Genomic DNA, 288,358 nt, shown 5'->3' with positions numbered 1-288,358 from the left:
CTAGCTGTCATCCATGCTCTAAAGCTTTGGAGACACTACCTGTTGGGTAACAAGTTTACTCTAGTAACCGATCATAAGAGTCTCAAATGGATTTTTACCCAGAACGAGCTCAACATGAGACAACGTCGGTGGATTGAAGTATTGGAGGAATATGATTTTGAAATCAAGTACCGACCAGGGAAGGAGAATGTAGTTGCCGATGCACTCAGTTGCAAGGCATTCCTAAATTCCCTAATCTTGCAGAATCCATCAATGGCCAGATCTCTAGCTACAAAAGTATCTACGCCAAACAACCCTATACTTGAACTAGCTAGAGAGGAAGCATGCCATGATTTGGCCTACCAAACAATGATAAAGGAAATATCTATCAAGGAGCAAAATCAGAAGTTGCAAGCTAAGTATCAGGAATTTTCCATTGATAATGGACTTGTCTACTACAGAACAAGGCTGTGTATACCAACAAGCCAGTCACTTAAGTAGAAGATATTATGGGAAGCTCATGATTCTCCTTTCGCAGGACATCTTGGCTATGCTAAGACTCTTAATGCAGTTAGGAAGAGCTATCATTGGGAGAGGCTTAAAGGTGACGTTCTCAAGTATGTCACTGAGTGTTTGTCTTGCCAACGTATCAAAGCCGAACATGTCATGATGCCAGGGAAACTGCAACCGCTTGACATTCCCCAAATGAAATGGGAATTCATCAGTATGGATTTTGTTGTGGGCTTACCCCAAGTCCAAGGAGGATGCAATTCCATTATGGTTGTGGTTGACATGCTTACCAAGGTTGCACACCTGATTCCAGTAAAGACAAACTATAAAGCCTCCGACATTGCAAGATTGTTTATCAAGGAGATATTCAAGCTACATGGGTTACCTAGAAGAATCATTAGTGATCGAGATTCTCTCTTCACATCACACTTCTGGAGAGCTATCTTTGAAGCTATTGGGACTCAACTCTGTTTTAGCACCGCTTACCATCTCCAAACGGATGGCCAAACAGAGCAAGTAAATCAAATCATCGAAGATATGCTTAGGGCATACTGCTCTCGAGAGCCGAAGAGGTGGATTCAATACTTGCCTTTGGTTGAATTTGCCTACAATGCTTCTTACCAGCAGAGCATTCTGATGACTCCTTTCGAGGCATTGTATGGTCATGATTGTCGAAGTCCCCTAAACTTTTCTGATCCAACCCTAAGAGTTGAAGCATCAAGACAGATGTTGGAAGACATGGATGATCAAATAAAGTCAATAAGACAAGACATACAAGCAGCCAAGGATAGACAAAAGGCATACGCAGATTTGAAACGTCAAGAAAGAGTCTTCGAAGAAGGAGACATAGTCTTCATTCGTGTACGCCCTAAAAAGAGTTCTCTATCCCTAGGAGAATGCAAGAAGCTAAGTCCAAGGTATTGTGGGCCGTACAAAATCCTCAAATGCCTAGGACCCAATTCTTATAGATTGCAACTCCCTGAGAACCTAAAGGTTCACAATGTATTCCATATCAGCGTATTGACAAAATATGTACCCAACCCTAATCATGTACTTGATGACCAACAAATTGTAATGCCTAGTCAAGGAGTCCTTGAACTAAGGCCGGATAGGATCTTAGATGTTAGGGAGAGACAGTTAAGATCTAGAACCCCGAGAGAATGTCTCATCCAGTGGAAAGATTATCCCAAAGAGGATGCCACTTGGGTAGATGAAGGCACTCTCAACCATCAATATCCCCAGTTTATCTCGAGATGAGGACATCTCGATTCCTCTAAGGGGGAGAGAATGTAAAGTTCTAAATCTCCTTCCTCGTGTGAACTACCCCTTATAGGAAAGGGGGATAATGTTAAGGCAATTTTATTAATTTCTTGACGATAAATGCAAAATTTTTTTCCTTATTCCCCCCAGCCGACAGTCGTGCTGGAGGGGGAGGAATAGAAACCATGCGGAAGCTCCTCGGTGGGAGCTCGTAGGGTGTTATGGCCATGCCTTGTGACACGTTGGAGAGGAAGCATCTCCCTCCCCTCCCCTATTTAAATCGAGGAGGACGAAGAGGGACAGGGGAGCGCTCCATTGATGCTTGAGGGGAGGACTGCGCCTGAGCCACCAAACTGCCATCATTGAGGAGGAGCCGAACGATGTGAGAGGGAGAGGATGACGCGTTGATCACTGCCAAAGGCCAGGACGGCATCGCCTCTGCTCCCAATCCACGCCCAGCCACCATCAAACGCCATCGTCCAGCGTTGTCTTTTCCCCCCCTCCCACGTGGCGTTGAATCATCGGAAGCTTCCTTGGGGGGAAGCTTCCAAGGGGCCTCATAAGTTATTTGTAATGAAGGAGTTTAGCTTATTTGAATGAATGATAATGTATAGAACTTAGTTTCCTTCGAATTGCATCAAGCACTATAAATTACAAGCAAGATTATCCATTTGCTATAGTAGTATATTTTAGTTAAATCCTAAAGGTATAGAAATTATATCTTGCACCATTAGTCTTATTCCTTTCGCAACGAATCATTGTAAATAATTAAATTCATGAAAGGTTTCTTTCGTTGCTCAAACTACTAGGTTTAAATTGAACTGTATTGACCGAAAAGTAAATTGTCACAAGGATAGCAAAACCATGATAAGACAATTAATATAACCTTCCAAAAGTTAACTAAACCAATCTAAACATAGAAATATTCATACCCTAAGCACTTGACTACTTTCCTTATTGTAGGGTCAATAAATTCTAAAGATAAAAAATTAGGGTTTGTCCCTAAGGTTCTTAAAAAAAGAACCCCTAGGCCCGACATACGTCAGCTTAAAGGATCTAAAACGGATTATTCCATCGCAGGACTTGTGTAGCAAGTACAAAATCATTTAGTCTTGTGATTGATTCACAAGGAGAAATGGTAAAAACCCTCATCAAGGATGCCAGATCCCTACGCAAGTTATCTTGCAAAAGAACGTATTTTTGGATATCCTTCTAAATAAGGAAAATTGTAAACCTGAAACTAGCAAATCTAAGGAACTTTAGGGTTGACAAAGTTGGGTTAATAAGGTACGCCCTACACCGGAATGTAAAAGATCTTGCCAATTTACAAGACACCTTGGGAACGAGTGCTGATACACTCAAAAGGAAAGAACACTTCCTTAGCAGTTTGCCAAACAACACGGTTAATTAATGGAAACGTTTGTGCTTGCAAGAGATTTTAGGGCTGTGTTTGAATTATGAATTACAAATTAAATGAGTACCTATACTTCAGGTTAAAGGCCTAAAGGAAGAGGCAGTTTCAGTTACCCTCGACTACCTGCCTAACCCTAACCAAGGGGGTTGTTGACCGCGCCGGGAACGTGGACCGAACCCGCCGCGAGAGGTCTCTCCGTTGAGTTCTACTTGGAGCAGGAGGACGCTTGGGTGCCAGGGGGGCTCTGGCTGTAAATCCCTCGCCTTCCGGGTCCTGCACAAGAGGCTAACGTGACTCAGGATTGGATCTCGAGGCCCACATACTAGTTTACGGGCGAAAGCTTGGAATAGTGATCCATGGGAATCACTGGATAGCCTTCGGGCGGATTATGGACAAGCCTATGGGCGGAACTCCTTGTATTTCAAAGATAAAATGATGAAATGTTAAAAAAAGAACTTGCTTGATATTGTTTTTCTATGTCACGTGATAAGATTACGTGAAGGAACTAGTGCTTAACAGGATTAATTAAAGAAGCTGATTGTTATATGTCAAATTAATGTGTTAGATAATTACATAACTAAAACAAACCGAGGAAAGTGCGGAGGATGGGCCATGGGTCCGTCCTATAGTTGGGTGGTCCCGGTTAGCCGGGAACTTTTCTCAAAAATCTCGAAGAACAGCGGGATGATCATCATCATCAAAACGAATAACGAGAGCGATGACCTAGAGTTCGTCTTACCCGATTTATGTTGTTTTAGGGGAACGGAATGGGACCATGCCTTATGGTAGAGAGGTTGAGCTTTGCATCCCTCTCGTTTCCCATTCTCCTTGAACCAAGTGCAGCGTGAATCCGCTTCGGACCTGGCGTTTTTGCGTAAAGTAGTTCGCTCGGATCTGACGCTAGTTGCTGTTAGCTAATGACCAATCACGAAAACCCTAATTCCGGTCGATCCTAAGTGGGAACGGCCAGGATACTTCCACTACGTGGCAGATGCGGGAAGACCTAGATCACAAAACCCGTAACTTTCCATGGGAGTGCCGGGCGGAGTTTTCTAGACATCATTTCCGATGGACTGCTAAGACGTGTCTTGGATGATACTAACGGACACGTTACATCCTCATCGCTCATCCCTCGGCTCATCCTGAAAATGTCACCTGCACAGACAAAGAATGATGTTAGAATAATCAATTTAAATCATACAAAAAGCACAGTAATATAAATCCTAAAAAAATGATCTCACTTAAAATGCATATCTTATGTACCCTTATAAGTGATTGATCAACGAATTGAGTAAGTGGATACTCCAAGTATGAAGGATCCTATGGTCCCATGTCAATCTCTTGACACAACTCCGCATATACTGGAAGGTCGATAGACATGTCACTACAAAAGGATGAGTCCACCTCGTTCTCAAAGAATTCTTGGACTCCTGTATTTCCATCATTGTTAGCCGATGCTGGCTCCAAGCTTTCGGTGGCCTCCACCCCTTGCAATATCGACCCCTCTATTTGCATATTGTCTTCATCTATGCTCGGAACATTGCTTTGATCATATACTCTCGCACTTTGGGGAGCTAAAGGTATAACATACCACCATCGAGGTTGTCGGGGGTTTGGATAGAAGATTACCTGTTCACAAACATGTACAAGAGAGTTTAAACTATTGTGACATGTACCATGTCGTAATATAATTAACAAATAAATGAGTCCATGCACCTATTCACAATGGGCCGGCAACACAAAGGTATCCCGTAAATCCGTCCATTTTTTTTCGGAATCTATTTCGAGAAATCCAGATGGACCTCGTTGAACTGTTGCTCCAGCTCCTTCAAGTACCACTTTGAACCACTACACATCAGTAATCCATCGTAACAATACTTTGCAAGTTCCCAAAATACTCCATCTCATCTATAATCGTGTTTGGATCCGTTGCTCGTTGTCGGCTCTCCTGGTCGAACCTTGCCATGATACCAGAGTCCATTGTAGAGCGCATTTTGTGAATATGCTCCACGCAAAAATGTTGTCCGTGCGACCACACTGCACTATATATTTTGTACTGTACATTGAAACACTCAAATTAGATGTCGCATATAAAATATAGATATGACAAATCCTTAACACCTCATCACCTTTGGACTACATTCCCTCGAGAATTCCCACTTCTTCATTGATACCTCTGCCCCTTCGCAAGATGCTGCAGTCAAAGCTCCATGCAACCATTACATTGACATGAACCGCTGCGTCTCCTCCATGCCCTCGAGATATCAAATCGGTCGATGACACATAGTCGGAATTCAGATCGTGCTTCCTCTCAATCTTGCCTAGCGATCTGGTACTTGGTGACCCACATCTCCATAGAGGCATGGTGCCACATACAAAAGCGATTCACCTTCTCCTCCATTGTAGCATCAATTCTTTTTTCTATCCCATTCCCAACCACCACATCTCTAGTCATTCTATCATCGTCCTTTAACGACCATAGCATTTTGTTGTCTGGATCCACCGTTGGTAGCCATTGTGAAATATACACTAGCGCCTTAGATACCAACCAACCTTCAACCATGCTACCTTCTGGTTGAGCTTGTTGTCGCACAAAGCCTTTCAGGGTTTTCACGAAGCACTCCAAGAAGAACATCCATCGTGTTTGGACAAGTCTAGCAATCTCCACTTTATCTACAAGATGCACAAGAAGGTGGATTTGTATCGTGAGCATGCTGGTAGACAGGTATTTCTCAAAGAGACAGACCGTTTGCTAAAAATCCGCAATCTTATTGTATATGGTATTCAATTAGCTTGCGAGTACAATGCATGATTGATATTAACTTTTCTTACCATTTGCCGAAAATCCGCAATCGCCTCATGATCAATGATCTTAGATTGAAACTCGCCAAATCGTCGTACGTGTTCTATAGACAATCAATGTTTTTGTCTAATTGCCAGCTTGCATTGAGAGCAAGGACATGGAACATGCTGATTAAGATACGCCTCGCGATCTTGAACAACAGAACCTTCATCGTTTTCCATTTTGTCTACGTTACGACAAACAATTTTTTTTTGTTATCATTCTTTTTTTCTTTCTTAAATTATTATTCTCTCCTTCCATCTCTCTCTTTTTTTCTCTTTCTTAAATTGTTATCCTCTCCTTCCATCTCTCTCTCTTTTTCTACGTTACGACTATGACCACGACCACGACTACGACTATGACCACGACCATGACCACGACCATGACTACGACCATGAACACGACCATGACCACGACCATGACCACGACGACCACGACCACGACGACCACGACCACGACTACGACCACGACCACGACCATGACTACGACAACAACTACGATGACTATGACCACTACCAGGACCAGGACCACGACCACGACTATGACTACGATCACGACAACAACAACGACCATGACCATGACCATGACCACGACCAGGACTACGACTATGACCATGACTACCACTACGGCTACGATCACAACCATGACCATGACTACGACTACGATGACCATGACCATGACCCATGACCACGACCACGACTATGATGACCATGACCATGACTATGACCATCACTACGACCACAACCACGACCACCATGACCACGATTACAACTACGAATACGACTATGACTATGACCACAACTACGACTACGACCATGACCACGACCATGACGACGACCACGACCACGACCACGACTACGACTACGACTACGATGACCATGACCACGACCATGACTACGACTACGACCATGACTACGACTATGACCACGACTATGACGACCACGACCATGACTATGACCAAGACCAGGACCAGGACCAGGACCAGGACCATGACCACGGCCACGACCACGACCATGACCATGACTATGACTATGACCATAACTACGACCACGACTACGACGACCACGACCACGACTACGACCAGGACCGCGATCACGACCATGACCACGACCACGACCAGGATCATGACCACGACCATGATGACCATAACTACAACCACAACTACAACTACGACCACGAGCAAGACCACGACCATGACTATGACTATGACTACTTATATAGAGATGAAGAGAGAGACAAGAGTTGAGAGAAGAGAGAGAGATCCGACTAGAGCTTTGACACCTCATCTTCTCTCCATCATCAATAGAATTCTCCTTTACCATTTACAACTCACCTACCTTATCTCCACACTATTGCACACACTACAATCTCTATGAGGGCATGAGATTGGGATCTCCATAGATACCAAAGCATGATCGCTAGCTTGATGGTTGCATATATACTACTACTACTCGTGGAATAAACCTTAAAATAGTTATTATGCTAAACTATATGCTTGTTAGAGTAGAAATTTGTTCCTAAGACTATTCTAAGGAAGAAAGAGGGTTAATGATAAAAGAGTGTCATTCCTTGCAAGTGATTTTATATTATATTTATTAATTAAAATTGATAGTTGAGGATGAGTTTCCTAAGAGATCTTGTGGTGATGCTGTTTTAGTTTTGCGAAGCATATGAATGATGATGTTTTAGTTTTTTATATTTGTCTTTTTAAGAAGAGATTGATTTTTATGGAATATCCAAAGTTTATTTTGGATTTACGTTATGAAAAATGAATGTTTTTCATACTGATAGGCTGATTGCCTTCGTTATATACTTGTGTGGTGGAGGCTAAGACAAGCCCCATGTATGAGAGGTCTCTTTGTAGGAAGAACATTATGCTAGGAGGCACAAGTATGCTAGCGCTCTCTAGCCATATATCCCTTAGGTTTGTTAAGGATCGGCCTAACCCCTATGAGCCTAGGATGAGCTTATTGTAAGGTCTTATTTACTTTTCTCTCCCTCTCTCATTTCCTCTCCCTCCCTCACCCTCACCCTCACCCTCTCTTTCTCTCTTTCCCTATTAGGTTTAATGATTTTCTCTCTTTTTCTCTCTCCTCTCCCTCTCTCATTTCCTTTTCTCTCTTTCTCTCCCTCTCTCATTTCCTCTCCCTCCCTCACCCTCACCCTCTCTTTCTCTCTTTCTCTATTAGGTTTAATGATTTTTTTTCTCTCTTTCTCTCTCCTCTCCCTTCTCATTTTTTTCTCTCTCCTCTCCCTCTCTCATTTCCTTTTCTCTCTTTCTCTCCTTCTCTCATTTCCTCTCCCTCCCTCACCCTGACCCTCTCTTTCTCTCTTTCCCTATTAGGTTTAATGATTTTTCTCTCTCCTCTCTCTCTCTCATTTCTTTTTCTCTCTCCTCTCCCTCTCTCTCCTCTCCCTCTCTCATTTCCTTTTCTCTCTTCCTCTTCCTCTCTCATTTCCTCTCCCTCCCCTCTCACCCTCCCCCCTCACTCTCACTCTCACCCTCTCTTTTTCTCTTTCCCTATTATGTTTAACATCTTTTCTCTCTCCTCTCATTCTCTCATTTTTTTCTCTCTCCTCTCTCTCTCTCATTTCCCTATTATGTTTAATGTCTCCCTCCCTCTGCCTGTCCCTCTCTCATTTCCTCTCCCTCTCTCATTTTCCCATTATGTTTAATGTCTCCCTCCCTCTCCCTCTCCCTCTCCCTCTCCCTCTCTCATTTCCCTATTATGTTTAATGTCTCCCTCTCCCTCTCTCATTTCCTCTCCCTCCCCCTCTCTTTGCTTGCTATGTAGCTTGAGACCTTCTCTCCCTAAGCAAGTCTTCTACCCGTATGGCCCCCTCAAAGACTCTTGCAAGCACATCCCTTTGCATGTTCAAGTTTCTTGTAAGGGCCTTATAGAGTTCTTTTTTATGAATCCCATTAATACAATAGACCACTCTCTGGGTTGCTCAAATGCAGATATCCTCTTATAGAGACTTCTCACATATTGATGTAGTCTTGTATATCCTCTTTGTCTTTTTGGCAAACATTCGTCAGCTTAACAATGAGATTATTAGAGTATCTTTCCTTTAAGAATCTCTTGATGAAGAGATCCTTCAATTGAGTGAAGTTATTGTGTTCAACATTGTCTAGATTAGTAAACCAAGTCCGTCCCTTATCTTCAAAGCAAAGACCGAATGCTTGTGCTTGTTGATTAGGGTCTATGAGGTTTATAGCCTCATACACCTACTCAAACAGATCGACAAAGTTGTAGGGGTCATTGTCTACTTGGTATTTATTGAGTTTTTTTACAACTATGGGTATTTTCATTTCACTCCTAGTGTTTGGGGCTAGCAATGATGTCGCGAAGGCTACCCCCCTTTATGGGTATTTTCATTTGGCTCCTAGTGTTTGGGGCTAGCAATGATGTCGTGAAGGCTGCCTCACTTTATTAAGCGCTAGTATTGTCTAGTGATATTTGTGTGAGTAGCTCACTTATTGTAAGGTTGACTTCTAGGGCTCTCTCCTTATCAGTGTTGCCTCTTGTTTTGTTCCTACCTGAGATGGCTAGGATCTTGTGAACCTCATTAAAGCTCTCTCTCTAGATGAAACCTTTGAGCCCTTTACTTGTAGCTATAACTCGCAATGCATTGTAATGCTATCCTTGCCGATCTCCTTTCCTCCTCAATGTCAACTATAGCACCGGCACTACTAGTCTTCCATGATGCACTATTCTTGTCTATTGGTCACACTATCTAACAAGTCATCAAATGTCATCTGGGTACTCTGCCACGTTAAGGTCTTGAGAAAAGGACAAAAGTTTTGGTGGGGTAAACATCATAGAAGACAGTTCAGAAGTTAAAGAGCTTATTGATTTCAGCTCCAACGCTAAAGAGAGCAAATTATGAGAATGGGCAGCCTATAATTCTCATTGTGAATACAAGTCCAATTGGCATTGGTTGGGCAATGGGTCGAGATGATGCTGATGGGAATAGGTATGCCATTCAATTTGGAGAAAAGGTCCTCAATGAATGGCAATGGTGGTATTCTTAGGTCAAAAGAGAGCTTTGGGGTGTAATGACAGCCCTTAAGTGTGATAGGGAATATTTTATGGGAGCTCATGTAGTGGTAGAGACTGATTGTCTACCTCTATTGGGCATGATAGTGAATTGCTCAAATCCAGATATTACCATATTATGGTGGATTGTATATATAAAGTCCCTTAATCCTAATTTTCAATATATTACAGGTAGAGAAAACCCGTGGCTAACATGCTTTCACATGCAAGGTTTGAAGATGAAGAGGAGTTGATGGAAGATAAAGAGGACGACATGATAGGTGCTGAAAATGTCTTTATGACAGCAAGGAATGAGTATGCAGCTGTTGTTACTTCAGATATAGATCTTAAAAATGCAAGTACAATTGTCATTAATGCAAGTACAATTGTCATAACAGCAAATATAATGGGTAAAACTATTGAAACAGGGGTTTCAACAGTAAGAAATGAGCTTTTAGCCATGAAGACGAGATGGGAAACAGAGAAAAAGCATCAACAGTGTTATGCTTCAATGAGAATATAATTTTTGGAAGAATTGTATGAGGATGATTGGTTGAAAATAGACCAATATCTTGGCCTCATGGCAAAGAAGGCTAAGTGATCTAAAACTCAATTCAAAAGGATTAAAATAAAATCTTATGGGTTTTTCTTGAAAGATGTTTATGGAAGAATGCAAAGAAAAAAAGAGGAGCTAGAATCCATTACATGTATTGGGAGATAGGGCTTCTCAACAACAGGTGATGTAGGAGTTTCATGAAAGGTTATGGGCTAGACATAGAGGAGTTTGGGCCTGATGTGACCTAAAATGGGCCAGTACTGGCTATGGCACTAGCCAGACCTCATGCTCATAACATACAAACACACCCTCACGGCCTCGCGGACCAGGAGCGTCTATCTACTGCTAAAGGACAAACTGCCCTAAAGCCTAATCTATGCGTTTATAGTTTTATAGTTTTGTAGTCCAAGGTTTCCTTTTTTATAAACTCCTTAGAGGGATAACCCATACAGATTGGCAATAAATACCACGACAATCACACACATAGGAGGCAACCTCTCGGTAGAAACACCGCGGCCCCACTACAGCTCTCTTACATCGCAGGGATTAGCCCCTTGATATGCTGGTCAACATATAAAACAAACGAACAAACTCCACTCTTCATTTCAAACGTTTCCAGTAGATATACCATGTGTTCTCACCAAATAATCTCCCAAGAAACGAACGTCTATCCTACTGGTTAGGATGCCTTCCCACTACAGCTCTCCTACATCGCAGGGATTAGCCCCTTGATGCGCTGGTCAAGATATAAAACAAATGAACAAATTCCACTCTTCATTTCAAACGTTTTCAGAAGATATACCATGTGTCCTCACACCAAATAATCCCCCAAGAAACGAACGTCTATCCTACGGCTTAGGATGCCTTTCCACACTCAACGTAGTCATTGTCATTGAAAACAGGTGCTATGCATCCAGTCTTTCTTATTCTGATACCATGGTTTCATGCACATGCAAAGTGAATGATCCTAAAGTGCTCAAACATCATTTTCAAAATCAGCAACGTGCTTGTGCACAACCAAGCTTTCAAAATGCTTATTCACTAACGCATTGTGGCGATGAAAGGATAGCACCGAGATCACACTCGTGCTACTATCCTCTTAATAAAAACACATGGACTCTGTGTCATGGTATGCATCAGAAAATCAGCAACAATCAGCATGCAAATCATACCATTCAAACCTCCCAACCCCCTACGTTTAGGTATTGCTTTCGTTGCACAGGTATAGAGGTTCATTTTAGCATATTTTGATGTAGAAAAATCAATAAATCACAAACTTTAACAAAGAGATAGGGCAAAATGAGGCTAAACCTCATGCTTTATCACTACCACACATCCACAAACAACTCTTATATTTTTCCAAGACGTATTTCTAATGTTCCCCTTATTTTTTTCATTTTCTTGATTTATTTGGCAATAAAATGTACTTTTTTCTATTTGTCTTGTTCTAATCACTTCAGCACACTAATATTCAATTTATCTTCCATATTCCCCCTAGGGGAACACATTTTACCCACCCGAAATGGAAAAAACTATCATTTTACCATTAAAAGACCACATTTCGAGTTTACAGGAATTAAATAAAGCATGTAAATCATTGCAAAGCCATAATTTTCTGATGAACAGCAATTACTCATAATGCAAACAGCCCACAAATAAATTTTCATCCAATAAGAACATAATTATCATCATAAACTATCAAAAATCCTTCATTTTCTTCATAAAAATGGTCATACCGTGTTTTCACGTAACCCAAGACGCTTTGAATGATTGCATACTCAGCTGACGGAGCCTCCATTGCTCTCAATCCAATGCTGTACTTCAATCCTCAGCATCTCCATCAATTTTCATCATCATTTCCATCATTCTCCTTCCCCGGTTCCTTCATCAAGAGGCACACATGAATAGCCCATAGAGAAGAGAGAGAGGGAGGAGAGAGAAATACTAGAATCTGTTCTCTTCATCCACATAGCCATTGCTTGCATGAAGGGCGGCGATAGAACCAGCAAAGAGAGAGAAGTTGGCACCCATTCTCAGTTACATGGGTTGCTTGCAACCCCCAATCTTGATCATGATGGATCATGGTGAAAAAAACGGCACTTGTCTACTCCACGCTTCTTCTTAATCCTCACATTTTTTTCATCTTGGTGCATAAAATTTTGGGGGGGGGGGGGTCAAAGGCTCCAAAGGGCACATCCCCTTTTGGCCTCAAACTTGTCCACCTCTTTGTATCTTGACCGATTTGTGGCCTTTCCCCTGTCCGGACTCCGATTCGAGCTCTGAAAAATCTTGGGCATCCGGCTTGACATCCCACATTGACTGGCAACTCCTGACATCCCACACAACAGTGTGAAAAATTATCCAAAATCCACAAGTGTCGGTCTGGCGCCTTTTAAAAGCCGTCTTTCACTTGGTGCTTAAAATCATCCTAGTTGCAACCGCCGCCTTCGATGTTAAATATTTTTTCCCTAAATTTCAGATTTTTTTGGCAAATTTTAGGCACATCCCGGGCTCAAACATAGCACAATGCTCACCCTACCCCCTGACAAAACAAAGGCATGAAATCCACAAGGAGTAGGCCTAGCATAATCTGATACAAGGTCCGAAGCTAGTCACTAACCGCCTGCTCCAACATGGCCAAACTAAAAAGAACTATCAAAGAGGTCGCCCTAAGTGGTGGTCTGAACTACCTCCCTAACTAAGGACAACACAACCAGGAGCTCCTACTAGGCGAGGACTCCTATAGCTTGATCAAGAAGTATTTCCTTCTAGCACATTTCTTCTTTTAGGTTTTTATTTCCCATACTCGGGCATGTAAAAAGGAGGGAGCCGAGCGTAGTGACCCAAGGAGAACAGAGCATCGGCCTCAGGTCCTGTCTCAGTACCCAAGAACCTACCAAGCCCTTGCAAGGTGACACTTAATCCTTTTCTGACACTCACTTTTATTTTCGCTCCAACCTTCCTTACTTTCTTCTTTTCCAGCAAGACGCCACCCCGAGGAAGACAAGGCATCGGCCTCGGGTCTGACTCGTCCCCAGGAACCTACTAGGCCTTCGCAAGGCGATCATCAATTGCTTATAAATTTTCCTTTCTTTTCTTTTCATTTTTTATAGGGGGTTAGAACCCCTTTTTACACACCTTTGTATATATTTATTGTCTTTAAGATATTCAAGGTTTTTTTTTCTTATCTATCATCATCATTTTTCTTCCAGCAGGCTTCTCTAACTGCCTCACAACTAATAAGAACTCCTAGAATGGCTGCCTAGCAGGCTAACAGAACAGGGTCACTAGGACTACCTTCTAAAACAGGTCTTTCAATGCCTGACAATGTCTTTATAGGAGGCAACAACTCCTCAGACCTCCCTCAGACATACCTAACCTAAACCTGGGACTTCATGCCTTGGACGCTGGTCCCCAAAAAGAAAAGAAAATCCCCTATAAGTACATAGACATAGATAGCATAAAAACATGATACTCATAAAGGAGAAATATCACCTGGATAGGGCCACGAGAAGCTTCCGCACAACAAAGGCTCCTTCCAAGCTCTTCTTTGAACCTGTCTAGCACAGGACTAAAATAAGAAAGCATTAACCGCACCTGTACTAAACAGACGACTGGCCCGCTTGGCCTAATGAAATAAAACATTTCACTACAAAACTAATCGACCCTCTTGGCCTAATGAAATAAAACAGCATAGCACCTACACATCCCTCCCCGAAATAGTACAAATATACAATAATATGCTCCTATCCAAGAAGGAAAAATAGGACTCACAACCCTAAGCTAAATGCATAAGATTATGACCCATCCCTCCTGCATATATAGCAAGAGGTGTACGCATAACATGTTGTCTAATTAGCCTATGGGTCCAAGATAACAATGGTAGATTAGTCTCGGCTACTCTTTGCATCACCCATATCAACCATCGCCTGCCATATATTGCATGCTTTGATAACATTCCCCACAAGCGACCGGGTCCTGTCTCATTATTGATAGCAGTATCCAAACTAGGACCATAGTTGAAGAAAAGGTCTTCTTCATAAGCAAGATTTGCCAGTGAATCCGCAAACTGATTCCAGTAACGTGGAATCAGTTGAAGAGACACTCTCTCAAACTCCTTAAGTAGGGTCATCGCAGTTCGATGATACATACAAAGGATGGGATTCCGCACTGTGTATGTCTCATCTAGCTGATTTAGGATCAACTGGGAATCCCCTTTTACTAACAACTACCGAATACCACCTTGCTTGGTAATATGCAGTCCCATAATCAAGGCTTTATACTCTGCCATATTGTTAGTGAATCCTTCCCCGAGATAAGCAGCTAACTTCATCGCAACTCTACGTCGGAGATCTTGGATTACTACTCCAATACTCCATTTTTTATTAGGGCCCCTGGACGCTCTGTCAAAATATAATGTGTACGTCCATAATGGGTTTACATAGCCTGACATCACAAACTCCTCTATTCATAATTATGATAGTCAAAATTTAACATGCTGAGAGGATGAACTGATGGTTCCATCCCACCTTCTTCATTAAACTCAATAGGGATACTTGTCAACATTTGTAAGCAGTGATGGCAGAAGAATTTGATCTCCCACACAAAGGTTCCGTCTTCTTGCTCAATCACTTTGTATCCTTTGCTCCATCAGATTATAAGTTTCCCCTAATGGTATCTCTGCTCTAGATATGGGTGCTCCAAATAAGGAATTAATCGCCCCATCAATCAGCTTTAAGCTCTTTTGCAGGTCTCAAATCAGCCCCAGCATGGACCTGCAAATTAGTCGCGTGCACAAGGCCTAAGAAAGCCTTATCCTTAGAAGATTCTAAGGAAGCTTCTTTAGTCTGTCACACAGAACGTGACGTGGGAGGAAAGGGGGTAATGATTGGAGAAGAATATTATTGATGAGAGGGGGGGAGGAACTATGATGATGATGATTATGATCGTGGAGGCAGCTTGGCAGAATCTGGCGTAGCAGGGCGGCGATTTTTGTGGGCTACAGTACGACATCAGCACGGCACTCTTTCTTCTCTCCCTTTGTTCCTCAACAGCACGACAGCTCTCTCTCTGATCATCCCTCCCCCCCAAGGCTAAGGGGGAGGTTATATAGTGCTAAGGGGGGGGAGAGGTGGCCACATACGTGGATGGTGCATGCCTCCCCCCTCATGCATCCCACACACCTCTCTTCTACTTAACTCCCACCTCCACACACTCCCTCTCCCCCTGCCATGCATTGGATGAGGGGAGGGGTAAATAAAAAAATTTGCCTAAATTTCACCCGTTATTCAATTGCCCCTTCAAAAAGGGTGTTCTCACGCAGCTTTGCGATTTTTTTAAAGCCCCGGCCTCATTTGCATAATGCAGATGGGCTCATTATTGCTCATGTGGGGTAAGGATTTAGCTATCAATATTTACAATGTGGGAGATAACTTTGCACAGCTTTTGCGCGGGTGTGCGGTGATCAAAGCTCTTTAATATTTTGAGCGAAAATATTACACGTGCACCATGTTGTCCAAAATCTCTTCCTCCAAAACTTGATGGGGCATTTGAAGAGGGCTGATATCGTCGTCATGAGTCTGTCTGTACTCTTCTTGAGGACTCTGCCTCCTCACGTCGACGCTTCGCAGCCTCTTGACACCCTGGAGGGACCATTTGAGGATGTGGTACCACATCCTCCTCAATAAAAAAAAGGAGATTTTGTTTAATGGTGAAGACGCAACATAGACTAATAATATTTGTGCAAATAAAGTAGTAAAAATTATTGGGTCTTTTTCTTGGTCCCACTCTCCGTACATGCTAAGGTGTGACATTGTGATTCAACGTGCTTGAAAAAAACATCCTCGACAATGATCACACATACATTTTATTTTTCATCGTAGCCAAGCGTCTCGATTGTGCAGACGCAATGTCTCATCCTCACTGGAGGATGTACTGTTTGTTGACTCAGCATGTTCCATACTAGTAGAAGATGACAACATGATTACACCTGAATCATAAGGACATATACGATTTCATTTGGTATATATGTCATATTCCCTAAATGCATTGATACTTACAACATGGAGGCAAACATTTTGATATTGAAAGTCTAGGAGAGTCATGTTGATCCAAAAACAACCAAAAGCTAGCATCTAATCAGTTTAATTGTAATTGCGTGTCTACCAGCGCACGTGTAATATGTCTTATCTATGAATATACACGCGCTTACAAACGCGCCATGCAAATATTAAAAAAATTTAAAAAAATTTGTAGCTTTCTTTTCAAACCAGTGCTTTCGTGCATTTTTTGCGCGTTTTCTGCAGTTCGAGCTTGATATCACTAATCATGTCTATCTATCACTTCATGAAGACAATGAGGGAAGGAAATAAGAGTAAAAAGAGGACAGGACGAAGGAAGAGCCAAAGAGTAAAGAATAAGAGCCAAACAGCAAGGAAGAGAAGAAGAATCAAGCAACCTACCAAGGGAAGGGAGAAGGAGGATAAGGAGCTTGCAAACTAGCCACCACGTCAGAACAAGCAAAGAAGGTGAGTTCTTCTTCGCTCTCTCAATCTTGTTTACTTTCTCTTTGTCTGTTTGTCTCTCTCTCTCTCTCTCCCTTTACATGCTATAGACTGTCATCTATGGAGATTTTTTTGCATGTTTTTTATAACAGTTTGCAAAATATGGTCCGACTGTGCACGTCTGTTAGCGTGTCTAGATGACAGTGTAGATGCAGGTATAGACACAGGAATAGATGCGCTGACAAACGCGGGTATAGACACAGGTATAGATGCAACATGTAATATGTTTTATCTGCAAAGGGTAGTAATGGATTTTTGCTTGTGTAGATGTGGAATCCTGGATCTTCCAGTACTGATCCTGAGTTGGAATGCATGAACAACACCTTAGCAGAGTTTTCTAGAGGCGTTAGTAGCTGTTTTGGAGGTTTTTCGAACAAGGAGAAATTCATGGGGGAGATGACTAGTTATCTTGGTCGCCCTCCCACTGTAGAGGAGGTTTTTAATGTCATGTCTAGGATACCTATCACATCTTTGCCTAGCACTGCCGCACAAACACCAAACCTTGGCACACCAAACCTTGGTACACCTCTACTAACAGGTACTCCACACACTACATATACACACAGATCAGCTGATGCACAGGGATCAGCTAAAGTACATGGATCGACTGAAGCACGTGCATCGAGTGAGATAGAAGGTAGTGCTCGTCGAGGGAGGAGGGAGAGTCGTGCAGGAGGACGAGGAGGTCGAGGGCTTTGTGGGGGTTGCCTAGGAGATGGCTCTCAATCACCCTCACCGAGAAATGAGAGAGGTGAGCCTCCACAAATGTACTTCTCTGTCATCAGTGATGTTGGTGGTATCTTGCATAACCCTGAGGGGAGGGAAGTGATAGTCTACTTGAGGAGTGTCGTGCATGCCACATACAAAGATTGTATGATTCCCTTCAAGCACCAAAAAAATGGTTTGTGGCAAGAGGTGGTGCGGGCAGTACATAGAAGGTACCCTAATCCTAAGAATTCACAATTCTCAGATGATTGGGGACGGTCAAAGGTGAGAGACATGCTTCATTAAAAGAGGTTTCACCTTATGACGTGCGCCAAGGAGTCACTACGGAGACAAGAGTAGGGGCGCCCTGGATATGGCCAACCACCCAATTGCCACCGCAGGGAGTGGAAAGAGGCCAAGAAGAGAGCAGCAGAGAAGAGGACAAGTCGCCACCATGCAGAGGCGCGACGTATCCAGATGGCAACCATGGGATCATCGCATTATGGATTGGGTGGCAGGGAGTCATGGGAGGCTGAGTTTGTAAGTATTATTTGATTTCTTTTTTTAAATTAAATTTTATAATTTGTTTCAATTCATTATGTAGTGTGTTCTAATACGTTGTATGTTCAAGTTGTTTTGTAGTATCATATCGTTGGTAGGATGCCTACTCTTAGAGAGGTAGGCTACCATCGAGGTCATAACCGAGCATCCACTTGGCAACATTTCTACAAGGAGGGACTTATCACGGAGGAGCAATATAATCGTGCCATGAGGATTCCACAACCAGAAGAGGTATGTTTTATTTTTTACATGAAAAGTATAGGTAACTCTAATTTATTGTTTGTAATGGTATTTATATACCTTAATCCATTGTGTAGGCGAACCCTGATGCAGTTAAGGATAGCGAAGGGGAGACTAGCAGTAGCAGTGGTGGCAGTGGCACCAGCACCGGCAGTGGTGGTGGTAGCAACGATGATGCCTCTTCTGAGGATATGTAGAGGAGCCCCATGCATGCATGCCTCCCCTTGGTTTGTAGTTTTCATTTTTGATATGTATTACTTTCAGCTAGTGCTTGCGACCATGACCATGCTTGAGATCACAAGCACTAGAACTCATCATGTAAAAATGTTTCATTTATATATATGAAATTTCGTATTCTACATACATTGCTTTGTTTTCAGTACAAAAATCTTCGAAATAATCTTTCTTTGTTTTCCCTAAGTATACAATTTGATGTTGATGGGGGGAAAAAAACCAGAGAGCATGTGGCTTGCAAAGCCACATGCTCTCTGGTTTTTTTTTTCATACCTCTATTTTGCGCATCTATCAGCACGTCTAAATTGCAAGAAAACTGTGCATCTATTGTCGTAAAAAATTTGCAGAGTACATGCCTTTGTAGACGCGCAGTTACACAAATGTATACATGTAGAATATGAATATATCTAATTTTTTATAAATATGATTATATATTTACGGAGCGCATCAATAGGCGTGTCTATATGCATGTGTAGGTTTCACTATAAGCGCACTTGTAGACACGAAATTTTAGACGCGGCAGTAGACGCGGTAATAAACGCACCCGACATTTTGTAACACAGTTCAAATATTGCGTCTACAAGTATGTCTATGGAGCCTTTTTGTTGTAGTGTTGTATCAATGGGATCCATAAAAAGGAACTCTATAAGGCCCTAACAAGCAACTTGAATATGCAAAGGGATGTGCTTGCAAGAGTCTTTGAGGGGGCCATACGGGTAGAAGACTTGCTTAGGGAGAGAAGGTCTCAAGCTACACAGCAAGGGAGCAATGCATTTTGGAATGCCAAGAGGACCATAGCAAATAGCGAGTGAGAAACCCCTAGGAACAAGAAAAGGAAAAGAGTATTGCCCAAACCCAAGCTATAGTTGACCTAAAATCAGAGTTGGCCAAACTGCAAGAGTCAATATGAGGGCTAGTATGACCTCATGTGTAGTGTGTGCGTTATGGTAGAAACCACCTACCATCTATTGTCCCAATCCTAGATCAAGGCCTTGTGTCAATTGCAAAAGATTTGGGCATGACACCATGCACTGCTGGTTGCCAAGACGGTTGCCTTGCTAGTAACCTTACACTCACCCATACTATCTAGGAATCAAGTAGCCATACTCGGAATGGAGCCCCTTTGGCTCTACATACATCTAACAATTCAAAGCTAGCCACTCCGAGGATGGACATCTACCGAATGGGAATCCCTAGACCGTCATGACCTATTGTGATCCATCCCCTAAGCGATGCTCCAGTGCACTTTGTGGAGAAACCACTAGAGGAAGATTCTTATGTGAACCCTTATGTATCTTATGACGAAGAGGGTAACCCATATTGATGGACTATAGACCTGTGCTGATCATGACCTTAGGTAGAGAAAGAGGCAGAGGCCTAGGAGGATCTCAAAACCAAGAGCCCATAGCATGTTTGACAAACTTGTTCACCAATTTCCCTAGATGGAAACCCTGCACTAGCTCGGCAATCATACCATCTATGCCACTCAGACTCTTTTGTGTCAAGTCACATGACAATGATGCCACACCTATCCCCATAAATATCATGACACAAGCTCAAATAAAGCAGACCGATATCTCATTACCTAGACCTAGCAACTTGGATGCATCCTCCATAGGGAAAAAGAGTCAATGAAGAAGAAAAAAGAGGACCGAGGCAAAAATAATGCTCAAGATAGGAAGTGAGACTGTGTTAATGAAAGGGAAGCACGTCATTGGTACTAAAGCATAAACATCTACTCCTAGGACAAGAGAGAAGGGAACTGCTAGGATTGGAGAGTATTTGACCCCAACAATAGCTAACAAATATGGATAAGGTCAAGGAATGGATAAAGAAAGCAAAAGCTCACTTGTAAGAATTTGACCCTATCATTGAGGATGGGATCAATGAACTATCAATCATGAGCCCACTAGTCTCTCCCGTATAACTAAGAGCAGGAGTGGCAACACCACCACACGAATAGCTTCATAGGTAGAATGAGGATGCTGCGAATAGGAAAAGGGCTCAAGAGCATTGGCAGGGAGTCCATGAAGCCGAGGAGGGAAAGACAGATGTAAATTGCTAATCGCACAAATAATAACTCCCATGACATTCTCATTGGGAGAATTGCTTAGGAAAAACTCCACAGTTTGGCAAGAATTGAAGCAATGGGTAGAATAAAAAATGAACATAAATAGCGAGACTTTTAGATTCACGATGCCATGACACACATACCAAGCCTAATGCTAAATCCAATGTCTAAGTCCCTACAAGTGAATGCCTTTTAGGAAGGCATTGAGATGCATGCACTCTTACATATCATTACCTTAGGAGATACTATGCTAAAGGGGATAGTAAACACAAGAGCAAGGGTTAGTGTACTTAGTCACGCAGCCTTGCAAGCTTGAGGAAACCCACTAGTAGGAACCACATGGTTCAATATCACTCTAGCAAATGGAATGAAGGTTAGACCTTTTAGATTCCTAAAGGAATGGCCTGTAAATATAGTAAAAATTCAATTCTTTGTGAACTTCATAGTTAATAAGGGAGTGGATTATGATATCCTACTAGGCAGGCCTTGGATGAGGAATGCAAGAGTGATAGAGGACTAGGATAATAGCCTATTATTATTGGAAAATAGATCAGAAGTAGTTCCAGTAAAGATGGACACTTGGGAAACCTCACCAGTGGACGTAGGTGCCATCTCTAACCTACTAAAGGGTGACTTGAGGGCTAAAAGTGATAATGGATCTCTAACAAGGTACATTTCTTTCCGTGAGGATGAGCATGATTGGATGCACATGTTGGAAAACATTGATCTTTCATTATCGGAGGATGAGGATGAATACAGGCAAGCTATAGACTCTACTAGTAACCCTAACAATGCCATCACTTCTAATCTAACCATAGTTCCCTTGTCCATGATGGCTGGGAGTCCCATTAGACAACCAACACCAATCATCTATTGCATCCCAACAAACAAATTAGAACATCACAAAATCCTTGAGTACCTGTCAAGTGAGCTAGCTGGCAACCCACGTGCCAATTTAAAGCCCCTCAAGGATCTTATGGAAAGCATGGAGTGGCAATGGACTAAGGTGCATGACTTAAACCTATCGTATAACTGAACTCTCATGACAAGTAAGATAGAACTCGAGAATAGGAACATTGTAAGCGACACACAGTCCTAGTACGAGGATTCTAACAATGCATATGAAGATTGTTGTTCCATTAGTGAGGAGAGCAAAGAGAAAGTAGAGACCATAGAATATGACATGGATGGAAGAGTGATTGAGAAATTTAGAGTAGACATCAAACCCTGAGAGGTTAACATGTTTTGAGTGAGAAAAGGAGTTTCCAATCTAGATTGTGATTGAGCTTAGCTAGAATGCCTAGAGGTGGTAGATTATGTGCGAGTGGCATTAGTTCAACCTTGCACCACACCATTATTTGAAGTGGAATCAACTTCAAAGTTGTGACCACCAGGGGAGATAATCTCTTCTAGTAAGGATGATGAGTACAACTTTAAGTTAGAGGTGAGCTCTAATCGTGACCCTGAAATACCTTGACAACCTAGGACTCGATGCACCAAGGGGAACCTTCTAGTCAATCTAAGGCGTAGGAGGATAAAGGAGGAGAAAAAGAAATAGTCGAAGCCTTCAAACGTTGAACGGTAGAAGAAACCCCAAGACATGCCCAAGCACTTCATGAAGCAAAAAAAGGGTGATTTAATAGTGGTGTTAGTAAAAGCCAAACAAAAAGGGCAAGCAAGTGAACCCATCGAAGGACCAATCAAGGTTAATGAGGTCAACTTGGTGAGAGAGAAGGACAAGCCTAGACTCATGTACATAGCGGGAGACCTAACCGAGGGGGAGGAGAATGATCTTGTAAATCTCTTAAGGGAATTTGTCAATGTGTTTGCATGGTCTTAGGATGAGGTAAAGGGAATAGATCCAAGCATAGTGACTCACAACATTCCTATGACCCCCGAAGTGATACCATTCAAGCAATGACCATATGCGATGAATCCTAAGCATGCTCATGAAGCAATAAAGAAAGAGATTGATAAGCTATTGAAGGTAGGATGTAATCAAAACAAGTCCTAGTATTGAAACCCTCTTTAAAAACTACATGTACTGTTATTCTAACTAACTTTGAAATATTCTCTTTTTCTTTTCTAGAAATAATAGAAATAAATCTAATATTATTCTAATGAAACATTGAAATACTTTATTTTCATTTTCTAAAAATACTTTTACATGAGCTACATACATATTACAATTTAACATACTTTCATTAAAAAATAGTATTACATTTAATGAACATACACAATAAAAATTTTGACCTTCTTTACCATAATTTATGCATTTAAATTTAGTAAATATAAAATCTCTTTAAGTTACAAAAATATTTTTAATTTGATATACTTTGATTGCAATAGCTTGATATTATTAAATATATAAATTGGTATTTATCTTATCTTGACACCCTTTAAAAAAATCTTAATATTAGTATAATTTCTTTAAAGATTAAGACTCAATAAATCAACTAAAAGTTTTAAAACATCAATAGAGCAATCAACATATAATAAGGTAGATTAAAAATCTATGTATATTTAGATCACACACACACACACACACACACACACACAAAATTTTTATGGTATAAATTCCATAAATTTAATTATGTAATGGCATTTCATTCTCTATTATACATATTCAATATAAGTATTCTATTTGAATAAAATTAATATAATATTAGTATATATATGCAAGGAGTATTAAAAAATATTAATTCAACTTAATAAACATTCAATAGTATTGCCACTTTTCAATAAACATAACCTTTAAAATTAAATATAGGTCCCAACATTACACCTTTACAATATTTTTTAAACATGAAAATAACAAAAACATAGGTTAAACATTGCTTACATATATTGATATATATTTAAATAAACATATATTCAATTTAGTTTACATGCATTTCAAGAATTAATGTATACAATAATAATCATAGTGATATATGTTGGTGATATTCAACATGAATAAGTAGTATTATGTACTATTATCTATATATCTATGTAGTATTATGTATATCTATGTAGTATCTATATATCTATGTAGTATTATGTGAGTGCTTCATGCTTGCTCGTAGTATGAGCTAAGATACTAGCTAAGGATAATTGTAGTAATGCTTGAAGAGATACATGCTTTGGGATAATCAACCATGTGAATAGAGGTTTGTTCCATAAAACTTCAAATGGAAAGACTACTACACACATAGAAGAGATCAAGGATGGGAAAAGAAGATAAAGAAATGTGTGGAAAGGTATAGGTAGTAGCATAACAAAAAATATGATGTGATGGTTGTGCGAACTCTAGAAGAATGTTGCCTCTACTCTTTTCCACACGTGTTTAATCATGGGTATCCCTTGTCCATGGATTCATTACTGGCCTTGGTATTCATCCCACAACCACTTGTCAATTTCATCTAGTATATTGCCTCTCGGCTATATTGAAGATGTTAAATGCAATTGCGATGCTTTTCTTCCCCCATTGCAATAGCCTCCTCCTCTCTTCCCATATGGTAGTGGCCTTGTTGGTTTGCTAATACTCCTCCATCTCCCACCTCTCTATGTTCTAATTAGTTCCATGAGCATCTCCCCCATAGTGTAATCACAAATAGCTATGTTAATACTACTCATGGCAAAAGGCTTGGACTAATGTATTTGCACTAAAACAAAGGTAAGCATTACAGGCTACAAATATAATTCAAATGTTTCAGGCCAAAAAAAAGCTCACATGATTGATTCTAAATAGTAGCTTTAGAAAAATACTTGCATTTAGGCATGTCGTTTTGCCACACAAATTTTTGTTGGTTTGCTTTGATGTAATATTCCCCTTTGAAAAATATTACTAGACCGACTTTCCACACCCCGCGTGAAACTCATGCAAACGGGGACCGGGGTTAAAAACCGCATGAACCGTGGGAAAACTCCCTCTTAGGAGGAGGTTAAGTGGATAAAGGGGAAATTTACTGCAAATGTTTTTACTTATTTTCCCTCAGCCGATGCGTGGCTAAGGGAAGGGTATGGCTAACTGGGAGAAGTGGTGACAAGGGGGAGTTGTGGGCTGCATGCACAGCCCATGTGGGGGAGGTCCCCTCTCCCCCCTTGACCTATAAACCCCCCCACCCCCCCCCCCCCCCCCAACACACACACAGCTTAGGGGGGGTGGTGGTGACAAGGGGGAGTTGTGGGCTGCATGCACAGCCCACGTGGGGGAGGTCCCCTCTCCCCCCTTGACCTATAAACCCCCCCCCCCCCCCCAACACACACACAGCTTAGGGGGGGTAAGGAGGTAGAGGAGGCTGCAAGAGACATCGTAGTGAGAGGAGAAGGCGCTACGAAGCTGCGTGGGGAAGAGGAGCTGCATGAGTTTGCTGCGCCGTGACCAAAGGGAGGGAGGTTGCCGTGAGTCGGAGGGCGCCACTACTGCCGTACCAAATCCGCCACCAGCTGCCGAGCAAGCACGTTGCAGCCATTCTCGCTGCTACTACCGCTGTTGCAGTAGTTGGCACTAAGGCTCCACGTCAGTTGATCACCTCTCCCAAGCGCATCATCATCCACCACGTACTACCCCTTCCTCTTCCACATGGGGGTTGACTAGAGCCAGAAGCTTCTAAGGGGGCTTCCCTAAGCCCCCCTTCCCACTAGATCCTCCAAAAGCCCAATTTTTTCCCCAGGCTCTGAAGAGGAAGCCGGTAAGGCCCTTCCTACCAAATCTCCCACAAGCCCCCTAGGCCCAATTCTTTGTAGAGAAGAAGAGGGGTTTCCCTAAGCCCCTTTCCCACTAGATCCCTTTTTTTTTTCCCCCAGGATTTTTATGAGAGAAAGAAGAAGTTCATAAGCCTCCTTTTTCCCACCAATCACCACAGGCCCATTCCTAGGCCGGGATTTAAAGTCCCCATTCCCGCAAGCCCCCATAAAACCATTCCTAACCCCGAAATTTCAAGGAGAAGAATAGCTCTCAAGCCTCCGTTTTCGCAAGGGATGTTCACAAGAACCCTTTCGCGAACCCCTCCTCTCCGGAAAAAGGCCCCAAGCTCCGAACCATAAGACCTTCCATAATCCAAATTCCACAAGTCGGTACTTCTGTCAAGGAGCCGTACTTCAAAGGGAATTTTCGCGTACGAGGGAGACGTCCAAAGATCATAAGGCTGTGAACCAAGGCAAGTAATTTGAATCTGTGAAGGAAAACCACAAGTCGAAATCACGATGGCCCCTAAAAAGTCACAAGGTGCACAAGGAGGATCATCTCCTAATATTCATGTGGATATTTCACTGAGTCCACAAGTCCAAGTTTTCTTTCTATTTTTTATTTACATATAAGTATTGTGGTTATGCATGGTTATTTCATGGAATTAGGATACACTTATGCTTGTCAAATCCACCTAGCTAAATGCGATTGAAATAAATTGGCTAGTTGAAATTTACTTAAAGTAATTCACGATACGAAGTTGGTCATTTGTATTTTCAATGGAATGAACGAAAAAGAACATAAGGTGTCTATGCATTTTAGTACCTTATTAGCAAGTTGCGTTTTGTGCATTGCAAAGTGACGAGTCTAGAACAACTAATGACTATCATTACAAACTCGAAATTATATTAGTACACCTTTGATTATGCATGGAAAGATTAAATCGCATGTCACATTTTTAGACAAATATTCTTCGTAATGATTCATTAAGGAAGTCGTTATCAACCGTAGAAAATTGCAAAGCATGGAAAAAATTTTAAGGGCTACATGAAATAGGTTAACTCTAGCTTCAATTGGCATGAATCTCATTTAACTACGTAGTAGTTAGGCAAAGGTTGCATGTTGCACATTCAACGTACGCAAGAATTTCATTCATCAAGGGTACACTTAGGAAAAGGCTGCATGGTTCATTTAAGCATAAAATCTTAAAAGCTTAGTGGCATGAGTCGTGAATGCATGTCCTAGTAGGATCAATGGAAGTTATGCCGAAATTTAACATGCGCTTTGGTCTTAACAAGAAAAGTTAGGATTTGTGAATCTAATCATATGTAGAGGCAATGAATCATGTGCTTACGAGAATTGTATTGTAATGCAACTAGTTTTTTCCCTTTTAGATCAAGACAACATCTTTAGGAATGGTCCGTCCTTGTCATAAGACAAGTAAACTGAATTACCCAAAACACCTAAACTGCAAAGGATTCGCATAGGATGGTTAAATCGATACAATATACTCCAAGTGCTAACTAGGGTTTAGCACGTTAAGGACTTGACCTAGTTGCACTTGTTGCCAAGTCGAAACCCTCATACCCAAAGGTCCTGCCCACATTCATGGAATGTAGGGACAATTGGATGTACTTGCAAGAAACGATCTAGGGTTTCTACCCTAAGGATCACTCAATCAAATATTGAAACTCGGATTGAGTTGGAACCCCTAGGACTGAACGTTGTCCGCCTAGTACAGTTGGGAATGGGTTGGATATGAAGACACCCTAAATCCTGATTCTTATCTAATCATGATCCCATGACCAGAAGACGCCGTTCGATGGGTGAAATGATCCCATGGAATAGATGCGACACTTGTGCAACAAGTTGCAACGTTGCATGATCTTGTGGTTGGATCACAAGAGAGTTGCCAATTCCTTGAAATGAGGTTGGCAGATTCTTGCGCAAGTTTAACTTGCAAGAGGATGAGTAGCCGTCCTACTATAGCACCTTTCTTGGGGGGAAAAGTTGCCAAGTTAAGGGAATTAGGTATTTGCTTGGAAGCAAAGGACCAATCAATAATTTGGAGCGACATGGTTGCCATGATTTACTATTAATAAAACCTAAGGTATTGGTTAAGTTGGGTTAATAGGGTACGGCCTTTACCCAAGGACAAAAGGGAGAACAAACAAACCCTTGGGGATCTTGCCAAGTCGCAATTGATCCTGGACCGAATGTTGGATGCAATCGGAGAGAAGGATTCACTCCTTAGCAGTTGGCCAAATAAAGACCACTAGAAATGATTGTGCTTGTAACAGTTTAGAGAGCCCTGTTTGCTTTGTTTGCTCAAGGAACTAAAGGATGAAAAGATATCTAATGCTTCAGGTTGAAGGCCTGAAGGGAGAGGCAGCCTCAGTTACCCCCAACTGTCTGTCTAACCCTAACCAAGGGGGTTGTTAGCCGCGCCGGGAAGCTGGATCGAACCCACCGCGTGAGGTCTCTCCATTGAGTGCTACTTGGAGCAGGAGGACGCTTGGGTGCGAGGGGGCTCTAGCCGTAAATCCCTCGCCTTGCGGGCCCTGCACAAGAGGCCAACATGACTCGAGATTTGATCTCGAGGCTTGCATACTAGTCTATGGGCGGAATCTTGGATTAGTAATCCCTGTGGATTGCTGGATAGCCTTCGGGCCGATTATGGATAAGCTTGCGAGCTGGACTTTATGAATGTATTCCAAAGATAAATATGATAACCTGTTGAAAATGAACTTGTTTGACACTGTTTTTCCATGTCAAGTGCTAAGATTACGTGAAGGAACCGGTGTTTAATAGGCTAATTAAGGAAGCTACTTGATGCATGTCCAAGTAAATGTGGTAGTTAATTAGAAAACTAAAGCAACCTTGAGGAAAGTGTGGTGGATATGGCCATGGGTCCCTCCTACGGATGGGTGGTCCTGGTTGGCCGGGAACTTTTCTCAATCGTAATGAACAGTAAGGAGCTCTTCTCAAAGGAAATTAACAGCAAGGGTGTTGACCTAGAGTTTAGAAATCTCGATTTATGTTGTTTTAGGGAAACGGAATGGGACTATGCCTTATGGGCAGAGAGGTCGATCCTTGCATCCCCCTCGTTTCCCATTCTCCTTGAACCAAGTGCAGCATGAATCCGCTTCATCCCTGGCATTTTTGCGTAAGGTAGTTCGCTTGGGGTTCGATGCTAGTTTCCGTTTAGGGAAATGAGCATTAGAAAAAACCTTTATTCAAGTCGGTCCTAAGTGGGAATGGCCGGAATACTTTTGCTACTTGGCAGACGCGGAAAGTCCTAGACCGCAAACCTTGTAACATTCCATGGGAGTGCCGGGCGGAGCTTTCTAGACTCTATTTCCGATGGACTACTAAAACATGTCCTGAAAGGGAAGAGGTGGACATGTTACAGTTGATATCAGAGCCAACCAACGAAGGATTTGTTTTTAATAAGAAATCTTAATAAGAAGAAGTAAAGCAAATGTTGATGTTAAGAACATTTCCTTACTTTCAATGCTGTCTTGTAGAATTATGAAGCATGAAACAGGTTCTTAATGCTCCAATTCATGTTTATGACCGCGATGTACTCCTCAGATTATCAACAAAGGATCAATATGATGAACATCCTAGATTGTATTTATAATCCATCGCCTTTGTACGTGGAATGGAGGTTGACGGGTGACTTAGGAATCTACTACATAGCTACCCATCAGTTTGCGTACCATTGAACCAACCTAAAGAGGATCTAGTGGTTGGAGGACCTGAAGATCGTGAAGCTATTCATTTTTGTTGAAGCTCACGTAAACACAACTTTACATGTTGAAGGTCGGAGGGTTGAGCTGAACTCATACGTATACGAGGAAGTGACCCGCATAATCCCCGCCGACAGGATCAAGGTGTTGGGACGCTACGAGAAGAATGGGTACCAAAGGAAAGGATACCCTAATCTTCCAATGACTTATCGATTCTTGAAGATCCATGACCCGAAACCATACTATTATCCAGTTCTCGTACCTAAATGTAATACAACATTATTCTCCCCGAACTAAATGTAACAGTTGCTCTATCATCCTAGGAAATATTGTACTCCGAAAGGGCTATGCCCATATAAATGAAATAAGACTTCTTTTTATCAATGTCCTTCTTTTCTATGAGAATTGATAAAAAGATAAGTGGCTAGGGTTCTTGGTTGATAGCTGAATTGGGTATGAAGTATAATCATAACAATTAGCGAATTGTAACGTTAAAAATACTTTATCTAGGCACAACCCCAGGTACAAATTTCCAGTCCCCACCCCCTACAACAAGTATGATCATGATCAAGGAGAAGAAGTTTCTTCTCAAGCAGATCAAGCTGCCACAATTTGACGGGAAAGATAGGACTATCCAAGCGGATGCTGAGATTTGGATAGAGTCCATGGAAGATTACTTTGAAGCAGCCAATACTGCACCCGCCAACTAGGCTATGATCGCCAAGCTAAAGCTCACTAGTGAAGCCAGGCTTTGGTGGAAGCAATGGTGCAGAGATCAAGGGATCTCGGAAGGATCTGTTACCTAGGAAAATCTGAAGAAAGCTGTGCAAGGAAGATACTTACCACCTGCGTATCGCATGCAAAAAATGAATGAGTTCTACGAGCTGAAATAGCTGGGTCTCACTCTTGACGCATACTACTCAAAATTTGTCTCACTTCTGAAGTATGCGCCACAGATGGACATGACACAGCAGGTGTTGAAATTTTGTGTTGGTTTAAACCCACCAGTGAATACCCGCCTCGAATATATGCGCCCAACAGATCTACAGGGTGCACTCATTCGAGCTGCACCCATAATTCAGGAAGTGCAGGCTAGGACAAGAAGTAACAAAACTTGGTCTTATAATGACCAGAACAAAGGAGCATATAGGCCCCAAGTGAAGAGAGTTCAAGTTCAAAACCGAGGACAAAGAAAGAAAGCAAGGACTAATAATGTCAACAACTTTATCCCTACCCAAAGCAATGGCCGAAATCTTCGTTATTTCCACTGCAACGAGCCCGGTCATTTCAAAAGGCAATGTCCCAAGCTTGGCGAAGGACATCGTCAAACACCTTTCCAAGGAACTGGCCGTGGCCAGGGAGTCACCACCCGAGGCAGAGGGAGAACCGCTTGTGTTGCCAATAGGAAAATAGGCGAAGAAGAAGACCCGACCATGGAAGCAGAGTTTGAGAGGGCAATAGTCCATGCTGCCCTTCACAAGAAAGGCCCGAATCTCCAGTTTTTGGTGATTCAGACACCATCGGACTATCAAGGTAAAGGTTTCAAAACCTTGATTGATTGTGGCAGTACACATTCCTTTATCTCACTAGCTTGTGCAAGAAGATTAGGAATATCCACAGTAGAAGCACCTACCCTGCTTGTGGAATTAGCAAATGGTCATGAGGTCACTTGTACCAGGCAAACTGCTAAGGTGGAATTCTTTCTGGGAGGAAAGATGACTTCGGTCAAATTCAGGGTCATGAACCTAGGTATCCATGAGTGTTTACTCGGAATGGATTGGCTTAAACCTAAGGATGCCCACATTCATTGTGGAAAGGGCCAAGTTTCCTTTCGAAACTCTGAAGGGGAATTGGTTACAACTCAAGGTGAGGCTAGAAAGCCAAAAATTCAATTGGCCAAAGCATCTCGGATTATAAAGGGAGTTAGAAAGGGACTACCTATCTACTTCATTAAGCTCAATAAGTTAGATCAGAATCAGGAGTCTAGTGAAGAACCTTCATGGCTAAAGGAGGACGCGGACGTTGTCGAAGGGTTTTCGAAAGCAAAGTCGCGACCACAGAGGACCTTGACAAATTTCAAGATAGAACATCAATCAAGTGAATAAGCAAGACGAGAAAATGATGCCAAGACTCTATTTTATTTAGGTTCAATGAAGCATAACCAATCGTCTCGTGAATCTAGCTCCAAGAATCTTCTTCCCAAAAAAAAATCCAAATGTTTTTCTTCATGTCTTCTCCAAAGATTCAGGCTGTTCAGTTGAAGGAGTTAAATCAACACAAGTTGCCCTTCAAGGAATCTTACTGAATATAAGAGTTTTAGCTTTAACCTTATGCTCTCTTTCTCAATGTAAGAAGAAAAAGAAGAAGCTTTGTCTCCATATTTACACTGTTGGAATCAGTGTTTCTAGCCTCAAATTAGAGGTTTTCTGATAGTTAATGACCAGCAAAGAACCTTCAATCAAGCACAATCAAACTTCATTCAATGTAGCCTCTAGTCATGAGTGTTCTGTCCTTATTTATTGTTGTCTACAATTCTTTGCTACCATAGATATACACTTCTTGTACTTGAGTGATTGCATTAGAGGAAATGCCCTATCACAAGCCCTTCTAGCCGCAACTTGATAAATCTGTTGACAAAGGTGATACTTCTCGAGGTCTGGTGAGCCTCTCTTGAGGCATCCAGTCTAACAAAACTCTCCACCCTCAGAGCTTGTGCAAAGAACATCCAAGCAAGTTTTGACAGAGCCCTATGCTTGAACCTCACTTGTATTACTTGCCTAATCACTGTATCTTTAGATATATCCATCTCTCTTGCGGTATAATCTTGATCTGGACTACTGGGAACATCGGTTAGCTCTTCAGACATAGAGGGCTGTTGTTGATGAAAGAAATGGTGCGATGAGTAGTATGATCAGCTGCAGATCATGGGCCGGAAGATAAGTGTTGGGAAGCCAAGGCTATGGCGCCTGATGATGAGGAGGAGGAGGACGACGATGATGGTGCAGGAAGAATACGAAGGAAGATTAAATGAAAAATGCGCTCGGCTCATGAGAGGAATGTCGGGCAGGATGCTTCATCGTCCTCCATCTCCCCCCCCAGATTGATCAGATGGCCTAATTTTAGTGATTGCAGTGACTTAAGCACCTATCATCAGTGCTGAATTCAGAGCTTCTCCTTCTAGTGTTAATGGCATTCATGCTTTTGGTCTCAGTGAACAAACAATAACTGATACATCTCCATCGTCACCTCAAATCTTAAATTTCCCATCTAATGTATTCTGGGGCCCTGCTGCTGCTGGTTCAGAAAATTGAGTGTTGTATCATAATAAGGGAGTTCTTCTTCCTACTATGCCTTTCCCTACTGTAGTCATCCTTACATGTAATATGGTGTTGGAGCTTTTCTTCTCGGCGGAGTTTTTCTGGTTTGGTTTTTTAGCATACAACACGCAGTTGTCTCCAGCAAGCATTATGCTTTTTCCCTCCAGTCGTCGTCACTGCTTTTCTCCCCCTATTGTTGCCAACACAATGTCTGAAAATTGACCCCATCTACATCACGAATCCCTCCAAAAGCATAGATCAACACCCTTCATTGTGCCACTGAAGGCATCATTAAGTCCCACACTATATTTACAACCAGACACTAAGTGTTCAAACAGTAAGCCCTTCCACACTCAGCCCATTATCACTGCAACAATTGCCAGCAACTTGCATAAAACACAAGAGTGGATGTAAGCCTTTACATAACTTCACTCGATGAAAATTTGCTAGGAATAAACCCAAATGAAAGTTCCTTGAAGTTTTATTGCAGGTATATCCTCCTCTTTCCTTGTGCCACTTAAGGCATAGGACCACACTGAATTTATGACCAAACATTGAGTATTTCAAGGAGCATGCCCTTTCATACCTAGTCCATTACCACTACAACATTCACCAGCACCTATAGAAAAGTATGTCAAACTGACCTTGTTGAGTCAATCCTGTCCATGCCAAGTGCAATTTCAATAACCACATCCACTATTTACCCAAATTTCTTGGAGAGAATTTAGCACCATGCATGAGGTTGTTGCAAGAGCCTCAAAACATTATACTATAGACAACCAAATGAGGTTTTCAATCCATCTCCCTAACCAGAGCATTAGAACCTTTACCAAGTTTTACCAACCTCACTGTATCGTCCTCCATCACTGAGGAAAAATTTGAGACAATAACTCGAAACACACTTATGGGAAAACTAGGGATCATACACACACAAACTTTTTGGTGGTTTCCACACCTCGGATATGCAGCAGTACGAAATCCATGCCCTCTAATCCTGTGCATCCTCCAGATGGGCCAACTACCCATGATCATTGTCGTTAAGATCCATGAACAGATCAATCTCTTCATTGACTATTTCCGGTATATCAGCAAGGTTATCTGTCTTATCATCTATCTCTTCTACTGGAGTTTCTTCCCGTTGCTCTTCTCTTGCAAATTCTTCCAATGCATAATCCTTATCATCTCTTTTCTTGAAAATCTTGATTCTTTTTCCTGCAATGGGCACTCTAAGCACTGTCCCATCCAATTCTGTCAGCTCATATGTTGCATTGTCAAAGACATGTTTGACTATGTACAACTCAAACCATCTTTTCACCATCTTCCGAAGTGTAGTATGCTGATTTTCAAGGCTGCTATCAAAGACTAATACCCAGTCTCCCTCTTCTATTGCTCTAGGCCGCAAGCGATGCCTGCTGTCAAACCTGTCCTTATTTCTAAGTCTAACAACCTTCAACCTGTCAATAGCTAGCTGAATATCCTTTGGTCTTCTCTCCAATTGACGGATCCAAGGAGCTAAGAGCTCCTCTCTTGTCAAATCCTCCTGCCAAGGTAAAACTGACCAAGTCAAAGCACAAGTCTCAGTCGGCATAACCGATTTCTGACCATACATCAACTCTGTGGGCATATATCCTGTGGTAACACTATGAGTCATACGATCAGCCCACAAAGTAAATGGTAGAAGTCTCGGCCATTCTCCAATCCGTCCACTGCATGCTTTGGTTAATGCTTTCACTATCAGTGGATGCCCTCTTTCACTCTTTCCATTTCCCTCTAGATTATATGCTGTGGTTAGAGCCAACTTGATTCCTAGTTGAGAGAAAACTCCCTAGCTTCATCTGCATCTAATTCACTGTGATCTGCAGTGATCTTACCCACACAGCCATACCTGCAGAAAATTTCTTCCAATAAGAACTTACACACTGCACTAGTGGTCTTTGTTCTCAAAGGTCTTCCCTCAACATGATTGGTAAGATCCTCTCTAGCCAAAACAATATATCTCATCTGCCATAAACCCATCGGTATAGTAACCAAGTCAACTACCCACTTATAATGAATGCATAGCGAATAGATCGGATGAAGCTCATCTCGATGATGCACTGCGGAATACATCTGACAATCTCTGCAAGTCTCTACAAAGCGAGAAACATCTCTGTACATGCCTTTCCACCAATATTTTTCCTTGATTTTCTCATAAGTAGCCCACACTCCTCTATGACTAGCCCAAGGTCTCTTTATTGCAGACAACTCGCAAGGGTAATCCACCTCTTTTCTTCGGGTGCTTCCAAAGAAATCTGTCCTTGAGAAAATAACCATAGGCTTTTCTTCTAATCTTCTTGAACTCTTCATCTATCCATTCATCTCTTTTTCTTAGTGTACTAAGATACTTGCCAATCTGCAAACCATTCTCCAACATAGAGTTCTTCTATGAAAGCCACAATATCATAGACATGGAAAACATGATCAACCATAGCGACTGAAATTTATGCATCATCCTCTTCTGGAAGTAGTGACTCCTCATCATCATATTTGGCTCTAGACAGCATATCCGCCACTAGATTATCCTTCCTTGCTATGTGTTTAAATTCTAGATTTAATGACTTGATGTATGCGATCCATCTCAGCATAGCTATATCTGGAGTAGAGCAACTCGTAATCATACCTATCAATGGCAAGCAATCTGTCTCTACCACAACTAGGGCTCCAATAAAGTACTCCTTGTCACATTTGAGAGCCGTAACAATTCCCAGTAATTCCCTCTTGATTTGTGGATACCTCCTCTGTCTCTCCTTTAGGACTTTCGTCCCAAACTGAATAGCATACATGTTTCCATCTGCATCATCTTGACCCACAGCCCAACCTATGCCAATTGGACTAGTGTAAACTATCAATACAATAGGTCTTCCACAATTATAATCTGCTTTCCTGAGAGTAGGAACAATCTGCAATAACTTCTTCAATTTCCGCATGGCTCTAGTGTGGCTCTCATCCCAATAAACTTTCTGCCCCTTTCGAAGCAGCTGATATAAAAAATCTGCTATGTGTGCAAAATGGGGTATCCAAATCATGTAAAACACATAGGCTCCAATGATTCTCCATACCTCTGAAGTGGTAGAACAATACTCCGTAATCTTTCCTATAGGATCCACCTTCGTAGGTGAAGGTTTCCTGCCATAAATACCACACATATGTCCAACAATGACGACCTCATTTACTCCAAAAACAGATTTCTGCCCTGATAGTGTCAAGTTCACTTCTTCTAACCTAGCCAAAATCTTTTCACAAGCTACAATATGATCAGCCACAAAGTATATGCATCCCTACTCATTTAGACTCTCATTCTTCTCTTCTTCTACACACCCCTTAATGGGCACATCATCCAAGAAAGGCATGGTAAGCTGAGGTATATACTCACGAAGGACCTTATGCATGGCATTCATCATATGCGCAATAAAATTAGTGGCAGCTTGAGGCTGTTGGAAACTGCGAGGAAGATGAGAGACGAAAGGAAGAGAGGAGAGAAGAGAGATATGAGACACGGGAAGTGGAACCCGAGAAGTGTGTCAACTGAGCACACATGATAGGAATATATAGAGGGGACCTAGGACGCTATATATAGACATACTATATATAGCTAACAGGGGCGCTATATATATAGACAGACTATATATAGCTAACACCCCCGCTGAAATAAAGGTCCCTTACTATGGACGAAAAAACCCTTGGGGGCTCAAGGGAAAAACCCACAGCTCTATATAGGCCTACCGTTATATTAATATTCAAAATATAAAATTACAAAGTTGAGGAGCTACATCACTCAGGAGCTACATCACTCCTGAATTACAACAGCCTATTCAGAGGCATCAAATGTTGGAAACTGCGAGGAAGATGAGAGACGAAAGGAAGAGAGGAGAGAAGAGAGATATGAGACACGGGAAGTGGAACCCGAGAAGTGTGTCAACCGAGCACACATGATAGGAATATATAGAGGGGACCTAGGGCGCTATATATAGACATACTATATATAGCTAACAAGGGCGCTATATATATAGACTGACTATATATAGCTAACAGATGCAAGGTACACATCCTGACAAGCCCAATAGGAGTTCTCATAGTGGTTATGTCCCTGCTTTCCAAGGCCAGCTGAAACTGATCATATCCCGAATACAAGTCACCTAAAAATAGATGGCACGTCCAATAAATGCTTCTGCAAACTCATCCACAACTGGACCTATACCAACATTCCTGATAGTAACTCTGTTTACTAGCTGCATGTCCTGTATAAATAGGAGAGTACCATTCTTCTTTGGAACTGTAAACCACCTATTTGAGTATGGTGCAGATGATGGCTCTAGGATTCCTATCCTGATTTTCTCATTCAACAAGTCAACTAGCTTTGGCAAGTGTGCCCTAGGCATTGGAATAGGTCTGAGGTTCCATGGAATATGAGGAATAGTAAAGATCACCATAGGGGCAACAATATTCGAATTCACACATCCAATCTTATGCGAGAAAAAAGCAAACCCCCTTCCATGTCGCTCAAGCATATCCTGAAAACACTGCTTCTCTGAGGGTAGCAAGAAATCACCATTTTCAATTTTTAATTCAGCAAGAGTCTCTGCTGAAAATCTATGGCCTATATGCTTTGGATTCCTCAAAATTGGCTGCTTGGCAGCCCTCTCTATTTGCTGATCACTGTCAAGTGGAAGCGGTCCAGCTACCGACTTCACCTTCTTATCCACAGTCTTGTATTTCTGTCAACCCTGGCTTCATTATGATCCTCTGTATTACTCAAATCTTGTTGTAAAGCAGCAATTCTGCCCTCTAGTGGGGGGTTGAATATCCTTAGCCCTCTGCTCTATGGACTGCATAGGAATAGCCCTAAACTCTAGATGTTGAAATATTTTAGCAGTAAACTCTATCGGCTGAAAGTTTTCAGCCCTCTGTGTCTCTATAGGCTGATCATAATCAGCCGAAAACTCTGTTTGCTGAATTTCTTCAGCTCTCAACACTTTTTGCTGAGTCACCTCAACCTCTGACTCTATCTGTGACACAAAATCTGAAATTTCATGACACATGTCTAGGGACTGCACTAGTACATTACTGAGACAACTCTGCATATTAGCTTTCAGCATATTTTCCATCTCTGTCATCGTATCTGCACAAACCATACTATCATAAAACCTATCTATATGCTCATCATCCTCTAAAATACCTGCATTTTTCAAATCTTTCTCCTTCCTGCATATGTACTACCTCGCAGCTCTAGGAAACATAGAAATCTTCTAATAACTCATCGAAATGTTTGCTGAAATTCCAACAAAATTGGAGGAGAAAACACTGCTGCCAGGAGGCGAGAACTCCAATCTCCTTTGCTCTATACCACCGTCATCTCGTGGGACAACGGTACCTAATGAAAACCCGAATCCCTCATAGTGGGAAAAGGCGCATCTCGAAGAGTATCCATGTTTCTAGCATGATTTACACACATAGTCATAAACTGGACTGCTCTCATACCATCTTTACTGCGAATCCATGCATAAGCAGATCTATCATCCATTACTTTCATCTCCATGCGCATCTTTGTGATGAATGGCTGTCCTAGGATTATGGGGTAAGAGCATGAATCTTGCACAAAGAAAAGGAAATCCTCCTCTACATCTCCAATAGAAATCCTGACACTGGGACATGCAGCATACAAATCACCTGCAGTGTTGTTGGTGGCTCTCATACGCTACCCACGCTCTGCATCCATAGGCCATCTATTACTTTCATAAACTCCACGAACTATGAGATTAATCTCTGAACCATGATCCACCAAAGCAACATAAGGCACCTATTTCTCTCCAATTTTTATCATTGTTTCTATAGTTGCCCTAGCCCAATGACTCCGCAAAAAATGACTACGCGGTACCAAGTTAGGTTCATCAGTCATAGGCTGAACTCTCTTCTCTATCTCTGTAGAAAAACAGAAGCATTCTCAACCATAACCTCATCCTCATCCTCATCCAACTCCCCAATCAAAACTCCCTATGTATCAGTAGTAGTAGGAAATGTATGTCTTTTTCTCTTCAGGACTTCTTGGAACTGATCTTGAAACTCTCTTTTCGAGATGCCCAAAACCTCAGAAATAGTAAAAGTCACCTCAGTGCCAAGTATCTTGTCATTAAAGATTTTCTTCATGTCCGTAGATGTCTCAATATTGGACATTAATCTAAATCCTGGTTGCTTTCTCTGTCTAGGTTCCTGCCTCTTTTCTTTCTTTTGGGCATCCTCCGTTTGTCGTTCTGGCCCTCGTCTCAAAGATGGCCCTGCAGCAGGTTCTTGCCTCTTTTCTTTCTTTTGAGCATCCTCCATTTGGCGTTTTGGCCCTGGTCTCAAAGATGGCCTTGTAGTAGGTGGAGTAAAAAACTCACCCCCTCTAGTCTTTTTAGCTGCATTTGGATTCTCTTCATCTCTCTTACGCTTCTCCTCAACAAGTACATTTGTTCCCTGAGACTTAGCCAAGTAGGCATAAATAGTGTACCTGTCAATAGGCGAATCCCAATCTGTCTCAGATCTGATACTAGAACCTGCACTAGTCAAAACAGTCTGCTAGATTTTCCCCTTATTTGCCGTCTCTATAGCATAGGTCCATAATGGTGACTGACTCTCTGATCCTTTCTCAATCTGGACTCCATATGCAGAGGCATCTCCTCTAGCTGCCACATAAGAAGTACCTACAGCCATGTCATCTACTAATTTCTTCATTCTGCCATTCCCAAAATTGGTAGCAAGTAGAGCTCCTATTTCAGTCAACCAGATCTTGCCATCTTGTCCCAAAATACCAAATTCTTCCTCCTTGCATCTTGAAAAGATTCGCAATCCCTGCAATGGTGATGGTCCGTACTATCACACCAAATACATCTTCGATCTCTCCTAGGTGCACTAGGAGCACTCCTAGGTGCACTAGGAGCACTAGAAGAAATAGTAGGCGTGGTCGAGGCAAACTGCTCTTTTAATTTCCCCACCAATTCTGCTTTAATTGACTCCAGTGTCAAATCTGTTATGCCTTTGATTATGTCATCAAGAGAGGAAGGAACCAAAGGAGTAGATGATTTTGGAGTAGAAGGAGCCGGCATCGGTCTTGAAACAGGAGGAACGGGACGATTAGAAATAGTAGGCACTGGCATAGGCCAAGTAACTAGCTGAGGAAGAGAAGAAATGATAGGGGTAGAAGCAAACATAGGAGTAGAAGACAGCATCGGTGTCATAGATCCATTCTGTAGGCGGGTTTTCCATATCCGCCTCTTGGTCAAAGTCGAGACCGCATCCTGGGCATCTTGCCAATCTATTTTAAGACCCATAGGCTTCATGCGATCCTCAAGAAGCTCTCCTAATTCTTCGTGAAGAGCAAGATCTGCAGCTTGCAAGAAAAGCTCAACTTTCTCAATATCCAATGCTCTTTGTTCAACAGCATCAAGCTAACTATACCTCTCTCCAAATTCTCGTATCAATTCTGAAGCAGCTAGACCTTTGTTTGGCATGTAGACCCACTCTCAGAATGACCGCGGTGTAGCCATCCCAAAGTCCTCAAGAAAATACTCCTCTTTCAGGGCCTTCTTAAAATCTTGCCAATGCGAATTTTGAAGGAAAAGATCAGTCACTTTTACCCTCAAGGCGGGTGTGACAAGGCGAATAAAATATTTACTCATAAGTCCTGTTGGTACTCCAAAAAATCCCATCTTAATCTCATACGTCATCAAATAAGCTGATACATTACGGCCATCAAATAGCTTCTTTTCATTTTCAACTACTTCAATTGCCTTAGTCGCGCTGATTGCATTCTCTTGCTCCGAATATAGTTGCCTTTGCTAAGACAACTATTGTTGATGTAACTGCTATTGTTGCTGTTGTTGTATACACAATTGTGTCTGCTGTTGATTTTGAAGTTGCATATACATAGACATATTCTGCAAAATCTACTTTCAATCATCCATAGAAGTACTTGAAGCAGAAGTCGATGATGGAGTCGAAGTAGAGGACAAAGCAGGAATCGTAGAAGGGGCTGAAATTGATGCTGAAGTATCTCCCATCCTGAAATTTTTTTAAATGCGACGCTTTCACATCAAGTTCACCAAAGATGTCGAAAGGTTTTCAAAAGCAAAGTCACGACCACAGAGGACCTTGACGAATTTCAAGATAGAAGATCAATCAAGCGAATAAGCAAGACGAGAAAATGATGCCAAGACTCTGTTTTATTTAAGTTCAATGAAGCATAACCAATCATCCCATGAATCTAGCTCCAAGAATCTTATTCCCAAAAAAAAATCCAAATGCTCTTCTTTCTGTCTTCTCCAAAGATTCAGACTGCTCAGTTGAAGGAGTTAAACCAAGAGAAGTTGCCCTTCAAGGACTCTTACTGAATATAAGAGTTTTAGCTTTAACCTTATGCTCTCTTTCTCAGTGTAAGAAGAAAAAAAAGAAGCTTTGTCTCCATATTTACACTATTGGAATCAGTGTTTCTAGCCTCAAATTAGAGTTTTTCTGACAGTTAATGACCAACAAAGAACCTTCAATCAAGCACAATAAAACTTCATTCAATGTACCCTCCAGTCATGAGTGTTCTGTCCTTATTTACTACTATCTACAATTCTTTGCTACCATAGATATACACTTCTGGTACTTGAGTGATTGCATTAGAGGAAATGCCCTATCACAAGCCCTTCCAGCTGCAACTTGACAAATCTGTTGACAAAGGTGATACTTTCGGGGTTTGGTGAGCCTCTCTTGAGGCATTCCAGTCTGATAGAACTCTCCACCCTCAGAGCTTGTGCAAAGAACATCCAAGCAAGTTCTGACAGAGCCCTGTACTTGAACCTCAAGAGCTAGCAGTTCTTCTGCTGTGGGAATTTTCTACCTCTTTGCATAGAGAGCCCTTGACTTATACGCGTAAGCCCCAGTCAGTTTCAGGCACTTGTATTAATTGCCTAATCAGTGTATCTTTAGTCATATCCATCTCTCTTGCGGTATAATCTTGATCTGGACTACTAGGAACGTCGGTTAGCTCTCCAGACACAGAGGGCTGCTGTTGATGAAATAAATGGTGCAATGAGTAGTATGATCAGCTGCGGATCATGGGCCAGAAGATAAGCATGGGGAAGCCAAGGCTATGGCACTTGATGATGATGAGGAGGAGGACGACAATGATGGTGCAGGAAGAATACGAAGGAAGATTAAATGAAAAATGAGCTCAACTCATGAGAGGAATGTCAGGTAGGATGCTTCATCGTCCTCCATCTCCCCCCCAGATTGATCAGATGGCCTAATTTCAGTGATTGCAGTGACATAAGCACCTATCATCAGTGCTGAATTCAGAGCTTCTCCTTCTAGTATTAATGGCATTCATGCTTTTGGTCTCAGTGAACAAACAATAACTGATACATCTCCACCCATCGTCACCTCAAATCCTAAATTTCCCATCTAATGTATTCTGGGGCCCTGTGCTGGTTCAGCAAATTGAGTGTTGTATCATAATAAGGGAGTTCTTCTTCCTACTCTGCCTTTCCCTACTCTAGTCATCCTTACATGTAATATGGTGTTGGAGCTTTTCTTCTCGGCGGAGTTTTTCTGGTCTGGTTTTTTAGCATACAACACACAGTTGTCTCCAGCAAGCATTATGCTTTTTCCCTCCAGTCGTCGTCATCACTGCTTTTCTCCCCTCATTGTTGCGAACACAATGTTTGAAAATAGACCCCATCTACATCAGGATTCCCTCCAAAAGCATAGATCAACACCCTTCATTGTGCCACTGAAGGCATCATTAAGTCCCACATTCTATTTACAACTAGACACTGAGTGTTCAAACAGTAAGCCCTTCCACACTCAGCCCATTATCACTGCAACAATTGCCAGCAACTTGCGTAAAACACAAGAGTGGATGTAAGCCTTTACATAACTTAACTCAATGAAAATTTGCTAGGAATAAACCCCAATGAAAGTGCCTTGCAATTTTATTGCAGGTATATCCTCCTCTTTCCTTGTGCCGCTTAAGGCATAGGACCACACTGAATTTATGACCAAAAATTGAGTATTTCAAGGAGCATGCCCTTTCATACCTAGTCCATTACCACTACAACATTCATCAGCACCTATAGAAAAGTATATCAAAGTGACCTTGTTGAGTCAAGCCTGTCCATGCCAAGTGCAATTTCAATAACCACATCCACTATTTACCCAAATTTCTTGGAGAGAATTTAGCACCATGTATGAGGTTGTTGCAAGAGCCTCAAAACATTTTACTATAGACAACCAAATGAGGTTTTCAATCCATCTCCCTAACCAGAGCATTAGAACCTTTACCAAGTTTTACCAGCCTCAGTGTATCGTCCTCCATCACTGAGGAAAATTTTAAGATGATAACTCGAAACACATTTACGGGAAAACTAGGGATCATACACACACAAACTTTTTGGTGGTTTCCACACCTCGGATACACAGCAGTACGACAACATATTTCTTGAAGAGCTGCAAAACTCCTGCCTCAAAGAGAAGTGGATCATGAGATCAAGCTAGTGCTAGGAGCTGCGCCAATTGCAAAGAGACCTTATAGGATATCCATCCCAAAATTAATTGAGCTGAAGGAGCAACTCAAGCAACTGCTAGATCAGGGCTACATCCGTCCTAGCAGTTCACCATGGGGAGATCCAGTGCTGTTCCAGAAAAAGAAAGATGGAACACTTCGATTATGTATTGATTACAGAGGGTTGAATCAATCAACTATTAAGAACAAGTACCCTATTCTTAGAATAGATGAGCTTCTAGGCCCGATTCTTTGTAAAAAAAAAGAGGGGTTTCCCTAAGCCCCCTTCCCACTAGATCCACTTTTTTTTCCCCCCGGGATTTTTATGAGAGAAAGAAGAAGTTCATAAGCCTCCTTTTTCCCACCAATCACCAAAAGCCCATTCCTAGGCCGGGATTTAAAGTCCCCATTCCCGCAAGCCCCCATAAAACCAAACCTAACCCCAAAATTTCAAGGAGAAGAATAGCTCTCAAGCCTCTGTTTCCGCAAGGGCTGTTCACAAGAACCCTTTCGCAAACCCCTCCTCTCCCGCAAAAAGGCCCCAAGCTCCGAACCCTAAGACCTTCCATAAGCCAAATTCTGCAAGTCGGTACTTCTGTCAAGGAGCCGTACTTCAAAGGGAATTTCTGCGTACGAGGGAGACGGCCAAAGATCATAAGGCTGCGAACCAAGGCAAGTAATTCGAATCTGCGAAGGCAAACCGGAAGTCGAAATTGCGATGGCCCCTAAAAAGTCACAAGGTGCACCTGCAGGAGGATCATCTCCTAATATTCATGTGGATATTTCACCGAGCCCACAAGTCCAGGTTTTCTTCCTATTTTTGATTTACGTAGAAGTATTGCGGTTATGCATGGTTATTTCATGGAATTAGGATGCACTTATGCTTGTCAAATCCACCTAGCTAAATGCGATTGAAATAAATTGGCTAGTTGAAATTTACTTAAAGTAATTCACGATACGAAGTTGGTCATTTGTATTTTCAATGGAATGAACGAAAAAGAACATAAGGTGTCTATGCATTTTTGTACCTTATTAGCAAGTTGCCTTTTGTGCATTGCAAAGTGACAAGTCTAGAACAACTAATGACTATCATTACAAACTCGAAATTATTTTAGTACACCTTTGATTATGCATGGAAAGATTAAATTGCATGTCGCATTTTTAGATAAATATTCTTTGTAATGATTCATTAAGGAAGTCGTTATCAACAGTAGCAAATTGCAAAGCATGGAAAAGATTCTAAGGGCTGCATGAAATAGGTTATTTCTAGCTTCAATTGGCATGAATCTCATTTAACTACGTAGTAGTTACGAAAAGGTTGCATGTTGCACATTCGATGTACGCAAGAATTTCATTCATCAAGGTACACTTAGGGAAAGGCTGCATGGTTCATTTAAGCGTAAAATCTTAAAAGCTTAGTGGCATGAATCGTGAATGCATGTCCTAGTAGGATCAATGGAAGTTATGCCGAAATTTAACATGCGCTTTGGTCTTAACAAGAAAAGTTAGGGTTTGTGAATCTAATCATATGTAGAGGCAACGAATCGTGTGCTTACGAGAATTGTATCGTAATGCAACTAGTTTTTTCCCTTTTAGATCAAGACAACATCTTTAGGAATGGTCATCCTTGTCGTAAGACAAGTAAACTTGATTACCCAAAACACCTAAGCCGCAAACGATTCGCATAGGATGGTTAAATCGATACAATATACTCCAAGTGCTAACTAGGGCTTAGCACATTAAGGACTTGACCTAGTCGCACTTGTTGCCAAGTCGAAACCCTCATACCCAAAGGTCTTGCCCACATTCACGGAATGTAGGGACAATTGGATGTACTTGCAAGAAATAATCTCAGGTTTCTACCCTAAGGATCACTCAATCAAATGTTGAAACTCGGATTGAGATGGAACCCCTAGGACCGAACATTGTCAGCCTAGTGCAATTGGGAATGGGTTGGATATGAAGACACCCTAAACCCTACTTCTTATCTAATCATGATTCCGTGACTAGAAGACACCATTCGATGGGTGAAATGATCCCATGGAATAGATGCGACACTTGTGCAACAAGTTGCAACGTCGCATGATCTTGTGGTTGGATCACAAGAGAGTTGCCAATTCCTTGGAATGAGATTGGCAGATTCTTGCGCAAGTTTAACTTGCAAGAGGATGAGTAGCCATCCTGCTACAGCACCTTTCTTGGGGGGGAAAGTTGCCAAGATAAGGGAATTAGGTATTTTCTTAGAAGCAAAGGACCAATCAATAATTTGGAGCAACATGGTCGCCATGATTTACTATTAATAAAACCTAAGGTATTGGTTAAGTTGGGTTAATAGGGTATGGCCTTAACCCAAGGACAAAAGGGAGAACAAACAAACCCTTGGGGATCTTGCCAAGTCACAATTGATCCCGGATCGAATGCTGGATGCATTCGGAGAGAAGGATTCACTCCTTAGCAGTTGGCCAAATAACGACCACTAGAAATGATTGTGCTTGTAATAGTTTAGAGAGCAGTGTTTGCTTTGTTTGCTCAAGGAACTAAAGGATGAAAAGATATCTAATGCTTCAGGTTGAAGGCCTGAAGGGAGAGGCAGCCTCAGTTACCCCCGACTATCTACTATACCCTAACCAAGGGGGTTGTTAGCCGCATTGGGAAGGTGGACCGAACCTGCTACGTGAGGTCTCTCCGTTGAGTGCTACTTGGAGCAGGAGGACTTGGGTGCCAGGGGGGGCTCTGGCCGTAAATCCCTCGTCTTCCGGGCCCTACACAAGAGGCCAACGTGACTCAAGATTGGATCTCGAGGCCCGCATACTAGTCTACAGGCAGAATCTTGGATTAATAATCCCTATGGATTGCTGGATAGCCTTCGGGCAGATTATGGATAAGCCTGCGGACTGGACTTTATGAATGTATTCCAAAGATAAATATGATAACCTATTGAAAAGGAACTTGTTTGACACTGTTTTTCTATGTCAAGTGCTAGGATTACATGAAGGAACCGATGTCTAACGGGCTAATTAAGGAAGCTTCTTGATGCATGTCCAACTAAATGTGGTAGGTAATTAGACAACTAAAGCAACCTTGAGGAAAGTGTGGTGGATGTGGCCATGGGTCCATCCTACGGATGGGTGGTCCCGGTTGGTCGGAAACTTTTCTCAATCGTAATGAACAGTAAGGAGCTCTTCTCAAAGGAAATTAACAGCAAGGGCGTTGATGTTAGAATATCAAGCTCATTTAGTGTGTGTTGACCGACATGAGCTGGACACAGCTAGTCTAGCCATAGTAGTTAGATACATTAAATAAGTCGGTGCCTTTGGTGTGAATGGTCTTATGACCGTTGTCGAAGGGTTTTCGAAAGCAAAGTCGCATCTACAGAAGACCTTGACAAATTTCAGGATAGAAGATCAATCTAGCGAGATCAGATTCAATTTGAAAACTCAATTTCAGATAATATGAGACATACAATCAGCTACATCTGATTGAGAGCATCTCCAGTAAACGTCTTGACAAAAATGTCCATTTCTTCATGTTCAGTTGAAGAATTATATAATATGTCAATCTGCTGGTCCTTTATAGATGTTTTGTTTCTATATGCCTGCTCCTCTAAGATCTTTCTGATATTCTCCTTTTATCTAAATCTTTTAAATAGAAAATCTTCCATAACCATGTCCATAATCTGTCATTCAGATGATACACTGCTTCACATCTTGGCTTCACAGCACTGAAGCTTAAAACATGCAACTAACAAGCCAATTATGTTAATTAGCCTCTTGAAGATAAGAATGAGAAAGTGTAGTCGTCAACATGAAAATTTGCCGCTATTATTACAAAAAGGAACTATGTGAACTAACCGACCCAGTCCTGTGAATACATCTACAAACAGATGGATGTTCACTTATTCTCTTGATTGGCCCGCACAAGATAAAAGGATAATGCCCACTGTCAATCCGTACAAAGCAAGAGCCTTCGCAAAATAAGTATCAATATCATACCCACAAAGAGCTTGGGCTGTTGTGCTGTTGCTAGGAGAAAACGAGAGCTGATGCAGCTCCCAGGAAGCCGAAGAAAGGAGCGGTGGTGTCTTCATTGAACTCGGTGGTAGACGTTTTTCCTCTCCCTTTCCTCACTTGTTCCTCGGTGTCATCTTTCTGCCGTTGCTTCAAGAGAGCTCACCACCTTCTGTCTTGACTTCTTCTTTGTTCTGCATCTTCGTCTTATGTCACTTTCATCGTCTCCTTCGTCTCGACGATCTCAGTCCATCATCACCTTACACGGATTCCACAACTCGTGGCATGACATAAAAAAGGGAAGCATAGTTGCATTATGAGGCTGACTGAACAGTTAGAAATCTTCATATGTGGCATGTGGATGATAGATAACATGTATCAATACGGCACCGATGGAGACGCAATCAACCGCTGTAAAAAAGGGTGTCTACGTAGGAGACCCAGCTCTTCGTCGTCGTTGGTTTTTTCTTTGTCCTTCTTCAGCTTCTCTCTCCGTTTTGTATGTCACGCGTCCTTCATATGCAGCTGCATCTGCCTTTTTTTCTACAAGTCTTCGTCTTTTCCCGTTACTCTGGAGTCTTCTTATCTTCAGTTCTCGATATTCCTGTGTCACTTTCCGTCATCTTCTTTGTCCGTTTGGCTTCATCCCTCCTTCATCAACTTTGGCGCATCTCAGTCAAAGCAAGCTTGTCGGTTCTCCTCACTGGAAGCTCACCTCTTGCAGGAGTTCAGCAAAAGCTGTATAATGCAAAGGATCTGAATCACATAGTCCCATCAACATCAAATATCACAGCTTTAAGATGATCAGACTGTGGAAAATATGGTTTAACGAATCCTGCAGCTTCATTCCATCCCTTTGGTTCCGAACGTACACGTGCAGGCCGATGACATTCAGCTCTTTGAAAAAGGAGTTTTGCCTGCGTTCCTTTATTACCAGAAATCCTTGATACAACTTCTGTATCTGCTGTAAAAGATGGAGGTAACCCCCATGATCGAACGCTGCCATGCTTTTTCTTCCGCCCCGTCTATTTTCCCCTTTAATGCCATAATCAACCGTTCACAATTGTGTGTGCTTGTGAGGTCCGTGAATCTTCTTTTTGAAAACTGACGAGCTTCCCTCTAATCCTCCTTTTCTCAGCGTCCGCGCATCCCGTGTAAGATCCATACCTCCTCTGTTTCCCACCTTCACGATTCAAAAAGCCCCTTCTTTTTCTAGAAAAGCTTTTTTTTCCCCCAAATAGCCTTTTTGCTTTTCTTGTCATTTACTATTCACAATCCCCTTTTGTTTTTTTAGCCACTCTTTCTTCCATAGCATATCACACACAGAAAAGCGGCCTCCATCTTTTTAACTTCCCGTGTATACCATAATGCTCACAAAGAAGCCGAGATGTGTGATCTATAAGTTAAAATGTTGCATCAGCCATGTTGCAAAACACTTGTTCTATCCCAACGATCCGTTGGATTGTCAAGAGCATTATACTGAAGTAGCAACTCCATTAGCGACAAGATGTAAGGCAATTCTGTTATCATAATCAGCTGCTTTTGGTGAAGCCCCATCATCCAACACATCCTTCAATGCATTTGTGTTAACTTTGCTTGTATAATTTCTAGTAATGTCATCTTCTCTATGACTATTATGCATGCCTGAAGGCTAAGGACAAATATTGCCTTGCAAAGAATACAACCTTCATCTTGCATTTGCTTGTAACATGATAAACTGCTTTTCTCTTGTCCTTGCACAACATAGGCTGAAAGCATCTCATCTTGCTCACCACTATGCCTCCAACTCCTCCTCGCTATACTCATACGCAGAAAATAAATGTAAACACAACAACTAAATATGTACAAAGTACCAAATCCCATGCACAACTTTTGGGTGGTTTACACACCTCGAATGCGCAGCAATACGACACCGTAGGTTGTATCTTTCACTATTGAGTGTGGTATAAATAATAGAGTGTGTGAGAGGAAGCTAGTTGCTTCACTCTGTCTGTCATCTATCTGCCTCTTTGAATCTGAACATGGTATCAGAGCTTCATCCATGAGGCTGTGGGAGAATGGGCATGACAACTTGCAGTGCAAAGGAGATGGAAGTAAGGAATCAGGAAAAATCGTGGACTGCCTCTTGAAACCTGTGTTTGAAAATCGTGGACTGCCTCCTGAAATCTATGTCCTGAAATCGTGGACTGCAACCTGTGTCTGAAAATCGTGGACTGTCTCCTGAATGGACAGCAACCTGTATCTAAAAATCTGCGCCTGCTGATCTGAATGGATAGCAACCTGTATTTGAAAATCTGCGCTTGCTGATCTGAGTGAATAGCAACCTGTCAATCTTCAGTGGGGCACCTGGACAAGGTTCATAGAGCATGTATGCTCACTATTGAAGGTATTTGAAGTGTGCAAGGAGTAAATGCTTGTGTGGGAGCTCTGTTATGAGCTGGAGTGACAGACACAGACCTGTAATCATTTCTGAACTGCTATAAACATGAATGGACAGCATGCATTCAGTCATTACTGACACACAGGAGCCTTGTACTACACTCAGAAAGCATCTTTGGAGCACAAGAATTTGTCAAAGCATGTATACATTGGATCAAATGTCTTGGAGCTGAGATCTCTTGCTCAGAATACTCAGATCTAAAAAATCTGAAAACTGTCATACACAGTCAATGACAGAATACTCAGATCTGAAAATCTGAAAACTGTCATACACAGTCAATGACAGAATACTCAGATCTGAAAATCTGAAAACTGTCATACACAGTCAATGACAGAATACTCAGATCTGAAAATCAATGATAGGCTGAAAACTGTCATACACAATCAATGACAGAATACTCAGATCTGAAAATCAATGACAAGCTGAAAACTGTCATGCACAGTCAATGACAAGTACTGTGCATTACTGAAGCAATACAGGTCATCTTGGGGGTTCCATCATCTATATGAACTGGCCTATACATGCTAATGCATGGAGAATTGAAGCAAGCAATGAGCATCATTGAAAACTGAATTTTGAAGCTGAAGTAAATGCAGTTACACTGTCCTGGCTAATTACAATTTTGGAGCTGCTTGGAGCTTGGTATGCTGAATTCTGGTTGACTGCAACCTGAAACTGAATTTGTTGACACACTCAGTTTTGGACTTGAAATTGCTGCTGGTTACTCACAGTTTACAGTTTTCAGACTGCATGTATGTACCCTGGCAGTGAGGTTACATAAGCTTAAGCTGAAGCAAACACATAGCTTATGTATTGACAGTTATATCTACAGTTGAGACCACTTGTTTGTGGGTTGTTTTGGGGTGTCAGTGGGCTGAAATACTCTGGTTTTTTTTACTGCAATTAATTGCAGAAAACTGTCATAAACAGTTCGGGCTGAAGTTGAACTGTTAAGAAAATCTTGGTTTGCAGGTAGTCAGGCAAGGTCTGCAACATGGCAAATGCTGATAGAACTGATAATGTAACCCAGATTGTGGGAGAAAAGCTTGATAGCAACAATTATGCAATATGGAAGTTCCGCATGGAGAACTTTCTGATAGGCAAAGGATACTGGGACTTAGTGACAGGTGTTGAGGCTGAACCTGAAGTTCCAGATAGGAATCCTACAGCTGATCAAAGACGAGCACATCGAGCTTGGACGGAAAGAGCTCGTAGAATTTTACATTGGCTGTCATTATGTATCTCGGATGCTATGGTGATGCAGATCATGAACTATAAATCCCCAGCAGATGCATGGAACATATTGGTCAGGTACTATGGCACAACTACAAGTGCCAAGAAGATACAACTGAAGCAAAAATTCAACAACATAGAGAGGAAGAACAGATCCATACAGGACTATATCACGGAGATTAAAACCTTAGCAGATCAGCTCGCATCTGTTGGCTCACAGGTAGAAGATGAGGATATGGTTGCAGTGACCTTAAATGGCTTGGGTCCGGAGTATAAGTCTTTTGACACTTCAGTATCTGTGCGGGCTGAGATGCCTGACTTTAATGAGCTGGTTGCATTATTGATTCATGAAGAGGTGAAGCTTGGCTTAGCTACAGGGTCAAGCAGCTCTAAGAATAAGGATGCAGTTTTTTATTCGAATCAGCGTGGTCGTGGTAGCCGTGGTAGAGGCTATGGATCTGGCAGGGGAGGCCAGCAGAATGCATCCTATAGTAATAGCAATCAGCAGTCATCAAATGCAAGAGGTAGTGGCAGCTTTCGAGGTAGGGGGAGATCGAACTCCCGTGGCAGAGGCTCATGGCAGCAGCAGCGTCAGTCAGACAATCCAAATAAGGACAAGGATTGTCACTACTGCGGAAAGTATGGGCATATTGCAAAGGATTGCTGGAAGAAGAAGGGAAATCAGAAGGGCAAGCAGCATGGACATTATGCTACGTCCAGTCAGGCAGATGACTCTGGTGATAGACTGTTTGCCATGCAATATGTCAAAGATAAGGCTGCTCAAAAATCATCTGATGATGTAGTGTGGTACATTGACTCGGGGGCATCGAATCACATGACCCCTCATGGTGATTGGTTCACGGATATGGTGGTTGAAAAGCATGGCTATGTATGCACAGGTGATGACACGCAACATAGCATTGAGCATAAAGGCAAAGCGCCTCTGGTTGTACATGATGGCAGGAAGAAGAATCTTCATGATGTTTTGCATGTTCCTTCGATTACGAAGAACCTATTGTCTGTGGGTCAAATGACAGAGCAGAACTTGCAGGTTCGCTTCAATAAGCATGGCTGCTTTATTGAAGAGTTTGGCAATGGATGCAAGTTGATCGCGAAAGGCCACAGAAATGGAAGAATGTTCACTCTTGATGCTACACTGCCAGAGCTGAATTCCGCTATGTTTGCTCAGGGTTCTGGCACTATCAGGGACTTAGAGATTTGGCACAAGAGAGTGGGGCATGTCAATTTGCAGAGGCTGCAGACCATGCAGAAGAAGCAGCTGGTAACAGGGCTACCTAGATTCCAATATTCAGATATTGGTCATGTCTGCGAGGCTTGCCAGTTTGGTAAGCAGTCACGATTGCCGTTTGTCAGGCATGTAAGACAGAGTACACGACCACTGCAGTTAGTGCACTCTGATGTTTGGGGACCAGCTCATAATGCATCTATGGGGGGTTCCAGATACTATGTATCCTTCATTGATGACTACAGTCGATATACCTGGCTTTACATATTGAAAACAAAAGATGAGGTCTTTGCTGTTTTTCAGAAATTTAAGGCACAGGTTGAGAAGGAATTTGAGTGTTACATCTCTTGCTTGAGATCTGATAGCGGTGGGGAGTATGTCTCCAATGAATTTGCTGATTTTTTGGGTGAAAATGGCATTCGTAGGCAGCTAACCTGCAGCTACACTCCGCAGCAAAACGGAGTAGCTGAAAGGAAGAACAGGGTTCTAATGGAAGCTGCCAGGGCCATGATGAATGAGAAGCATATGCCGCTTTACTATTGGGCAGAGGCTGTTGTGATAGCCGCATATATTCTGAACAGGACTCCCACTGCAAGCATTCATGACATGACACCGTTTGAGAGGCTCTATGGCTATAAGCCGGATGTAAGACACATGAAGGTCTTTGGCTGTCTTGCTTATGTGCACATTCCAGATGAGAAGAGGAAAAAGCTGGATCCCAAAGCGCATAAGAGTGTGTTCATTGGATACTCGCAGGAGAAGAAGGCATACAAATGTTATGATCCCTCTACCAGGGAGACTTTGGTAAGCAGGGATGTCATCTTTGATGAGCTGGGCTCTTGGTATGTCTCACCAGTTGCAGTGCTATCCGATCTGTCTTCCACTCATGTCTCTACAGTTGATATGCAGCAGAGCACTGCTATGACAGGCCCTATCAGTCAGACAGTATCCCCACGGACAGGGAGATTGAGGAGCTCACCGTCCACTGACACGGGTATGTCAGTGAGGGGGAGACATGATGTCTTGGACAGCAAAGGAAAAGAGAAAGTTAGTGAGGATGGTATGATGACACCTGGCAGAATGACTTCGGGCTATGAGTCTAGTGATACTTTAGACATCGAACTTGGTATTCCGACTGTCTATACGCCTGGCACGAGGCAAAACAGGTACATTCCGCCTCATGAGAGAGGTGAATCGAGTAGTGCACCACAGCCTAGACGATCGCAGAGGGTCAGATACCCTGTCGATAGGTTGACGTACTCTGGTTATTCTGCAAAGCATTATGCATACATGACAAAAGTGATGGAGATCAAAGAACCAGGTACTTATGCTGAAGCTGCAAAGGATGAAAACTGGTGCATGGCTATGGACGAAGAGATGAAAGCCTTGGCTGAAAATCAGACTTGGGATTTGGTACCACTGCCTGAAGGGAAAAAGCCTGTTGGCTGCAAATGGGTGTATAAAATCAAATGTAAGTCTGATGGCAGTGTAGAAAGGTACAAAGCAAGGCTGGTCGCTAAAGGATATGCTCAGCAGTATGGCTTGGATTATGATGAAACATTCAGCCCGGTTGCAAAAATGGCAACCATACGAACTGTTATTGCCTTGGCTGCTGCAAAAGGCTGGAAATTGCAGCAGATGGATGTTAAGAATGCATTCCTTAATGGTGATTTAACAGAGGATGTATACATGGTTCAGCCGGAAGGGTATGAGCACCCTGATTTTCAGCATTATGTGTGCAGGCTGAAAAAGGCACTGTATGGGCTGAAGCAGGCTCCGAGAGCCTGGCATGCTAGGATCAGCAGTTACTTGCAGAGTCTTGGATTTGTTGTTGGCAGGGCTGATCACAGCCTGTTTACAAAGAAGACTGACAGTGGCTTGGTAGTGCTGGTCATATATGTTGATGACTTGATAATCACTGGAAATGATGACATGGGAATTCAGCATGCTATGAAGATGCTGAAATCTGAATTTGACATGAAAGATCTGGGAGATCTGAAGTATTTCTTGGGTATTGAGGTCGTACCAGCTGAAAATGGCTTATGGCTGATGCAGAAGCACTATGCCATGGAAATGCTTAAGAAGTATGGCATGGCTGAATGCAAACCACTGGATACACCTCTGGACCAAAATGTAAAGCTAGACATGAACACTGGGGCTGAAGTAGAAGATGTGACTATGTACAGGCAGATGGTCGGCAGTCTGATTTACTTGACCATCACTAGGCCTGACTTGAGCTATGCAGTAGGGCTGATAAGCCAGTTTATGCAAAAGCCGAGAAAGCCGCACTTGGATGCAGTTAGACGCATCATGAGGTATGTTAAGTCCACTGTAGACTATGGGCTGTTCTATGTCAGAGATAAGCCCTTGATACTGATTGGATACACAGATGTAGATTGGGCAGGATGCTCAACTGACAGACGATCTACGAGTGGCTATGCCTTTGGCTTTGGTAGCGGCATGATCAGTTGGAGCAGCAAGAAGCAGCCTACGGTTGCTTTATCTAGTACTGAGGCAGAGTACAGGGGGGCTGCATTGGCAGCATGTGAGATTGCTTGGCTGCTCAAGCTTATGGCTGACTTGGATATTCAGGTTGATGCTCCAGTGAAACTGTTATGTGATAATCTGAGTAGTGTACTCCTGGCCATGAATCCAGTTTACCATGCTAGGACAAAACACATAGAGGTACACTACCACTTTATTCGTGAGATGGTTCTTGTAGGAAAGGTTGATCTTATGCATGTGAGGACTGATGAGCAGGTAGCAGATATCTTTACCAAGTCTCTGGGTAAAGATAAGTTCTGTGGTTTTAGACAGCTACTTGGAGTACATATGATGTCTTGAGCTTGAGGGGGAGTGTTAGAATATCAAGCTCATTTAGTGTGTGTTGACCGACATGAGCTGGACACAGCTAGTCTAGCCATAGTAGTTAGATACATTAAATAAGTCGGTGCCTTTGGTGTGAATGGTCTTATGACCGTAGGTTGTATCTTTCACTATTGAGTGTGGTATAAATAATAGAGTGTGTGAGAGGAAGCTAGTTGCTTCACTCTGTCTGTCATCTATCTGCCTCTTTGAATCTGAACAGTTGACCTAGAGTTTAGAAATCCCGATTTATACTGCTTTAGGGGAATGGAATGGGACTATGCCTTATGGGCAGAGAGGTCGATCCTTGCATCCCCCTCAATTCCCATTCTCCTTGAGCCAAGTGCAGCATGAATCCACTTTGTCCCTGGCATTTCTGCATAAGGTAGTTCGTTTGGGGTTCGACGCTAGTTGCTTTTTAGGGAAATGACCATTAGGGAAAACGTTGATTCAGGTCGGTCCTAAGTGGGAACGGCTAGAATACTTTCGCTACATGACAAACACGAAAGTCCTAGACCGCAAACCCTGTAACATTCCATGGGAGTGCCGGGCGGAGCTTTCTAGACTCTCTTTCCGATGGACTGCTAAAACGTGTCCGAAAAGGGAAGAGGTGGACACATTACATTTGAACACTTATATGTTGGAACTTCACATTGTTTCTAAGTTTATGCCAATGGTAATGTTTATCACGCTTAAATTAACTATCCAAAGGCAAGAGTGTACTATGAAAATGTAAGTTAGTCTCATAATGTATCAGTAAGTCCTGAATGCAATGTTTTCCAAAGCATAAGTATTATCTTTCAAATCACATATCACAAAGATCTTATTAGTTTGAAAACATAGAGGAAAAATGTTTTGAGAAACTCATAGATGACTATACTAGAGTATTGCTTCCATTTCAAGATTTACACAAGGTACCCACTCATTATGATGGGAAAAAAATAGAATTTCTTAGTATCCAACATAAGATTTCTAAAGCAATGATGGAACCTAGAACAGGCCGGCACTGGCTCGTGCACTAGCCGGACCTCTATCACACGCGCTCAACAACCCCACGGCCTCGCGGCCAGGAGCGTTGATGACACATACATTGCTTTCCTAAATATCTTGCGTTTGTATTACGTCGTTTGTAGTCCACTCTTCTCTTACCTACTACTCCTCAGAGGGAGTCCCTTACACGTTGCCTAATGGCACGAAGCACAGACATAGGGGGTCCTCCAACGGCTGAGTGCCGTCACCCCTCTGCGACTCTCCTACACCTTGGGGATTGGCCCCTCAGTGCGTCGCTCAACATATAAACATGTCGCACAAAATCCACTCAAGGTACCATTTAATCATATACAGGAATGAAGCATACTCCTTACTTCTCTTTCCCCCATACCCCACGACTAGCCTATGGCTTAGGGTATCCTGTCTCTCACTCAACGTGGGTCAAGGTCCTAATAAAAGCAATTGCTGTGCATCCAGGATTTCTGATACCTTTAAATATTTCCATGATTTATGCATATTGTGGATGCTAAGTGCTCAAACAGTTATGAAATCAATATTATGCACATGTGGAAAACATCCTTTCAATGATTTTCAACTACCGTTCTTATGCGGCGTTGCACGAACCTAGCACCAAGGAAACCCTCGTGCTACTAGGCTCTTATTTTATAATTATTCACCGACCTATATGGCATGCAAACAAAAACATCAATCGTTTCATCATTTTACTCCACATTTAGACACATTCTAACCACTCTACCCTCCCATTGATCAAATGTTGCATTGTTGCATAGATTTATAGGGCATTTTGCCATCATTTTATGTGTAAAAAGTGGGAAAAACAGACTAGAACAAGAAGGTGGGGTTGAACTGAGGCAAATCCTCATGCTTCAGTCCCCACAAACATTCACGACCATTGTTCTTAATTTTCACTAATTTTCCGCATCCAAAATGCATTTTTCCCCTATTTTTAGTGATTTTCCTCTATTTTCCTTGTATTTTCCCTTATTTTCTGCATTATTTAATTACTGAAAATTCAAAATAGGTTATGGGCTGTGGCCCTTAGTTCCTTTTTGCAGCAAAATGAAAATTTAGTTGGTGTTGCTATTCATTTTTCCATTTTTATGCTCAAAACCATCATTTTTCCTTGATTTTCCATATTTTACGTGTTTTAGTGTATTATTTTGAGCCACAAGATGCATATTTTTCTGATTTTTTGATTATGATCAACAAGTACTCATGGAAAACAGCAACATAAAAAATTTTTAGCCCACATGAACAACATTTCATTAATCAAAAGCCATGAAATCTCAAATTTCCTTTGAAAAAATTGAATTACCGCTTATTTGCGTGTTTCGGGTTTCATGTCCATGGCTGCAAATCTGAAAATCAGCAGCACTTCATGCTCATGACGATCACAAATCACCATTTCCAGTCCCTGGAGCAATCCGATCAATGCCGGTCAAGCCTCCACCATTCTTTCTTCTTCCTTTTTCTTCCCACATGAATTCCCCCTTAAAAGAGAGAGAGGGAGGAGAGAGAAAGACTAGATTTCCATCTTAGCATTCAGTCCACCATTCTACGGGCGAAGGGCGACGATAAGATCGGCCAAGAAGGAGAAGATCAGCCCCAATGTCTGTTCCATGGGTTACTCACAGCCCACAATCATGATGAGAGAGGAGAGAGAGCCAAAAATGCGCCATTTCTTGATCACGCCATGTCTTCCTTCTCTCTCCACGTTTTTTGATCAAGAGGTGTATAAAATTTTGGGTGGGAGGGTCCAAACTCAAAAGGCATGCCCAATTTTGGCCTCCCAAGTGTCCACCCCCTTCGTATCTTGACCGGTTTCTTGGCTCCTTCCCCGTCCGGACTCCAAATTAAGCTCTGAAAAATCCTGGGCGTCCGACTTGGCATCACGCATTGGCCAGTAGCTCGTGTCAACCTGCACGACTGTCTGAAAAATTATGAAAAATCAACAAGTGTCACTCAGGCACCTCTAAAGCACTTTGGCGCTTAAAACCATCCTAGATCGAGCCACCGCCTTTGACGGTGAATATTTTTCCCTTGATATTCATAATTTTTAGCTATTTTTAAGCACTTTCCAGCACCAAAATTCCACTCTCAAGCAACTTATAATAATTAAACGGTTGCTTGTCAATGTTTGGTTTTGCACGTCCTCTATGAGGTTGACATGAATATGCATGAATACAAGAAGTGGCAAACAAAATTTAAACATGATAGTATTAGTATATAGTATAGTAGCATGTAAAAGGGAAATGATGCTATTTGTACGATTGCAGGTAAAGCTTTCATAGTAGGATATTTCTAGTTGGGCTATTGAATGTTGACCATGAACAGCATATGCAACATTGATGGGTACATGAGCTATCATTTGATGAAATCTATCATACTAATACGATTCAATGAACTAATTTCTTCACTCCACATCTATGCATGACACACATAATGGGAATCTATTACATTATAATGTCATGCTGAGGGCCAAGCTATGCTGAGATACACTCGTCATCTAGTTTCCTTGGTTACATCCATGTCAAGTCATGGAGTAGTGTGCACTCATTTTTTGTTGTCAAGCTTAGATGCTTCATTTGGCATCAAGTTCAGGAGATTGCTAGGTTGGTCAAGAGATTGGGGAGATAATTGAATCCTAGCCTCACCTTTCTAGTGATTCAACTAAGGAGAGAGATGACCCTCACCTTGTAATAGCGAAGCAAGCTATTCATATTTGTATGCCATGCCTATATGTACTTGGCATCTCCTTCCTCCATGTGTTCCTCCCCCATTACCTCTACCTCCATCTCACACTCTTAGCATTGTGGGTGGTTATTTTTGTGAATCTCCTCATTATCTAAGAATATATGTCCCTATCATGACTTGATTATCCGATTGAGACACTTCTTATAGACACAAGAGTATGGTACAATAGAACACATGATAATGCTTAAGTGCCCATAAATCTCATACGCAAGTGTATGGAACAAGAGCCTTGTAATGCAATGTGACATATGACCCTTGTCACCTCTTGGAGCACAAACGAATGTATCTTGGATCTCCTCTATTTCAATGGCTAGCAACAATCACTATGGACTATCTTGGGACACAAAATGTACTTTGAGTACATGAGCTACAAAAGCTCAAAAATTTTCAAATAATATAGAATCACATTAATGTTCATAATAATATCTAGGAGTCACTTGCATGTGAAATAAACATGGGAGGGGAATCATTCGATCTATATAGCTCGGCCAATCCCCCTCCAATAAAGCACACAAATTAAATTGAGAAAATGCTCTCTCTCTCTCTCTCTCTCTCTCTCTCTCTCTCTCTCTCTCTCTCTCTCTCTCTCTCTTTGATTTGCCTACTTCTGAATAGCTTTTAAAAACCAGTGCAAACATACCAAGTGATAGAGCTCTCCTTTTGCCATAAAGAATTTGACATCATTAAGGGATAATTTATCATGAACGAAGAAGGATGCTTGTGTGAATTTTAACAAAGCATAAAACCATACCCAGATTGATTTCAACCATCCTTCATATTGAATTGACATGTGGCCTTAGAGAGGAGCCATAATTGGTTATACTACAAGTTGTTGCTTGTTATAAGTAGCTGTACCACACATAAGGAGCTTATGACGAATTTCTAGATAGGAAAGAATAGAGATTTTTACCTGATTTACTAGACAAATATACACACATCTAGGGATTCCTTAAACTAGGGAAAATGACACTTTTTGTATATAAATTAGGTGGGAATTTTTTCACTACATAGGGCTTTTTTCTTATGTCGAGAAAAAATTTATAGATACATAATATTTTTCTAAATAGGCATTTTTTCCTATGTTGAGCAAAAGTGTCTACATAGGTAATATTTGTTGGAGCTATATATAGCTCACCTTATCTGTACTAGATCTCACCTATAAATATGTAGATTGTGATCAATATGTTATAGTATTTGGGAGTGTACATGGTGTGTCTCTTCTCTTCCTCTCATGTCTCTACATATCTTCTCTCTCTACATCTCAACATGGTATCAGAGCTATCACGATAGACTACAACCAATTCCTTGAAGAAGATAATTAGGAAGTACATCTATGTAGTATCTCTTCAATTATTGATTCACGTTCTTTTCATGCCTAAATTTGATGTATTGTGTATATTATGAGCATCTTATGTTATGAATTTTAAGCATAAAAGAAGTCACTCGATCATCATCGATTGACATTTAGATTGAAAATATGTTGAATTTAGATATGCCTTGCTTGGATACCCTAAAAGCTTTCTTCCTATCAAATATGTGCCCAATTTGGAGTTTTATATCAAAAGTTATGTCAGTTCAAGTAAACTAGACTTGAAACTGGAAAAAAAATAGGACAATAGCTTTTCGTGCAAACTTCTATGACATAGGTTTTGTCGCGATTACTCACTCTTGTGTATGTGTTTATACCAAAATTAGCTAGATCATCATCTATTCTTGGCCAAAAAGTAAAGCAATAAAATTTTGAGTGTTGTTCGTATTTCTCATCTATGTTGGAATGATTTCTTCTCTCACACGTTTTGTCTATTATTTCGGGTTGCTTTATTCTTGCCCACGTTTTGTCTATCTTGGATCTCTTTCTTTTGGAGTATGACTTGTGAGCTAAACGTATTTCCTTACAACATAGCTTCTGTGTACGATTTGTTATGTTGCACTTTCATATCATCGTTTTGTATATGATGTGCAGATTCCGTGATCTTATATTATGCGTATTCTCTTAGCCACCTATGTCAAATTCTATAATTGCCAATGGATTTCATTTTGGACAATGTTATATTCCTCACTTTCAAGGACAAGGATTCCTTGGGTGGAAAGTGAAGATGTTGCTAATTGTTGAAGGCCATGACTTGCATGATATTGTTCTTGGTAATTATGAATATCCACCTCAACCAATTGATCAAGCTAATGATAATACCCTTGTAACTGAAGGATCTATCTTTGAAGAATGGCAAACTATTTATAATGAGTGGGTTAGATGTGACAAAACAGCTCGTTGTTATCCTCTTTTTGCTCTTCAAGAATCTCTTATGCTTCATGTCTATAACATTCTAACCTCACAAGCTATATGGGAGTATTTGATAGCAAATTTTGAGAAGAAATCTATTACAAAAATACATTATCTTCGTAATCAGCTCACTGAGTTACAATACAACATCAAAACTTCTATGACAACACATATCAAATCATTCAAGAACATTATCAATCAGCTTGCTGTTGTTGGCGATGCTATTCCATGAAAGCAATGGGTAAAAAAACTTATTAATACTATAAAGGATCATGCTTATGATAATATTGTTACGATATTAGCTATTAAAGATGGGATCAATTTTGATCAAGCTTGTATATCTTTGATTGAATATTCACAACGATATGAATGACGATATACAAATAAATAAAAAATTATGATCTCACAAAAGGACTCAGAGTCAGAACAAATAGACCAAGCTTTAGTTGCTCGAAGGTGTCCCTTTCCATGATCTAAATGTAGGATTCGCCATGGTGGTAACTTCTCTCATCTCAAGTTTCCTAAGAGACATTGTTCTTATTGCAATAAAAATGGTCACACTACATATGATTCCTGGAAAAAACAATATGATGAAGAACATTGTACTACAAATAAACAATCACATTTATCCAGATATTATTCTCCTTGTGAGCATTGCAAAAAGAGTAATCATCCAACCCATCTATGTTTCAAGAGGCATTTTGATTCAGATCATAATAGAGCATATGCTACTACACATGACAACACTACTGAAGAAGCAAATTATGTGAGTTATTCTATCTCCACTATAAGGATATCAGGCCATAGCAACATCGATTAGGGACGATAAATAGCGGGTCTCTATTTGCGACGCTAATAGTGACTCAAATAGCGACGCTCCATAGAGAAAAAAAACGCGGGCCTGAACGCGTTTCATTTCATGCATTCAAGAAAGTTTTTGAGAGGGAGAGTGAGAGAGAGAGCGACCGTTTTTCTTAGAGGGAGAGAAAGAGAGAAAGAAGGTTTCTCACCGTCGCTGCCACCACTGCCGCCACCGCCGTCATTCGCAAAGAAGAGGAGGAGCTGCCGTGGCGAAGAGGAGCCGCCAAACCCTTCTTCGAATCTTTACAGTGAGTCCATTCTCTCTCTCTTTTACTTGCTTAGAGTTTAATTTGTGTATATTGAGAGAGGGAGAGAAAATGAGAGAGAAAGAGAGGGAGAGGGAGAGGGAGGGAGAGAAAGAGAAAGAGAGGGAGAGCGAGGAAAGGGGAGAGGGAGGGGGAGGAAATGGGAGAGCGAGGAAGAGAAAGAGAAAGAGAGGGAGAGGGAGAGGGAAAGGGAGGAAATGGGAGAGGGAGGGGGAGGGGGAGGAAATGAGAGAGGGAGAGGGAGGGTGAGTGCATTCTCTCTCTCTTTTACTTTTTTTAATATAATTTTTGTATATTGAGAGAGGGAGAGGAAATGAGAGAGAAAGAGAGGGAGAGGGAGAGGGAGAGGGAGAGGAAGAGGGAGAGGGAGGAAATGGGAGAGGGAAGGGGAGGAAATGAGAGAGGGAGAGGGAGGGAGAGAGAGAGAGAAAGAGAGGGACAGGGAGAGGGAGGAAATGAGAGAGGGAGAGAGAGAGAAAGAGAGGGAGAGGGAGGGGGAGAGGGAGGAAATGGGAGAGGGAGGGGGAGGAAATGAGAGAGGGAGAGGGAGGGAGAGAGAGAAAGAGAGGGAGAGGGAGAGGGAGAGGGGGAGGAAATGGGAAAGGAAGAGGGAGGGAAAGAGAAAGAGAGGGGGACGGAGAGGAAATGAGAGAGGGAGAGGGAGAGGGAGAGGGAGAGGGAGAGGGAGAGGGAGACATTAAATATAATAGGGAAATGAGAGAGGGAGAGGGAGAGGGAGGGAGACATTAAACATAATAGGAAAATGAGAAAGAGGGAGAGGGAGAGGGAGGAAATGGGAGAGGGAGAGGGGAGAAATGAGAGAGGGAGAGGGAGGGAGAGACAAAGAGAGGGGGAGGGAGGGAGAGAATGAACCCTTATCTTATGACGAAGAGGGTAACCCATATTGATGGACTATAGACTTGTGATGATCATGGCTTTAGGTAGAGGGAGAGGTAGAGGCCTACGAGGATCTCAAAACCAAGAGCCCATAGCATGTTTGAAAAACCTGTTCACCAATTTCCCTAGATGGAAACCCTCCACTAGCTCGACAATCATACCATCTATGCCACTCAGACTCTTCTGTGTCAAGTCACATGACAATGATGCCACACCTATCCCCATAAATATCATGACACAAGCTCAAATAAAGCAAACCGATATCTCATTACCTAGACCTAGCAACTTGGATGCATCCTCCATAGGGAAAAAGAGTCAGTGAAGAAGAAAAACAGGGCCGAGGAAAAAATAATGCTCAAGACAGGAAGTGAGACTGTGTTAATGAAAGGGAAGCAGGTCATTGGTACTAAAGCATAAACATCTACTCCTAGGACAAGAGAGAAGGGAAGTGCTAGGATTGGAGAGTATTTGACCCCAAAAATAGCTAACAATTATGGATAACGTCAAGGAATGGATAAAGGAAGCACAAGCTCACTTGTAAGCATTTGACCCTATCATTGAGGATGGGATCAATGAACTATCAATCATGAGGCCACTAGTCTCTCCCGTATAACTAAGAGCTAGAGCGGCAACACCACCACATGAATAGCTACATAGGCAGAATGAGGATGTCGTGAATAGGCAAAGGGCTTAAGAGCATTCGCAGGGAGTCCATGAAGCCGAGGAGGGAAAGACATGGTAAATTGCTAATCGCACAAATAATAACTCCTATGACATTCTCATTGGGAGAATTGCTTAGGAGAAACTCCACAGTTTGGCAAGAATTGAAGCAATGGGTAGAATACAAAAATGAACATAAATAGCAAGACTTCTGGATTCACAATGCCATGACACACATACCAAGCCTAACGCTAAATCCAATATCTAAGTCCCTACCAGTGGACGTAGGTGCCATCTCTAACCTACTAAAGGGTGACTTAAGGACTAAAAGTGATAATGGATCTCTAACAAGGTACATTCCTTTCCGTGAGGATGAGCATGATTGGATGCACATGTTGGAAACCATTGATCTTTCATTCTCGAAGGATGAGGATGAATACAGGCAAGCTATAGACTCTACTAGTAACCCTAACAATGCCATCACTTCTAATCTAACCATAGTTCCCTTGTCCATAATGGCTGGGAGTCTCATTAGACAACCAACGCCAATCATCTATTGCATCCCAACAAAAAAATTAGATCACAAAATCCTTGAGTATCTGTCAAGTGAGCTAGCTGGCAACCCATGTGCCAATTTAAAGCCCCTCAAGGATCTTATGGAAAGCATGGAGTGGCAATGGACTAAGGTGCATGACTTAAACCTATCATTTAACTGAACTCTCATGACAAGTGAGATAGAACTCAAGAATAGGAACATTGTAAGCGACACATAGTCCTGGTACGAGGGATTCTAACAATGCGTATGAAGATTGTTGTTCCATTAGTGAGGAGAGCAAAGAGGAAGTAGAGACCATAGAATATGACATGGATGGAAGAGTGATTGAGAAAATTAGAGTAGACATCAAACCCTGAGAGCTCAACACGTTTCGAGTGAGCAAAGGAGTTGCCAAGCTAGACTGCGATCGAGCTTAGCTAGAATGCCTAGAGGTGGTAGATTATGAGCGAGTGGCATTAGTTCAACCTTGCACCACACCATTATTTGAAGTGGAGTCAACTTCAAAGTTGCGACCACCAGGGGAGATAACCTCTTCTAGTAAGGATGATGAGTACAACTTTAAGTCAGAGGTGAGCTCTAATCGTGACCCTGAACTACCTTGACAACCTAGGACTCGATGCACCAAGGGGGACCTTCCAGTCCATCTAAGGCGTAGGAGGACAAAGGAGGAGAAAAAGAAATAGTCGAAGCCTTCAAACGTTGAACGGTAGAAGAAACCCCAAGACCTGCCCAAGCGCTTCATGAAGTAAAAAAAGGGTGATTTAATAGTGGTGTTAGTAAAATCCAAACAAAAAGGGCAAGCAAGTGAACCCATCGAAGGATCAATCAAGGATAATGAGGTCAACTTGGTGAGAGAGAAGGACAAGCCTAGACTCATGTACATAGCGGGTGACCTAACCGAGGGGGAGGAGAATGATCTTGTAAATCTCTTAAGGGAATTTGTCAATGTGTTTGCATGGTCTTTAGATGAGGTAAAGGGAATAGATCCAATCATAGTGACTCACAACATTCCTATGACCCCAAAGCGATACCATTCAAGCAATGACCATATGCGATGAATCCTAAGCATGCTCATGGAGCAATAAAGAAAGAGATTGATAAGCTATTGAAGGTAGGATGTAATCAAAACAAATCCTAGTATTGAAACCCTCTTTAAAAACTACATGTACTATTATTCTAACTAACTTTGAAATATTCTATTTTTCTTTTCTAAAAATAATAGAAATAAATGTAATATTGTTCTAATGAAACATTGAAATACCTTATTTTCATTTTCTAAAAATACTTTTACATGAGCTACATACATATTACAATTTAACATACTTTCATTAAAAAATAGTATTACATTTAATGAACATACACAATAAAAAATTTGACCTTCTTTACCATAATTTATGCATTTAAATTTAGTAAATATAAAGTCTCTTTAACTTACATAAATATTTTTAATTTGATATACTTTGATTGCAATAGCTTAATATTACTAAATATATAAATTGGTATTTATCTTATCTTGACACCCTTTAAAAAAATCTTAATATTAGTATAATTTCTTTAAAGATTAAGACTCAATAAATCAACTGAAAGTTTTAAAACATCAATAGAGCAATCAACATATAATAAGGTAGACTAAAAATCTATGCATATTTAGATCACACACACACACACACACACACACACACACACACACACACACGTACCACGCACGCACGCACACAATTTTTATGGTACAAATTCCATAAATTTAATTATGTAATGGCATGTCATTCTCTATTATACATATTCAATATAAGTATTCTATTTTAATAAAATTAATATAATATTAGTATATATATGCAAGGAGTATTGAAAAATATTAATTCAACTTAATAAACATTCAATAGTATTACCACTTTTCAATAAACATAACCTTTAAAATTAAATATTGGTTCCAACATTACACCTTTACAATATTTTTTAAACATGAAAATAACAAACACATAGGTTAAACATTGCTAACATATATTGATATATAATTAAATAAACATATATTCAATTTAGTATATATGCATTTCAAGAATTAATGTATACAATAATAATCATAGTGATATATGTTGGCGATATTTAACATGAATGAGTATAACTATCACTCAATGTCAAAAAAAATAAAATCAAATTTATATAACGATGCATAACACCAACACGAAAGATGAAATATTATTTTTCCTATGATTCAACACCAAAATATAAATTCCATATAAAAGTATGATTCTCAAATTTTTGAATAAAATTCTTTAAAATGTAAAATGAGATGTTTCATGGGTTTTTAAATGCAATCGTAAAAGTGCATCATGCTTCCACATCTTTGCTCAGATTCTGTTGTAGTCCATGATTAAAGCTACGATGTCATAGGTATTCTACAGCTACATATATGCACATAAAAGGCCCTAAATATATCATTCATGCTTGTATTTATTGTTTTATGGTTGAGAGTGTGGTGTTTTGAGATCTTATGTATGAGTTGTATGTGAAATATGGTATATTATTATCTATATATCTATGTAGTATTATGTGAGTGCTTCATGCTTGCTCGTAGTATGAGCTAAGATACTAGCTAAGGATAATTGCAGTAATGCTTGAAGAGATACATGCTTTGGGATAATCAACCATGTGAATAGAGGTTTGTTCCATAAAACTTCAAATGGAAAGGCTACTACACACATAGAAGAGATCAAGGATGGGAAAAGAAGATAAAGAAATGTGTGGAAAGGTATAGGTAGTAGCATAACAAAAAATATGATGTGATGTTGTGTGAACTCTAGAAAGAAGGTTTCCTCTAGCTCCAAGTATGCTCTTTTCCACACTTGTGTTTAATCATGGGTATCCCTTGTCCATGGATTTATTACTGGCCTTGGTATTCATCCCACAACCACTTGTCAACTTCATCTAGTATATTGCCTCTTGGCTATATTGAAGATGCTAAATGCAATTGAGATGCTTTTCTTCCCCCATTGCAATAGCCTCCTCCTCTCTTCCCATGGTAGTGGCCTTGTTGGTTTGCTAATACTCCTCCATCTCCCACCTCTCTATGTTCCAATTAGTTCCATGAGCATCTCCTCCATAGTGTATTCACGAATAGCTACGATAATACTACTCATGGCAAAAGGCTTGGACTTACTAATGCTCACTAGTGTGTATCAACATTAGAATGTATTTGCACTAAAATAAAGGTAAGCATTACAGGCTACAAATATAATTCAAATGTTTCAGGCCAACAAAAAGCTCACATGATTGATTCTAAATAGTAGCTTTAGAAAAATACTTGCATTTAGGCATGTCGTCTTGCTACACAAATTTTTGTTGGTTTGCTTTGAACTCTTATATGTTGGAACTCCACATTGTTTATAAGTTTATGCCAATGGTAATGTTTATCATGCTTAAATTAACTATCCAAAGGCAAGAATGTACTATGCAAATGTAAGTTACTCTCATAATCTATCAGTAAGTCTTGAATGCAATGTTTTCCAAAGCATAAGTATTATCTTCCAAATCACATAGCACAAAGATCTTATGTAGTTTGAAAACGTAGAGGAAAAATGTTTTGAGAAACTCATAGATGACTATACTAGAGTATTGCTTCCATTTCAAGATTTACACAAGGTACCCACTCATTATGATGGGAAAAAAATAGAATTTCTTAGTATCCAACATAAGATTTCTAAAGCAACTTGTAATAATTAAACAGTTGCTTGTCAATGTTTGGTATTGCACCTCCTCTATGAGGTTGACGTGAATATGCATGAATACAAGAAGTGGCAAACAAAATTTAAACATGATAGTATTAGTATATAGTGTGGTAGCATGTAAAATAAAAACGATGCTATTTGTACAATTGCGGGTAAAGCTTTCATGGTAGGATATTTCTAGTTGGGCTATTGAATGTTAACCATGAACAGCATATGCAACATTGATGGGTACATGAGCTATCATTTGATGAAATCTATCATATTGATACGATTCAATGAACTGATTTCTTCACTCCACATCTATGCATGACACACATAATGGGAAGCTATTACATCATAATGTCATGCTGAGGGCCAAGCTATGCTGAGATACACTCGTCATCTAGTTTCCTTGGTTACATCCATGTCAAGTCATGGAGTAGTGTGCACTCATTTTTAGATCTCAAGCTTAGATGCTTCATTTGGCATCAAGTTCAGGAGATTGCTAGGTTTGTCAAGAGATTGCGGAGATAATCTTGTGGCCCTTCCAGGGAGCGTGGCTCAAGCTCAGGTGGATGCTATGGAGGCACGGACACGGTGTCTCCATCTCATTGTTCAGCTGGAGTTGCATCACCTCAGGGATTTGTCACACCTATGGGGACGTCTTCTCCAGTTACTCCCTCTTTTGCTCAGTCGTCAGCAGGTGGCACCCCTATGGGTACCACTCTGAGAGATATTACCTCCGTCGGTACACCGGATGCACAGGGGTCTCCTAGATATGCTCAGGAGCATGGACGCAGATGGGAGAGGACCCATCTTAGGCAGACTCCAGGGGGATATGGATATCTAGTCGATGATAGGTCAGGAGCCATCATCATGAATGATGAGGGGAGGAGGGTGATGGCTCACATGAGAGAGTTGTGCCAACAAGTTTTTCGGCACAACATCTTAGATCATTGGACGAACATATCGGAGGGGAGCAAGGACTACATAGTAGCATCCTTGCATGAGGAGTTTCCGGTTCCAGCCTCAATAGATAGATTTTCTACGGGATGGATGATGGATTGCATGCATGCATATATGTCACACAGACGATCCGACGCACGCAAGGCAATCAAGAGTGGGGCTACAAAGCCCGAGTGGTTAGATGCAGACGAGTGGTGCCAAGTGAGGGAGGAGGCTACAGATTCTCCAGGACGTTGAAGTCAGCAGCGCGAGGCGGCGAGGGCACGACTCAAGGCCGGAGTGGTCCATCATCTTGGGAGTGGCAGCCACAGGACATATTTGGAGGACTTTGTAAGTTTTTCTTTTGTTTTGCTTGTTTATTTTTTTGCAATATCCTTTGTACTGACAATCATATTTCTAACAGTTAGCATTTTGTTTTCTTTGCAGCACTCCATTACAAATCGCGATCCGACCGGCCTTGAAACTCGATATGCAGAGAGGCACGGTCTCACTTCATTGATCGACCAATTGTATAGACGCAGAGGCCCTGTAAGTCACTCATCTTTCTTGTCCGTAGTTACCATGTTTAATTAGAATGCATTATTGTATGGTGGACTGATGTGTTGTTTCTTTTTTTGCAGAGTCCGTTCAATGCTCCTTTGTGACGGGATGAGCTTTCGGAGGGCAAGGATATGTAGCTCGCCCTTGGATCCCTGGAGCTCACACACCTTTATTTTGGGGTCGCTTGATCTATGTAGACATTTTCTATGTATTAGTGATATCTTGTCATGATTGTACCAATCGCTTATTATGCGATCATGTATTTATTTCATGTATTAGTGTTATGATTTCAGTATACTTTGTTTTTGTTTGCAAGTGCATTGTACACAGTGCAGAAACTATTTTGTGTGGCTCTAATACAGCACACAGTCCTGCCACAATTTTTTTTTTCCCTATTACCGTCGCAAATTTTACTGCTTGCGTCGTTATTAGCGTCGTTATTTTCATCGCAAACCGTCGCTATCAACGTCGGTATCAGCGTCGCAACACTGATGTGACGCTGATATCGACGCTGATAGCAACGGTTTGCAATGAAAATAACGACGCCAATAACGAAGCGAGCAGTAAAATTTGCGATTGCGACGCTGATACCGAGTATTCTATGGTGTCACCAATAACGATGCTTTTTGCGACAACTGGGGCAAATTTTATTATTTGCATTTTCGTCACTTTTAACGTCGGTATAAAGTCTATATCTTGTAGTGAATAGATTAGAAGTAGTTCGAGTAAAGATGGACACTTGGGAAACCTCACCAGTGGATGTAGGTGCCATCTCTAACCTACTAAAGGGTGACTTGAGGGCTAAAAGCGATAATGGATCTCTAACAAGGTACATTCCTTTTCGTGAGGATGAGCATGATTGGAATCACATGTTGGAAGCCATTGATCTTTCATTCTCGAAGGATGAGGATGAATACAGGCAAGCTATAGACTCTACTAGTAACCCTAACAATGCCATCACTTCTAATCTAACCATAGTTCCCTTGTCCATGATGGCAGGGAGTCCCATCAAACAACCAACACCAATCACCTATTGCATCCCAACAAACAAATTAGAGCATCACAAAATCCTTGAGTACCTGTCAAGTGAGCTAGCTGGCAACCCAAGTGCCAATTTAAAGCCCCTCAAGGATCTTATGGAAAGCATGGAGTGGCAATGGACTAAGGTGCATGACTTAAACCTATCATATAAGTGAACTCTCATGACAAGTGAGAGAGAACTCTAGAATAGGAACATTGTAAGCAACACAGAGTCCTAGTACGAGGATTCTAACAATGCGTATGAAGATTTTTGTTCCATTAGTGAGGAGAGCAAAGAGGAAGTAGAGACCATAGAATATGACATGGATGGAAGAGTGATTGAGCAAATTAGAGTAGACATCAAACTCGAGAGCTCAACACGTTTCGAGTGAGCAAAGGAGTTACCAAGGCAGATTGTGATTGAGCTTATCTAGAATGCCTAGAGGTGTTAGATTATGAGCGAGTGGCATTAGTTCAACCTTGATCACACCATTATTTGAAGTGGAGTCAACTTCAAAGTTGCGACCACCAGGGGAGATAACCTCTTCTAGTAAGGATGATGAGTACAACTTTAAGTCATAAGTGAGCTCTAATAGTGACCCTAAAATACCTTGACAACCTAGGACTCGATGCACCAAGGGGGATCTTCTAGTCCACCTAAGGCATAGGAGGATAAAGAAGGAGAAAAAGAAATAGTCGAAGCCTTCAAACGTTGAATGGTAGAAGAAACCCCAAGACCTGCCCAAGCGCTTCATGAAGTAAAAAAAGGGTGATTTAATAGTGGTATTAGTAGAAGCCAAACAAAAAGGGCAAGCAAGTGAACTGCACCTTAGATCATAGAGCTACCAGAAAGCTTTTGGGAGGAGGCAACTCGATCGGGCATGAAGGTAAGCTCACTACACTTGTAGATGTGAGAGCACGCGTGACTATGTGAGAGGTAGCCATTGCACTTGGCTTGAAACACTTGAAATGATAAGCAGTCCATGGGTCTTGGCAGTGGAGCGAGATGCTCAAACATTTTGGTTCCATTTTCAAAACCAATAGATTCAAGCTTTGAGTGCTCGTGAGTCGGAATCAAGATTGGAGTGGAGTTTGTGTCCTAAATTGATGCTTGAGATAGTAGGAAGCAAGCCAGAGGTCGTTTGATCTCTTTTGCAAGCAAGTTTTCTAGTTGTTTACGTTTACACGAGTAGATTGGATTATCTTGAGTGTTTATTTGTAATTTGGATGTATTTAGGTAAGGAAAACTTTTAAAAAAGAGAGAAACAAATAATAGGATTACTACTATAAACATGATAAAATAGGGAGAAAAAGAGGCTTCAATGCATTGCGAGAGGAAAGAGAGAAGGGGAGTGGAAGACTAAATAACTAGGGATTAAGAAGTAAAGAGAGAAAAGGGAAGCTAATTTCTGCATTCAAAGTTGAGAGAGAGAGAGAGTTGGATAGGTTTGTTGCAAGGCAGTAGTCAAGCAAGGAGTGCTTTGATTTGTGTGATTAGACTCATTTGTAGGCTATAGGTGAGTTGTTTTGATCACTCACACCTTGTTGCTTGATCTTGGAGCTTGCCAGGGACTAGGATGATGCATGAGGAGCATTGAGACAGATTTTTGGCACGTTTGTGTCCCTTTTCACCACAGTATTTAGACCCTCCAATTCCCATAATCGAACCATTTGTCTGTCTCAAAGTTGTCAGATTTTCAAAATTGCACGCAACTAGATAATCCTATTGGACAAACCATAACCAGTCCAAAATCATACAACCTAAAAAGTCGGACAGTGTGACCATCAGATTTCGATGAATTAGACTCGAACAACCCTTCCCAGAATCATACCAAAAACCTGCAAATCGGACAAGAAAATCAAATGTCAATTTTTGACAAAATTTGATCTTGCTTGATCCTGTAGTTAGGGCCTAGCCCTAGCTATAAGGCATTCTGCTAGATCCCTAGGCAAGTGAATTGGACAATAGAGTCTATTGACTCGAGAGTTGAGATGACCTGATAGTCAAGGAGTGTATCATCATCCAACTTTCTTATTGATCTAGAGAGTCAATGTCATCTTAGTCATTAGTGCTAGTGTCCATAGTATGGTTAGTTCCAAAATATAGGATTCTTGGGTAATTTTAGTCTATTTTTGATATTTTAGATATTATTTCTTGTAAATATCCTAAAAATATGTAGAAAATTTCTAGAATAGGGTGAGGGTGAGAGAGTAGGAGAGTAAGAAACAAGAAGAAGAGTGAGGAGAAAAAGAAGAAGAAGAGAGAGAAAGAGAGTAACCGCCACAAGTCACCCAAACCACTCTCCTGGCAACGAACCACATCCGACGGCGGTCTCCCCAACAGATCGTGTCTAACCAAAACCGTTAAGGTCCGGATTGTCCAATCTCCGCGAGGCGAATGGCTTCTAAGAAGAAAGTTGCGGGTAGCGTAGGCGCCCAATCCACCGTTAATGTTGGAAGGGTAAGCGGAACGACCAACGTAGCACACACGAATCAAGCCTAGGTTCTAAGCCTTAAAAATTAATTTAGGAATTATTTCTCATGGAAGGGATGAAAGGATTGATGTCGTGCATAGGGTTTATTTACTCTAAGAGCTAAGTTGCATGTGAGAAACAGTAGAGTTTGGAATTTGCACAAGATTTTAGGCACGAAATGATAGCTTTTACACACATAAAATGATAAGGTTGTAAATCCCTTGAGCAAGTGTCTTGATACATCCAAGTTAAATTCTGACTATGCATGTAATGGGATTGCGATGCCCTGAAGCAAGAGGTTGTGCCTTCAACTGTTTGTGAATGTGGTTCTAGATGTTAACCCAAATGGGGTGTGTTTGATGATTGCATGGTCGGGTCTGAGGTGACTGATTGCCATGGAAACAAAAGGAATGTTTTCCTTAGTAATTGTTTGTAAGCTGGGTGCTTCAGCTATGATAGATTCCCTAAAGGAATAATTAAAGAAGGATGGCACTAGCTACCCCCCGCGAACTGCCAAACCCTAACCAAGGGGGTTGTGAATCCGTGTCGGGAATGTGGACCGAACCCGCTGCGAGAGGTCTCTCCGTGGAAATTACTTGGCGTAGGAGGACACTTGGGTGCCAGTGGGGGCTCTGGCCGTAAATCCCAATGCCTCCGAGCTCTATACAAGTGTTCTACGTGACTCGGGATGGGATCTAGAGGCCTTGATACTAGTTACAAGGAGGAATCTTGGAAGGATAAACCTTCGGGTTTTATTACCGAGAGACGGAAGGATTTTTCTGCGGAGGTAGAAAGGAACACTTAATTCTCCTGTATGGGCAGGAGACACACATTAATCCGAAGATAAGTTAAGGAAGTGTTTGATCTTGTTTTAACCTGTCTTTGTGTCTGTGGCCTAAATTACGTAAAGGAACCTATGACTAACGGGTTAATTAAGCAAGCTGCTTTTATGTGTCAAGCATAACATGGTAGGTAATTAGATAACTAAAACAACCCTCGAAGGAAGCGTGGTGGATGTGACCAATGGGTCTATCCTACAGAAGGGTGGTCTCGGTTAGCCGAGAGCTTTCCTCAAAGGGAATGTTAACGAAAAGTGTTAGGAAAAAGTTGGTCTATGACCTTAGACAATGTTGGCTGGAAACCCAGACTTCAAGTCGATCCTAGTATGAATGGCCGGATAAGTTTCGTTGCAAGGCAGGCTCGGGAGACTCTAGTTGGCAAACCCCGTGTCATTCCTTGGGAGTGCCGGGCGGCATCTTCTAGAAATATCTCTTGATGGACTGTTAAGACGCGTCCTGCGATTTGAGGAGTGGGCACGTTACATTTGCATACCGTGTGATGGCGTTTGGGTTATGTAATGCACTAGGTTCGTGGCAGAGAACAACCAACAAGACCTTGTGACATTTCCCTCGAGGAATTGAAAGTATTCATTGACAATCTAGGGGTAGCCACCATAAGGGATAGACATTTAATTTTCTTATGGAAGTGTTTTGAGCATTGTAGACAAATCTACATAGCTCTCAACCCACGGAAGTGCATCTTCGGAGTCCCTTATGGGCTCTTGTTAGGCAATGTGATCAGTTCTGTAGGGATTGCGACTGATCCTGAAAAGATCAAGGTCATAGTCGCCATAAGTCCACCGCATACTCCAAAGGAAGTGCATAGCTTTCTGTCATCGGTATGGTATTATCGGAGGTTTATCAATGCCTTGGCAGAAAGAACATTGCCACTGATGAAACTATTGTTCTTTAATTGTCAGTTTTCATGGAGTGATGCTTGCAAAGTATCTTTTGACGATGTAAAGCAGGAGCTTGCCAAAGCACCTGTTTTAAAAGCACCAAAAAGGGGTGAAATGTTCTATATATTTTCAGTAGCAACTATGTATAGTATCATTTGCTGTTTGGCCCAAATTTAGGAGGAAAAGTGGTACCATCCGATAGCTTTTCCTAGTTGGAAGTTGGGCATATCAGAAATTAACTACACCTATATGGAGAAGTTGTGCCTTGCGATGGTATTTGCGACCAAGAAGTTCAGGCACTATATTCTTTATGAGAGGGTGGTTTTTTATACGAAGGTAGAATGGCTTCAATTGTTGTTGAATAAGTTACAGCTGCATGATCATTTAGCAAAGTGGTTAATCCCTTTGCAGGAGTTTGATTACGAGATTAAGAGCAAGCTGCTGAAGCTTCATGGCATTGTCGAGTGTCTTGTGGATTTCGGAGAGCCAAAAGAGGTCGTGGCTGAAGGAAGTGACATGGACACATTGTTTAAGATTGATACGACATCTATTTTCTCTTGGTATGTTGCTATAATGTACTATCTTTCTACGGGAGAGACTAGAGCTACTCTATCAAAACCCGAGAAGAGGAAGATTAAATAGCAGGCATTGAAATTTTCCTTGATCACACGGACATTATATCGGCAAGGTATTGATGATATCTATCACCGATGTGTGATGCTTGATGAGGTTCCCTTTATTTTGGAAGAATGCCATGACTCCACTTGTGGAGGGCACTTTGCTGGGCGGTTGACAGCACATAAGGCTTTACAAGCTGGTTATTGGTGGCTGTCCATCTTCCAGGATTCATTTGACTATGTTAAGAGATGTGATACATGTCAAAGACATGACAGTCAAGAGAATAGGAAGCGTCCACTTACATTTATTATGGCTATCCTTTCATTTGAGAAGTGGGGCATCGATTTTGTGGGACCTATTACCTTGTTGTCTACTACTCAGAAAAGATACATTATAGTAGCAATTGATTACTTTACAAAGTGGTCAGAAGCACAGGTGACGAGGCAGGACAATGTAAAAGAGACTGCTAGTTTCTTACTTGAGCAGATCATCTGCCATTTTGGTCCCCCAAAGGAAATAGTATCGGACCGTGGAACTCACTTTTTGAATAAGGTAATTAGAAGCCTGATTGAAGCATGGAGCATTAAGCATAACAAGATGACCCCCTATAATCCACAAGCCAATGGACAAGTTGAAAGTACCAATAAGAAGCTTGTGGGTATCCTATCTAAGATAGTCTTTGAAAAGAAACGGGAATGGGATACAAAATTATATGTGGCGGTTTGGGCATATAATACGATGTTTAAATGAGCCACTGGCCACACCCCATTCAAATTAGTTTATAGGGAGGAGTGTGTCTTGCCCTTAGAAATTGAGTTGCCGACCATAAGATTTGCAATCAATCATTCCTTGGGTAAAGAAGATGCCTTATTTGAGCGGTTTACGACTATAGCCCACTTGGACGAGCTCAAATTGCAGAGTTTGTTGCACCAGGAGGTAGTTAAACATCGGATGAAGCGGTTGCATGATTTAAAGGCAAATAAGTATACCTTTAAAAAAGGGCAATTAGTTCTGTATTATGATGCGCGTAGAGAGTTATTTTCAGGAAAGCTAGAACCTCACTGGGATGGCCCTTACAAGATAGTTCGGATAGGTAAAAATAAGTCCACGGTTTTATTAGCTGATCTACAAGGAGTGGAATTTAAGAATAAGATTAATCTTAATAAGATTAAACCTTATTATTTCTAAATATATTAACGCGCTAAATGCATTGCAGGTCCATGCTGGGGCTGATTTGAGACCTGCAGGAGGAGCTTAAACTAGTTGATGGGGTAGTTAATCCCTTATTTGGAGAACCCATATCTAGAGCAAAGATATCATCAGGGGAGGCTTAGCTGGTAGAGCAAGGGATACAAAGTGGTTGAGCAAGAAGACGGTACTTTTGTGTGGAAGATCAAAGTTTTCTGCCATCACTGTTTACAAATCTTGACAAGCATCCCTGTTGAGTTTAATGAAGAAGGTGGGATGGAGCCATCAGTTCATCCTCTAAATATGTTGAATTTTGATTATCATACTTATGAATAGAGGAGTTCCTGATGGCTGGCTGTGTAAACCCATTGTGGATGTACACGTTATACTTTGATGGAGCGTCCAGGGGGCCTAATAAAAAAGGGAGTGTTGGAGTAGTTATTCGAGATCCCCGACGTAGAGTTACAATGAAATTAGTTGCTCATCTCGGGGTGGGATTCACTAACAACATGGCAGAGTATAAAGCCATGATTATGGGATTGAATATTGCCAAGAAAGGTGGCATTAGGTGGTTGTTAGCAAAAGGGGATTCCCACCTGATCCTAAACCAACTTAATGGGACATATACAGTCCGGAATCCTCTCCTTCGTATGTATCATCGAACTGCTATAACCCTATTTGATGAATTTGAGAGCATATCTCTTCAGCTCATTCCAGGTTATTGGAATCAGTTTGCAGATTCATTAGCCAATCTTGCTTATGAGAAGGACCTCTTTTTCAACTGTGGTCCTAGTCCGAATGTCGTTGTTGATAATGAGACGGGACCTGGTTGCTTGTGGGGAATGTTATCAGACCACATGTTATATGGCATGCAATGGTTGATATGGGTAATGAGAAGAGTAGTCAAGACCCATCTACCACTATTATCTTGGACCCGTAGGTTGATTTGATGACATGTTATGCATATGCCTCTTGCTGTATATGCAGGAGGTATGGATCATAACTTGATGCATTTAGTTTAGGGCCGAGTGCCCTATCTTTCCCCTTGGAGTGGAGCATGTGCTTGTTTATTTGCCTTCTTCCAAGGAGGGATTTATATGAGTAGGTTTGCTTGATTTCTTTAGGCCAAGAGAGCTAGTTGTTTTCAGGTTTCAATGATCTATTTCTTTAGGCCAGGAGGGCTAGCTGCTTTAAAATTGGTAATGTCTGCTTTCTTTAGGCTAAGAGGGCCAGCTAGTTTGCAGTGAAATATGCTATTTCTTCAGGCCAAGAGGGCCATTCATCTCTTTGATGCGGGTACAGTTAATTGTTTTTTGTTGTAGTGATTGCATCATACAGGTTGACAAAGTCGCTGGAGGGAGCCTTTGCTGTGAAGGAGCTTCTTGTGGCCATTCCAGGTGGTTTCGTCCCCTTTCTCAGTTTTTTCCCTTAAGCAATTAATGATATATGTACGTGTAAGGGTTACTTTCTTTTGATTATTGAGGACTGACACTCGAGGCATGAAGTCCCAGGATTAGGCTCTGTATGTCTGGGGGAGGTCTGAGTAGTCATTGCCTCCTACAAGGCATAGTCAGGCATTGTAAGGCCTATTTTAGATGGGAATTCTAGTGACCCTGTTTTGATGACCTGCTCGGCGGCCATTCTAGAAGTTCCTGTTAGTTGTGAGGTAGTTAGAGAAGCCTACTAAAATAATGATGGAAAGAGACCAAACCCTAAATATCTGAAAGACAATATATGAATATACGGAGGTGTGTAAAAAGGGATTCTAACCCCTATAAAAATAGAAATGGAAAGAAATAAAAATCTTTGAGCTGTTTATCGCCTTGCGAAGGCCTGGTAGGTTCCTGGGGAAGAGTCAGACCTGGGGCCGATGCCTTGTCTTCCTAGGGCGGCTTCTAGCTGAAAAACATAAGAATAAAAGACGGTTGGAGCGAAAATAAAAGCGAGCGTTCAAAAAGGATGAGTGTCGCCTTGCGCGGGCTTGGTAGGTTCTTGGGTACCGAGACAGGACCTAAGGCCGATGCCTTACTCTCCTTGGGTCACTACGCTCCGCTCCCTCCTTTTTACACGCCCAAGTATGGAAAATAAGAGGCTAAAGACCCAATGTGCTAAAAGAAAATATTTGTTGATCAGGCTATAGGAGTCCTCGCCTAGTGGGAGCTCCTAGTTGCGTTGTCCCTTGTTAGGTAGGTAGTTCAGACCACCACTGAGGATGACCTCTTTGATAGATCTTTTTAGCTTGGCTGTGTTGGAGCAGTTGGTTAGTGACTAGCTTTAGGTTTTCTGTCAGATTATGCCAAACCTACTCCTTGTGGATTTCATGCCTTGGTTTTGACAAGAGGGTAGGGTGAGAGCTGCATTGTGTTTTGTTGTGTATCTATTTTGTATCAGCTTGATGCTCTTTGTGTTGTGTTTATGTGTAGATTTGTTCGTGGGATTCGACAGGTTGAGTCGCCCTATCCTGTGGTCACCAATGACAGATGATTTTTGATGCTGAGAAGTGCTTAAAAATAGCCAAATTTTTTGAATTTCAAGGGAAAAATAGACTTTGTTGAAGGGGGCAGTGGCAATCAGTACGATTTTAAGCGGCAATGCCCGGAAAAGGCTTAAAAGGCCCACTAGATGACAATTGATGAATTTTCATATTTTTTTGGCATGTCAGACGGGACCCTAGGAGATGCTTGGCAGTGGAGGATTTCAAGACGAACGCCTAGGATTTTTTGGACTGCAATTCGGGTAGCGGACACGAGAGAGGGAGTGCCTGGGAGGCCAAGGACAAATGTCAAGTGAAAACGGACTTAAAGGATGCCAAAGGGCATGACCCCTGGGGGCTCCCTTTTGGGAGCCCCAATCAAAAAACGATTTTGAGGGGGGGCACCGTTTTTCACGTGGGCATGCAGGAAAGGCGCCATCGTCTTGCCAATGATTGAGATGGGTTATGGGGGATGTAAGCAACCCCTCGGCTGATTACATGCCTGATCTACACTTGATCTTCGCTCTCCATCGCTCCAGATTGCGCATCAAATGGCTGCTCGGTTGTGGAGATCAGATTTTAGTCTTTCTCTCTCCTCCCTCTCTCTCGTACAAGGGGCAGTTCCTGCGTGTGAAGAAGAATGAAGCCCGGTTGATGAATGCTCGTCCGACGCGGTACCGGATTGCTTCCAAACTGAAGGTGGACTGAAGATGACAGTGTGGAGGCGGGCCGAGCATCAAACATGGCCTGATTTGCAGACCTGCAATAAGTTTCAAAACCCGAAATAATAAAAGATACACGGTAATCATGACATTTTTACAAAGAAAATGGTTATTTTTCCTCATTTGATGAGGTTAATAATGTTCATATGGGCTGAAAATTGATGGACATGTTGTTTGCTACTGGTTTTAGTCTTTCATAATAAAAAAATTCAGAAAATATACGCTTATAGTGTGGGAAATAAATGGAAAAAACCCGAAAAGCATGGTTTTTAGAGGAAAAATGGGATTTTTGGAATTAAAATCGGAAGATCATGAAACAAAACACCAATAAAATCTACATGTTTGTTATTTAAAGACTTAAGAGCCACAACTCTAAAATAATGCTAGTTTTTTTTCCATTTTTAATGATAATAAATATGAAAAAATAGGGAAAATACTTTTTAAAAGGGGAAAAAATAGGGAATGCACGAGGAAAATTATGGATGTGTCTGTGAGTGTATAATGAGGATAAAGCATGAGGGTTTGCCTTAAGTTATTCCCATTTATATGTTTTGTGAGTATTTACTACTTATTTCGCGCGAAATACACATGAAATCACCCCTTTACCTATGCAACGAGGCAAAACCTTAAACGGTAGGGGAGGAAGGAAGTTTGAGTGCTGAAATATAATATAAAATCTAATGTATTTGATGTATTATTCATATAGGATGATGTTAAGTTAAATAAAGGGAAGTACAGCATGAGTGTAAGGCTCGGTGTCTTCTCTCATCGCAGCAATTATGCGTTAGTGTATGGAAACATGAAAATAATGGATTTGCACAATGCACGAGGCTGTTTTCCAATTGTTTGAGCACTTAATCATGTACACATTTGCATGAAGCATCGTTAAATGGTATCAATTACAAGCTCCTGGATGCATAGCACTTGGTTTCTTTAGGACTTGATCCACGTAGAGAAAGTGAGCAACCCAGCTGTAGGTCAAGACAGTGGGTCCAAGGGGGATGGATAAGTGAGGATAAGTGCATTTCTGGAACTATAAATATATTGGCACTAAGAGTGGAGTTTGTTTCGAATGTGTCTATGTGTGGAAGTAGTGCATCGAGAGGCCAATATCCAAGATGTAGGAGAGCTGCAGTAGGGCCACGGCAATTAGCCAGTGGAGTGCCCTTATGTTTGTAATATATGGCATTTAATGCTGATATAATCTCCATCTGAGGAGACGGGGAAAGGAAACATCCGTTGGATTACAGACTATAAACGTGCAGTGATTAGTGTTTAGGATAGTGTATCCCTCGGCAGATGCTCTTGGCCTGCGAGGCCGTGTGGTGGGGTTCTCTATTGAGTGCTTGAGGTCTGGCTAGTGCCTTAACCAATGTCGGCCCATTTTAGGTCCTATCAACTTCTCTAAAGTCAGGATCATTGTTGATTTACCACCACCCACGAACTATAAGGGAGTTCAGTGCTTCCTAGGACACATAGGGTACTATCGGTGATTCATTCTAAACTATGCATTGATTGCAAGAACCCTTTAGAAATTGCTAATCATATTTGAGTAGACCAAGGAATGCCAATGTGCTTATGAGGAACTAAAGAAGGCTCTTACAACTGCACCAATTTTGTGAGTCCCACATTGGAACATAACATTCAACATGCACATTGATGCATCAAAGTTTTTCATGGGAGATATTTTGTGCCAACCTGGTGAACACAAACTTGATAATCCTATGTGTTTTCTAGTAGACAACTCACAGATATGGAGATGAATTACTCCACAATGGAGAGGGAAGACCTATCAGCTATGGTGTTTATTGTGAAGAAGTTGCATCACTATCTTCTAGCTACACCCTTCACCTTCTTCATTGACCATCAGGCATTGCTTTATTTAGTCAACAAACCCTGTGCTATAGAATGTATAGCTAGATGGTTACTTTTGCCACTAGAGTTTGACTTCTCCGTGGTTGTACACAAGGGTAAGCAACATTACATGGTAGACCATATGTCACCCCATAGCCATTAGAGAAGTTGCTGACCAAGGCATCATAGAAGACTTACTAGATGTGCACCTTTCTAGCAAGAGAGACCTATTCAAGGATGATCTAACATCATATTGGGCACCTGACATAGTTCCAATCCTAGAGGATGGATTTCCTGAGAGATCCATAGAGAAGGCTAGCTAAAGTGCCTTATCCTCAAGGTTTAGCCCTAACAATTGATAGCCGGCCAGCTCTATAGACTAGGACAAGATGGGTTAGGAATTGCTACAGGAGGGCACTTCAACAAAGGAATAAGAACCCGCAAGATACTGCAGTCTCAATTATGGTGGCCCACCCTATTCTGCAATGTGGATAATTTTGTGAAGCATTGCAATGAGTGCTAGAGAACTAATGTCCCCATCTAGAAGGACAAGATCTCGGTAATAGCATGACAACTATTTGAAAACTAGAAAATCGACTTCATCGGGTCAATTAGTGCCATAGCACAGTACTCACATAAAAAATACATAATTGTAGCAATGAACTATCTCACAAAATGGATTGGAGCTCGAGTTACTAGGAAGAATGACACAAGGACCACATGTAAGTTCCTTTGGGAGTAGGACACACACTTCATTAATGATGTGATTATCCATTTTCTATCCACCTTCTTAATCATCCATAGGAAATCCTCACCATATTACCCTCAAGCTAACGGTCAAGCAAAATCTACAAATAAGATCCTAGTCAATGTCATGACTAACCTCATGTAGTGCCTAGGACAATAAGCTCATGGCAACGCTATGGGCCTATAGGACGGCTTACAAGATGATAGACACCATTCAAGCTAACCTATGGGATGAAAGCAATCCTGCCAGTGGAGTTCTTCGTTTCGAGCTTGTGAGTGGCAGTACAAGAGAGATGGGATGGTAAGGAAGCATGGACAGAATGCCTCTCTAAATACTGACTCCTAGCAACTCATGCATTGATCTATAAAAAGGCATGATGCAAGATCTGGCTTTACAAGCATGTCAAACAATGTGACTTTGAGCAGGGCGATACCTAGTCCTCTTGTACTTTGTGAAGGGCCATAAGAAAAAGATGAAGTTTAGGCGATTGGGACCCTTCAAAGTCGGCAACATTAGTCAAACAAGCAACGTAGAGCTTGAGACTTTAGAGAGGGAGAGCATAAGCTTCTTTGATGGTAGTCGCCTCGAGAGGTACTACCCTCCAAGGAACCCATTGCACAAGCCTCCACCAATGCTAGACCCACTCATAAACGTAAAAGTTGCCACCATCATTGAGATAGAGAATGAGGATGAGGAAGCACTGGAATTTGCATACCTGCATATATTAGTCATTGGCCACAAGACATATGCCTTTGATGTGCTCATTGATGAGAGGGTTGACTATAATATCCTTACCCAAAATCATTTAACTCTCATTTGTTAGGCCCCAAGCAACCTACCAATGCAAAACTCAACCCGTTTGAGAGGCCATTTTATTCACTACTAGGAAAGTGCAAGGTAGCAGTCTCTATTGAGACTGAAAGCCTTCAAATGATCTTTCACGTGATTCCTAACACCAAAGCCGTAGGTAAGGAATTGCTGCTAGGGCGTGTGTTCAAGAAATAAGCATATTGCAATGTCGACTATGACTCACAGTGCATCACCTTGCCATTGGCAATGTTTGAATAGTGATGGCTTTCATTAAGGGCAATGTGGTTCCATCTAAGACCACAATGCTATTGGTAGAGAAACTTAGTGCCAAGGCTAAGGACAGGACTCACAACTTATATCAACAAACCACAACTAATCAGTCGTAATACGAGCAAATGCATCCAAAGCAATTGAGTAGCAGCTCAAATAGGTGGCCAAATGACAATCGCAGTTACCTAGAAGCCAATCCACACGAACGCATAATCCCAAAAACTCACACCTAGCTCAGATGGGTGTCTAAATGACAATTGCAATCCCCTAGAAGCCAACCCCCATGAACTCATAATTCCAAAACCTCATGCCCTAGGCCTAGGAGACAAAGTTGGCATTAAGTATTGATGAATTGTTAAGCCTTGATGGGTGTCCAAAGCCCTATTGCATACTCAAGGATACTACAAAGGAAACACTTGGATTTGGTTGCCTAAGACCATGAGTGGCATGCGTGTCCCTCAACCACTGCCTTCTAGCCCATCCCCACAAGACTGTAAGCTAGCTAGGTATGAGAAATGAACTCACACAAAAAGAACCAAATCCATGAAGTTGCCTCAATAGGTCTATTGACCAAAATCACAGCTCATTGCATCTGAATTGACTCAACTTGAGACTTCTACCATTCCAACTACTCCACAAGCAGAGAGCAACATATCAACTAAGCCACAAGATCAATCCATTTCACAAGTGGTTGACAGACACCCCACGGACAAGCCCACCAAGTAGGCATTAGTAGCTAAGTTATCTAGTCCAAACCCAACCTTTGACATGCCTTAGACATGCTTATAAGTGAAGTTCTATCCTCACTTTGGCCTTAGACCTAGCCACGAATACGGGTGATGACCTGGTCACATGCATTAGATGCTTGGATGCCACCTTCACCATGTTTGCTAAAAGCTACAAATGGTTTGACTTTGGACTTAGACTTAGTTGCAAATATGGGGGATGAGCTGGTCACGTGCATTAGATGCTTGGATGTCACCTTTACAATGTTTGCTAAAAGCTACAAATGGTTCGATTTATGCCTCCTTGACGGGCCATTAGTCAATGGAAGTACGTTCCATGAAATGCACTTAGGAGGAATATGAATTCATCTTTGTCAAGATTCTTGAAGTGACTGAGGACTTGATTACCACTAATATTCCTTAAGAGAAAGCTCTCAAACAATGGTTGCTCACCTCCTATAGCAAGAGAAAAGTCTCTGCAGCAACCAAGGAACTAGAAGAGTTGAAATGGTTAGTTGAGTCTGACTCTTCCTTTCTGCAAAAATTGTATGCTCTCTATCTCCAATGGGAACAAGAGTGCTGCCAAATTATGACCAACACTGAGTAGAGATGTGCAATGAAAACCTCTAAGTACAATCTAACCTATGTGTATCTTACCTTGTTCATAGTATTGGTCATCACACACAATCAACCTCTAAAAGAGCACGTTATGGCCCATCCCTATGTGGATCACCTCCTAACTAAGGAAGAACTACACGTCGCTAGCAAGATGAACTCTCATGAATTCCTAATTGATGTCCTAACCTACATTGTACACATAGGATTAGGTCTCAAAACATAGACCATCACGCTTACTTAGACTATAACCCACAGTTCTATGCTTGATTCATGAAGAAATAAAGCTGAACAAGTAGGTGCTTCACACCCTTAACCCTACACCCTTAACCCTTCACCCTCCAATCCTAAGAAGGATTTTCATCCTTCCCAAGGGAGAGGGGGTAAGGTGGAAAAAAAAAACTTGAACTTCAAAACTTCAAACCAAACTTCAAAAGCTAAAAAAGGACGAATAAAGGGAACTTGAACTTGAAGAATTTTTTTTTTGGAAGTCGTGCTTGGAATGTGTGGATTGCTTGAAGTATACAAATTTCCATTCCATTTGGAAACATCACACCATTCCATAGTGTTTTCTTCTTAATGTTTTTCCTTTTTATGAAAAGGATACTCTTAAATGGGCTAATTGTAAGCTGTTGTGCCACAACACAAACTTGAGATGACAAGTCAACTTCCATTATTAGAGAAAGAACATAATAGGTACTGATTTGCCACTGAGACACAAGTCTACAACTAGCTAAAATACCGTAGGGTCAGCAATTTGGGAGAGTTGGTGAACAATGAAGGTGCGGTAAAGTAAATAGTCTATCAATGCAATCTCCATAGATACGTAGAGAAAGCTGGCTAAAAATATGACCATGGTAGATGCATAAAGTTCCCAAGAACTTTCAATGCAAGAAAGAATAGTGGTATGGTGATCGCGTCGTGCAAGGAGGCTCACCTAAAAGAATAGAAGTTGTGCTTAGCCCTGAAATAGTGAAAAAGCCATTAGTTTTGGAAAACACATAGGAAAAGAGATCGAAGAGGAATGTTCATGGCATGCTAGAGATATCGAAGATAAAGGTGCACACCAATGATGAGATTAGTTTATCAAACATCCTTGACCCCATTGTCCAATTACATGCAAAGATGGTGCATGCCATTTCTGTAGTCACTGATACAATGCACTCATGGCACAGATACAAGTGCCGATGCTTGAAAGTATTGCAATAGGGGCCCTAGATGAAGTAAATGTGAATGCCTATGTCCGCAAGACGATTGAATCTTTAGCCAAGGCATCAAGCCAAAGACCTGCAGGAGGTGAATCACTAGCTAGCACAATCGAATCAGACTGGAAAACACATGCATCAAAAGCGTCGCTGATAGGGTTTGGAGGGGTTTTTACCACCATCATCCAAGAAGCAATGGGAGAGAAAAAAATGGAAGATAAAGTAGGGTCAGACTCCGGAGAGATCTCCCATCCAAGAATAACACCTCTCCCCAATCACAAGAAGCCCATCAATGTCTCCAAAAGCTAGAAAGGTGGGAGAGGAAGAAGCAAGCAAGCCATAGAAAGAGAAGGTAGAGCAAGCCACAATAAAGGAGGAGGCTCAAATCCAAGCACAACAGCAATAGGAGGGGTCTAGTGAAAGGACCATTAGCAAGTAAGGCAGGGAGGGTTCGATCACATCAGGCCAAGGGAAGCATAAGAAAATATTGCTGAAAATCCCAATCAAGAAGAAGAAGAAGAAGAAAGAAGAGGAGAAACACCTCTAGAAGGTTGAAGAAGAATCCCGAAGGATGGAAGAAGAATGAAGGAAGAAGCGAGAAGAGGAGGAGCAAATGGCTCTCACTGAAAATATTGTTGAAAATCCCAATCAAGAAGAAGAAGAAGAAGAAAGAAGAGGAGAAACACCTCTAGAAGGTTGAAGAAGAATCCCAAAGGATGGAGGAAGAATGAAGGAAGAAGCGAGAAGAGGAGGATGGAGGAAGAATGAAGGAAGAAGCGAGAAGAGGAGGAGCAAATGGCTCTCGCTATCATATTGTTGATCAAGCAACCCTCCCATGCCAAAGAGCTAGCTAGAAGGATCCTAGATGATGCACCTAAAACCAACTCCACAATGGCAAAAGCGACTCAAGGACCTGTAGTGGCACACAAAGGGAAGGCTCCATTAGACCCACCACCACCCATCATGGCTGGCACCACCACCACATAGGAAACCACGGATGCAATTGTGAACCAAAGCAATGTGATGGCTTGGGTGCAATACTTAATCAATGTAGTGGAACAACTTAGCCCATCACCTAGTGGAGGAACCGCATTACCAAGAACAAAGATGCTTGCCATTGTGGATACAGAATTAGGAAAAGACCCGAAGAAGGCCAAGATAGAAGCCTCAACTATGTCCATATCCTCAACTATGCTAGGGCTACCTAGTACAATGTATGGCCATCCTTGAAGATATGAATGACAGTCGCTTCACTAAGAGTAGCCATCCCTTTCCTATCAACGAAACCTCTAAATGTACATATTAATGTAAATGGCTACTTGTAGACAAGACCCTTTCTTATTAAGTCTCTTAGGCCCCCTCACAATGTAGCTCCTAAAGAGCATCGGGATGACGTTGCATGCTCCCTCCCAATGTATTGAATGTTAAAAAAAAGAAAACAAAAGAGGAAGCATAAGAAAGTGAGGAAATTGAATTATCATGTGCCATCAGAGTGCCACTGACACTACACCTAAGGGTTGTCAAGTGAGAGTAGATTTTAATGATCATTTTTGAAGTGGAAAAGAGTCGGGAGGTTGTAAAAGACCAAAAGAGTCATTTTTAAGCCAAAAAGAGCCTTGAAGGCCGTAAAAGACCAATTTTTATGCAAAATGAAATGGCTGTAGATCAATGAACGATAGTTTCCCTAGATGGAGTTTGATGCTAGGAATTAAACGCAAATCTTGATTCATCGATCGGAGTTTGTTTTAACCCCCACTTAATCCCTGCAAGATTTCGTGTTATGAAGCAACTATGTGATCCAGGAGCCAGAAAGTGCATGACAGTGGACTAGCTTTATAGATTTCAATGTCATGAAGCCAACTATCTAGATGGATCTCAAATCCAAGCTTGTTTGCCCCTCCAAAAGCCAAAAAACCACTAAGGCTAAAGTGTGAACACAAAACTGTGAACTAGTTTTAAAACCAAAGTTTAGCTTAACTTAAGCTTTATGATCTCAAAAGTCACAATTTCAAAACGTGGGGTGGAATGGAGAGGGGCACCATTTTTTTTCGGCACCTCCCAAATTACCATTTTTAAATCCATTTGTAATAAGCAACATTAGGAGAAATCCTCTTGCATTATATAGAAAGATTTGATTTTAGTCTTTCTCTCTCCTCTCTCCTCTTGTGGTTTGTTCTCATGGATCAACGTAAAAATGAGGGGGATGGGTTGAGATTGACATTTTTTATCGTATGATGATGCATGACTGGAAAGAGACATGAATCAAGGTTGGATGGATCATCAACGGTCGTGAAAGAGTGTCAACGAGTTTCCAAGTTTGAAATACATGTGTCATAATGATCGGTTTTATGAGAAAAATGTAGATTTTATCATTTTACGATCAATTGTTACTTGAAATGGTTAGCAATGTGCTTATACTTGATTTCCCATACTTTGATTGATTAGTCATGTTAAAGGAATCATAAAAAACCAATCGTATAATAATTTTATGCTAAACACGCAAAACATGAGACTATGTGGTTTAAGTAAAAATATGCGGTTTTTTGGGTTTTTGGTGTGCATTTGCTATTCCCATGGTTTCAAACATGCTTAAATATAATTTTTTATAAGTTCATTAAATCTAAATGAGAAAATAAGTAATTATCAATAATTTTCTATAAATAAATAGAAAAATTTAAGAAAATTAGAGAAAATTAGATTTTTTGCATTTAAAAAAAGAAAAAGAAAAAATTTACATGTGTGAATGTATGATAGAGTTGAAGCATGAGGTTTAGCCTCTATTCAACCCTATCTCTTTGTTAGAGAGATTTTTTAATCACTTTAATAAAGAAAAATACATAACAAACTATACCTTAAACCTATCAATGGATGCAAAATTTTAAATGATAGGGAGTAGGGGGTTGTTGAGTGGATAAATCACGTTAAATTTTGATGTTTCATGATGTATATCATATATAGTTTGTGGTTGTTTAAAACTTAAAGAGACGAGTAGCACCAGAAAGCTTAGTACTAGCCCTAAGCAATGAAGCACTATCGTAGTAGGAAAAAAATCATGAAAAAAATTGTCTTCACACTTCCATGTTGCTAATTTTTAATGGATAAATGTGTTTGAGCATGATGGTCATATATACACTTATATTAATACACCATATGGTATCATATCCTAGATTCATAGCACATGTTTGTATAAGTAATGAGACACTGCGAGTGTGAGGTATCCCAAGCTGTACTGCTAGATATTCGATTCCTTAGGGGTTATTTGGTGAGGTTTATCTATCATCTCCTGGATCGTTTAATTGAAAGAGTGTACTTTGTTTCGAATGTATTTTATGTTCACAATGCATCTTGGGGCTAATCCTCGAGGTGTAGGAGAGCCCTAGTGGATCCGTGGTGATCAACTGAGGTTTGATTCCTTTGTGTGTACTTACTCAGTGTATAACACCAACATGTTTAGGGACTCCCTCTGAGGAGTGGAGAAAGAATTATTTGTTGGAATACAAAATTAGATAAACACAAATTTCTTAGATGCTCTTGGCTGCGAGGCCGTGTGGGGTGGTTTTAGGCGAGTACTAGAGGTCCATTTAGTGCCTTAGAGCCAATGTTCCCATTTAAGGTCATGACAAGTCGTGCATTTTCCGAGAGTCACTAATAAGTGGTGGTTTTTGAATCTTGGTCAATAGGGACCAATTTGTTAGTGTATGCCAAAAGGCGATGAGATAGATCCAAAAGACCATCAAGCTGAACTTTAGAAGCAAGAAAGAGTTGAAAGGGCTAGACGGTGGGCCGAAATCATTAGAAGATATTTTCCACAAAGAAGTGGTTCAATATCCCTGCACAAGGGTGGGGTCTTAGTAACCCTAGCTCGATGCATAGTCCGCTAGGAGGAGGAAGTTCCAATATTTCCTCTCTTCCAATCAATTCATCCACCTCGAGTGGAGTAATAGTTTCGATCGTTCAAAATCCTTTAGTGAATCCGGTTTTCACCATGGCGGAACCTAGTGTAATCCCAATAGGGATGCCAAACTTTCCAACCTTAGGGTTTCCTCTATCCATTTTTAGTGGGCTAGCAAAGGAAGATGCAAAACTTCATATCAGGGTCTTGACATATCCAGGATGGCCTGAAAAGGGGGAGTCATGTGCTTCCCAAAGTATTCTCTATTTGAGTTTCGTGCTCGAGGGTATGCATAATCTTGTCCTAAAATAGACAAGTCCCTCATTGACGGAGAATTCTTGATATTTGACCTTAAGTTTCAGGTTTTGTTCCCTTTCTAGAATTTCATTTATCATCACCAGATATTCCGGATCATGGCTAGCTTCCTCCTTGGCTAGTTCAAGGATAGGGCTGCTAGGCATTGACATCATAGTTGCCGAAGATTCGGCCATTGACGGTTCCTCCATGATAAGAGAGTTGAGGAACGCCTTGCAACTTAGAGCGTCAGCGACCACATTCTCTTTGCCGGGTCAATACCTGATCTCAAAATCATACTCCTGTAGAACTTTTATCCAACGACGTTGCCTCATGATGAGGTTGATCTGGGTGAAGTTTCATTTAAGGCTCTTATGGTCCGTGATCAAAGAAAACTTGTTACCAAGCAAGTAATGTCGCCAAATTTTAAGGGCGTGGATCACTGCTAGCAGTTCCAAGTCATGGGTGGCATAATTCCTCTCATGGATACTTAGCTTTTGAGAGGAATAAGCTACAGGATGACCTTCTTGCATTAATACATAGCCCAGTGCAAGTGTGCTAGCATCTGTGATAACTTCAAATTCCTTGCTTAAATCAGGGAGCTTCAGAATTGGTGCTGTCACCAAGCTATGCTTGAGTTGATCAAAACTTGCTTGTCTAGAGGGTGTCCACACTATGGCAACTTGCTTTTTCAGCAAATTTGTGAGGGGTGCTGCGATTAAAGCATAGTCCTTAATGAAGATCCTGTACCAACCTGTTAATCCAAGAAAGCTACACACTTCTTTAATAGTAGTCGGTGGAGACCATTCTTGGACATCCTTAACCTTAGTAGGGTCTACAAAGATCCCTTCATTTGATACAATAAATTCGAGATATTCAATCTGTCGTTTTAGGAAGGCACACTTTTTCTTCTTAGCATAGAGCTTATGATTCCTCATGGTCTCAAGGACGATGCGAACTTGGGACTCATGATCCGCCTCCTCCTTGGAATAAACCAAGGTGTCATCAAAGAAGACGAGTACGAAATCCTCGAGGTGTGGTCTAAAAATGTCCTGCATTAGCCTGTTAAAGGTGGCGAGGGCATTAGTCAATCCAAAATACCTTATTATGAATTCAAAATGACCATATCTGGTATTGAATGCTGTCTTTGGAATATCCTCATCCTTGACACAGATCTGATAATACCTTGACCTTAAATCAATCTCGGAGAAGATTTATGCTCCCTGCAGTCAATCGAGTAACTCATCTATCCTTGGAACACTACAAGGAATTGGGCAATTAGCGACGCCGATTAGCGACGGCGGATATCGGCATCGCTATTGGAGTCGCTATTTGCGTTGCTATTGGCGTCGCTATTTGCGTCGCATTTGTGACGCAAATAGCGACGCCAATAGCGACGCCGCAGGAAAAAAAGCACGGCCAAAACCCGAGTGGCGTTTTCATTTCTTTTGCTTCGACTTTTGAGAGCGAGAGCGAGGGAGAGCGAAGGCTTTGTGAGAAGGAAGGAGAGGAAGAAGACTTGCTGCCGCCGCCGCCACCACCACCGCCGTTGTTCGCGAAGGAGAGGAGGAGCCCTCATTGCAAAGAGAAGCCGCCCCACACTCGCCATATCTCATTGGTGAGTCTCCCTCTCTCTTTCTTTTGCTTGTTGAAGGTTTAAATCGTTCTCTTTTGCTTGTTTAGGAGAGGAAATGAAAGAGAAGGAGAGGGAGAGGGAGAGAGAGGGAGAGAAAGAGAGGGAGAGGGAGAGGGAGAGGGAGAGGGAGAGAAAGAGAAAGAGAGTGAGAGTGCATTCTCTCTCTCTCTCTCCCTTTTGCTTGTTTAATGTTTAAATTACTTTCTTTTTTGCTTGTTTAGGAGAGGAAACGAGAGAGTAAGAGAGAAAGAGAGGGAGAGGGAGAGGGAGAGGGAGAGGGAGAGGGAGAGAAAGAGAAAGAGAAAGAGAAATAGAGGGAGAGGGAGAGGGAGGGGGAGGAAATGAGAGAGGGAGAGAAAGAGAAAGAGAGGGAGAAGGAGGGAGAGTGCATTCTCTCTCTCCCTCTCTCGCTCGCTTGTTTAATGTTTAAATCACTTTATTTTTTGCTTTTTTAGGAGAGGAAATGAGAGAGAAAGAGAGCGAGAGGGAGAGGGAGAGGAAGGAAATGAGAGAGGGATAGAAAGAGAAAGAGAGGGAGAGTGCATTGTATCTCTCCCTCTCCCTTTTGCTTGGAGGATGTTTAAATCACTTTATTTTTTGCTTGTTTAGGAAATGAGAGAGAAAGAGAGATAGAGAGGGAGAGGGAGAAAAAGAGAAAGAGAGGGAGAGGGAGAGGGAGGGGAAGGAAATGAGAGAGGGAGAGAAAGAGAACGAGAGGGAGAGGGAGAGGGTGAGAGAGAGTGTGTGCATTCTCTCTCTCACGACGGGTTTGGTTGTTTGTTGTTTGAATCACTTTCTTTTTTGCTTGTTTAGGAGAGAGGGAGAGGGAGGGGAAGGAAATGAGAGAGTAAGAGAGAAAGAGAGGGAGAGGGAGAGGGAGAGAAAGAGAAAGAGAAAGAGAAAGAGAAAGAGAGGGAGAGGGAGAGGGAGAGGGAGGGGGAGGAAATGAGAGAGGGAGAGAAAGAGAAAGAGAGGGAGAAGGAGGGAGAGTGCATTCTCTCTCTCCCTCTCCCTTTTGCTTGTTTAATGTTTAAATCACTTTATTTTTTACTTGTTTAGGAGAGGAAATGAGAGAGAAAGAGAGCGAGAGGGAGAGGGAGGGGAAGGAAATGAGAGAGGGATAGAAAGAGAAAGAGAGGGAGAGTGCATTGTATCTCTCCCTCTCCCTTTTGCTTGGAGGATGTTTAAATCACTTTTTTTTTGCTTGTTTAGGAAATGAGAGAGAAAGAGAGGTAGAGAGGGAGAGGGAGAAAAAGAGAAAGAGAGGGAGAGGGAGAGGGAGGGGAAGGAAATGAGAGAGGGAGAGAAAGAGAACGAGAGGGAGAGGGAGAGGGTGAGAGAAAGAGAGGGAGAGGGAGAGAGAGGGAGAGGGAGGGGAAGGAAATTTAAGATAATAGACTTATTGATAACGGTATGCAATGTGCCTTGCCATGGGCCACGTACATTGGTAACTCTTTAAGATGGCTTAAAAATGGTCAATTCCTTCATAATGTCCAAGTAGGGGATCTAATTGTGATATGCATAATTCATTGTTTTTGTATTAACTTTATAGGCATGCCAAATTAGAAATCATGCCAACTAGTCAATGGAAGGACTAAAAGAAAATGATACCCTAGCTAATGGTCATTAAGGTACTTCATCAAAATGAACCCAAAAGTATTGTTATAGAAGAAGAAACCCTTAAATTGAGTATAGGATAATTTCTCTCAGGTCTTATGACTATGAGTAGAATTGATTGAAATAAATTTTATTACTATAGTTATTAAATTTCATAGATGGCGCGCATTAATTTTAAAATGGATTACTTATACTCAAAGCCGAGATATAACAAATAATTATCTACCAGGACAAACAAATCCTTGAGCATGATACAAGGCCGAGATATAACATCGGAATATCTCTCAACTACTATATACAATGCAAGATTTATGGTCAACTTGCAACTTGACGTACATCTCCATAAAGCTATCCATTTAAGCCTCGTTTGCTGTAATGTAGATAAGATGGAAAACGAAGAAGGTCTTATTGTTCAAGACCGCGAGACGTATCTTAATCAGCGTGTCCCATGTCCTTGCTCTCAATGCAAGTTGGCAATTAGACAAAAACGCCGATTGTCTATAGAACACGTACGACGATTTGGCGAGTTTCAATCTGAGATCATTCATCAGGCGATTGCGGATTTTCAGCAAACGGTAATTTGAAGTTAATATTAATCATGCATTGTACTCTCAAGCTAATTGAAAACACTACACAATAAGATTGGGTCTTGTTGGCAAATTTTCTATCCAGGGGGGTGATGTCTCGACCCAAGGGGGAGTGCACCCTTTGCGGCCAATTAGAAGAGTTCGTGGACGTGCGATGGATGGATTGCAAGAGCCAATCGACTACTCGCAAGGCCCATCTATACCGTCAATGCCAGAGGAGACAGACAACCTTCCCGACATGCCTACAATCTTGGAGCCTGAGATGGAGGCAATGATCGATGCATTGATTCCCATGGATGTTGAGACATCTAACCCGCTTAGAGAGGAAGCATCCATACCATTATATGATGGGTGCCGAGTATCTCCGTTGAAGACATTGCTTGCACTCTTAAGTGTGCAAGAAAAATACGGTTGGAGCGATACGAGTGTGACTGAGTTATTCAGGTACCTTGCACACAAGCTTCATTCTTTTTTTTTAAAACAGTATTATTGCAAACATTTGTGCTTTTTCAAGGTGTGTTATGATTTTTTTCAGGTTATTGAAATATCATATATTGCCACCTGCAAATACCATGCCTGAGTCTCGTGATGATGCACGACATGCTTTACGGAAGCTTGGCATGGACTACAATAACATCCATGCATGTATCAACGACTGCATATTGTTTCGAGATGAATACAAGACTATGGAGACATGTCCAAAATGTGGTGCTCACAGGTATCGACAGGACTTGCAAGGGCAAACCATCCCTCAAAAAGTTCTCAGACACTTTCCGCTCATCCCCCGCATAAACCACATGTTTCGCACGTCTGCCATGGCAAGCTTGACAACGTGGCATGTGCAGAATAGGTCCATGGATGGAGTTCAACGAATATTAGCGGATTCGCACGCATGGAGCCACATTGACTCTACCTTCCCAGGCTTTGCGCGAGAGCCAAGGAATCTTCGGCTCGGTCTCGCCATGGATGGTGTGAACCCATTCGGTCTGCAATCGACTTCTTACAGTGTGTGGCCTATAGTGCTTGTCAACTACAACATCCCTCCATGGCTTTCTACGAAGAAAGGACATCTCATCCTTAGCTTGCTCGTCCCGGGCCGCTACAAAGTAAAAAATATGGACGTGTATCTTCGTCCATTAGTCAATGAGCTTAAGATTTTGTGGGAGGAGGGGGTCACAGTGCAAGATATGAGCAGGCGCGATGGTCGACGGTCAGTCAACATTCGAGCCATTCTCATGTGGACGATGCATGACTTTTCGGGATTGGGAGAGTGCTCAGGTGAGCAGACATTTGTTCTCGCTAGTAATATCTATATTTTATTTCATTCAATCAAGTATTCACTAGGTCGTGGATCGCCTTACAGGTCTGGTTACCTCAGGTTATTATGCATGTCCATTGTGTGGGCCACAATTAGACTCCCGAAGGTCACGAACCATGAAGAAGATGGTATATCAAGGACACGTCGCTTTCTTGCCAGAGGATCATGAACTCACAGGAAAGAGAGACACTATAGGGTCACGAATGGATTTAAAGGAGGTAGGTAAGATGGAGGCGCTTTGGCCACAGTCGAGTGCTGAAGGGGGAGTGCAGCTTCCTCGCGCTCCCTGGGTTTTGTCTACCAAAGAAGAGCGCATTGTGAAGCAAGTAATCAAGTCTATCCGCACTCCGACGGGTATGATGCGTTCTCGCAGGTCCGCATTTTCTAAAGATGACCAAATGTCTGGGCTAAAATCCCATGATTGGCATAAGATATGTCAGGTTTGTGAACAGAATAGATTGTAATTAGCATGGGCATTTTGCAATTTGAAAAGTGGCCATTATTCATAATGCTTTCTCATTTGTGGCAGTTTGTCCTACCGATCGTGATCGCATGATGCCTTACTCCAGAAATTCGTGGGGCCATTTACAAGTTGTCGACTTTGGTGCAATGGATCTCACAGAAAGAGATTAAGACGTCCTCTATTGAATCCGCAAGGCGGGGAGCAGTTGAGACGGTCTGTCTCTTTGAGAAATACCTGCCCACTAGCATGCTCATGATACAAGTTCACCTTCTTGTGCATCTTGTGGACGAAGTGGAGATTGCTGGACCTGTCCATACGCGATGGATGTTTTTCCTGGAGTGCTTCATGAAAACCCTGAAAGTCTTTGTGCGACAAAGAGCTCGTCCAGAAGGTAGCATGGCGGAAGGTTGGTTGGTGTCAGAGGCATTAGTGCACATCTCACAATGGCTACCAATGGTGGAACCAGACAATGAAATGCTATGGACGCTGAAGGACGATGATAGGCTGACTGGAGATGTGGTGGTTGGAAATGGGGTAGAAAAAAGAATGGATGCCTCAATGGAAGAGAAGGTGAATCGCTTTTGTATGTTGCACCATGCCTCCATGGAGACGTGGCTCGCCAAGTACCAGATTGTAAGGCAAGATCGAGAGGAAGCGCGAGCTGAATTCCAACGCAGTACGCGTCACCGACCGATTCGATATCCCGAAGGCATGGAGGAGATGCCGCGGTTTATGTCAACACGATGGTTGCATGGAGCCTTGACCGCAGCATCCAGCGAAGGGACAGAGGTCTCAATGGAGGAGTGGGAGTTCTCGAGGGGATGTAGTCCAAAGGTAATGAGGGGTTTAGAATGTGTCGTATCTAAATTTGCTTGCTACATCTAATTTGAGTGTTTCAATGTGCAGTACAAAATATATAGTGCAGCGTGGTCGCGCGGAGGACATTTTTGGGTGGAGCGTATTGACAAAATGCACTCCACAATGGACTGTGGTGTCATGGCAAGGTTTGAGCAAGAGAGCCGGTGACGAGCAACGGATCCGAACACGGATATGGATGAGATGGAGTATTTTGTGAACTTGCAAAGTATTATTACGATGGATTACCGTAGCTTCTCCATGATACTATTCGATGTGCAGTGGTTCAAAGTGGTACTTGGAGGAGCTGGAGCAACAGTTCGACGAGGTCCATCTGGATTTCTTGAAATAGATTCCGAAAAAAAATGGACGGATTTGAACGACACCTTTGTGTCGCCAGCCCATTGTGAACAGGTACAAATAGACATTTGCTTGCTAATTGTAATACGACATGGTTTATGTCACAATGGTTTGAACTCGCTTTGCAAGTGTTTGTGAACAGGTAATCTTCTATCCAAATCCCCGACAACCTCGATGGTGGTATGTTATACCTTCAACTCCTCGAGGTGCGAGAGTATATGATCAAAGCGATGTTCCAGGCATAGATGAAGAAAATATGCAAATAGAGGGATCGATATTACAAGGGGTGGAGGCCACCACAAGCTTGGAGCCCACATCGGCTAACAATGATGGAAATACAGAAGTCGTAGAATTTTTTGAGAACGAGGCAGACTCGTTCTTTTGTGGTGACATGTCTATCGACCTTCCAGTGTATGCAGAGTTGTGTCAGGAGATTAACATGGGACCATAGAATACTTCATTCTTGGAGAATTGTATTACTCAATTCATTGTTTAGATCTTCCATAAAGGTAGATAAGATATGCACTTTAAGAGGGATTTTTCAAAAATGATTTATATTAATGTGCTTTGTATAGTTTAAATTGATTATTCTAACATCATTTTTTATCTGTGCTGGTATCGACATTTTCAGGATGAGTCGAGGGATGAGCGATGAGGAGTTTCAGGACATGATGGCACGCATGTCTCTAGATCAGCTCGCGAGATTCAGAGAGATGGCAGATCAGGAGCTGTCTCGTTCTTCATCAGGGCGCTCAGCTAGATTAGCTTCAGCGCGATCAGATGCTTCAGCTTCGAGCAGATGATCTCGACGCTCGCGACTTGGGCCAGAGGGAGGGACTGCGACTGCAGGAGGATCAGGGGGTGCTGCTGTGGAGACACGGATGTGGTGTCTCCGTCTCGTCGTTCAGCTGGAGCTGCATCACCTCCAGGATTTGTCATACCTGTGGGGACGTCCACTCCAGTTACTCCGGCTTTTGCGCAGCCGTCGGCAGATGGCACACCTTTTGGTGGCACCCCCTTTGGTGGCACCCCTTTGAGTGGCACTCCGGGAGAGGGTACCCCCGTCGGTACACCGGATGTACAGGGGTCTCTTGGATATGCCCAGGAGCGTGGACGGAGATGGGAGAGGGCCCATCTTAGGCAGACTCCTAGGGGTTATGGATACCTAGTGGATAGCAGGTCAGGAGCCATCATCATGAATGATGAGGGGAGGAGGGTGATGGCTCGCATGAGGGAGTTGTGCCAACAAGTTTTTCGGCACAACGTCCTGGTGTAAAATATTACACGGCGCAGCGAACAGAATCTGAGAAAGAGATAGAGAGTACACAACAGATAAGAGGAGAATCAGTAAATTCTTTAACTTCAAACAACTGATACAAAGATGGCTCTGTCCACCCGTGCGCTTCCACTCTGTGAAGCTTAGATGGCGATCTAGATAGAAGATAGGTGAAGAGCTTAAGGCTAGCTGGAACAACAACTCTGACTGGGTGAAAGATGAGTGAGAGATGGCTGCGAAGGGGTTTAGCTTTTATAGCCCGCGAAGGTCGTTAGGTCGGCTTGCGACCTACCATATGAGCCTCCACTAGTCGGCCAGGGAATATTCCAAGGAATATTCCCACAATAGGGGCCCCTTTTAACTCCCTTACACCGCAACTCGATGCAATGCACCTCGAGTTGCTACCAGCTTAACCACTCCGTCTAACCCAAAGATTAGACCCACAACAGTCACCTTTTTGCCATCCGGTCACATAGACCTCATCTGATATACAAGTCAGGACTCAACCAATGTCCGGGCTCACATTTGGCTTCTCCTCATAATGGGGGCCTTACAACTTTGAGCACCATGGATCATTGGTAGCACCTTATGAGGGTGGGGCATTGATCATATCTAACACCCCCCCTCAATGTCCACCCATAGGTGAACTATCTCCTCGGCCCAATGCCGAGTCTCTGAAGATGAACTTGAAGTAGATCCTTCGTAAGTGCTTTGGTGAAGATATCTGCTCCATTCTCCTCTGTTGGACAGTAGACCAGTTCCACTATCCCATCCTCCATCAAATCACACACATAGTGATACTGGATCTCGATATGTTTGGTGCGTGCATGAAACATTGGATTTTTGGCAATGGCGATGCAACTTTGATTGTCACATCTCAGCACAGTTGGTTCTTCATCCTACACTCCCATATGCCATAGAATCCTTCTCAACCATACGGCCTCACATGCAGCAAAACAAGCTGCCTTGTACTCTGCTTCGGTAGAAGACAATGCCACTGTTGGTTGCTTCTTACTAATCCAAGAGAAAATTCTTGAACCCAAAGAGAAACAATAACCAGAAACTGACTTCCTGGAATCAATGTCTCCTGCCCAATTTGAGTCACAGTTCCCCACAAGAGAAGTTCCGAAACTGTATGTGATACCATAGTCAAGAGTTTTCTTCAAGTATCTGAGCACCCGCATCCCAGCCTTCCAATGACTCTCATGAGGTTTATTTGAGAACCTGCTCAAAACACCAAGAGCAAAACTGATATCCGGTCTGGTGTTACACAAGTAGATCAGACTGCCGACCAACCTCCTATACCTCCCAATGTCTGCTAATGCTGATGTATCCTCGACGGATAACTTTGCATTCACCTCCATAGGTGTAGCTATCTCCTTGCACTCGGTCATGCCAAATGCCTTCAAGATCTCCCATGCATACTTCTTCTGAGAGATGAAGATCTTTCCTGGCTCTTGCCAGACTTCAATCCCCAAACAATAGTGCAGCAAGCCTAAGTCTGTCATTTCAAACTCAGAGCTCAAAGCCTTTCGAGTTTGGTTGATCATATCTTCATAGTCACCTGTAATAAGAAGGTCGTCCACATATAGGACAATCACTATAGACTTTTTACCATCCCTGTAAACATACAAGTTAGCATCTGAGGCACATCTTTTGAATTTTAGGTTTAAAAAGAACCTATCTATCCGCTGGTACCATGCTCTGGGGGCTTGTTTCAGCCCATACAATGCCTTCTTCAATTTACACACTTTGTTCTCAGAATGGGGGGCCTCAAACCCTGGTGGCTGAGCCACGTACTCCTCCTCCTTGAGGTCACCATTTAAGAACGCTGACTTAACATCCATTTGGTACACTGGCCACTTCTTGTGGGCAGCCACTACAAGTACTGTGCGAATAGTGGTCATTCTGGCAGTTGGGGCAAATGACTCTTGAAAATCAAACCCTTCAACTTGTGAAAATCCTTGGGCAACCAATCTAGCTTTGTACTTTTCTAAGGTACCATCAGCCTTGTACTTTACCTTCCAGATCCACTTGGTGCCAATAACCTTCCGCTTTGCTGGTCGATCCACTAGCTCCCAAGTGTCATTCTTCATTATGCTGTCATACTCCGCCTGCATAGCATCCTTCCATGATGGATCTGCAAGTGCTTCTTCTAAGTCAGTTGGCTCCTTTACTTCTCTCATAATCTCAACCATCAAGGCCATATTGACTATGTGAGCAGAAGCCCTCCTTTGCTCCTCTATTCTCTGAGACCTCCTTGGTCTGTCTGCCTTCTCCTCAACAGATGCAGGCATAGGATTATTGTGGTCATAGAGCTGCTTCACCCAGCGCGGAAATGGCTTTTCCGGTGGGGTGATGTCAGGTTGGTGAACTTTTTACTCATCATCTGAAGATGATGCTTCTTCCTCCTTAAGGATAGGGATAGCTCTCGGGACAGGTTCATAATGGACTACTTCTTCGCTTGATGATAAAGTGGAAGAACTTGCCTTCTCCTCCTCCACTGTATGCGGCTCCTCCTTGAACACCACATCACGACTCGCGATGATCTTTGCCTCTTGGTCATATAATTTGTAAGCCTTCTGCTCATCACTATAACCCAAGAAGATACATTTTCTGCTTTTTGGTTGTAACTTGTTTCTCTTCTCATCTGGAACATGTGCATAACATTCACATCCAAAAATTCTGAAATGTGAAACAGATGGTTTCTTACCAGTGTAAGCCTCATGAGGTGTTTTTCCCTTGAGAGCCTTTGCGTAGCTCCGATTTAGAATGTAGACTACAGTATTAACAGCTTCAGCCCAAAAATGGTTAGGCAATCCCTTGCCCTTTAGCATGCATCTTGCCATCTCCACAATGGTACGATTCCTGTGTTCCACAACACCATTCTGCTGAGGTGTGTGAGGCATCGTCAATTGACGCTTGATCCCTTTGCTCTTGCAAAAGCCTTCAAACTCCTTTGAGTTGAACTCACCACCACCATCTGTTCTAAATTTCTTCACACTTTTCCCTGTTTCATTCTCAACAAGTATTAGCCATTCTTTAAACTTACCAAAAGCTTGAGCCTTATCACGAAGGAAGTACACCCACATCTTCCTACTGTAGTCGTCGACAATCAACATAAAATAAGAAGATCCCCCCAAGGCCTGTGTAGGCATCTTACCACACAAGTCAACATGCACCAACTCTAGAGGAGCCTGTGCTCTATTCTTGCTTTCTTGTGGAAATGCCTTTCTCTATTGCTTGCCCATCATACAAGCTTCACATTGTTCCTTCAATTCAGTTATTGTAGGTAGGTGAGCAACCATACCTTGCTTTTGCATCTCCTTCAATACTGCAAATCCGATGTGTCCAAACCTTTCATGCCAAAGCTTACTTGTGCCCACTCCAGCGGTGGCTGTAAGAGCACTTAGCTCATACAGGTTGTTCCTTCTTTCTCCTTTGCTAACAATTGTGCTAGCACTATCAATAATTTCTGCACCTGTCTTCTTGAACCTCACTTCATGACCAAGATCAGTTATGGCAGCAACTGATAAGAGATTTCTCCTGATTTCGGGAACATACAACACATTTGAAAGCTTTTTGACTTTACCATTTGCAGCAACAAAAGAAATAGTACCTGTGCCCGCAGCAGGGCATTTAGCATCATTTCCAACCGTTACAGTGATGGATTCTTGTAGAGGCTGCATAGAACTGTATAGACCTTTCTTGTTGGTCATGTGACGGGAGGCCCCACTATCCAACACCCATGAGTCAGTGGTAGATTCTTCTTGCACCGAGGAGCACACTTCCTCAATGGTCGCCATGAATAATTCCAACTCTGCTTCAGCCATATTAGTTGTCTCTTTCCCTTTACTTTTAAGGGTACCATTCTTTTCATCTGCCTTCTTGACACGACAATCTGCAATTGCGTGTCCTTTCTTCTTGCAGTAGAAGCACTCTCCTTGAAACTTTTTCTTGCCGCCCTTCTTCTTTTTGTCACCATCATTTTTGGTGGAGGAGACACCTTTGCCTTTTGCATTGGCAGAGAATGCAGCATCTCCATTGTTGCTTCCTTCTCGAGCTTTCAGCCTCAACTCCTCCTCCATTAATAATGCACAAAACTCCTCAAAAGTCAAAGCTTGAGGTCTCACCTGAGTATTAAGGGCAGTTACTAGTCCATCAAACTTTTGTGGACAAATCCAAAGGCACCTCCGAGCTAGCTCTTCACTAGTCTTTTGTATCCCAGCGCCAGCCATCTGGTCGTGCAGATTCTTAATCCGAGTGATGAATGCTTCAACCGTCTCTCCTTCAGCAAACTTCTCCGCTGCTAGTTGATTCTCCAAGTTTTGAATCCTTGTTTGGTTTTGTGTTTCATACCGACTCCTTAGCACATTCCAAGCCTCTGACGCTTTGGTTGTATGCTGAATCAAAGTCAAAACACTGTCAGAACAGCTTGTAACTAAGGCACACAATGCATCTGCATTCCTTTGTTTCCAAGCTCGTAGAAGATCTGCATTCGAAGGAATCATCACACTAGGATTTGATGGGTCGGGGGAAGGCTGTGGTTCTGCGTCAGTCCCCAGCACAGTCTCCAGAAGCTCATAAGAATCAAGGATAGTTGTAATTTTGAACTTCCACAAGGTGTAGTTTGTACCATCTAACTTGCCTTCGCTGAAGGTTGGTGGACGAATCCTCAGTGTTTGAATAGCCGGTACAGCAACACCAACTCCTGCACCGCTTCCAGAAGTTGACATAGTTTCTCTTTTCTGTTGAAGCCTTTGCCTCTTGCACGCTCTCCGATCTCTAGAGCCCCCTGGGCTCTGATACCATGTAAAATATTACACGGTGCAGCGAACAGAATCTGAGAAAGAGATAGAGAGTACACAACAGATAAGAGGAGAATCAGTAAATTCTTTAACTTCAAACAACCGATACAAAGATGGCTCTGTCCACCCGTGCGCTTCCACTATGTGAAGCTTAGATGGCGATCTAGACAGAAGATAGGTGAAGAGCTTAAGGCTAGCTGGAACAACAACTCTGACTGGGTGAAAGATGAGTGAGAGATGGCTACGAAGGGGTTTAGCTTTTATAGCCCGCGAAGGTCGTTAGGTCGGCCTGCTGACCGACCTACCATATGAGCCTCCACTAGTCGGCCAGGGAATATTCTAGGGAATATTCCCACAATAGGGGCCCCTTTTAACTCCCTTACACCGCAACTCGATGCAATGCACCTCGAGTTGCTACCAGCTTAACCACTCCGTCTAACCCAAAGATTAGACCCACAACAGTCACCTTTTTGCCATCCGGTCACATAGACCTCATCTGATATACAAGTCAGGACTCAACCAATGTCCCGGGCTCACATTTGCTTCTCCTCATAATGGGGGCCTTACAACTTTGAGCATCATGGATCATTGGTAGCACCTTATGAGGGTGGGGCATTGATCATATCTAACACCTGGATCATTGGAGGAACATACCGGAGGGGAGCAAGGACTACATAGTATCATCCTTGCACGAGGAGTTCCCGGTGCCAGCCGCAGTAGATAGATTCTCTACGGGCTGGATGATGGATTGCATGCATGCATACATGTCACATAGACGATCCGACACACGCAAGGGAATCAAGAGTGGGGCTCCAAAGCCCGAGTGGTTAGATGCAGACGACTAGAGCTGACTGAGGGAGGAGGCTACAAATTTGCCAGGACGTTGGAGTCAGCAGCGGGAGGCAGTGAGGGCACGAATCGGGGCCGGATCAGTGCATCATCTTGGGAGTGGCGGCCACAGGACATATTTGGAGGACTTTGTAAGTTTCTCTTTTGTTTTGCTTATTTGTTTTTTTGAGATATTCTTTGTACTGGCAATCATGTTTCTAACAGTTAGCATTTTGTTTTCTTTGCAGCACTCCGTTACAAATCGCAATCCGCAAGGCCTTGAGACTCGATATGCAGAGAGGCACGGTCTCAGGGCATTGATCGACCGATTGTATAGACGCGGCGGCCCTGTAAGTCACTCATCTTTCTTGTCCGTAGTTACCATGAGATATTTGAATGCATTATTGTATGGTGGATTGATATGTTGTTTCTTTTTCTGCAGAATCCGTTTGATGCTCCTTTGCAGCGGGACGAGCTTTCGGGGGACGAGGATTTGTAGCTCGCCCTTGGATCCTTAGAGCTCACACACCTTTAGTTTTTAGTCGTCTGATCTATGTAGACATTTTCTATGTATTAGTGATATCGTTTCATGATTGTACCAATCGCATTTTATGCGATCATGTATTTATTTCATGTATCAGCTTTATGATTTCAGTATACATTCTTTTTGTTTGCAAATGCTTTGTATGCAGTAGTGCAGAAACTATTTTGTATGGCTCTCATACAGCACACAGTGCTATATGTGGTAGGGCAGCTTGCTGCCCTGCCACAAAATTTTTTTTCCTCTGTTACCGTCGCTATTTGCGTCGCAAATTTACTGCTTGCGTCGCTATTGGCGTCGCTATAAGCATCGCAAATTGTCTGTAACCGTCGCTATATGCGTTGCATTTGCGACGCATATAGCGATGCATATAGCGACGGTTCTATGGCATCGTCAATAACGACGCTTTTTGCGACGACGGGGGCAAATTTTGTTGTTTGTATTTTCGTCGCTTTAAACGTCGCTATAAGGTCTATATCTTGTAGTGGAATGGGATATTTATTCTTGATGGTTACTTGGTTCAGGCCTCTATAATCAATTCAGAGTCGAAGTGTTCCGTCCTTCTTCTTTTGGAACAAGACTGGAGCTCTCTAAGGAGAACTGTTGGGGCGTATGTACCCTTGGTCTAGTAGTTGTTTGAGTTGTTCCTTTAACTCAATGGCGTCAGGAATGGACATCTTGTAAGGCCTTTTTGCAACTAGAGCAGTTCCTGGGATTAGCTTAATCTCATGATCCACTTCCCTAGGCGGTGGTAATTCAGTCAATTCCTCTGGGAACACATCCACATATTCCTTTAGCCATGATGGTTCTTCATTAGTGTAATTTTCCTGATCGGGTTTGTTTAGCTTGATCAGGTAGACGGGTAATCCCTTCCTTATTACTTGAACTATTCGCGTTGCCTTAGCTAGCTGGATCTTTGGTTTACCTAATTCACCTTGTGTGTAACTAGCTCACTCTTAGGATTTCGAAAGGAGACTTGGCCCTTTCCACAATGAATGTGAGCATCATTGGGGATTAGCCAATCCATCCCGAGTAGACATTTATGGACACCTAGATTCATTACTCTGAACTTAATAGTTGTGGGCTCGTTTCCGAGTAGGAATTCCACCTTAATAGTTTGTCTAGTGCAAGTGATTTCTCGCCCATTTGCTAGTTTGACAAGCAAAGTCTGTGTAGCTATAGTGGCTATCCCTAACCTTCTTGCAGAGGTCGGTGAAATGAAAGAATAAGTGTTCCCATAGTCAATCACAGTTTTGAATTCCTTACCCTAATAGTCAATCCCATAGCCCTGGCTTGGCCTCCCAATTTCCCTTGACGACGGTCCCCGCCAAGCTTGGGACATTCCCTTTTGAAGTGCCCAGGTTCATTGCAGTGAAAACAACACAGACTTTGATCACTTCTTTGAGTGGGGACAAAGTAATTGATTGCATTTGCTCTTGGATTTTTCCATTGGCCTTGACCCTGTCCTTGCGCCCTTTTAATTTAAGCTCTCAACATCCCCAAATTTCGGTCTCTGAAAGCCGAAGGTCTGGATTTTGGCTGGACTTCTTGGGCAATAGGTCCTGCTCTTATCAATGCATCTTGCAAATGCAAAGGACGCATTGATTCCAACGGAGTGTTTATTGGCGGATTCAGCCCATCACAAAACTTTGAGACCTATTGGGGGATGCTCATTGTTGGGGCATATTTTAGCAAGGAAACAAACTTCGAGTAGTATGCTTCCAAACATAGGCCCAACTGCCTCAACTTAAAGAACTCATTCATCTTCTGAGTTCTATACGCAGGTGGCATATACCTGCCTTGCACTCCTTCCTTTAGTTTTTTCCAAGTTATTGTGCTTTCAGTGAGTGCTTGGTCTTTACACCATTACTTCCACCACAGTCTAGCCTCGCCGGTGAGCTTGGGCTTAGCAATCATGGCTTGATTCACAGGTGCTATTTTGGCTGCGCTAAAATAGTCCTCCATGGATTCAATCCATATTTCAGCATCAGCTTCAACAGTCTTCCCTTTTCCATCAAATTTTGGTGGTTTAATTTGTTTGAGAAGAAACTTCTTCTCTTGTACCTTTGCTGGGCTCAATGCGGTAACAGGGTTCTGGATCTGCGCTTGGGGATGTATCTGATTACCATTTAAACTTTCATGTGTTAGGATTGCATTTACACATCCTTATACAACTTAAATTAATGCGCACATAATTTCCATTGCAACTATGCAACCATTCAAATGAACATAAATTTCTTATTTAATCATAGGGAAGTGTAAGCCTCAAGTACAATTATTTGGGAATAGATAGGGTTTGGTTGAGATGATTTTTCTTCTCTGGAGTTACCTTAATGCCAAGTTAATAATTTCCTATTGGAATTAGTTACATGGACAGAATAGTAGTATGGATTGGGGAAATGGATTCTCAGGAAGCGATAAGTCATGGGAAGTTCAGGAAATCCTTGTTTCTGATAGCCATGACGTTCGTGTTGCCCCATTACTTTAATTCTTTCCGCTGGTAAAATTTTAACCACCTCATCATAAATGTAGCGGTTCTGATCTACTTGTTGCCGGCGTCCAATGTGTAGGGTCAAGTTCACACGAGCCGCATGGAAGATGAATAACTTGATAATCTTCAAGTTTTTCAACCACTTTAACCTCTTCAGATTGTTTTGAAGATAGGTGAGTTGGGTTGCGTCTATGTAGCAGTATCCCATGCTCCAAGTCCAATGCCTTTCCATATATAATGGTGAGGGGTTGTAGAGCCGATCCAGGATCCCCATCATGTCCGACCGTCTGCAATAGCTTGAAGAGTTCATAGCTATCTTGAACATGATTTGAAATATGAGGAACTTGCTCCATGCCTCGTAATTCTGGAAGTGGCATCAATCCACAAGTGAGTAAAAATAAAGAAAAACATTTCCTACTGAAAACATCGCCTCCCTCTTCCCAATTTTTTTCCTAACTGTTTTAATCGTTGGTCAGCTCTGATACCAACTATAACATGCTGCTTATCAGCTGTCCAAGCACGTTTTTAGCGGTCCATCGAGAGACGAGTTTAAGCAACGCCGCCGTCATGGAATGACACGGGGTTTGTTGCCTAGGGTTTCTCGAGTCCGCCTCACAACGGAATGTTTGCGACCGAACCCACTAGGCTCGACCTGAAACTTGAGTCCCTAGTAGTCAAGGTCTTCTGATAGCATTCTCACTTCAGTTTTGGACATCCTACTTTACAGAGAGATACCCAAGCCAAAGCAGACCCATGCCACACTTGGTTCAAAGAGAATGTAAAACGAGAGGGATGAGGCACTCCACCTCTCTGCCCATAGGGCATAGTCCCATTCCTGTCCCCTAAAATGGCATGAGTCAGGGTTCTAACCTAATGATTTCTAAGCGTCAATCGTCAGTAAACCCTTGTGAGAAGCCTCCCGGTTCTTTAGGACCACCCTGCTGTAGGACAAACCTGTCAGGGGTTCCGCCCTCCCGCTTCCCTCAGTTGTTGATGTAATTTTGTTGTCTAATTAGCCCTATCACTTTTAAGTGTGACATGTAAAAACAGCTTCCTTAATTAGCCTTTTTAGAGGACAAGGTTTGTTCATGAAATCTTATGGCATTGACACGAAAACAAATTCAAATAGGTTCCCTGGAAGTACTTAATATTAGCAATTTATCAGAGATACAAATCTTGTTCAAAAGGGATAATACTAGCAATCCGTAAGGATGCACTTTATTTCCACCAAGTTTTCGCCTTGCACTAGTAACAAGGGCCCCTCAAGAATCTATCCCGAGTCACGTTGATCGTTTGAGTAGGACCCGAAGGCAAGGAATTTACAGCCAGAGCCCCCCTGGCATCCAAATGTCCTCCTCTGTTCAAACCAATCCGTGGAGAGACCTCTCATGGCGGGTTTGGTTTATGTTCCCGTCATGGCTATTTAGAACTCCCTTGGCTAAGGTTGGCGGCCAGCTCGGGGTGGTTTGGTGAGCCCTCCAAAAGTTCAACCTGATTCACTATGCTCATTTATGAGTTTGGGGTTACACAATCTCTCTCTTTTTTTTTGTTAAAGCAATGTTCCTAAATTTACAAGCACAAACAAAGGTGCAGGTGAGTGCTCGAGACATCTGCTAAAGGTGGGGTCCCTCTCTTGACCCTAGTATTTGTCCTTCTTATCTTGGCGGTAATTTCCAATATCCTTGAAAGGATAGGGAATACCTTCATTTAGTTCCCTCGTGCTATGTGAAGGGAACGAGCAATTATGCAATTGGATCTATATCTGATAGTTCGCGGATGGTAGCTATCTTTGCTTGCTAGCCTTTAAATCCAAGTTCTTATCTTGGAAGAAACGACACTCGAACTCTCTTGTATTAACGTCAGATTGTATCATGGTTAAAGGTGATATTTTCAAGGTCGTTTCAGCTTTATCAAGGCCAAATTTAGAATAGAGACCAGTGAGTGTTTTATTTGTCTCATGGTCCCCCTATGAAGTAACAATAGATTGGCTTAAAAATTTTTAAAACCCTAAATAAGTTGAATTGATCCCTATCCTTGCATATATAGGGTTCATTTTTATTGAACGGCTCTTGAGCAATTATTAGTATTTTGTATGTGCAGTTTATAGTTATCTTCAAGATGAATCCCTAGGAGCACAACTGAAACTGATCATGATGCCACGCAATCTAGAGGCGTCCCTTCCCTAAGACAATCCTGCAATGCAGGCCTTTGCTTTTGGGAATTCATTTCAACGCGCTTATGAAAAACACAAATAGAGACTTGTATTTTTCTTTTGGGTGGAGGACATGAAGTTATCAGGCCTAATGTAAAAGAGAACCACTTCCCTCTAAAGGTTTATAGGGGCCTAATACCTGGTTTAGTATTGCAATGGCCTAGATGTACTTAACCGTTATCGTAGCAATCCACGAACTTCATGTACTTGATTCAAGCCGTTACTTCTACCTTTCCAATTGCACAAATTCCGCGATGCAAAGAAAAAAATTACGATTTTTGCTTAATGATGAATATGCATAAGTGTTCTAACAACCTATTTTTTAGTACCTTCAAGCATGCTAATGTTAGTGCATAATCTAAAGCATTACGAGCACAATCAATAAGGTCCTTGATTATTTTTTTTGCGTGCATGAATGAAAAATCTTTCGTGCAATTTAGTCGTTCAAAATATGCCAAAGTGCAAGTAAACATAATTTCCAATATGATAGAATGATGTAAACTAAATGGTGGTTAGTTATCATAAACTTTTACCGAATACCTTTCCCTTCCCAATGAAGTTGGCCTATGTCCTTAAGGCCTCCCATTAGGGTAGGATTTATGGGACGCACCTGATTACCAAGTGAGGTAGTTCCTCGACTCGCAACTCCATCGGTTGAAGTGGGATTCGTGTTTGATTGGACCTTATTTCGCTTGGGAGGCATCGTATGATTTGGCTTTTGCTTCGCGGCTATGCACACAGGTTACAAGAGAGACGACTCCTCATGGAAGGGACTCTCCAAGAGGACCTTCTCCAAGAGGGGGTGAGAAAGAAAGATGGCAAGCTCGGAGTTCTTCAAAGAGGAAAAAAAAACAATTTCCTTCTCTGTCTCTATCTCTCTCCCTCTTCTCTTACTCTCCCTTTCCCTCTCTTTTCTCTTACTCTCCCTCTTTCCTCTTACTCTCCCTTCTCTCTCTCTCTCTCTCTCTCTCTCTCTCTCCCTCCCTCCCTCTCTCTCTCTCTTCAGTTTATACCAGCGTCGTGAAGGGTAACCATCTCCCTCTTTCTTTTTTTTTCCCCTTCTCCACGCTTAAGCCCTTTTTATAGGGTATTGGGGGGGAAATTAGTAATGTATGGAGGCCCTCCCCCCTGCCACCTCCAGGGGACGAGGCAGCTTCCCTACCCCCTCCAGGCACGCAGAAGCCCCACCTTGCCCCTCTAGGGCATGCAGCATGCCCCCTGCCCCCTCCAAGCACACGGCAACTCCCCTAACCCCTTCGGGCATGCAACACCTCCCCCTTGCCCCTCCAGGGCATATGATAGCCCCCTCCTAGCCTCGTCGACCACGGCAGCCCCCTCTCCTCCTACCATCCATCAGTTGTTGGTAGTGTAAGTAGGGGGAGTTGATTCTTTTTTTTTCAAAAAAAATCATTAAAAGTGGGGGAGGTCATACAGCGGGAAGGGCGGGGGGGAAATGTTACAGTAGCTTAGGTATTCATTGATGTATACAACCTGTAAGTATCTGACTCCTTTTCCTACAGTTCATGACCAATTTTCTACTATTAAGGACAAATTCTGCAATTTAGGACAGTTTTCCTAACAATCTACTTGTTGTAAACTATATTTCAACAATGAAAAAACATAGTCAACTGACCATAAACCAAGCTCAAATCAATTCAAAACATTCTATGGTAGTGGCAAAACATCCCAGCAACCAATTATGTCCATACAAGTATCAATGTTTGTATTGTATGCAAGTAGCAGTACCAAATATAGCCAGCCCACTTTTATAACCATAGTATTTTCTCTATTAAAACAAGAGTAATCAGACCTCAAAACAGACCCAAAACATCTCATTCAATTCCCACTTTGTGCAAGAGTTGATACATGTCCAACCGGTTAGAATATATTGTATGTATGTCAAGTGAAGATGATAGGTATCTTTCCTATAGACAATAACCAGTCAATACCCTAGTATAACCAGCAACAAATCAGTCCAAAATTTGGACTTTCAAAACTCACAATATCCCAAAAAGCATCTACCACTCAAGTGGTATGATCCAAGCATTTGTCAGTAGCAAATAAGCATCACAAATACTTCAACCCTGTAGGTATATTGTTTCAAAATTCAAGAAAGCAACCAGTTCAATGTTTCCAGCCTGCAAATAAGCTCCAAAACTGAGCATTTAACACTCCAATATCATGTTCAAATGCATGATAATAAGGGCATATACATTGTTAGGATGAAAGCCACCAGTGCCCTGGAATCACCTACTGTTTACTGCAGTAAACAACCAATCTGCACAGGTTTGTGCTGAATATCTCAAAATCTATGAAGAATTTGAAAAAAATTTCCCTTGCAAAGTTGTAGATCACGTCAAAACGGTCAGGAATGGTGAGCCATTTCTCCAAAAACCATTTCTGTAGCAAGATATAGCTTTTGCAAAAAAATGGGATGCAGGCACAGTCTCCTTTGATGACGTTTTCTTCAGATTTGATGTCTTGATGTGAAATGGCCACTACCAAGACTTCAGGCTTCAGGCATTCAAGCTCTGATACCATGTTGGAAGAGAGGGAGAGAGACAGAGTGGAGTGGAAGATGAGTCTCAACTCATTGTTGTTCTTCTTCCATTACAAATTGAAAGAGTGTGTGTTGTTCTTCTTCCATTACAAATTGAAAGAGACTTACACACATAGGTATGGCTAACTAAGACTAACTGTGGTTAAGTCATTGACTATCATGACTTATTGAATGTCACACATGTGTATAGTTGTATCTAGCTAATGTCAGTCACACACATAAAGATAGACTGACTAAAGAGTAAGGGGAGCTTGATATTCTAACATTGGTGACATCTCCTCCGAGGAATTAAAAGCCTTTGTCAATGATCTAGGGGCAGCCACCACAAGAGAAAGACAATTGATTATTCTAAGAAATTGTTTTGAGCATTGTAGACAATTATGCATTGCTCTTAATCCTAGAAAATGCATATTTGGGATGCCCTATGGATTGTTATTGGGCCATGTGGTTAGTTTGGTTGGTATTGTAATTGACCCTATTGAAAAGATAAAGGTTATAGTTGTTATGAGCTTGCCACGTACTCCAAAGGAGGTACACAACTTTTAACCATCAGTGGGAGATTATTGAAGATTTATCAATATATTGGCAAAAAGAAGGTTGCCATTGACAAACCTGTTATCCTTTAATTGTCTATTTGAGTGGAATGAAGCCTGCCAAGTATCCTTTGAGGATGTGAAGCAAGAACTAGTGAAAGCAGCGATCCTAAAAGTACAAAGCACCTAGAAGAGATGAAGTTGTCTATATATTTTTAGCAGCCACAATGCATAGTATCAGTGCTGTTTAGCCCAAATTTGGGAGGAGAAATGGTATCATCCAATTGCCTTTGCTAGTAGGAAATTGGGGATATTTGAAGTCAATTATACGTACATGGAGAAATTGTGCCTTGGAATTATCTTTGAAATGAAGAAATGTAGGCATTATATTCTCTAGTATGAGAAGGAAGTATTTTCACGAAGGTGGAAGGAATTAGATTATTGATGAATAAGTTGCAGCCGCCCGACCTTTTAGCAAAGTGATTAATCACTTTGCAAGATTTCAATTATGAGATTAAGAGTAAGCCACTGAAGATGCAAGATATTGTGGAATGTCTTATGGATTTCAAGGAGCCAAAGGAAATTTTGGGTGAAGGAAGTGGTATTGAAGGTTTATTCAAGATTGATACAGCTTCCATCCCTTCTTGGTATGCAACTATAATGCATTATTTATCTATAGGAGGATTTGGGGCTACTTTATCAAAGTCTCAAAAGAGGAAGATCAAGCAATAAGCATTACACTTTTCGATTATAGTGGGTGTTTTGTATCAAAAGAGGTATAGATCACATTTATCACCATTGTGTAGTACTTAATGAGGTACCATTCATTCTTGAGGAGTGCCATGATTTAGTAGGTGGGGGACGTTTTTGTTAGTTGGCTCACGGCCCAGAAAGCTCTCTATGTTGGCTATTGGTGGCTATCAATTTTCCAAGATGCTTTCAATTATGTTAAGTGTTGTGATGTCACTCAAAAGACACGATGTGAGGAGAATCGTAAGCCACCTCTAAACCTTATTTTGGTTATGTTACCCTTTGAGAAGTGGGGTAGCGATTTTGTGGGATCAATATACCCTTCATCCACTACACGAAAGAAGTATATTATTGTACCAATGGATTACTTTACAAAGTGGTTTGAAGCTCGAGAAACGGTGAAGGATAATACTAAGGAGATGGATCATTTCATTATGGAGCAATTCTTCCATTTTGGTCCACCTAAGGAGATAATATCTGATTGAGAGATACACTTCTTGAACAAGGTTATCGTGGCCTTGTGACAGAAGTTTTGAAGATTAAGCATAATAAAACTACTTCATATAAGCCTAAAGCTAATGGCCAAGTTGAGAGTACAAATAACTATAGACAATGTATTATGATTGAAAGAGGCCATGAAAGTTTTATTGTGGATACTACTATAGGCATGACTTGCTTACAAAATAGTTTTGTGCCATTTTCATAGGACTGTATTAGACCAATATAGTCATTATTACATAAATTTATCCCACTTCAATATGGAAATTCTATTATTGCATATTAGACAAAGAATTTGAGACTAAGGTCACGCTTAACAAAGATAGGTTGCATTTCTCCTTGGCTGAGGAGTGCTTCAGCTCAAGTCAAACCAATGAGTTCATTTTCTTACTCTATCTTCACCAACCTTCCATGGCAGCTATAGCCAGGTAGTACCAACCTTGCTTGGAGCTCTTATATCTCTACATCCAGTCCATATCAGCTCATGATTCCTTTTGGGGACTTATTTCTTTGCTCAAGGCACTGGTTCTTGGCACCCCAGAGTGCAACATTGGCCATCATATGCTTCAGCATTGCTAAAATTTCGTCACGCTGTCCAGAACTGCACCCGTGCTGATCATATGCCCTAATCTCTCTCCATGCAATGCAATGTTGACCGCCATCATAGGGCATTGATAGTCCATGAAGTAAGCTTCATTTCTATAAAAAAAGTTTTAGAAATGATGCACTATAGCTTCTACAATCTATGAAAAACCAGGCCCATAGCCAAGAACTCAAAGCTTTATCTTTCCATTATTTTCTCTCTCCTGACACTCAAATCAAGCCTCTGCCACTCTGATCCACTGAATCTAAAGTTTTCCAACAATTTGTTCAGCATCAAATCAAGGAGGGGAGATTCTGAATGTCTCAAGCTTTGAGCCACAAGCATCAATATCTCTTGATACTATGCATCTAGTGTCTTTTGGCACTTGTGCTTATCAAGTACACTCAAGATCAAGTTTCCTGTTGCTGAAATTTGAGAATTTTGAATATTGATTTGATGTTGATCCTCCAACTCCAGTATGGGCAAGGACTCACTGACAGTTCACTTCAAAGGGGTTGGGTTTCACACTTGGTAGAGCCACATCAAGCTCATCCTAATGAAGAAGGGTCTTTGGGCCATCACCGTGGCAAAGAGAAGATGCCTCATGATGTGGACCTTGCAATCACTTAGAAAAAGAATGATGATAAGGCTCCAACCATTATCAAACTGGAGCTAGATGATAGCTATATCCACCATGTGGATAACTGTGATACTTCACATGATACATGGAAGAGACTTGACACTTTGTTTGGTGCACAATCTAAGTCATCAAAGTATGGTCTCTTGATTGAATTTTTTAGGCTTGAAATGAAGTCCAGCACATCACTTGTCACATATCTAAATTACATGGAAGGACTTCTAACCCAGCTTGCAGGAGTCAACATTAAAATGAAAGAAGATGTTTGCATTGGTGTTCTACTCAAAAGTTTGCCTCTTGAATATAATAATGTATCAACAACTCTAATCAATATGCCAATCCCTGAGCTTGTTGATATCCATGCATCACTGTTAGAGAAGGAAAAGAAGCTAAAAACTAAGGAAGAACCAAGTACCTCTAGAGATGAACAAGCATTATATGTTGGCAACATGTACAAAGGCAAGAAGGACCATCTTTTTTGTGACTTTTGCAAAAGGAATGGACACACCGAGAAGTTCTGCCACTCCAAAAAGAGGTCCCAAAAGGCCTATCTAGTTGCTGTTCAAGAAGAAGAAGAGCACGCAGCAAAAGAAGAAGAAGAAGAAGACCACCAAGAGAAGGACAAACCTCATCAGTCCTTCTATTCGGATAGACATTTTTAGCCTTGCATTGCCTAGCTCTAATGCTTCTGACATAAGCTTGTAAACTCCTCATATAGCCTTCTACTACAGCCTTTGCACACTTTGTGAGGCCCCGATTATAGCCTCTGGATGTCCATCATGTTTGTGGTACCCATAGTTAGCCTTTTTTGCAATAGCCTCTGGTGTTTTTCCATGTCTATGGTGTGTCCACACTTTGCAGGTGTTGCTCTCACTAAAGCCTCTACATAGTTTGTACTTCTGGTTGTGATTGAGGAGGGGTGTTGAGATGTTTGCAATCACGCCTACTTCAGTATCTTTGGAAGGAGCAATGAGGGCTCAAGATTAGAATCCCATAAGCACAGTAGGAGAAGTGCTACCATCCAGTTTTGTATAAAGCATTGGACTTGCTCTCTTTTCTAATGCAATGCCATAGTACTTTTGTCCTTCAGTAAAGTCTCTATGTCATTGTTAGTCTATACAAAAGATTGTGTTTATAAGTCCAAGCTTCCATCTTGGAACCTAATTCACTTGTGTAACAGTTAGTCATGTCAGTGTCTTTATGAACTCACTCTTTCTCTTCCAACCTCCATAGCTTCCGCCTCAAGCCATGTTCTAGATTGATGCTTTTACATGGATTCCACATTAGAATTAAGGACTTATGTCTCCTTATCATCCTATTTAGGGTTTTCTTGAATAGGTTTTACATTATCTTTAATGGATTCCTTAACCTTCTGTTCTCTTGTAATGGCTCATAAATTGGAAGCCTCAGTGGTATTGACATGCATAGCTTTGATAAGGCTAACAATACTACCACTAGGTAGCTCTTCTACCTTAGCTTTTTCTCTTTGAAATATTTTTTTTGGTCCCTCATCCTGTTGAAGGTCCTTGTGCTTGATGGTTGATTGGACCTCGTTGCCTACTTCCTTGTTGAAGAGAGCTAATCTTACTCAAGTAGATGGCTAGACTTTCCACACGTATTCCATTTGGCATTAGGTTAGTTTCTAAAAAAGTGTTGACCACCATACCACTTATAGCTAAATCTTGATGGATCACCCTCTTCAGGACGTTGACTCCCTATAAATTTTTATGACTTCTTTAGGAAATTGACATCCATAGCTATTTTTCTATATTTTTTTGTCATCATATGAGTATAATTTTTCATCATGTCCTTAAATTTGCCAAGAACGTTTGATGCACTAGACTCATAACTGTGATCATTTTCTTGCCATTCAATGAGCCTAACCACCTGATTAGAGATTGACAATTGATTAATTGGCATGACATTAGGGTTTGTCATTTGGCTTCCACTATTTAGTGGAACTATTTGGCTAGCCATTGGCATAGAAACATTAAGAGGAGTTGACAACATAGGCACATTCTGCATTTTGCTTCCTCTTTCATCGGATTGGTCATAGATATACTAGTCACACCTTGACTTCCATTGATCAACGACAAATTATTTCCAAGACCTAGTCTCAAACTCAGGTTTACCCGAAATGTGTAGGCCACTTGTAAACGAGACTCTACCTCTTATACTCGTATAATAATAGTGTCTATATCAATAAGAGAAATACTACTCAACTACACTTTGATATTGAAATTTAATCTTTGCAACTAGTACTACAGTTGGTGGGTAGCATCCAAGTGGAATAGGAATAGAGGTTTGTAGTTTGTAAAACACACCCATCGTATTACAATCCAAACTCTCCATTTCTTCAATGTAAACGACACTCCCACCGCAACTGCAGGGTTTCGACTTTCTTGGACAAACTCGTTCACGGTAGGAGAAACGGATGTCGAAGTTGGACAGAGCCAGCATCTCGATAGATAAATACATCATCTCCAATTTCCTTCAGAAGTAGAGGATTCTTCGTGCATTTGGAAATAAGTGAATTGGCCATAAGCTCTGAAGCCAGCTCCAAATAGGCATCACAAGATTCAGGAAGAAGATAAACTGACTCCACCACTATGCTATTGCCAAAAGATCCATCAGATCCATGTATAAGCCTTGAAAAAAATGCATCTAAATATTCTTTCTGCCAGCAAAATTTGGGGATGTTGCCAACAAAGATTATTCTTGATGTCTTAAGTTCAACCAAAATTTTGCTAACAAAGATTATTCTTGATGTCCTTACATAGGTGTGACAACCGTCAATATTAAAATGATAGCCATTTACTCCCCATTCAAAGACATCCAATTACAGTAGGTGCAAAATCAAACCTCTCAAGAAACTTCTCCATCAAAGACTGCAAAATCTCTTCCAAATTCTCAATACCATTAGGAATGCATCCTACAAAGTCTGACCTTTCCTTCGCAATCATGGGCCAAACTTTTCTTTTTCCCTCATTGTAAACAAGAGCAGGCTTCTTTGTAGGCTCATCTCCAAACTTTGTGGGCATCAAAGAGATAGTGCTACCAAACTTCTCGATATGTAGCCCCTGGCCGAACAAAACCTGGAGGTCGATGAATATGATATAAGGGGTTGGATTGCTTTTGCATGCAAATAGCTAGGTATCTTCAATGTATCCATCCATAATAACATCTACTATAGCCTCAAAATTGAACTGAAAAAATGCATAATCTTTTCCCAGTTGAAGAGCCACATATTCAATGTAGCCAGCTTATTGAGTCTTCCTTGAGATCATGGGCACAATTTTCATCAAATGCCTTTCTCACACAATCAAATCTTGAACTCTTCTCCACGAGGTGAAACCCTGATAAAGAGGGACTGTTGTGGACACTTAGTGCCTTTGTGTGTGTGAGGCTCTTTTTCCATTGCCTTTTCATTATTTAAAAGTGTGAAGTTAGAAGCTACCAATGACATCTTCCAGTTGTATTTCTTTGAAAACCATGAACACCTCATCATTAAGACCATGTTCAACATATGTTGTGTCTAATGCATTCCACAAACTTTCAATTTTTATATAAATCTTATCAAACACTTGCCATGCATCCACAAGCAATATGCATTTACCATACATGTCCACAAGTGTGTCAGCCATAGAAAGCTCTCTTTCCAAACCCCGTTTTGATTGTTTTAGCGTGTAAAAGTTGACTTGACTCTAAATCTTTTGTAACACCAACATCTTTTAAGCACAATAGAAAAGTGAAAAAATTAGGACACTTCAAAGTGGCTTCACAGTAGTGAACGCATAGCGTCATGACATCCTGCTACTAAACCTCTTCAAACTTATACAAACTAGCCTATATGCTAAGATATACAAAGAAATGAGCAACTTAATCAAATATATTTCCATTTCAGCTCCACACCCTCTACCGTTTACATTTAGATTGATTGTGTAAATGTAGGGAGATTTTGTGATAATTTTTCATAGAAACGAGTTCTAAAACACACACTTTAATATATAAATAAAGGTAAACTAAGGAAAACTCTCATGCTTTATCTTCATTATATATTCATAAATATTCTTCTAAATTTTGGTAATTTCTATGTGCACAAAAAAACTTATTTTCTCTATTTTTTTCCCTTTATTTGACTGTTTTCAATGAAATTTTCCATTTATTTCAACTTTGATTATTTATTTCTCCGATTTTCTAATTTTTATGACTTACTAGAAGTGTGATCCATTAGCATGTCCAATTTCATGCCATGTGAACATCATTTGAGCCCAAAACCCAAAAACAACACCATTTTCCATTAAATCTCATATTTTGAGTTTGATGCTTTTATTATTTTTAATGTAGAAAATGAAAATGAATAAATTTTTGACATTGCAAGTATAAGAAAATATGTTTCAATAATTTGCAATCATTTTTCCATCATATGCACTAATGATGCATCATAAAAATTAAATAATGATTACTTACTTGAAAATTCGTTTGCGTACATCTAGTATTTTGAGGAAATGGAGTCACTAATGTAATTTCCCAAGTGCTAACACTCCCAAATCACTCAATCTACTTCTCTTTACGCTTTCAAACCATCGTCCATCACCGATTTGTCAAATCAGCCCTTCCTCTCTCACACATATAAAGAGCCATATGAATAAGAAACAAAGAGGATAGAGACACAAAAGAGAGAAAGACTAAATTTTTATCTTGATGAATACTGCATGATTTTTTGCAAGGATCGAAGCATTATGAAGTAAAAAAATGGTAGATCTAATGCCCAAGAGTAGAAGTGAGATGATGATCGAGAAAAAAAAACCATCTTTTAGGGGGAGAAGGAGGCACTTGAAAGAAATGCGTTCTTGCTCCCCCCATGTCATTTGAATTCTCATGTTTGTTGGCTCTTAATTCTTGGCTTTTCAAACTTGTGCTTAAGTGGTTTTCACCTAGTTGAGGGGTAAATGGCCTCGAAATTGTAAGCCGATTGGATGGCTAGCTTTCCAACATCAAAATCTATCACCTTGGACTCTGTTACATACTTTCTAGCTTCCGAATGCAGTAGTTGCTTCATTCCAACCAAACCTTGCACGCATTAAATGGGGGATCAAACAAACTCTGATTGGATGAATGGACACTTATGTTGGATTCCTAGTGTCAAGTGCATCTAGAAAAACTCTAGTTCCTTGATTCGTAACCATTTCATTTTGCACCAAAAAATGCCTCTTTTATCGATCTCGGATCCTTTTGTTGCCCTTGAGTCTTGGCTTTAAAATCGGCTCTCATTTAGTGATTTTCTATACTCTATGAAGCTAAAAAATATAATATTGAGCCATCACATCTAGTCATAGTGGCTTATTGATCCAAAAATAGCTTCAATACCTTGAATCTCCAAGCAATATTGATAGATCACTACTATAGGTAGGGATTAAGAGCAATAAATAAAGCATTCAAGAAATTATAAGCTTGAGGTTAAGCTTTAATGGCTATCTTGTTGTTGTCTAGATAGGGTTTGGAGGAGAATGATGACAAGTGAAGAAGGAAGAATTCAAACATGGTTAGTGATGAAGCTATATTCTTGAAAGAATCCAAAGAATGCAAAGATGAAATGTATTTTTTGATTACAATAAGAAGGGGCTTATTCATGTAGCAAAATCTACGCCAAAATTTGCATTGAGTGAACCTATCACTTTCTTCCTTCAAATACACTAAAAAACGTAGTAGACATGGATTAAATCAAGTGAAGAATGCTTGAAACATGGCCACTCTAACAATCCTAGTTTACATTCTTTAGTGGAGAATTCTGTCATGAGTTGGAATCCTAGTGGGTTGAAAACTTGAGGGCTTCATTATATGTATACCCTCTATATTGTGTGCATTCAAGGCCTATTTATGAATACATTTAACTATGAAAATTACTTTAATAAAACACATCCATTTTCTAGTCAATATATAAATAACCCCTTTACATTGCATCATTTTGTGTGCAAAAAAGGTATTTGGAAAATCCCTTATGTTGGATCCACATGATACACACATATATCTATGAGTGGCTCCTGAAGGCTAGAAACAACATATAGAGAAGAGCATGGTCTAAATGCCCTCATCAATAATCTCTTTGCACACAATGGTTCTATAGGTCATGTCTCTAATAATAGCATAACAATTTTATAGCTCTCATCATGCAGATAATCTCTTATGAGATGTTAATGCCTTTAATGATAAAATTTATGTCTTGATATTTCCATTTCTCTCTTTTCCTTACACCTCTATTTGGCAAAAATTTTGCAAGGCTTCTTAGCTTGTGAGAACTTCTCATTTATAGCAACACTTGAACCACTCACTTGTAGATTGAGACCATCTAAAGTAGATTAAACATTTTACCTTTCAAAAATCCCCCTATCCCTTCTATAAGATAGATTTCATAAATAATTTAAACGTGAGTTCCCATTTGGTCTCTCTATCTTTCTTGCTCTTGCTCTCCTACCATAGCTCTTCCAAGCAAGCTTTGATCCTTCTCACCTTTCAGAACATTATAGTGATAATGAAGTTAAGGTCAAGACAGTTAGTCAAGAGATTAATGAAGATGATGAACAAGGGTATGGCATTAGAAGTTTGGAATATATAGGGTCTAATGTCATGATTGATATTATAAATCTTGGAGGAGTTTTAGTGGAAGTTGGAGGAGTTGTAGGATGTGTCATTAGAATGGTGAGGTTATGTGCAATAAGAAGGGACAAATTGGTGGTTGATAGGTGTACTATAGTAAGCAATAGGATTATGCTTTCAAATTTCATTGCATGATTGTCATTGCATGTCATAGACTTTTAGGGAGTATGATTGACAAATGAGTCCATTTGTGGATGTTGTGATAACATACATGGTACTTTGTAGAGAGTTCATTTCCTCTTTCCTCTTATTACAATGGACTTTCAATGTTCCATTGAGATTTTGCAAGAGTTTCTACTGTATTTGAATTCTTTCATCTACAATTGAGATTCATGAGAATATTATGCACTTCCATTGAAACTTTTCTATGAAACTTCAAAACCTAATCAAAGACAATAGAATTGGTTAATTTTTGTTGGGAGTGATGAGAATGTCCAATGAAACTTTCTTCATTTTGGAGAACTAGTTCTTTATAATGGTAATATACTTCCATCCTTGTAGGGTTATTTTAAGTGTAGCCTTCTTGTTATTTGTATCACCCCGTAGTGAACCTTGAAGTAAATTTCCATCTATCACACTATATACTTCCATGTAGAGCTAGCTAGAATAGTTTATGATCCCTAGAATCCTTGGTATATACATTAGTGTTTTAAGATGTGAACTTTACAAGTTTAGTGCTATTATCAAAGGTGACATGTATATCATCATAAAGATGGCAATGCCAATTCATTCTTTTTCTTTAACCACATAATATAGGCAATGTAAGTTAATGTTTTATAAAGATGGCTATGAGCTTTGCCTTGGTGGTTTTGTTTTGTCCATGTGCTCTTCCATGACCAATATAGTCATGCACTTGGTGATGTGCTTTCCTTTCCAATATGGCTATCTACTTTTCATGATAGTAAATATGACTTTTTGGTTTGCTTGGCTTTGATATAGGACATGCACTTTGAATGTTACAATTGTTGCTCATTTGTACCATATAAAGGGAATGTTGTGTTAGTTACAGAGTTTCTATTTGATCCATTGAGACAATTTTCTTTTTCTCACCAATATAATCATGATCTTGGAAAAGATGGAAGACATGGCCATGATCTTTGCTTGGCCAAGATCATGGCCAATATGGCCATGTGCTTTGGACAACATTGTTAATGTTGATAGTGAATCCCATGACTCTCTCTTGTTGACGCCACATGCACAGTTTGTGTTAGTCATGTGGAGTCATTCTTTTAATGTTTCTTTGGTCACCATAATTACCTTGACACTAGTGGGTCTCGATGTTGTGTCAAGTGTGAAAAACTTAGCTCTAAGTAGGTATTATACAAACATCAATTTATAATCAAATAATATTTATTTATTAGTTATAGCTAACAAAATCATAAGTTTCCAAAACTTGGAAGACTATCTATAATTTTCGAGTTAGAGAATAGCAATTACTAGATATAACCAGTGAAAACTAAAATTTTCCAGTTAGATTGAATTATTACTAGTTTTATGATAAGTTTCTAGATAGCTTCGCTAGATACAATTGCCATTTTCTAGATACTAACTAGGAAAAGGGCTTTACTAGTTAGAAGAGACTCATGATGGCAAAATTATCTAGTTATAACTAGAGAATTTTACATTCTTCCTAGGTTTGTTATTATTCTTCCTAGTTATAGTGTGACGTTTCTATATAGAAAGTGGTTTAGAGTTTGTTGTGTCTTGGCAATGCATGAACTATAAATGTGAAGGTGGAGACTTGATGGAGACCCAAAGCTAGGCTCCTGAGGGAGATTGTCCTGACGTCCCACCTAGCATTTGTCCCTTCTAGTTGTGCTATTGTCAATAGGCTCTAGCATATGAACACTTCTACCTTCTAGCTAGAAATAATCTATTCTCCATGTGACACTACTAATTTTGATTAGGTCAAATAGTTAGGGATTATTATATCTTCATACCTAGCTACACAACTAGTTGTATCCAGCTCCACACATACCACCCCCACCCCTCGCTACAACTACACATATCACCCCCTCCCCCAAATTATCCCTCTATTGTACCCCCAATATCCTTTCATGTATACCATTTTAGCCTCCATTTGCAATGTATATTGCCATTAGTCATCTTAGCTTACTATATCACACTTTGATGTTTAGTGACTATCATCATTATACATCATGGTTATGTCTGATTGGTCTACTTTGGCCTCAATTGATGTTAATGTATCCTTCTTTGTCCTTCTTTCTTTCTCACTCATATATGTGTTTCCTTCCAAAGTGGTATCTAATATGATGTTTTTAGCAATTTACTCATCTTAGAGGGACATTAGATGGATGACTTCAACTACATTGGATAGCTTTTACATGCCATTTTCACTTTGAGGATTGTAAGCTAGTTTTGATAGTTTCATGCCAATCTATAGTAGCAATTGGTGAGTTGCCCAATTTATTTATGCCACATTTGTCTTGGCATACAATATGTTCTTAGTTGGTTGAGGAGAGAGAGCCACACACAAACCAAATACGTAACATTTGCAAGTAGTGAAGCATGTATTTTATGTATCATGCATATTTGCTTTGATATAGTGACTAAGGGGGATGTTGTAACACTAGGCAATGGCAATGATTTTATGCTTGAGCTAATTCAACATGAAGTACCCTATAGTTGCTACATGTTGTGAAGCTTGGTACAATGCAACCTTTACAGCTATTGCAAAGTTGTGGCTACGACATCTTTTGGCAAATGTTGGTGCTACATTATCATCTCTTGTTATTACCTACAGTGATAGCTAGATTTATCTGTCAGTTGTATAGAATCCTATATATTATGCATGGCACTAAGCATATCAAGGTACATATCAACAAGATGCTACATGCATGGGAGATAGCCTCTTGACTTACATACCTGCAACATATAACAATGCAAAATATCTATTTATGGAGGTCCTTTTGAGAGAAGTTTGAAGACTTCTGCACATCTTCAGGATTGATTCATTTTAGGGGGGTTTAATGTCACACCTAGATTGTGTCCTTTTTAGTCCTTTTGATGCAAACATTCTCTAGCAAATAGACACTTCTCAACTTCTAGTTGGAAAGGGTTGTGCTTGTGTAATCGCATTGTTCCTCCAATACGAACTTATATCCAGCTAGTACGACAAATCATCTAGAAATTTTCACCTATACTAAGAGAGTTAATTAGACTCTATGATATATGTTCAAGATATGAGCAAGATAACTGTAGACTCTAGAGGTGGTTGTGAACATATATATGCAAAATAGCAACTATTTTCAATAATTGCACTTCCATGGAGTTTGAAAAAAATAATGAAAAACATGCAACATTGAAGTCATGCTCCTTTCTCTCTATTGTATATGAAGTTCCACTTAGAGCACCTTTAGCAACATGTTTGCAAAATGAGAGAGCTCAACATAAACCCTACGTTAGTGGTGCACAGATCGAATGCCATAAGCGCGCGTAGTGAGCGTCGGAAGGTCCCCAAGAACAAAAGAACTCTACTTTTTGCACAAAACTCAAGGTAGAAAGCATGCACGACATGAACAAGAGACCAATTGGGTGCAATCTCCCCCCATGCCTGGTGTGAGCGCTCCACAAAGCATGCATTTTATGTATTAATCATCTTCAAGCTCAAATAATAGCCCAAATTACAAAATAGCACGCTTTTGGCTTTTAAGTTTGCTTTAGTGCCAAATAGAAATAAAGCTAATGGGCGGGAGCCCAAGAAGTCAGGCATATCCAATACAATGTCCAAATACAAATATCATAATCGTGTGCCGATGCACATACAAAAATAATAAATAAATATCCAACACCTTAATAAATAGGTGCGACAAAATATAGGCACCATGCCTAAGGTATACGCCCATCAAAATATAAGTGATAACTCGAATACATGCTATCCTCTAATGTTTTCCTCTGCCACTGCTGCTATCTCTACACATCAACTGAAGCATTCATACACTACAACAAAAAGGCCCTATAGACGCACTTTTAGACGCGATTTTCGAATATAGAGAAAATCTTACGGGCGCGTCTATCCGCCCGTCTATTTGCGCGTCTACCATTTTGCGTCTATAATCGCATGAATCAACGAATTTACACGCAAAGATAGACGCGTAATAGACGCACATATACACGTGCATATAGACACGCTGGTAGACGCGCTTTTACAAGCACTGGTAGACCCGAACGGAAAACAAAAAATCTCCTTTTTTTAAAAAAGATATTTAATTTCTTTTTTAAATTTGAATTATGAAGTGCGTGTATAAGCGTGTGTAATCTGCACTGTAGATGCGCGTATAAACACGGATTTTCTGCAATTTAGACGCGCGGATAGACGTGCAAAACAGAACTGGAAAAAAAAAACCAGAGAGCAAAGCAACTACATGCTCTTTGGTTTTTTTTCCCCCCTCCCATACATCAAATTGTGCATTTGGAAAAAAGACAATGTATCTTACGGGCACGAGAATTGAAAATAAAAGTCCATGTATTCATTATAGATCAAAAGCATTTACATGGGAAGTTTAAGTGCTTGCGACCTAAAGCGTGGCCACAAGCAGTAGGCTCAAAGATGGATCATACATATACAAGAAAACAAGGCCTCATGAGGAGGTATGGTGCTCCTCTACGAATCTGAAGAAGAAACATCTTCGCTAGTACCACCATGGCTACTAGCGTCGATATCCCCCTCCTCGCTATGCTCCACATTTGGGTTCGCCTACACACACAAAAGATCAAGGTTGCTTACATAGACATGGTGGAGAAAAAGTTATAATTAGCTATACTTTCAATAGGAAAGTAAGAAAAACATACCTCCTCTGACTGTCGAATCCTCATGGCCCGGTTGTATTGGTCCTCACTGATGAGACCCTCCTCATAGAAGTGAAGCCATGTGGCTGCGCGGTTATGGCCTCGATGGTAACCTACCTCTCTAGGAGTAGGTATCCTACCAAGGATAGTAGTCAGCAAAACAATTATGATATATACAAATAATTATGAGTCACAATATATTAGAATAAATTATATAAAGAATTGAAAGAAATATAAATTTAAAAAAACTAGAAATCAAATATACTTACAAACTCTGCCTCCCACGACTCTCTGCTGTCCGATCCGTAATGCGACGATCCCATGGTTTCCATTTGGATCCGTCGCGCCTCTGCATGCTGGTGACTCTTCACTTTCTCTGCTGCTTTCTTCTTGGCTTTCTTCCACTCTATGCGGTGGCACATAGGTGGTTGGCTATAGGCTCCATGCCCCTCCTCCTGCCTCTGTAGTGAGTCCCTGGCCCGTGTCATGAGGTGGGATCTTTTGTTGTGAAGCATATTCCTCACTTTTGTGCATCCCCAATCATCCGAGAATCGCTGACCTTCAGGATTTGGGTACCTCCTATGGACTGCCCTCAACACCTCCTACCACAAGCCGCTTTTCTGATTTTTGAAGGCAATGGAACAATCTTTATACGTCACATGCACGACGCTCCTCATGTACGCCATTACATCCCTTCCTTCATCATCATGAAAGATGCCACCAGCATCTGTAACTCTATAGTACTGGCGTACAACCTCCTCTACGTGATCTACTGGTAAGGGTGATCGCTTGCCACCTCCTAGGCAACCCCCACACAAGCCTCATCCTCCCCCTCGACTCTCCCTCCTCCCTCTCTGTCGACTACCCTCTGCCTCGCTGGACGTACAAGCTTCTGTAGATGCACGTGCTTTTGCAAATGCTTGTGCTTCAGTCGATGCACGCACAGGTGCTGCACGTGGAGTACCTGCATATGGAGTACCTGCATGTGGAGTACCTACATGTGGAGTTTGGGAAGTAGTGCTAGGCAAAGACGTCAGAGGCGTTCCAGACATGACACTGAACACCTCATCCGCTATGGGAGAGCGGCCAAGGTGTCTGGTCATCTCTCCCATGAAGTCTTCCCTACTAGGAAAACCTCCAAAAAATGCATTGACCCCCCCTGCCAAACGAGGCCAATGTATCATTCATGCGATCCAAATCCGGGTCATTGCTATATGAACCAGGATACGACATCTGCAAAAAAAACACAGGAAAAAGACAAATTTATTTGCATACAAAAAATCATATATTACCTACATTTTCAAAGAGCTTTCTTTAGACATTGATCATAAAACTTAAGTGCTAATGCTTCTCATAAACAAGAAAACTGATAAACACAAACATGGGATTGGTCACATTCATCATTGCAAAAATATATTGTTTACTATCAGAGCTAGGAGACCTGGCGTGTGTATCCCTGCGTCTAAATTGCAGGTTAGACGTGCCCTCAGACGCGCTCTCAAAGTCAACCTTCTGTCCAACGCATCTATATTTGCATCTAAGATGTTGCACAGATGCGCTGTCAGACGCAAATTCCAGGTCAATCTGCGTGCGCGTGTATCCTCGCGTGTAGATGCGCCAACACACGTGCTTTAAGACGCGCCCTCAGACGCTATGAGAGGAAACATTTTTCGCATCTATATCTGCGTCTACACTGAAATGTAGACGCGCTATCAGACGCGCTCGGTCGGCTGATTTTAGCCCGAGGACCGCCATTGATGATTTACAAAATGCAATACATGATGGAATCACAAATTCTAAATACACAGACAGAGCAGAGAGAGAAAGAGAGAAACAAAGAGAGAGAGAGAGAGAGAGAGAGAGAGAGAGAGAGAGAGAGAGAGAGAGAGAGAGTCACCTTGGGTGTTTGGTGTGGCGGGTGATGGTGCTTCTTCCTTCTCCTTCTTCCTCTCCTTGGTAAGTTACCCTCCCTTGATGCTTGCTTGCTGCTTCTTCTTGTTCTCCTCTCTCTTGTTCTCTCTTTCTTCCTCTCCTTGGCTTTCTTTTTTCCCTTCTTGTGTGTTTGAAATGAAAGAAGAGGTGAGTCATGAGGAGGTGAGGCATATGAAGAGACTAGGTGAGGCATGAAGAGACTGCATGTTGGCTAAACTCAAGCTTTAGAACCGCAAAAAACGCAGGAAACGAAAGGCACAGTTTGAAAAGAAATGATTTAAGTATGGTTTGAATTTTGACGTGTGCGTCTATTTTTGCGTGTATATGCGCATCTATTGTTCAGATAGACGTGAATATAGATGCGGAAATAGACGTAATATAGATGCGTATGTAAACACGAATATAGATGCACATTTAGGCTTTATCATAATTTTTTATTTTTAAGATAAGTTTTAATAGTGAATTCTTATCATAAGTTTTAATGTATTTATGATGATTTTTGTGTATTTAAAATTGAGATCTTATGTAAACATATGAATGACAAATATTTTAATTTGATGTTGTCATGAATTAGGTTTAATCATGTCGTTGTCATCACCTAGTGCGGTGCATGCTGATGAGTCAATGAGCACATCCTCAAGTGAGGATGCAACATTGCATCTTCATAATCGAGATGCATGGCTACGATGAAAAATTAAATGCATGTGTGATTGTTGTCGAGGGTGTATTTTTCGAGCACGTTGAATTGCAATGTCACACCTCAGCTTGTATGGAGAATGGGACCGAGAAAAATCGCAGGTATTCATTGTTTTTTTTTACCACTAAGATTGCTAGTCTATGTTACGGGAATTATATATCAACATACATGAAACTCCCTTTTGTGGTTGAGCAGGATGCGGTGCCACATCCTCAGATGCTCCCTCCCAGGCGTCGAGAGGCTGCAAAATGTCAACGTGAGGAGGCAGAGTCTTCAAGAAGAGTAGAGACTGACGACCATGATAGTAGCCCTCATGAAATGCCCCATCAAGTCGTAGAGGATGAGATTTTGGACAACATGGTACACCATCTATTTTCGCAACCGGTTCAGGGAGAATGTCACTCTACGAAGCCACATGATCCACTATATGTAGCATCATCTACTCTGTTGTATGAAGGTTGTACGTACTCCGTTCTTCGTGCATCCCTCGAGATACTTAACTTGCAAACAATTTATGGATGGAGTAATGTCAGTTTGGATGCATTATTGAAGTAGGTATCAATTCACTTTGGCTTATGAATCATAATATTAATTGTTCTATTTTGAAATCAGACAGAAATATATGATGTTGGTGGTTTTTTAACTCACTTTTAAAAATATATATAGGTTATTAATTTTTTTTGTTTTTTTTTGACTTATTTTATATAAATAATTGGCATGTTTGATCTTTTATCTTTTACTACTAGTGCACATTATTCAATGCACTTTGGTGTGAGGGTAAACATCTTCGAACTCAACGTATAGATGAAAAGAGAAATACCCAAGATTGTGGTGTCCTTGCTCACTTCGAGGATGCCAATGGTACCATGGAAGGTTATTGTGGCTTGATCCAAGATATTCTGAAGCTTGACTTCAGACGATTCTTTATATATGTACTGGATGTGAAGTGGTAACAAATGGTGAGCATTGCACAATCAGACGTCATCCAAGTGGTTTTGTAATCATTGACTCTACAAAATTTCACCAAAACAAGAATGACACATTAGTACTACCTCAACAATGCGAGCATGTATATATGCAAAGGCTAATTTTTTTATATGTATACATGTGATACATATACACAATATAATAAGTACTTAAGTTTCTTGCTTTTGTTTTTCAAATACAAGTTGTGTATCATCCAATGGTAAACAATAACCGATGGTGGTATATCATCCCTATATCTAATCGTTCAAAACCAATATATGGTAATATTACCGACATGGAGATAGCAGATGACAATCCAACAATTAATGATGATGTGCATGATGACACCATAATGGATGATATGCGTGATATAGTACAAGATGAACCTCACGAGGATGTTCAAGGAAACGCAGAAGAAGACAATAATGTGATTGTCGATGATATTGATGAAGTTATTGAGCAACATAGCAACACATCTGATAGTGGGATAGACTTATTTGTTTTGTTACCTCTTGGTAACATAGACCTAGAAGTAGATAGTTTAGCAAGGGCTGATCTCATTGAAGATGAGATGGATCATTCATTGTAACATACTTAATTTGTTTAATGATTCAATGTGTATTTCTAATTCTATGGTTTTTATCATGCGCACACGTGCATACTCAAGAATCAATAGTCAAGTTTAAAGCTAAATTGAATTTTCCGTAATAAAAAGGAAGTATTTTTTATCATCTTCAAGTAGAGAAATTACGAGATACATATTGCAATGCTTGCTACTAATTATAAGGTCTCTGTCACTTACTACTAATTACTTATATCAGGCTTGTCAACTGGAGGAACTACCATTCATTAGAGAGCAATGAAAAAGTAATTATTAACTCTATTTTTTAAATTCAATGATTCAATGTGTATTCTTAATTTTATGGTTTTTATCATGCGCACACGTGCATGCTCAAGAATCAATTTCAGGTGGTTAAATAATTATTAACTTTGGTTTTTTAATTATGTGAATTGCAATTTTAGGTGGTTAAATAATTGTGTGTCTGCTGGCGTGTCTATATTGGCGTCTATTTGTGCGGATATATAGACGTAAAATTCACGTCTATTTATACGCACATTTACACGCACTTATAGACGCAATGATAGACGCGCCCGACTTTGCGCGTCTAACATGCGCGTCTATGCCTCATTTCTTTTGTAGTGACAATCGTTAGTAAAATAATACAATTAAACTGACAAAAGTGAATACCTAGCAGTCTTCAACTATATAAATAAATCAATTGGTTAGAAATCAATCCTAACCTTAATTTATCACGAGTGCGCACTCTAAACTCATAAACATTTATTAATTTAATATTTTTTTTGCGGAATCACCCGCTATGGAATCACCCATGTATACACTAAATTATCAAAACACCCAAAAAGGATAGGCGTCCCCATCGACTTCTTGCACAAAGAATCCACTTTGTGTATGAGCCCTGGTAATCAAAGTTTACGGAATCCACCGTAAAACCTCATGGAATCCACCGTGGCATGGAATCCACAGTGAAATATGTCTCCTGGTATCATACCCCGGGGTGGGATAGCAATTGTCCTCAATTGCTATTAGCTCAATGTGGAGCTAATAGAGTGGGGAAAGCATTTAAGTCTCTAGCGTGCATCCATTGGGCCTCTTCAACAAGATGGTTTTTAAACTTGACCAAATATCTAGAATATCTACGGCCAGTTCTAGTGGTCATAAAGTCAGTATCTATAATAGCTTCAGGCTCAAGGATTTCACTCTCTTCATCTAGCAAATGTGGGTTTTCATAAACACGGTGTACAGGTAATTGGCCTCTAAAGGGCCGTAATAAAGTAATGTGAAAGGTGTTGTGAATTTTCCAATGTGGTGATAGTTTTAACTTAAATGCATTGTCATTGATCTTGTGAATGATCTTAAATGGTCCATAGAATCTAGGTGCTAATTTCACAACTGGGTGTTTATCTACACTTTGTAATCTGCATTTTTCTATTCTTAACCAAACATAGTCATCAACTTTGAAATTAATGGCCTGTCTTTTCTTATTGGCTTGCTTTGTATACGATTGCTGGGCTTTGGAAATCATATCTTTAACCTCATCAAAAATAGTAGCGTGCATGTTAGCAATATCATCAGCACTCTGAATTCTTTTTGATAAAGATGCAATAGGTGTAGACAATCTATAAGCACAAATCACTTCAAATGATGCTTTATTTGTAGCTCTATATGGTGTATTGTTATATGCAAACTGAAGTAAATGTAGATGTGTATCCCATGTCTGTGGTTTAGAAATAGTGTAAGCATGTAAAAGATCTAAAATAGTACTGTTAGTAGCTTCTGTTTGACCATTAGTTTCAGGATGAAATGCAGATGAGAAATCAATCTTTGTTCCTAAATTAGCAAACAAAGTAATCCAAAAATTATTACAGAATCTAGAATCATGATCAGAAATAATAACTTTTGGTAATCCATGATTAGTGAAAACAGTTTTCAAAAACAATTGTTCTGCCTGAGACATTGTTAAAGTTTTCTTGCATGGAATGAAATATGCTTGTTTATTAAACCTGTCTACAACAGTCTAAATCATATCATGGTTAGCTTTAGTGTTAGGTAAACCAGTAATAAAATCCATAGAAATGTGTTTCCATGGTCTTGATGGAATAGATAAAGGCATTAGTAAACCATATTGTTTACGATGATGTCTCTTAACTCTTTGACAAACTAAACATTCAGAAATAAAGCTAGATACATCAATGTCCATATGTGGCCAATAAAAATCTTCAGTCAATGTACGCAAAGTAGATATAATACCTCTATGACCTTGATATGAAAGACAATGAATCTCATTCAAAACAAAAGATCTAAATGGAACTGTAACACATAATCTCTTTTCATAAAACATGAATCCATCATTGTAAGATAGTGAATCAATAAGAATCCAGTTATTTCCAACTAATTTATTCCAATCAGATTGAAAAGTAATATCCTGATGATAAGTATCTTTCATATGAATAAGGGAATCAAATGATATGACAGAGATATTATGAATGGTCGGTCTTCTACTTAAAGCATCGACTACTACATTCTCTTTACCTGGTTGATATTGGATAAGGGAATGAAAACTCTGAATGAAAGCTGCCCATTTGATATGTCGGTCAGTTATTTGGGGTTGACTAAGGAGATGTCTAATACTTTGTTGGTCAGTCTTAATCATAAACTCAGAACCCATTAAGTAATGTTTCCATTGTCTTAAAGCTTGTACAACAGCTAACAATTTTTTATCATATGTAGAATATTTAAGTTCAGATGGTTTCAGTTTATAGCTAGAATAGGCTATGGGATGATTATCTTGCATAAGTACAGCTCCTATTCTAGATCTGCTAGCATCAATAACTACTAAAAAGAATGGTCTATTAAAATCAGGTAGTTGTAATACAGGAGCATGGGTTAATGCATGTTTTAAAAAATCAAAAGATTTTTGTTGATTATCAGACCAATGATAAACAACACCTTTCTTTAAAAGTTTAGTCAAAGGCAAAGCAAGTAATGAAAAATTTCGCACAAACTTCCTGTAAGAACTAGCAAGGCCTAGAAAAGAACGTAACTCATGCACATTTTTAGGTATGGGCCAGTTCAATATTGCTTCTATCTTCTTAGGGTCAACCTTAATACCTTCTGATGACACAATATGACCTAGATATTCAATTTCTGTTTGAAAGAATTCACTTTTTTCTGGATTAGCATACAATTGATTATCTTTCAACAACTTGAAAACCAAAGAATACCAAGATATCATCAAAGAATACTATAATACAATGCTGATATTTCAAAAATATGTGATTCATCATTTGACTAAATGTAGCAGGTGCATTAGTCAATCCAAAAGGCATCACTAGAAATTCATAATGTCCAAATTGTGTTATAAATGCAGTTTTGAATATATCAGATTTATCTAATCTCACTTGATGATAACCAGATTTAAGATCTGTCTTACTGAATATGGCAGAACCTTGTAGTTTATCCATAAGATCATCTACCCTAGGAACTGGATATCTATTCTTTACAGTAATCTTATTTAGGGCACGATAATCAAAGCATATGCGATAAGTATTATTATTCTTCTTTACCAATAAAACAGGTGCGCCAAATGGAGAACTACTAGGTCTAATTAATCATCTGTTTAATAATTCCTCAACTTGATTTTGAATTTCTTTCTGTTCAATCTGGTTATGCCTATATGGTGCTTTACATGGTGGTTGTGTACCAGAAATTAAATCTATTTTGTGATCTTCAGGACGTGAAGGAGGTAGTCCAAATGGTAAATCTTCAGCAAAACAATCTTTAAATTGAGCAAGGAATTCTTTATGCCTAGGGTGCATATGTTTTTCTTTAGCTTGAAGTTCATTCACCCAAATTAGATAAGATTTACTACTTTTATGTAATGCACGTTTAGCTTGAGTATGAGTAAGTAGTGGAAAATTATTGAATGCGTGCACACCATGCAATATAATTTGTTTTCCTTGAAAATGAATTTTAATTGAATGCGTGGAATAATCTATGTCAGGATTATGCTGATGACGCCAAGGCATACCTAGGATAATATCACTGGACTGTAAAGGTACAACTAGGAAATTCCTTCGTTCAGTGTATTCACCAATTTTAATTTCTAAGTCATGCACCTCTTGTGTTCCCTTATACATTGTGCCTAAGAATGCTGCTTTAATACAATAATGCGCAGGAACAGTTTTTAATTTCAATTCTTTCACTAACTTTGTAGAAATAAAATCATGTGTACTACCATCATCATACAAAATAATCTTTTCTTTTCCATGCACCTAACATTTCATTGTCAACAAAGAATGTGGAGTTGGCATACCTGGTAAAATATCTAAAGGAGTAGCAATGTCATCCTTGTCTTCCGTAAAGTCAGGCATTTCCTCATATTCTTCATCTTCCATTGCTCCAAGATAATTGATATGGACAGGTGGCTTCTTCAATTGGCAATTGACTGCTAGATGTCCAGGTTGATGGCATTTGTAACAGACTATAGGTTTGGCTTTAAATACATTGTTGGCAATGGTAGGAAGTCTAGGAATATTAGGATTTGGCTGTGAGGATGACTTAGGGTTTTGATTGGTATTTGATGGCAAAGCAGGTGGTTTTGTCCAAGACTTATAGAAAGATGATGAAGGAAAATGACTTTGATTGAATCTTCTAAAATTTGAATCGAATTACTTAGAACCATAGTTACCATTTGCTTGAAATTGTTGTGTACGCTTGTCTCTTCCTCGAATCTTGTCTTCAATGTCATGAGCCAAAGAAATTGCATCTTCAAGGGTTGTAGGCTTGAACATATTGATTTCGTAGCTCTTCATTCTTCATCAAGCTGCATCATAATTAAATCCAATTTTTGTTCCATCGTAGGTTCAGGAAGATCGCCTTCAGCCATTAAATCATCAGCCATTAAATCATCCATATTTTGTTCTGTCATCCTGTAAAAATCCAAAAGACCTCACACTCTCAAAATCCAATTAGCGGGATGAGCGTAGCTCAAAGTTGGATATACAAGGCTTATAGATTTTTGTTTGGCTTTCACGGTCTTCGTCTTTTGCGGTTGTGGAATTTGTAGTCTTTGTAAAATCTGCGTATGACCTTCTACGTGTGCTAAAACGGGTTCAACAAGTCTGCGTATGCGAACAGAGTCTTCTAGGGAACAACTTTGCAATTCTATGCTTCTGCGCAGAAACAGTCCTTATAGGAGTAATTGAGGTAAGTCAGATTTGATCTCTGTGGACTTGGTGAACTTGCAGAGTAATGAAACTTGCAGGACTTTATAGACTTTGTAGATTAGTGACTTATGGCTTAGTTGATTAAGCTTATAACTAATCTGAAATTGACGACGAATTTTCGAGGGGGCCGTTTTCGTCGTCGAAAATCACAGGATGAAGCCGCTGCTGCCGCCGATTTTAAAATTGAAGCTTCTTAAGCTTCTTATAAAGCTTGCTAAGCTTTATTTTAAAGCTTAATAACTTTTTAGTTATGGAGATAAGACTTACTGTAACTGTGTAAAAACGACTTGATAGAAGAGATGTAGGAGTGGTCCTCCGCTTTCTCAGGCCGGTCCTTCGTGATCAGAGGCTGTAGACAGAGGTTCTTGACAGTCGGGAATCCACCCGTATCGACCGTTTGCAATGAAACTGACTGCAGAGCTCGATCGTTCCAGGAGTTCCGCCTTCGCGCAAGATGGGTAGCAATTGGAAGCTCTCGATCTCAGCTTTGCTCTGATACCACTGGTGCAAAGATCGGATGCTGTAAGCGCGCATAGTGAGCGTCGGAAGGTCCCCAAGAACAAAAGAACTCTAGTTTTTGCACAAAACTCAAGGTAGAAAGCATGCACGACATGAACAAGAGACCAATTGGGTGCAATCTCCCCCCATGCCTTGTGTGAGCGCTCCACAAAGCATGTGTTTTATGTATTAATCATTTTCAAGCTCAAATAATAGCCCAAATTACAAAATAGCACGCTTTTGGCTTTTGAGTTTGCTTTAGTGCCAAATAGAAATAAAGCTAATGGGCGGGCGCCCAAGAAGTTAGGCATACTTCGTACAATGTCCAAATACAAATATCATAATCGTGATAACTCAAATACATGCTATCCTCCAATGCTTTCCTCCGCCACTGCTGCTATCTCTACACATCAACTGAAGCATTCACAATCGTTAGTAAAATAATACAATTAAACTGACAAAAGTGAATACCTAGTAGTCTTCAGCTACATAAATAAATCAATTGGTTAGAAATCAATCCTAACCTTAATTTATCACGAGTGCGCACTCTAAACTCATAAACGTGTATTAATTTAATATGTATTTTGTGGAATCACCCACTATGGAATCACCCATGTACATACTAAATTAACGAAACGCCCGAAAAGGATAGGCGTCCCCATCGACTTCTCGCACAAAGAATCCACTTTGTGTATGAGCCCCGGTAATCAAAGTTTACGGAATCCACCGTAAAACCTCACGGAATCCACCGTGAAATATGCCTCCTGGCATCAATTAGTGTTTGCGGAAGCTAGTTAGAAAAACTTTATTATTTCCATGATATCAAAATCAAATCTCCACTTTTCTAAAATTTCCGTACGTAGGATGTTCTTTGAGAATGTATCTAATTCTTGCCTACATTTGCATATATGGCATTACATTTCCTAGGTATTTATAGGTAATTCTATAACTCCCTTTCATCACATATAGGAAATTGAAATCCTTACTTATATGTCGGGACATATATATATAAGAAATATGGGAAATTTTCATAGGTTGTGTGGAATTCCTTACGTAGGGAGTGAACAAAAGCTCATAGTGCGCCAGGGTTTGAGGAAGATGAAGTAAATCCTTTTCATTATCATATGAGAAAAAAGTATTCCCTATTGAGACGATATCTTATACACATATTTAATAAATATAATTATATTTTGAGAAATCTGAAGAGGATTTATTTCCTTCTTCCAAAGATTTGAGAAGGATTTTTGTGAAGGTGAACAAGCTCATAGTGCGCGCTATAACAATAAGTTAGTCGATGGCCTTGAAGGTAGTCTTGATTGAGTCGAGCGTGGCGTCGTCCAGGAAGAAGGTCTTGCGGAGGATGGCGTTGGGGATATCGGGCGTGAATAGGGAGCTAGCCACCAGTTGGAAGCCCGGCTATTGGCTGTTGAGGGCGACGATGGCGGTGGCGGGGTGGGAGCCGACGTTGAGCTGGAAGTGCAGGAGGCCGCGTGGGAAGATCATGACGTCGCCCGGGTTGAGGACCTTGGCGAAGAGCTTGATGGACATGTCCACGAAGGCGCAGTAGAGCCATAAACTTATATTGTTTTGGATATAGTTTGGATGATAGTTCTATTACAAACACTACAAGGATATAGAGGAATAGCGACAGGTAGTTGCAACGCATATCAATACAACCACGGGTGTGATAAATACAATGTGCATGGGAGCGAGTTTTGGCTCCTACAGAATAATACATTCATGATAATTTGATGATGTTTATAATATACAAGTTTTCAAAATTATATAATGAGACTTCCAAAAAATAAATATCCACCAAAAAAGAGTATATGCACTTGTGCTTCAATAGTCTTCTCAAATTACCGTTAGCAAACATAATCTAAAAGTGTTTTGGATATAGTTTGGATGATAGTTCTTTTACAAAATAAAGGTTTTTTAATGTTTAACTCAAAAGAAACTCTAAAACTTCATGTAACTTAACATTAAGTTTATGTTTTAACATTGCATCTTATAAAAATGACAAACCATTTCTTTTTTTGATATAACATATTGTTATATTACTTGGTATGTAATTTTTTATATTATTACTTATATATTTATTCAAATTAGATATTTACACCACATATTAGTTTTACTTTTTCAAAGAGACAAAATTAACTTATGTTCATTTTTTAAAGAAACACATTCAATTATACTATTTTCTGTATTCAAAACTAGATGAGTTAAGACATGATTATATAATAATATTATTATGTCTAGGAATAGGGATATAAATTCATATATTGATTAAGAACTTGACATTTAATTAGTGGAATGTGCAAAAATTGACTTGCATACATTTTCGTTTGGTTTGGTTAGATATGTTAAATATAATTGGTATTTGTCTTATTCAAAAGTACATAAAGTAATTAAAGATGTAGTGCTTCATGCAAATAATAATTAATTATACCACCATGACAATACTAGTTTGTAGTTGATTATACTAGCATGATAATATTGGTTAATACTTATGCGCTGGGAGCGAATGCTATCAGATGATGTTGTTTTCTTTCCATTTTAATCTTTACATATCTAATAGTAACCTATCTTTAAGTTATTGCTACTAGGCCGCTTCGCGGCAGCCTCGAAGCGGCAAGCGAAGTTGCCGTGCAAACTTCGTTCAACAATCCATTTCTCATCTTTCTCTCTCCTCTTTTTTCTCTCTTTCTATCTCTCTCTCCCCCCCTCTCCCAAAATTCCTTATGTCTAATTTTCTCTCTCTCTCTCTCTCTCTTTTTGCCTTCTATTTTAGTTTATTTTTTTCCTCTCTTGGTTCTCTCTCTCGCCTTTTTTTCTCTCTTCGCTTTTCTTCTCTCTCTCTCTCTCTCTTATTTTATTCTCTCTCTTCTCTCCTATCTTTTCCTTCTCTCTCCCTCTCCTCTTTTTTCCTTTTTTTTCTTCTTCTCTCTCTCTCTTCATTCTATTTTTAAACTTTTTCTTTTCTCTCTCTCTCTCTCTCTCCTTTTCTTCTCTTTGCACCTTTCTTCTCTCTCTCTCTCTCTCTCCTCTCTTTTCCTTCTCTCTTTCTTCTTTATTTTTTATTCTCTCTTTTTAAATTTTATATTTTCTATCTCTATAATTCTGTCTATATGTTCTCTCTCTCTTCTTCTTCTTCTTTCACTTTCTTCCCTCCCCTCAGTCTCTCTTAAAGTATGTAAAATTTATCTTTTCCTTATATATAATAATTCTCTCTTTATGTTTATATTCTCTCTCTTCTCCTCTCTCTCTCTCTCTCTCCGTCCCCTTTTCTTCTTCTCCCCTTTCTCCTAATTTTCCTTTTTTTCTTCTCTCACTCTCTCTCTTTTAAATTTTATCTTTTTCTTCTCTTCTTCTGTCTTTTAAATTTTATATTCTCTCTCTCTCTTCCCCCCTCTCTCATTCTCTCTCTCTCAAAAAATATTTAAAATTTAAAAAGACTTTTCTCTTTTTTATTTTCCCCCATCTCTCTTCCTCTTTTCCTTTCTCTTCTTCTTCTTCTTCTTCTCCTCTCTCTCTCTCTCTCTCTCTCTCTCCGTTTTCCTTCTCGCATGGCAACTTTGCTCAAGAGTCCATTTCTCATATTTCTCTCTCCTCTTTTTTCTCTTTCTCTCTCTCTCTCCCTCTCTCCTTTTATTATCCCCCTCTCTCCTCTCTTTTTCTTCTCTCTCCCTCTCCTCTTTTTTCCTTTTTTTTCTTTCTCTCTCTCTCTCTCTTTCTCTCTCTCTCTCTCTCTCTCTTCATTCTCTTAAAAATCCTCAAAATTTTCAAATCCAAAACTCTCAAAACAACCCACATTGTCAATGCAAAATATCTCATCATCCACAACAATCCACAAACCCCTCCCATCCTCCTTAGAGGAAACCAAAACAACTCTATCTCCCAACACCCCAAAATATCCAAAGACACCATGACTCACAATAAATTGAAACTCATCAAAACCACAAACCTTCTCAAAACATTCTTTCAAACAGCAAGACTTCATCTCTTCAAAGAAAAAAGATTCAACCTTTTCTATTTCTTTTTCACAAACATTCTCAAAAGACTTTTCACAAAAAAAAATTTAGGCAACACATTAAGGTCATTATCCTCATCCAAACACCCTATTATCAAATCTTCTTCAACTTCAACCTCACAATTTTCTTCATGACACTCTTTACCCTTAGTGTTAAATCTCTCTTCCCTAAAAATTTCAATCCTCTCCAAAGCCTTACTCAAATTTCCTCTCACATCTTCATTAATGTCACTCTCAGGGACCTCAAATCCCAAATCAAAATCGTCACAAACTCTAGGAGAACTCAAAGAAATTGAAAGACTATCAGAAGAATTTTCCTCTTCGACATTGTTGCCTAAACCAACCAAACAATTATCCACATAACTATCAAGAAGAAAGAGGTTAGGTCTACTCAAAACAACATCCACAACATCACAAATAAAAGCCTATATAGGGCTACTCAAACCATCAACAAACAACTCACAAGTCTCATCAGAGTAAAAAACACTAACACCAAAAGTCACCACAAGAGTTAGAACCCATAACCTCAAAAATCTCTTGATCAACAAGCTCACATCCAAAATCACAACATATCTCAACCAACTCATCAGGCAATAGATTCGAACCCTTAACTTGATCTTGAAACCTTACAATTTCTAAGCCCTCCCCCTCATGGTATTTCAAAAGACTCAAAAATTCATCCTCTATTCTCTTTTATTCTCTCTCAAGAGTAACTAACTCAACTGCAATAGATGACACCTCCCAATTAGGATCACTCTCCGAAACTCTCATCTTCACTATCACCTTCCTCAAAAGAGCTATCACTCTCTTCATCCTCTTCTTATTCACTATCATCCTCATTCACCAATTCCTTTCTCAAAGACATGTCAAATTTATTTCCTACTCCCCTTCAATCATAAATTGTTATGATTCCTTTTTCCCCCAATCCTAAATTTCTCTTGATTTCCTAAGCCAAGGTCTACCCAATATAAGCAAAAAAGCTCCCAACCCTGCTCGCATAACATGACAATCAATTTTCATAGACACACATAAACCTTCACTTCCAAATTTTGAATGATACCTAAGCACCTCACTTTAGCATGATTAGCAAGCGTAATTTGAAACTTAGACCCTTGAATAATGTGAACTTCACTGCTCAACACAAGTCTAAGTAATCACACTAATTTGCGCTCCTCCATCAATATATGCTTCACCTATGTTCTGACTCTTATGCCAAGCATCAACAATATGACAAATATTAGGCAACTCTACAACACTCAAAACTCTCACTATTCCTTTCCTTTTATCTTTATACTTTGGATTCTCTAATTTCTTCCATTGTCCTCCCATCGTAGGGCACAACTCCATCAATTGGGCACAAAAGGTATTTCAACTTTCTTACCCATCATATCCTTTTTAAGGTCATAATCACGCTCTCCTCCCCCTCCCCCCCCCCCCAAAGGAATATCAGCAGCATGATAATGTTTTCTAGGTGCTCTCTATTTATTTTCTTCTCTTTTCTTTCCTCTCTTTGTTTTCCTTCCTTTTCCTCATGAGCTTTACTAGTTTCAAGCTCATCTCTCTCAGCATCTCTCCTTCTTTTACTTTCGAACTTGAAGACCCGTTGAATCTCTTCCACGACCTTTGATGATATGTTCAAACTTTATTCATGTCTATTTCAACTCCCACATCATCGTACAGTCAAAAACGTCCATCTCAACCCATTCTCCTATCTTTTACATTGATCCATGAGAACAAACCACAAGAGAAGAGACGAGAGACGAGAGAGAAAGACTAAAATCAAATCTTTCTATATAATGCATCTTTTTAAATAATTTTTGCAGCAATGGAGGGCGAAGAATTGATGCATCTTGCTACCAAAGGATTCCTCTTGATGTTGGTGCGCAGATCGGATGTTGTACACTCGCGTAGTGAATGTCGGAAGGTCCCCAAGAACAATGGAACTCTACTTTTTGCACAAATTACAAGGTAAAAAGCATGAACGACAAGAGCAAGAGACCAATTGGGTGCAATCTCCCCCCATGCCTTGTGTGAGCGCTCCACAAAGCATGTAAACAGGATGTACAGGTAATTGGCCTCTAAAAGGTCTTAATAAACTAATGTGAAATGTGTTGTGTATTTTCCAGTGAGGTGGTAATTCTAACTTGAATGCATTGTCATTTATTTTATGAATGATCCTAAATGGTCCATAAAATCTAGGAGCTAATTTCACAACCGGGTGTCTATCTACACTTTGTAGTCTACGTTTTTCTATTCTCAACCAAACATAGTCATCAACTTTGAAATTCATTGCTTATATTTTCTTGTTGGCTTGTTTGGTATATGATTGCTAGGCTTTGGCAATCATATCTTTAACCTCATCAAAAATAGTATTATGCATACTAGCAATATCATCAGCACTTTGAAATCTATTTGAAAAAGATGCAACAGGTGTAGATAATCTCTATCCATAAATCACTTCAAACTGTGCTTTCTTTGCAGATGTGTGTGGTGTATTGTTATATGCAAACTGTAATAAATGCAAATGTGTGTCCCATGTCTGAGGTTTAGAAATAGTATATGCACGTAATAGATCTAGAATAGTGCTATTAGTGGCTTCTATTTGTCCATTAGTTTCAGGATGAAATGCAGATGAGAAATCAATCTTTGTGCCTAGGTTAGCAAACAGAGTAATCCAAAAGTTGTTACAAAATCTAGAATCACGATCTGAAATAATAACTTTTGGCAATCCATGGTTAGTGAAAACAGTTTTCAAAAACAATTGTGCTACTTGTGATGCTGTTAAAGTTTTCTTACATGGAATGAAATATGCTTGTTTACTAAATCTATCTACTACTGTCCAAATCATATCATGGTTAGATTTAGTATTAGGTAAACCAGTAATGAAATCCATAGAAATTTGTTCCCAAGGTGTAGATGGAATAGACAAAGGCATAAGTAATCCATACTGTTTACCATGATGTCTCTTAACTCTTTGACAAATCAAACATTCAGAAACAAAGTTAGATACATCAGTGTCCATATGTGGCCAATAAAAATCTTCAGTTAACGTACGTAAAGTAGATATGATACCTCTATGACCTTGATATGGGGGACAATGAATCTCATTCAAAACAAAAGATCGGAATGGAATTGTAACACACAATCTCTTTTCATAAAACATAAATCCATCATTATATGACAATGAATCAATAGGAATCACGTTATTTTGAACTAGTTTATTCCAATCAGCTTGAAAAGTAATATCCTGATGATAAGTATCTTTCATAGCAATCAAAGAATCAAAAGATATAACAGAAATATTATGAATGGCAGGTCTTCTACTTAATGCATCAGCCACTACATATTCTTTTCTAGGTTGGTATTGAATGATAGGATGAAAACTTTGAATAAAGGATGCCCATTTGATATGTCAGTCAGAGATTTGGGGTTGGCTAAGTAAATGTCTAATACTTTGCTGATCGGTCTTAATCATAAATTCTGAATCCATTAAGTAGTGTTTCCACTGTCTTAATGCTTGTACAACTGCTAATAATTCTTTGTCATATGTGGAATTTTTCAGTTTAGAGGGTTTCAGCTTACAACTTGAATAGGCTATGGGATGATTGTCTTGCATAAGTACAGCTCCTATTCCTGATCCACTAGCATCGGTCACTACTAGAAAGAATGGTCTATTAAAATTAGGCAACTGTAGGACAGGGGCATGGGTTAATGCATGTTTTAATAAGTCAAAGGATTTCTGTTGATTTTCGGACCAATGATAGGCAATTCCTTTCTTGAGAAGTTTGGTTAATGGTAAAGCAAGTAATGAAAAATTACGTACAAACTTCCTATAGAAACTAGTAAGACCAAGGAATGAGCGTAACTCATGCACGTTTTTAGGTACAGGCCAATTCAATATTGCATATATTTTCTTAGGATCAACTTTAATGCCATCAGATGATACAATATGACCTAAATACTCAATTTCTATTTTAAAGAATTCAATCTTTTCAGGGTTTGCATACAGTTGATTATCTTTTAATAACTGAAAAACCAATGACAAATGCTCATAATGTTCTTTCTCATTTTGACTAAACACCAAAATATCATCAAAGAAGACAATTACACAATACTGATATTTCAGAAATATACGATTCATCATTCTACTAAACGTAGCAGGTGCATTAGTCAATCCAAATTGCATCACTAAAAATTCGTAATGACCAAACTGTGTTCTAAATGCAGTCTTGAATATGTCTGACTTATCTAGTCTCACCTGATGATAACCAGACTTAAGGTCTATTTTACTAAATATAGCAAATCCTTACAGTTTGTCCATAAGGTCATCAACTCTAGGAATGGGATACCTATTCTTTACAGTGATCTTATTTAAAGCTCGATAGTCAATGCACATACGATAGGTATTATTCTTTTTCTTGACTAACAGAACAGGTGCACAAAATGGAGAACTACTAGGTGTAATCAATCCTCTATTTAGTAATTCCTCAACTTGACTCTGAATTTCTTTTTGCTCTATCTGGTTATGCCTATATGGTGCTTTGCAAGGTGGTTGTGTGCCAGGGATCAAATCTATCTTATGGTCTTCTGGATGTGAAGGAGGTAAACCATGTGGTAGGTCTTCGGCAAAACAATCCTTAAAATGCGCAAGAAATTATTTATGCCTAGGGTGCATATGATTATCTTTTACTTGCAGTTCATTCACCCAAATGAGATAGGATTTACTACTCTTGCGTAATGCACGTTTAGCTTGAGTATGCGAAAGCAGTGGAAAAACATTAGATGCATGCATACCATATAATGTAATAGATTTTCCTTGAAAATTAATATTCATTGAGTGTGTGGAATAGTCTATATCTAGGTTATGTTGGTGACGCCAAGGCATACCTAAAATAATGTCACTCGACTGTAATGGAACAACTAGGAAATTTCTTCTTTCAGTGTATTGACCAATTTGAATCTCTAAGTCATGCACTTCCTGTGTACCATTATACTTAGTGCCTAAGAATGCTGCTTTGATGCGATAATGCATAGGTACAGTCTGTAACTTCAATTCTTTTACTAATTTTGCTGAAATAAAATCATGAGTACTACTGTCATCATGCAAAATAATCTTTTCCTTTCCATGCACCAAACATTTCATAGTCAATAAAGAATGTGGAGTTGGCATACCTGGTAAAGTATCCGAAGTAGTAGGAATATCGTCGTCATCTTCTGTGAAATCAGGCATATCTTCATGTTCGTCGTCGTCCATTGCTCCAAGGTAGTTGATATGGGCAGGTGGCTTCTTTGAATGACAATTTGCTGTTAGATGTCTAGGCTGGTGGCATTTATAGCATACTATTGGCTTGGCTTTGGTTACATTGTTTGCAATGGCAGGAAGTCTAGGTACATTAGGATTTGGCTGTGGAATAGGCTTAGGGTTTTGATTGACATTGGATGGTAATGCAGGTGGTTTTGCCCAATTTTTACGGAAAGATGATGAAGAGAAACGACCTGGATTAAATCTTCTAAAGTTGGAATTGAATTGCTTAGATCCATAATTACCATTGGCTTGGAATTGTTGTGAACGTCTGTCTCTACCTCGTAGCTTATCTTCAGTGTCGTGAGCTAGTGAAATGGCGTCTTCAAGAGTAGCAGACTTGAACATGTTAACTTTAGCGTAGTAATGCCCAAGGAGTCCAGACATATACTTGCGCTTGTGTGTCGTTTCAGGTACTTCTTCAAGCATGCGTAGCTGGAGCAGTGCATTCCAAAAACGCTCTGTATACTGAGAAATAGGCTCACGATCCCGTTGCTGAAGAAGATCCCATTGCTTAATAGCTTTCTCATGAAATTATGGAGAAAGGAAATTCTGCATGAACTTCTTCTTGAAATTCTCCCAAGTAGCAGGACAATCTATACTCTTGCGTACTACAATCCACCAAAGAGATGCTCTGTCCACTAAATGATTAGTGACACACTTGATTTTATCTTTTTCTACATAGGTTTCCTCATGGAAATAGTCATCAAACTGACTAATGAATGCTAGAACAGTTTTTCCTTCTCGTATACCATTGAAAGTACGAAATTTGAAACTTCTTTTACTTATCTTTGATTCCTTGCGGATGGTTTGAGCTTCAAGATTTGCGTCAATGGTACGTCGAATAAGATCTTCAGCTTGAGGTTCTTCTTTGTTGGTAGACGCTCTTTGTAAATTTGCCAGTTGAACTTGCAATGCTTGCCTAGCCCTTCGTTCTTCTTCCAATTGCATCATGATTAAGTCTAGCTTTCGCTCCATTGTAGGCTCAGGTAGGTTGCCTTCAGCCACCATAAGATCATCCATATGTGGTTCCGTCATCCTGCAAAACTCAAAAGACCTTTCTCACTCAAAATCAAGTTAGCGGGATGAGCGTAGCTCAAGTTCAGGAATACAAGGCTTATGTATTTTTTGGGTATAGCTTTCACAATCTTCGAAAAATCTGCATTTTATTCTTCTTCGTATGTTGAAAATGCTTCAACAAACCTGTGTATGGGTAGAGTACCTTCCAATGAACAACTTTGCAGTTCGGAGTTTCTGCGCAAGAACAGCCATTCTAGGAGTTTTGAGCACAAGTCAATTCTGACTCCAGTTGACTAGTCTGACTTGCAGAGTTGCAGACTTATGTGACTTGCAGAGTTGCAGACTTGCAGAACTTAGTCGATTTATGGAACTTGCAGAACTTGACCTGCTTTAGGTGACTTGCAGGATTTCAGCTTGAGAGACTTGCTGAATTTGTTTGTGTGACCTGACTTACTGAAGCTTAGGTAACTTTGTTGCTTTGGTAAGTAAGCTCAAAGAGCTTACTGTGGAAAACGTAAATTCGTGGGGGGGGGGGCCATTTTTCAGCCCACAGCGGAAAAATCGGAGGTCTCTTGAGACCTCATGATGACAAATCGAAGCTTTTTAAGCTTCTTAAAGCTTAGCAAGCTTTAATGCTAAGCTTACTAATAATAAAAGCTTTGAAGTTTGTGAGCTATGGAGCTTATTGTCTGTGGAAAAAAAACGTCTTAGAGAGGGAGATGTAGGAGTGGTCCTCCACCTCTGTAGACTGGTCCTTCGCGATCCAATGATGGAAACAGGGTTCTTAATCGCCAGAAGTCTGTCTGTATCGACGGTTCTCGACGAGATTGACCGTAGAGTTGATCGTTCCAGGAGCTCCGCCTTCGCACGAGATGGGTAGCGATTGGAAGCTCTTGATCTCAGCTTTGCTTTGATACCACTGGTGCGCAGATCGGATGCTGTACGCTCGTGTAGTGAATGCGGAAGGTCCCCAAGAACAATGGAACTCTACTTTTTGCACAAATTACAAGGTAAAAAGCATGAACGACAAGAGCAAGAGACCAATTGGTGCAATCTCCCCCCATGCCTTGTGTGAGAGCTCCACAAAGCATGTATTTTATGTATTATTCATCTTCAGGCTCAAAATAATAGCCCAAATTACAAAATAGCAAGCTTTTAGCTTTTGAGTTTGCTTTAACACAAAAATAGGAATAAAGCTAATGGACGGTGCCCAAAGAGTCTGGCATGCCCAATACAATGTCCAAATAGAAATAACATAACCGTGCACCCATGCGTGTACAAAATAATAATAAATAATCGATGCCTCAATAAATAGGCATGACAAAATATAGGCGTGGCGCCTATCAAAATATATTCCATAAATCGAATACTCGCTATCCTCCAATGCTTTCCTCCGCCACTGCTGCTATCTCTACACATCAACTGAAGCATTCACAATCGTTAGTAAAATAATACAATTAAACCGACAAAAGTGAATACCTAGCAGTCTTCAGCTACATAAATAAATCAACTGGTTAGAAATAAATCCTAACCTTAATTTATTACGAGTGCGCACTCTAAACTCATAAACGTTTATTAATTTAATATGCATTTTGCGGAATCACCCGCTACGGAATCACCCATGTACACACTAAATTAATGAAACGCTCGAAAAGGACAGGCGTCCCCATCAACTTCTCGCACAAAGAATCCACTTTGTGTATGAGCCCCGGTCATCAAAGTTTACGGAATCCACCGTAAAACCTCACGGAATCCATCATGGCACGGAATCCATCGTGAAATATGCCTCCTGGCATCAGATGTTATTGATCAGAAAATGATTAAAAAATAGTATTTTGCAAATCGTGACTTTTGAGCTCATAAATCTTAAGTTTAGCTAAACTTCGGTTTAAAAAACCAGTTCACAATTTTGTGTGTTCACACTTTAGCCTAAGTGATTTCTTCACTTTTGGAGGGGCAAAGGAGCTCAGATTAAAGATTTGTTTGGACAGTTGACTTCATGATGACAATCTATAAAGCTAGCCACTGTCACGTACTTTTTAGCTCCGAGATCACAAAGCTACTTCATAATGCGAAACCTTGCGGGGATTAAATGGAGGGTCAAATGGACTCCGATCGACGAACCTAGACTTGCATTTGGATTCCTAGCATTAAACTCCATCTAGAAAAAATCCAACTCATCAATCCGCAACTGTTTCATTTGCATGAACATTTTGTCTTTTATGGCCTCCCAGGCTCCTTTCTGCTTCAAAAATGACGTAGTTTAGTCTTTTACGATCTCCCAGGCTCTTTTTTGCTTCAAATATGACCTTTAAAATTTGCTCTCAGTGGCGACCATGGGGTAGGGTGACTCAGCCCAATGAATCCCGCGAACTGATCTGCATAAACAAAAACCATAAAAAGCATCAATATGCCACAAAAAATATACTCAACAAAGCACAAGAAGAGCTCTCACCCTACCCCCTGACAAAATCAAGGCGTGAATATCCTCAAGGGATAGGCCCAGCATAATCTGATAGAAATCTAGAGCGAGTCGTTAACCAACTACTCCATCAAAGACTGGGTTAAAGAGCCATTAAAGAGGTCATCCTAGTGGTGGCATGAACTACCTACCTAACTTAGGATAATTGGACCAGGAACTCCTACTAAGTGGGGACTTCTATTTAACATACTTTCTTTCAAATTTTCCATACTCAAATGTGTAAAAAGGAGGGAGATGAGCTAAGAGTGAGCTAAGGAGAACATGGCATCAATCTCAAGTCATTTTGACTCATTACCCAATAACCTACCAAGATCTTGTGAGGTGACACCTAATCATTTTATGTTTTGCTCACTTTTATTCTCACTTCAACCTTCCTTATTTCTTTTTCTGGCTAGTTGCGACCCTTACGAAGACAAGGCATCGGCCCTCTGTTTGTTGACTTGTGCCCAAGAACGTATTAAGCCTCCGCAAGGCAATAATTAACTACTTTTAGGATTTTTTTTCCTTTTCTTTTTTTTCTATTTTAGGGGTTAGAATCCCTTTTTACATAGCTTTGTATTGTTTTATTTTTCAAGTATATTTAGATCTTCCTCTTCTTTATACTTCAGTGGTAGGCTTCTCTAATTGTCTCACACTAGTAGGGACTCCTAGAATAGCTACCTAGCAAGCTAGGAGAACAGGGTCACTAGGACTACCTTTTAACATAGGTCTTTTAATGCCCGACAATGTCTTAACAGGAGTTAGGAAACTACTCAAACCTCCCTTGGATATACCTAACCAAACCCTAGGACTTCATGCCTTGATTTTTGGTCCCCAACAATGAAAAAAATAACCCCTCACATACACATATAATACTATCAACTTAAGGGAAAAAATCAAAGAGGCAACGACACCACCTGGAATGGCCACAAGAAGCTCTCGCGCAGCAAAGGATCCCTTCAAGCACTTTATCAAACCTGTTTGATGCAATCACTAAAAACATAATATTAGTGAGTGAGAGATTCTCCCAATTTTCATTTTTTGAATACTAAAAAGGTGGCACCCGGATAACATGCCCATGAGTTTCTCAAAATCATATGGTGTGACCTATCATTGGAAAGCGCTTGGAAAATGGAATCTATTGAGCTATAGAGTGCTCAATTTGGAGTTATACTGTTCAAGTTATGACAAATCCAAAGATTTGACCACGTATCCCAAACTTATGGGAAATTTCCATATTCCCCAATATGGTGTTTAAAACGAAAAATTGTTAAATATGTATGCATCAAATAGACACATGGTTCTCTTGGCCTAAAGGAATATAACAATTTACCACAAATAGACTAGCCCTCTTAGCCTTATGGAATAAAACATTAGAACCCTATAGAAATGGCCGTCTTAGCTTTTAAATGTGATAATCCACTTTACTACCATTCAGCAACGTATTGTTGAAATAGACCCTTGGTCCTAACATAACTTGACTAAAGCACAAATTTGACCAAGGATAGGGGCTCCTCAAGCCCTACACTAAGTGCACTAGGTTATTGGCTAATCCCCTTGCTATTTATTTAGCGGGGTGTCTGATGAATATGAAGATACACAATCCTATGCATCCATGATAAAGTAGGAAGGTGCTCAATTGCTAACCTGACTCATAACCCAAACCAACCATTGGCGATCAAAATAGGACGTGTCAGCAAGAAAACCCCAAATTATTCCAAGGTTAATGTTAGAAGGTAATTGTAAGAGCTCCCCTAGACCAAGATTGAAAAAGATATCTTCAACAAAAGCATAGTTGGCCAGGGAATCTACAAAGTGTTTCCATTGTCAAGGAACTAACAGACAAGTCATTGTCTCAAAGATATGCAACATATTTAAGGTAGCACGGTGATACATCCGTAAAATGGGATCCCACACATTGTAGATCCCATTCAGCTGATTGATTACTAACTAGGAGTCACTTTTAACAAATAATCGGCAGATACTACCACATCGAGCTACATTTATCACTATAATCAAGGACTTCTATTTTGCCATATTATTAGTAAAAGAAGGTTCTCAATAGACTCCCATCTTCATGACAACCCGACATCGGGGATCTCTAATGACCACACCAATACTTGCATGTTTATTAGCAGGCTCTTTGGAAGCTCCCTCAAAATAGAAAGTATAGACCCAATCTTTAATGATTAGCCATGGCAAACTAATCATCTCACTTGTACTTATGATAATCAAAGTCAAGTTGAGAGAGAGGATGTATAGTAGGTATAATCCCTCCTTCCTCTCTAAACTCAATAGGAACGCTAGTTGAAATTCGTTGACAATGATGGCAGTAGATCTTAATCTCCTATGTGAAAGATCTTTCTTGCCACTCAATAATCTAATAACCTTTACTTCACCAAATCACTTGACATTGGTGGTAACATTGCTCTAGATACGGATACTAAAGATAGGGAATGATTTGTCCCATCTGATCGTCTTGGTACCTACTGCAAGCTAAAGCTGAATCATGAAGGACCTACACAGGCACCACCAAGCCCAATGTCAGTCCTTACACATAGTAAGACTTTAGCTTATTAAAATTAACTTTATTCTTAAACTCTACCCCCTACAAATCTACTAGAAGGGATGTAGAGCCATTATTTCCTAACACTACAAGATATAGGCCTTATACCGACGTTAAGAGCGACGAAAATGTAAATAACAAAAATTATCCCCGTCATCGCAAAAAGCGTTGTTATTGGCGACACCATAGAATAGTCGCTAACAGTGTCGATATCAACGTCGTTATTTGCGTCGGTATCAGCGTTGCATTATGACGTTGATACCGACGCTCTGCGACGCTAATAACGACGCCAATAATGACTCGTGCAGTAAATTTGTAACGCTAATAGCGACGGTAACAGGGAAAAAAAAATTGTGGTAGGGCAGCCCTGCCACATATAGCACTATGTGCTTTCTTTGGGCCATACAAAATAGTTTCTGCACTGTGTACAATGCTCGTGTAAACAAAAACAAAGTATACTGAAATCATAACACTGATACATGAAATAAAATAAATGATCGCATAATGAAAGCGACTGGTACAATCATGAAGAGATATCACTACAACATAGAAAATGTCTACACAGATCAGGCAACCAAAAAAGAAAGGTGTGTCAGCTCCAGGGATCCAAGGGAAAGCTACATATCCTCGCCATTCGAAAGCTCGTACTGCCGCAAAGGAGCATCGAACAGACTCTGCAAAAAAAGATCATTAGCAGAGTTGAAAGGGGCATAGGATGTGGTGATGCCCTTCTTAAAAGCTCTCTTGGATACTTAATATAGCCTCCACTTGGCACTAAAAGAGATAGCATGAGGTTTCTATGGTGTTAACACCATATGCACGAGAGCCTATATATTATCATGCTCAAGGAACCTTAGATTGGACACTTTCAAGAGAACATGAAGGCAAGCATTGATATGGCTTCATCTTCATTGCTCTTCAAGAGCCTGGCAAGACTTGATTTAGATACTTGTAGTGTGCAAGAAAGAAACTATATGTATAATTTATTAACTAAATCTATTATTTTTATTTTCTTCTTTAAAGTAAATAATGAATCATGGAGCAAAGAGTGATTAATGGAATGGAGGAATGCATGATCTATCTCTAATGAATCCATTGATGTAATCTACAAAAGAAAGCATATTTCTTTCTTCCGTTCAGAGAGGTTCCCTTTGAATCTTTCAAATTTCCATTTATGCTATTTTGCAATGCACTCGTTCTTTCCTCTAAAAATGGATTTCATCAATGGTTCTATAGGTCATGTCTCAATCTACAAGTGAATGGTTCAAGTGTTACTATAAATGAAAAGTTCTTAATCCACCAACTAGCCCCCACAAGCTTAGAAGCCTTGCAAAGTTTTTGGTAAGCAGAAGTTAAAGCCATCTTGATACCCAATGGTAAAAAGTAGTCACAAGACTAATCCACATCCAATTCTCCTCTATCAGCAACCACTTTACCAATACAATCATACTTGCAAAAGTTTTCTTCCAATAAGAACATGAAAATTGCTTGAGTAGTCTTTGTACTAAGAGCTCGACCTTCCACTTGATTTTTCAAGTATTCTCATGCAAGCACAATATATCTCATATTCCATAAACGTGTAGGCATAGTAACCAGATCAACTACCCATTTTTAATGCATAGACAATGGATAAGTCGATTGCAACCCATCCCTATGCTTTATCATTGAATACATCTGACAGACACTACACGATTCCACATAATGCTCCACATATTTATACAAATTTTGCCACCAATAGTTCTCTTTATTTGTGGAAAATGTTCCCCAAACTCCTCTATGTCCATTCCATAATCTTTCATGAAACTCCTACATCACCTGTTGTTGAGAAGCCCTAGAACCCAATACATGTACTGGAGCTCCTATTCTTTCTTTGCATGCTTCCATAAATATCCATCTTTTAAGAAAAACCCATAAGATTTTCTTTTAGTCCTTTTGAATTCAATTTTACATCACTCAACCTTCTTTATCATGAGACTGAGATATTGGCCTGTTTTCAGCCAATCATCATCATACAATTCCTCCAAAAATTGTATTCTCATTGAAGCATAACACTATCAATGTTTTTTCTCTATTGCCCATCTCTTCTTCATGGCTAAAAGCTCATTTCTTACTACCATGTTTCAACATATGTACTTACTATATTTTCCTTTATGACAATTGTACTTGCATTAATGACAATTGTACTTGCATTTTCCAGATCTGTATCTAAAGTAACAACAACTGCATACTCATTCCCTACTATCATAAAGTCATTTTCAGCACCTATCATGTCGTCCTCTTCATCTTCAAACCTTGCACATGAAAGCATGTCAACCATGGGTTTTCTCTACCAGCAATATGTTGAAAATCAAGGTTAAGGGACTTTATATATACAATCCACTATAATATCATAATATCAGGAGTTGAGCAATTCACTATCATGCCCAGTAGAGGTAGACAATCAGTCTCTAACACTACATGAGCTCCCATAAAATATTCCCTATCACACTTAAGGGTTGTCACTACACCCTAAAGCTCTCTTTTGACTTGAGAATACCGCCATTTCCATTCATTGAGGACCTTTGGTCCAAACCAAATGGCCTATCTATTCCCATAAGTATCATCTTGACCCATGGACTTGTATCCATAGTGAGAATGATAGGTTTCCCATTCTCATAATTTACTCTCTTTAGTGTTGGAGCTGAAATCAATAAGCTCTTTAACTTCTGGACTGTCTTCATATGCTATTTATCCCACCAAAACTTTGTCCTTTTCTCAAGAGCTGATATAAACTCTTAGCCACATGAGCAAAATGCAAAATCCATATCAAGTAAAAGACACATGCACCCAAAAATCTTCTCACATCGGGTACACTTGAACATGTCTCCTACATCGTGCTTATGGCATTGATCTTCACTGGTGAGAGTTTTCTTGCATATGGTCCACACATGCGCCCAACAACGAATACTTCCTCTACTCCGAAAACTAAATTTTCTCCTGACAGAGTCAAATGCACTTCTTCAAGGCGGCTCAAAATCTTTTCACAATCAACAATATGATTAGCCACAAATCTTCTACATCCCTGCTCATTTAGCTCTTCATTCTTCTCATGGATATCACACCCTTTTATCGGCACATCATCAAGAAAGGGTAAGGTCGATTGAGGGATATACTCCCTCAAAACTTTATGCATAATATTCATCATATGCATCACCGAATTGGTCGCTTCCTGTGGAAGCATACACATCCTAACCAATCCAAGCGGTGTCTTATGGTAGTGATATCTTGGATTTCTAATGCAAGCTGGAACTAATCATATCTTGAACAAAAATCTCCCATAGAGTAAATTGCCTTGCTTGTAAATACTTCTGCAAATTCATCCACTATCGAACCTGATCCAACATTCCTTATGGTGACCTTATTAACTGGTTGTAAATTCTGTATAAACCTCAAAGAACCATTATTCTTTGGAATAGTAAACCATCGATTCGATTATGGAGCTAAAGAGGGCTCCAAAATCTACATCTTGATCTGCTCCTTCAAAAGCTCCAACAGATTAGGAAAATATGACCAAGGTGTTGAGATATCGAGCTCCACTCGTGAAATGCCAGGGTGACCGTTGTGCATTTATGTCACCGACTTGTCAGTTGCAGATGCGGTTGGTACACCGCCCATGAATAATAGCTAGATGACAGCTATCCTTATCTATTCTAGTTCGTGGCTCAGTTAGTATGCCACCTTAGTTAGTTGAGTTTGGTTTGAGACCCATATATAGGGTTCTTCTATTTCTATGTACTTGAGTTCTTTTTGGCTTACACAATTAAGAAGAGGAAAACTGTTTTCAGCCTCCACCCTTGTGTGTATTCCCCCATTGTGCAAGCAAGAAAGCTACAATTGAGACTCCTTCCTTCTCTCCCACAATCTTGACATGGTATCAGAGCCTTGTTCGTGGTAAGGATCTCAAGAAAGCAAGCCAAGCTCGCAGTGTTCTGGTAAGAGGAGCAGTGTTGCTTTCATTTTCTGTTTTGGGAGCAAGTCTCTACAGCACAACTGCGAAGTGCAAGAGTGCATTGTCTCAGGTTGAGCGCCCTTCGCGGTGAAGCAAGAGGGCAATATATGCTGCAGGAAAAGTCTTTAGCCCTTGATGACCATGTTTTTTTGATTTGAGGCCATTTCGGGGCCTGTTTTGGAGGCGGAAGTTTTCTACACGCACTCAGGAAAAGGCCCTATTTTATGCTGTGCAACCACTGTTCTACAGGTCGGTGAAAAGTTACTATAGAAATTGCATCGTATACCTGTGCGCAGAGACATTGGGAGTTACAGAATCATCCCTGTTGCCCGTTGATGCAAAATCGTCACTAGGAAGTGACTGTGTGGTCAAATAGCACTTTCGTCAGTTTTGCAGATTAGCCCTTGTGAGGCTGAAGTTGTGTTCTTTGCAGTGACAGAATTTTTTCAGTGCTCTGTAATGGCGTCTGATTCTCTTTCACAGATTGTCACTGAAAAGCTTCCAGATGAAGGTGAAGAAGATTGCAAATGACTACCACATGAAGGTGAAGAAGATTGCAGATGCACTTGCTTCCATTGGGTCGCCAGTGGAAGATGATGATTTAGTTTCTGTGACCTTGAATGGTCTAGGAAAAGATTATGCACAGTTTCGAACATCCATTTTTGTCCGTGAAAGATTTCCTGATTTTGAGGAGTTGATTGCTCTTCTAATTTCTGAGGAGCAGAGAAATGGTGGTGCATCTTCTTCAGGAGGAACTTCAAAAGAAGCTGTCTTCTACTCAAATGCTGGAAGAGGTAGAGGCAGAGGTAGAGGAGGCCGATTTGGAGGCCGTGGTAGAAATCAGAATATGCAGCAAACTCAAGAAAACCAGTCCTATGGAGGAGGACATGGTAACTCTAGAGGCAGGGGGAGCCAAAGAGGTCGTGGTGGATGGCAAAGAGGGCAAAATGCAAACAGCAACGTTGAATGCTACTACTATGGTAAAATGGGTCATATGGCTAAAGACTGCTATAAAAAGCAGAATGACATCATGAATGGAAAACTGCAACAAGGGAATTATGCATCTTCTAGTAGACAGGGTGATGACAGAAATGAGCATTTGTTTATGGTGCAGCACATGAACAATTCTGTGACAAGTGCAGAAGAAAGCAATGATGTATGGTATGTTGACTCAGGTGCATCAAACCACATGACAGGACATGCAGAATGGATTGAGGATGCAAGGAAAATGGAAAAACCAGGATTTGTGGAGACTGGTGATGATACTGCACATCCTATTATGCAGATTGGAAAAATTCCTTTGTCTATGTAGGATGGGAAAAAGAAATACCTGTCCGATGTATTTCATGTCCCGAATATCACCAAGAATCTGGTTTCTGTTGGTCAAATGGTTGAGCAGGGCTTGCATGTCAGATTTAATCCTCATGGATGCTTTGTTGAGGATATGAAAAATAAAGGTCGCTTGATAGCAAAAGGAAAGAAGAAGAGCAGAATGTTTACGTTGGATGCAGACATGCCTGAATTAAGTGCAACAATGTTTGCGCATGGGACCGGTGTAGTTGCAGATATTGATATCTGACATAAACGCATTGGTCATGTTAATGTACAGCGACTTAAATCAATGCAGGCCCAAAATACTGTTGCAGGATTACGTAAATTCAAGGTTGCAAAAATGCATAAGGTATGTGAAGCCTGTCAATTTGGAAAACAGGCAAGGAAACCATTTCCTAGACATGTTCAAGAGAGTGAGAAGCCATTGGAATTAATCCACACTGATGTGTGGACTACTAAAGCTGCATCTCTTGGAGGCTGTCATTATTTTGTCACTTTTATTGATGACTATCACAGCAGTAGTCACAAAATATTAGTGGACCTAGAGTGTCCTCTAGTAGTGGTTCATATTCTTCGCCATGGACAGGCAGATTGAGATCAGGAGAATCTTCTCAAAGCAATGCAGATAGTGGTATGCAGGTATCACGAAAAGGAAAAGAGAAGGTTGATCAGCCCATGTTTGATGTGAATGCAGGTCACTCTTATGTGGATGGTGAATCCAGTGGCTCAGAACAGAGCATTGATGATGAGTTGGGTATTCCTTCTATTGTTACACCTAGAGTAAGGAAGACCAGGGATGTTTTTGAGAGCACCTGGGAGTGAACCTACTTTGCGCAGGTCTACGAGAGCTAGGTATCCTGTGGATAGACTGAAATATGATGGATTTACAGCCATTCACTATGCATATATGGTCAAAGTGATACAGGACCCAGAACCCACTTCTTTTGAGCAAGCCATGGGAAAAGAAAAATGGGAGAAAGCCATGGATGAAGAAATGGATGCCTTGAAAGCAAATGCTACATGGGAATTGGTACCTTTGCCTAAAGGTAAGAATGCAATTGGCTGTAAGTGGGTTTATAAGGTGAAGCACAATGCAGATGGTTCTGTGAACAGATACAAGGCAAGGTTGGTAGTCAAGGGGTATGCACAAACATATGGCATTGATTATGAAGAAACATTCAGTCCGGTTGCAAGGATGGCAACCGTAAGAGTAGTCATTGCTATGGCTGCATCAAAGGAATGGTCTTTACATCAGATGGATGTAAAGAATGCCTTCTTGCATGGTGATTTGCAAGAAGAGGTCTATATGGAGCAGCCACCAGGTTATGTGCATGCTGTTCATCCTGAGTTTGTTTGCAGGTTGAAGAAAGCCTTTTATGGCTTGAAGCAAGCACCTAGAGTATGGTCTGACAAGATAGGACAGTATCTTGTCACTATTGGCTTTCAGATTTCCAAGGCAGATTTCTCACTTTTCTAGCTTTTGGAGACATTGATGGGCTTCTTGTGATTGGGAAGAGGTGCTGCTCTTGCATGGGAGATCTCTCTAGAGTCTCTTCTACTTCATCTTCCCTTTTCTTCTTTCCCATGGCTTCTTGGATGATGGTGGTCAAAACCCCTCCAAACCCTATCAAGGATGCTTTTGATGCTGGTGTTTTCCAGTCTGCCGACTGGATTGTGCTGGCTAATGATTCACCTCCTGCAAGTCTTTGGCTTGTTGACAATTCCTTGGCTAATGATTCAATGACCTTGTGGACATAGGCATTCACATTTACTTCATCTAGGGCCCCTGTTGCAATACTTTCAAGCATCGACACTTGTATCTACGTCATGAGTGCATTGTAAGTGACTAGAGAAAATGGCATACACCATCTTTACCTTTAATTGGACGATGAGGCCAGGGATGTTTGATAAACTAATCCCATCATTGGTGTGCACCTTTATCTTTGATATCTCCAGCATGCCATAAACATTGCTCTTCCATCTCTTTCCCTATGTGTTTGCCAAACCTAATGCCTTTCTTCACTATTTCAAGGCTAAGCACAACTTCTATTCTTTTAGGTGAGCCTCCTCACTTGACGGTCACCATACCTTCTTGTTGGTCATAAATTGGTAGCACTCTTGTTCCCATTGGAGATAGAGAGCATACCATTTTTGCAAAAAGAAAGAGTTAGACTTGGTACCCATTTCAGCTCTTCTAGTTTCTTGCTTGTTGTAGAGACTTTGCTCTTGCTATAGGAGGTGAGAAACTGCTCTTTGAGAGCTTGCTCTTGAGGAATCTCGGTGGCAAAAAAGTCGTCATCCACTTCAAGAAACTTGACAAAGATGAATTCATATTCCTCCTAAGCACATTGCATGAAACGTACTTTTGTTGACTAATGGCTCATCAAGGAGGCCTAAATCCAACCATTTATAGCTTTTAGTAAACATGGTAAAGGTGGCATATAAGCATCTAATGCACGTGACCAAGTCATCCCCCATATTTGTGGCTAAGTCTAAGGCCAAAGTCCAACCGTTTGTAGCTCTTAGCAAACATGGTGAAGGTGGCATCCAAGCATCTAATGCATGTGACCAAGTCATCACCCGTATTCGTGGCTAGGTTTGAGGCCAAAGTCAGGATAGATCTTCACTTATAGGCGTGTCTAAGGCCTATCAGAGGTTGGTTTTTAGTTGGACTAGATAACTTACTACTAATGCCTAATTTAGTGGGGTGTCTGTTAACCACTTGTGTAATGGATTGATATTGCGACTCAATTGATATGATGCTCTTTGGTTGTGGATCAGTTGGAATAGTAGAAGTGTCAAGTTGAGTTTGTTTAGATGTAGTGCGCTATGATTTTGGTCAATAGACCTATTGAGGCAGCTTGACGGATTTGGCTATTTTTGGGTTAGTTCATTTCTCATACCTAGCTGGCTTACAGTCTTGTGGAGATGGGCTAGAAGACAGTGGTTGAGAGACATCCATGCCACTCATGTTCTTGGGAAAACAAATCCAAGTGTTGCCTTTGTAGTAGCCTTGAGCATGCAATAGGGCTTTCGGAATTGATCAATGCTTAACAGTTTGTCAATTAATCATGTAGTGCCAACTTTGTCTCCTAGGCCTAGGGTGTGAGGTTTTGGGATTATGAGTTCATGGGGGTTGGCTTCTAGGCAATTGCAATTGTCATTTGGACACCCATTTGAGCTAGGAGTGAGTTTTTGGGATTACTAATTTGTACAGGTTGGCTTCTAGGTAATTGCGATTGTCATTTGGGCACCTATTTGAGCTACTGCTCAATGGCTTTGGATGCATTTGCTAGTAGTTTTGGTTGGTTAGTTGTGGTTTGTTGAGATAAGTTGCAATCCCTCTCAACGTTGGCACTAAGTTTCTCTACCAATAGCATTGCGGTCTTAGATGAAGCTGAGTTGCACTTGTTGAAAGCTGTCACTATTCAAACATTGCTAATGGCAAGGTGAATGCACTGTGAGTCATAATCGACATTGTAGTGTGCTTGTTTCTTGAATGCAGACCCTAGCAATGATTCCTTATTGATGTCTTTGGTGTTAACCATCACGTGGAAAATCATTTGAAGGCTTTCAGTCTTAATAGAGACTACTACCTTGCACTTTCCTAGTAGTGAATAAACCTGCATCCCAAACATGTTGATTTTTGCATTAATAGGTTGCTTGGGGATGACCAATGAGGTTCAATGATTTTTCATAAGGATATTATAGTCAGCTCTCCCATCAATGAGCACATCAAAAGCATATGTCTTGTGGCCAGTGACTGATATGTGCAGGTATGCAAATGTCAGTGCTTCCTCATCCTCGTTCTCTATCTTAGTAATGGTGGCTATTTTACATTTATGAGTGGGTCCAGCATTGGAGGCTCATGAAATGAGTGTGTTGGAGGGTAGTACTTCTTGAGGTGAGTTCCATTGAAGAAGATTATGCTCTCCCTCTCTAGAGTCTCAAGCTCTACATTGCTCGTTTGACTAATGTTGCTGACTTTGAAAGGTCCCAATCCCCTAAACTTCATCTTTTTCTTGTGGTCCTTCACAAAGTACAAGAGCACTAGGTTGCCTGCTCATAGTCATGTTGTTTGACATGCTTGTCATACTAGCTCTTGTATCATGCCTTTTCATAGATCAATACATGAGTTGCTAGGAGTTAGGTTTTACAGAGAAATTCTAACTCCATTAGGCATTTTGTCCACGCTTCCTTACCATCCCAACTCTCTTGTACTGCCATTTGCAAGCTCGAAATGAAGACCGTTGCCATGAGCTTATTGTCCTAGTCACTGCGTGAGGTGGAGACCACCTTAGTTAGGACATTGACTAGGATATTATTTTTAGATTCTTTCTCACCTTTAGCTTGAGGGTAATATGGTGAGGATTTCTTATGGATGACTAAGAAGGTGGACAGAAAATGGACAATCACTTCATTAATGAAGTGTGTGCCTTGATCACTAACTTTGATGGGGCAACGAAATCGCAAGATTACCTACTTCCAAAGGAACTTAGCTGTGGTCCTAGTGTCATTCTTCCTAGTGGTCCAAGAGCTCCAGTCCATTTTGTGAGATAGTTCATTGCTACAATTATGTATTTCACATGTGAGTATTGTGCTGCGGCACAGATTGACCCAATGACGTTGATTTCCTAGTTTTCAAATGGTTGTCATGCTATTACCGGGGTTAACTCCATATTGTCCTTCTAGATGGGGACATTGGTTCTCTAGCACTCATTGCTATGCTTCACAAACTTATCCACATTGCGCAATAGGGTGGGCTACCACAATTGAGACTACAATACTTTGCGCATTGTAGTGTCTCTACTAAAGTGCCCTGTAGCAATTCATGTGTGCGCCTTAGCAAGTACATCATGCATCTCATGCTCACACATGCATCTTCACGATAACCCGTCTTGTCCTAGTCTATAGAGCTGTCCAGTTATCATTAGACTAGCCTTCTTTATGGGTCTCTCACGTAATCCATGTTATAGATTGGGACTATGTCAGTTAGCCAATATGATGTTAGATCAGCCTTGAATAGGTCTCTCTTATTCATCATGATAAAAAGGTGTGCATCATGTAGGTAGTCTATGATGCCTTGGTCAGCAACTTCTCTTATGGCTATGTGGGACATATGGTCTACCATGTAATGTTGCTTACCCTTGCATACAACCACAGAGAAGTTAAACTCTAGTGGCAAAAGTAACCATCTAGCTATACATTCTATAGCATAGGGTTTGTTGGCTAAATAAAGAAAAGCATGATGGTCAACAAAGAAGGTGAAGGGTGTAGCTAAAAGGTAGTGATGCAACTTCTTCACAATGAACACCATAGCTGCTAGGCCTTCCCTCTCTATCGTGGAGTATTTCATCTCCATATCTGTGAGTTATCTACTAGAAAACACATAGGATAATCAAGATTATGTTCACCAGGTTGGCACAAAATAGCTCCCATGACGAACTTTGATGCATCAATGTGCACGTTGAATGTTATGTTCCAATGTGGGACTTATAGAATTGGTGCAGTTTTAAGAGCCTTCTTTAGTTCCTTGTAAGCACATTGACATTCCTTGGTCTACTCAAATAAAATTAGCATTTTGTAAAGGGGTCTAGCAATAAATGCATAGTTTAGAACAAATTGCCGATAGTACCCTATGTGTCCTAGGAAGTACTGAACTCCCTTAGTTCATGGGTGGTGGTAAATCAACAATGACCCTAACTTTAGAGAAGTCAGTGGAGATTTTGTTCTTAGACACCACCTATCCTAGGATACATCCATATTTTACCCAGAACTAGCACTTCAGGGGGTTTAAGGAAAGATTATATAGCCTACACTACTTAAAGACTGCACGAAGTTTATCTAGGTGCTCCCTCCAATTGGAGTGGACACATAGATTGTCAATGAATACCTCACATTCTCACCTAAGCATGTCTTTGAAGATGGCACACATGAGGTGCTAAAAGCTAGCTTGAGCATTTATGTTAGCCCAAATGGCATGACTATGTAGATGAATATACCCCATTTGATCGCGAACGCTATCTTATATCTATCGTTAGGGTGTACTTACAGCTTGTTTTAGGCTGAGAAGCCGTCTAGGAAATTGTAGGATTCGTTCCCCACTACTCTTTCCAGCATGTGCTCCATGTAGGGTATTGGATAGTTGTCTCTCTTTGTTGCAGAATTGACCTTTTTATAATTCACACATACTCAAATCCTTTCATTCTTCTTTAGGACGATCACTATAGGTAACACCCAATCCGTGTGTTCAATTTCATAGATGAATCCAGCCTTCAATAGCTTATCTATCTCCTCCTTAACAAAGTGTGCATGCTTTGGATTCATTGGGTATGGTTGATGCTTAACTGCTGTTGCATCAGGAGTCATAGGGGTGTTATGAGTCACAACCCTCAAGTCTACTCCTTTCAGAGAAAACACATCTATGTACTCTCGTAGGAGAGTGATGAGATTAGCCGCCTTCTTTTTTTTCAGATCCTCAGCTATGAATACATATCGAGGCTTTTTACCTTCTCTTGCATAGTTGGCTTCCTTGACCTTGTTGGTGGGCCCCTCTATTGGTTTGCCTGCTTGTCCTTGCCTCTTAGTTCTTAGCAAGATTACCACTTTGTCATCTCTTTTTAATTTCATGATGCGATTTGATAGATCTTGGGGCTTCCTTTGCTCTTCGGATTTTGACTCCTTTGATTGCTTTTTTCCTTCCTCAACTACATGAGCCTTAGGTGGATCGGTAGGTCCCCTTTGGTGTGTTTGGTCTTCAATGATAGGGGTATCTCTACATCGCTCTTGGAGCTCACTTTTGATTCAAATTTAAACTCACAACCCTTGCTAGAAGAATGAGTTTCCCTCAGTGGTTACAGCTTTGAGACCGATTCAATTCTAAAGAGTCATGTAGTACTTGATTTAACTAACCTAGCTCACTCATAATCCATTATATCTAGGTTTTCCCAACCAAGTACAGTTGCATTCTCTCTTGATGACTCACCTTTTAATCCTAAAGATGTTGGCTTTCCTTGTCTTGAAATCTACTCATATCTATTCGATCACTTGGCCATCCATATCATTCTCTATCGTATCGACTTTCCTCATTTGTGGAGTAGGAGTCTTTGTACTCATCATTTGAATCATCACATTCTGACCACTTCCCATCTCTTAGGCTTTTGTTCTCAGTATTCCTCTCATCCTTGATTAGTGCCCAATTGTACAACAGGTTGAAGTTAGGCACCTTGGTCCATTGCCACTTGGCCTTGTTCATGAGATCCTTGAGAGGTTTGAGATTGGCACCTTGGTTACCAACTAGCTCTCTGTAATGTGTCCACCTGTTCACTTGTTGCAGGACATGTCTTAGCAGCTAGCCCATCGGGAAGGGAGTCCAGAAAGCGCCGCCCCGCACTCCCACAGAATGCCATGGGGTTTTCGATCTAGGTCTTCCCGAGTCTGCCATGAAGCGGAAGCATTCCGGCCATTCGCACTTAGGACCGACCTGAATCAGGGTTTTCCCTAGTGGTCAAATTCCTAGAACGGTAGCTAGTGTCGGACCCCAGGCGAATTACTTTATGCAAAAATGTCAGGGTCGAAGCGGATTCATGCTGCACTTGGTTCAAGGAGAATGGAAAATGAGAGGGATGCAAAGCTTAACCTCTCTGCCCATAAGGCATAGACCCATTCCGTTCCCCTAAAACAACATACATCGGGATTCTAGTATCCTTGATTCTAAGTCAATGTTCCTTGCTATTCATCTCCTTCGAGAAAAGCTCCTTGCTGTCCATTTTGTTTGAGAAAAGTTCTCCGCCAACGAGGACCACCCATCCGTAGGACGGACCCATGGCCACATCCACCGCACTTTCCTCGAGGTTGCTTTAGTTGTCTAATTACCTATCACATTTAGTTGGACACAGATAAAATAGCTTCCTTAATTAGCCAATTAGTCACTGGTTCCTTCACGTAATCTTAGCACTAACATAGAAAAACAATGTTAAACAAGTTCGATTACAACAATTGATCTCATTTATCTTTGGAATACATCATATAATCCAGCTCGTATGCTAATCCATAATCCGTCCAAAGGCAATCCATAATCCACCCGAAGGTAATCCAGTATTCCACAGGGATTACTAATCCAAGATTCCACCCGTAGATTAGTATGCGGGCCTCGAGATCCAATCCCGAGTCACGTCGGCCTCTTGTGCAAGGCCTAGAAGGCAAGGGATTTACGGCCAGAGCCCCCCTGGCACCCAAGCGTCCTCCTGCTCCAAGTAGCGCCCAACAGAGAGAGCTCTCGCAGCAGGTTTGGTCCACGTTCCCGTCGCGACTAATAACCCCCTTGGTTAGGGTCAGGCAGACAGTCGGGAGTAACTGATGCTGCCTCTCCCTTCAGGCCTTCAACCTAAAGCATTAATTATCTTTCCATCTTTAGTTCCTTGAGCAAACAATACAAACAATGCTCCTAAACTGTACAAACACAATTAGTCCAGTGGTTCTTTATTTGGCCAACTGCTAAGGAGTGAATCCTTTTCTCCGAATGCATCCATTCGATCCAGGATCAATTGTGACTTGGCAAGATCTCCAAGGGTTTGTTTGTTTACCCTTTTATCCCTGGGTTAGGGTCATACCCTATCAACCCAAATTAACCAACTCCTTAGGTTTCTTAAGTTAAGACAGTAAATCTTGGCGACCATGTCACTCTAACTTGATTGATCCTTTGCTTACTAAGCAATACATAAATTCCCTTATCTTGGCAAATCAATCCAAGAAGGGTGATGTAGCAGGATGTCTACTCATCCTCTTGCACAATAGGCTTGCACTAGAACCTACCAACCTTATTCCAAGGAGTGGCAAATCTATCTTGTGATTAAAACACAAGCCATGCGATGTTGCAACTTGTTGCACAAGTGTCACACCTAACGCATGGGATCATTTCACCCATCAATGGCGTTTCTTGGTCAAGGAATTTGTTTAGTCAAGATGTAGGGTTTGGGGTGTTTTCTTACCCAACCCAATGCTAACATTGCTAGGCCAATAACATTTGGGCCTAGGGTTTCTAGGTTCAATTGGAATTTTAGTATTAGGTCGTTCGATCCTTAGGGTAAAAACCCTAGATTGTTAGTGTATGGGCGTCCAATTAACCCAAACATTCCATGAATGTAGGTAAGACCTTTGGGTTTGAAGGTCTCAACTTGGCATCCAAGTGCGGTACTAGGTAGGATTTCTAATGTGCTAAACCCTAGCTAGCACTTTGAGGTGTTCATCATACCATCTAGTCATGCTTTTATGAATCCTAGAGGGTTATAACATTATAAGTGATTTAGCTGAATTGGTCCACTTGTCTTGCGACAAGGAACGATCCTATCTTAGAGATGCTAACTTGTTCTAAAGGTGTAAATAGTTGCAAGACATCACATTACGTGTAAACATGCGATTCATTACTTCTATGCAACTATAAGGTTTGTAATAACTATTTCTCTTCCTTGCTAAAATCATGATGATTGATAATTTGGAAAATAACTTGCACAAAACCTACATAGATTTACATCAAGAGTTTTGCCTACAACCTTTCGTTTAGTGCAATCGAATTTCAAGCTTTAATATGACATGCAACCTTTTCTAGATACAACTTCGATGAATGAAGTTCATGCATGACGAATATTATAAGACTAATGTTGACTTAATCCATTCGCATGCAACATGCAAGTCCATGGTTTCATTTCCATGCTATGCAATTTTTTGGACAACATCTAATGGATGTTAACGATTTTTCCTCATGCAAATCACAACAAGGAAGTTATTGCCTAATAGCAATATACGCCTATTCTTTTCTGCGACCAATCAAGGATGCCTTTAAACAATTGTATCCTTTAAACCTAAGCAATATGTGTTTAGGCTTGTCACTTTTAGAAATGCATGAACAAGGCAACATGAAACTAAGCTCGTAAGACGGACAAGTAATTTATGTTCACAACTTTGGAAATGCAAGCAACCTAATTGCATGACATGCACCAACCCTTGTCCATCGTTCAAGGAGATAATTTCTCAAATGTAATTTTATCTTTACTACATGAATTAACAACAAGCGTAAATGCATTCTTCCTATGGAGTTAAGCGTGCTTAAAGCATTTCTTTTATCTGGAATTAAACTTGTGGAATGTGGGCTTGAGGGCTCATGGGAATGTCCACGTGTATGTTCGGGAGGAGACCTCTGCACGTGCGCCTTGCGCCTTTGGCTTTGGAGCCATCATAGATGTAGAGGATTTGGACTCCGGGGTTTGTCCTCACCCTTTTCATGATCTCTAAATTCCCTCCAAGCTTTGGCAAACATCCTCAAAATCTGTTTACTTCTCCCTTACACAAGAATACCCCTTTACAAGGTGTGGGTTTTAAGACCCCGGGAAAGCTCGTGGAAACGGGGCTTATGGGACCCCAACCTTAGAAGCTTCTCAAGAAGCTTCTTCTTCCACAGATTACATGGGAGGAGGGGGAAATGATTGGTGGAGGGAAGATGACGACAAAAGGGGGGGAAATTATGATGATGATGAGGATGATCGTGGCAGCAGCAGCATGGCTGCAATGACAGCTTGGCGGCGATTTTGGTGCTTCTCCATGGCAGGCGGCAGATTTTTGTCCCCTCTCTCTGATCGTGCCTCCCCCCAAGGCTAAGGGGAAGGTTATATAGTGTAAGGGAGGGGGGGGAGATGCACCACGTGGAGGCTTTCGTGCCTCCCCCTCCCTCATGCATCCACACCACACTCCTCCTTAACTCACTCTTCCACACACTCCCTCTCCCCTTGCCATGCATCTGCTGAGGGGAGGGGTAATTAATAAAAAAATTTACACTACTTTAATAATTTATCCCTTTGCCTTTATGTAAGGGGTGTTTCTTGTGCGGCTTGCGGTTTTTAAGCCCCGGCCTCATTTGCACAATGCGGATGGACTCATTATTGCGTGTGCGGGGTGAGGACTTTGTCACTATCATTATTCTATTGCGGGAGATAACTTTGCATGGCTTTTGCGCGGGCATGTGGTGATCAAGGTTCTTTAATATTTCAAGTGGAAATATTACATTCTCTCCCCCTTGGAGGAATCGAGATATCCTCATCTCGAGAAGAACTGGGGGTATTGTTGGTTGAGAGTGCTTTTATCCATCCAAGAGGCATCCTCCTCGGGATAATCTTTCCACTAGACGAGGCATTCTCTCAAGGTTCTAGATCTCAATTGTCTCTCCCTAACATCTAGGATCGTATCAGGCCGTAGCTCAAGGGGTCCTTGGCTAGGCATTACAACTTGTTGATCATCAAGTACGTGTCTAGGATTAGGTACATACTTCTTCAGTAGGCTGATATGAAATACATTATGAACTCTAGGTTCTTAGGGAGTTGAAGTCTATAAGCGTTAGGCCCTAGGCACTTGAGAATCTTGTAGGGTCCACAATACCTTGGGCTTAGCTTCTTGCATTCACCTAAGGATAGAGAACTCTTCTTTGGGCATACGCGAATGAAGACCATGTCTCCTTCAACGAAGGTTCTATCGAACCGTTTCAAATTTGCGTATGCCTTCTGTCTATCTTTGGCGGCTTGGATGTCCTACCTTATTGACTTCATTTGGTTGTCCATATCTTCCAGCATCTGCTTTGAAGCTTTAACTCTTAGGGTTGGATCCGAGAAGTTTAAAGGACTTCGACAGTCGTGCCCATACAATGCTTGAAAAGGGGTCATCTGAATGCTTTGTTGATAAGAAGCATTGTAGGCAAACTCAACCAGTTGCAAGTATTGAATCCACTTTTTGGGTTCACGGCAGTAGTGTGCCCTTAGCATATCCTCAATGACTTGGTTGACTTGCTCTGTTTGGCCATCAGTTTGGGGATGGTAAGCTGTACTGAAACATAGTTGAGTCCCAATGGCTTCGAAGATAGCTCTCCAGAAGTGTGATGTGAAGAGAGAGTCATGATCACTAACGATTGTTCTAGGCAACCCATGTAGTTTGAATATCTCCTTGATAAATAACCTTGCAATGTCTGAGGCTTTATAGTTTATCTTAACAGGAATAAGATGTGCAACCTTGGTTGGCATATCCACCACAACCATAATGGAGTTGTATCCTCCCTGAACTTGGGGTAGGCCAACAACAAAATCCATACTAATGAATTCCCATTTCATTTGGGGGATGTCAAGTGGTTGCAACTTCCCTGGCATTTTGACATGTTCAGCCTTAATGTGTTGACAAGACAAACATTTAGTGACATATTTGAGAATGTCACCTTTAAGCCTCTCCCAATAATAGCTCTTCCTGATTGCATTGAGGGTCTTGGCATAGCCAGGATGTCCTGAAAAAGGGGAGTCATGAGCTTCCCAAAGTATCTTTTGCTTGAGCGATTGGCTTGCCAGTATACATAATCTCGTTCTATAGTAGACAAGTCCATTATCGATAGAGAATTCTTGATACTTAGCCTATAGCTTCAGGTCTTGATCCTTGATAGGGATTTCCCTTAGCAACTTCTGATAGGTTGGATCATGGCATGCCTCTTCTCTAGCTAGCTCAAGTATTGGGTTGTTTAGCATGGATATCTTTGTGGCTAGAGATCTTGCAAGATTAGAGAATTTAGAAATGCCTTGCGACTAAGTGCATCGGAAACTACATTCTCCTTTCCAGGTCCATATTTGATTTTAAAATCATACTCCTCCAGCACTTCAATCCATCGACATTGCCTCATGTTGAGCTCCTTCTGTGTAAAGATCCACTTGATACTTTTATGATCCGTCACTAGGGTAAAGTTGTTACCCAGCAAGTAGTGTCTCCAAATCTTGAGAGCATGGATGACAGCTAACAACTCCAGATCATGGGGAGCATAATTCTTCTCATGGCTCTTCAGTTTCCTTGAAGAGTATGCTACAGGATGACCTTCTTGCATAATCACACATCCTAAGGTAAGTGTGCTAGCATTAGTTACTACTTCAAACTCCTTATTGAGGTCCGGAAGTTTTAGGATAGGTGTTGATACCAAACTTTGCTTTAGTTTATCAAAGCTAGATTGTTCAGCAGTTGACCATACAATCAATGTTTGCTTCTTCAGTAGATCCGTCAGAGGCGCTGCAATCAAAGCATAGTTTTTGATAAAGACCCTGTACCATCCTGTCAATCCAAGAAAATTGCATATTTCTTTGACAATTGTTGGTATTTGCCATTCTAAAATGTCTCTGGGATCCACTGAGATTCCTTCCACTCAAACAATGAATCCCAGATATTCAATCTATCGCTTGAAGAATGCAAACTTCTTCTTCTTAGCATAAAGTTTGTGTGCCCTCATTGTCTCAAGGACAATGCGAAGCTGGGGTTCATGATCTTCTTCCTGTTTGGAGTAGACTAAGGTATCGTCGAAGAAGATGAGTACAAAGTCGTCAAGATATGGTCTAAAGATATCCTACATTAGCCTGTTGAAGGTGGCAGGTGTATTCGTCAGCCCGAATGACATGACCAGTAACTCAAAATGCCCATATCTTGTGTTGAATGCCATCTTTGGGATATCTTCTTCCTTGATCCTTATTTGATAATATCTAGACTTGAGATTAATCTTGGAGAAGATCTTCTCACCTTGAAGACGGTCAAGAAGTTCATCTATTCTTGGAATAGGATATTTGTTCTTAATGGTTGATTGATTCAAACCTCTGTAATCAATACATAGCCGAAGCGTTCCATCCTTCTTCTTCTGGAATAGCACTGGAGCTCCCCATGGCGAACTGCTAGGAGGGATATAGCCCTGATCTAACAGTTTCTTGAGTTGCTCCTTCAGCTCAATCTCTTCGGGATGGACATCCTATATGGCCTCTTTGCAATTGGTGTAGCTCTCCTGGCACTAGCTTGATTTCATGATCAGTTTCCCTTTGAGGTGGAAGTTCTGTCAGCTCTTCAGGAAATACGTCTGCGTACTCCTTTAGCCATGAAGGTTCTTTATTAGACTCTTGATTCTGATCTAGCTTATTTAGCTTAATCAAATAGACAAGTAGCCCCTTTCTGACTCCCTTTATTATCCGAGATGCTTTGGCCAATTGGATTTTCGGCTTTCCAGCCTCTCCTTGAGTTGTGACCAATTCCCCTTCAGAATTTTGAAATGAAACTTGACCCTTTCTAAATGTGGGCATCATTAGGTTTAAGCCAATCCATTCCGAGCAAATACTCATGGATACCTAGGTTCATAACCCTGAATCTGACCGAAGTCAATTTTCCTCCCAGTAAGAATTCCACCTGAGGATGCACTTGGGCAATAAGTTTCTTTATGTTAAAACTTGCTAAACGTTCCTCACGTTACATTTCATGCCCAATTCATCTTTTAGCCAAGTGACCTAATCACTTAACTTCTTATCAATACTCATAGTCAAGACAATCATTGATAAAAAGAGTCTTATTTCATTCATATGGGCATAGCCCTTTTGGAATACAATTATTCTTGGGGAGATGGAACAAGTTGATACATTAATTTGGGGAGAATAAGGTTGTGTTGCATTCAGTTACGGGAACTGGGTAATAGTATGGATTTGGGTCATGGATCTTTAGGAATCGATAAGTCATTGGAAGATTAGGGTATCCTTCCCTTTGGTACCCATTCTTCTCGTAATGTCCCAACACCTTGATTCTATTGGCAGGGATTATTCGGGTCACTTCCTCGTACACATACGTGTTTCACATGTAGGGTTGTATTTGCATGAGCCTCAACAAAGATGAACAGCTTCACGATCTTCAGATCCTCCAACCACTTGATTCTCTTTAGGTTGGTTCGAAGGTACGCAAATCGGCGGGCAGCTATGTAATAGATTCGTGAATCACCCGTCCATCTCCATTCCATGTACAGGGGCGATGGATTATAGATGCGGTCTAGGATATTCATCATATCGATCCTTCGTTGATAATCCAAGGCACGCATCGTGCTCATAAACATAACTTGGAATACCAAGAATCTGTTCCATGCTTCATGACTCTACAAGTCAGCATTGATGAGTAAGTAAGGAGACGATCTTAATAGCAACATTTGCTCTACTTTTCCTTATTAAGTTTTCTTGTAAAAGAGAGATCCTCATTGGTTCAACTGTAATGTGTCCACTTGTTCACTTGCAGGACACGTCTTAGTAGCCCACGGGGAAGGGAGTCTAGAAAGCGCCACCGCCTGGCACTCCCGCGGAATATCATGGGGTTTGCGATCTAGGTCTTCCCAAGTCTGCCACGAAGCGGAAGCATTCTAGTCGTTCCTACTTAGGACCGACCTGAATCAAGGTTTGTGTGTGCCTTGCGACTTTGGCTTTGGAGCCATCGTAGACGTAGAGGATTTGGACTCTGGGGTTTTTCGTTGCCCTTTACGTGATCTCTAAATTCCCTCCAAGCTTTGGCAAATAGCCTCAAAATATGTTTACTTCTCCCTTACGCAGGAATACCCCTTTATAGGGTGTGGGTTTTAAGACCTTGGGAAAGCTCATGGAAATGGGGCTTATGGGAGCCCAACCTTAGAAGCTTCTGCTTCCACAGATTAAGTGGGAGGAGGGGGCAATGATTGGTGGAGAGGAGATGACGATGAAAGGGGGGGGGAATTATGATGATGATGAGGATGATCGTGGCAGTAGCAGCGCGGTTGCAACGGCAGCCTGGCGGCAATTTTTGCGCTTCTCCACGGCAGGCGACCAATTTTCGTCCCCTCTCTCTAATCGTGCCTCCCCCCAAGGCTAAGGGGAAGGTTATATAGTGTAAGGGAGGGGGGGGAGATCCACCACGTGGAGGCTTTTGTGCCTCCCCCTCCCTCATGCATCGACACCACACTCCTCCTTAACTCACTCTTCCACACACTCCCTCTCCCCCTGCCATGCATCTGCTCAGGGGAGGGGTAATTAATTAAAAAAATTGCACTACTTTAATAATTTATCCCTTTGCCTTTATGTAAGGGGTGTTTCTTGTGCGGCTTGCGGTTTTTAAGCCCCGGCCTCATTTGCACAATGCGGATGGGCTCATTATTGCGCGTGTGGGGTGAGGACTTTGTCACTATCATTATTCTGTTGCGGGAGATGACTTTGCACGGCTTTTGCACGAGTGTGTGGTGATCAAGGTTCTTTAATATTTTGAGCGAAAATATTACACTCTCCTATCACAAGTATTTAAGAATCCCCTAGAGTTTGAGTTTGTTGGATGGGACATGGAAGGGGATAGGTATTGGTTGACTACCACAACTCCTGGCTATCATGCAGAGTGGCACTAATGGTGGGATGGTGTGATGTAGTGGGATTCATTGACTGCCCTGATAGCCTACTTATAATTCTCCTACTCATTTGAGAACGGCAAATCGATGGTAGCTAGCACATACACCCAATCCCACTTGTTTTGAAGGAAAAGGGGATATACTTTGTTAGTGGTGCATAGGAATTAATAACTCATGAGTCTCCTTTCAAAATAGCAGAGATGGCATCTAGGTTGATTTGCATGGTTTTCTAGGTATTCATCTCAACTCTCATAGCTTTGGATCTATTCCCTAAGAATATTAGACAGTTTCGCTAGTCCTTTATTACTCGTGCATTTCGCATCCAGGGTTGGCCTAGCAAGATGTCATAGTCTCCTCCCTTCATGAATATGAAGTTCATTGAGAACTGGACTCCCTCTATATTCAAGGGTGAGTCTTTTAGCAGTCCAAACGATATGACCTTCATTCCATTAGCTAGTGTGACACTGAGCCTACTGGTCTCCATAGGAGGGTCACCCTAAGCCTACAGGACTATATGGGTGAGTAGGTTGACTCCCACTCCTATATCTACAATTCCCTTCCTTGTAGCATCTCCTAATGCATTGACATGCAAGAATGTGTGTATCCGTCTGCCTTTCCAGAAAGAATTTACATACAGAGACTTAGGCACTGAGTTTAGGGTTAAGCATGGTATATGCATTACTGCATCATGGTCGAGAAAGTCGGTCGCTCCAACCTCGTTAGGTCTTTTTACCCACTTTTTCGACCTATGCCATAGTGTCCAGTTATGCCTATGCAGCTCTTCCAGAGGTAGAGCCACAAGGGCTGATATTAATGTCGTTAGCAGGTTTTCAATGGCTTTCTTTTCATTAGGATCTACACCTGCTAATGATCCTAGCTAAATCACTTACTTGTGGTGTCTAGACTATGTCTATGTGATGCTATATGGGGTGTAGATGTATCTCTCGATCTTTTCGAAGTAGGCGAGATTGGTGTGCTCATACTAGAGAGCTCATAAGTCTTGTATTCCATGATGGGTTCGGCTTCCTTGAGCTGCTATGATGACACCAAAAGAAGTATAAAAACAAGGCGCAAAGATGTCTATGCATACATCACATTTCTAGTTTTTACAAAGGAAATAATATTCAACTTGTTGCAAAATCACTTAAATACACCCTTACACATGAGGGGCCACACCCACACCCATCAACATAAGCAGTATATACAAAAGTGTACATGCATACACTTTTAAGAAGTTAGAAAGAATTGAAATGTAAGGATTAAAGCCTCATGAATAGAAATGTATCAAAAAAATCAAAGAAATAATAAAAATATGAAGGGTTATGTGCCTTTTGGGGAAAAGGTGGAGTGGAGTGCAAGGCTGATTATGTGCTTCTTTCTCCCCCTTTCTTTCAAGATTCATACATTCTCCTTTTGTATGATGCCAAAATTTCACTCTCCTCTCTCCTCTACGCAAAAGTTTTCCTCTCTTTCCTCTTTATTTTGTGGAATGGAAGTTATAGAAGATGATGAAGATGAAGATCTTGTTTAGTCATGAGAGAATTTCTTAGTTCTTTGTGGTTTTAAGATCGACGGAAAAGCCATACACATAGATTTTGTGTATTGTTTCATGGTTTTTTGTTCAGTTTATGTCATGGGAGGGCTTCTTTCATTTTGATGCACAATTGAGAAAAAGTTTATCTCAATACTTGTGGAGAATTCCAATGACAAAGAATTACAATTACTAAAGTTTCTCAAGGCAATAATTTGCATTGATGGTGGAGCAATGATGGTACTGTAGTATTTGAAGAGGAGGAGAATGTAAATTTGAAAATCTTAGGAGATAAAGGTGTGTATCAAGGAAGGTTTGAAGAATTTTGAAGCAAAAAAAGAGGCACATTCATCTAGCAAGTAACCATGTCAAGAAGCACGAGAAGAGTTGGGGGATGAGTAAAAGAAGAATAGGAAGAAGGGAAAGCATAAGTATAGAAGGACAAATAGACACCTGTATGTTTTGAAAATCTCTTCCTTGCTTGCTCCTCCATATTTGTCTTCTATAGTTCAAAATTACTAGCATAATAAGGAGATGATGATGATGAAGAGATGTAGAGCATACACATTACAATGGACTAGTCAACTTTCCATGTCTATATTATTGGAACTTAGTATGGTATTATAGAATTTAAGAGAAAGAAGATTAGGTCTCTCCTTGCCAAGCACAACCCTAGAGCCAAAATGGAAGAGAGTATAGGAGGAGTGCCTTTATTGTAGCCATTGTGCTCCATCTTTTTCACCACTTTCTCTCACATCTCCTGCACCCCTCTTCAATCTCTACCCCTCAGTTCTTTTAAGGCAAACTTGTGTGAAAGGAAAACACACCAAAATTGAAGAATATCAAGGGAACCTATTTGGCATGTTTCAAGCCAACAAGCACATATTCTGTGTGACATCTGGTGAACCCAACGTGAAAGTGTCGCTTCTGTTCATCGAGATGGGAGACCCTTTGAATAATCTACTTTCATCATCAACTATTTCTTCCTTTTCGACCGATGAGATGAAGACTTTGTTACAAACTCTTTCTTCAGCTATTATGATGCAAAATCATTAGATGCAATTATCTATGCAGCAGCACTAGTAGTTGCATCAGCAACAGTTGGATCAACAATGACTATTGCATCAACAACAGGAGCATACGCTTTATGCAGCTAAGGTGATTGAAGCTGTGGTTAGTGAGCAAAAATTATTCGATGGCCAGAATGTTTCACCATACATTAAGGCCTTTGAAAGCCAGATCTGTTTCTTTAGAGTTCCAGCCAATTGGAGCAATTATTTCTTATAGCTTATCACACCTACTTTGTGGGTTAGAGTGACATATCTGTTTGTACAAGACTCTAACTAGGATGCTTTCAAGAAAGCGCTTAAAGACGAATATTTTCTAGAGGATTATGGTATTACTACATGAAAGACATTCAGAGAGTGGGATTATCAGCGCAATAAAGGACGTTGCCTTTGAATTTTTGTAGGAGTTTGAAGAGCAATAGAACCAATTGGATACACTAGAGCAAAGAGCTCTGAGCTCAGAGAAAGTGGATTGATTCTTATAAGCAGTTGAGGCACTTCAGGCTAAGTTGAGAGAGCTGGTAGAGGACCATACACAACCTATGGGATTGAAGATGGATTGGCAGGACCCTATCGATGCGGTTTCTACACTAACAAAGAGGTAGAGATGGAAGGCTCACTTGTAGAATGGGATGTAGTCATCACCAATGATGTCTTCTCCTACTTCTCCTGTTGCACCAGCCACTACTTCTCCTATTTCTCAGCCTGTGTCTATGCCTATGCCTATTCTTGCTGTGGTTTTTAGACCAACTACAAAACCAATTGTTGAAGATATGGTGGAGCAGATATCAAAGAACTTAATTAAAAGACCTACAAATTCAGATGACTAGAATGGAACAACAACCACTTAGTCTAGCTCTGGTTTCAGCCCCAACTACTTCTACTCTTGCAAATTCTTCCAAGCGAGTGATCATGTACATCATTGCATGTGGTGTGATAGTCCAGATCATGAGAAAAGGACTGTCAAGATTTTGAAGAGGCGAGACGGCTGAAGTTGGTAGTCTAGAAGGTCAAGATTATATGTTTTGGAGATATAGAGCAGTCGATCAAACCAAATATCAGTAAGGGTGGTATAAAGACATTGTTAAAGGAGTCTCTTTTGAGCTTTTCTTATGTGATGTGAGAGGTGGGAAGATAAGTTATTGCCTATGCCCTTTTGTTAGAGCAGTTTTCAAAGGAAAAAACTCCTTTATGGTCCTATGCACTGCATATAGAGAAAAAGGGGAAAGTTTCAACATCTGAACTTTTAGCCACCATAGGTGATGAGATCAGGAAAGGGACTAGATGGGATGATGAAGTTGATGTATTTTCTATCTATGCATCTATGACAAAATCTCAGGGATTCGAAGTGCTTGTTGAGGAGAAGCAAAAAAGAGATGATGATCAGCCTAAAGGTTCAAAGAGGGTGACTAGAAAGAGTGATCGAGTTTCTCAGCCTTCTTCTTCAGGACCAAAGAAGAGTATGGCTGATGTTCAGAAGACAAAATTATAAGAAGATCAGAAAGCCCTGAAGACAAAGGAGCGGATTGAGACATTTAGATGACTACAAACTTGAAGAAGGTGCTTGAGGATCGCATTCTTAACTACAAAATTGAAGTCACTCTTGGAGAAGTCTTGGGAATTTCCAAAATAGAATTTCATGATGTTATCATCAACATCATGAAAATAAAATGACAAATTATTAAAGAACTGACACAGGATATGATCCATCAAGAGGCTGCTAAGGCTATTGTCTATGGCTTGCAGATTGAGAAGATTGATTCCGATGAGGAGATTATTGAGGATTCTACAGATGGAGCTATATGTATGCAGTCTGAGAAGAATCTTTAGCCTTTACTTTAGTCCCCCGTACAATATGTGGAGAGTGATGACATGCCTAGATTGATAACTTGTAGCCATTTTTCTCGTCAGCCACTAGGCTCGTGTGACTATGGAGATGATAGTCAAGCTTGGTGAGGCAGGGATCCCTTGTGTTCCTCTTTTGGATCACGACTCTGAGATTACTATCATAGTGTGTGGATTGTATGATACCGCTAGATGGCTAGTTGATGTGGATCATGGTTGGTGCATACGTGCGGCCAACAACACTGCAAGAGATTTGTATGCTGCTTGTCCAAACTTGAAGATTTCTATTGGAGATGTGGATGAGACTTATCATTTCTTTGTGTAGAACTTTTGTTCCTATCCTATAATTTTGGGGTATCCATTCATTGCTATGTCTCAGATGGAGACTAAGGTTCTAGACGATGGGTTTGCCTATGCACAGATCTAAAGCAAGGATGGAAAGAGGGCTATCCCAATTCACAACAGTTTGTGTCAACCATCAGTGGAATGAGGATTCTTTTTGGGATTCCCCTTTTCCAGCAGGAGAGATGGAGTACCACTATCTTGTGAGAGGATAGTGGTCTCGGGGAATTTACTATATGTATATCCTCTACATCATGTGCGTTCAAGGCCTATTTATAAATATCCTTATTTCTGAATTTTTTCTGAATAAAACATAACCCTTTTCTATTCAATATGTAAATAACCCCTTTATATTATACCCTTTTGTATGTAAAAAATGTATAAAAATTGTATTTTTAAAACACCTTATTTTGAACTCACGTGATGCACACATATATTCATGAGTAACTTACACGGGACAGTTGTACGAGATGGAGAAAGCTCTCACCTCTTAGTAGTGGCAGTTTTTCCTTAGGAGTTTATGGTTTTTCTCTACTAAAAGTACTTTTTGTTTTCAGTGCCTAGAGCTGCTAGGAACAGTACTTGAAGAGAAAAGAAAAAGAATTGAAGCTTCCAGGTCTTTTACACAATGAAGACAGGGTAGATGATCTCTATGATGGGCTGTCATACTTAGATACTATGGAGGAGCTTTCAACATTGCTGAAAACTGAAAATCAAGAGTTGTCATATATCTTATAGATCCATTCTCTGGCAATGTATTGTGAAATGGACGACTTCATACTGCAAGAAAATTTGGGTACTAAGAATTCTCAATAAAAAGTGTTATTTGCTAAAATATTTAAGCAGAAAGATTTACAAGGTATTGATTTATAGCAGCAAATAGGATTTACAACTGAAGTAAGGTGTGAGCCTCAATCTTGGGTTGTTCATATGTAGTTCGAAAAAGATATGGCTAATTTTTGTCAGTCAAAAGAGTTGGGTGATGTGTATACACAACAAAATTTGTGTTTACCAGGGTATTTACATCAAAAGGTCAAAAATTTGTAGGTTTTAACAAAGAAGCCAGAATACAGTCAAAATATAAGATTGTTGATAAGAAGGTCAAACCAATTGCAAGGCCATTACCTTTGGACAGTGATGAGATGATTAAGAGAGTAGCTATGCAATTGTCTTTATAAGATTGTGCAAGAATTGGACATAGGTTTTCAGCCAAGACACTGAAAGAGATGAAGATTGGGACTGAAGATTTTTTACTTCCAGCTGAGGTGAAATGTTTTGAGGAGATATTGAGTAGACATGAGAGAGCCTTCACCTTTTTTTCACATGAGATAGGTTGTGTTGATCCTAGAGTTGTGACGCCTATGGTTATTTTTACCATTCCACATGTCCCTTGGAATCTACGGCCTATTCCTATGCCTAGGACTCACTTGGCTAAATTGGATAATATTTTGAATGAGTAGATCGGGATGGAGATTTTGGAACCATCTTCAGCTCCATATTCTAATATATGTTCACAATTCCCTAGAAAAATGGGACACTCACATTCATACAGGACTTTCACCCGACAGGGTTACTATACGGAATATTTGTGTAGGACCTATTATGGATGAGTTCGTAGAGGCTTTTGTTGGACGTGCTATCTATTCACTTGGCGATCTTTATTCCAGCTATGACTAGTTCCAACTTGCCCTTGAGAGTAGAGATTTGACTACAATGAAGCCACCTTTAGGCCTTGTCCAGATGTGTACACTTACGCAGGGAGCTACTAATTTGGTTGTCCATATGATGAATGGGATGAACAAGCTCTTACAAGATTTTATTCCAGAGCTTACCATGCCTTTCATTGATGATCTACCTATCAAGGGTTGTTTGGAGAAAGAGAAGAATGAGACTTTAGATGATAATGGATGTAAGTACTTTGTGGTTGCACATATCAGAGATGTTGAGAGGATTCTTTGGCAGTTATAGAAAATTAATTTGACCTTGTTAGGGCTCAAGTCTATTTTTTGTGCTAGAGAGGTTTTGATTGTTGGACATATGTGTGGTTATTATGGCAAGATACCTTCCCCTGCAAAGGTTGATGCCATAGAGAAGATTGCAAAGACTTGCTCTTCTACTTTGGAGGTTTGCAAGTTTCTTGGAGCTTGTGTATTTTATCTTATTTGGATTCCTCATTTCACTCATATTGCAGATGATCTTTACCAACTCTTAAGGAAAGGGCATCATTGTTCTTGGGACATGAGACACACTAGAGCTATGCAGAAGTTGGAGAGATTTTTGAGAGCTGCTCCAACTCTTTGAAAAGTAGACAATGAGTGTGGGAGACCTATTGTACTCACTATTGATACTAGTCCTATTAGCATTGGATGGGTTTTTGGCCAGGATGATGCAGATGGGAATAGGTATGCCATTCAGTTTGGGGCAAAAGTCCTAAACGAGCGGCAATGGAGGTATCCAAAAATTAAGAGGGGCAGTTGTCACGGCTCTCAAGAATGATAAAGAGTACTTCACTGGTGATGTTGTGGTGGTCGAGGCTGATTGCTTGCCTCTTCTAGGTATGATCATGAGTTGTTCTACTCCAGACATTGCCATACTTAGGTGGATTGGGTACATAAAATCCATGAATCCTAAGTTTAGGCACATAGCAATAAGTAAAGACAACCCACTAACTAGTATGCTTTCACAAGCGAGGTATGATGATATGGATTCTTCTTGATGATGGGGTTGATCTTTCAGCCATGCATGTTGATCATATTTGTTATTTATCTACTTTGGAGAGCTTTGATGAGTCTTTATATACATGAGAGTATTTGCAGTTTGGCCATTATTTGAGTACCATATCTAGACAGGATGGATGGACTGATGCAGACTTCAAGAAGATCAGGAGGAAAGCTTATGGTTTCTTCTTGTGAACTGGGATACTTTGGAAGCAAGCCAATCCATATGCAGGCCTAAGAATTTTGTGATGATCCCTAAGTGCTCTTTGGTGGGGGAAGTCTCCATCACTATCAATGTGCATTGCACGGAACACATCATTGAAAATTTTTTTCTTCTGTAAAAGTGGACATAAGTGAACTCATTGTTTTAGTTATTTAAAGAGATGTTCACATATTGTGATACATATATTTCAAATTCATAACACCAGAATATGTCATGTAGACCATGTCTGATGAGATCATCTAAAATTTCTCCAAATCCTATAACGAAAAAAACAAAAGCTTACTTAAGATACAAGTACTTATTAAAAATATTAGTGGAGTAAGATAAAAACGTATTATACCTACAATACTCACATGCCACATGCTCTAAAGGAGATGAGTTTGGTCTGAATGCCTCCTCTTTGTGAACTGTTAAATTGAGTAATAAACTCCTAACAAATTTGATATTTTCATTAGACCAATCATTCTCATGTGTAAAGTTATAAAAAAGGTTGGTAATGTCAATCAATAGAAGACGCAATTTATACATGTACTTTGGTATATCCTGAGTTACACAAAGTATATATGGGAGACACCATTATACAAACATTTGATTCTCTTCAACTTTGAAGCTATCATGGTACTTAGTGAATGTGGCCAAAGACCATAGTGAATTGAGGGAGGAGCTTGTTACTTGCGAAATAAATTTAGATTGAGTATATGCATTTTATCATATACCAAGTCACATGACAAGTTGAAGCCATATAGATTGTGAAGTCTCCATAAGATTGACTCCTCGGATAAACCTGTTGTCTTCAAGTTAGCCTCTTTCTCAGCTTGAGTGAAAGGTCTTTTTGCTTTTGATAGAGATTCTACCATCACTGATATCCTTCTTTTTTGGGAGAAATATATGGCATAGTAATGATTATTATTATATATGTAACACCCTTGGAATGATGTGTTGCTACCGTCTAGCGATGCAATAGTTTTATCTCAATGACAAAAAGATTGTCCTCCATCCTTGAAAAGTCCTATTTAACATTGTGCAAGGTGATATCGAGTCACCATCATCAACTGACAGGAACCTTACAATGTGTGGAGAATCTGTGGGGATTATCAAATATTTCTTGCAAAGGATAGTTAGACAATAAATCAATCCCATCCACAAACAAGTGCTCCAACTCGGCATCAAATACATCTCCACAGTTTTTAATGGTTTTTTTACAACTCAATGGCAAAAACAAAACATGTATTTTGATGTCAAGTTTCATCTAGAGTTAAGGATGAGAATTTCAACAACACCTCAATCTTTTTGAGTAGTTTGTGATGTGTGAAATCCGTCCCAATGTAGCAACAAATCAATACTCATTCACTAACTCAAGGAAGTTGCTGTTGACCACATTGATGGCTTCAAATCAACTTTACGACTTAGAGCATATTCTATCTTGGTGGTGCATCCTAGCTTCTTTTTGATCTCCAAGTCGAATTCAGCTATGAAAACAATCCATCAAGCTTGTTTGCCACATAATTTTAGTTGGGATTGGAAGTATTTGAGGGAGATATTGTCGGTGAAGACTATTGTGTGTTTGTCCTGGACATAATGCTTTTGTTTTCTAAGGTAGTGGATTACTGCTAGCATCTCCTTCTTGTGTGTGCTCCATTTGGTCTCAGCATCTATGAACTTATTTGACTCATAAGCTATGGGGTAACCTTCTTGCACTAGTATGCCCCCAATGCCATAATCTGATGCATCTATGGAGATGTCAAAGGGCTTGGTGAAGTTGGGTACTTTCAAGATAGGCATTTGACTCATACATTTCTTTATTAGCTAAAAAGTAGCCTGCTGCTTGCTTCCCCATGCAAAGGTGTTATCTTCTTTGGTGAGGTGGGATAGTGGTGTGGTGATGAGGCTATAATCCTTGATGAAACTTCTACAAAACAATGTGAAGCCTAGGAACTCTCGCACTTCTGTCACACCTTTAACATAGGCTAATCTTAATGGCTTCTACTGTCTTTGGGTCCACTTTGATACCGGCCTCTCATACAATGAATGCTAGGAATTCTAATTGGCCATGTAAATAAAGACAAAGTGTACTTACATCATAACACTGATACATGAAATAAATACATGATCGCATAATGAAAGCAACTGGTACAATCATGACAAGATATCACTACTACATAGAAAATGTCTGCACATATCACCTGACCAAAAAAGAAGGGTGTGTGAGCTCCAGGGATCCAAGGGCGAGCTATAGATCATCGCCATCCAAAAGCTCATCCTGCTACAAAGGAGCATCGAACGGAATCTGCAAAAAAAGAAACAGCTACACATCAGTCCACCATACAATAATGCATTATAATTAAACATGGTAACTACGGACAAGAAAGATGAGTGACTTACAGGGCCGCCGCGTCCATGCAATCGGTCAATCAATGCAGTGAGACCGTGCCTCTCTGCATATCAAGTCTCAAGGCTTGCAAGACGCATTACTCCGAGCGAATCCAATCGTCCAAGAACTTAAATATGGCAATTGTAGCAAAGATGAGTATGGAGATCAGGATAAGAGATGCCATACGTGCAGAGAGATAGGGCACATCCGTAGGAGATTTCCCTACCGTCAACGCTTCCATTGTAATGAGCTAGGACACATCCAAGCAGACTGCCCTGAACTAAGTCCTGAAGACATTGAGCCTCCAAGAAAACGAAGCTACACAGGTGCAGTCTATGGATATATAGAGGAATCAGATGAAGACGAAGATCTAGAGCCCACTAAACCATATTAGGAGGACTAAAATTCCTAGAAGCTTAATCAACATGTAACACAATTCAGAATAAATCCTACTCTTGTACCTATGGTTAATTCGAATAATATGAGTACACTACTTGAAACATTAAGAGTAGCGCAATGGATGCATGGTGGGTCTTAACCCACATGTCATAAGCCCCATTAGTACTTGTCTTCCCCAATTTCTTTGGAGATGAGGACATCTCGATTTCTCTAAGGGAGCGAGGATGTAATATTTCCATGCAATAAAAGTTATTTTGTTAGTTTGAAAGTTAGTTAGTCAATTAATAAGTTAGTAAGATTACTAACTAAAGACTAACTAAGTTAAAAACTAACTAGCATTAATAGCTAATAATTTTCATTCAATTAAAAATATATTTTAAAAAATCAAGAGTCATAAATCTGACATTTTTCTTAGATTGATAAGGACCGTAGCCACCCTTCACGAAAAGTACAATGTGAACAGGACTTATGAACCATATTAATCACTAGTATTAATGTGTATAGTTTGAATGGTCCAAAAATATTAGATTCTTGGGGGGAAAAAAACTACTATATTTTAGATATTATCCTTAAAAGATAGAACTAAAAGTCATTTAAAAGAAAAGGCAATTGATGTTTTAGTTATTTTTGGAGATTTTATAAAAAGAGAAATAAAGAAAAGTGACTGGTAAAATTGCGCGCGTCACGATCGCAGTCTACAGGCAGTAGACAACACTTCGAACAGAGAAAAGAAGGAGTGAACTAAGAGCTTTCTAACCAAGTGTCTTGAAGTTTTACCCCCCTTTTGAAGCCAATGCAACCATCAGATTTATGATCTGAGCATCAAATCACTGAGTCTTCTAAGCGCCCCTCCACTCTTGTTCTCAGACTTATCCGCTCCTCTCTAATTCATTATAAATATGAGGCATGATGAGGCACAAGAAGCATAAGGAGACCTCGAAAGGTTGCAAGAGAGAGGGAGAGAGAGAGTATACCCCTCCAAGAGATTGTGAGAGAGAGCTTGAGAGAGAGAGAGAGAGAGAGAGAGAGAGAGAGAGAGAGGGAGAAGAGTTACCCCGAGAGGCTGCACAATTTCCCTCTATCTCGATCCTCGACTTAACCATCTTCTCTTTTGCTCTCCCATCTCGAATCTATTCCACCTTCTTAATCTCTTGAGTCTACTTGCGGACGATGGCTTCCAAGCAAAGAATGTCGCTTGGGAATGACAATCCTACAACCAGCAACAGAGCTTCGGGCGAAGGCATCACTATCAATCCAATTATGTCGGTCGTAAGTAATGTATTTTCAAATTGATAGATGCTTGTTTTAATGCTCACAAGAGATGCATTATGCTCCGTACCTTGTGGTGCTAGAACAGGTCATTGAAAAGGATAAATCGCATCTCAAATATTCAAAGATGAAGTTTGTGAAGTGCTTGTATTAACGGAAGTTAAATTGCACCTAGTTGCTATGTGATGAATCCATGCATAGCATAAGCAACATATGGGATACTAAAGTATTGAGCATCGATGAGTCTTTGATTAATCTTTACCGAGGATAATATTGTTTAAAGTTTGCAAATGCATATACACGGTACATACATGGGAGAGATTATGTAAACTTTACATCAATGACATGCGACTCCTTGCCGTAGGAGAAAGGAAGATAAAGCGAAGAAAAAATGTTGCATAGTAGGGAAATGCTAAAAGATCATTGTCACTTAGAGAAGAGGCATAAATGCTCTTGCTAGATTGATTAATTTACATTGGAATGATAGGACTTACGTCATGTATAGTATTGGAACCTTTAGCATATGCCTTAGGCTAAAGGAGGGAATATTAAGTAAATTCTACTCTTTAGCCCCAAGGGGGAGAGTGAATATGCGATGGAATTATTGTCACGTCTATTATTGTATTGTTTGGGAAAAATACAATTAGTTTTTTTTGGTTGATTGAACAACACCCTAAATGTTTGTCTTCATTACATATTGTTATATTACTTGGTATCTAATTTCTTATATTATTACTGATATATTTATTCAAATTAGATATTTACACCACATACTAGTTTTACTTTTTCAAAGAGACAAAATTAACACATGTTCATTTTTTAAAGAAACACATTCAATTATACTATTTTTTGCATTCAAAACTAGATAAGTTAAGACATGATCATATAATAATATTATTATGTCTAGGAATAGGGATATAAATTAATATATTGATTGAGAATTTGACATTTGATTAGTGGAATGTGCAAAAATCGACTTGCATACACTTTTGTTTGGTTTGGTTAGATATGTTAAATACAATTGGTATTTGTCTTATTCAAAAGCACATAAAATAATTAAAGATGTAGTGCTTCATGCAAATAATAATTAATTATTCCACCATGACAATACCATTTTGTAGTTGATTATACTAGCATGAAAATATTGGTTAATACTTATGCACTGGGCGAATGCTATCAGATGATGTTGTTTTCTTTCCATTTTAATCTTTACATATCTAATAGTAACCTATCCTTAAATTATTGCTATGTGGCTCTAACTTGTATTATTGTATCTTCCCTCTCTTGTTAGACTGGCAAGTTATTCATTTTGGTTTTTTTAGTATTCATACTAACATATGCTTTCATTATTCCTATAGGGTCATAACTTCTATTGTTTCATCTCTTGTCTCTTGTTGAGACACACTACTGCTAGCTATGTTGATGGAGCTAAGGATATCTAGCACAAGCTAGGATTTTTTTAATAGTCATGGAACTTCAACATTTTGCACTCTTGATGCCTCTTTGTTGCATGATGAATAAATCAACATTAATTTCTATCCATGGATGGTTCTCATTACATGAAGACCTACGTACATCACAAGCACATCACAAGGATAATTATTATTATGCAATGCATGTGTAGGTCATCTCCCTAGATTTTCAACTACTACCATGTAAAGGTATTGGGAAGACATATTGTTACACGATTGTTGAACATTAACATGGCATCAGATCTATTGCATCTATATGTAGTTTTAGGTGCATGAACACTTGAGTAAGCATCATCAACAAAGAACACATGCCTTTGAATAGAGAAGGAGATGTTATATCGCACAAATAGGAACTATGGGTTGAGTCTAAGAGAAGTTTTTGAGAGTTAGATAGTTGTAAAGGACTACAATAGCTTTGAGAAGGGGGTTTGTCCATCAATGATTGTATCAAGAGTGTCAGTGAGTGCAAAGGAGAAGAGAGTAGATTCCTTTCCACAATGAGAGGTGAGACATGAGAGAATGAATCTAATTTTCATCAAGAAACCCTTGCATCTTGCATTGTACATGAAGTAATGCACCATACTATATTCTAGGCACTATCTTTCCAATTCATCCATTATTTTAAATGTAGTGTGGACAGGTTAAACTTGCAAAATAAAGAGTGACTACGCATGAGGTTCATTCCACATCATGATTTCTATTAGGGCACATATCACATTGAATCAACGTAGACATAGGTGTAACCAAGAAACAAGATCATTAGCAGAGTTGAAAGGGGCATAGGATGTGGTGATGCCCTTCTTAAAAGCTCTCTTGGATACTTAATACAGCCTCCACTTGGCACGAAAAGAGATAGCATGAGGTTTCTATGGTGTTAACACCATATGCACGAGAGCCTATATATTATCATGCTCAAGGAACCTTAGATTGGACACTTTCAAGAGAACATGAGGGCGAGCATTGATATGGCTTCATCTTTATTGCTCTTCAAGAAGCCTGACAAGACTTGATTTAGATACTTGTAGTGTGCAAGAAAGGAACTATATGTATAATTTATTAACTAAATCTTTTATTTTTATTTTCTTATTTAAAGTAAATAATGAATCATGGAGCAAAGAGTGATTAATGGAATTGAGGAATGCATGATCTATCTCTAATGAATCCATTGATGTAATCTACAAAAGAAAACATATTTCTTTCTTTCTTTCAGAGAGGTTGAAGCTTGAATATATTATTAGGGGAGCTAAACATAATTAGGTTTAAAATATTTATGAAATCTATCTTATAGAAGGGATAGGGGGATTTTTGAAAGGCAACATGTTTAATCTACTTTAGATGGTCCCTTTGAATCTTTCAAATTTCCATTTATGCTATTTTGCACTGCACTTATTCTTTCCTCTAAAAATGGATTTCATCAATGGTTTTGTAGGTCATGTCTCAATCTACAAGTGAGTGGTTCAAGTGTTGCTATAAATGAAAAGTTCTTAATCCACCAACTAGCCCCCACAAGCTAAGAAGCCTTGCAAAGTTTTTGGCAAATAGAGGAGTGTAAGGAAAAGAGAGAATGGAAATATCAAGACATAAATCTTATCATTAAAGGCATTAACAGTTCATAGGAGATGATCTACATAATGAGAGCTATAAAATTGCTATGCTATTACAAGACACATGACCTACAGAACCATTGTGTGCAAAGAGATTATTGATGAGGACATTTAGACCATGCTCTTCTCTATATGTTGTTTCTAGCCTTGCGGATGATGCAATGTAAAGGGGTTATCTATATATTGAATAGAAAACTTATCTATTTTATTGAAGGAAAATTCATAGTTAAATGCATTTATAAATTATAGGCCTTGAATGCACGTGATTTAGAGGGTATACATATAATGAAGCCCTCAAGTTTTCAACCCACTAGGATTCCAACTCATGATGGAATGCTCCACTAAATAATATAAACTAGGATTGTTAGAGTGGCCATGTTCCAAGCATTCTTTGCTTGATTTACTCCATGTCTACTACACTTTTTAGTATATTTGAAGGAAGAAAGTGATAGGTCCACTCATTGCAAATTTTGGCCTAGATTTTGTTGCATGAACAAGCCCCTTCTTATTGTAATCAACAAATACATTTCATCTTTGCATTCTTTGGATTCTCTTAGGAATATAGCTTCATCACTAACCATGTTTGAATTCTTCCTTCTTCACTTGTCATCATTCTCCTCCAAAACCCTATGTGGACAACATTAAGATAGCCATTAAAGCTTAACCTCAAGCTTACAATTTCTTGAATGCTTTATTTATTGCTCTTAAGCCCTACCTATAGTAGTGATCTATCAATATATCTTGGAGATTCAAGGCATCGAAGATATTTTTGGATCAATAAGCTATTATGACTAGATGTAATGGCTCAATATTCTATTTTTGAGCTTCATAGAGTATAGGAAATCACTAAATGAGAGCGTATTTTAAAGCTGGGATTCAAGGGAAAAAGAATCCGAGTCCCATAAAAGAGGCATTTTTGGTACAAAATGAAATGGTTACGGATCAAGGAACTAGACTTTTTCTAGATGCACTTTGATAATAGGAATCCAACGCAAGTGTCCATTTGTCCAATTAGAGTTTGTTTGATCCCCCATATAACGGCTGCAAGGTTTATTTATAATGAAATAGCTACTGCATTAGGAAGCTGGAAAGCATGTAACAGAGGCCAAGGTGATAGATTTTGATGTTGGAAAGTTGGCCGTCCAATTGGCTAACAATTTCAAGGACATTTACCCCTCAACTAGGTCGAAACCACTTATGCGCAAGTGTGAAAAGCCAAGAATTGAACTAGTTAGTTTAGTGGTTAGTGATTAATCATGGCTTAAGAGCTAACAAACATGAGAGTTCAAATGACATGGGGGGAGCGAGGATGTATTTCTTTCAAGTGCTTCCTTCTCCGCCTAAAAATGGTTTTTTTTCTCGATCATATTCATCTCACTTCTACTCTTGGGCATCAGATCTACCATTTTTTTACTTTCCAATGCTCTAATCCTTGCAAAAATGATGTAGTATTCAACAAGATAAAAAATGAGTATTTCTCTCTTTTGTGTCTCTATCGTCTTTGTTTCTTGTTCATATATGGCTCTTTATGTGAGAGAGAAAGGGAGGGCTGATTTGACAAATCACTGATGGATGATGGTTTGAAAGCATAAAAAGAAATAGATTGAGTGATTTGGGAGTGTTAACACTTGGAAAATTACATTACGGGCTCCATTTCCTCAAAATACCAGCCGTACGCATACAAACTTTTGAGTAAGTGATTGTTATTTAATTTTTATGATGCATCGTTAGTGCATATAATGGAAAAATGGTTGCAAATGCTTGAAACATATTTTATGATGCTTGAAATCCCAAAAAATTATTCATTTTCATTTTCATACATTAAAAAAAATAAAAGCATCATACTCGAAATACGAGATCTAATGGAAAATAGTGTTGTTTTTGGGTTTTGAACTCACATGATGTTCGCATGGCATGAAATTGGACATGCTAATGGATCACACTTCTAATAAGTCATAACAAAGTAAAAAATCAAAGAAATAAATAATTTATGTTGAAATAAATGGAAAATTTCATGCAAAATAGTCAAATAAAGGGAGAAAATTAGAGAAAAATATTTTTTGTGCATAGAGAAATTACCAAAAATTATAAGAATGCTTATGAATATATAATGAAGATGAAGCATGAGATTTTTCCTTAGTTTACCTTCATCTATATATTAACGTGCATGTTTTAGAATTCTTTTCTATGAAAAATTATCACAAAATCTCCCTACATTTAAGCATTCAATCTAAATGTAAACAATAGAGGGTGTGGAGCTAAAATGGAAACATATTTGATTTAGTTTCTCATTTTGTTATATATCTTAGAATATAGGCCAATTTGTATAAGTTTTAAGAGGTTTAGTAGCACGGGTTAATTGGGTTGGTTTGTTTCTTAGCACTGTCACACGACGCGATTAGAAAGAAATCATGGAAAGATAATTTATACACTCTACATTGGCTTGTTTTAGTTATGTTTTTGGAGCACAGAGTGCCATACACTTTACATTTTCAATTTAAACATGGTTTTAGAAGATAAATTCTTAGATGTATGGCAATTGTATGTCTAGGTAACGACAACATTAAGAGTGTAAGATTTCCCTTTACTATAGGATAGTACGATATCTTGGGTAAATCAATTAAGTAAGGATTGTATACAATCTCTTGGATTGTTATATTTACATTCTTATTACCAATTATTACTTAAAGCATGCATGTGGATGCACCTACATTCCTGTAAATCAGCTAGGCTAAAGCATGCATCAAGGCTGCTAATTAGTGTGACCTTATTTGGAAGTATTCCTTGCTGTTGCATTTGAGCAAGTTGTATTGCTTGAATGCCCTGACCATGATGGGAGTAAGCAGCCAACGTTGCATTCCAAGCAACCACATCCCATTCATACATCTCATCAAAAACCCACTCTGCATTATTCAGGCTCCCACATTTTGCATACATGTTGACTATGCCAGTGGATATACATATACCATTGTCGGTCCTCTCGTACTTGCTATTCACAACTTTTGCTTTCCTTTGGATAAATTTCCTAATCCATCAAACGTAGAGAGAGCACACACATACGTGAATTTGTCCTACACAGCTCCCTCCTAAAACATTTGATCAAACAAGTGAAGAGACACCTGGTGCTTCCCATGCTGCATACATGCCCTGATGATAAAGTTCCATGAGAAAGGTGTCTATTCCAGCATATCTATAAAGAGCTCCAACGCCTATTTGACTATACCACACTTGCCATACATCTGTATGAGAAGCCCAAGCAAGTATGTGTCCTTTGCAAAACCATTTTGAACCATATGATTATGTATGTGCTTTCATTAGATAAGGCCTTGTGATCCCTGCAACACTGCAAGAGGAAAGCATAGGAGGTCACATCGTGCAGTGAGTCAGGGTTACTCAAAAGATCACAAGTAGACACAAAATGCAACACATAATAATATATTAGAAAGGAAAGTAGACAATGCAAAGAATTATGTGACTAGGCATTGATCCAGGAAAAGAATATATTAGCTAACCTATGTACACCCATAATTCAACTTTTGACCATACAATTGCCTCCACATGGCAGTCCTTTCTACACAAGAGACTAGTTGTTGTGGCTGCCCTCAGATGATCCAAGATTTTAAGTGTATCTAAATTCAGTGTCCCAGGTTCATCCATGAAGCTAACCAGTTTGGTGAACCAATATTTCACCTACGTTGATTCCTAGACAAGAAGTATACTCCTCCAACAAAGTAACACTCTCACCTTTCAAAACTCACTATACAACTTCTACCAGTTTGTTGAGCCCCCTTACCCCCCTTCTAATTTCGAAATTTCAAGATATTAAAAGTTAGATTACATGCCAGAAATAACTTTTTAGGATGGCTGGAAATTAATGGTGGACACATTGGTAGAGGATATGTCCCCTGCAAATTCAGTTTCTTACTATCAGGTTTCAACAAAAACAATTTTTTCTCTTTAGTGCATATTGAATTGGTGGTTTAGAGTAGTTGCCTTCCATTAAAATAGTCTTCATTTTTGATCTATCCTGCAATCATGATGAGCCTTCTTCCAAAATATCTCACCCCTGCAAGTTATTGTGTCAATGACAATAGCCTTCACTTTTTTCATTTCCTCTAGATATTTCTTCATCATAGTCTCATAAAAATAATAAAGTTCTTAGAGAATTTGGGGGCTATACTATGCCCCATGAAAAATTTAAGCTCCTGTTAATAGTATAGGATCAACTCATTAATAAAACTTTGAGATTCCAAAGAAAAAAAGATACTACGTAATGCAAAGTAAAAACAAAAATCCAAGACATACACTTTTTTAATATTTACTTTCTATAGAATACTTGGATGACTCAAAACTTATGGACGTATAAAGCATTCAATCAATTACTTTGCCACACCATTAGTAACAACTTTGACACATCATTAATGATCACATTTCTCCTCTTTATTACTATCCAAGGTTCTAGAACTTTAAAAATGGAATCCCATGGGTAAATATAATTATCCTCCTTATCTATCTTCTAATTTTTCTCATTCCAACCATAAGCTCATAACCATCCAACTTGAACACTTTTTTGTTCACGCCCTACCTTGCATACTATGGCATGTGCAAAATTACTATTTATTGAGTCACTTGAAGTCTGTACAGCTCTTAGTAGTATTATATTTCCTTCTTGTAATGAATGAAGCTAAGAGGAGAGAGGAGAAGAGCTGAAGAGAGAGAAAGAGAGCAAAAAGAAGAGAGAAGAATACTTGAAGAGGAGAGAGAAAGACAGAAAAGAGGAGAGAAGGAAGGAGGAAGCCATGGAAGTAAGAGATGAAGGTGAAGAGTATGATATTGATAAGCTGGTTGCCCTAATCTGGGGCTCTTACACCTTATATACCTTGGTCAATGTGACTAAGTGTCTAAACCCTAGTCGGTGTGTATCCTTCTCTCAGAGGGCTTTTTGTCGATAGGTCTTATCCACCACTGGGGATCAAAAATAGAAGGAAGTAGAGATAGGAGATGAAAGACAAGGAAAAGAATACACAAGAGGTAAACATACTAAAGACAAAGCACAATGAATCAAATCAATATGTATTGATAGAACCTGAAATCCCTTGTTTGGTACTACTCAGAAGCAATCTTCAGGCATTAGATCTCCTGAAGCTCCTTTGTAGCACAAAAATAGGTATCAACCAACAACTTACTCTCTACTACTCGGTACCCAAATGTGATGGCTCCATTGGCTTCGAAAGGGGGGTAAATTGTAGGACACCTGCTCAGGGATCTCTGAAATCACTCCTTCTTCCTCTTCCACTTCAAAGTGCAGTTTTCAACCTGTCAACAATGATCGCTACGCCGCACGATTTCTCCAATCTTTCTTTTTTATGAAAAATCCCATAACTGGCTGAAAAAGAAACTTGCTTTTTGGATTCCATCCTAATCTAGAAGCTTTCCTAGCTTTTTTGGATATTTATAATAAATAATATCCAACATATCTTAAATAGACTAAAATTATCCAAAAATCTAGTATTTTTGGACCATTTATGCCTTGGACTCCAGCACTAATGACTTAGATCACATTGAATCTCTTGATCAATAAGAAAGTTGGATGATGATGCACTCCAGAGTTTTTCACACCGTGTTCGCGTAGTGGCACGACATCCACCCTCTCTAAATCTACATATCCTCCGGTATGTGCCAAAATCCTAGTTGTCATCAGATATTGAGTCCTCCTCATCCTCTGTAAACCATATCCTTTGCTTCTTCATCTTCCATATCTTCCTGGATAGCCCCTATATCATGACCACTATTTTCTTCCAATTCTGGCAACTCATAGGCATTAGATTCCCACCTCTTGAATAATTAATTGATTCTTTTCCTTGCTACCAGAAGTTTTATGGTTGTCCCATCCAACTCATTAATGCATGAGTAACATTATCAAACACATCTCTTACCACATACGGTCCAAACCATCTTTTAGAAACTGTACGCATGGCACTATACTGGTTGTCTCAAGTGCTATCATAAACCAATGCCCAATCCTCATCTTGTATGGTTCTTAGCCTCAATCTTTGTCTTTTGTTAAATCATTTCCTGTTCTATATCCTTGCTGCCCTTAACATTGCAATCGCTGCCTCTATGTCTTCTGAATTTCTTTCCAACTGTCTAATGTGTAAGGCCAACAACTCCTCTCGATTTAACTCCTCTTCCCAAGGTAGCACACTTCATGTGATTATCATCTCTTCTATTAGTATGATAGGTTTTTGACCATACATCAATTCTGCATGCATAGATCCTATAATAGCAGCACTCGAGTAAGTTACTCATGAATATGTGTGTATCAGGTGGGCTCAAAATAAGGTTTTTTAATACAATTTTTATATATTTTTTACATACAGAAGGGTGTAATATAAAGGGATTATTTACAAATTGAATAGAAAAGGGTTATGTTTTATTTAGGAAAATTTTACAGATAAGGATATTTATAAATAGGCCTTGAACGCATGTGATATAGGGAATATATATATATAGTAACTTCCCCAAGCAGGACTATGAGTTGTTCTGTCAGCCCACAAGGCATAAGAGAGCAATCATGACCACTCTTTTACCTTCTCTCTGTTAGCTATATATAGTCTGTCTATATATAGCACCCAGCTATATATAGCACCCACCTATATATAGTTTGTCTATATATAACGCCACAGGTCCCCTCTATATATTCCTATCATGTGTGCTCAGTTGACACACTTCTGGGGTTCCACTTTTGGTGTCTCATGTCTCTCTTCTCCTCTCTCTTCCTCCGTTCCTCGTCTCCCTCACGCACTGTTCAACATGCTATCAGAGCTGCTTGCATCCGATGGGAGAATCGTCTGATGACAAGGAGCTGGACTGGACAACAGGGCCAATTGGTCGCAATTGAGGGCTAAGCGAGCTTCCTCTCTCTATGCTAGATGTCCGACCAGAAAACCCTACCTGATGCTGCTCCTCATCCTGCCTGGACTAAGTGTGCTGTGCTCTGATAAACTGCTCCAACGATCCAGAGCACAGTTTTCCAGCCTCCCAAGCCTCAGGAGAGATATCAAATGCATCAGGCCCCTCTGAAAGCCCTAGGATGTTCAGAAGCTGATTGAGTTCCTCCTTGTTGTCCTATCCATCGACTCTGAAGCTCCGTGAGGAGTCACAATTCAATACGTGGAAACACACCGAATCTGGCGTTCCAGGAGAGGAGGGGGATGAATCCGAGGGGATAAAATCTGCATTCTTTATCGCATTGCTTCTCCCTAGCTTCGGCTTGATGGGAGAAGATGGCTTTGTCAAGAAAGCCATGGTTGCCTAGCGCGCGGTCATGAATGGGATCGCCCTCCTGGGGGCCTTCATCGAGCAGCTTTTCTTCGGTTGGCTAGGCGACAAGCTGGGCCGCAAGAGGGTCTACGGCATCACGGCCATGCTCATGATCTTCAGCTCCATCACCTCGAGCCTCTCCTTCGGACACCAGCCACATGGGCAGTTATCGGGACGCTGTGCTTCTTCCGCTTTTGGCTAGGATTCAGAATCGGCGGGGACTACCCCTCTCGGCGACCATCATGTCGGAGTATGCCAACACACGGACAAGAGGAGCCTTCGTCGGGGCAGTCTTCGCCAACCAGGGGTTCGGCATCATTTGAGACCGATGCCATACCTCTGTATAACATCTCTGTATCACCAGTAACGTAAGGTAAGAGCAGTCAAATCTTTCCCCTAGGGGTGCGCTCACGGGGTGGATCTCCCGGCAATAAAAGAAGAAAATATGTTTTCTGTGTCGAGGGGGATTTCTTTGTTTTTAATCCCCCTCGTGGTACCGTGCCTGTTTTTGTGCGTCTGCTTTTATGTTTCTAGTTCTGAAATTCTTGTCATGGTAAGATGCCTGAGAATACTCGAGAACCTAACCATGCACACCACAAAATTTATACCCATCTCCAGTATCTGCAATATCAAGATTGAAACCAGCAGAGGAGCTTGCACAGCAAGTTTCTCATCAAAACCAACAATGTGGATCCGAGTCACGGTATTCACTACCTAATCACCTGTTGTAAACATTATTTATTACACACACATTAAGCTGCATGTTTGTTTCTAGAACAGTTGCATGGTAATTTTCCCAACCAAGATAGATATCTATTGCAGGTGACAATTTTAAAATTTATTTGGATGCTTATAAGCAAGCAGTTCTTGTGTGTAGAGACATGTTAGCTATATATAGCTTGTCTATATATAGCGCCTGGATGTGGAAAGGGCTTGCCACTTGTATGCTCCAATCTGATTGATCCTATCCCTGATTATAGAGCAAAATAATATACTTACAAACATCAACATTACTTTTGGATGTTGATATTGCCATGCTTCATGATGATTGTCCTCGTTCGTTATTCCATTGATGAGCGTCTATATTCTAGCTGATGATACATTGTTTCGTTTATATTATTTCCAGCTGATGAGGGTCTATATTCCAGCTGATGACACATTAGTTCGTTTATATTCTTTCCAGCTAATGAGTGTCTATATTCTAGCTGATGACAAATTATTTTATTTATATTCTGTTCATGGGGCCCCACATGTGTTATGTTGTCTATAGAGCGGCATCGCGAACCATCTCTATAGACCTTGTGTTGTTCTAATGTCACTGTAACGTTTTTCTTTAAGTTTTGATGTGACAAATACACTGCTTACATCCAAAGTTCAGTTGAAGGAATTTCTTGGAGATTTTATCCTTTGCAGTGATGTCGCTTATCCTTATTTTACATGTTGTATATCTAGGAGTGATAAAGCTCTTTTGATGCCTCTGAATAGGCTGTTGTAATTTAGGAGTGATGTAGCTCTTGAGTGATGTAGCTCCTTCTCCGTTGATGTTTGATGCCTATGAATAGACTCTTGTAAGTTCAACTTTGTAATTTTATATTTTGAATATTAATTTAACGGTAGGCCTATATAGAGCTGTGGGTTTTTTCCCTTGAGCCCCCAAGGGTTTTTTTCATCCATAGTAAGGGACCTTTATTTGAGCGGGGGATGTTAGCTATATATAGTTTGTCTAAATATAGTACCCAGCTATATATAGTCAGTCTATATATAACACCCCAGGTCCCCTCTATATATTCCTATCATGTGTGCTCAGTTGACACACGTTTGGGGTTCCACTTTCGGTGTCTCGTGTCTCTCTTCTCCTCTCTCTTCCTCCGTTCCTCGTCTCCCTCGCACACTGTTCAACACTCTCCACATGCTTTTGCCAATGCCTTCACAATAGGTGGATGACCTCTTTCACTTTTCCCATTTTCTTTAGGATTATAGGCTGAAGTTAAAGCAAGCTTCATTGCCAACCGTCCAAAGAAATCATGAGCTTCATCTACATCGAGCTCACCCTTATCTACAATAATTTTTTCCACACAGTCATATCGACAAAAGATCTGTTCTAAGAGAAAAGTACACACAGCATTTGTTGTCTTGGTACATAGAGCTCTCCCTTCCACTTGATTAGTCAAGTCTTCACTAGCCAAGCACAAGATATCTCATTTGCCAAAGACCTATAGGTATCGTGACTAAATCCGCCACCCACTTAAAATGAAGAGACAATGGATATGTGGGTTGCAATCCATCCTGATGTCTCACAGATAAATACATTTGACATGTCGTGTATGTTTCCACAAAGTGAGAAACATCCTTATGCATACCCTACCACCAATATCTTTCTTTGATCTTTGCAAAACTACCCCAAACACCTCTATGACTAGCCCATAAGCTTTCATGAAATTCTTGCATAACATTTACTTGTGAAGCTCTGTTACCCAAAACTTGCAATGGCATACCCTGTTTCTTTTTAGCATGTTTGCATAAGTATTCATCTTTTAAGAAAAACTGATAGGATTTTCTCTTGATCTTCTTAAACTCCTCATTTTACCATTCATCTCTCTTTGTTACTGAGATATTGACCAATTCTCAGCCACTCTCCTGCATATTCGTCTTCTAGAAACACTTCTACATAAGATGCAAAACATCTAAAGTGTCTTGTCATTGTTGTCCAAACTTTTGTTAGTGCTATATCAACACCTTGATTTTCTCAATTCATTCTTACAACATCATTTTTAGTTGCAAGAAAGTTATCTTCTTCCTCCTCATCCATCATTTCATCTTCATTCTCATAATGTGCATGAGATAACATGCCTATCACTGGCAAACAATGAGTCTCATTGACTACACGAGCACCCATAAAATATGCCTTATCGCATTTAAGGGCTATCACAATTCCCCATCATTCTCTTTTTACCTCTGGATAATTTCTCTGTCGTTCAGTCGATACTTTAGTACCAAAGTGTATTGCATATATTTTCCCTTCCTCATCATCTTTCCCAATTGCCCATCCAATCTCGATTGGGCTTGTATCAATAGTAATAATGATAGGCTTTCCATGTGAATAGTCAACCTTCCTCAATGTAAGAGCAAATTTTAAGAGTTGCTTCAATTTCTTCATTTCTTTTCGATGCTTCCTTTTCCAATATAATATTTGACCTTTCCTTAGAAGCTGATATAGAGCATCAGCTACATGTGCAAAGTGAGGAATCCATATCAAATAGAACACACATGCACCCAAGAATATCCACACCTCTGATACATTCATGCATGCATCTTGCATTCTATCAATCCCATATATTCTTGCTGGTGATGATCTTTGCCCATAGGGCCCACACATATACCCAACAATCAAAACCTCTTCAACTCCAAAAACAGACTTTTGTCCAAAAAGAGTTAAATGCACCTCTTCTAGATATGTCAAAATCCTCCCACAATTCAAAATATGGTCTGCAACAAACTGTCTGCATCCATGAGTATCCACCTCTTCATTCTTTTCATCCACTGCGCACCCTTTGATTGGAATATCATTCAAGAAAGGCATTGTCAATTGTGGTATAAAATCCATGAGTACCCTATTCATAACATTTGTCATGTGTGCCACTGAGTTTGTTGCACCGTGCAGGAGAGTATACATCCGTACTAACCCCAAAGGGGTCTTCGTGGTTGTGATATCCACGCATTCAACTACAAGCTAAAATTGATCATACCCCAAGTAAAGATCACTCAAAGAATAGATCGCTCTGCCTACAAAATCCTTTGCAAATTCATCAAACACATGACCTACACCCACATTTCTTATGGTCACTTTATTAACTGGTTGCATGTCTTGAATAAATCTCAAAGCCCCATTCTTTTTCGGCACAGTAAACCAATGACTTGAGTACGGGGCTGAAGAGGGCTCCAAGATCTTCATGAGAATCTTTTCATTTAACAAATTCATCAGCTTTGGCAAGTTAGCTTTAGGCACTGGAATATGCCTCAAGTTCCATGATACATGTGGCATAGTAATAATTACCATAGAAGAGACAACATTTGGATCCACACAACCTATTTCAGTTGGCTAAAATGCAAATACCTTTCCATGCATAGCCAACATCTACATAAAACAGTCTCTTTCAGCAGGAAAAAGAAACCCTTCTACACTTTCCTTTCCTATAATGTTTCAGATGTAAACCAATGACCTATATCTTTAGAATCCCGTAAGCTTGGCTGCCTTGACACTTTTTCATATAGACCCTCACTTTCTAGTGGAAGTGGCAAAGCAATTGGTTTCCCCCTTCTGTCAACTATCTTATACTTTGTTTTCACAAGTGCTTTAGCTCATTGTAATCCTTTCTACTGAGCAAACAATGGTATAACATCATACATGTCCAAAGAACATACTAACAACACTCCGCTTTCAGCCTCATTTTCTACATGTATAGTTGCTGAAATTTCAGCCAATGTCATTAATATTCAGCCCATAAAAGATGCCTGAAATGCCTTCATTTCTCATATTCAGCCCAAATACCCAATAAACCAGTTTCCTCTTCAAATTGCAGCAATGCACCAGTGGTATCACCAAGAAACTAATGCTTCCTCTTAATTATGTTAATGATCTCATCACGAAATTCTCGCTTTTAAGATCCATTCTTCAAGAACCTTCTTAAGATCTGTGGCTGTCTCAATGTCAGGCTGCAACTTATACCCTAGTTGCTTGCCCTTATTTTTGCCCTCTTGTTTGCTATCCTACTTTTGCTCTCCTAATTGACCTCTTCCATAACATGCTTAGGAGGTGGTTCATTTGTAGCTTTACGTTGATCCACGCTTCTTCTTGTCATTTTTTTAGATGTCCCTACATTATCTTCATCTCTCTTTCATTTCTCTTCCACAAGTACATCCGTGTTTTGTACCTTTGCTAAGTATGCGTACACTAAATATGCATCTACCGGTGATTCCCAACCAGTTATGTCACGAATGTCTTGCCTTGCATGAGACATTTCACTATCAGTAACCTTTCTCTTTTCAGTTGCATGTGGAGCATGTGTCCATAAATCAACCTTTGGACCAGCCTTTGGATCAACCATCACTTGGCCATGCATTCTATCCAATTGTAGATTAAAAGTAGAACCATGTACCGCCGCATAAGCATTTCGAACAACCAAGTATTCCAACAACTTCTGCATACCTCCCTTTCCAAAATTCAAAGCAAGAGGCAAACCCATTTCTTGTGCATGGATGTTGCCATCTTTCCAAAAGATGAGATGTTGTGCCAAGGCCTCCTGATAGGCAGCACGATCCTTTCTCTCATGCTGCAAACTATCACACCACATACATCTTTCTCCTGGCTTAGGTGTTGCTACTCATCGTCCCCTTTCCTAGACTTGTCCTTTTTCATCCAATTTTGCAATCTTCAATTGAAGATCCTACATGCCTTTAACCAATTCATCTAAGACATCTTCCTTAACAACAGAGAGAACAATAGCAAGTATAGCCATAGGGTTAGCCACATAAGCGAGTGGCTTACTAGATACTTCAATTGTTTTTCCCGTAACAGTAGGCAATCTAGAGAAATGCAATCTTTCTCTTCTTCTATGCTATTTCACAAGAGCAGTAACAACTTCCTTGACATGTCTCCACTCTGTTTTTAGACCTATCTCTGTAGTCTGATCCTCTACCAAATCATCAAGCTTCTCTTGAAACTCAAGATCTACTGCTTGTAGAAAAATTTCAATTTTTTGACTAGCAAGAGCTTGTTGTTCTACAAGATCCAACTGCTCAAATCAATTGTTAAACATTAACATGGGATGAGATCTATTGCATCTTTAAGTAGTTTTAGGTGCATGAACACTTGAGTAAGCATCATCAACAAAGAACACATGCCTTTGAACAGAGAAGGAGATGTTCTATTGCACAAATAGGAACTATGGGTTGAGTCTAATAGAAGTTTGTGAGAGTTAGATAGTTGTAAAGGACTACAATAGCTTTGAGAAGGGGGTTTGTCCATCAATGATTGCATCAAGAGTGTCAGTGAGTGCAAAGGAAGAGTGTAGATTCCTTTCCACAATGAGAGGTGAGACATGAGAGAATGAATCTAATTTTCATCAAGAAACCCTTGCATCTTGCATTATACATGGAGTAATGCACCATAGTGTATTCTAGGCACTATCTTTCCAATTCATCCATTCTTTTACATGTAGTGTGGACTGGTTAAACTTGCAAAATAAAGAGTGACTACGCATGAGGTTTATTCCACATCATGATTTCTATTAGGGCACATATCACATGGAATCAACCTAGTAGGTGTAACCAAGAAAAAAGATCATGAGCAGAGTTGAAAGGGGCATAGGATGTGGTGATGCCCTTCTTAAAAGCTCTATTGGATACTCAATATAGCCTCCACTTTTCACTAAAAGAGATAGCATGAGGTTTCTATGGTGTTAACACCATATGCACGAGAGCCTATATATTATCATGCTCAAGGAACCTTAGATTGGACACTTTCAAGAGAACATGAGGGCGAGCATTGATATGGCTTCATCTTCATTGCTCTTCAAGAAGCCTGAGAAGACTTGATTTAGATACTTGTAGTGTGCAAGAAAGGAACTATATGTATAATTTATTAACTAAATCTTTTATTTTTATTTTCTTCTTCAATGTAAATAATGAATCATGGAGCAAAGAGGGATTAATGGAATGGAGGAATGCACGATCTATCTCTAATGTATTCATTGATGTAATCTACAAAAGAAAACATATTTCTTTCTTTTGTTCAGAGAGGTTGAAGCTTGAATATATTCTTAGGGGAGCTATACATAATTAGGTTTAAATTATTTATGAAATCTATCTTATAGAAGGAATAGAGGGATTTTTGAAAGGCAACATGTTTAATGTACTTTAGATGGTCCCTTTGAATCTTTCAAATTTCCATGTATGCTTTTTTGCACTACACTTGTTCTTTCCTCTAAAAATGGATTTCTTCAATGGTTTTGTAGGCCATGTCTCAATCTACAAGTGAGTGGTTCAAGTGTTGCTATAAATGAAAAGTTCTTAATCCACCAACTAGCCCCCACAAGCTAAGAAGCCTTGCAAAGTTTTTGGAAAATAGAGGAGTGTAAGGAAAAGAGAGGAATGGAAATATCAAGACATAAATCTTATCATTAAAGGCATTAAGAGTTCATAGGAGATGATTAACATAATGAGAGCTATTAAATTGCTATGCTATTACAAGACACATGACGTGCAGAACCATTGTGTGCAAAGAGATTATTGATGAGGGCATTTAGACCATGCTCTTCTCTATATCTTGTTTCTAGCCTTGGGGATCCACTCATAGATATATGTGTTTTATTACTGATGCAATATAAAGGGGTTATTTATATATTGACTAGAAAAATCATGTGTTTTATTGAAGGAAAACTCATAGTTAAATGTATTTATAAATTATAGGCCTTGAATGCACGTGATATAGAGGGTATACATATAATGAAGCCCTCAAGTTTTCAACCCCCAACTCATGATGGAATGCTCCACCAAAGAATGTAAACTAGGATTGTTAGAGTGGCCATGTTCTAAGCATTATTTGCTTGATTTACTCCATGTCTACTACACTTTTTAGTATATTTGAAGGAAGAAAGTGATAGGTCCACTCAGTGCAAATTTTGGCCTAGATTTTGCTGCATGAACAAGCCCCTTCTTATTGTAATCAACAAATACATTTCATCTTTGCATTTTTTGGATTCTCTCAAGAATATAGCTTCATTACTAACCATGTTTGAATTCTTCCTTCTTCACTTGTCATCATTCTCCTCCAAAACCCTATGTTGACAACATTAAGATAGCCATTAAAGCTTAACCTCAAGCTTACAATTTCTTGAATGCTTTATTTATTGCTCTTAACCCCTACCTATAGTAGTGATCTATCAATATTGCTTGGAGATTCAAGGCATCGAAGCTATTTTTGGATCAATAAGCCATTATGACTAGATGTAATGGCTCAATATTCTAAATTTGAGCTTCATAGAGTACTGGAAATCACTAAATTAGAGCATACTTTAAAGCAGGAATTCAAGGGCAAAAGGATTCGAGTCCCATAAAAGAGGCATTTTTGGTACAAAATAAAATGGTTACAGATCAATGAACTAGAGTTTTTCGAGATGCACTTTGATAATAGGAATCCAACGCAAGTGTCCATTTGTCTAATTAGAGTTTGTTTGATCCCCCATATATTGGCTGCAAGGTTTGTTTGTAATGAAGCAACTACTGCATTAGGAAGCTTGAAAGCATGTAACGGAGGCCAAGGTGATAGATTTCGATGCTGGAAAGCCGGGCGTCCAATTGGCTTACAATTTCAAGGCTATTTACCCCTCAACTAGGTCGAAACCACATATGCACAAGTGTGAAAAGCCAAGAATTGAACTAGTTAGTTTAGTGTTTAGTGATTAATCATGGCTTAAGAGCTAACAAACATGATAATACAAATGACATGGGGGGAGCAAGGATCCATTTCTTTCAAGTGCCTCCTTTTCCGCCTTAAAAATGGTTTTTTTCTCGATCATCATCTCACTTCTACTCTTGGGCATTAGATCTACCATTTTTTAACTTTCCAATGCTCCAATCCTTGCAAAAATGATGTAGTATTCAACAAGATTAAAAATGAGTCTTTCTCTATTTTGTGTCTCTATCCTCTTTGTTTCTTGTTCATATGGCTCATTATGTGAGAGAGAAAGGGAGGGCTGATTTGATAAATCAATGATGGATGATGGTTTGAAAGCGTAAAGAGAAGTAGATTGAGTTATTTGGGAGTGTTAGCACTTGGAAAATTGCATTACCGGCTCCATTTCCTCAAAACACCAGCCGTACGCATACAAATTTTTGAGTATGTGATCATTATTTAATTTTTATGATTCATTGTTAGTGCATATGATAGAAAATGATTGCAAATGATTGAAATATATTTTTTGATGCTTGCAATGCCAAAAATTTATTCATTTTCATTTTCATACATTAAAAAAAATAAAAGCATCAAACTCGAAATACGAGATTTAATGGAAAATAGTGTTGTTTTGGGTTCTAGGCTCACATGATGTTCACATGGCATGAAACTGGATATGTTGATGGATCACACTTCTAATAAGTCATAAAAAAGTAAAAAATCAAAGAAATAAATAATTTATGTTGAAATAAATGGAAAAATTCATGGAAAATAGTCAAATAAGGGGAGAAAATTAGAGAAAAATATTTTTTGTGCACAGAGAAATTACCAAAAATTAGACGAATGCTTATGAATATATAATGAAGATGAAGCATGAGAGTTTGCCTTAGTTTACCTTTATCTATATATTAACGTGCATGTTTTAGAATTCTTTTCTATGAAAAATTATCACAAAATCTCCCTACATTTAAGCATTCAATCTAAATGTAAACAGTAGAGGTTATGGAACTGAAATGGAAAGATATTTGATTAAGTTGCTCATTTTGTTGTATATCTTAGCATATAGGCTAGTTTGTATAAGTTTGAAGAGGTTTAGTAGCACGGGTTAACCGGGTTGGTTTGTTTCTTAGCAATGTCGCATGATGCGATTAGAAAGAAATCATGGAAAGATTATTTATACACTTTACATTGGCTCATTTTCATTAAGTTTTTGGAGCACAGAGTGCCATACACTTTGCATTTGAAATTTAAACCTGGTTTTAGAAGATAAATTCTTGGATGTATGGTAATTGTATGTCTAGGTAATGACAACACTAAGAGTGTAAGATTTCCCTTTACTGTAGGATAGCATGTTATCTTGGGTAAATCAATTCAGTGAGGATTGTATACAATCTCTTGGATTGTTATATTTACATTATGACATGACTCTGTAACGTTCGTGTTCTATATGTAAGACAACACATCCTAGGGCCAATCCTTGGGGTGTAGCAACAACATTCTGCTGGGAGAAGCTCTTTATGTGTGTGGATCAAGGTGTTGGTTACTTGTATGTTTGGATACTCCCTCACTTGGAGTTGGTGGAAAGGCAAAACCATTGGATTTCAGTTCTACCAAACACGTGATTTATTTAAATTAGTATATAGCCACCCAATGCTCATGGTGGTGGCTGTGAGGATGTGAGGGTGTTTTGGTGAGCACATGAGGCCCAACTAGAGTTCTAGAGCTAGTGTCCAGCATGTTTTAGTCCCAACAGGTGGTGCGTTTGTCGAGAGTGACTAATAAGTAATAGTTTTTAAATATTGGTTAATTAGGGACTATTCAGAGTTAGTTTATGCCAAAGAGCATTGAGATAGATCTATTATTTCTTAACAAACACTATTAAGACAAGTTTAAACAACAAGAAAGAGTTGATCCAATTAATATCCTAGTCACTTCCTTGGGATGAGGAATCTTTAGTGTTTTCCTTTGTTCGAAAAGTTAATCTACTTCGAGTGAAAGTATAACCCCCTGATCCTAACTCGTAGAGCAAACTCGATTGTCATGATGGTGCAACCCATTGTAATACCTACAGAAACCCTAGATTTTCTAGCTCTAGGTTTTCCTCTACCCATTTTTAATGGGTTAGTAGAGGAAGATACAGAACTTTCCATAAGTGAGTTTTAGAAATTAATGTTCAATTGCTGAATTCAAGATGAAGGACATCTCATGATGTTTTTTAATATGACTCTAAAAGGTCGAGCTACAATGTGGTATCATGGCTTGGAAACCATGACCATAACCATGATTGACTTTTTTTTTTGTGGCCTTTCAAAGAGAGTTTGCACCTAAGAGAGGTGGAAAATATTAGCTATGTATTCTCAATGTGACACATCAAGAGTCCCATGAGAATGCTCAAGCTTATGCTAAGAAATTGAAAAAGGTTTTTCACAAATTACAAACCTCTATTCCTATTCCACCTACTGCTACCCAACTACAGTACTAGTTACACATATTAAATTTCAATATTGAAGTATAGTTGACTAGTATTCTCTTGCTGATATAGATACTATTATTATACGAGTAGAAGAGGTAGATTCTCACTTATAAGAGGCCTACGCATTTTGGGTAAACTTGAGATTGAGACTAGGTCTTGGAAAGAATTTGTCATTGATCAATGGAAGTCAAGGTGCGACTAGTATATCTATGACCAATCTGAATGAAAGAGGAAGCATAATGTAGAATGTGCATATGTTGTCAACTCCTCTTAATTTTTATATGCCAATGGCTAGCCAAATAGTTCCACTAAATAGTGGAAGCAAACTGACAAACCCTGATGCCATGCCAATTAATCAATGGCCAATCTCTAGTCAGGTGGTTAGGCTTGTTGAAGGACAAGTGAATGATCACAGTTATGAGTCTAGTGCATCAAATGTTCTTGGAAAATTTAAGGACATGATGAAAAATTATACTCATATGATGACAAAACAATATAGAAAATTAGTTGTAGATGTCAATTTCCTAAAGAAGTCAAAAAACTTTATAGGAAGTTGACATCCTGAAGAGGGCAATCCATCAAGATTTAGCTATAAGTGGTATGGTAGCCAACACTTTTTGAGAAATTGACCTAATGTAAAATGCAATACATGTGGAAAGTCTAGCCATCTACTTGAGTGAGATTAACTCTCTTCAACAAGGGAGTAGACAACGAGGTCTAATCAACCATCGAGCACAAGGCAATAACCTTTAACAAGATGAGGGACCATAGAAAATATTGCAGAGAGAAAAAGCAATGGTAGAAGAGCTACCTATGGTAGTACTATTAGCCTTATCAAAGCTATGCATGTCAATACCACTGAGGTTTCCAATTTATGAACCATTACAAGAGAACATAAGGTTAAGGAATGCATTAGAGATAATGTAAAACTTATTGAGGAAAACCTTAAACACGATGATAAGGAGACACAAGTCCTTAATCCTAATGTGGAAGCCACTCCTCAAAAAACTACTAGTGGAAAAGTTGACTCCAATAAGGAGGTTTCAAAGAGGAACTTAAAAACCAAGAAAGAGGCACCTAAGCATGTTCAATGACGAAGAGAAAGAATGGTCTGGCGGGAGAACATAACCATTGCTAATTATCATAAATTTGACTCAGCTACTTCTCTTTGCGAGGTAAAGCATGATGTGAATCTCTTACAATAGATCAAGTTATCTTGAGGAGTGCATTAAGAGTTTAAGAATATTTAAGTTCGCACTAGATATATCACGGAACCCTTGGGAATAACAACATATATTGATGGCATACTAATGGATCATATCATTGTGGATACAAGATTCTGCATCAACATTATGAGTTCAGAATTGATGGAAAGGCTAGGACTGAAAATCTAGAAGGATGCCTTAACAATTCTCCGAATGGATGATGACAGTTTAAGATAATCAAAAGATTGCATTATCAAAGTCCATGTGAACACACAATTAGTGAATTTGAAAAATTTTCACAATTTTAGGACTCATATTTAAAAATTTTCATTGTGACAACTCTTATAACATGGATGCAAATTTGGTATTCAATAGCTTAATAGATTCAATTTTTCATAAGGTTTCCAATTATGTATCATATGATAGCTTTGGGAAAGTTAAATCCGTCTCCTTTTGAGTTTCAATATTCTAAATAATGAAAAATGTGACTTAAAAGATTTTCAAATTCACTAAAATCATGTTCTTGAATGATGCTAATGTGGAATGCATTTTGGACTTTAGGGTTATTAGGTTTACAGGGCGGCCATCAAGTATTATTAGGAAGGCCATTTATCTTGCAATATGACGATCAAGTTTATATACCCACTGGTTGTATGATTTTTGGCAAAGGTGCCAGACACATAATGGTAGATGCATACCTTGAATCTCCTCAAAGCGAGAGAGTGCCCTTATCTTAAACAGAATTAGATGTATTAGAGGATCTTTTTGGCAGTGAGGATTTGTCAAGCCATGAATCAAGAGAGGGTTCCACTACAAAATACGTTTAACATGTAAATCTGAATGAGCTTATATGAGCTCAAGACATAATTATATATGTGGATTTGATTGAGCTACATCTTAGTATGTTGGATGAGCCATGACCAATTAAATTAGGATCTATGCTTAGTCTGGAAAAGAGGAGGGACTACATGTCCTTGATCCAAGAATTTTGTGACATTTTTACATGGAGCTATGATGTGGTAAGGAGTTTTCCTCCTAGTCTAGATGTGCATAATATTTCTTAGAAGAAAGTAGACGTTTTGAGTAAGTTACTCATGAATATATGTATGCATGACGTGGATTCAAAATAATGTATTTCTAAATATAATTTTTAAATATTTTTTACATACAAAAGGATGCAATATAAGGGGATTATTTATAGATTAAATAGAAAAGGGTTATGTTTTATTCAAGAAAATTTCACAGATAAGGATATTTATATATAGGCCTTGAATGCATGTTATGTAGAGGATATACATATAGTAACTTCCCTAATGTAGTCGTCCTATTTGACAAAAACTGAGGCATACACCTTTTGAGCTAAGGGATGGACTATTTGAGGAGCTACAAAAATTGCTAAGATTGACATAATATTAAATTTGGATTTTCATATATTTTCAAGAGCTCAATTAATAGACGGTTAAATATTAGTACTTGCGGCCATTTATTAATCAAATTCTAGATTAGTTAATGGGTAGGGATATCTATTCATTTATAGACTAATTTGCCCATTATAATCAAATGGCTATTGGAGAGGAAGATAAGTTGAAAACAACATTTATTATTGTACTTGGAACCTTTGCGTATCATGTGATAGCCTTTGGATTATGCAATGTGCCAGGGTCTTGACAATGCACAATTGACAATGTACACTCTTGCATTGACCCTCCACTCTCCTCTCTTCAAGTTACAAACAAGAGTAAATGGAGCAGAGAAAGGCTAAACTCTTCTCTCATTCCTCTTATATAGTTTTTCTCACGTTGAGTCTTGCTTCTAAAAGCCTAAGGCCTTTTGAGTTTCAGCTTTTCAAAAATAAAAAATCCTAAGTCGTTTCTTTTAAGATAAAGCCTTATGGATTTTTATAAGTTTTTAGCCTTTAAGGCTTTTGAACATTCTGGGTTTCATAAATGCAGGCACATGTTGTCATTACCGCCATGTTACGTGTCTTCTTCGGTTGTCTACCTACGAACCATGTCACCAAAAACTAGCTTGTCATCACTGCCCACCATTTTGCAATTCTTAAATGGCTGTTAAAACATCTTCATATTCCTAAATTTTCCATTGTCTGCTATAATTCCATTCTTCTCTAGATCGAATACATAGCTGAGAGCTCGTCATCAACGTGTCATTATTGGCCATTATTAACTGCAACCATCTTGACAATAGGTCACTTCGTCAACGGTATATGCCACCTTCATATTATAATGAAACATCATGGACCTCCTCTATTAGCATCTCGATAATCTCGAAAATCCATTATGTTCATCATGTGCTGCACTCACACAACATCAATAGATAGTAGTGACACATAAGCCCAAATATAATGACCAGCTCCCCTATGTGGATACAAAAATGTAGCCAGCCTACTAAACATGTCGACAGACCTCTTGTAGATGCCATCTCTTCATGTATCATAGCTGACAATCTCAGAAACACTTACTTCTCACTTTAGGATGACAAATCTCCAAAACATATGAAGGCTTTCCATGATAAACAACTTGTAAGTTATCGTGACCACAAAACTCATCCCTCGTCCATGAAATTAGTATCTTTATGAAGCCCCACTTTATGCATGGTCATTAGTCTTAGCAGGAGCAATCCCCCTCCACTTAATGATTATAATAGTTATCAATCCCTTCATCAATAGCTATTTTTTACCACAACGACTGAACTTATAACTTTCAAATCTTCTTCGTGTCTTCAAAAAATGCTGTTTTCTTCATATATACATGCTTGATTCCATGAAATGTGCCCTAGAGATCATGCTTAAAAAAATGTACGTCGTGCCCAACCATACATTATTTGAGAAATTATGCGATGTCAGATCATGGTATGTAACCAATCGATCAATGCTCCACGAAAAAATAATAAATGAACTGAAGAAATTGTGCCTAGCCTATCTACATATGCTTGTGCATCATGCATAATACAAACAAAGTTCCTTGTTAATTTAAGATCCTTATCCTCACCTCTCAACGCTCAGCAAAAAGAAATGATGTACTCCGCTCTACCCACCCAAAATCTCATTGTCACTCAAGAAAAAAATAATGGTCCTCAAGATGTCGACCAAGGAAACGACCCATCTCACAATTGGCAGCATTCTTCACGACCCTCAAACTCTCCTAACCACCTTTCTCACTCAACTAGAGGTTCCTAACTTAGTTATAAATATCCCAACTCTCGTGCATGCAAAAAATACTGTGTGCTCAATGAAATGTGCTCTCTCATGTGCTCGTTGTCGAAGCATTTGGGGTCAAAAGTCTACCACGGGGGTAAGAGACACTAGGGTGACGGGAGATTCAGGGGGAGGAGTAGACAAAAGAGAAGGGGATTGAAGAAATAAGAGATGTAGAAGAGAATTGATAGATGTGAATCCAGTGAAATGATTTCAACATCCTCAAAAGTACATGTAGCTTCAATCTAATAGAGGTAGAAGGCTTTGCAATTAGGACATATATAAAAAACTTCTGACAAATCCTCGTCAAAGCTAATGAAATACTTGAGCCATGTCAATATCTTGTCAATAAACAAAGTATTCCAACCCACAATCAAGGTTTCAAAATGCATATAGATTCAATCATAAGCTTCCTCAATGATTTGCCAAGGTTGTTCTGCTATTTGGGGACTATATCCAATACATGCATGTATTAAGAATGCTTGCAAGCTCTTTCAAATTGAGTGGACTGTGAGTTGCGCTATTTATGACAATTTTGAATAGTCAAAAATAGCCCATGGACGAAGAAAAATCACTCCTTTGGCTGCCCCAAATGGTTCACTAGAGCCTAGGGGTAAGATTCAAGCTTTTGGGCATCAAGAAACTATGAATGGAGACGAAATAAGAAGAAACCTTGCTAGTCATGGATATCTTGTTCTTTCATGTTTAGGACAACACCATAGCTCCTCTCTCTTCTCTCAAAAATGCATATAATAGACACACCTTACCTTCTCCTCCTATTAGAGCCCGTTTTTTTGTGGAACTCTAGTTGCATGCCCTTGGTAGCTCCACGGATAGTCCAACTCTACCCCTGTAGTTCATGCCCATGATTTTCGATGCAAATCATGCTCGTATCCTTACTCACTCTCACATGTCTTAGGTTTCACACAATCACTCTTTAGTTAACTAAGTCACTAACAAGTCTTATTCCATGTCTTGTGCTGAAACCTAGTTGACTTGCTAAACTTAGTGACTTCCAAACAAAAATGAACTTAAAGAGTTCCTACATTCCATTGTGTGATGTGTCCTGAAACTCTTGTAGACCAAGTATGCAGACTTACATGATCCATAGCATCTCCATTTTTCACACTGTAAGCATAAAATCCCATGACATCCAACCCCTCCTAACTTGCACATCCTTCGGCATGCCCCAAAATCTTATGGATCTACAATGTCAGAAGAAGTATCCTCTGCCATGTCAATGTCTTCATCCTCTACCTCTTCTTCTTCCATATTCTCATATTCATGCCTAGTATGCAACTCATATGCTGAAGATTCTTGGCATTTAAAGAGCTTAATACATTTGCCAGCCATTTGAACCCTTAGAGCTATCCCATCCATCTCATTCAATGCATAGGTAGCATTGTCAAAAACAAATATTACCACATATGGACCAACCACCATTTCGCCATATTCCGACTGTCATTATGCTGATTTTCCAAACTACTTTCATAAACCAACACCTAGTCCACTTCCTGTATAGCTCGTGATGAAAGTCTATGCCACTTGTTAAACCTCTTCTTGTTCTTGATTCTTGTAGTTTTTAGCTTTTCATGGCTATCTCAATGTCTTCAAGCCTTCTTTCTAATTGTCGAATGTGTAGGACCAGCAATTCTTCTCTATTCAAACCTTCTGCCCATGATAACACACTCCAAGTAGTAATAGTCTCCTCAATAGGTATGATTGGCTACCATCCATACATTAATCTAGTATGCATATACCTTGTAATTGCACTATGAGTCATCCTATCAGCCCACAAAGCAAAGGGTAACATTCTTGGCCACTCTTTCATCCTATCCTTGCATGACTTTGCTAATGCCTTAATGATAGGCTGATGACCCCTTTTACTTTTTCCATTTGCTTTAGGATTATAAGGTGAAGTTAAAGACATCTTGATACCCAGTGGTAAAAGGTAGTCACAAGCCTCATCCAACTCCTACATCACCTATTGTTGAGAAGCTCCTATTTTTTTCTTTGCATGCTTCCATAAATATGCATGTTTTAAGAAAAACCCATACGATTTTATTTTAGTCCTTTTGAATTCAATTTTACATCACTCAGCCTTCTTTATCATGAGACTGAGATATTGGCCTATTTTCAGCCAATCATCCTCATACAATTCCTCCCAAAATTGTATACTCATTGAAGCATAACATTGTTGATGTTTTTTCTCTATTACCCATCTCTTCTTCATGGCTGAAAGCTCATTTCTTACTACCGTGTTTCAACAATTGTACCTACTATATTTTCCATTATGACAATTGTACTTGCATTAATGACAGTTGTACTTGCATTTTCCAAATCTGTATCTAAAGTAACAACAGCTCCATACTCATTCCCTACTATCATAAAGTCATTTTCAGCACCTATCATGTCGTTCTCTTCATATTCAAACATTGCACATGAAAGCATGTCAACCATGGGTTTTCTCTAGCTACAATATGTTGAAAATCAAGGTTAAGGGACTTTATATATACAATCCACCATAGTATCATAATATCAGGAGTTGAGCAATTCACTATCATGCCTAGTAGAGGTAGACAATCAGTCTCTACCACTACATGAGCTCCCATAAAATATTCCCTATCACACTTAAGGGTTGTCACTACACCCTAAAGCTCTCTTTTGACTTGAGGATACCACCATTTCTGTTCATTGAGGACCTTTGCTCCAAACTGAATGGCATATCTATTCCAATTAGTATCATCCTGACCCACTGCCCAACCAATGCCAATTGGACTTGTATCCACAGTGAGAATGATAGGTTTCCCATTCTCATAATTTGCTATCTTTAGTGTTGGAGCTGAAATCAATAAGCTCTTTAACTTCTGGACTGTCTTCGTATGCTATTTATCCCACCAAAACTTTGTCCTTTTCTCAAGAGATGATATAACCTCTTAGCCACATGAGCAAAATGCAAAATCCATATCAAGTACAAGACACATGCACCCAAAAATCTTCTCACATCGCGTACACTTGAGCATGTCTCCTACATCGTGCTTATGGCATTGATCTTCACCAGTGAGAGTTTTCTTGCATATGGTCCACACATGTGCCTAACAACGAATACTTCCTCTACTCCAAAAACTAAATTTTCTCCTCACAGAGTCAAATGCACTTCTTCAAGATGGCTCAATATCTTTTCACAATCAACAATATGATTAGCGACAAATCTTCTACATCCCTGCTCATTTAGCTCTTCATTCTTCTCATGGATATCACACCCTTTTATCGGCCCATCATCAAGAAAGGGTAATGTCAATTGAGAGATATACTCCCTCAAAAATTTATGCATAACATTCATCATATGCGTCACCGAATTGGTTGCTCCCTGTGGAAGCATACACATCCTAACAAATCTAAGCGGTGTCTTACGGTAGTGATATCTTGGCTTTCTAATGCAAGCTGGAACTAATCATATCTTGAATAAAAATCTCTTGTTATAGAGTAAATTTCCTTTCCTGTAAATACTTCTGCAATTCATCCACTATCGAACCTGATCCAACATTCCTTACAGTGACCTTATTAACTAGTTGTAAATTCTGTATAAACCTCAAAGAACCATTATTATTTGGAATAGTAAACCATCGATTCGATTATGGAGCTAAAGAGGTCTCCAAAATCTACTTCCCAATCTTCTCCTTCAAAAGCTCCAACAGCTTAGGTAAATATGACCAAGGTACTAGAATAGGCTTTAAATTCCATGGCACATGAGGTACTGTAAGGATCACCATAGGTGCAACTATGATTGGATCAACATATCCAATTTCATCTAGTTGAAATGCAAAGGCTTTCCCATGCCTTGCTAACAACTGCAAGAAAAAAGCTCTTTTTGCAGGCAAAAGAAAGCTTGTATCACCAATTTTGAGCTTTTGTAAAGTTTCAACTGTAAATTTATATCCTACTCCATGTGGATCCCACAAACTAGAGTGTTGAGACACTTTTTGAGTCAATCCATCACTTTCAAGTAGTTAATGCAAAGCCATAGGATTAACCTTCTTTGGAAGAGTTTTGTACTTCGTATCCACCCTTACTTGAGCCCTGTTTTGCAACCCATGTTGTAGCCCATAACATTCATGCTTAGCAAACTCTTGAATAACTTCATACATCTCTACAATACCAACATAGATAACCTCCCTTTCAGCCATGTTTTCAGTATTAGTTGTTGCAAAAATTTCAGCCATAGTATTCACATCAACCGACTGTAAAAACAATCCTAAAATGCCTTTATTTGTAGCCATCAAACCATATGTCTTTAGTTCTTTTTCAACACAACCAACATATTTCTTTTTGGCCCTACACATGTCTGAAATATTCTTAAAGTTGCCAAGACTACATGCTATCCATTCCTATAATCCAGACACAATCACAATTTCCTCCTTTCTTCGAGGCATAATTATCTCCCTAGAGGCACTACCATAGCCTCCACTTACAGTAGTGCTATCTAAAAACCCTTACATTCTTGTGCATTAGGTGGCATAGGATTATCCTGCAACCTATCCCGATTGCGAGGATGATTCACACAAATAGTAAGAAACTGTACCGCCTTTGTATTGTCTTTACTTTGTAACCAAGCATATGATGAACTATCATCCAAAGCTTTTGTGTCCAATCTTGATTCCAAAATATAGAGCTACCCCAAAATCACTAGATAGATACGTGAATCTTGCACAAAAAAAAGATATTTATCCCTAACATCTCCAATAGTTATGGGTACATTCGGACAAGCCGCATAAAGTTCTCATGATGAATTGTTGGTCGCCCACATGCGCCATTCCGGATCTTCATCAATCGACCAACCTCCATTCTCATACAAACTGTGTGCCATAACATTGATTTCAAAACCATGATCTAAGAGAGCTATGCAAGGTGTCTCTCTTTCTCCCACTTTAAAAATTGTATTTGTTGTAGCAGAGCCCAATGCCTTCGTGAATAATGACTACTTGGAATAAAATGAGCAGTTTCTTCTTCATGCACTTGTTGATGGATATCCCCATTATACATAGCATTCTCTCTCTGCTTATTGTTGTCCATAATACCATTTTTAGCCACAAGCTTGCTATCTACACTCCCATTTAGCCCATTTTCAACATTGGCATATTCCAAAACAACATTACATGCAACATCACACTCTCTAAAGTTGTTTCTCTATGTCTTTGTCAACCTACATCAATGCTTGCAAAAATTCACCATCAAACCATCTTTTTTGTTTCAACATATCAATCATTGTATCATGAAATTCACACTTCGCGATTCCAAGAACTTCACCAAGTGTGAATTCCACTCTACTGCCAAGTATGCGTTCTTCCAAGACTTTTTTAAGGTTTGTGCTAGTCTCAAGATCTGATTGCAACTTGTAACCAGGTTGCTTGCCCCTTTTCTTCCCTTCTTGTTTCTTCTCTTAAGATGCATCCTCCATAACATGCTCACGTATGGCTATTTTAGCCACTTTCTGCTGCTCCATTTTACTTCATGTTTTGCATTTAGATGGGCCTGAAGAGGAAGGACCAGCAATTTCCTCATCTCTTGTTCTCTTTTATTACAGAAGGACTTATTGATTATGAACCTCAGCCAAATAAGCATAGGTTTAAAATGAGTCCACTGGTGCATTCCATCATGTTCTCCCTCATCTACTCTGACTTGCATCAGCCAATTCAGACTTTGTTGTTTTTCTCTTTTCCATGTAATCTAATTCTTGCATCAAAACACAAGATATTGGTTTAACCATGCCTCCTTTATGAGTTTCATCAATCCTTTCAATTCTCAACCCATATGTAGCTACGTCTATGGTAACAAATGCTGTCCTTGCAGCCATCTCTTCCAATCTCTTTTGCATGTCACCATTTTCAAAATTTGGCCCTATCGGAAGAACAGTTCCTGTTGCATGTATTTTTTCATCTTTCCAAAAGACTAACCTTTTTGCTTCCACTTCACAGTAGGCTATATAGTCTCGCTTTTCATGTTATAAACTATCACACCAAATGCATCTCCTCTTGTATCCTTCTTTGAACGGTCCTTGGGCTCTTGCACTCGACCCTTCTCTTCTATGTTAACATCCAACTTTTGACCTTTCCATTGATTTCTATCAAATTCAATCTCAAATCATGCATGCCTTTGATTAATTCATCCATAACATCACCTTCTATAGCTGAATTGGACCAACAGGTGTAGCCAATTGTTGTTCCGCCATAGCCTCAGACCCCTCAGTTGCAATTTCAACCCTCTTCTAAGCATTGGCAAGTGTAGTACCTATACCCCATCTTAATTTCATTTGCTCTCTCTTTACCAACATATGCACTGCCTCAGTTACATTAGCCTAATCTAATTTTAGCCTTGTTTCAAAAGAGGCATCTTCTAAATGATCAGTTAGCTTGTCCTACAAAATAGGATCTCTAGCCTTCAAAAACAAATAATTTTTTTGACTCTCCAGTGATTTCTACTCATCGGCATCCAACTGTGTATAGTGACTTTCAGATTCACGAAGCAAAGCTGTAGCAACCAACCCATTATTGGGTTTTACAATCCAATTTGTAAATATATTTTTAGTTACCACGCTTGCATCTTCCAAGAAAAACTTTTTTCTCAAAGCTTTCTGAAAAGCTGCCCAATTAGCATCTCTTCTATGTAGCTCATTAATCTAATCATGCAATGCATACATGGCCAAACGAAAGAAATACCGACTCCATGCATATTGCAATACCCCATGAAACAACATCTTTTCTTGATACATCTGGATGAAGGCTGAAACATTTTGACCCTTAAATTGCTTCAAATCCTAAATTTGTGCTTCTCTCCTTCTTCTTCTTCTCCTTCATGGGTTCCCTCCTTTGCAGTTGTCCCCTCTCTTTTTGTGGTGGATTGGTGGTGGCAGCGGCCTCTCTCTCTCTCTCTCTCTCTCTCTCTCAATCTCCCTTGCACATGTTGATCTCTCTCACTTCTTCTCTCTATACACTCTTCATCAACAAAAAGAAAAATAGAAGTAAAGAACAGAGAAAAACAAAGAGAGAAGAGATAATGCACTTACCTTAAAGCTTAAAGAAGAATCCCTTCATACTTCTCTCCTTTTTTTTCCTCCTTCGCAAGTTCCTTCCTTCTCCTTTACACTTGTCTCCTCCCTCTTCATGGATGGCGGCGGTGGCGGCGACCTCTCTCTCTCTTTCTCTCTCTCTCTCTCTCTCTCTCTCTCTCTCGCTTGTTTACAAACCTGTAAAATGCCATGCTCGGGTTTCGACACTTCTTTATGAAGCCCCTCTCTCTCCCGTTTTTTATTTCTCTCCATCTCTCTCTTCCTTTCTCTCCCTTCTTCTCTCTATTTCTCTCTCTCCTTCCCTCGACTCCCCACTCTCACTCAACTCATCTCATTGCAAAGACAATCAAAGATAGAAAATAAAAAGCTTAAAAAACAAAGATATTGAAAGAAATGTCACCCACCTCTCTTTATCTCTCTCTCCTCCCTCTCCCTTTACTTTTCTTTCTTAACCTTCTCTCTCATTCTCTCATTGTTTTCCTATTTCTCTCTCCCTCTCTCTCGCTCTCTATTTTTTCTCTCTATTTCTCTTTCTCCCTCTCTCTCTCTTCTTTTCACTCTCATTCCTCTCTCTACCTCACCCTTCTTTTCTACCTCCTCCTCCTCTCTTCCTTTCCTCTCCCCCTCTCTTTCTCTCTCTATTTCCCTTTCTTTGTTTCCTCTCTCTTTGTTTCTCCCCCCTCTCTCTCTGGTTGTTTCTCTCACTCATCCTTCTCTCTCCCTCCCTTCATCTCTCATTTCTCTCTTCCTCTTTCTCTTTGTTTTCTTTCTCTCCCTCTTTCTCTCTTCCTCTCCCTTCATTCTTCTCCCTCCCTCTCTTTCCATGTATCTCTTTGCAAAGAAAAACAAAAAAAGAAATGAAGATAATACAAAAATAAAGCAAGAAGAGGCAATGTACTCACCTCAAAGTCCTGAAGATGAAACCCTTTGTACCTTCTCTTCGCACCTTCCCTCCCTTCTCCCTTGCACACTTCTCTTTCTTCTTTGTGTATAGCAGTGGCAGAAGTGACAATGGTGATGAGCTCCCCCTCCCTCTCTCTCTCCCTCTTCCTCTCTCTCTCCCTCTCAAAGCTTTAAGCTCTCTCGTTCTCTCTTTCATTCTTTCTCGCAAATGTTTTCTCGGCAAATTTCACACTCGGGTTTTCAAAAACTTTTTTCTCAGACCGACCTCGCTATTAGCGTCACTATTGCCCCATTCTCTTGTAGTGTTTGCTCATCTTAGAGGGACATTAGATGGGTGACTTCAACTACATTGGATAGCTTTTTACATGCCATTTTCACTTTGAGGATTGTAAACTAGTTTTGACAGTTTCATGCCAATCTATAGTAGCAATCTATAGTAACATATAACAATGCCAAATATCTATTTATGGAGGTTCTTCTGAGAGAAGTTTGAAGACTTCTGCACACCTTCAGGATTGATTCCTTTTGGGGGGGTTTAATGTCACACCTAGACTGTGTCCTTTTTAGTCCTTTTGATGCAAACATGCTCTAGCAAACAGACACTTCTCAGCTTCTGGTTGGAAAGGGTTGTGTTTGTGTAATCGCATTGTTCCTCCAATACGAAATGATATCCAGCTAGTACGACAAATCATCTAGAAATTAATTTCACCTATACTAAGAGAGTTAATTAGACTCTACGATATATGTTCAAGATATGAGCAAGATAAATGTAGACTCTAGAGGTGGTTGTGAACATACATCTGCAAAATAGCAACTATTTCTGATAATTGCACTTCCATGGAGTTTGAAGAAAATAATGAAAAACATGCAACATTGAAGTCATGCTCCTTTCCCTCTATTGTATATGAAGGTCCACTTAGAGCACCTTTACCAAGATGTTTGCAAAATGAGAGAGCTCAACATAAACCCTACGTTAGTGTTAGCAGAAGCTAGTTAAAATAGTGCTGTATGTTATATTGCCAACCAAAACTTTATTATTTCCATGATATCAAAATCAAATCTTCACTTTTCTAAAATTTCCATACAGAGGATGTTCTTTGAGAATGTATCTAATTCTTGCCTACATTTGCGTATATGACATTACATTTCCTAGGTATTTATAGGTAATTCTGTAACTCCCTTTCATCACACATTGGAAATTGAAATCCTTACTTATATATCGGGACGTATATATATAAGAAATATGGGAAATTTTGCTAGGAATTGTGTGGAATTCCCTACGTAGGGACTGAACAAAAGCTATAAGAGTAAGTTAGTCGATGGCCTTGAAGGTAGCCTTGATTGAGTCGAGCGTGGCGTCGTCCAGGAAGAAGGTCTTGCGGAGGACGGCGTTGGGGATATCGGGCGTGAATAGGGAGCTAGCCACCAGCTGGAAGCCCGGCTGTTGGCTGTTGAGGGCGACGACGGCGGTGGCGGGGTGGGAGCCGACGTTGAGCTGGAAGTGCAGGAGGCCGCGTGGGAAGATCATGACGTCGCCCGGGTTGAGGACCTTGGCGAAGAGCTTGTTAGAGGTGTCCACGAAGGCGCAGTAGAGCCTGCCGGACAGCACGAAGATGATCTCGCTGGCCCTGGGGTGCGTGTGGGGCACGATCACCCCGCCCACCGCGAAGTCCAGGCGCGCCATCCCCAGCCCGAGCGTGTTCACGCCCGGAAACTCCTCCACGAACCCAAACGTAGCATCTGCCAGCACCGGGCTCGCGCTCGCATTGGCTGCTCGGGCCAGGCCGTGGAACACGAAATCCTCCTCCGTCACATTCGCCGCCTCCTTGCACGGATAACCATTCACGCCGAGGCGCTGCGACAGGTCGGCCACGCAGTAGTCCTGGAGCGGATCCGCGTCGGAGGCCCGAACTAGCTGTATTACGCTCATGTGGCTGTTACTATTGCAGGCGCACTGTATCATAATTAGCATTGCGGCAGCCAACATAAGGTGGCCGCGACTGCAGAGCCTCGAGCTTCTCCTCGCAAGTATACTGCTTTTACTAGTAGACACCATCTTGATGGGCTATGAGTGGTGCAGGAGGAGTAAGCGGGTGGCTATACTGGAGAATATCCTATGTATTTTCGGCGGATAGGCGTGCGCCGGACAGCTGAGGGCGCACTGGACAGAGGCTGACGCACAGACACAGAGAGAGAGAGAGAGAGAGATTAATGAACGGATGGAGGATTATGGATGGTGGATAGAAATCTCACGATGGTGACATACTTATATATATAAGCATCCGTGCAGTACAGGATCTTCCTCGCATGCACAACTCAATAATCCTTGACTCGGTCACTCGTAAATCACGAACATGCACATGACTCTTCCTTCTAGTTTCGCCTTGACTTCGAAGGCTCTGCCTCCCCGGCGTAGGCTTGGGCCGCACGACTTGCACAAGATGGATGAAGAAAGTCGATACAAATTTTGAGCAGCCGCTAGAACACATTGGAATAGGTCTTCCTGAAGTGAGAAATTTAGAATCCATACGTCGGGTTCTTTACTTCATTTGTTAATTCCTGGCCGAGAGAGAGAGAGAGAGAGAGATTTACGAAAAAAAAAAGAGAGAGAGAGAGAGAGAGATTTTCTATGGGCGACTAGAAGGTCTTCGGTTCAACCCCCATAGTTATTTAGTATCAAAACATAAGCTCTTTTCAATGCAGATTCTTTTTTGTAGTAGTAATGTTTTGGGGTGGTCTGACACCACGAGAATCTCCCATTTATGGAATATCTTTATTCCAGATATTGATTGGATAAATCTACAAACTATGAGTATTAATTTTTCATATCTATGAGTATTGTAGTTTTTATCTAAATTTTAAATTCCAAAGTTTATGACTTTACTTGTGTTGTTATAAATTACATTACTTTTGAATGTCATTTTGTGTTTTCGTGTTTGTTATTAGCACATACTCGCACATGCATGTATATGTACATATTTCTTTTGATGTTATATGTTGGTACACGGTTCGATGTGTGTTTATAACATTGACTAATAGTTGATGCAACTATTCATGTTGAACATCTTCATTACACACAACCTTCTTCATGTTGAGTTCATAGAACATGCTTTAAGTGCATCAAAATTGAGCTTTTCAATCTAAACCTTAACATGCAACTAATTCAATGTTGACTTCTCTTGCTATTCCAGTGTTTGTGTTTGCAAAAATACTAAAGCATGCTAGCTTTCCTTCTATTTCATTAGAATCGCCTTTTGGAAGTTTCATTATAATTATGCAAGCCAAGAAAATGTGTAGCAATCGATTCAATTGATTTTGATAAGTCACATTAGAATAATAAAAAAGTCTGGACATAAACTTATATTGTTTTGGATATAGTTTGGACGATAGTTCTTTTACAAACACTACAAGGATATAGAGGAATAGCGACAGGTAGTTGCGACGCATATCAATACAACCACGGGTGTGATAAATACAATGTGCATGGGAGCGAGTTTCGGCTCCTACAAAATAATACATTCATGATAATTTGATGATGTTTATAATACACAAGTTTCCAAAATAATATAATGAGACTTCCAAAAAATAAATATCCACCAAAAAAGAGTATATGCACTTGTGCTTCAACAGTCTTCTCAAAATACCGTTAGCAAACATTAACTAAAAGTGTTTTGGATATAGTTTGGATGATAGTTCTTTTACAAAATAAAGGTTTTTTAATGTTCAACTAAAAAGAAACTCTAAAACTTCATGTAACTTAACATTAAGTTTATGTTTTAACACTGCATCTTATAAAAATGACAAACCATTTATTTTTTTGATATTACATATTGTTATATTACTTGGTATGTAATTTCTTATATTATTACTGATATATTTATTCAAATTAGATATTTACACCACATATTAGTTTTACTCTTTCAAAGAGATAAGATTAACATATGTTCATTTTTTAAAGAAACACATTCAATTATACTATTTTTTGCATTCAAAACTAGATAAGTTAAGACATGATTATATAATAATATTATTATGTCTAGGAATAGGGATATAAATTAATATATTGATTGAGAACTTGACATTTGATTAGTGGAATGTGCAAAAATCGACTTGCATACATTTTCGTTTGGTTTGGTTAGATATGTTAAATACAATTGGTATTTGTCTTATTCAAAAGCATATAAAATAATTAAAGATGTAGTGCTTCATGCAAATAATAATTAATTATACCACCATGACAATACCATTTTGTAGTTGATTATACTAGCATGAAAATATTGGTTAATACTTATGCACTGGGCGAATGCTATCAGATGATGTTGTTTTCTTTCCATTTTAATCTTTAAATATCTAATAGTAACCTATCCTTAAATTACTGCTATGTGGCCCTAACTTGTATTATTGTATCTTCCCTCTCTTGTTAGACTGGCAAGTTATTCATTTTGGTTTTTTTGGTATTCATACTAACATATGCTTTCATTATTCCTATAGGGTCATAACTTCTATTGTTTCATCGCTTGTCTCTTGTTGAGACACACTACTGCCAGCTATGTTGATGGAGCTAAGGATATCTAGCACAAGCTAGTTTTTTTTTTTAAAGTCATGGAACTTCAACATTTTGCACTCTTGATGCCTCTTTGTTGCATGATGAAGAAATCAACATTAATTTCTATCCATGGATGGTTCTCATTACATGAAGACCTACGTACATCAGAAGCACATCACAAGGATAATTATTATTATGCAATGCATGTGTAGGTCATCTCCCTAGATTTTCAACTACTACCATGTAAAGGTATTGGGAAGACATATTGTTACACGATTGTTGAACATTAACATGGCATGAGATCTATTGCAACTATATGTAGTTTTAGGTGCATTAACACTTGAGTAAGCATCATCAACAAAGAACACATGCCTTTGAACAGAGAAGGAGATGTTCTATCGCACAAATAGGAACTATGAGTTGAGTCTAAGAGAAGTTTTTGAGAGTTAGATAGTTGTAAGGGACTACAATAGCTTTGAGAAGGGGGTTTGTCCATCAATGATTGTATCAAGAGTGCCAGTGAGTGCAAAGGAGAAGAGTGTAGATTCCTTTCCACAATGAGAGGTGAGACATGAGAGAATGAATCTAATTTTCATCAGGAAACCCTTGCATCTTGCATTGTACATGAAGTAATGCACCATAGTGTATTCTAGGAACTATCTTTCCAATTCATCCATTATTTTGTGGACAGGTTAAACTTGCAAAATAAAGAGTGACTACGCATGAGGTTCATTCCAGATCATGATTTCTATTAGGGCACATATCACATTGAATCAACGTAGACGTAGGTGTAACCAAGAAACAAGATCATTAGTAGAGTTGAAAGGGGCATAGGATGTGGTGATGCCCTTCTTAAAAGCTCTCTTGGATACTTAATACAGCCTCCACTTGGCACTAAAAGAGATAGCATGAGGTTTCTATGGTGTTAACACCATATGCAGGAGAGCCTATATATTATCATGCTCAAGGAACCTTAGATTGGACACTTTCAAGAGAACATGAGGGCGAGCATTGATATGGCTTCATCTTCATTGCTCTTCAAGAAGCCTGACAAGACTTGATTTAGATACTTGTAGTGTGCAAGAAAGGAACTATATGTATAATTTATTAACTAAATCTATTATTTTTATTTTCTTCTTTAAAGTAAATAATGAATCATGGAGCAAAGAGTGATTAATGGAATTGAGGAATGCATGATCTATCTCTAATGAATCCATTGATGTAATCTACAAAAGAAAACATATTTCTTTCTTTCTTTCAGAGAGGTTGAAGCTTGAATATATTATTAGGGGAGCTAAACATAATTAGGTTTAAATTATTTATGAAATCTATCTTATAGAAGGGATATGGGGATTTTTGAAAGGCAACATGTTTAATCTACTTTATATGGTCCCTTTGAATCTTTCAAATTTGCATTTATGCTATTTTGCACTGCACTTGTTCTTTCCTCTAAAAATGGATTACATCAATGGTTCTGTAGGTCATGTCTCAATCTACAAGTGAGTGGTTCAAGTGTTGCTATAAATGAAAAGTTCTTAATCCACCAACTAGCCCCCACAAGCTAAGAAGCCTTGCAAAGTTTTTGGCAAATAGAGGAGTGTAAGGAAAAGAGAGGAATGGAAATATCAAGACATAAATCTTATCATTAAAGGCATTAACAGTTCATAGGAGATTATCTACATAATGAGAGCTATAAAATTACTATGCTATTACAAGACACATGACCTACAGAACCATTGTGTGCAAAGAGATTATTGATGAGGGCATTTAGACCATGCTCTTCTCTATATGTTGTTTCTAGCCTTGGGGATGATGCAATGTAAATTGAATAGAAAACTTATGTGTTTTATTGAAGGAAAATTCATAGTTAAATGCATTTATAAATTATAGGCCTTGAATGCACGTGATTTAGAGGGTATACATATAATGAAGCCCTTCAAGTTTTCAACCCACTAGGATTCCAACTCATGATGGAATGCTCCACCAAAGAATGTAAACTAGGATTGTTAGAGTGGCCATGTTCCAAGCATTCTTTGCTTGATTTACTCCATGTCTACTACACTTTTTAGTATATTTGAAGGAAGAAAGTGATAGGCCCACTCATTGCAAATTTTGGCCTAGATTTTGTTGCATGAACAAGCCCCTTCTTATTGTAATCAACAAATACATTTCATCTTTGCATTCTTTGGATTCTCTCAGGAATATAGCTTCATCACTAACCATGTTTGAATTCTTCCTTCTTCACTTGTCATCATTCTCCTCCAAAACCCTATGTGGACAACATTAAGATAGCCATTAAAGCTTAACCTCAAGCTTACATTTTCTTGAATGCTTTATTTATTGCTCTTAAGCCCTACCTATAGTAGTGATCTATCAATATTTCTTGGAGATTCAAGGCATCGAAGATATTTTTGGATCAATAAGCTATTATGACTAGTTGTAATGGCTCAATATTCTATTTTTGAGCTTCATAGAGTATAGGAAATCACTAAATGAAAGCATATTTTAAAGCTGGGATTCAAGGGAAAAAGGATCCGAGTCTCATAAAAGAGGCATTTTTGGTACAAAATGAAATGGTTGCGGATCAAGGAACTAGACTTTTTCTAGATGCACTTTGATAATAGGAATCCAACGCAAGTGTCCATTCGTCCAACTAGAGTTTGTTTGATCCCCCATATAATGGCTGCAAGGTTTATTTATAATGAAACAGCTACTGCATTAGGAAGCTGGAAAGGATGTAATAGAGGCCAAGGTGATAGATTTCAATGTTGGAAAGTCAGCCATCCAATTGGCTTACAATTTCAAGGACATTTACCCCTCAACTAGGTCGAAACCACTTATGTGCAAGTGTGAAAAGCCAAGAATTGAACTAGTTAGTTTAGTGGTTAGTGATTAATCATGGCTTAAGAGCTAACAAACATGAGAGTTCAAATGACATGGGGGCGAGCGGGGATGCATTTCTTTCAAGTGCCTCCTTCTCCGCCTAAAAAATGGTTTTTTTTCTCGATCATCATCTCACTTCTACTCTTGGGTGTCAAATCTACCATTTTTTTACTTTCCAATGCTCTAATCCTTGCAAAAATGATGTAGTATTCAACAAGATAAAAAATGAGTATTTCTCTCTTTTGTGTCTCTATCCTCTTTGTTTCTTGTTCATATATGGCTCTTTATGTGAGAGCGAAAGGGAGGGCTGATTTGACAAATCATTGATGGATGATGGTTTGAAAGCGTAAAAAGAAATAGATTAAGTGATTTGGGAGTGTTAATACTTGGGAAATTACATTACCGGCTCCATTTCCTCAAAATACGAGCCGTACGCATACAAATTTTTGAGTAAGTGATCATTATTTAATTTTTATGATGCATCGCTAGTGCATATACTGGAAAAATGGTTGCAAATGATTGAAACATATTTTCTGATGCTTGGAATCCCAAAAAATTATTCATTTTTCATTTTCATACATTAAAAACAATAAAATCATCATACTCGAAATACGAGATTTAATGGAAAATAGTGTTGTTTTTGGGTTTTGAACTCACATGATGTTCGCATGGCATGAAATTGGATATGCTAATGGATCACACTTCTAATAAGTCATTAAAAAGTAAAAAATCAAAGAAATAAATAATTTATGTTGAAATAAAAGAAAAAATTCATGGAAAATAGTCAAATAAAGGGAGAAAATTAGAGAAAAATATTTTTGTGCACAGATAAATTACCAAAAATTATAAGAATGCTTATGAATATATAATGAAGATGAAGCATGATATTTTTCCTTAGTTTACCTTTATCTATATATTAACGTGCGTGTTTTAGATTTCTTTTCTCTGAAAAATTATCACAAAATCTCCCTACATTTAAGCATTCAATCTAAATGTAAACAATAGAGGGTGTGGAGCTGAAATGGAAACATATTTGATTAAGTTTCTCATTTCGTTGTATATCTTAGAATATAGGCCAATTTGTATAAGTTTGAAGAGGTTTAGTAGCACGGGTTAACCGGGTTGGTTTGTTTCTTAGCAATGTCGCACGACGCGATTAGAAAGAAATCATGGAAAGATCATTTATACACTTTACATTGGCTCGTTTTAGTTAAGTTTTTGGAGCACAGAGTGCCATACACTTTACATTTCCAATTTAAACATGGTTTTAGAAGATAAATTCTTGGATGTATGGCAATTGTATGTCTAGGTAACGACAACATTAAGAGTGTAAGATTTCCCTTTACTGTAGGATAGTATGATATCTTGGGTAAATCAATTAAGTAAGGATTGTATACAATCTCTTGGATTGTTATATTTGCATTTCTTATTACCAATTATTACTTAAAGCATGCATGTGGATGCACCTACATTCCTGTAAATCAGCCAGGCTAAAGCATGCATCAAGGCTGCTAATTAGTGTGACCTTATTTGGAAGTATTCCTTGATGTTGCATTTGAGTAGCAAGAAGTTGTATTGCTTGAATGCCTTGACCATGATGGGAGTAAGCAGCCAATGTTGCATTCTAAGCAACCACATCCCATTCATACATCTCATCAAAAACCCACTCTGCATCATTCAGACTCCCACATTTTGCATACATGTTGACTATGCCAGTGCATATACATATACCACTGTCTCGTACTTGCTATTCACAAATTTTGCTTTCCTTTGGATAAATTTCCTGATCCATCAAATCTAGAGAGAGCACACACATACCTGAATTTGTCCTGCACAGCTCCCTCCTAAAACATCTGATCAAACAAGTGGAGAGACACCTGGTGCTTCCCATGCTCCATACATGCCCTGATGATAAAGTTCCATGACAAAGGTGTCTATTCCAGGATATCTATAAAGAGCTCCAACGCCTATTTGACTATACCACACTTGCCATACATTTGTATGAGAAGCCCAAGCAAGTATGTGTCCTCTGCAAAACCATTTTGAACCATATGATTATGTATGTGCTTTCATCAAATAAGGCCGTCTGATCCCCGCAACACTGCAAGAGGAAAGCATAGGAGGTCACATCGTGTAGTGAATCAGGGTTACTCAAAAGATCACAAGTAGACACAAAATGCAACACATAATAATATATTAGAAAGGAAAGTAGACAATGCAAAGAATTATGTGACTAGGCATTGATCCAGGAAAAGAATATATTAGGTAACCTATGTACACCCATAATTCAGCTTTTGACCATACAATTGCCTCCACATGGCAGTCCTTTCTACACAAGAGACTAGTTGTTGTGGCTGCTCTCAGATGATCCAAGAGTTTTAAGTAGTTCACCCATGAAGCTATCCAGTTTTATGAACCAATATTTCACCTACATTGATTCCTAGACAAGAAGTATACTCCTCCAACAAAGTAACACTCTCACCTTTCAAAACTCACTATACAACTTCTACCAGCTTTCTGAGCCCCCTTACCCCCCCTTCTAATTTCGAAATTTCAAGATATTAAAAGTTAGATTACATGCCAGAAATAACTTTTCAGGATGGTTGGAAATTAATGGTGGACACATTGGTAGAGGATATGTCCCCTGCAAATTCAGTTTCTTACTATCGGGTTTCAACAAAAACAATTTTTTATCTTTAGTGCATATTGAATTGGTGGTTTAGAGTAGTTGCCTTCCATTAAAATAGTCTTCAGTTTTGATCTATCCTGCAATCATGATGAGCCTTCTTCCAAAATATCTCATGCCTGCAAGTTATTGTGTACAACCAATCATCGATCATTCTATCACACTGAGGCAAGACAGGATATTAGAACACTCCTCTCCCCCTCTCTTCAAGTAAGGCTCCTTTTTCCAATAGTAAGGCAACTTCCATTTAGAGAGATCATCTCCTCGAAACTCTCCCAACTTGCAATTCTAGATAGCCACCCTCTGAAAAACCTGTTTCAAGTTGAAGACAACATCTTGTCTCATCTCCTAGGTACCATGAATCTTTTTCTCTTACTACTGATGTTTCTATTTTCCAATTGTTTGTACATGGTGTTGCCATTCGTGCATCAAAACAATGCTATTTAGCCTACCACATGATCAATACGGCCCTTAACAGTAGGTCATTATTTTAAGCACCCCCAACCCTAAACAATAGGTCATTATTCAGTTTTTGATACCCAAGTGGGTAAAATAGTAAATGCTACCTTTAGATAGGCACATGGCTGTAAATCACATTCGATAGGACTATGTCCCACTAGCAGAATTGAACCATCAAACAATAGGCCATCTTTCTATGGATGGTGTATACATTTATTGCTCATCCTAGGCCCAACGTCAAACAGAACACCTAAACTGGTCCTGGGCTAATACTGCCTATGCTCATCCAAGTTGGAAAACTCAACATCCGATTTCTGCAGTAGAAAAGTCTCTCTCAACAAGTCCAAAGTAGGCAAGTGTATCAATAGTTTCAAGCCTTATACAAGCAAATCACATGCAATGTTTCATCACTTCAATATATCTAACCCCCAGCATGTCCTTTACTGTTAGCTTGGCTAACTCTCTCAAGCACCCAGATCTTCCTTCAACATAGAGCCTCCTTCATTATTGCCATGCTTCATCACACTTTTAAGCACAAACCACCCGTGCAGTTCTGACAGACAACTAGGCAAACATATCAAACAAGGTCCTAACTATATCAACACAAATTCAATGAAGAGGATACATCACATACCTTGTCATTTTGTGCAGGTTTTATGCATCAGTCAGCCATATGAGTGTGGGAAATTGTTGATCCTAGTTGACAATAGCATATTCTAGCCCCAACTTCATCAAACAGAAATTTTATTACACTCTTTGAGCTATTTCTAGCATCTATGAAGTATTCACATCTTGGCTTGCAGCAGTGCAACTGACCACTCCATTCATGCAGCCCGACATCAAAACGCACCAGTCTCTTTGTGTGTTTACACTTTGAAGGATAAATGGATCGATGATTCCTCAAGTCTGATGATAGTGATAAGGACTATCAAAGCTCAAAATACCAATGCTCCTATTAATCTAATCGCCATGAAGACCATCATGATCCTAGAAATTCCCAGAACTGGCACAAACAAGAAGACCAAAGATCAAAGACCCAATCCCCCAAAGATCAATACTCTAATAGGTCTAGAAGATCGGAGCAGTCAAGGCCTCATTCACCCCACCTTCTCCTTGTGTTTCTACACAAAGTCTCCCCCCCTGCCCCAAACAATAGGTCATTATTCAGTTTTGCAGGTTCAGCTCCATCATCCTATGCATTCCTCTGTATTTAACGCTAGACCTCCCCATTGATTATTGACTTCTCTACACCTGACGTTTATCTGTTATGTTTTCTTTTTCTCTAATTGACCTTCTAGAAGCCCCTTGAGATGCCAAATGAGAGATGCCATGCCAAACATAGACTAGTGTAAAAGAAAGGGCGAGATATGGTGAAAGTGATCTTCCGGGCCGTATGAGAAAGGGCGAAATGTTACGGGTTGAATATTTAGAGCATATCTTGCCAGAAAGGTCGAATATTTAGAGCATACTTTCAAAACCAAGGTGAGGATTCCACAAAGCCCTTGCTTTGAATCGCACCCGAGACCCTGATGTCATGAATCTAGATAGAACAATTATAAGCACTAGGCAAGCAATGACAATAAACTAAAAAAATCACATTTCAAAATACTATATAAGCGGCCATCAGATTCACCTATACCAGGTAGCAAGGTGCACCGTATTGAAAGTAATATTGTGCGCTCTCTCTCTCTCCCATGTACCTACACAAGACTAGTTTTGATTCCACTTCTTTTTCTTCCCTCCCTCTCTCTCTCTCTCTCTCTCTCTCTCTCTCTCTCTCTCTCTCGTATTCGAGCTTGGCACCAATTAGTGAACGTTGCTAACCCTAGCTGCTACACCTACCTACTAGTCAAGAAATACACACCACTAAATTGTTGATTGGTCCTAGTGTGTTGCTAAAATCTTGGATTTCCACTCTAGGACCAATCAACAACACTATTGGGCTCAACTTTGGCTAGCACACTGAGAGATGCTTGTGGAAAACATTAGCATATCATAGTCATCAATAAAGGTGCATCTATTTTTGTCCTAAATAACTAGCATATCCTAGTCATCAGTAAAGGTGCATCTATTTTCATCCTAAATAACTATCACATTTATATATTTAGGAAAAAAATATATGCACCTTTACTAATGACTAGATATGCTAATGTTTTCCACAAGCATCTCTCAGTGTGCTAGCCAAAGTTGAGCCCAATAGTGTTGTTGATTGGTCCCAGTGTATTGCTAAAATCTTGGATTATTTGTGCTCAAGTCTATGAAGAGGGAAAGTCCCTTAGCATTTATGGGTTTTAGGTAGAGCTCTGTCTTGCTTTGCAACTTTCAATATGCATGCTTCAAAGATTTGACTAGCTCAAGTTATTGGACCATGAGTACCTCAAACCTTTTGGTTTTAAGAATTGTGTATATGTATGTATGAATACAAGAGTAGATGTAATGTTGAGTAATGTGTGTGTGCGGAGGGGTATGTGTGAGTCATGTGTATGAGTATGTAAAGAAGGAGCAAGGATAAGTAGTATGTGACATGTGTCTATATATGTACGATGTGTATGAGTACATATGTACATGTGGCAAATATTTCTGTAGATATCCTATAACTTATAAATAATGTGGCAAATTTAATATATTTCTTTCAATGTTTGTTTCGCATGGATGGCAAAAGAGCCTTTAAAATCTCGATATACCTTAGAAATGTTGGCGAATAAAAAATTTTGGAGTTATAACTCAACCTACTCGAGTTTCGAAAGAAAAATCGAAAAAAATAAAAGTATAGTGATTTGGCGACATATAGCCACTAAAATCATCTATTCTTTACATGCACACAATAATCCTCCTTGATCATGTTTGTACATTTATATATATGAGCTCGGGTTTTTTCCTTGTGCTCTCCAAGGGTTTTTTCATCCGCAGCTAAAGGCCTTTGTTTGTGTGGGGGTGCTGGAGCTATATATAGCTCACCCTATCTAGACTAGGTCTCACATATATATATGTAGATTGTGATAAATATGATATAGTGTTTGGGAGTGTCCATGGTGTGTCTCTTCTTTCCCTCTCGCATCTCTACATATATTCTCTCTCTACATCCTCTCTACATCTCAAAAATTTTCCTTTATAGGTAATTATTTCTTATGTCAAGAAAAAGCTCTTAGATAGATAATGTTTTCCTATATAGGGATTTCACCATATAGATATATATCACTATATAGATAATATACTTTTCCTATATAGGAAATATTTTTGCTATATGGAGATTTCAGTATATAGATGTGATTTGTTAATATTGACAAAATCTTACCAGAAAAGTAAATGAGTGTGCATTATAGTAAATCTTCATCTTGCTTTATAAAGCATCTAGCTTTCAATAAATATATCACATACACTATAATCAATTTATAATAAGCTCAACATCATGTCAATTCTAATAAAGAGTACAAATCACTTTTCTATTTAGAACTCAAAAATATAAAAAAATTCAAGAGTGAATGAAGATAAAAATGATCAATTGTCATGTGTTGTAATTGTGACAAATCACTCATGTATATTGGCATAATGAAGAGTGTGAGATCTAAGTTTCCATTTTTTCACACTCATAGTTTATTTCTAGCTAGTAGAAAATCAACAAAGTCCTCTCTAAATGCATTCACGTTAGTTTTAGTGTCTTTTGACAAAAAGCACCCATCTTCTTCCTCAAACCCACATATTGCAACTTCAACTCTCTGTACATCTCTGATACTATATGGACTTTAAAGAATTTCATACAAATGATTTCTTAATATTGTTCATCAAACACCTAAAAACACAACCAAATTATGCTACCAACTATTTTGATTTTTAGAATATTAAAAAATAAAATTATATAAAAAAATCTTACTTTTTGCATAGGATTGAGAGCCTTTTCGCTGCCTTCATGACATATATCATCAAGAGCCTTTAGAAAAAGCAAAAGTCAATATCTTCATGAATTCATTTATTTTTATTCAAAAGGATACCTATAATTACTAATTAACAAAAACATTTCTTCGATGCACATCTTGAACTTATTTACTTTTTGATTTGTAGAAGTTGATTGTAACAAATAGTGCTACATCTTTAAAGTCATCTGAAATGTCTTTTGTCTTATTATACCTATCAAATATATTTTACTATGAATATTTAAAATGAGATACTTACTTTGTGTGTTCACTTGCATTTTTTAGACTCATCATCTATATTGATTCTAGTAGAAAAATAATTCACATGTTCTTGATAATCTTTTGGGTCTATCACTTCCTTACATTGTAAAGAAAATTTACTTGTAATGTCAATTAGTCTTGAGAAAATAATATAAACTTTTCTAGTAGCATTTGATATTGATATTCCTTACCATAATTGAGAGACTTAAGGTTGATGTGGTACCTTTCTCCTTCTTTTTGCAAGATGCTTTGTTTTTTCTTGAGCAGACCCCGCCATGTACCAATTATAAATATCATCATGATTCCATATCAAGGTTGTGGCTCTGAAAATAAGAGTTTTTATCTCATTATACCATTCATGATAATTGATCTAACCCTTTCTTGTGCTTCTTATTGTGTATTAAGGGTTCTTTCACATTTCTATCGTAAACCAAATATTAGTTGTACGATATTTGGTATTCAAAACAAGCTTTTGATCTGGAAAGAAAAATTTAAAAAATGGCCCAACATACTTCTTATTTTTGTCACATCTACTTAGTGGAGGTGGACCAAAAAATAGATCATATGAAGGAGTCTCTTCAAGTGTTGACTTTTCTCCTTTACTATGTGGGGTGGTGATCACTCACACTCTTTGTTTTGCAAAATTGCAAGGCTTGGACCCTCCTCTTTAGAGCTCAATATGGATCCTAATGAGGAACCATATTCACAAGATATTTTATTGGAATTCTCATTGACAATAGCCTTCACTTTTTTCATTTCCTCTAGATATTTCTTCATCATAGTCTCATAAAAATAATAAAGTTCTTAGAGAATTTGGGGCCTATACTATGCCCCATGAAAAATTTAAGCTCCTGTTAATAGTACAGGATCAACTCATTAATCAAACTTTGAGATTCCAAAGAAAAAAAGATACTACGTAATGCAAAGTAAAAACAAAATCTAGGACATACACTTTTTAATATTTACTTTCTATAAAATACTTGGATGACTCAAAACTTATGGACGTATAAAGCATTCAATCAGTCACTTTGCCACACCATTAGTAACAACTTTGACACATCATTAATGATCACATTTCTCCTCTTTATTACTATCCAAGGTTCTAGAACTTTAAAAATGGAATCCCATGGGTAAATATAATTATCCTCCTTATCTATCTTCCAATTTTTCTCATTCCAACCATAAGCACATAACCATCCAACTTGAACACTTTTTTATTCATGCCCTACCTTGCATACTATGGCATGTGCAAAATTACTATTTATTGAGTCACTTGAAGTTTGTGCAGCTCTTAGTAGTATTATATCTCCTTCTTGTAATGAATGAAGCTAAGGGGAGAGAGGAGAAGAGCTGAAGAGAGAGAAAGAGAGCAAAAAGAAGAGAAAAGAATACTTGAAGAGGAGAGAGAAAGACATAAAAGAGGAGAGAAGGAAGGAGGAAGCCATGGAAGCAAGAGATGAAGGTGAAGAGTATGAAATTGATAATAGCTGGTTACCCTAATCTGGAGCTCTTACACCTTATATACCTTGGTCAGTGTGACTAAGTGTCTAAACCCTAGTCGGTGTGTATCCTGCTCTCGGAGGGGTTTTTGTCAATAGGTCTTATCCACCACTGGGGATTAAAGATAGAAGGAAGTAGAGATAGGAGATGAAAGAGAAGGAAAAGAATACACAAGAGGTAAACATACTAAAGACAAAGCACAATGAATCAAATCAATATGTATTGATAAAACCTGAAATCCCTTGTTTGATACTACTCAGAAGCAATCTTCAGGCATTAGATCTCCTGGAGCTCCTTTGTAGCCCAAAAACATGTATCAACCAACAACTTCCTCTTTGCTACTCGGTACCCAAATGTGATGGCTCCATTGGCTTCGAAAGGGGGGTAAACTACAAGACACCTGCTCAAGGATCTCTAAAATCACTCCTTCCTCTTCCACTTCAAAGTGCAGTTTTCAACATGTCAACAATTATCGCTACGCCACACGATTTCTCCAATCTTTATTTTTTATGAAAAATCCCATAATTGGCTGAAAAAGAAACTTACTTTTTGCATTCCATCCTAATCTAGAAGCTTTTCTATCTTTTTTGGATATTTACAATAAAGAATATCCAACATACCTTAAATAGACTAAAATTATCCAAAAATCTAGTATTTTTGGACCATTTATGCCATGGACTCTAGCACTAATGACTTAGATCACATTGAATCTCTTGATCAATAAGAAAGTCAGATGATGATGCACTCCAGTTTTTCACACCGTGTTCGCGTAGTGGCATGACATCCACCCTCTCTAAATCTACATATCCTCTGGTATGTGCCGAAATCCTAGTTGTCATCAGATTTTGAGTCCTCCTCATCCTCTGTAAACCATATCCTTTGCTTCTTCATCTTCCATATCTTCCTGGATAGCCCCTATATCATGACCACTATTTTCTTCCAATTCTGGCCACTCATAGGCATTAGATTCCCACCTCTTGAATAATTTGATTCTTTTCCTTGCTACCAGAAGCTTTATGGTTATCCCATCCAGCTCATTAATGCATGAGTAGCATTATCAAACACATGTCTTACCACATAAGGTCCAAACCATCTTTTGGAAACTTTACGCATGGCACTATACTGGTTGTCTCAAGTGCTATTATAAACCAATGCCCAATCCCCATCTTCTATGGTTCTTGGCCTCAATCTTTGTCTTTTGTCAAATCATTTCCTGTTCTGTATCCTTGCTGCCCTTAACATTGCAATTGCTGCCTCTATATCTTCTGAATTTCTTTCCAACTGTCTAATGTGTAAGGCCAACAACTCCTCTCGATTTAACTCCTCTTCCCAAGGTAGCACACTTCACGTGATTATTATCTCTTGTATTAGCATGATAGGTTTTTGACCATACATCAATTCTGCATGCATAGATCCTGTAATAGCAATACTCGAGTAAGTTAGTTATGAATATTTGTGCATTAGGTGGGCTCAAAATAAGGTTTTTTAAATATAATTTTTATATATTTTTTACAGAAGGGTGTAATATAAAGGGATTATTTACAAATTGAATAGAAAAGGGTTATGTTTTATTTAAGAAAATTTTATAGATAAGGATATTTATAAATAGGCCTTGAACGCACGTGATGTAGGGAATATATATATATAGTAACTTCCCCAAGCAACACTATGAGTTGTTCTGTCAGCCCACAAGGCATAAGAGAGCAATCATGACCACTCTTTTACCTTCTCTCTATTAGCTATATATAGTCTATCTATATATAGCGCCCAACTATATATAGTATATCTATATATAACGCCCCAGGTCCCCTCTATATATTCCTATCATGTGTGCTCAGTTGACACACTTCTGGGGTTCCACTTTCGGTGTCTCGTGTCTCTCTTCTCCTCTCTCTTCCTCCATTCCTCGTCTCCCTCGCGCACTGTTCAACATGGTATCAGAGCTGTTTGCATCCGATGAGAAAGAATCGTTTGATGACGAGGAGCTGGACTAGACAACATGGCTGATTGGTCACAATTGAGGGCTAAGTGAGCTTTCTCTCTCTGCGCTAGATGTTCGACCAGAAAACCCTACCTGATGCTGCTCCTCAACTTGCCTGGACCAAGCGTGTTGTGCTCTTATAAACCGCTCCAACGATCCAGAGCACAGTTTTCCAACCTCCCAAGACTCAGGAGAGATGCCAAATGCATCAGGCCCCTCTGAAAGCCCTAAGATGTTCAGAAGCTGATTGAGTTCCTCCTTGTTGTCCTGTCCATCGACTCTGAAGCTCCGCGAGGAGTCACGATTCAATACGCGAAAACGCGCCGAATCTGGTGTTCCAGGGGAGGAGGGGGGCGAATCCGAGGGGATAAAATCTGCATTTTTTATCACATTGGTTCTCCCCAGCTTCGGCTTGACGGGAGAAGATGGCTTTGACAAGAAAGCCATGGTTGCCTGGCGCGCGGTCGTGAATGGGATCGCCCTCCTGGGGGCCTTCATCGGGCAGCTCTTCTTCGGCTGGCTGGGTGACAAGCTGGGTCGCAAGAGGGTCTACGGCATCACGGCCATGCTCATGATCTTCAGCTCCATTGACTTGAGCCTCTCCTTCGGACACCGGCCGCAGGCGGTTATCGAGATGCAGTCTTCGCCAACCAGGAGTTCAGCATCATTCGAGACCGACGCCATACCTCTGTATAACATATATGTATCACCAGTAACGTAAGGTAAGAGTAATCAAATCTTTCCCCTAGGGGTGCACTCACGGGGTGGATCTCTCGGCAATAAAAGAAGAAAATATGTTTTCTCTGTCGAGGGGGATTTCTTTGTTTTTAATCCCCCTCATGGTGTCGCGCCTGCTTCTGTGCATCTGCTTTTACATTTCTGGTTCTGAAATTCTTGTCATGGTAAGATGCCTGAGAACACTCGAGAACCTAACCATGCACACCACAGAATCTATACCCATCTCCAGTATCCGCAATATCAGGATTGAAACCAACAGAGGAGCTTGCACAACAAGTTTCTCATCAAAACCAACAATCTGGATCAAAGTCACAGTGTTCACTACCTAATCGCCTGCTGTAAACATTATTTATTACACACACATTAAGCTGCATGTTTGTTTCTGGAACAGTTGCATGGTAATTTTCCCAGCCAAGATAGATATCTGTTGCAGGTGACAATTTTAAAATTTGTTTGGATGCTTATAAGCAAGCAGTTCTTGTGTGCAGAGATATGTTAGCTATATATAGTCTGTCTATATATAGCGCCTGGATATGGAAAGGGCCTGCCACTTGTATGCTCCAATCGGATTGATCCTATCCCTGGTTATAGAGCAAAATAATATACTTACAAACATCAACATTACTTTTGGATGTTGATATTGCCATGCTTCATGATGATTGTCCTCGTTCGTTATTCCATTGATGAGTGTCTATATTCTAGCTGATGATACATTGTTTCGTTTATATTCTTTCCAGCTGATGAGGGTCTATATTCCAGCTGATGACACATTATTTCATTTATATTCTTTCCAGCTGATGAGCGTCTATATTCCAGCTGATGACAAATTGTTTTATTTATATTCTGTTCATGGGGCCCCACATGTGTTATGTTGTCTATAGAGCGGCGTCGCGAACCGTCTCTATAGACCTTGTGTTGTTCTAATGTCACTGTAACGTTTTTCTTTAAGTTTTGATATGGCAGATACACTACTTACATCCAAAGTTCAGTTGAAGGAATTTCTTGGAGATTTTATCCTTTGCAGTGATGTCGCTTATCCTTATTTTACATGTTGTATATCTAGGAGTGATAAAGCTCTTTTGATGCCTCTAAATAGACTGTTGTAATTCAGGAGTGATGTAGCTCCTAAGTGATGTAGCTTCTTCTCCGTTGATGTTCAATGCCTATGAATAGGCTCTTGTAAGTTCAACTTTGTAATTTTATATTTTGAATATTAATATAACGGTAGGCCTATATAGAGCTGTGGGTTTTTTCCCTTGAGCCCCCAAGGGTTTTTTTCATCCATAGTAAGGGACCTTTATTTGAGCGGGGGATGTTAGCTATATATAGTCTGTCTATATATAGCGCCCAGCTATATATAGTCTGTCTATATATAACGCCCCAGGTTCCCTCTATATATTCCTATCATGTGTGCTCAGTTGACACACTTCTGGGGTTCCACTTTTGGTGTGTCGTGTCTCTCTTCTCCTCTCTCTTCCTCCGTTCCTCGTCTCCCTCGCGCATTGTTCAACACTCTCCACATGCTTTTTCCAATGCCTTCACAATAGGTGGATGACCTCTTTCACTTTTTCCATTTTCTTTAGGATTATAGGCTGAAGTTAAAGCAAGCTTCATCACCAACCGTGCAAAGAAATCATGAGCTTCATCTACATCGAGCTCACCCTTATCTACAGTAATTTTTTCCACACAGTCATATCAACAAAAGATCAGTTCTAAGAGAAAAATACACACAACATTTGTTGTCTTAGTACATAGAGCTCTCCCTTCCACTTGATTAGTCAAGTCTTCACTAGCCAAGCACAAGATATCTCATTTGCCAAAGACCTATAGGTATCATGACTAAATCCACCACCCACTTAAAATGAAGAGACAATGGATATGTGGGTTGCAATCCATCCTGATGTCTCACATATAAATACATTTGACATGACGTGTATATTTCCACAAAGTGAGAAACATCCTTATACATACCCTGCCACCAATATCTTTCTTTGATCTTTGCAAAACTACCCCAAACACCTATATGACTAGCCCATAAGCTTTCATGAAATTCTTGCATAACATTTACTTGTGAAGCTCTGTTACCCAAAACTTGTAATGGCATACCCTGATTCTTTTTAGCATATTTCCATAAGTATTCATCTTTTAAGAAAAACTGATAGGCTTTTCTCTTGATCTTCTTAAACTCCAGATTTTACCATTCATCTCTCTTTGTTAATGTACTGAGATATTGACCAATTCTCAGCCACTCTCCTGCATATTTGTCTTCTAGAAACACTTCTACATAAGATGCAAAACATCTAAAGTATCTTGTCTTTGTTGTCCAAAATTTTGTTAATGCTATATCAATACCTTGATTTTCTAAATTCACTCTTACAACATCATTTTTAGCTGCAAGAAATTCATCTTCTTCCTCCTCATCCATCATTTCATCTTCATTCTCATAATGTGCCTGAGATAACATGCCTATCACTGGGTTATCTCTTCCTCCAATATTCTGAAATTCAGGGTTCAAAGATTTGATGCATGCATTCCATCAGAGCATAGCAATGTTTGCAGTAGCACTACTAGTAATCATACCCAATATGGCAAACAATCAGTCTCATTGACTACACGAGCACCCATAAAATATGCCTTATAGCATTTAAGGGCTATCACAATTCTCCATAATTCTCTTTTTACCTGTGGATACTTTCTCTGTCGTTCAGTCGATACTTTAGCACCAAAGTGTATTGCATATATTTTCCCTTCCTCATCATCTTTTCCAATTGCCCATCCAATCTCGATTGAGCTTGTATCAATAGTAATAATGATAGGTTTTCCATGTGAATAGTCAGCCTTTCTCAATGTAAGAGCAAATTTTAAGAGCTGCTTCAATTTCTTCATTTCTTTTCGATGCTTCCTTTTCCAATATAATATTTGACCTTTCCTTAGAAGCTGATATAGAGCAACAGCTACATGTGCAAAGTGAGGAATCCATATCAAATAGAACACACATGCACCCAAGAATATCCACACTTCTGATACATTCATGCATACATCTTGCATTCTATCAATCCCATATATTTTTGGTGGTGATTATCTTTGCCCATAGGGCCCACACATATACCCAACAATCAAAACCTCTTCAACTCCAAAAACAAACTTTTGTCCAAAAAGAGTTAAATGCACCTCTTCTAGATGTGTCAAAATCCTCTCACAATTCAAAATATGGTCTGCAACAAACTGTCTGCATCCATGAGTATCCACCTCTTCATTCTTTTCATCCACTGCACACCCTTTGATTGGAGTATCATCCAAGAAAGGCATTGTCAATTGTGGTATAAAATCCATGAGTACCCTATTCATAGCATTTGTCATGTGTGCCACTGAGTTTGTTGCACCCTACAGGAGAGTATACATCCGTACTAACCCCAAAGGGGTCTTCATGGTTGTGATATCCACGCATTCAATTGCAAGCTAAAACTGATCATACCCCAAGTAAAGATCACTCAAAGAATAGATCGCTCTGCCTGCAAAAGCCTCTACAAATTCATCAACCACATGACCTACACCCACATTTCTTATGGTCACTTTATTGATTGGTTGCATGTCTTGATTAAATCTCAAAGCCCCATTCTTTTTGGGCACAGTAATCCAACGACTTGAGTACGGGGCTGAAGAGGGCTCTAAGATCTTCATGCAAATCTTTTCATTTAACAAATTCATCAGTTTTGGCAAGTAAGCTCTAGGCATTGGAATATGCCTCAAGTTCCATGATACATGTGGCATAGTAATAATTACCATAGAACAGACAACATTTGGATCCACACAACCTATTTTAGTTGGCTGAAATGCAAATATCTTTCCATGCATAGCCAACATCTACATAAAACAGTCTCTTTCAGCAGGAAAAAGAAACCCTTCTGCACTTTCAATTCCTATAATGTTTCAGATGTAAACCAATGACCTATATCTTTAGAATCCCGTAAGCTTGGCTGCCTTGACACTTTTTCATATAGACCCTCACTTTCTAGTGGAAGTGGCAAAGCAATTGGTTTCCTCCTTCTGTCAACTATCTTATACTTTGTTTTCACAAGTGCTTTAGCCCATTGTAATCCTTTCTACTAAGCAAACAATGGTATAACATCATACATGCCCAAAGAACATACTAACAACACTCCGCTTTTAGCCTCATTTTTTGCATGTATAGTTGCTGAAATTTCAGCCATAGTGTCATTAATATTCAGCCCATAAAAGATGCCTGAAATGTCTTCATTTCTCATATTCAGCCCGAATACCCAATAAACCAGTTTCCTCTTCAAATTGCAGCAATGCACCAGTGGTATCACCAAGAAACTAATGCTTCCTCTTAATTATGTTAATGATCTCATCATGAAATTCTCGCTTTTAAGATCCATTCTTCAAGAACCTTCTTAAGATCTTGGCTGTCTCAATGTCAGACTGCAACTTATACCCTAGTTGCTTGCCCTTATTTTTGCCCTCTTGTTTGCTATCCTGCTTTTGCTCTCCTAACTGACCTCTTCCATAACATGCTCGGGAGGTGGCTCATTTGTAGCTTTACGTTGATCCACACTTCTTCTTGTCATTCTTTTAGATGTCCCTACATTATCTTCATCTCTCTTTCTTTTCTCTTCCACAAGTACATCCGTGTTTTGTACCTTTGCTAAGTATGCGTACACTAAATATGCATCTACCGGTGATTTCCAACCAGTTATGTCACGAATGTCTTGCCTTGCATGAGACATTTCACTATCAGTAACCTTTCTCTTTTCAGTTGCATGTGAAGCATGTGTCCATAAATCAGCCTTTGGATCAACCATCACTTGGTCATGCATTCTATCCAATTGTAGATTAAAAGTAGAAGCATGTACCGCCGCATAAGCATTTCAAACAACCAAGCCTTCCAACAACTTCTGCATACCTCCCTTTCCAAAATTCAAAGCAAGAGGCAAACCCATTTCTTGTGCGTGGATGTTGATATCTTTCCAAAAGATGAGATGTCGTGCCAAGGCCTCCTGATAGGCAGCACGATGTCGTGCTGCTACGCATCTGAGCCATATACACCTCCATTTTCTTTGTTGTGCATTTGTGTTATTTTTCCGCGTGTGATTCATTGTGTATGATTGATGCATTACGATAATCCATCCTTTCAATACTCGCATCCAATGTATATATTCCGCTAGTGTGTGTGTTTCTGTTTGGATGCATGATGTGTGTGTGTTAGAAAAATATGAAAAACTGATGCCAAAGGTCATTATCAAGCTGATAATTTCAATGATGATCTCTAAGAAAAGTGCAGGGAATTGTGGAATCAAAGGAAACTTTGTTGAAGCCGATATTTAAGATATGAAGATAGAGGTTACACGAGAACAAGGTAGACATAATATGCGGGACAAATCATTTTTGAAGAAGATACATTATCACTACATGTCATGGAGAAGAAGGGTTCATATGCCTTTGCCTTTGATGGGAGGAATCTCTGCAGTTGTCTCAAAGACTGCATCCCCATTGAACGTGTTAATCCAGCAAATTCCAGAATTTACCAATTAAAAAGAAGGTTCATGAGAACAATATCCACATGTCTTGGTAGCTGACAAAGTCTGAAGTAAAGGAGATATAGTGACTTGCCCTGTTTTGAGAGGAATCCGCTATAACTGGTGTGCTCTCTTTTAGGGGTACTGGGAATCTAATTTGCGGGATGCTGCTGGAAAAAGAGGGGGAGTCGTGGAAGATGAGGGCAAGGGGAACAGAGAGCAACAAAATAGGGGAAGGCTAGTGTAACTTCAGCAGCTTATCGAAAGGCTTGAACATCGATAAAATTTGGGAACTCCAAAATCAATGATCAGAAGAAGAAGCGGCTGAATCTTCCACTGGTCTTCTTCTTCGAAGCAATATGAAGGAGAGGGGAATCAAAGGCTCTGTTTTGCAATGGTTGAATGAGCTTCAGATTGGAAAAAAGGGAGCACAAAGCTAAGATAGAATAGCCATGGTTAATGGGGCGAACTGAACAGGGAAGTCTCTCTCTCTCTCTCATACATAGAAGGCTAGCTCTTGCAAAGCTATGCAGCGCGTCAAACTCTGGGGAGCCTTGCCTCTCTATAGCTGGGGCCTGCTTCTTTCCACCATCTTCTACTAAGTCCTCATGAACGAATCATGTGATGGATCGGGCGGCATCATTGCTAGCTCCAAAAGGGGAAGATGCTGATCAGTTCGAAGGAATCATAGCTTGATAATAGCTGACAAGAGAGTATGTGAGAGCTACAGGGTGACGAAGTACGACAATTATTGCAACATGTGGCGCGTGGAATTGAAACAGCAGTACGAGAGGCAGTAGCACATCAAAAACGAGTTTTTAAGGCTGACTGGCATCACAGTCTTCCACTCCTAGTTTCAATATCTTCCGACCTGAATATTGGTTTGCAATAGATCTGCCGCCTAGCTTCGAGAAAGTGAAAATTGAGCGCGGAGACAGTTTGACAGGCAAAAGACATGGTCTCTGATTGTTGAGAAGGAAGCAAGGTGTTTTGACAGATACAGGTTTTCTACTTCCTTGCCCAATGGGACGAGATGAAGACGCTGGACATCAGTAACTCAATGATAACCATGGAAAAGTTGGATTTTTAGCTTTACCAGAGTATTTTACCCATCAGAAGCAGAGTTTGCAGATCCATTAAAATATATTGAACAAATCAGACCAGAGGCAGAGCCATATGGGATCTGTCGGATAGTGCCTCCAAAATCATGGAACCCACCTTTTGCTATAGACAAAAAGTCTTTTGCTTTTCCCACAAAGCTGCAGGAAATCCATCAACTTCAGATGCGACCTGCTGCTCGGGATGCTGAGACATTCAGACTGGAGTATTGCAGGTTTCTTGAGAAAGAGGGGCTTAAGCCAGCAAGTTGGCCAAGTTTTTTGGGCAAGGAATTGGATTTGTGCAAGCTATTTGGAGCGGTGAAGCGACATGGAGGTTATCAGAAAGTGATGAAAGAAAATAAGTGGGGAGAAGTCTTACAGATTTTGGATCCTTCATATACTCCAGCAGCTCAGACAAACTCTTTACAATCAGCACTATGTAAAATATATGAAGCTCATTTGCATGCATATGAAACTAACAAGTCAAGCTCAGCACGTGGAAAACGATGTCGGAATTTGAATGTACAGGAGCCAAAATTTAGTTCAAGGGGTAGAAAGGCTGCGAGACGTTGCACAGATGAATTTGGAGCTCTGAAAGTTGAAGACGTTTGTAAGGATGATACACGTATATGAAAAAAAACTCTGAGTTCACATCAGAAATCAGATGTGTTGTACAACAACTGGTTCTCTCATTGTCAGTGCACTAAGGGACATGCTTGACTGGATTATTAGATAATGCCCATTATTCTGTTCAATGTAACTGTCATCATACACTTGAATGCAAAACAGTTTATGAGATACTTCAGAATTTTTTTTGAACATGAACCTCATGTAATTCACTTGACAAGGAATATAGTGAACTTTGGCATCAAAAATTCGATTTCTTCTTGTTAGTCTCTTCACTCACTTATTGCAACTTGAACTCCGTGTTCAGCAGCCCTTACACGAAATCTACGACATTTCTGGTAAACCCGATGTGAAAGTGCTGCGTCACTTTTCAGCAAGATGGGAGACTCGCAAGAAGAGATGACAGATGACAATGTCATGAAGAACCTGTTTCAGTCATTTACAACCTATATGCAGCAGCAAGCTCACGCGAAACGTGATAGTGATGCCATGGATGCCTTGAAAGCTGTCCAACAGGAGATGAAGCAGTTTAATGGCCAACAAGTGTCAACTTACTTGCATTTGTACGAAGAAAAGATGAAGTTTTTTGGGGTTTCTCAAGATGTTTGGAGCCGCTACTTCTTGCGGATCGTGGTGCACGCTCTTGAAGTCCGAATTTCAGAAATTCAAGAAACACATGCAGGTTGGGCAGAGTTTAAGAAGGCATTAAAAGATGAATATTTCCTGGAGGATACAGGTCTTATGAACCGCAGGAATTTCTTAGCATGGGTTTCTATGCCTAATAAGGGACTTTCAGTTACCGCCCTTTTGCGAGAGTTTGAGAGCCGCTATGATCAGTTGGATGGAACTGAGAAGCAAGCTTTGGAGATGCAAAAAGTGGAATTATTTTTACAAGCCGCTGATGCTGATTTACAGGAAATGTTGGATGATCTTTTGGAAGATCAAGCTACTGATTCAAGTTTAAAGACCGAGTGGAGACATGTCATTGATGCTGTGAATGCTCTTGTTAAGAAGCAGCGCAGAAGAGTACGATTGCATCGTAATACAGGACCTGCTTCTGAAAAATCCTTGGAGACCTCTTCTTCTACCCCTGCTGCAAGTTCTATGCCTAAGCCTACTCCTCCTGTTGTAAATCCACCAGTTCCTGCTGCTCCAGTGCCCTTATCTGTAGATGATGTTATTAAAGGCTTAGCAGATTTGACGATTGAAGCAGTCAAAGCTGAAGTTGGTAAGTTAAAATAGCAACTTATGTCAGTACCTGCTGTAGCACCTGCTCCAGCAACTGCTTTTCCAGCTGGACAAAGAAAAGGGAGACGATGTATTTGGTGCGATAGTACAGAGCACCAACACTGCAGAGATTGTGATGCTTTTCAGGAAGCGTGTAAGAAGAATGTAGTGTTCTGGGGACAAGATGGGAAGATATGGATGACAGAGACTGGTGCTCCTCTTGACATGAACTTTGGTAAGGGAGGCATGAAGAAGCTCGTTGATGATATGGCTGCGCGATCAGCTTATGTGAGTGTTAGAGGAGATGCTTCAGCTTATGGAGTCCAGCTTGAGCAGAAATCAGATGGAGACTTTACTTTATGGTCCTCTTCCTTGGAGATAGCGAGAAGAGGGAAAGTTCAGGCATCTACTATGACTTGTGTGGGCTCCAGCATTCGAGGAGAAACAGGATGGGATTCTCCTGTTGACAGGTATTCTATTTTTGCTTATATGGCGAAAACACAGGGTTTAGATGCCATGGTTGACGAAAAGAGAAGAAGAGAAGAGGAGGGTCTCAGCACCTCCAAAAAGACTAGAGGGGGTGACTTTGTTTCACCACCTGTTACAGCTCCACCTATGTCAAGTTCTCCAGCTCAATCAGGTCCTGAACAACCTATGGGAGACAAGCAGATGAAAGAGAAGAGGCAACCAAGAAAGGAGCCAGGATTCAAGCTCTTGCTAGACCTTGATATGCAGACGGATATGAGTAAGATTTTTCATGAAAGAATTTTGAATAGTGAAGTCACTTACTGTTGGAGAAGCTCTTGGGATTGCTAGAAGAGAAATACAGGATCAGATGCAAGATCTTTTGCGGAGGAAACGACATGCGATGGAAGGACCTGCTTTACAGGGATTATGGCATGGAGCTCTTGGGGAAGAGCATGATGATGCAGTGATGGTTGAGAATGCTTCTGTCAATCCGCAATTGGAGAAAATAGTTTAGCCTATGCAGTATGAAGATGATGATACCCCTATTCTCATTCCTCGCAGCCATTTTTCATGTAGTCATTGGGCTAGAGCAACCACTGAGACGGTGGTAAGATTGGAGAGAAACAGATTCCTTTGGTCGCTTTAGTCGATCATGGTTCCGAGATTAATCTTATTGCTCGAGGTGTTTATGAGAGTGGCAAGTGGCCTATGGATGCAGAGCATGGCTGGCGCATGAGAGCTGCCAATAATACTTCTGGTGATATGTATGCTGCTTGTCCAAGTATCAAAATTTCTATTGGTAATGTTGAAGAGGATTATCATTGCTTTGTTCAGGATTCTTGCTCTTATCCGATTATTCTTGGACAGCCTTTCATTACAGAAGCAAGAATGGAAACGAAAGTGATGGATGACGGCTCAGCTTATGCACGAATACACAGTAAGGATGGTATGCGAGCTGTTTAGTTTATGACTGTTGGGGTAATCATCTGAGAAACAGGGACTCCTTGCGTGAGGCACCATTACCTGCGAAGGAGTTGGATTTTCATTAGGTACTGCTGTCTTGCGAGACGCCAGTGGTACGGAGCGGAGAAAAGAGGAGATCTCGCCTCCTTGCAGCCAGTCTTTCTCTACTAATTTTGTTGGTTTATCTTCAGATAGTTCAGTGAGTTATCAGAGAATTTCAGATTTGCCTAGAGCTGCCAAGCAGTACATTGGTTGTAAGGAGAAAGAGTTGAATATTGCAGGTATTTTGCAAGCAGAAGAGCGTGTAGATGGATTGTATGAAGGGATGTCTTATGCAGATACATTGTTTGAGATGGGAACAATGCTGAAAAATGATGTATATAAGGATTCAAAGATCATACATGTGCAAACCTTGGATATGTTTCAGGAAATTTTTGATTTTATGCTGAAAACAGAGTTAGAGGCTGAGAAAACTCAGCAAACTGAATTTATGGCTGATCTTGATCAGCTTACAGAGTTGCAGAGGGCTGAAACCTTTCAGCCAACAGAGTTAAATGCTGGAAAAATTCAGCATATGGAGTATGAGGCTGCACCCATGCAGTCCATAGAGCCGAGGGCTGAATTCATTTAGCCAACAGAGTTTAATGCTGAAAAATTTCAACATACAGAGTTTCAGGCTGCACCCATGCAGTCCATAGAGCAAAGGGCTGAAATCTTTCAGTCAACAGAGTTGAGAGTTGCTGAAAATTTGCAAAAATTGCAGCAAAGAAAAGAGTGCCTGACTAATGCCAAGGTTGACACGAAGTATAAAACAGTTGATAAGAAGGTTAAGCCGGTTGCAGGGCCGCTTCCTCCTGATAGTGATGAGTAGATAGAAAAAGCTATGAAGCAACCTATGTTGAGAGATCCTGTAAATATTGGACATAAATTTACAGCTGAAACTCTTGCAGAATTGAAGATTGGAAATGATTATTTCTTGCTTCCAGTGGAGAAAGAATGTTTTAGAGAGATGCTTGGACGTCATGGTAAGGCATTTGCTTTCTTTCCTCATGAAATTGGCTGCATTAGTCCTGAATTGGTTGCGCCTATGGTCATCTTCACTGTCCCTCATGTACCATGGAATATACGTCCTATACCTGTGCCTAAAGCACACTTGCCAAAGCTGATAGAGTTACTGAATGAGAAGATTAAGATGGGGATTTTGGAACCCTCTTCTGTGCCCTATTCTAACAGGTAGTTTACTATACCAAAGAAGAATGGTACTTTGAGATTTATTCAGGATATGTAGCCCGTGAACAAAGTGACAATCAGGAATGTGGGAACAGGTCTAGTTGTGGATGAGTTTGCTGAGGCTTTTGCAGGACGAGCCATCTATTCTCTAGGTGATTTGTATTCAGGTTATGATCAGTTTCAGCTTGCCTTGGAAAGCAGGGATATTACTATTATGCGGACACCTATTGGTCTTGTGAGGATGTGTACCTTGCCTCAAGGTGCCACCAACTCAGTTGCTCATATGATGAATGCTATGCATAGAGTTCTATGAGACTATATTCCGCAGTATACCATGCCTTTCCTAGATGATGTGCCTATTAAGGGTTGTGCAGAAGAAGAAAAGAATGAAAGTCTTGATTTGCGAGGATGTAGACAGTTTGTGGTTGAACACTTGGTTGCTTGTGAGCAAATATTGACACGATTAGAGAAGGTAAACTTGACTCTTTCAAGGCTGAAATCTGTCTTTGGTGTTAATGAAGTCATCGTAGTTGGGCATATGGTTGGTTATTATGGCAGGAAGCCTTCACCTACAAAGGTGGATGCCATAAACAGGATTGCAGAGTATTGCTCGACTACTTCAGAGGTACGGAGATTTGTGGGAGCTTGTGTATTTTACATGATTTGGATTCCTCATTTTGCTCACATAGCAGATGTTCTCTATCAGTTGCTTCGAAAGGGGCAGAAATTTCATAGAGATGAGAAGCATTCGAAAGCCATGCGTAAACTCAAGAAGCTGTTACAGTCAGCTCCTACTCTTCGCAAGGCGGATTATTAGTGTGGACGGCCGATCATGTTGACAGTTGATACTAGCCCTATTGGCATAGGTTGGGCAGTGGGACAGGATGATGCTGATGGAAATAGATATGCAATCCGCTTTGGAGCTAAAGTTCTTAATGAGTGACAGAGGAGATATCCACAGATTAAAAGAGACTTGTGGGGAGTAGTCACTGCACTAAAGTGTGATAAAGGGTATTTTATTGGAGCTTCAGTTGTTGTGGAAACAGATTGTTTGCCTTTGCTTGGCATGATTACTAGCTGCTTGACTCCAAATATAGCGATGCTTCGGTGGATTGTCTATATCAAATCATTGAATCCAAAATTTCAACACATAGATAATCCAGTTGCTGATATGCTATCTAGAGAAAGATATGAGGATGAGGAGTCAATGCTTGCAGAAGATGATGAGACAAAGTTTGCAGCTTCTGTCCTTGTTCATGATTGTCATGTATCTACTGTTGAAGCCTTTATTGAAGAACTTTATGTTGACAAGTGGCTGCAAATTGGACAGTATCTAAGTTCATTGACTCGAAGAGCTGATTGGACAGATGATGAATTCAAGAAAATCAGAAGGAAGGCTTATGGGTATTTCTTGAAAGATGGTTTTCTTTGGAAGCATCCAAAGAAGAGAGGCGGCTTACCCTTGAGAGTAGTTTGTGAGGTAGCGATGCAGATACAGATTATGCGAGAGTTTCATGAGAGTTCATGGGCTGGTCATAGAGGTGTGTGGGCTACCTATGAGAAAATCAAAGAAAGATACTAGTGGAAAGGGATGTATAAAGATGTTTCTCACTTTGTGGAGACTTGCAGGGACTGTCAGCTTTACTCTTTAGTGCGGCATCGTGATGAGTTGCATCCGACCTATCCACTATGTATGCATTATAAATGGGTGGTAGACTTGGTTACTTTGCCAGTGGAACTTTGGCAGATGAGATATCTTGTCTTGGCTAGGGAGGATCTTACAAACTATGTTGAAGGCAGATCTTTGCGGACGAAGACCACTAGTATGTAAATTCTTGTTGGAAGAAATATTTTGCAGGTATGGATGTATAGGCAAGATTACAGCTGATTGTGGAGAGCTAGATGCAGATGAAGCTAGAGAATTTTTCTCACGGCTTGGGATTAAATTGGCTCTTACTACTGCCTATAATCCAGAGGGAAATGGGAAGAGCGAAAGAGGACATCCGCCGATAGTTAAAGCATTGGCAAAATCTTGTAGAGGTTGGATTGGGGATTGGCCGAGATTACTACCTTTTGCATTGTGGGCAGATCGCTCTACACATAGCGTGACTACTGGATACATGCCTGCAGAGTTGATGTATGGGCAAAAGCCTGTCATGCCTACAGAAATCTGTGCTCTCACGTGGAGTGTTCTTCCATGGCATGAGAATTTATCAAGGGAGGAGCTTCTAGCTCTTCGGATTTGTCAACTAGAGAGAAGGACAGAAGATGTGTAGCTAGCAGTTGATTGTTTGAAGGCAGCCCGACTCAAAAACAAGGACAGGTTTGATTTAAGGCATCGCTTGAGGCCTAGAGCCATAAAAGAAGGAGATTGGGTTCTAGTCTACGATAGTAATCTAGAGAATCAGCATAGTAGCATGAGAAAAATGGTTCAAAGATGGTTTGGACCGTATGAGGTGAAACAGCTTTTTGACAATGGTACCTATGAGTTGGCTGAATTAGATGGAACAGTATTGAGGGTGCCCATTGCTGGAAAACGGGTCAAGATTTTCAAGAGAAGAGAAGATGAAGAATATTCACTTGAAGCATTGGCAGAAGAAGAGCAGGTAGAAGAAAGTCAAGCAGAAGAAGCAGAGAATATGGATGATGAAGCTGATGGAGAAACAGGTCTACTAGAAACTGATGAAGGACTCGACCTGTTTGTGGACATGAATGATCCTGGATAGTTGGCTCATCCAGAGGATGCGCAGGTTTAGAGGGGGTGGATGTTGTGCTGCTGCGCATCCGAGCCGTATACACCTCCATTTTTTTTGTTGTGCATTTGTGTTATTTTTCCGCGTGTGATTCATTGTGTATGATTGATGCATTACGATAATCCATCCTTTCAGTACCCGCATCCAATGTATATATTCCGCTAGTGTGTATGTATCTATTTGGATACATGATGTGTGTGTGTTAGAAAAATAGGAAAAACTGATGCCAAAGGTCATTATCAAGCTGATAATTTCAATTATGATCTCTAAGAAAAGTGCAGGGAATTGTGGAATCAAAGGAAACTTTGTTGAAGCCGACATTTAAGCTATGAAGATAGAGGTTACACGAGAACAAGGTAGACATAATATGCGGGACAAATCATTTTTGAAGAAGATACATTATCACTACATGTCATGGAGAAGAAGGGTTCATATGCCTTTGCCTTTGATGGGAGGAATCTCTGCAGTTGTCTCAAAGACTGCATCCCCATTAAACGTGTTAATCCAGCAAATTCCAGAATTTACCAATTAAAAATAAGGTTCATGAGAACAATATCCACATGTCTTGGCAGCTGACAAAGTCTGAAGTAAAGGAGATATAGTGACTTGCCCTGTTTTGAGAGGAATCCGCTATAACTGGTGTGCTCTCTTTTAGGGGTACTGGGAATCTAATTTGCGGGATGCTGCTGGAAAAAGAGGGGGAGTCGTGGAAGATGAGGGCAAGGGGAACAGAGAGCAACAAAACAGGGGAAGGCTAGTGTAACTTCAGCAGCTTATCGAAAGGATTGAACATCGATAAAATTTGGGAACTCCAAAATCAATGATCAGAAGAAGAAGCGGCTGAATCTTCCACTGGTCTTCTTCTTCGAAACAATATGAAGGAGAGGGGAATCAAAGGCACTGTTTTGCAATGGTTGAATGAGCTTCAGATTGGAAAAAAGGAAGCACAAAGCTAAGATAGAATAGCCATGGTTAATGGGGCGAACTGAACAGGGAAGTCTCTCTCTCTCTCATACATAGAAGGCTAGCTCTTGCAAAGCTATGCAGCGCGTCAAACTCTGGGGAGCCTTGCCTCTCTATAGCTGGGGCCTGCTTCTTTCCACCATCTTCTACTAAGTCCTCATGAACGAATCTTGTGATGGATCAGGCGGCATCATTGCTAGCTCCAAAAGGGAAAGACGCTGATCAGTTCGAAGGAATCGGAGCTTGAGAATAGCTGACAAGAGAGTATATGAGAGCTACAGGGTGAGGAAGTATGACAATTACTGCAACATGTGGCGCGTGGAATTGAAACAGCAGTATGAGAGGCAGTAGCACATCAAAAACGAGTTTTTAAGGCTGACTGGCATCACAGTCTTCCACTCCTAGTTTCAATATCTTCCGACCTGAATATTGGTTCGCAATAGATCTGCCGCCTGGCTTCGAGAAAGTGAAAATTGAGCGCGGAGACAGTTTGACAAGCAAAAGACATGGTCTCTGATTGTGGAGAAGGAAGCAAGGTGTTTTGACAGATACAGGTTTTCTACTTCCTTGCCCAATGGGACGAGATGAAGACGCTGGGCATCAGTAACTCAATGATAACCATGGCAAAGTTGGATTTTTAGCTTTACCAGAGTATTTTACCCATCAGAAGCAGAGTTTGTAGATCCATTAAAATATATTGAACAAATCAGACCAGAGGCAGAGCCATATGGGATTTGTCGGATAGTGCCTCCAAAATCATGGAACCCACCTTTTGCTATAGACAAAAAGTCTTTTGCTTTTCCCACAAAGCTGCAGAAAATCCATCAACTACAGATGCGACCTACTGCTCGGGATGCTGAGACATTCAGACTGGAGTATTGCAGGTTTCTTGAGAAAGAGGGGCTTAAGCCAGCAAGTTGGCCAAGTTTTTTGGGCAAGGAATTGGATTTGTGCAAGCTATTTAGAGCGGTGAAGCGACATGGAGGTTATCAAAAAGTGATGAAAGAAAATAAGTGGGGAGAAGTCTTACAGATTTTGGATCCTTCATACACTCCAGCAGCTCAGACAAACTCTTTACAGTCAGCACTATGTAAAATATATGAAGCTCATTTGCATGCATATGAAACTCACAAGTCAAGCTCAGCACATGGAAAACGATGTCGGAATTTGAATGTACAGGAGCCAAAATTTAGTTCAAGGGGTAGAAAGGCTGCGAGACGTTGCACAGATGAATTTGGAGCTCTGAAAGTTGAAGAAATTTGTATGGATGATACACGTATATGAAAGACAACTCTGAGGGCATCAGAAATCAGATGTGTTGTACAACAGCTGGTTCTCTCATTGTCAGTGCACTAAGGGACATGCTTGACTGGATTATTAGATAATGCCCATTATTCTGTTCAATGTAATTGTCATCATACACCTGAATGCAAAACAATTTATGAGATACTTCAGAATTTTTTTTGAACATGAACCTCATGTAACTCACTTGACAAGGAATATAGTGAACTTTGGCATCAAAAATTCGATTTCTTCTTGTTAGTCTCTTCACTTGTTGCAACTGAACTCCGTGTTCAGCAGCCCTTACACGAAATCTACGACAACGATCCTTTCTCTCATGCTGCAAATTATCACACCACATACATCTTTCTCCTGGCTTAGGTGTTGCTACTCATCGTCCCCTTTCCTAGACTTGTCATTTTTCATCCAATTTTGCAATCTTCAATTGAAGATCCTACATACCTTTGACCAATTCATCTAAGACATCTTCCCTAACAACAGAGGGAACAATAGCAAGTACAACCATAGGGTTAGCCACATAAGCGAGTGGCTTACTAGATACTTCAACTGTTTTTCCCGTAATAGGAGGCAATCTAGAGAAATGCAATCTTTCTCTTCTTCTATGCTCTTTCACAAGTGCACTAACAACTTCCTTGACATGTCTCCACTCTGTTTTTAGACCTATCTCTGTAGTTTGATCCTCTACCAAATCATCAAGCTTCTCTTGAAGCTCAAGATCTATTGCTTGTAGAAAAATTTCAATTTTTTGACTAGCAAGAGCTTGCTATTCTGCAAGATTCCACTGATCAAATCGACTTTCAAGTTCTTTGAACAATTCTGTAGCCATAAGACCCTTATTGGGTTATAAAACCCACTCCTGAAAAGTCTTGCGCATAATCAAACTGGTATTCTCAATGTAAAATTCTTCCCTGAGTATCTTCTTGAAAGCTACCCAGTTAGCATTCTGCATGCATAATTTACTAATTCACGCTTTCAGTGCATGTACAGTGATCCGAACAAAATGCTGGATCCATGCAAGTTGAGCCACCCTAAAGAATTCCATATTTTGAGCATAGGTATGTACATATGCAGATACATTCCTACCATTGAATAACTTCATCTCACGCTCAACTGCTTACACTTTATTCATCACAACACTTTTTGTTTGAGCAAAAGCTTGCATCACCTGTTGTTGTCATTATACCTGCATAAGCATATTCATATTCTGCACCAATTATTGAAAAACATAACTGGAGATTGTGTTTGAAGGTTCTCCCATCTTGTCTTTCCTTCTTCTAAGGACCTTTCATGTTGGGTTCACCAATGTCGGAGGGGTTTTTGTCGATAGGGCGTATCCACTGGGGATCAAAGATAGAAGGAAGTAGAGATACGAGATGAAAGAGAAGGAAAAGAATACACAAGAGGTAAACACAATAAAGACAAAGCACAATGAATCAAATCAATATGTATTGGCAAAACCTAAAATCCCTTGTCTGGCACTACTCAGAAGCAATCTTCAGGCATTAGATCTCTTGGAGCTCCTTCGTAGCCCAAACACGGGTATCAACCAATAACTTCCTCTCTAGTACTCGAAACTCAAATGTGATGGCTCCGTTGGCTTCAAAAGGGGGGTTTCATGTGTGTTTGGGCCTTTTGAAGGTTCATTTTATATTGTTGAAGTAAGGCTTGCATGTGATCCAACTTAGCCTGACTCTGAGGATTGATTTTATCATTAAATATGACTATGAGGAGGGGAACCTTATACCCATATAAGGCCTTAAAAGGCGAAACTCCAATGCTAGAGTGTGTGGAGTTATTGTATGCATACTCAACCAGGTGGAGCCATGTACCCCAACTATGTTGTACATCATGGAAAAAGTGCCTTAAATATGTCTCAAGCCATTTGTTCACTCTTTTAGTCTAGCCATCAGCTTGAGGGTGGTATGCAGTGGATGGAGCAAGCTTGGTCCCCATGGAGATGAAAACTACCTGCCAAAAGTTGCTCATAAAATTTGCATCCCGATCATGTACTATGACTTGTGGCAAGCTGTGCAACTTGAAGAAATTTTCCATAAACTAAGTGGCCACCTGAGAGGCACTGTATTGGGTCTTAGTGGGGATAAAGTGGGCAGCTTTGTTGAGGTGATCAACTACCACATAGATACTATTCCACCCTTTCTTGGTCGTGGGAAGTCTAGTGATAAAGTCCATTGTGATGTGAGTCCATTTCCCTTCAGGTATAGGGAGAGGCTACAAGAGGCGAGCGGGCCTGAGTGTATTGTCCTTGTTCTATTGGCATGGAACACATTTGGTTACAAAGTCCTTGACATCGCTCCATAAGCCTTTCCAATGAAAGCTCTTGGAAATCCTATCATATGTTTTGAAAACATCCAAGTGACAAGCAGTGGGGCAAGCATGCATCTCGTCCATGATATTATGCATGAAGGGGATGTCAAGATTGTGGGAGAGAAGGAAGGAGTCTCACTTGTAGCTTTCTTGCTTGCACAATGGGGGAATACACACAAGGGTGGAGGCTGAAAATAGTTTTCCTCTTCTTAGTTGTGTAAGACAAAAAGAACTCAAGTACAAAAGAAATAGAAGAACCCTATATATGGGTTTCAAACCAAACTCAACTAACTAAGGTGGCATACTAACTAAGCCACGAACTAGAGTAGATAAGGATAGCTGTCATCTAGCTATTATTCATGAGCGGTGTACCAACCGCATCTGCAACTGACAAGTCGGTGACATAAATGCACAACGTTCACCCGGCATATCATGAGTGGAGCTCGATATCTCAACACTCCCCCTCAAGCTCAATCCCAATTCCTGCACACCAAGCAGGTCTCTGAACTTGCGCAGCTTCTCTGTGCCCAATGCCTTCGTGAATATGTCAGCTACCTGATCCTCTGTGCTAACATAAACTAGATCAATAAGACCTAGTAAAACCCTCTCCCGCACATAGTGATAATGCACCTCAATGTGCTTTGTTCTAGCATGATAGACTGGGTTATTTTCCAAGTGTATACTACTCATGTTGTCACAATAAATGACAACTGGCCCATTTGTAGACTGATGCATATCATAAAGTAGCTTATGCAACCAAGCTACCTCACATGCAGCCATTGCTGCACCCCTGTACTCAGCCTCTGTGCTCGACAAGGCAACTATAGGTTGTTTCTTGCTGCTCCAAGAGACTGCAGCACTCCCAAAAGAGAACACATATCCACTGGTAGATCGTCTATCAGAAATACTACCAGCCCAATCAGCATCAGTGTATCCATGCAACTGTATCTGAACCCCAGTCTCATAAAACAGTCCATACTGCAATGTGGACTTCACATATCTGAGTATGCGTCTAGCCGCATCCAAATGCGGTTTCCTTGGAGCCTGCATAAACTGACTTACCAATCCAACATCATAGCTCAAATCTGGCCTGGTAATAGTCATATAAATCAAACTTCCTACTATGCGTCTGTACATAGTAGGGTCTTCCAGAAGCTCACTTGCATCTGCGCTCAGCTTCACATTCTGCTCCAAAGGAACTAAAATAGGCTTACAACCTGTCATCCCATATTTGGACAGCATGTCCAATCCATACTGCCTCTGCAAGAGCTATATCCCACTTGGTGATCTAATCACCTCAATGCCCAAGAAATAACGCAGCTCTCCCAAATCCTTCATCTCAAACTTCTGCTTCAATAGCATTTTCACATGAAGGATATCTTCATCACTGTCACCTGTCATAATCAAATCATCAACATAAATGACAAGTAGCATAATACCTTTCTCTGTTTTTCTCACATAAAGTGAGAAATCTGCCTTGGAAATCTGAAAGCCAATAGTGACAAGATACTGTCCTATCTTGTCAGACCATGCTCTAGGTGCTTGCTTCAAGCCATACAATGCTTTCTTCAACCTGCAAACAAACTCAGGATGAACAACATACACATAACCTGGTGGCTGCTCCATATGGATCTCTTCTTGCAAATCACCATGCAAGAAGGCATTCTTTACATCCATCTGATGTAAAGACCATCCCTTTGATGCAACCATAGCAATGACTGCTCTTATGGTTGCCATCCTTGCAACCGGACTGAATGTTTCTTCATAATCAATGCCATATGTCTGTGCATACCCCTTGACTACTAATCTTGCCTTGTATCTATTCACAGAACCATCTGCATTGTGCTTCACCTTATAAACCCACTTACAGCCAATTGCATTCTTACCTTTAGGCAAAGGTACCAATTCCCATGTAGCATTTGCTTCCAAGGCATCAATTTCTTCATCCATGGCTTTCTCCCATTTTTCTTTTCCCATGGCTTGCTCAAAAGAAGTGAATTCTGGTTCCTGTATCACTTTGACCATATAGGCATAGTGAATGGCTGTAAATCCATCATATTTTAGCCTATCCATAGGATACCTAGCTCTAGTAGACCTGCGCAAAGTAGGTTCACTCCCAAGTGCTCTCAAAACATCCCTGGTCTTCCTTACTCCATGTGTAACAATAGAAGGAATACCCAACTCATCATCAATGCTCTGTTATGAGCCACTGGATTCACCATCCACATAAGAGTGACCTGCATTCACATCAAACATGGGCTAACTTGACCCACGTAGAGAGAGTGAGCAACTTGGCTGTAGGTCTAGACGGTGGGTCAAAGGGGATGGATAAGTGAGGATAAGTGCATTCTTGGAACCTTAAATATATTGGCACTAAGAGAGGAGTTTGTTTCGAATGTGTATATGTGTGGAAGCAGCACATTGAGCGAGGGGCCAATCCCCAAGATGTAGGAGAGCTGCAGTAGGGCCACGGCAATCAGTCGCCGCCAGCAGGGTTCCCTGTGTGTGTGATATGCGACATTTATTGCCGATATATATATAATCTCCCTCTGAGGAGACGGGGAAAGGGAACATCTGTTGGATTACAGACTATAAACATGCAATGATTAGTGTTTAGGATAGTATATCCCTCGAGAGATGCTCTTGGCCCGCAAGGCCGTGATGTGGGGTTGTCTACCGAGTGCATGAGGTCCGGCTAGTACCTTAGCCAGTGCCGGCCCATTTTAGGTCCCATCAGTGGTGCGTCTACTGGGAGCCGCCAACAAGTGATGGTTCTCAAATCTAGGATTTCTAGGGACCAAATAGTTGGTTTATGTCCTCTGACAAGGGCTGTCAAGCCGAAATACAAAAAAGCAGAACATGTTGAGAGGGCTATATGGCAGTTGGAGATCATAAGTCATTATTCTACTCAAAGGAGCAGCTCATTGCGCATAAGTGGCAGTGGTTCTAGTAACCTAAGTGTTACGAGTAGCTCTTTGAGTGCAAGTGGAAGTCTTAATACTTCTATGCTTGCAGTTAATCAATCCACAACAAGTGGGGGTGTAGTTTTACCTACACAAACTCCTATTGTCAATCCGGTTGTAGCCATGGCACAACCTATCGCAATTCCAGCAGGGACACCAGATTTGCCGACATTAGGAGCATCGTTGCCCATTTTCCATGGGTTAGAAGAAGAAGATGGAGAACTCTACATTAAGGAGTTTCAAACACTCATTTTTAATTATCGAATCCAAGGCGAAGGACACCTAATGATGTTATTCAACATGGCGTTAAAAGGAAGAGCGATAGTATGGTACCATGGTCTTGAAGCCAGAACCATAACTAGCAGTGCCCAATTCTTTACGGCTTTCCGTAGAGAGTTTGCCCCTGAGAAGGGTGGACAATATCGGTAGCGTGTCTTGAACGTAACATGCCAAGAGCCAAATGAGAATTTCCAAGCCTATGCCAAGAAATTAAAGCAAGTTCTTCGTAAACTAAATACTTATATCCCCATTCCAGGGGCTGCCCAATTACAATATTTCCTACATGGATTGGATTTTAATATCCAGGTGTAGCTGAGTAGTGTTGCTTTGGCTGACATTGACACTGCTATTACCCAAGCAGAACGAATAGAGTCGCGCTTGCAAGCGGCTTATGTAGCAAGGATAAATTGGAATGGTAATAACTTGGCCTTGACCAATGGGAGTCAAGGGGATCCCATGTCAAACGCGATGCAATGGAAATGGTCATAGTACAAATGATTGTTGGGAAAAACAATATGATGAAGAACATGGCATTACAAATAAACAACCATGTTTATCAAGAGATTATTCTCCTTGTGACTACTATAAAAAGAGTAATCATCCAAACCATTTATGTTTCAGGAGGCGTTTTGATTCAGATCATAATAGAGCATATGCTGCTATACATGACAACACTATTGAAGAAGAAAATTGTGTGAGTCATAAGGATACTTCATGTTTGTGATGGATCTATTTTTGTTATTGATTCTTGTGCTACGAGAAACATGACATATCAATCCCAACGGTTACATAATTATCAATCTATTCCTATCAAGAAATTGGTTTATCTTGCTAATGACACAACCTGCCAAGTCAAAGCTATAGGTGATTTACATCTGGGTACTCTTTCCTCAACAAGAATTCTGCATGGAGTTTTACATGTCCCAAATCTACAAAGAAATCTTCTTTCAATTGCAAGACTCATGGATCTTAGTCTCTTTGTCGATTTTGACTATACCAAGTGTCGCATTGAGAAAGACAGCCAAACCATAGCTATTGCTCCTCGCAATGGTAATCTTTTTGAGTTATCTTTAAATGAAAATGTTGCAAATGTTGTTACAACTCCTAGCAATCTTAACAACAGAATATGGCATCATCGCTTTGTTCACTCTGATTTTTCTAAGCTTGTGGATCTTTATTGGCGTGACCTTGTTCAAGGTATGGAATTCAAAGCTCGACTCATATGGGTATTTGTGAATATTGTGCACTTGGAAAGCATTTTCACAAACCTTTTCCATTTCCACCACAACTCATTCTAGAGCTTTGCTTGATCTTATTCACACTTATATTTGTGACATTTTCCTCCATCAAAATCTCAATATCGGTATTTCATGACTTTAATTGATGACTTCTCAAGATACACCATTGTTTATCTCTTGCGACACAAATCAAAAGCTTTATTATCTTTTAAGCAATATCAAAAAGCTGCAGAACTTCATACTAGTCATTGCATTAAGAAACTTCACTATGGTAATGGTGGAGAATACCTTTAGAATGATTTTGATGATTATTGTAGTGATGCATATGCACTCACTCACTCACTTAACACGTCATATAAAGGTAACACAGTATGTGAGAGCAAGGTATACCCTTGGAAATGTTGCATGTGCTTTTCCACATTATGGATTGTTGCATACCACATGTAACTCATATGAAGTATTTGGGTTCCAAAAATCTTGTATTCTCGACATTTATAACCATGCCAAAAATCAAAAATATGTTATGTATGTTCAATTGCTTCCTTTCCAAGCCATCTATATTTGTTATGCCACATCTTAAGTAGTTCATGACAAGTGATCCACTTTTAGTGAGTAACTCGATTTTCTTTCCTACTAGTATATAGTAAAACACAATTGTCTCTCTCACCTTGGAGTCTCACATTGAGAAAACTTCTCGCAAAAAAATCCATAATCTTCCCAAAGAACCTTCTTTGATTGATTACATTGCATATACAATAAACCATACTTCCCACATAGTTATCCTCCTTTGATGGATAAAGTAGGCGAGGTTGATGCATATTTGTGGATGTCCCCATACATAACTTGTAATGCTCTCCTTGAACCAGACTACTAAAGAAAGAATTTAATTCATCCCAAATTTTTGGGACCTTAATTCCCAAGATTTACCCATTCCATGTACTAGGGAGTTGTACTAGGAGCTTTGCAAGACTATATTAATTATGCAACCATTATTACATCTTAAACTTCTTATGTTTGTAAAAGGTTTAGGTAACATTAATTACACAATAACGATTACATCCTAAACCACAAATTCAATATAGTGCATTGCAAGATAACGTATAAATACATAGTCATTATTGAAACCATTAAAACTTTAAATAATACAATATCTATTGTATTTATTGTTTATTTTCACATATCCAATTTATTAATATTGAAGTATGTTCACTATAAGAATGTGAGAGTTGAAAAATCAAGGTTTCCAAATCAAACTTAGCATTCTAGTACCATTGTGCTTAGTTGCACTATGCAAAGAGTCTTTGTACCCAACATAGGTGGCAATAGTACGGCTCTTTTCTCTCTACCTTACAAATGTCACATCAGAGTATATTGGCACCTTATTATTATTATTATTATTATTCTTCTTCTTCTTCTTCTTCTTCTTCTTCTTCTTCTTCTTCTTCTTCTTCTTCTTCTTCTTCTTCTTCTTCTTCGTTTCATCTTTTTCTTATTGTTTCCTCTCCCCCCAAAATTTTGGCTTGCTACCCAATGAATGTTGGAAACCATAATCAGGCCAATGGGGGTCCTCCATCAACTGTAATTCTTATATTAGAATGCCATGTGTAGGTTTTCTTAGAACTCAAATTAGAATGTTTCATCCTTCCTAAGAAATTTCTTATATGTCTTACCAAGTCAATTCCTCCTATAAGGCAACATAGAAAGCCATTCATTATAACCATCATACACAACTACTTTGCTTACACACATATACAAACCCACATATTAAGTGACAAATGTGTGTATACATATGCAAGTGCAATGTGATGTATCACTTTACATACTATTAGTTATTTGTATTCCACTTACTACAATTTAAAAAATGTACTCCATCTTATGTGTCTACACAAGGAAGGGGAGACAATATTGGATATGTCTACAATGTTGTGGTGGGTAGGTATGCATGTGCAACTTAGAAGGTAAGTCTAATGCTAGGTTTAAGGCCTTGTAGGTATACACAAACCTTAAGGACTTGATTGATAGGAAATTAGAGTATGTAGGGTGATTCAAGGTAAATATGTATGTGCAATAAGTCAAAGTCATGGCCTACACAGGGAAATTAGAGTGTGTAGGGTGATTCAAGGTAAATATGTATGTGCAATAAGTCAAAGTCATGGCCTACATAGGGATGGGTCTAGGAGGTTAACAAAGTAGGTGCCTGCTAGTAGATCACCAACCACTATTAATTTGAAAACCTCTAAATGTAGTGGCTAAGTGTGGATCTTATTATGGGTGATTATATTTTAGGGGTTCTAATGAGACATGATGGATAAACATCTAATGGTTTTGAGATATCCTTAGATGAAGAGGTGCTAAGGAGAAATTGATGAATGCAAGTGGTAAACAACTTCTCTCACTCATGTCATCTAGGAGATTTAGGTAACAAGTGAGGAGAAGTAGGACTCAAAGATATAGTTGAGTTATACTCTAGCATCTATATTGCCATTGTTATTTAGAAAAAGCTCAAGGACTCACTTCTTGTAGAACAAGTCCTAGGCTTACTAATTAGCAAACCTTTAAGAGAACATGTTGGGGGTAAAGGCGCCTCTGCCTAGTCGCCTATGTATTATTACATTGACAATACCCGCCACTGCATACTGCAGGTGGCGAGCGCCCATCACCATCACTTTATTCTTTATTCTTTTAGTGACAGTTTGAATAAATGAAAACTCGATCACACATTGTGACTGTTGGAGTTCCCATGTGATCTCTCTCTCTTTCTTGCTCTTGCTCTCCAACCATAGCTCTTCCAAGAAAGCTTTGATCCTTCTCACCTTTCAACTAGTATCCGAGCATGGTTTCTTGAGCATTCTGACTTGGTTCGTGACTCCTTCAGCTTCCTATTGATTACCTACACTCAATGGGTCTCCTTCCCGATAGCCATAGCTGACTCTCCTGAGCTCCTGTCACTTCCCAATTTCTAGAGCACCTACTCGGCCCATTTGGGCACCCTCAAGGCATTCCTTCAGAGGTATTGGAGCTCTCTTTTGTTATTTTACTTTAGTCCACAAGTTTTGTGAAGCAGGGCAGCCATGTCCTCTTGCTTCTTGTGATGCCTACTCTCTACCAGTGACTTTTCCCTTCAAGAGGGAGCTCATGGGGGTCCTTAACTACTCTCCCAACCTTGCCTACCCTTCCATAGGCCCTAGATTAGTTTGGGCCAGCTTGAAGATCTGCAAAAAAATTCGTTTTTTACTTCAGCCCTCCCTTAGCACTCATTGGCAGCTTGAAAACACTTCATTTGGCACTTGGGAACACCCCCTTGATGCCGGACATTGGTGGTTATCATTGGCATTGATTTGCAGATTGATTTACCTCACTCCAAGACTATTTTCCATAGTCCATAGGCAGCCACAAACATTATTACATCAGCACTTTATATTTATGCTTGGTTGGCATTGACATTGGTTGCTCGGTTGGGTCTCGAATGCGTCTCGAATGCTAGAGGAATGTATGCCTATGATGTGAGATGATTTTGGGACTGAATTTACTTAGTTATTGAATATTTTACACAGTCCACAAGTAGCCCAAAATAGGAAAACCCTCTGTCATTACACTTTATGCTCATGCTACTGTTGAGAGTGGAAAAAGACTGAAATTTTGACTGATTTTTGTTGTTTTTGAGGATTGAATGATTGCTTTTTGATGGATTTAGAGTGGTGTATGGTTGTTAATGGAAGTATTTGAGAGTGTTTTGGATGATATTGATTATATTTTGGAATTTAATGATGATTCTTAGTGGAGATATCAAGCTCTGTGATGTTCTGATAGGTTCTGTTGAGGTTCTGATTGGTTCTGTATAGCTTCTATTTTGTTCTGATTGTCTTCTATATGAAGCGTGGATTGATGATTGATGAAGATTGAGATCTTTTGGAAGCTTATTGAATAGTTTTTTATATTTTGGAATGGTTTGAGTATGAGTTATGAGGTTATGATGACCTTTTGTAACCCTCTGTAAACCTTCTGTAGAGCCTCTGTCTCTGCTCTGTCTCTGTATTGTAACTGTACTGTAGTTGCTCTAGTATTGTACTGTACTGTTCTGTAGACCTTCTGTAAGTATTCTACAGAATGTATGTGTGACTTTGGGAAATTTTCCAACTTTTGGAAAGGATGAATCTAAGTTTAAAAGAGCTAAAACAAATGGAAGAAGCAGCTACTGAAGACTGAAGAGAAGACTGAAGTGATAGTGACAGTAGTGAACTGTGAAAAGACACTGTAGTGGCTCTGGTGACTCTTCATATCAGACATACCTCTTGGGAGGTGTATCCACAACCTTAGAAAGATTATTGAGAGTTATTATGAGAGTATTTTAGTGAGGAGATGATGTACTATTGATAGATAGAGAGAGAGAGAGAGAGAGCCAGAGATAGCCAATTCTATCAAAATAGTGTAATTGTATATGAGAGATTGAGAGAGAAAACTATGAAGACATTGAAGATGAATACTATGTGATTGATTTCCATTCAAAGATGGTGTATTCTTTTTTGTTCTTTGTTATATTGAAGTATTCTATGAAGATATTGAAGATTATGGTTGATTCTATCAAATCCGTGGGAGAAATCTACTATGATGCTGCGTGAAGATTTGTTGTTTTCTTTGTTTTGATGATTAAAAGAATGAAATGAAAGCTTGTTGATGTTACAATATAGATTTTCTTGCAATAGAATTCCCTTTTTCTTGTTGTTCCTCTTGGGGATCCATTTTTTTGGTGCGTAGCTGGGGAAACTTGCCATCAACACAAGCATCAGAAGAGACTGAAAATGAAGGAAATGGCATTGTCAAGAAGAGAAAATTCAATGGATGCTTGTGAAGTTCCTTCCTCCACTGAAGAGTTGGAGATTCTCATTATCAAAGCCACTTTCCACAAGAAGTTCATCCCACAATGGCGGAAACATATCACCATCATGATGCATGCTCTATGTGGTGGACTGTTTCTTCTTCTTGTTGAAGCAGCAGAAACTTGCATCTTGGTGGCAAATTGTTTAGAAACAAACTAAAGAGCAGAAACAGAGAGAATGACCATCCATGGAAGATTTGGCATTCATTGAGAAGTTTCCAGACATGATCAAGTGGGAGATTGTGAAGAAGCTTCAGGAGTCGTGGTCAGTGGAGGTTCACGAAAACAAGAAGGAAAAGAGTTGGAATTGGTTTGTGGATGCTCAACAGCAAGATACATGGGATGCTTGATGTACTGACAACCTTCTGTTTTTCCAATTAGCAACCCACTGGAAGTTGGTTGAAGTTCCACCTGCCAACAGAGAGACAGAGCAGTACAAAACAGAACAGTGCAATACAGAGCACTATAGTGCTACAAAGAGTTACAGAGACAGTCCCAAAGACAGGACCAAAGGCCCAGGAGATAGATGATACAGAAGCACCTCCAAAAATAGAAGAAGTGTCGATGCTGCAATTACTAGAAGAAAAAGAAAAGATGAAAATGGGTGTAGCCCCATTCCCCAATAGGCTGGAGAAGCCTGTGGATCTTGTCAAAGATTACGACCTGGTAAAAGACCTAGACACTTTTAAACCTAACTTAACATTCCGACAATTGCTGATGCTATCTCCCAGCTATTGAAATAAATTTAAAAGCATCTTCACAAGAAGGCGTGGACTAAGGATCGCTCCTTCAACAATGACCAAGATCAATAAGACCCCGGAGCCTGTAAAGGAAGTAGATGTTGCTAATGCCTTCCTAGATCTTGGAATCCCAGAGATTATGTATGGATAGAAGGATGCTCTATTTCAGATGCATTGATTGATGGAGGCTCATCAATAAACATAATGATAGATGTGACAATGAAGGACTTAGGGTTGCAAGGAATTCAACCTACATAGTAGCTTATTAGATTGGCAGACCAAAGCAAAATTAAACCGTTGGGCATCCTCCCATACGTAAAAACAACCCTTGCAGGAAGAGATTATTGGCTGACATATCTTATGGTCAAACCAAATTCTTATGGGACCTCATACCCTCTGATGTTGGGAAGACCTTGGCTTTTTGAAGCAAAAGCCAAGACGGACTGGTTCAAAGGAACACTAATTACCCTAGGCAGAGGACCCAACAAAGTGGTGTTAAAGCTATATGGATCGCAAAAAGGCAATGGATCCACATCCATCGAAGTCATAACTGACTCCTCCAATGAGGTAATAGATGGTACAACAGGAGACAAAGAGGCTGTTAAGCAGATCTTTCCTAAGAAAACAGAGGCACATTTCCTAATAGTGGGCACTATAAGCCAACTGCCAAGGGAAGTAAAATCCTTGTCCATGGGTGAATACCTCTTGCCTCAACTAGAATTAACTTCTGAAATCACCTCTGACAGTGAAATAGAAGCATGGATGTACTATTACATGACAGTCGTAGAGATAGAGCAGAGACAATATAGAGACAGTATAGTTACAAAGCAGAGACAGTACAGATACAGAGCAGATACAGAACAGAGACAAAGCGGATACAGAGACAGTCATAGAGATAGTAACAGGCACAAAGACAGAGCCGGAGCCGGAGGCTGAAGCAGAGTCAGAAGTTGTGACAGAAGCAAAAGTAGATGCAAAGGCAGAAGGTCTGTTCTTCTCTTACAGAGCCTCTACAAAAGCAGAGATAGAGCCGCAAGAGGAAGAGGATGAAAATGATGAGGAAGAAAATGAAGCAGGCTACGAAAGTATAGATGAAGAATTTCCTCTGATAGCGGATGATCTTGTTGATGTCCCTACAGAGACCTTAGAGACCAAAGATCTCAGGGTGCTGGATGGAATGACCATGGTTCTATTTGGGTTGATTAATGGACCACAAAATATGTAGAATCTGTATAAGCAATGGATTAAAAGCATAAAAATTAAGTTCACCAGTGGCTCCTATCGCCCTAACTATTCAGTCTAGAGAAAAGATGATGATGATGCCCCCTGCCTACAGAAGCTAGAGCTATCAAAGCCTCGGCCTCTAGAAGGTCCATGTTATGTGACATTCCTGGACGCATCCTCTAAAGATGAATCTCTAAGTCCAGAAGAAATTACCACTTATACAGAAGCAAACAAAGCTCTGATACCCTTTTAGCAACCTCAACGGACGAATGAGTCATCCGTTCAAAAGGAGGACACTGGTTCTAGCAGAACATCACACGAGGATACTACTCTCTTGAAAGAGTCAGACCTCTATCCAGAAGCAATCCTTGGGACATTTATCCCTGAAGTGGAAGGTGAAAGGCAAATAACATTCTTGGATACTGACGGTATCGAACGTCATCTGAAAGTGGGTCTCAATCTTCCAGAAGAAGAACTAGTGGTCCTGTGAGATCTACTAAAGGAGAACTTAGATGTGTTTGCTTGGTCATATAAAGACCTAAAGGAGATTGATCCCACAGTATGTCAACATCACATTGACCTAGAGAAATGAATCCTAATTATTATGCTCTGGTGAAGGTTGAATTATTGAAACTTCTTGAAGCAGAGTTCATTTATCCAACGGTGAATGGGTGTCGCCCATTGTGGTAGTACCCAAGAAGAACGGAAAACTTCGAATATGTGTCGACTTTCAAAAGCTCAATTCGAAGACAAAGAAGGATCATTTCCCTATCCCTTTTACAGACTAATTGTTGGACACAGTGGCAGGCCATGAGTTGTATTCCCTCTTGGATGGATTCAGCAGATATAACGAAGTCCAAATCGCAGATGAGGACCAATCTAAAACAACCTTCACCACCGAATGGGGGACTTATGTCTATACAATGATGCCATTTGGGCTTTGTAATGCTCCTGCCACCTTTCAATAAGTAATGATGGCTACCTTCCAGAATCCTCTGCATGATTTCATTGAGGTGTATCTTGATGATTTTTGTGTCTATAGCTTAATCCGTGAGCACTGGGGACACCTAGAGCAATGTTTTGATAGATGCCGAGAGTATGGGATTTCTCTCAACCCTGACAAATGTGTCTTTGGCGTCTCATCAGGAGTTCTCTTGGGCCATATTGTCTCGACACAAGGGATCGCAACAGACCGGCGAAGATTGAAAAGATTGCCACCTTGACAGCACCAACAAACCTCAAGCAATTGAGAGGATTTCTTAGCCATGTGGGCTACTACAAAAGATTTATTGCACATTTTGCAACCAAGGCAGCCCCTCTGCACAAGCTCCTAAGGAAATATGCAGATTTCCTTTGAACTGATGACTATGAAGAGGCCTTTAATACCCTAAAATAGTGCCTTATCCAAGCACCTATTTTACAGCCTCCTAACTGGACGAAGGAGTTTCCTGTGCACACAGATGCATCAGTTGAAGGGCTAGGTGCTATCCTATGTCGAAAGGACCCCTCTAAATTAGATCAGCCAATATATTATGCAAGCCAAAAGGTCACTGATAGGGAATGAAACTACACAGTGAGACAGAGCTTGAGTGCTTGGAAATGGTGTTTGCACTGGAGAAGTTTCGACACTATTTATTGTCAACACATTTCAAGTTCTACGTGGATCGTGAAGCCCTCTCCTTCTTGATGAACAAAGCAGATGTTAAAGGACGACTGATGAGATGGTTACTCCTATTCCAAGAGTTCGATTTTGAAGTGGTCACTAAGCCTGGCCGTTTCCATGTCCTAGCCAATCATCTATCATGAATCCCTCAAACAGAGGAAGAGGAACAGGATGATCCAGACCTTCCTGATGCTTCTTTGTTTCTAGTGGAAATAGTTACTCTCTGGTATGCAAACATAGCCAATCTCCTAGCAACTCAACAATATCCTCCTGGAATCTCAAGCCGTGAGAAGAAGAAGCTTCTGTTAGAGTCAGCCCCCTACACCTTGTTAGGCGGTGCACTATAAAAAAGAGGCAAAGATGAAGTGCTGTGAAGGTGTGTTGCAGGGGATGAAATTGGCATAGTATTGAAAGCATGCCATGACGAACCATGTGGTGGACACTTCGCAGGAGAAGCGGCAGCCAAGAAGGCTCTGTTAGCAGGATACTCGTAGCCGACTCTCCACAAGGATGCATATGATTACTGTAAGAGATGTGATGCTTGTCAACGAATGGGGAAACCCATCAAAACAAGTGCCATCCCATTTTAACCCATTTTTCCCCTAAAGCCATTTGAGAAGTAGGGGATTCATTTCGTGGGTCCCATTGATCCACCCACCAGACGGAAGGAGAAGAGATACATCTTACTATGTATGGATTATGTCACAAAGTGGTGTGAAGCTAAAGCTCTAAAATGGGACGATGGCAATAGTGTAGCCTTGTTCATGTACGCGAATATTATCATCCATTTTGGCAGTCCCTTTGAGCTGGTGAGTGACAGAGGTACCCATTTCCTTAATAAAATTATGGAGGAGCTGATGGAACTGTATAAGATTCGCCATCGCAAGTCCACTCCCTAGTACCCTAGAGCCAACAGCCAAGTTGAAGTCACCAATCGCATCCTTTGCTCGATTCTGACAAGAACGATTTCCGCACATCGTCGCAACTAGGACGATCGACTTACAGAGGCTCTCTGGGCGTACAGAAAATCCCATAAGGCAACTACAGGACAAACCCCTTTCCAGCTAGTGTATGGTACAGAAGCCATCTTCCCTGTTGAGCTGGAATTGTGCGAGTGGCAATTAAAGAACGCTTGGGAGATGATGAGTCACTTCAACGCCGTCTCTTGCACTTGGAATGCTTGGATGAGATACGGCGGATGGCTCTATAGTGCATGGAAACCACTCACGCACGACGCAAGGCCTATCATGACAGTTTCATTACGTACAAGGAGTTCAAAGAAGGTGATCTTATCCTAGCCTATGATTCGCGATTTGGCAAGTTTCTAGGCAAGCTTCAACACAACTGTGGATGGGCCCATATAAGGTACTTGCTGTCAATCCTAACGGCTCTGTTCAGGTATAGACCGTTGATGCCTCCCCGATGATCCTTTCCTGATGAATGGCTATCACCTGAAAATGTACTTTCCTCCCTGGGAATCTTGACAATCCCAGTCGACCAACCCTTCCTCTTTTGGACGTCGCATTGTCCTTCTTGTTGTGCTTCTGATAGCCCTTATGATTCTCCTCATAAGACCATTCTGCTACCCCCTCGCAAAAACATCTCAACTCGACCTTGTTCTCTTCTCGTCTGATCCAACAATGGTGGCGAGGTTGGTCCTGACACATGGTATTTCTACCATTTTCGTTCTTACAAAAAATGAAGAAGAAAAAAAAGAAAAATAATAGTAATAATAATAATTTAAAAAAATAAACGAAATTGTTGTGGGAGAAAAGGAAGAAATTCCCTGTCATAGCAGGTCTTGTTCCAAGAAAAGGTGGAAACACCCTTGGGCGGGAAGCTAACTGTGGAAAAGGTGGTGACACCCCACAGTTCAGGATAGCTAACTCACAAACACAATATTAGTGAGTTTTGGAATCTCCCAATTCCCATTTTTTGAATACTAAAAAGGTGGCACCCGGATAACATGCCCATAAGTTTCTCAAAACCATATGATGTGACCTGTCATTGGAAAGCACTTGAAAAATGGAATCTATCGAGCTATAGAGCGCTCGATTTGGAGTTATGGTGTTCAAGTTATGACAAACCCAAAGATTTGACCACGTGTCCCAAACTTATGGGAATTCCCATATTCCCCAATATGGTGTTCACAGCAGAACCTCTTTAGAAAGTAAATTGAAGCCATCTCCCTTGGTGCGCTGTTTCTACAATATCAGTCCGTCTGCCCTTCTTAACAGACGACTCTTCTTACAAGTCATTGAAGTATGAGATTTGTAGGCTGCCTCCCTGGGTACGCCTCCTCTTCAAGATCCTCATGACAACCATAGCCGTCATGATCTTCATCATCAACCCCTTGAGTGATGCGAGCTTTCATCCTAACAAGATGGGGACATGAGTACGGGCTGCCTTGTGTATCTATCAAAGAGAGAAAGAGGGTGGGGTGAGTGACCAGTCTTTCCCTTTAAATCAAATGAGAGATGAGATGTGTAAACGGAGTGTTGCATGCACGGGATGGGCCTCTCAATGCACAATGCACGATCTGTTCCTGTGCACTGCACTATAAGGCTCCCTGGCCTTCCTTCTTGCACTGTATGCCGGCACAAGGTGGGATGCACAGTTGCACCATCAAAAGCGCACAAGGCATACAACCTCTGCACAAGTGATAGTGAGGATTACATCAATGGGTTTCAGGAATGGGTTGCCCTCTGTATCTTTCAATAGAGCGTGAGACAGAGGGTGGACTGAGTGTGACTGATGTTTCTTTAATCAATTATCAAGAGGTGAGGATTGAGGGACATTACGACCCTTGGAGTCAAGTACATTCCCATTTCCCTATGCACCCATGGGCTGGGTTTCTGCCATAAGCACAGGACACGTCATTCTGTTCTGTACACTGCACTGCAAGGCTCCCTGGCCTTCCTCCTTGCACCTATGCCAGACGGGATTGGACTCATTGATGCACCATCAATTGTGCACCCTGGCATACTCTCTCTACACCATTCCCTTGTTGATTTCTAAATTGGGTGTGAGCTCTAGGTTTTCATCATTATTTCCTCGAGTGATATTAGTAATGGGGCGAGTGACTGCTCTTTCAATCCATTTGAGTGATCGTGAGTTGAGTGCAATATCCCTCGTTATCGACGAATTTCCTGCGATTCCTCTAATCAGCTACCTCCATGGGTGCTGCTGCTTGGTCCGTGCCACAAAGGACGAAGAACGTGTGCTGTGAAGATACCTTGTTACCTCCTACAGTAGCCGACGGTGATACAAGACGCAACCTCGATAGTCGACATTTCTCCTCGGCAATATGGGCCAAGTTTTTCTAACCCTACACCTTTTGTTTCTCAGTGATGGTTATGTCTTAAGTGTGGGGACATCGTGATTGGTCTGATGTGAGGTATCAGTTCCTTGATGTTTGGGTTACCCTTCCTGCTAAGGTCTTAAGTGTGGGGACGCGTCCCTACGCGTCTATGTTGCATACCTAGAGGTATATACCCTGTTCTGATTATGCATCCATGCCGTGACTTCATCTTACCCTGATGGGGTCCCTTCTTCACTCCTACATTCTATTTTCCCCTATCCTCGGAGCTATTCTTTGACTGTTCTTCTTTCTTCTTTATTTTGTGACTTTTCAATGTGAACGGATCCTACGTTCACCGAAATCCCAATCCAACCTTACAGTCCTGTTCGTTCCTTTGAACTACCCATTTTTCCTTTTTAGCAACCCCTGTTTCGATAGATGGTTCTCAAGTTATTAATTTTTGAAGCAATTCCCATAAATTGAATGGTTTTCCATGTGAACGCATCTTCATTGCTTCGGAACCCTGATCTGATGTGCCAGACATGTCCTTCCCATTCCCCCTGACATTTTTCATTTTTCCTCCATGTCATTTCGATGCATGGTTCATCCGTTATTAATTTTTACGGGTTATCGGGCCTTTTTCGCATCTATTTTTCACATTTTCCCATGTGAACTTGCCCTATTTTCACCGGAATTTCAGTTTAATTTGATAGTCGTGTCCTGCCAGCCTTCCCCCCACTTTTTTCTTTTTCCTCCCTCCTCCTCTTCTAAGTGCCGTATTTTTAGTTATTAATTTTTTCGAGTGTTTTCGGATGTATTTTTCGTGCTTTTTCCATGTGAACCCCTCCTAATTCCTTTCCAAGTGAGTTTTGATGCACCAGTCCTGTGAATTCCTTACTTTCAGCCATTTTTCCTTTTTACTGTCCTCTATTCCGGTGCACGGTTCTTCCCGTATTAATTTTCGAGTCCATTTTTAGGCCTATTTTTTTGGGTTTTTCCCATGTGAACGCGTCCTATCTAACTCGAAACTATGTTTTATCATGATAGGGTTGTTGGACACCTTGTTCTGCACAATTTTCCTTCTTTCCACAGTTCGTTCTGATGCGCGGATTTTCCGATATTAATACACATATGTGTTTTTGGGTTTGTTTTGTGTGTTTTTCCCATGTGAACACCTTAATTTTGCCCTGGACCTGGTGTTGCATGTTTCCATCATTTTCCTCTCGTCTTGCGGCACATTTTTTCTTTTTACGGTTTTTTGATCCGACGAACGGTTTGGATTTTATTAAATTTTCTTCCTTTTTCCCTTGTGACAGCTTTTCTCGTATCGCGCGTGAACACGCCTGTTTCTGGGTTTACGCGGCTCGGGACACCCCCCTGGCGTCTGTGGTTCGACATCGCCGTCCCTGCCCCGTTTGATCCCTTCACTGCAAATTTTTTTAATCCCGCCCCACACATGCGCATGGGACGGGGGTGCATTTTTTTTTTCCCACCCATCTTCCATTTATTTTTTTAATTTTATTTTTATTTTTCCAAACATAAAGAAAAAAAACAAAAACAAAAAAAAAGAAAACAATTAAAGAAAAAATTTTTAAAAAAAGAAACAACAAGGACACAAAAATAAACATAAAACACATAAAAATTTGAAAAATTCATTTAAAATTCATAAAATTTTCTAAAAATCTTCCAAAAATTTACCAATATTGCTGAAATTATTTGGAATATTTTTAAAGTGGAAATTTATAAAAGTAAATTGCAAAAAATTTAAAATCTGAAAATTCATTCAAAATTACATGTAAAATGAATAAAATTCATTAAAATTTAGTAAAAATTCAAAAATAAATCCAAAAAAAATCCAAAAATTTTCACAAATCCCCTTGTCCCTTTTGCCACTAATTTCTTAATTAAGAATGCTTTCATAAATGGCCAAAATATTATTTGAAGCCAAAAACCCTAATTTGATACTTCACCTCATGAAAATTCATTTTAAATTCCAAAAATCAGTTGGAAAATCATGGATGAATTAACACACATTGTTGACACTTGCTAGATGACTGAAATTTCACTCTTACACTTCATAACATATTCATGCGTCCTATATCTCGATTTAATTATTTTTTATTTTAAAAAAAACACAACAACAACAAACAGAAAAGAAAAAAATAACAAAACAAATAAACCAAACTAGACAATATATACAAAACAAACACACCTAAATTACAATTGAAAAAAAAACCATAAATAAACAAAACTAAAAAATAAATAAATATAAATCAAATCCAAATAAAACAAAAACACTAAGGTACTTTATTTTTTACAGTCAGTGGTGTTTGTTTTTTTTACTGGATTCCTTGAATTTGGGGGGACTACTCCGTGCGCCTTCAGTCCATTGCATACACACCCCTACTAGGTATTTATTTTTTGAGCTTTATTTATTTTGATTATCCCTTAACCACAATTAATTGCTAAAATGAACTATATTCACCCACCTTTTCCACATGCATTCGCGCTAAACACAGTTTCTAATAAATAAAAATCAACCAACCGTTCGCTTTGCACGCGCTACGTGCGCTTAAGAGACACCTTAATTTTTAATAAAAATGCAGCCGTCACGACAAAGCATGCGCTGGCAAAAAAGCACTCCACATCACCATTAATTTTTAATTAATGAATTTGCATTTAGAGACCCCAGTCTGGGAATCGTAGTCCGGGTTTTGATAAAGCACAATTTCACCCTAATAAATTGTAATTAAAATTTTAAGAAGGAATCGTCGTTTTCTTATTAAGGTTTATAACTTAATAAAATGTCACCCATTATTAATAATTTCTTAAAATGAACCCTTCATTAAGATAATTTTCCTTCACTGCACTTTTTCCCCCTTTTTAATAAACATGCTTCGTGGGATGGGCACGTAAAGTCTTTTTAGTTGAAACCGATGGTCAAGGTTATGGTCAGGTCTTGATGTACATCGGTTTCAACTAAAAAGACTATGGTTTGTAATTACGGGTACGGTTTGTAGTTTTTTCTTTCTTTTTTGCCTGATACGGGGTTTTGGGTGCTTGTTTGTTACATCGCATGAAGTTTTCGGTTGCTTATGTGTAGAGGTCATGCCGAATTTTTTCTAGGATGTGAGTTTTTTGGGGTGGTAAATTGGTTAGCTACGTCTGTGTATGTGTGTCTTTCTTTTGATTGATTTCTTTTTTATAGCCCTTTGGTTGTTTTGTAGGCATTCTTTGTGAGTGTCTGTGTTGTGGTATGTGTGTTTTCCATCTGAATGGCGCCTCACGCTCCTCCTCCTATCCAATATGTCGCGCTGGTCAGTAGGGATTATTCTTCCCTACTGGCTTTTGAGCCTATAGCGAAAGCAGGACTTGCGACTTTCGTGACTGCTTCATTCCCACTGATTTCAGATGATCCATCCTTGTGTGATGAGTTCCTTGCATCATACAGCAAGAAGTCGGGCATGGTTCATGGTGCTTCCATGATATTATTGACACCCCGAGGTTTAGGGAAGGCTTTGTCTCTTCCCTACAAAGGAGAGCCCTTTGTTACAGCTAGACAATTATTCTCCAACGATGAGATTTTCAAGTTGTTACAGAAGCAGACCAAGGAAATTCTGGATGTCAAGAAAGTGATCAACACTTCATACATATCTTTTTTCATGATCACTGATCCTTTTTGGAAGTTAGTCTACCAGTTTCTCCAAGATAGCTTTATGCCTGCCAAAACACCATCCCATTACTTGTCCAAAGAGCTCTTTACAGCTTCTAGGATGGTGTTAAAAGGAGGGGCTATTGATTGGAGTACTTACCTGCTTACAAAGATGGACTAACATTTTATCAAAGTAACCAGAGGAAATGTTACAAATGTTACCTATGGTTCCTTCCTGTATGCTTTCTTGACATACTCAAGCTTAAAGAAGGGTGTGCTACCACCTCCTCCATCTGATCCAGTACCTCCTCCACCATCTTCAGAAGAGTCAAAACCTATTGATATAGAGGATCTTGATTCCCCTCCTTTTCTGGTCATTCAGCGAAAGCGCTTGAAGCGTGTGGCAGATAAAACTCCCTCAGTTCTTCCTTCAGTCACAATTCCTGCTACATCTGACAGTGACCTCCCTGCTTACCTCACATGTAACAATTTATTCAGAGCACATAGAGAAGGTTCTTTGGAAATATCAGTCCCTTCACTAAAGAGTTTAGTGTCGGGAGATGCCATTCAATTCCTCTAAAGACATCGAGTGAACTTTCAGTGTGACGACTTGTGTTCAACAGCTGTATGCTTCTTTCTATGAAGAACTGATGCAGTCCAAAGACCAGTTGCATAAGGCAACCTTAGAGTTAGTCTCTGCTAAAGACACACTTGCAGATCTGTTTAAGTAGATGGAGCAGCAGACCCAAATGATTGAGGCTCAAAGAGAAGAGATATCTTCTTTGAAGATTCAATTAACAGAAGCTTAATCAGAGGTCACTAAAGTCTCAGAGGAGAAGGAGAGAATGTCCAAAGAATCTCAAGAGTTTCAAACTCTTTTAGATGCAAAACTCTCAGCCTTACAGACTGCTCATAACATAGTGGAATCACAAGCTTCCCAAATCAAGCAGTTGCAAGACCAATTGACGTAGTGGAATCACAAGCTTCCCAAATCAAGCAGTTGCAAGACCAACTGACGCAGTCATGGTCTGTTCCTCCAAGCCCCAATATCCCTATGGCTTCCCAAATCAAGCAGTTGCAAGACCAACTGACGCAGTCATGGTCTGTTCCTCCAAGCCCCAATATCCCTATGATTCCTTCTATCTCTAAGCAGGACTTGGCAGTTCTCCAGAGAAAGGCCACATTGTGTCCATTGTTCCAAGATAAAGTGGAAAGATTGTAGTCCAGGATGGATTTATTATGGTCTACATTTGAGCACTTCCAGGAGTATGTTCCTCTGGACCATTCTTTCTTTGTCCACTATCAATTGCAAAAGTTGGCCTTTTATATGAAGCTTTCAACGATCGATCTTCCTCTTCCAGAGGATGGTTGGAGTGGGGCTTGGTCTCCTGAATTGCTGATAGAAGTGGTCCGTATGGTGTTTGAAGATTCTGTGATGACGGATACCATGTTGCTATCTTACATGTATCTACGAGGTGATATGTTGATTCCAGATGAAGTAGATATGTCTTGGTATGTGGGGGATGTGGTTTTGCAAGCTATTTTATATGTCAACTATTTGGAGTTACGGATAGATGATATGTTCTAGTGTTATTTCTCAAAAGTGGCTACTTGCCCTAACAATTTCTGGCACTCAATGATTGATTCTATGGTCCTGAATCAACGTCAGAACACATCTTCTACCTATGTACAGAGTACTAACTAACTGAGGGTGGATCTCTTAGCTTATCTTTCCAAAAACCATCCATTTGATTCAACCTTTTTTTATGCCTATCAAAGAAGATCTGTCTTAGGTCCCTCTATTCCTAGCCTACTGTACTACCAAAAAATGGCTCATCATTATGATACCTATCTTTTCCTTTATCAAACCAATTCAACAACAATCTTACCTCTTCTTTTCCAACCTCAATCTTTTACTCAAATTTCTATATTTACCTATTGTTCTTTTATTGAAGATAGAGTATTTTTCCCTTCTCCACCATGCCCTTCACCATCCATCCATATACCTTCTACTTTTCCTATTTATCAATTGACACCTTTCCTAACTGATTTCCTTAAATTTTCAGCCACTCCTTCTTTAACTTATTCCTCCTTTTATGATTTTTCCTACCCATCTCTTCATCCTCTTTTACTTATTCCACTTCCATCTCCAACCACTTCTATTTCTCAACCCCCTCAGTTGGTTAGTGAGTACGATGGATTTGATCAACAGATTCCAAGAAGAAGAGGATGGAGATCGACTGATTCTCTTACAGGACCACAAATTAACTAGCCAATAATTCCATGGGATTGGACAACTTCCAGTTAAGCATACCAGAACTACCTTCATTTTGCTCACCAATATTCACAATCTCTAGATCCTTCAGTGAGATTGACAGCTCTTTTTTTTTTGTATCTAGCATACATTCATAGGCATTCCCATAACAATCAAAAGGCCATTCCAAAGCTTTGTATGAATGTCAATGTGAATATTGATTCCCAACAGTTGGATGTCTTGTATTTTCATGCCCTATGTCTCCCTAGTAAATACCTTGTTTTGTTAGAAAGGATGTGCTGCCTGCAGTTCTTTCAAAATTCTCCAAAGACATTTGTGGATGAATCCTTCTCCATGGATCGTTTTCGAAACCACCAAGCCTTCAAAAGGGATCACCTTCATTGATGCCTTTGCAATGTATTTCAAATGATTCTTAATTATAGATATATCTCTCTTTTTGGAGGTGTCATTCAGATGGTTGTGTTCGTGTTTGTGTGTATTGTAATAATTGTATGTGATGAGTTTCTACTGATTGAGAATAATTTGTTCGAGAGATCTTTTCAAACTATTGATGGTGATGGTGGATGAATGCCTATGGTGGAAACCTGAAGAAGAACCTCTTATATCCTTTACAAATTTGTTATGACTTTTTAATTGATTAATCAGATGAGTCAATGAATAACGAAGTTTTCCTTTAGTAGTATTTTCTATCAGATACAGGTAATAAGTTGGGGTCGTTGTTTGGAAAAATTATTGAAGATCCGACGGAAGATAAAATTGAGCTCTTTAGTGAACATATATTCTTCTTTTCCTTAGGTCGCGAGGATGCTTCCTTTCTAAGTGTGGGGATATGTTGAGAATGGAAAAAGACTGAAATTGATTTTTGTTATTTTTCAGGACTGAATGATTGATTTTTTATGGATTTAGAGTGGTGTATGGTTGTTAATGGAAGTATTTGAGAGTGTTTTGGATGATATTGATTATGTTTTGGAAGTTCATGATGATTCTTAGTGGAGATATGAAGCTCTGTGATGTTGTGATAGGTTCTGTTGAGGTTCTGATTGGTTGTGTATACCTTCTGTATAGCTTATGTTTTGTTCCGATTGTCTTCTATATGAAGCATGGATTGATGATTAGATCTTTTGGAAGCTTATTGAATAGTTTTTTATAGTTTGGAATGGTTTGAGTATGAGTTATGAGGTTCTGATGACCTTCTGTAACCCTCTGTAAACCTTTTGTAGAGCCTCTATCGTTGCTCTGTCTCTATATTGTAATTGTACTGTAGCTGCTTTGATATTGTACTGTACTATTCTGTAGACCTTCTGTAAGTGTTTTGTAGAATGTATGTGTGACTTTGGGAAAGTTTTCTAACTTTTGGAAAGGATTAATCTAAGTTCAAAAGAGCTATAAACAAATGGAAGAAGCAGCTACTGAAGACTGAAGAGAAGACTGAAGTGACAGTGACAGTAGTGAACTGTGAAAAGACATTGTAGTGGCTTTGGTGACTCTTCATATCAGACATACCTCTTGGGAGGTGCATCCACGACCTTAGAAGGATTATTGAGAGTTATTATGAGAGTATTGTAGTGAGGAGATGATGTACTATTGAGAGAGAGAGAGAGAGAGAGAGAGAGAGAGAGAGAGAGAGAGAGAGAGAGAGAGCCAGAGATAGCCAATTCTATCAAAACAGTGCAACTGTATATGAGAGATTGAGAGAGAAAACTATGAAGACATTGAAGATGAATACTATGTGATTGATTTCCATTCAAAGATGGTTTATTCTTTTGTGTTCTTTGTTATATTGAAGTATTCTATGAAGATGTTGAAGATTATGGTTGATTCTATCAAATCCGTGGGAGAAATCTACTATGATGCTTCGTGAAGATTTGTTGTTTTCTTTACTTTGATGATTAAAAGAATGAAATGAAAGATTGTTGATGTTACAAGATAGATTTCTTGCAAGAGAATTCCCTTTTCCTTGGTGTTCCTCTTGGGGCTTCAGCTACATAGTCATTTCATACCTGATTATGTCCGGTTGGTGCCTATACATATGGGAAAGTATGCCTATGGTTTGTCTACGGTTTTGAGCTTGGATTGAGCCACTGTTTGCTCAGTTTTGGATGTTTATTTGCTGCTGTAATTTTCAGGGATGAAGCTCTTTTTCTTATGTTTGGATATATGCCTATTGCATTTGGGCTATGTCTTGGATGTATACATTGATGTAGTGACTCTTGGGGATCAACATAGAGCTTGGATTTGCTCTCAGAACATTGGTTGAGATTAAGCTTGCTTTGCATTGCATTTGGATCTTCATCTTTGATGTACTTATGACATGTACTTTGCTTATGTCTATTGACCGGTCTTGACATGCTTGGCCTATACTACTACATGCGAGTTACATTGTTTGGAGTTGGATGCTACTGAGCCTTGCTTTGGCTTGACATTTGATTGCTCGAAGCTTACTTTGGCTATTTCTTGGCTTGCCAGAGTTACAGTTTGGATGCACTTGATGTCTATGGATGCTATGTACAAATGCTACATGGCCTATATGCTCATGAGGTCTTATTGATGCTTGATCTTGGATCTTCTCGCATTGGTGCTATCATATGCCCTTGTTGAGCTTCTTTGCTTAATATTTACAGCTTTTGTGCCAGTGGGAGCATCTTGATATACATTGAGCAGGCGGTTTATACTACTTGAGCATTCGGATACTTGAGACTGGGATCTTCACTTGGATGTTGTATGATTGATATGCCGCAGTCCTCAGAGATGTACTTGGGCTGATTTGGGCTTTGCACTCCCCGAGCATACATCTCTTTGTGTCAGGTCTTGCCAATGTTGTGTATACTTTTCCCTATTACACAAGGGGTGTGTTGTCTTACTGACAAATTCATTTGACATGATTGGGTGTTTGCTCCAGTTTGTGGTTATTTTACCTTCATTTTGGTGGTATTTTGGCTATTTACAGTAGAAAACAACAAGCAGTTTTAAACTATTTGCACCATTTTGGACTGCAATATGGGATGTTCTTCCACTAATAGTGCTATATTCAACATCACTAAGCTTGATGGTACAAATTATGTCTATTGGAAGAGCCAAATTTGGCAGGTATTGGTGTAGAAATCTCAGATCAAGCCACTAAGGATGCATGGCAAGTAGCTTGAAACTATGGCTGATGACGAATGGGATGAGCTTGATGAGTTATGCAAGTCCACCCTCATCTTGTCTCTCACTGAACATGTGCATTACAATGTGGTTGAGGAAGCAGAGAGTGCTTGGCAGCTTTGGGATAAAATTAAGAATCTCTATGACAAGAAAAGTCCAACAACTTAGATGTATTCGCTCAAGTAGTGTATGGACCTGCGCATGAATGAGAATATGACAATGTCTACTCACTTGAGTCAGTTCCATGCTATTCTCAAGAACTTGACTTTGTAAGGCATTACCTTTAATGATGAGGTTACTCCATTGTTTTTCCTTGGGACTCTGAGTGAGTCATGGAATGTATTCCATACTGTCTAATGTACTCCTGTACTATTTTTGAACTTGCTTGATGTAGAGAGTGCTCTTCTGCAGGAAGAGATCAACCGTAGGACTTGGATGCCTCTCATGTGTCGCATGATTTGACTGCTAGAGGAAAAGATGGTAATGGAAAGAATGAGCATGGGTATGGATGTGGTAGAGACTCGCAGAAGTCTAGGTCTAAGTCGCATGGTAAGTCACACAAAAAGTCTCGTGGGAGAAATGCTAATGTGACATGTCATCATTGTGGCAAGAAGGGTCATGTATGCCCAGAGTGTCATGAGTTATGCAATGAGAAGTGCAAAGAGAAGGGGAAAGAGAAAGTATAGGAAAATTCCTCTAATTGCAACATAGTACATGCGAAATCTAGTGTGAAAATCGAGGAGATAAATGTCATGTAGACTGATGACTCCAATGGGGAGTACATACTTGTAGCCAAATCATGTGATGCTACGTGGTTGACCAAGCTTCACTCTATGTTCCAAGCAATATTTGCTTGATTTACTCCATGTCTACTACACTTTTTAGTATATTTGAAGGAAGAAAGTGATGGGTCCACTCAGTGCAAATTTTGGCCTAGATTTTGTTGCATCAACAAGCCCCTTCTTATTGTAATCAATAGATACATTTCATCTTTGCATTCTTTGGATTCTTTTAGGAATATAGCTTCATCACTAACCATGTTTGAATTCTTCCTTCTTCACTTGTCATCATTCTCCTCCAAAACCCTATGTGGACAACATCAGGATAGCCATTAAAGCTTAACCTCAAGTTTACAATTTCTTGAATGGTTTATTTATTGCTCTTAAACCCTATCTACAGTAGTGATCTATCAATATTGCTTGGAGATTTAAGGCATGGAAGCTATTTTTGGATCAATAAGCCATTATGACTAGATGTAATGGCTCAGTATTCTATTTTTGAGCTTCATAAAGTATAGGAAATCACTTAATGGGAGCATATTTTGAAGCCAAGAGTCAAGGGAAAAAGAATACGAGACCCAGAAAAGAGGCATTTTTGGTACAAAATGAAACGGTTATAGATCAAGGAACTAGATTTTTTCTAGATGCACTTTGACACTAGGAATCCAATGCAAGTGTCCATTCGTCCAATTAGAGTTTGTTTGATCCCCCATATAATGCCTGCAAGGTTTGGTTATAATGAAGAAGCTACTGCATTGGAAGCTCGAAAGCATGTAATGGATGCCAAGATGATAGATTTCGATGCTAGAAAACTGCCCCCCCCAATTGGCTTACAATTTCAAGGCCATTTATCCCTCAACTAGGTTGAAACCACTTATGCGGAAGCGTGAAAAGCCAAGAAATGAACTAGTTAGTTTACTGGTTAGTGATTAATCATGGCTTAAGAGCCAACAAACATGAGAATTCAAATGACGTTGTCGTGCTGCTGCGCATTCGAGGTGTGAAATCCACCAAAGGTTGTGTGTGTGACATTTGTTACTTTATACATATTTAGTTGTTGTGTTTACAGTTTTGTTTTGCGTGGATAGTAAAGTGGAGAAGGGCAGACTGATAGGTCAGATGTGAAGAGGATGCGGTTTGAGGAGATTTTGAGTGCTGCTTTGCTGAAAGGTTTAAAATTTGCCTGTGTGATCTCAGCTGTGACAAAGAATATACATGCAGGGGGTAGCAGTAGAAGCAAAGAACGTTGGCAAATTAGAGGCATATATTTCTTCTGTTTCTGAGGATAATGAGAGCAGTGGTGACTGTGAGAAATTCCTTGGTGAGCTAAAAAAAATCAGGAAGGATGGTGGATGTTGTCAGATTCAGTTGACAATGGTGCATTATATCAGAGCCATGCTCAAGGATCAGTGTTTTATGTTAAATGTTCAGATTTAAGGGTTCATGTGTTGGCTGCAATAGCTATGGTGCCCGAAAGCACTTCAGGAGTCTTTGCACTCTGTGATGACTAAAATAGCTAAAATAAGTATCTACTGCTTTTCTAAAAAAGGGCGCTTTTTTTTTTGTAGAAGGGAGAAGCCGTTTTTGGGGAGCGCGAAAAAATCTGGAGGGAAAAGCAAAAAGGAAGAGCCCGAAAAAGAGAGGGGGGACTGAAACAGAGAAGGAGGAAGATGGTACTCTGCGGCTCCAGGGGAGTTTACGCTGAATCAGAGAAAAGAGGAAGGAACGGAGCATAGGAAAAATAGAGGATTGGGGGGGGGAGCTACGAGAAGTGCAGAGAAAGGATTGGAGAGGAAGCTGAAGCCGAAGCCGAAGTTGACGAAGCTGAAGGCAAAGACAAAGTTGATGAAGTTGAAGGCGAAGCATCAGTTGAGACGAAGATGACAACTAGGAAGATGAAGCCGAAGACGCAGTAACAACGACGAAGAAGAAGCATCATTGAATGGTAGAAGAGGAGCGAGGCCGCAGCGAAACCAAAGAAGCTGAACGAAGAGAAGTCGAAAGCAGTCGAAGATGAAGAGACAAATGAAGAAAGGAGGCCACGACGAAGAATCGACGATGATGAAGGCTGCTGTTTCTATAATTCCGTGCAGCTGCTCGCTGGATTAAACGGGAAGGAGCAGTACTATTGTCCTCCTGTGAGTCGTAGGCCTCGGCCGCTTGCTGCTACCCTTCTGACCAGGCGGAGTGAAGAGCTTTTGTGCTTTGGGAGGCCACCAAACGATCATACCGTGAGGCTCCATTCAATAAAATCCAGAGGCAGATTCCGGCCAACTCGAGCTGCTGTTGACGAAGCAAATATACCATTGACAGCCCCGGACCTTCAGAGTCTCGATCGGATGCTTGAAGAAGGAAACCAGTATCGACGACAAGGGAGGAAGCATCAGAGCCTACATGGACGAAAGGATAGTGTTACTGCGACAAGAAGACTGTAACAAAGAAGGTGCTGAATATGTAAGCCGAAGATGAAGAGGATCGAGAGAGGCGACTACTGAATCCAAAGACAATGAGGAAGAAAGGCAAAAAAGCCATGTTCGATTTGCAACGGAGTTCGGTTCTACAAGGCAAAGAATTCCTTCTGATTTTGTTCCGCTTACGAGAGCGAGACTTGCTGGAAAGGTTTGGCATCTGTGGAGACTATTGCTGATGCTGTAAGAAAATCTGAAATCACAAAAAAAGAGCTAAGGGTTAAAGACGTCAAGCAACTTATGGATATGCTAGTGCTGGATGATGGAAGACATGATACGTGTCCCAAAACTTGGTATATACAAGGACACTGTGTTGTATCGAGGCTCACAAAGTCGGTTTTCTGAATCTTCAGCCTTCACCAGTATTCCTTGTGGAGTTTGTCCTGTTTTGCACGAGTGCATAGACAATGGTCTCATTTCTCCCAAAATTTGTGTTTATTTCCAAAATTGGTTGAAATTTTAATTGAAGATGAAGTGTATACACACACACACATTCTCTCTCTCTTTTCATTAAACACACACACTCTCTGATAAAGGCAGTCAAATCAATCTTAAGCAAAAGCAAGAAAGTCTACATGTTGGCTGAATTGAAACCTTCAAAGGAGCTCACTGGTTGGGCTTGGTACACAGATAACCAGTTTGATTCAGAGTTTATAAGTGTTCTGAAGCTGCATTGTGTGGAATGAACATGACAAATTGCAGAGTGAAGATAATGGTGTAGTTCATGTGTATTGAAAGTTTTTTTTTTTGAGAGAAAGGAGCGAGCTTTTGACATCTTTGCAAGTTGTCATGCTGAGCGTCGGGCACCTCGAATTCCAAGTGTTTGAAAAGCTCTGGGACATGGTTTGTGACCTTTAACGGCTGATAGAACTGAAAGGAAACATTCATCAATGAAGACCATACTCTTGGAAATTTTCTTTGAAATGTATATATGATCTATGCATTCGAGAGGCTGCTCGGATTTCTTCATCTTGAATCTTGATACTCTTATTGACAGAAATAAAACAGAGTCCTGACATTATTTTCTCATCTTGTTTATTCATATGTTTGATCTTTTATCCTGAAATTTATCAAGGTCTTCTGAAGACGCGACTTTGCTTTCACAAACCCTTCGACATCTTTGGTGAACCTGACATGAAAGCGTCGCAGAAATTTCAGGATGGGAGATTCTTCAGCCTCTATTTCAGCTTCTTCTACAACTTCAGCTGCGTCTACTTCAGGTCCATCAATGACTGCTGCGTCAAGTACTTCAACAGAGGATCTAAAACAGATTTTGCAGAATATGTCCATGTATATGCAGCTCCAAAATCAGCAAACACAAATGTATATGCAGCAGCAACAACAATTGCATCAACAGCAGTTGTCTCAGCAAAGGCAACTCTATTCAGAGCAGGAGAATGCAAACAGCGCGACTGAGGCTATTGAAGCAGTTGAGAGTGAGAAGAAGCTATTTGACGGGCGTAATGTTTCAGCATATTTGAAGACATATGAGATCAAGATGGGATTTTTTGGAGTTCCTGCTGGACTTATGAGTAAGTACTTCCTTCGTCTTGTCACACCTGCTTTGAGGACAAAAGTGACTGATCTTTTTATTCAAAATACACATTGGCAAGATTTTAAGAAGGCTCTAAAAGAAGAATACTTCCTTGAGGACTTTGGTATGGCTACTCGGCGGTCATTCCGAGAATGGGTCTACATGCCAAACAAAGGTCTTGCTGCTTCGGAGTTGATTCGAGAATTCGAAGAGAGGTATAGTCAGCTTGATGCAATTGAACAAAGAGCATTGGATGTTGAAAAAGTTGAGCTTTTCTTGCAAGCTGCAGATCCTGCTCTTCAAGAAGAATTGGGTGAGCTTCTTGAAGATCGCACGAAGCCTATGGGTCTTAAAACTGATTGGCAGGATGCTCAGGATGCAGTCTCGACTTTGACCAAGAGGAGGATATGGAAGACTCGCCTACAGAATGGTTCCATGACACCTACACCATCATCAGCTCCTATGCCTACTTCTATCCCTATTATTTCTTCTCCTCCTCAGCCAGTTTCTTGGCCTATGCCAGTGCCTACTGTTTCCAATCCACCTATTCCTCCTGTTCCACGACCGATGCCTATACCTTCTGCTCCAAAACCATCCGCTCCATCGGTACCTACTTCTCTTGATGACATAATCAAAGGCATTACAGATTTGACACTTGAGTCAGTCAAAGCGGAGTTGGTGGGTAAGTTGAAGGAGCAGTTTGCTTCGACTGCGCCTGCTACTTCTTCTAGTGCTCCTACTGCACCTTGGAGTGCTCCTAGTGCTCCTAGGAGAGATCGGAGATGTATTTGGTGCAATAGTACGGAGCATCAGCATTGCAGGGATTGTGACTCTTTCCAGGATGCAAGAAGGCAGAATTTGGTATATTGGGGGCAAGATGGTAAGATTTGGTTGACTAAGACAGGAGCTCCACTTGCTACCAACTTTGGTAAAGGTGGAATGAAGAAGTTAGTGGAGGACATGGCTGCGCGTACTTCTTATGTGACAGCTAGAGGTGATGCTTCTACATATGGAGTACAGATTGAGAAGGGATCAGAGACTCAGTCCGCACTATGGACTTATGCTATGGAGACTGCAAACAAGGGGAAAATTCAGCAAACTGTTTTGACTAGTGCATGCTCTAGCATCAGATCAGAGACAGGTTGGGACTCGCCTGTTGACAGGTATTCTATTTATGCTTATTTGGCTAAATCTCATGGTGCAGATGTACTTGTTGAGGAGAAACGTAAAAGGGATGAAGAAAATCCAAGTGCAGCTAAGAAGACTAGAGGGGGTGAGTTTGTTTCTCCACCTACTACAGGACCGTCTTCAAGACCAAGGCCAGATCGACAGATGGAGGATGCTCAAAAGAGAGAAAAGAGGCAAGAGCCTAGAGAGAGAAAGCAGCCAGGATTCAGATTGATGTCCGATATTGAGACATCTACAGACATGAAGAAAATCTTTAATGATAAGATACTTGGCAGTGAGGTGACTTTCACTATTTCTGAGATTTTGGGCATCTCAAAAAGAGAGTTTCAGGATCAGTTTCAGGAGGTCCTAAAGAGGAAAAGACATGCATTGGCTACCACTGATACACAGGGAGTTTTGATTAGAGAGTTGGATGAGGATGATGATGAGGTTATGGTTGATAATGCTTCTGTTTTGCCGCAGGTAGAGAAGAGGGTTCAGCCTATGCATTATGCTGAAATTGATGAGCCTGTTTTGATACCGCGTAGTCACTTTTCGCGGAGCCATTGGGCTAGGGCAACTACAGAGACGATGGTAAAGATTGGAGAGAAACAGGTGCCATATGTTGCATTGGTTGATCATGGTTCAGAGATTAATCTCATAGTTCGTGGAGTTTATGAGAGTAACAGATGGCCTATGGATGTAGAGCATGGGTGGCGTATGAGAGCCGCCAATAACACTGCAGGTGATTTATATGCTGCTTGCCCTAGTGTCAAGGTTTCTATTGGTGATGTAGAGGAGGATTTTCATTTCTTTGTGCAGGATTCATGCTCTTATCCCATAATTCTTGGTCAGCCATTCATTACAGAGATGCGCATGGAAACAAAGGTCATGGATGATGGATCTGCTTATGCACGGATTCACAGTAAAGATGGTATGAGAGCAGTTCAGTTTATGACTGTATGTGTGAACCATGTTAGAAATAGGGATACTCTCAGAGATGCACCCTTACCCACTGTGAGGGATTCGGGTTTTCATTAGGTACCGCCGTTTCGCGAGACGACGGTG

At 40.0% G+C, this 288,358-nt stretch overlaps 1 pseudogene; it reads right to left on the bottom strand.

Moving 5' to 3' along the window:
- Window positions 1–219,719: 219,719 nt before the first annotated feature.
- LOC148037298 (germin-like protein 1-1 pseudogene) lies at window positions 219,720–220,788 on the bottom strand (annotated as a pseudogene).
- Window positions 220,789–288,358: the final 67,570 nt, after the last annotated feature.

Source organism: Lygodium microphyllum, chromosome 4 (genome assembly GCF_053477565.2).
Source record: "Lygodium microphyllum isolate KBCC chromosome 4, Lygodium_microphyllum_v1.1.10, whole genome shotgun sequence".
NCBI classification, from domain to species: Eukaryota; Viridiplantae; Streptophyta; class Polypodiopsida; order Schizaeales; family Lygodiaceae; genus Lygodium; species Lygodium microphyllum.
This window is presented reverse-complemented; position numbering and strand designations above follow the sequence as displayed.